The 206,029-nt window shown below is 29.2% G+C and overlaps 3 protein-coding genes and 1 long non-coding RNA gene across 29 annotated transcripts in view; 2 read left to right on the forward strand and 2 right to left on the reverse strand.

The window, feature by feature from the left end:
* Positions 1-678: 678 nt before the first annotated feature.
* On the reverse strand, positions 679-27,813 carry LOC107443638 (uncharacterized). Its single transcript, XM_087156209.1, has 4 exons — positions 27,547-27,813; positions 23,295-23,472; positions 16,125-16,306; positions 679-2,822 (listed from the first exon to the last, which is right to left on the reverse strand). The coding sequence occupies exons 1-4, from the start codon at positions 27,697-27,699 to the stop codon at positions 2,643-2,645; spliced, it is 693 nt and encodes a 230-aa protein (XP_087012335.1). The 5' UTR covers positions 27,700-27,813; the 3' UTR covers positions 679-2,642.
* A 15,324-nt stretch (positions 27,814-43,137) lies between these two features.
* LOC107443630 (uncharacterized) lies at positions 43,138-186,197 on the forward strand. Of its 26 annotated transcripts, none has more exons than XM_087155901.1 (45): positions 43,138-43,294; positions 50,892-51,708; positions 58,039-58,101; positions 67,040-67,072; positions 67,775-67,807; positions 69,447-69,479; positions 71,137-71,178; positions 74,785-74,817; positions 75,524-75,556; positions 76,263-76,295; positions 77,962-77,994; positions 78,805-78,837; positions 80,623-80,670; positions 81,019-81,060; positions 81,325-81,366; positions 90,485-90,517; positions 92,044-92,076; positions 92,230-92,271; positions 92,619-92,696; positions 97,277-97,309; positions 98,430-98,462; positions 100,240-100,272; positions 100,432-100,482; positions 109,527-109,595; positions 115,418-115,480; positions 126,508-126,630; positions 136,529-136,618; positions 143,074-143,391; positions 143,965-144,054; positions 156,645-156,695; positions 158,773-158,850; positions 159,319-159,387; positions 159,633-159,728; positions 160,201-160,269; positions 160,536-160,610; positions 161,160-161,234; positions 161,784-161,858; positions 162,415-162,489; positions 163,042-163,116; positions 163,667-163,741; positions 164,919-164,993; positions 168,717-168,785; positions 170,681-170,752; positions 180,623-180,661; positions 183,054-186,197. In XM_087155901.1, exons 2-45 carry the CDS (start codon positions 50,893-50,895, stop codon positions 184,752-184,754), a joined length of 5,175 nt encoding a protein of 1,724 aa, XP_087012027.1. In that variant the 5' UTR covers positions 43,138-43,294; position 50,892; the 3' UTR covers positions 184,755-186,197. The 26 variants fall into 26 exon arrangements, with proteins under 26 accessions (XP_087012027.1, XP_087012026.1, XP_087012031.1 ...); XM_087155900.1 differs by having other exon boundaries at positions 43,157-43,382; XM_087155905.1 differs by having other exon boundaries at positions 43,157-43,382; positions 159,654-159,728.
* Positions 186,198-195,508: 9,311 nt separating this feature from the next.
* On the reverse strand, positions 195,509-196,375 carry LOC107443631 (histone-lysine N-methyltransferase SETMAR-like). The gene has a single exon (XM_016057568.3). It carries the CDS (start codon positions 196,373-196,375, stop codon positions 195,509-195,511), a length of 867 nt encoding a protein of 288 aa, XP_015913054.3.
* Positions 196,376-205,025: 8,650 nt separating this feature from the next.
* LOC139427212 (uncharacterized) overlaps positions 205,026-206,029 on the forward strand; it is an 11,614-nt gene continuing 10,610 nt past the window's right edge. The window contains exon 1 of the long non-coding RNA XR_011638348.2: positions 205,026-205,093. This is a non-coding gene — a long non-coding RNA (uncharacterized LOC139427212). The remainder of the gene's footprint in view (positions 205,094-206,029) is intronic.

Below are 206,029 nucleotides of genomic sequence, written 5' to 3' on the forward strand. Positions count from 1 at the left end.
AAAGAAATAAAAGTTACCTTTGTATTGCAATATTTTAAACTACAAAACAATGATTGAAGCACAATTAATATAATTAAAAATCACTTATTATCATTTTCGTATATTATTTGTGCTTTAAAGATTGTTTCTGACTTTATTATGCGTTGTTCATTATTGCACATGACATGTTTATTATTATTGCATTAATTAGTTATAAACGATTTTTAAAAAGTTATTAACGAAGTATAAAAGAATTTTACCAATAACATTTTAGAGTAAAGGATTATCTTAATATGAGAGAGTATGTGTATATGCTTCCTAACAAATTACTTAGATAAAATAATCAACATTTTTAGACTAGAAATGGGAAATTTTAATGCATATGTTAAAACTATATTTATGCAAATAATTTCTAGAACATATAGGGCTTATCAAAAAAAATTCTCAATATTAAACAGAAGTAACACTTTCAGAAATGCTTTGTTAACACAATGAAAAAAATATTTTTTTGGAGGCAGGGGGGGGGGGGACATATTGCAACTGAAAAAAATTTAACAAAAAAAAGCCTTTTCCTAATGGAAACTTTTGGGAGGAAATTTTCATTTATTAATTTTTGTATAAAATCTAAGGATATATATATATATATATATATATATATATATATATATATATATATATATATATATATATATATATATATTCTTTTTTTGAAGTTTGGAAGACAGTTTTGAAATTTCGGAACATTCTAGAATAAAAATTCAGGAGTTTGCACCAATATCATGCATGCTAAATTACTTTATATGTAGTATTAGCATAAAACAGAATATTAAGCAGATAATTTTAATATAAATTACATATAATAGCAATACTCAGTATTTATCCATCTCAAAGAATAAATAGGTGGAGGAAAATGTGCATCATCTACATATTTTAGTGGTGTAAGAAAATTTAAATAAATATTATCTAATAATTACACCAATATAATGTAACAACCAATGCTATGATAATAAACTAAATCTGCAAAGATCAGTAAATGTGAAAGAATTAGGTTAGGCAGAGCTAGTCTTTTTTAAGGTAAAATACGAACAATGCAGTATTTTGTCACCTTTTTAGAGCTTGAAAAAAGAAATTTCAAAAGAAATTAATCAAAACAATTTCAAAAATAATTTTTCACAAATGTTATAAAGAAAAAGTGTTTAAAGTTGTCACTAAACAATAAAAAATGATTTTAATTACACAGGTAAATAAATTTTATATTTTTACTAGTTTGAAAAAAAAGCATAGAATTTTGAATTAAATTTTATGTGGGGCTTAAAAGCACAAGGCAGCTGAAAACATTGGTAAAATTACCAAAAGACAAATCAAAGTACTTAAAACTGTAACTAGAGTAAATTTAAAAATAAATTAAGAGAATTAGTACTGAGAGCTGTGTGTAATTTTTTATAAATGTAATTGTTCATAGTACTGCTTTAAAGTTCTAAAAATAATACTAAAGGTTCATTAAATGAAATTGCTTCAACTGATAACTTTAATAAAAAACAACTATTATGTACAAATATTTGTAAATCTTTAAAAAAAATCAATATTTTTTTAATAGTTATATTTTTTATTAAAGACTAGAGCAATTTAAGATTTAGAAAACATAAATGGCAACATGGTGAAAGAAAGACATGCTTTATAATGAAGCTGTTTCAAAAGAATAAAATGAAAGACACCAAAGTTTTGCAAATAAAAAAAGAAGTCAAATAGAGTATACAAAAATAGAAGGATCAATACTTATAACTTTCAATCTAATGACCTGATTTTTTATGGAGTAAGTTGAATTAAGATTTGATAAGCTAATCTTGGATGAACAAATTAAGCTAAATAATAATATATTTAGCACAATTTTCTCATTAGTCAACTTGTTCAAAGGCATTTTAATATTCAAATATACCTATTTGAATATTAAAATGCCTCCTAAAAAATTTACTTTTTTTATCCAAGATACATCTCAAATTGAAAAACATACTAAATTTTTATAAAAATTGCTCTTATAGTTATTAAAAAAGTGGTTAATTAACCTTATAGCTCATGATACATTAATAAGAGAACTATTTCTTTTAAATTCCTAAATCATAAAATTATTTTAATTGTACTGAGTAAAACTTAAAAGAAAATTTTAATCTTAAATTTTTTAAAGACAAGCCTTAAGATTCAATGAAATCAGCAGTATGTCAGAGATAGAGAAATTATATAAAATTTAATTAAAAGAAAGAATAAAATGTATTTAGAAATTATTATTTTTCCAAAGCTATATCTTAAATATTTTAAAAGTTTAAACCATCATTCTTTAGGCATTGTAGTTCAAACTTTAAAAATTTAAGTATGTTTATTCCAGAAATTCCTTTATCAAATGTTCCAAGTTTGTAATAATTAGAGCTAATTTACAAATATATTAGGTATGCTTTAGAAATTATAGAAGCTGCTATTTAGATACCGTACATTACAATATATTAACTGTATCATAAGTTATACTTGATATTTTTCCTTTTTGTTAATTGTATACAACATTGTTTAAACAAAAAATTCAGACACATTCACATATATAATCAAATTAAATACAGTTGAAATGAAATCTTAAGATGAAATATTTACAAGAATGTTTCAACAAAGACTACAAATCACTTTAACATAGAAAGCCAATAAGATATAACATTTTTAATGAACATTACACTTTCATTGCGAGGTTGTGCATCTGGAGGCATTTCTAGAGGATGGACAGCAATTTTGTAATACTTAGTCAGCTCAGGAACTTCAAATGCATCAGCAATATCCATGGGAGAGAATGCATTCTTTAAATCCTAAAACAACAAACATTTTTTTAACAATCATAATAAGATCAGGCCAAAGTACGAGTAAAAAATTAAACAAAATGGCAAACTGTTTTAAAAATTGTTTTGTACTAAAGTAAAGTTAAAAAAGCATTTTTAATTATTTTGCATTGAAAACTAATAGAAAAGTAGCTGGACTGTTTAAAATTTTTATTGTTTTCAAGTTTCTTAGTCAGAATATAACAGAGAAATAAATGCACAAAAGAATTATTTTCAATCATTTAAATGAGTTTGTATTCTGGACTTGATATGAAAAACAAACAAAAGTCAAATGATCAATACGAAAAATCTTTGCATGAAGTCTTTTTTATAAAAAAAAAACTTTCCTTTATGTCAATAATAATTTCTAAAACTGAAATCGCACAAACAGAAAAAAAATGTAGTAGAAATACTGTTCAGAAATAATAAAAATATTAAAATGTGCCATTTAATAATGGCAATTGCGATTTTCTTCTTGAAAGTTTATTAAAACCGATTTTGATTTCTCAAAAAGAAAATTTAACAGCAAAAATGTTTCAAGAAAATGTCAACAAATAAATTAATAAGTGGAAATTTATTCAATACTTGATGAATGGTATTTTGAAATATTATATTGGAACAAGAACCTCTATTATTATGAGCCTGAGTGAAACAAAATCTACAAACGATATCTGAGTGCTACAATCTACAAATGATAACAGGCTCTGTCAGAAAAATAAAAACCCTTTAAATCAGAACTTCAAGCAAGGCTAGGAATTTTTCTGATTGAATTATGCAGAAATTTAAAATATGGATTATGGGGATGAAGCTATTTATGGTTGAAAATAAAGTGGTAGAAAATGAATATGAATGGTATGATGATGATAAAATATTAAATGAATAATACCTATGTAAATTTTTACCTGGGTGGTAAAAATGTAGATATAGTGCGGCTTTCAGGAGAACGCCTCCAGACACCCATCTCGCATCGTGGTGGGTACTATGGTTACGAGGAAAGGCCCCTTCAAATAGGGGTGTGGGTTGATTAGTTTTGGTTTTATCTTAGCGTATAGGGCGTCGTGAGTAAACCAATCGACACCCTATTTCCTCCATTTCACCCCCATTAGAAATGTGTCCTCGCTTGTTACCATAGCAGCAGACAGCCCCAGACTTTCAGTCTGGAGGAGTTCTCCTCAAAGCCGCACTATAGGTATTATTGAAGGAAGAAACAAAACTCAAGTTTTTAGTTTAGTTTACATAGAGGGCAAAGTTTAATTCAAAGAGAATAGAACAAAAGGACGAATGAAATTGCACAACTAATAAATTAAAAATTCTAAATTTAAAAAAGTTATAATTCTTGTAAGGTTTAAATTTTGAAACAAGAAATAAAAAATTTTATTTATAAGTAATATATTGAGAAGCTTATAAAAAAATTAAAACTAGTCATCACTTTTATTATTTATACTTTATACCACGATTAGAAACCAATTTAGACAAATTTGATCAATTTTGAACAGATTATCTTAATCCATATTAAATTTCACTTTTTCTACTAGTTTTTCCACTTTTTTGTGCTTTATTAGAAAAAATAGGTTTCTTCAACACTCACCTAAATTTAAATCATAATATAACACTCAAGGAATTTTATTTAGATTTGTTAATAAGGTAGTTTTTCTTCATAAAAAAATTACTTTCTTTCAATACGAGAAAGAAGCTCATAAAATGAATAATTGCCTAAACTCACTCAAGTTTAAAACCTTTAAGTTATTCAATAAGTCAGAGTTGTGTTTAATATAGTCAAGATTTTCAAAGGTTTGAAATCAGGCTCTAGCATATCATTTCAGAGCATTTTTATTTCAGAGAAACTACTACATTTGGAACATCTTATATTCTACTGAAAAACACTTGAATTTAAACATCAATGCAAAATAACTACATTTAGTTTTTATTAACAACCATAGCAAAATCAGTTAAAAATTTAAAGGAGACCATTAGAAGAGAGAGAAAATATTAAAAAAATTATAAGCTTCACATTTTAAAAGAAGACATTTTAAGAACTATTTTTAAAAAATTGCTTGCCTTAAATACATTAACAATATTTAATGATATGATTAAATTTTTCCATAAATTTTTTTTTTTAGAATACTTCAGCTAAGTTATTAAATCTAAGTAAGCAGCATAATTAACTAAGTAAGCAGCATAAGTAATTGAAAGCATTAAACATCAATCCATGCATTTTGTAAATAACATATTTTGGTTGAACTCCCTAACCATACCACATGAATATTATTATATTCTTGATTAATGTTGATCGATATTGTGACCGCCAAGGAATATCGAGCAAATTTTTAACATTGTGTGATGTCCATTGGTAACAAATTTTAAATTTTGTTTCAGATTTTACATAAGATCATTTCATTGCTGAAGTCTATGAGAAGAGTAATACATTTGATTTTAAACAGAAATGAGTTACAATTATTGAAAATCCTAAAAAACAAAAATATATCTTTTTCAAATCATTTTAAAATGATAAATATTGCAAGCTCAATATCTTGCTCGCAGCATCCCTTTTCCTCATTACACCCTTCGCAGCTTCTTCTCTCCAAACTCTGACATACGCACAGTTTTTGCTTCAGTGGGTAGAAGGTAAGGAAGAGAGCGGGAAACTCAGTCTAAAGAAATAGAAACGCTATTGTTTTTGTAAAAAGGTATTTTTCTTAAATATATAATAATTTTATTTATAGTTATTATTGAGGAGCACTTTTACTGAGGGGCACTTTTGTGATTGTTCTCTCTCTAATAATTATTAAATAAATATTGTGACCTGTTTCCCTGCCTAAGCCCTGTTTTTATCCTTCCTCTCAGAAACGAAGTTAGAAGTTATCAGGATTAAAAGGTTGGGAAGAGGGTACATCAAAGATATGAAATATCTCATTTAAATGGACAACTAAAAATACATCAATCAACATCTTCTTCAACTTATGGCTAATACATCAACATCTCAACAAGTAGTAACTTTTTTCAAGCACCAATAATTTTTTTAACAAAAATTATGCATATAATACCACATGGTGCGAAATTGCATTTACAATGCAAGTGTTAAAAATCATTTGCTGGTCTTTAATTCATAATTCTATATCTCTTCATGACTACTTCAAATTAGAGGAGATTGCTTAGCACAGATTTTGCTATGCTGTGAATGCTTATTGGAAATGTCTGAACCTTGACACTAGAATAATTTATGATGGTTTACTTAGATGTTCAACATTCCCTCCTCCTATTCAGGACGTGTTAAAGAATAATCTGCTTCAATTTCTCCTTATTTTTTGGTGTTAATTTACAATTCATTATAAAGAAGAAACTAATTTTTTATATCGATTTTCATCTTTAATTATGTGGTTTTTAAATTGTCTTCATGGACTAGTTCAAACTATCTTCAGTTTCATATCCTTTTGTAGTATTTTTCACAATTCTTTATGGCGCAAACTTCTAAAACATTTCTTAAATTTGTATTGATTAAGCACTCATATAAATTAAAAAAAGAACTTATTTGAATCAATGCTCTTCAAGCGTGATTTGCAGTGAAAAAAGTTTTTATTCTAATCAGTTAAATCGGAAGTAAAAAAATTCTGAGCAAGTTACTCTGTTGTGGATAACAAATGTAAAACTTGCAATTTGCGTGTTTGGTTTAGAAAAAAAAAAAAGCTTTTATGCGGTTGATTTGAGTGAGGAAAAAGGTACTCCAATAAAATATCTACCGTTTTAAGATTATTTAAAAAAGAAAACTGTGATAAATCATTTTTAGAGTATTTTTCATGTGATATAATTTATTTTTGCTTTCATAAGATGGTTTTGGTTGAAATATACTAATTATGGATTTCCTTTTCGATTCATAATTGTTAATTTTTCTTTCAAATTAATATAATCTATTGCATTTTCTCCTAGTTATTGTGTTTAGTTATTATTTAATTAATAATTTTGAATTTTTATGAAAACAAAAGCATCTGATTTATAAATTTTGATCGATTTTTTTACATTTATTGAGCTCTATTACATTGTTAAATAGATTTGTTTATTTTTACAATTTGAAAATACAGTAGAGAACCATTTATCGGGTATCCAGAAAACCGGGAAAGCAGAAAAAATTTTGCATGGTTTTCCCGCCATTTTGAACTAGAACGATTATGAAAAATAGCGGAAATTTGACTCACACTCGAAGTTAAGTAGAGGAAAACGTGGGGAAGGGGGAATTTATCTCCCCGTTTGCCCAGAGAAACTTCATTTCTTCCCTGACCTTGAAGATCCTTAGATCAAGAGGGGGCAGGGAAGGGACAAATGTTTTATTTTCTCCTGTGTGTCTGAAAGAATCCTTGCTTTTCTGATAAGCTGCCGTCAATCAAACTTGCTTGGAAAGGAGTGGCATGCTGATTTCGTTTTTTCTCTGATTTACAAGAGGAAGAGGAAAATGCATTGCACACACATATCAGTGAACAGAAGATAAAATAATAATGATAATATATCTTATAAATATAGGATTTATTATGATTAATTGTTTTATAATTTTGGATAATGCATTATTTATTGGAGCAAAAGTTTCTTTAATCACCAGTTATTTTTATCTACTTGACATCAATTAACAAAACAATATTTTTCTTATGAATAAATTCTGATTTTTTTTAGAAGTGCAATATCATTTGCAAGTTTTTCTTGATATAGAATCGCATCTGCTTTCATTAAAAATCATCTGTTTTTATAAAAAAAAAATAAAAGGACAAGATTGTTTTTTAATTTAAGCATATAATTATTTATTACTAATAGCAGAGGATTATTTTATGAAGCAGATTGCTGTTTTTTTTTTTTTTAATTCTGGTTTTCTGATTACATTACGTTTGAGTTTTTTTTCTTCTTTTCATGATAAATTTTATACCCAATAAATTAATTCTTTTTATTCACAGGTTTTATCAAAAAGTTTTTTTCAAAATTCCGTTGTTCTTATAATATCCTGCCTTGCTCCTGGTTTTAATATTTATGCTAGTCCTTTTTTTTAAACTATCCCTAACTATAATTTTCAAGTGTTATTTTCATTTAAATTAAAAAGTTTTCCTTTTTAAAAATATATTGCGTTATTTAATCATTGCTTTTGTTTTATATTAGTTAATTTGATGGTTTAATTATTTTCAAAAAATAAATTTGTGAATTTTGTATTTTTTTAACTTGCTTTCTTGTCTAAAGTTCCAAATATTTTTATTCTTTTAAATGCTATTTTTCGAACATTTATTTTTAAAATTTAAGAGAGCTTTTTTTCTTTTCGTATAGTAAAATGTGTTACACTTTTTCCTTGTAATTTGGGTTCGATAAAACATTGATTAGTGTCACTTTTTGGCCCGTCCAAAAAACCGGGAAATTCAGACATCTGGGATAGCGATGGCTCTGAGCATCCCAATTATTGAAATTTATTTTTATTGTTTGAATGCCCGTACAAAGTGGCAGAAATTATAAATTTAACATGGAAAGAGATTTAGCCCCAGTTTCAGAAAATGTTTAAACTAATACAAATAATTTGTAAGATTAATTAAACACTTGTTTTCAAATTTTAAATTTTAATCAAGATAAACTCGATGAAAAACCAGATATATTAATCTTTGAGCCCGACATTGGTGTTCAATTCAAAACCTGTCTCAAACATTTCGAAAAACAATATACAGATTCTAAAATAAATGAAGAGTGGAAACTTAAAAATTTTCAAAAATTCTTAAAAGGTTCAGCTTTGAAATTATTTATTAATAAACAGTTTAAATTGTAATTCTTTTCAAGAAATAGTTGAAACTTTTCAAGAACATTATTTTTCACCTCCTTGTGGCTTTAACAATTTCCAAAATTTAAAATTTTCTGGCTTTAAAGACTTGAACTCAGATTTTATCGAAAAGGTAGAGTTAGGTCGAAAAATAAATTTAAATAATGAGCATATAATTGAGGGTTTGCCTATAGGATTGCCCCCACAAATTACAACATTTATCATTCTAAAAGAACCCAAAACCCTCAACTAAATGGCTCACAATTGTTTCTAAAATAATTCATGATTTTCCCACTGTCTTACCCCAAATTAAAGCTAAACAAAAAACGCAGGAATCTAAATCTAGCGGGTATGGACAACAATTTCAAGGTTCAACATCAAGGTCACCATTCACTAATAATTCATGTATCCCAAATTATTATAATCCAAGGCAAAATCATAATTTTTAATGGTCAGGTCAAAATTTCATCCAACAATCCCAATTTAGACCTAAAGTACAAAAAGAAAGTGCCAAATTTAAAAAAATAAACAATAAACAACTCATTTTGCCCAGGCTTCCAAGGAGTTGCCTCCTAAGCCATGTAAATACTATGGTAAGATTGGAAATACCAACGCTTACCATTGGGGCCAAACTTGTGTAAACAAACCAGTTTTCTTTACTGCTGAGAATCAAACCCAGCATAAACAAGAAAGTGACCAACCACAAAATTGAAAATAGTATCTGGATACATTCAAAATAAAAACATTAAATATGACAAAAACCTGATTGTGACTAATAAAACTATCTTGCTAAATACTGACAAAGATAGTACTTTAAATATAATCCCAACTAATATTTCTGAAAAACTAAATGCCCAAAAAGAAAGGAAAAACTTTGTAAATGTAAAATGGACAAAGGGTAATCTGCAACTTAACACCAAAATACTAATAAATTTTTCTTCGCAATGACATTACATATATATATGGGTCATTCTCACAAAAACAGTCATTTTCATGTCCCCAGTATATTTTATGTTTGTTTTACAGCTTACGAAAAAAAAAATTCAGGGAAAGTGTCCCTCAGAATGCAAGCTAACAAAAGAATAAAAATAAAATTATCAATTTTTATTTTTTATTTATTTTAGGTAATTAAAATATACCAATATGTCATTCCCTCACTTGTCCCCACTGCTGATTTAAAAAAAGAAAAAAATTGTTTCTGAAATAAAAATTTTTTTTTTACAAATTCGTGTTTTTTATTTCAGAATACTGAAATATAGAATTCAGAAAATCAATTTTAAATTTAATTTCTGATAAAAATATTAACACAGCACTATTTTGAACTTTGTCCCCAGTGTTTCGCGTCATTCCCTCACAACAATGTTCTTATCACCTGCAATCTTCTTAGAATAAAAATATTTTAATAAAAACTTCAGAAGTTAACAACTGGCATCATAGAACAAAATTGCAGTATGTTTCCATCTTCAACTTAAAGAAGCCTTGCTGTGGAATAAATTTGAATGAATCAAACCAGGTAAACTTTTTTACATTTGTCATTCCCTCATGTCATTTTTTAGAGTAAAATAAAATACAACTTCATCGAGAAAGTGGATAATTATATGTTGCTTTCTTGTATGAATATAATTGTATGTGATTGACTTCAGAAATTAATTAGGCCTAACTGTTATTTTTAAATTTTATTGAATTCGTCATTCCCTCACTAGTGTATAAAGTAAGGGAATGACGCTAGATGAGTATATTATAAAAAAAAATTTTGTTCAATCGTGCCAGCCAATTTTATTTCCCAAACCTGCAAAAACTATTAAATATATAAGAGTAAATTATAACAAATATCAGATATACTTAGTATGTTATCATTTTCAAAGTTTAGGTAGATGTAACTTAGATAAAAACATGTATTAAAATAGAATATCATTCCCTCACTATTAGTGTCATTCCCTCACATTTTAAGTAGCGAAAATAATTTATTTACTTATTAATTAATTTGAAAAATAAATAAAAAAATTAATTTATTAAATTAATTAATTAATTATTAATTATTATAAATTAATTAATTATAAATTAATTATTTAAAAAATTAATTAATTTAAATATTAAGTATATTTTATAGGATATATACTTTCTTTATAATGCCATTACATATTTCTATTAATATAAAAAGTTTCAGAGCTTTTTATTCACTTTACTTTTTCGGGATTTTATGAACTGAAAAATGACAGTTTTCGTGAGAATGACCCATATATAACTGACATATATAACTGAGACGAATTAGTGATGTTCAGAAATTGTAACAGTGCTCAGCTTCAAAACAATAATAATTGTACAACTGACAGTTTTCGCGAAACTGGATTATGCGACACAAAACAGCAATTTTCAATTCCGACTTAAAATAACTCAAGTAATTTTGATTCCTTTATTTGTTTAGCGAAAATTATTAACTGTAGAATTATGTTTTTTGAAGATGAACTGAAAATGAAAAATGTGTCTTAATTTGCTAATATTTCTAATTACTTATCAAACAATTAAATAGTTGTGTCTTTTTACAAACGAATACCACTACAACGTCTTGAATATTTACTACTCTATAGACAATATGTCTTAGATAGCGAAGCAATCTGAAATAAACTTCATAAGAAGTTCCGGGGTTTGGAGAGAGACAGCGAGCAATTTCTACAAAACGTAATTAGTATATTATTATTTTTGCTGCATATTTCTAATGAACTAGATAAAGATTGTACTTTTTAATGATTCTGATGCAGCCAAATTTTTCGACTAAAAATAAGCACCTTTTAAGTACTTTTTAAGCACTCAAAAATATTTTTTAGCACTTCAAAAAAATATAATTATGATAAGCACACTAATAATTTTTTTCCTTCATATTGTTTAAAGTTCTTATATATATGTTAATAAAATGCAAAACAATTTTCAAAATCATGATAAAATAACTAGTTTCTGACAAAGAATTCTCTTCTGGATTATATTAGCCACCATAAAAACAATTTATGCACAATTTTAAATATATTCAATATTAAGTGAGTCATTCTATTTTTAAATTAATAATTACTTTACACAATTATGTAAAAAAATATTCCAAATTATAATTAAATTAACCATTATTTAAAAAGGTTATCAAGTGTATTCTTTAGATTTGAATAAAAGTTATTTATAAAAGCATATTCAACAAAACATTAACAAAATTACTATTATTGATCATACCAAATTTAAAAAGATATGCAAAGAATTAAGGAAACTAAGAAAAATTAAATGAATAGCACAAATGTGAATTAGTGAATGGACTCAAATAAATGCTTATTAAAATTTGTTACTTGGTTCAGTATTTCTTTAATGAAATGCTTAAAAAATTTTTAAATAATTTTGATATGTAAATACAATGAGTATTGAAGCTAAATATTTTTGTCGGAAGCTAATTATCATGGTCAGAAGCAAATTGTCCCTACACTAATAATAATTAACAAATCTGAGATAATTGATTTTTTATTTTAGTTGTTTTTAAATAAAATCATTGAGAGATAAATTAAAGTTTTTTGGAATGACAAATCTGAATAACATATAAGATTTTTTGCTCATTTAAAATAGGAAAAATCCTTCATTTCATACTTTTTTAAAATCTTGCCAATAAATATTATGTAGTTTCATTATAAAACAACTTGAAAGAAATGAACATTTTAAAAGTATTAATACAATGATAAAATGTAATAAGTAAAAAAAAAGTTATAAGTTTACAAAAATTTTATGCAATCGGTGGACGGTCCTCAAGTAAAGAATCTTACAAATTAAAATCTCAATTAATTATTATCTTTATTAAATTAAATGAATAAAAGAGGGATGGAAATTTTGAAATGAAACCTTTTGATTCTTTACTACTTTGGGGACCCACATAAAAATATGTAATTAGTGAATGATCCTCATGTTAAGGTCAAGTATTATGGCACTGATTCATAAATAAAAGAGCACAAGAGGGACGTAGACAAGGGTGCTTCACCAATGATGAAATTAACAAGTGAAATAAAATTTTCTTTTGCTTTCAGGGGAAAAAAAACTGGAAATATTTAGTTGGTCCCTGTGAATAGCAAAAATTTGCGATATTTTTTTAGAATGAAAATACAAGAATCCTGCCGAATTGAGCTCAGTGTGCGCACATGCAGACCCGCAAGTATTTCATCAACCATTTAAAATGATTTACGCTTTCATACACTACAGACCAATGGTATGCCAAAATGGATTGCAGTTGAATGAATTGTGAAAATGTTGAATAAAACAATGTGAAAACCGCTCTTATTATGTTTCGAGGCAAATATTGAGATGGCCAAGAAAAAATCTTATTTTGTAAAAGGGAAAAATAAAGCAATTTCTTCAAATACCCAATGAAAAAGTACCTTTACAGGTTTTTAAAAAACAAAATTCGAAAATAAGCAACTTTAAGTGCTTTTTAAAATCACTATGCACCCTGTGCTGATTTACTAAAACACAACAAAAAACTTTACATTTTTTACTTCAAAACTATATTTGAAATTTCAAATCACATCTTTTTTTAGCCCTACACTCTCGAAACAACAGGCGGTCATTTTTCACTAAGCTCTGAAATTGAGTTAACTATTAGAAAAGCATAGTTTTGTTGTTGATTACATAGTTAATAGTTTTTTACTGGAAGTTATAGTTGTAAAATACTATTTGAAATAATTTGAAATTTTGAACAGGTGGCAAACCAATTTTTTCATTAATAAAACATAAATAATTTTAACTCATTTCCATTTCGTCTATGACTCATATAACAATAAATTAAAAACATTTGTGTTTCAACCCTTAATGCACGGGGATCATATGAGCAAGCTAACAATAATTGTTTAATTTTAGCCAACAGATAATCTATATAAAATAGGAAAAAAATATATTTAAACTGTCATTTTGCCACTTGACCTCTTTAATGACGATCCTAAACTCTTTAAACATTAGACTAATATATATTCATTTATTATTTACTAAGTTAGTTTAACTTGTACTTCCCATTTTTAGTTTATTGAAAATATAGCAACAGCATTATGCAATTGTTATTTTTATCAGTAAAGACAGCTTTGTTTATTTGATTTTAATTTGATTATTTTAATTGCAAAATACATATACTTGCTAATAGAAAAACTTCATTACCCTAAAAATTAAGGTGGAAAAAAATTAACATATTTTATTAAAATAAGTTAAATTTAGCAAAATGAATAATTTGTTTTTAAGATGAGTAACAAGTCAAGTGCTCTACTCCAGCTTATTTATGTTTTAAAAAAAAGGAAAAATTTAATGCATAGTATGCAAAAGGAAAGTCAACACATTGAATAACTTTTGATCTAATGATTGGATTTTAAAATGCTGAGATTCAAACTTAATTGTTCAAGAGCACCTTAAATATGCTAATTAACTAGTGTAAGCAATATTTTAAGTTACTAAATCAGACCTAAAAGAATACTTTTTCGGAATAAACACTCAGATTTTATTTATTATATTATTATTATTTATTTTTTTTGGGAAGGATTAGGAATTCTGAACCTAGATATATTTGGGGTAGCTGCAATCTAGAAAATATGATATCAATAGTTTATGCAGAAGAGCAAGTGAAAATTTAGACACCTTGATATAAATTTTACTTTTTGTGCATTTAGCTATGTTTTGAGAACTTGTTAAGGGATTCCAAAAATATTTTGTGATCTAGTATAAAATTAATTTACCCAAAGATAATTCCATGTAAAAAAAATTAAACAAGTATTTTTGCATCATTTTATTTAATAATAATCAAAAACATTCTAAATAGTATGATATATAAACTTTTAAATCTTATAAAAGTATATAATTTAAAATGACAAAATACAAAATTTTAATGAAATTGGTAGAAAAGTTCTTGAGAACTGAAGTTTTTAAAAAGGCCATTTTGAAATTTGATAATTTAAAAACTAGTCAACTAATTTTGTTCAAATTTTTTATATTGTCCTTTAAAATTATATGCTTAAAAATGGTGTAAAAATTCGAATACTTACAATTAAAAGTTTTTTCGACTATTATTATAATAAAAAATAATAAATAATTGTTTTTAAATTAATTTATCTTTGAAAAAAATTTACAGTTGCGTAAAAAATATTTCAACTTGCCTAAAAAGTTTTCATTACATAGCAGAATGCATCAAAAGTTAAATTAACATTATGAATTCAAATCTTTTGATCACACTCCTGCCTAAAATATTGGAACCATATTTTCCAGATTGAAGTTATTTACCACCCGTTTCCTGAGGCTCAAAATTTTAATTCCATCAAAACAAAATATGCTTATTCAGAGGAAGAACATTTTTCTGTATGATTTTTTAATTCCATTGATTATAATTTTCTGTTTTAATACTATTGGGGTCTTAGCCAGAAAGTTTGTGCCGGCAGATACATTATCTAATATTATAGAATTAGCAGAACTTACTGTACAACCTAATAAATTGAGTTTTTATGTTTTCGCATTCTCTATGATGAGTCCTTTGAGTTCAATAATTTTTTTCAATAAATATTGCCTTGAGAGTGACAAAAATATTTCTAACTTAATCTTAATCAAAAGATTTTTTTTAAAAAAAGATTCTGAGTAGTCAGTACAGAATATCTAGGAAATTTGAATAAAGAATTTGCTTGCCTTTTACAGAAATTAAAACAAAAACAATAACCTACTTAAAAAATTTTGGCTAAATTTACTCCTATCAAAGTTCTTCTGCAAAAAGTGTTCAAGTTGACAGATATATAAATTTATTCATTTTTGTAAACTATAATTTCATTTCAGAAAATAATTTTTTAATTTAATTTGTGTTAACATTCTTAATTATATTTAAAAAGGCATCAAAATCTAGTAAGTGCTTAGGGCCAATAAGGGTGTTAATCCAGCCCTGACCATGTGTACACTAGCCCCACAAAGTCATGTGCTTCTTTATGCCTAAAACTGGTTACTAATTGAAACTATATAGAACAAAAGTTAATATATCAAAACAGTTTAAAAAAAAGTATAATTTATTCATAACATATCACTAATTGTTGAAATTTTGAAAATAAAATATTAATAAAACAGTTAAAAAAAATTACTTGACAGTTACCCTTGCAACTTAATAACCTTCTTTTACAAATTTCTACTAAAATATTTACAGAATGATTGCAGCTGCACATGGAAGCATACATCAGTGTTGTCGTTGTACGATATCTCACAAACAAATTTTGATCAATAAATAAAATTGTTATTCAAGATGTCCTTTTTTGCCCCATGTCCATGTTAGCCCATCTTTCCTGCACTAATAAACTTGAAAAGAAAAGAAAACTCCCATACAGCAACAGAGTGTAGCAAAAAAAAAAATTTATAAATTTAAAAAGCCTCTATATCACTTTTGTTCTATTGTGTATATAAAATTTAATTAAATCAGCATAGAAATTAAATTTTTGAGATTTCTTATTTTTAATATTGCCAAACTTATTCAAAGAACAATATAATTCACTCACCTGTTTATTAGCCAAAATAAAAATTGGCACATTTTTCAATTTATCACAGGCAATCAAGATATGAAGTTCCTTCACAGATTCAGCAAGTTTGTGTTCATCAGCTGCATCCACAACATAAACCAACAAATCAGTATCTTGAACAAAATTTGACCAATAAACACGATGACTTTTGGAGCCACCAACTATAAAGAAAATATAAATGCCAATAAAACATAGGAAAGCAACAATAAAAGTCAACCAATGTTCAATGAAATCTAATTATAAGCTAAAAAAACAAATACCCAAGTAAAGCAAGGTATATTATCAATATAAGTTAACTCACACTTAGGTTTCATTTAACTTGTTATCGTCATTTGAACAGTTTTTACGAAGAAAAAAATTTCCAAACACTCAATCACTGGGCAGGTATCTAGAGTCGAAAAATTTTCAAAGCTCCAGGTCTGCTCCCAGATAATAAGCTTAAGCTCTGGTTCCACTAAGGCCTTGGCAATTTTAAATAAACTCAATAGCACTACAGCCCATAGAGGGCCAAGGCCTACTGTGCCCATCTCAGTTTTCTTGACCTTTGGGCTCTGGGGTGCAGGAGCAGATGTTCCTGTTAGGTGGTCAACCTAACGTGAAACCCCCAGTATTTAGTTCTCAAGCTTGCTTGGTACTCATTTATCGACCAACTGAAGGGATGAAAGGCTGAGTCAACCTTGCCTGGCCCCGAGGATCGAACCAGGGACCTGCGGCATGACAGCACGAAGCGCTACCGCTCAGCCACCGGGCGTCCTGGCAATTTTAGTACATTATATTTATGCATACTTTTCAGTTTCAGATTTTAATTTTAAATTTTTATTATAAAAAAGAACATTAAAAACATAGTATAGTCATTAACTCACATAGCAAATACAAACTTAACTTAATTCACAGTTGAGTTATTTGTTCATTCTTAAGAAAAGAATCAAATTTAATTATTCCTACTACATATTTTATCTTAAATCATTATAAATGTATTTTAATGTCAAGAGTCTTGTTATAGCAACTTTGTTATGGACAATGAGGCAGACCTCTTGAATGTCTATAAGATACAAAGAAATTGCTGAAGCATAGGAAAATCTAGAGCACCAGTGCCAGTTAAATGAAAAACACAGTTTCGGAGTACTACTGGCTCCTGTTTCAAGGTATGATGAGTGTTTCTGGGTGAATAAAAGTTCTGTGATTGATCAGCTCTAAGTTCAACATAGTGAATTGGGCTAAGTTCCAAATGAAACTCCCCGACTTATACAGAAATATTATTATGGTATAAAATCAACCTCCAAATATTGGTTCCCATGGCCAAAATTGTATTTAAATTTTCTCATTATTGCATTATAACTCCTTCACTGAACAACAAGGAAAAATCATAGTTTTTTTAAATGAAAACCGCATTCTTAAAATTATAAGAAAAAGCTGAGATAAATGCCTCTAGATTTTAACAAATCTTAACGAAGAGAGACTTCAATAGTATTAGACATTCAGTAGACATTTACTCAACTTGAAAAAATAAAATAAAGATTAATATATAAAAATATTAATTAGGTAAAATATATTTATCATAAAATAAAATACGAAAATTATATAATGAACACTAAAGCAATGCTTCATACCTTTTATTTAATTTTATAATAAGGAGAGATGATTTTAATGTGGACAAATATAGGGCCACAAATTAAGTTTACTAATCATAATTTGAGCATAATTAGCATTTTTTGATAAAAATTAAATGATCATCTTCATTCTAAATATTACATAACTAATTTTGATTTATAGTTTTAAATAATTGTTTTTTATTAAATAAAAAAAAGTTGTTTTTGTGCAAAATACCCTGTGACAAAAGGTTAGCGTGGACAAGCCATAAAACTGATTGTTTAATCTAATGTTACTTTAAGGAAAGAAAATGAAATCAAAATAGAACTACTTTCAATTTAAAAATACCGTCTTGAATAGAGCTGCAAAAGTTTCATTGTGAAGGCACAAAACTATTATATTGAAGTACGGAGTTAATATCCTCGCTGGTGACTTGAAGGTCGAAGCCTAAATAGTTTTAACTTAATGAGTACTAAATTTTCTGGAAAGTGAAAGTAACTTCTGTGAAAGGTTGACAACATTGCCCTCTTCATACTGTTTGCAAAACAATTGTGGAGCCCTTACTTCTATGACTTACCTGGCCCAAAAGAAATTTCTGTGGAAATGCTTTACTATTTTCAGTCTTGAATAAATAAGCTTAATGTTTAACAAATACTATTTCATAATTAACAATTGAACAACATAGTAACCATAGAGAAAAAAAATTTCAAAGACAAGTTATTACATTAGAAGATAATTTTTAAAATTTCTACAGAGAAAAAAAAAATTATTAATAAAGTCAAATTTGGTTCTTATTTAATAAAGTAGTTTGACAAATCATAGATTACATGGATGTCAACTGCTCCCCTTTCTGCAAGATTTAATAAATTGGTAGTGAATTAACAATAAAACTAGATGAATAAAGATAATTACGCCTACTTTTTAAAAGTTTCACCACAAGATAACTGCGATAAAATTGCATTTCATACGATACTTTAAATTTTTTATATGTAGTGGTGGGAAAATGGCTTAAAATGAAAAATACTAAACTAAATATAACTTAACTTTCATTACCACTAGAAAAATATATTTTACAAATCAGAGCAAGTTTGCATCTCTGATATTAAATGTCAACTAAGAGAAAGAAGAATTAATAAAATATCATAAGCAAACATATTGCAAGTACTATAAAATTTTTTTTAAAAAATTATAAGTTATCAACAGTTTAATTTTTAAAGAAGTTAAAATGTGTTAAACCATTAGTTTTTACTATACTTCCTCCTGTACAAGAATTAATAAAAAATTTAGTGAAAAGTTTAAAATATAAATTAAATACTTTACGAAATGTACATAGTTTAATATATAAATTTTTTAATAAGTAAAGTGCTAGTGAATAACCCACATTAACATCAAAGAAAGCCTATAATACTGACTTGTTCACAATTGACCCATAACTATGTGTCCACACTTACTCCATGGAATGATTTATCAGTTTCAGTTTAGAAGTTGATTAAAAAAACGGCAAATCCAAAGTGACAGAGCAAAAATGAAATATGCATGTTTGTTCATAACTATCGTGCCGGATGTTAATAGTGAAATATTCGTACATTGTGACAAAATCAAATCAAACAGTGTACCAAATCAAACCAAAGAAAATCATCCTTCTTTATTAGGAAAAATGTTTTTAATTAACAAATATGGCCACATTTATAACTTCAAAAAAACATATAAACAAAATAACAGAGCGACTCTTTTCACTGAGTCAAAGACAGTTTCTTTCAGGTATCCACTTTTATATAACAATCTTTTATAACAATTTATAACACTATTTAATGGTTGGACTAAGAGGCCATTGGACATACAAAAAAAAAAAAAAAAAAAAAAAAAAATTATATATACAGTACAGAACCCGTTATCCGGAAATCAAAAAACCGGAAAACCAAAAAACCGGAACGAAATTCGATAAATTTTCTCGCCATTTTTTAAAAAAAAAATTTTTTTTCCTCATAAGATTTTACGATTTTTCTTTCTTTTTGTAAAGATGTTTACCTTACCATCATTTTGGAAATAATCATTAGTGCATTACTTCATCGTTTTTTCTTATTTTTAAAATTATTTCAAGATTTTTTTTTTCTCTTTAGTTGGGTTTAACACTAAAAAAAACGGCTTTTTGTAGCGATTCAGAAAACCGGAAAAATCAGTTATCCGGAATAGCGATGGTCCCGACCGTTCCGGATAATCGGTTCCCTACTGTATATATATATATATATATATATATATATATATATATATTTTACAAAAAAACTCCAGTCTTTAGATCAAGAAGTTCAAATTACCAGTATATGCATAGAGTCTAACAGACAATTAGGAGCATGGGAAGAGATCCAAAATTTTGTGAGTCATGGATAGATAATAGAGCCCAAAATAAAGTCAAGTATACATTATTAATATTAAATTTGAAATAATCTGACTATAGCTTATTTAGCAAAACGACCCGTTAGAATTTAATATAACCTTGTAATTGAAAGATTTTTGTGGTTAGAGAAATAAAGCAGTTTGAAGAAAAATAAAGTTAAAAATAGATTTTGATATTTGAATAGAACTTAATTAATGAGTTATACACTTATACTGAATTAAAAAGTTAGCCATTACATTGATTGTTAAGTAAAGAATAAAAGTATTTATTTTCGCTCCTCATAAAATGTGATAAAAATTATATGGATAAAATTTAGTATACAACAGGATCAAGAATGTTTTAAAAAATTACACTTATGAAATTAAAAAATTTTAAAAGCTAGGAAATAAGTAACGCCTTTAATGGCATTACAATAAAGTAAGTTGTCAAAAACAAATAAAAATAATTTAATGGGGCATTAAAAAGCAAATTAGAAATTTAATTTTCCACAATAAAAACCTTGTCTTTTTATTAGCCGCTTAAGAATAAAATGTTTTGCCACGCAATGGCATATGAAAGTGGAACCCAGATTTAGCAATGTGCCAAGGTTATAAAAAAATTTGTATGATAACAGAAATATTCCGTACCATAAATAACGGAAATATTCCAGCCATCCCCTCTTCTCTATATGCATTTCAGTAAAAAAAAATTACAACAATTATTTTCTTAATTTTATCACATATATTTCATTTACTATCATATAGTACATATATAGTACTACCATAAATACAACTATTTAGTTTATATACAAATTAAAGTAACTATCAAATCTGATTAAATTAAGCTAAAACTGACTAAATAAGAAAAGATATATTTTAATTTATTTTTTTATTTTATTTCTTTTATTTTTTTTTTATTATTTTAGATATATTTTTCAGATATATTTTAATGAATATTTTATTTATCATCCAAAAAATATTCTTTAAATCTAAGTTTTTCAAAGGAGTAAAAATATATTTTACTATAATATAAAAAGATTTTGAAGGGTGTAATGTTCAATCGATCAAGTGATGTGACATGCTAAAATTCAGGTTTAGTTTACATACAGAGGATTTGTTTATACTTTTTTTGAAAAATAGGGGCAGAGCTGTAATGTTCTATGTCATCTACAATAAATTAGCATATAATTTTATTTTCAAGCAATTTTTAATATTTAATTTTATACATCATAGTTATTGGTACTGATATTATCTAAATTAGATAGATTAAATACAGCCTAACTCAGGTTTGGCTCGCTTTCCTCAAAACCCTTATTGGATAACAGGTAAAATCACTAGGCTCTCCTGCAGAAAACTAGTTCTAACAAAGGAATCCGGTAAAATTATAAGCCATATTTTCTTCCTTACTTGCAAGAGCTTAAGCTGCTGGATCTTATTGTAGTAGTTGATACTACTCAAACTATGGCTATTCATGCTGAATCTGGAATGTTTCATGTTTTGACAGAGGTCAGTGAACTGCATACTTTGTGAATAATTGGAGTGAGGAATTACGTCAAATCTAAAATACTGTTCCTGCATCAATTGTTCTGTTACAAGTGATTGCCAGGTGATTCAGTGAACAATTGTATTTAATTATTTTTATATTTAATTACCAGTGACTTATTTTTTCACTTATATTCTAAAAAATAAACTTATTAATTTCATGCTTAACTTTCTTTGTTACATTTTACACTACTATATACTCATTGTTACATTTTACACAACTATAGATGAGAGTGGGATAAGTTGACTACCCACTATAAGTTGATAAAAACTGGACTACCTTTTTAATTCCTTTCATTACTTTTCAATGTGCAATAAGAGTATATTAATACTAAGTATCATAAATCATAAGAGACGGATCAAAAAGTAAATACCATAAAAATCCTACTATTTTATCAGTCAGGATTTCAAGAGAGAAAAACATAAAAAAATGTTAAATCACACTACTTTATATTAAGAAAGGAAATATATTAAGAAAAATAAAATATAAGAAAAAAGTTTAAGACTAAGGTGAAAAATCCAGAGTAAAGGGTTCATTTGTGCTGCATAACGATGCAGAACACAAACCGAAAATCATTACCGAAATCAGCGAAGAGAGGGATCTCTTTATTTTGATAGGCATTGCACTGTTAGAGTAGCATTTGTAAGAATCCCTAGAAGAGCATATAAAAATCACCTCTCCTTCCTTAACAGAGAAAGATCTTTCTATTGTGCTTCAATGATGGTCATGATTATGCTTTTAATACAGTAGGCAACCTATTATTCGGAACGATCGGGACCATCGCTATTCCTTATAACTGATTTTTCCGGCTTTCTGAATCGCTACAAAAAAGCCGTTTTTTTAATTGTTAAACCCAACTTGAAAAAAAAAATTTTGAAAAAATCTTAAAAAGAAGAAAAAACGATGAAGTAATACACTAATGATTATTTCCAAAATGATGGTAAAGTAAACATCTTGTAAAAAAAAAGAAAGAAAAATCCTAAAATCTTATGAGGAAAAAAACTTTTTAAAAAAACTGGTGGGAAAATTTCTCAAATTTCGTTCCGGTTTTTTGGTTTTCTGATTTCCGGATAACGGGTTCTGTACTGTAGAATGAAACTGATTGTCTATCATTGATAATTAAATTACTCCTGCTTTAATATGTTGTGAATAGTTTTACTGAAGTTGTGCTTCAATTTAAATAGTTTATTTAAAACTTTGATTTATTATTATTTTTTAAGTAATATTTTTATAAGCTAATCAAAATAAATGATGTCTACTATTCTAAAAGTGATTTGCTTATAATGAAACAAAACGCTGTGCTGTACTAAGTTTGAGAAAAAATATGTATAGGAATTTTAACAAAATAGAGGAAAGGCATAAGTAATGACCAGAAAAATTCCCCCCTAAATGACCTATAATTATGTCCTGTGGTAGGGTACACTATTACCCTGAAATATAATACCTGGTCCAATTTAAATATTATGGGTCAATATTAAGGTCTGATATCGCGCCTTGCGTTAGTTAACCATTGAAAGATGTCTTTGAATACATGTGCATTGCTGATAATAACAAGAAGAATTCTCTGGGATATATGCACAAATGATACTAAAAGAGTATGTAGCAAAGAAAAGCAATTTGAATAAATAAAGAATAGAACTTACTCTCCCAAAAATTCAAAGATTTATGAGGATGGCAAACAACAGACAGAACATTAAATTCTTTGGTATTATCTGGTTCATATATGTTGCCATCAATTTTAGCCAAATGTGACAAAAATGTACTTTTACCAGAACCTTCTAATCCAAGAACTAAAACCTTATTTATTGACTCATCAACCACCTATAAAAAAAAGAAACATTTTAAGCATGCATAATGAACTTCAAAATAATAAATGTACAAAATTGTTCAAAGTGAATAGTTTAAATATTATGAAATATTATGTTATAATATCTATCATATTCATTAGTAAAACAATAAACAATGCCAAGAAAAATCTAATTTATAGCAGAAAAATTTCTCACTGCTTAAATTTTAATTAAATTCATTTAAGTTACCAAAAATAAAATAAAAAGAGGAAAATTATTAAATACAGTAAGAATGCAAAACTTATTTGAATGAAAGACCGCTTACAGGTTGACCAATATGAGGGCAAATGCCTAAAATGATGACACTGTAAAGCCTATGTTGATGATAATTATGGTAATTTTTACATAAACCTCAGTGTTTTAGGCACTAATCCTTTTTATCAATCAACCTATGCATACATATTATCATCAGGGAAACAGTGGAAAAAAATCCAGGAGAACAGTGAAGAAGAGAGGTAGCCCTTACTAACATAAATAAGCTTGTGTCTCTACTTCTCCAAACCATCAAATAAATCAACTGGGTTTAGGAATTGTGTCACTAAAATACTATCATTTTTAAAAACATCATATTCCTACTGCAAAAGAATTTTTCCGATACTCCTGAGACCTTTTTTTTTAAATATCTGACTAGATTCTTCATGAACCCCCACTCTCTGACATTACCAGATCCAGGGCCGTGCCTGAAAGTAGGCAAACTGAGCAACAGCCCAGGGCTGCTAAAATTTAAAAAATTTCCTTGAAGCAAAATAATTTCAGAGTTTGAGTCTTAATAGAATGACTATAGAAAGAAGAGTTAAACAGTTGGGAGAATAAATTAGGGCTCAATTTTAAGTTCACAGCTTCACAATTTCAATTTTTTTTTTTCTCTTGCGGTTGATGAATCGACAGATTGTATACTTTAGTGGCTCAACTACTGGTACAGTTCAAAGAATTTTTAAATGATTTTGAAAACTGTTTAAATGACACTTTATATTGCACAGAAGTCAGGTGGCTATGTCATAGAACTATGCTAAAACTGTTTCATCGAGCTCTTTGATCAAATTATCACTTTTATAAGTGAAAATGAAGAAGAAAAAACTAGGCAATTAAAGGAACCTAGTTTCCTTTGGCTTTTCTAACTGATATAGCTGGTCATTTAAATGGTGACTTAAATGCCAAAGTTTAAAGGAAAATATCAGTTTATATTTCTCAGAGTGAGTATTATAACTTCCTTTAAAAGAAAACAAACCTGGTAACATTGTAGAAAAGTTTTCATGAGCAATGATTAAAAACATCAGGAGTTTTGGGAGTCATTTCAGGACTACAACTTGCAATCGGATATAAATCTATTTCTTGGCATAAATTCAAAAACAATTTAAATAGAAAGACATATTTAATATAACAATGTTGAAAATAGAAACTTAAAAGTTTTTCAATAATATTAGATCAGGATTATTAAATTATCTTTGACAGTTGATAAAAAAGTAAACAGAACTAATTACATCACTAATCACTTTTCTATTTGTTTATCAGTTTCCAAAAAATATAATTGATTTTAAACTGACAATATGAAATGAAGATAAAAATATCTAAGAAATGTTGACAGATTTATTATTAAAGAAATAAAAAGTTATATATTTTATCTAAAAAATTTTTTAAGACATTCTGTTACATAAAAATCAAAAAATTCATTCTTTTTGTCCTGTTAAATCAATGTAGGTCGCTTCTTTAGCTTTCACTATATCTGTCTCTATTAGAACTACATTGTAGCAGCAGGTTTCACTTTCTTTACACTTCTCAATTAGCAGTGCCCCCAAGGTTGGACACTATTCTTGTCCAACTTTGGGAGAGAGAAAAAGGTTGTCTTAATTTTACCACTGGTATCATCAAAGAATGTTACAAAGAATGTAAAAAGTATGCGGCCGTCAGGGGAACAATTCTGGGAACATGCGCTTACCTCTGTGGTTCGCAACAGATAACGGCAAATTAAGTTTAATTAAATAATTTACAAATAGAATTGTTGCTTTTATTACATTTTGGCTTTCTTTCGCAGATGCTGTAAATATATCTTTCATGCGTTTATTGAAGGAGTTTTAATGTCTTTAATGCTTTTATTTTTAAATTGCAGGAAAACTAATCAGGATGTGCGATTTTAAAATTGCGAGAAGAATAGTCACGATCTATGGGATTTAAAATGCATGAAAGCGAATCGCAACATGTGATTTTTAAATCTTGATAATGTGAATCGTGATGCATGATTTTTAAATCTCATTAATAAGAAACACAATGGGGGATTTTTTATCGAGTGAATATGAATTGCATGTGATTTTTAAATCGTTTGAAAATGAATAAGAATAGGTTGGGGTACATGCTATTAAACTTTAAACTTGAACATGTCCATGGGCATTAAAAAATATGCATGGGTATTAAATTATTTTTTTGTATAAGAGTCACACATTTAATAAAAATTTTCACATCCCATTCCTTTATATGCTTTTTCCGAAAACAATTCTTCTAAAACAATTGCACGTGTGAAAGTACCGATTTTATAGCTAAGATTTTTGTGAAAATACTGATTTATTCGGGCTGATAATTGTTAACCGATCAAAGGAAATAAAATTCACCTGTATAAGGCTCTGAAATGTAACAAGAAAACCATCATGAGGTTTCAGTGAGTGTTTGCTTTACAAACATTTTTTTTTTGTTGCTTTATCTTTGTATAAATACAAAACAAAATTTCATGGGCAAGAAATTTTTACTAATTCTGTTTTACATTAATCTCGCATATTTTTTTTCTTTTCTCGCAATAAAAAATGATTAACGTGAGAAGTTCGCACACTCTATTAATCAATTTCAAAATGAGCGAATTTTGGAAAAAATTTCGTCTTTACCATTTTGAATAAAAATTTTTTCACTTTTCTTCCTTGATCTTTCATTATTTTGAACATCCGTCCTTGTTATCTAGCCTACCTATTAATCACTATTGTTCAGAACCGGTTCGAAAAGCAGAACCCCCCCCCCCCGAACCCCTTTCAGAACACACTTCTCTGCAACCATGTGTTCATCGTAGGAAAGTTTCTTCATGTAAGATATTTACTTTTTTTGTGCATGAATGTAAGATGGGCAAATACCTTGTTAAGGCGACATCTTCAATGGACAAATGAAAATTAAACTAATGTCCGTAGAAACGGGTCAAAACGAAACAAATACGGATATTTTTCAGCCAAATAAGCATAATAGCTGATGAAAAAGGAAAGGAAAAGGATATAGAACATTTTCCATATGATGTTGCAGCAAAAATATTCAATTAGAAGACGTCAAAAATGCATTATAATTAAAGAAATAATTTTTTTCTATGTCTATTCCTGTTTTTTCAATTTTTAAAAATCTCACTTAACTTTTTGAAATCTCACCATGTTTTTGAGAAAGGGTGAGAAATTCTCTATTTTTTTCTGTAATGAAAACACTGCATTAGACAAGAAATAAATTATTCAATTAGAGCTTTGGCTTAATTTCCATTATCTACTTTAAAATAACATACTCAAATACACTACATTGAAGTTTGCCAAGGAAATTTGACACTCAATCTGTAATTATTATAATTAACAGCAAAACCAAATGGGAAATATCAATGAATAGGTAATATTAGCACTAAAACTTTGTTCCAAAAATTGGTAAAATAAATACTTGTACTAGATAAATATTATTACTAAATAAATATTAATACATATAACAAGTTAACTGACTACCTTCTAATAAGTAATACACGTTCTGATTCAAAATTGTTCTTCATATATTTATAATAAAAATATAGCAAGTCAATGAATGGATATTATTCAATAATTAAAAATAAAACAATTAAAATATTTAGGCAAAAAGTCTAAACTTTCGATGAAGCATTGATTTCTAGTAAAGCTATAAAAATCATACGTTTCGATTCAAAATTGTTCTTACAACAAATGATAATGAGGAGCAATAAAGAAAACCTTTATTGAACAGCAAATTGCTCAAGCAACATTTATAAAGTTTTGGAATACTTATTTAAAGCACATTTGAGTACTCTACTCACATTTTGGTCTACGAATCCTTCGTCTATCATCATTCTACGCTTGTGTTTGAAGTACGAATAAATAGCGAAAGCTGAAAAACCCATGACAGAGCAGCCACCAGCTATAATAACTGGTTTAGATAACCTACTGAAGTAATTGAAGAAATCATTCATATTTATTTGAAAATATAAAATTTAACACTAAAATGAAAATGCACTCAATTGACAAGATCAAAATTCGTCAAGTTTTGGTTTGATTGGTCCGGGTGGTTACAGCGACAAGCCTTGTATTTAATTATTACTTTTGCTTACAACTCTCAGAACTGGTTTAATCTCTACAGATGGTATTTTCAAGGAACTGTCTTGGCCGCCGTGATTTTATTTTATTAACCTTTCAATTCTATGGGACAAATTGGCGATTGAAATGGACAGCAGGTGGCGTAAAGCAGAACTCTCTACCTATGGCAACACTTCACATGCTTTCCTCATTAGCGTGTGGAGAGTCGAGTCATAGAGGAAGGAAGTACGTTAGTTTCTCTCTTGATTTTCACATAGATTAAAATCTTTTAAGCTGAAAAACTATATGGAACTGAAAACGACATTAAACATAGTTCTAAAGAAAAGCATCACGGAAATTTTAAAAAATATTTTTAATAATTAAATAAAAAGGAAGAATGTTATAAAAAGGGAAAATATCGTAGTACACTCCTGTACAACTGAAAAGAGGAGGAGAGGGAAAGGAGAAGGGCCAAAGCAAGAAACCGGTCTCTCCCTAGATGGCGTATTCGAGAGTTGCGATCGCCAATACTCAGATTTGCGCCTTTCAACTGGAATAAAATCAAAAAAATGCTCCCCGAAAATTCCGCCGTTCTCATATCGGACAACAAATATCAGTTAATCTACGTGGGAAATGTTTGGTGCTAAACCAACACTTCCTTAAAAATATTTTGCTTTCTTTAGTTCTGCCATTATTTTGCTTAGTTTAAGTCCCAAAATTGATATAAATTACTTACAAATCGAAGCTAATAAATAGGATGTATTTCCTTTGCCCTTATTCCCATATCTTTTTTATAAATTCAGCATGAAAATGGTCAAGTTTACTCAATAGTTCCAAAGTTCCCAAATAATTTCATTTATGATGCAACATAATTGTTTGATCGTCTTCAAGGATAATGCAAGATCTCGTAATGCACCAAATTTATTACTCATACAATTCTTTTCAATACTTCTTGCCAATAATTGATTTAGTTGTTCATCTGATTAGCTAAAACACTATTCTTTGAAAGTCCAGTATTCTGTTTTAACAAGTAAATTATTGTTGCCTATCTGTGCCCTAACCTGTTTCCATGCTCTAAAATGCACACACTAAAATGTTACCTGTCGCTTAAGTACTACTATAGTAGTCGCTACTATAGTAGTTGCGACGTCATGAAAAACATTACAGAACTTTAAAAGTGGCTAACTTTTGAGCTTTGAAACATACACTGGTGTAAAAGTATTTTTAGTTATTTGAAATTTTCAGAAAGATCACTAATTTTGCGATTGATAATAATATTTTCTTTTTATAATTTGAAACAAATGTATTACAATTTATAAATAAAACTCTTTTAAGCTTTTGCCTTTCATAATAGTTTCGTGCCAAACTAAAAATAAAATAAATAAATAAAATTTAAAAGAAAAAAGCATTAAAAAGGGGACACCAATACATGCTTTTACCATTAGCGTGTGGAAAGTCATAGAAGAAGGAAGTACATTATAGTTTCTGCCGAGATTTGCATAATGATTAAAATCTTTTAAGTTGGAAAACTATATGGAACTGAAAGCCACATTAAACATAGTTCTAAAAGAAACATCATGAGCATTTTTAATAATATTTTTATTAATTAAAAATGAAAAATATTAAGACAAAAAATACCGTAGTACATTCCTATTGGCGATCGAAATGGGCTGCAGGTGGCGTATACGCCACCTGCTGCCCTATTAAGTAGCCTTTTAAGTAGGTAAACTATATGGAACTGAAAACTACATTAGACATAGTTGTAAAGAAAAGCATCATGGAAATTAATAAAAATATTTTTATTAAATAAAAGGGAAAAATATTAAGAAAGGGAACTATATCGTAGTACATTCCTATACAACTGAAAAGAAGGGGAGAGGGAAGGGAAAAGGGCCAAAGGCATGGAACCGGTCCTCTCCCGAAATAGCACATTCGTGCGTTGCGATCGTCTTTTATGTTCTGCATACGAACTTTTCTTGCGAGCACACGACAACATTTAACACAACCGAACTCTATTTCATAAAAAATATTTTTTATTGATTAGCTAGGCAATGGTTCTAACAGATGATTTTATTCTATAACATATAATATGATTCCAACAGATATATTTTTTTAACACCTAAATCCTATCAACAAAATGCAAGCAAAACATCTCAAGACTTTTCCAAATAGTGACAGATGCAATTCCTTCAACCTGATTGGGTAAATTTATCAACTAGGCAAAATTTTAGCGCAAATATATCTGATCAGCCTGGTCCTGCTCCAGTTTCGTTAAGCCTCGGCAAAACTACATTTGAGCTAAGTAGCCTAGTTTTTCGTTTAGACCGGGATTCGCGATCGCAACACTCGAATACGCCATCTGGGGAGAGACCGGTTTCATGCCTTCAGCCCTACTCCCTTCCCTCTCCTCCATTTTTCAGTTGTATAGGAATGTACCACGATATTTTCCCTTTTCTTAATATTTTTCCTTTTCATATAATAAAAATATTTCCTAAAATTTCCATGATACTTTTCTTTAGAACTATGTTTAATGTAGTTTTCAGTTCCATATAGTTTTTCAAGTTAAAAGATTTTAATCTATATGAAAATGCAGAGAGAAACTAACGTACTTCCTTCCTCTATGACTTTCCACACGCTAATGGGGAAAGCATGTGAAGTGTTGCCATAGGAAAAGAGTTCTGCTCTACGCCACCTGCAGCCCATTTCGATCGCCAATTACGTAATCCACGGAACTAGTTTTGACTGCACTCTGTCAATTCAGTCGTAGGGTTAACGCAATAGAATCGCAGCTGAGACATAATTGATAAGCGAGCTATAAGCGAAAAGCAGCAGTGTTCTAAAAAATGCCTGTCAGTATGAAGATTTTAGCATCTTGATCTGCGCCAAAATTTGGCGAGATCCCTGCGAGTGTCCACAGGAAGTTTTTGGAGGAGGCGTGGTCAAAAACGTCAAATATTGAAGTTTTCGCATATCGTCAAAAGTGGGATGGGCTTCAAGACGTATGAATTCCAAAAGAATTCTAATGTTTTAAAGGTGTTCTAAGTGTTTTAAAGAAGCAAATATTAATAGATACTTCAAAATTAAATTCTTTTATAGTGATATTTAAGAAAAGAATAATAATTTAAATGAATATACTTTTAACAAAAAGTTTTTTAACATTTTCTTTTACGATGCTAATTATGGATTGTCATATTATGTTTTAAAACAAAACATTTATTCAAACTCATGAAACACCCACTGTTTATCCCGTCAAAAAATTTATTTTAATAAAGCATTAAAAAATAAGCAATTATTATTTTAAAAATAAATTCATATTACATTTTATTCTAAAGTGACGAAAAGTTTTCTATAAAGGAAACAGATTTTTTAAAGTAAAAAAAAATAAAAATCACTAGTCAATTGAACCAAAAACACTTACTGTTATTAATATAAAGGTAAATTGAGTCATTTCCTTTATAAAAATAAAATTCAAACTTATTACAAAATTACTTACCAGCTTATTCATAAAAATTATCGTCCCGCAGTGGACTGATCGTTAAGACACGGTTCCCAGCAGATCACCGAAGTCAAGCATCACTGGCTGCGGTCAGTGTGCGGGTGGGTGACCACTTGGAGCAGTGTGCTTGGGGACCGAGGGTGTGCGGTATTGGTTCCCGTTAAACTGTTCTACCGTAAAGTGCTCGACTTCGCGTGCAGATCGTCGGGCTACCGAAGCGGGGGTGCCATCCCCTCCGCAGAGGATCAAAATTGTGATGGCATGTCTTCGGATCATCCTCCGGGATGTTTCCCAGACCGTCGCCAATAGCCCATTGTGCAGCTCTAGTGCGACGTAAATTAACAACAACAACATAAAAATTATCCTTAGATATCTAATCAAAACACAATCATACTGAAGGAAAAGGCAAGACAGAAATAAGACTGTCCTGGGGACAGTAAGTATCCTGATTTTCAAGAAAAAATAAGCATTTAAACAACATAACGTTAACAATTTATGAAATTGATCACAAATTTATTAAGTTGCTTATAATTTATCAAATAAATTATATACTTCGAGAATCCAATTAGGAAAGTCGTTAATCCTGTGCTCGACCTTGAATACAAACTCATATTTAAAAATAATAATTTTGTTTTTATTAAAATGCAGCAGGGTAACTTCTAAAATAAGAAACTTAACTAGTGAAATTGAAAAGTTTTGTCGAAGTTATAATTCGAAAAGTCAATTAATAAAAATTATTTTACACTGACAATCGTTATGTCGTGGGAAAAAGTATGCGTTTATATTTCTATTCAACATAAAAGATGACGTCCCGCAGTGAACTGATCGTTAAGACACGATTCCCACCAGATCACCAAAGTCAAGCATCACTGGCTACGGTCAGTGTGCGGGTGGGTGACCACTTGGATTAGTCTGCGTAGGGACCGAGGGTGTGCGGTATGGGTCCTCGTTAAACTGTTCTACCGTAAAGTGCTCGACTTCGCGTGCAGGTCGTCGGGCTACCAAAGCAGGATAGCCATCTCCTCTCCAGAGGATCAAAATTGTGATGGTATGTCTTCGGATCATCCTCAGGGATGTTTCCCAGACCGTCGCCAATAGCCCATTGTGCAGCTCTAGTGCGACATAAATCAACTACAACAGGGGTGGCGAACCTTTATACACGAACGTGCCATTTTCTCTAAAAAATTGCTTAATGAGGTCATAGACGTGCCGTCAAATAATTTTGACTTCGTGATTATTGGGAAAATAATAATACTAAATACTATCAACTCACAACTCTTTATTTACATTGAAAAAAAAATACATTTTGCAATGTCTCAGTTATACACGTAATTCAACTTAAAGTCACATCAGTGTAACTTCTGTTGTTGCAGATTAGATGACCAATAACTTATATTAGGTTGTAAGATGTTAGTTTAAGCTGTTGATTAAGGACTGTTGATTTTTTTTGCTAGTTATTTATTGTTAGCTTGTTTTTTACGGTTATTAATTGTTTTTTTAGTATTAATTTGTAATTTTTTTATTAATAATTGTTTATTATTTTGTTTGTTTTTGTGAATTTTAATTTAATTGCTAGATATGCTTCATAGCGTAATAACATTTATGTAATAACAATTCTGTAGTCCGTGGATCGAGATTCAGACAGAAAGTAAAGTTTATTAACAAAAAGCAAACAAACACATACAAATTTAAAAAGAACGCCATCTGGCGGTATAAAAAGAAAAAGACTTCGTAGCTATCCTTCTCAGGGAATGACAACAATCTCCCCCTGCGAGAAGGATTTTACTTTTTAACACATATATCAATATACACATAAAAAATATTAATTCTCTTAACATAAATTTCAAATTAAACTTATTTTTTCCAAAGAAAAAATTAACTTCTCAAAAGTTACAGCTTTAGTTAAAAAATCAGAAATATTATCATTAGTATTCTTATAAACAGTTTTTAATATTTTATCTTCAATCATATCTCGCACAAAATGAAATTTAAGATTTACATGCCTGGTTTTGTTAGAAGATTTACCGTTGTTCAACCAGTCAATAGCTGCTTGGCTATCAGAAAATATAGTAACAGGAGCATCAATAAATTTTTTACAGTTCAGTTCATTTAACATATTTATTGTCCAAGTAAGTTCTCGAGCTGTGTCAGCTGCAGCAAATAATTCAGCTTCACATGTTGAAAGTCCTACACATCTTTGTTTTCTACTTTTCCATGTTATAAGAGAATTACTTATCATAATTACACAACCTGAAAAAGATTTTCCTCCTTCTGCATTGCCCCAACTTGCATCCGCACTACAGTTTAACCTTCCGTTAGTCGCGCGCACCTCACAGGTGCATCCCTACTGCACTTCCACATCCTTTGCCGTCAATAGATTTTTCCGGGGGTCGAGCCTAATGCTATGTTCTTAACTTTGGATTTCTCAAATGTCCGTGTAAAACCGACCTTAGAACATGTCGATGGAGAGTTGGAACCGCTCAAATCACCCCTCTGGTGCAGCGCGACCATTGACGCAAGTATTATGGATATAATATTTTTATGAATTAAATATATATATTTTATCTCATTTTCTGTCCTTCTCAACGTAGCAGGTATAAATGGTCAAGTTATATACACAGAAAATGGTTACGGAGTAAAAAAACCGCAGAACCTTCTTGCGTCAATTGGTTGAACATCTTGTGATGGAGGAAGAGATCCGACGCTGGAGCAAGAAAAATTTATCTTCGGTACTTCCCTAAATAAGTTTTTTGATATTTATCTCTAAAGAGTCTTAAATTGGTAACAATTAACTATTTAAACTAGACTAAATTTCATTTTGCTTTCAAAAAATCAGAAACACCTCGTAGGTGCAACGCGATTAACCATGTCGGAAACAAGTGCGCGACTAACGGAAGGTTAAAAAACCAAATTCTTTACTATAAAACAAGATTCTATCTTTTGAACCGTTCAAATATTTCAAAACTGTCTTGGCCAAAACATAATGCCTTTTTTCAGGACGTTTATTAAATTGTGATAAATAACTAGTTACAAAAGCAATATCTGGTCGGGTTCTATTTGCTAAATATAAAAGTTCCCCGACGATTTCCTGATAATCAGTTTGATCTACTAAATCATTAGTAGGATTAAAACATCTATCTTCACCTTTAGTTATGGGAATATTTGTTTTCTTGCAATTTTCCAAACCATATTTTTTCATTAAAGTTTCAATGTAATCAGTTTGAGATAAACCAATTCCGTTTTCTTTTTGTGAAATCTCAATGCCTAAAAATTTTGAATAGTTAGTTGTTTCTTTTAATTCAAATGTTTGATTAAGTTTTGAAATGATATCCTTGTATAATTTCGAATTATTAGAAAATATTGCCAAATCATCTACGTATACACAAATTGCGAAAAAGTCATTATCATTAATTTTAGTAAATACGCAATTGTCGGATGCAAGTTGAGTGAGGCCAATCTTTTTAAGTTCATTTTTTAACTTTATATGCCAATTTCTACCAGATTGAGGTAGACCATAAATACTTTTATTTAATTTACACACTTTATTTTTACCATATTTATCTTCAAAACCTGGAGGTATTTCCATGTATACAGTTTCATCAATATCACCATATAAATATGCAGTTTTAATATCATAAAATTTAACAAATAAATCCAATTTTGCTGATAAAGCAATTAATAACCTGAATGATTCAATATTTACCACAGGTGAATATGATTCAGAATAATCAACATTTTTAATTTGATTAAATCCAGCTGCAACCAGTCGCGCTTTGTAAATTTTGTTATTATTGTCATTTTTAATTGTGTACACCCATTTACTTTTTATTATTTTTTCCTTCTTAGGCCTCTCAATTAATTCGAAAACCTTATGTTTCTCCATCGAAAGAAGTTCGTTTTCCATTGCGGTTTTCCACTCGGAATATTTATTACTATTTATCGCCTGGTCATAATTTTGAGGAATAGATGATCCTTTCAAGGCTAAGTTCGCGTTAGCTGATATTTTATTTTTAATTCTTTCAGAACGTCTTAATGCAGGAGTATTTTGATTATTTTCATTTTGTGAATCAGCACTTTCTTGAGAAGATTTATGAGAAAAAGAATGTTCACTGCTTGATTCAGTTGGAGGGGAGTTTTGGGTTTCAGTTTCGATCTGTGGTAGAGGCATATTAAACTGGGTCAAATCCTCAATGTTCCATATGCTACATTCGTTTTTGTTTGTTAGAAATTTACTTCCTCTTAATGATTCGTTAAATTTAACAGATCGCTCTTCAATTACAATATTTTTATCAACATCATATATTCTATAAGCGCGCCTTTCTCTAGAATAACCGACGAAAATCCCACGTTTTCCCGGAACATCAAATTTATTTCGGAATTGTTTAGGTATATGAAAATAAACGACGCATCCAAATACCTTTAAGTAGTTAAGTTTCGGTTCTTTTCCTGACCATATTTCAATCGGAAGATTCTGTTTATTTTTACGTGGTGTTAGATTAGAAATGTGAGTGCTAAAATTTATCGCTTCAGCCCAGAATTTTAATGGTAATTCACTTTCATATAATAATGTTCTAGCCCTTTCTACTAACACTCTTATGGCTCGTTCAGCACGCCCATTTGATGAAGGATTATACGGTACTGTTTTTTCATGTATGATCCCGTATTTTTCTAGAAAACTATCAATCTCGTTATTGACAAATTCTAGACCGTTATATGTTCTGAATCTTTTGATTTTCTTATTCATTGAATTTTCATACCTTTCTTTAAACATGCAAAACATTTCAAATACTTCATTTTTATGCTTCAAAAAATAAGAAAAGTACATCCCAGAAAAATCATCCACTAGTACTAAAAAATATTTCGAATTTCCTAATGAATCACAATTTATAGGGCCTGCAAGGTCCGCATGAATTAACTCTAATACAGAATTACTTTGTGCAATATTAATTGTTGGATGACTTTTATGAGTTACTTTGCTTATATCACAAGATTCACAATGATAATTTTCAAAATCCTTAAAATTTATGCCAATAACATTTTGCATTTTAACCATGTATTGTGGATTTAAATGACATAGTCTTTTATGCCAAATATTATAAGTATCCAGATTACTTACTTCATTACATTCTAACTCAGAATTATTTACATCATTATAATCAAAAAATTTAGGTGAAATGTTATTACACGGTTCCATTAAAATTTCAAAACGATTGTTTACTTTTACAGCTTTTAAAACACTGCGATTATCATTAGTTAAAACCAAAATATTATTACCTTTAGATTCTATTTTATAACCTTTATCAATTAATTTAGATACTGAAATTAAATTGTTTCTTAAATCTGGTACATATATTACATCGTATATTGTTAGATTTTTACTGCAATTATCAACTGTTGTTGTAGCTTTTACAATGCCAATTCCTTTAGAAATTAAATTTGATTTCTTACCTGCTAATTGTATTATTCCATTAACATGATTTAAGTTTTCAAAAAAGTTTAAATCTTTTACCATGTGTGAAGTAGCACCAGAATCCAAAATGAAAACAGTTTTGTTTTTACCGGTAGCACTTGAATTTATTTGGTGTTGTTCTTGTTCTGCGGTAAGTGCAAAATTTTCACTAGAATGTTTATCTTGATTTTCAAATGCACAATGAGCGTTATTGTTTTTGATTTTGTTCATGCCCGATTTATAGTTCGAAAATGTTCTTTTTTCTTGAGATGTTTGGTTTTGATTTCCCTCGTTCTTGTTTCGGAAATAGCAGTCTTTAGCTAGGTGATTCGTTTTATGGCAAATGAAACATTTCTTCGTGTTTCTATTTTCATTTTTATGTTTTACTCCGAATGCTTCTGTTCGTCTGGAAATATCATTTCTTAATTTTGATAAGATGTTTTCTTCTTCCCGCAGTATTTCTAAAATTTCCTCCATTTGTCTTTCGCGTTGGGTTTTCAAGATCTCTCTTATTTTTGCAAATTTTCCTCTTAATCCTCTAACAGTATAATAAACAAGTTCTCGTTCAGAAATTTGCAGTCCAAGTGATGAACATTTCGTCTTAAGTCCTTGTGATCTTGCAATATAGTCTGACACATTTTCATTTTCTTTCATTTCAAGATTTTTTATTTCCTTACTTGTATCGATTTTTCGATCTTCTGTTTTACCAGTAAATGTGCTTTGAATTTTTTCCCATAGAATTTTAGCATCAGTTTCGTTTGCGAACTGAAGACTTTGGTCATCAGAAAGCGATAGTTGTATGTATGCAACTGCGTCATCATTGTTTAATGTCCATTGTTCCCGCAATTTTGGATCAACGGGGGCTTCCTCAGTTAGCACATTAGCAATTTTCTTAAGTGTCAGCAAAGCCTTGAGTTTAATACTCCACTGGTAAAAGTTCTCACTGTTCAGCAGTGGGATACTCGGCAGATCCCTGTTCATTTTGATTTTGGAATCTAAACGATGTAAATCACGGCGAAACTAAGTGAAACTTTTTACTGCGTCATAATTTTCAAAACCACAGCCATGCTGCCAACTGTAGTCCGTGGATCGAGATTCAGACAGAAAGTAAAGTTTATTAACAAAAAGCAAACAAACACATACAAATTTAAAAAGAACGCCATCTGGCGGTATAAAAAGAAAAAGACTTCGTAGCTATCCTTCTCAGGGAATGACAACAAATAACAATTCATAGTGTAACAACAATTGTGATCGGTGGAGTGCCCAAAATATTGTGTCGCCAATGGCACGCGTGCCATTGGTTCGCCATCCCTGAACTACAACAACAACAATGAAAGCTGGCATTGCATACAAATCGCCCGCCAATTGGATGAAATGACTGTCGCTCATTCACATGTCTTCATGAGGGAGGGGGACAAGCTTTTTGATTTTATAAAATTTAATTTAATTTATTTTAATTTTTTTTTGTATACATGCATATTTATTTTTTATGTCTGTATATATATTTATAAATGTATATATATGACTTAAATTAAAGAAACAGTTTTCTAAAAACAAAAAGCGTGCTCCCCCTCACACTATAGCAAAAAAGCGTGCAAAAAGTTGCGAAACAAAATTTAGACATGGCTGACAATCAGTATTTATTTATTAACAGTTATTTTTTAAATTATTCCAGAGAGTTTTTTCTTTCTTTTTAAATTACAGGGCGAAAACAAGAGACAGCCTTCAAAAATTAGGAACTATAATAATAAAAGTATTTCGTTTCACATTATTCGAAGAAAAAAATTCATACTTTAATTTTTAACTTGAGTCCACTTTTTTAATGAATTATACAGAACATTCTCTTCAGAAAAAGTAATTTCGTAATAATCTGGTACGCCTTGAATAACTTTTGATCTAATGATGGATCACAAAAACCTTCCACCGATAGCCTGACGGTAAGGGGACTTTAACCCATGATCCGTCTAACAATGAGGATATTTTAAGTCCGCAACCTTATTACTTATAAACTTTGAATTATTCAGTATATTATTACATTGCGCCCATCCAGTTTTGGGCCAATATCAAAAGTAACTAACAAATCAAATTCTCTTCAGTTCTTCAATAAGAACGTGCCATTAAATGATCCCTTTTTCCTGTATTCTATTCTATTTCCTATTCTATTCTGTTTCAGCTTCTATTTTCATATTTTGTAATCTGGTAAACTTGTTACGAAATATTTAAAATTATTTTTGAAAGAAACCGGAATGTGTAAGTTCATATGAATACGCTAATTGCTTTATATATTACATTTTGAATTTTATTCTGTATTTTTCTTGCATTTTTTTTCAATTTTTTGAGCAAGATATTTTATTTTGCATTTTTTACTTAATATGTTCTATTTCATTCTAATTTTTTGTGTGCTTTTGTGATTTTTTTGTTAGTATATTTTGCTTTGCCTACATTTATACAATATTAGAAAGCACTTCTTTTTGCGGTTAAAATCGTGTGAGCTAATGACAAGATTATATCGTTTCGTTATTTTATTTCCTTCTTTTTAATTTTTTTCAAAGTTTTAAATATTTTTTAAAAAAAATCGTGTCTTAATAACTTTATATTATCTCTTTTTAATATTTTTTCCATACTTTCTCTATATTTTTAACTTTTATGTATATACCCCAGCAGCAAAATAACTTTGCAATCAATGGAGCAATATTCATGAATCTTAGCTCAATAAAGTTTCTGTAATAAATAAGGCTTCTATTTAAAAATATTGAGAAAATAAAGCTGAAATAAAGCAAAGTTTAGTAGTTTTAAGTTTAGTAAATAAAGTTTAGAAAAAAAAGATGTTAATTTTTTTAAAAAAAATATTCAAAAATTTAAAACATTTTAAAAAACATTAATTTTAAGATTTTAAATCTTTTAAATATTTCTTAAATAAATTTTGTAACAACTTTTTTCCTTAAAAAATCTTTATATTGTATGTTTTATCTATATTTTTATATTATTTTATGAGTTCTATGTAGCTGCAGCTCATGAGCAGTAAATGAAACTTATCATTATTTTGCTTAACTTTCTTCGTTATTCTCTCTTTTCTTTTGTCTTTATTGCGTTTATATATAGTATATATATATGTAATAACAGGGCTACAACCCTGTTATCAGTGTTGTATTTAGCTTGAAATAATTGCAGTCTTAAGCCATCAGACGTTCTAAACAGGTTTATTTAAATGTAGGCTGGTATTGCTAACAGTTCACGTCCCCACTCCTGCAAAGGAGGGGGAGTGGACAAGACTCAGGACAATTCCGGAACAGCTTATTTGGATCACATCATGATGAAAAGGACACGCAAAACTATGCGTTCTTACGTTTTATACCAACACAGATTTGAGGTAAAAAGGCACAGTTCGTACATTCCTTGTATCCTTACGCATTAAGGAAAATCATTTACTGCTTCCTTATTTGGAAGTGAAAGAGGGAACGATTCTAAAAATAACTCTTCCTTTGAAATATAAATCTATTTATATTTCAATGGTATGTTTTCAGCCTTGAATTCCCAAAATAGAATATCTCTACGCTTATTCTTTAACAAAGACATTTTATGAAAACGAAAGAGATTTAATTCTTTTATTAATACAAAAGTATTTAAGGGGTCACAGTACCTTTGCAACAATTTTTTAAAATAAAGGTATAATTATTCATTTTGAGGATGCCTTACATGCTCATTTAAGTTATAATCAATAATTTATCTTCAAAAAGTAATTAAACTGTTTAATTTTTTTAAAATTTTAAAAAAAGTTGAAAAAATTCTAAATTTTTAAATCCCTAAGGCTTTTTTATTTTAACATATTTTCAAAAAAAGTTTTTTTCATAGTGCTTGCAATATTTATCTTAATAATTTTGTGCATTCATTTGTTGATATATCAATTAGAATATTTTTTATAGATTATTTTGTAAAAAAGTAGAAAAAAAGGGTAAAAATTCCTGTTAGGTATATATAACATGCTGTAAAAATTGTAATACCTCATAAAATGCTTATTCCATGCACAGTTTAAATAAGTGTATTATACTCAATATAAAAAAGTTTACTTCAAAGCTTTATCTCAAATAGAAAAAATTCCTTAGCGATTTAACTAAGATTAAGACACAAAATAATCATCTATGCGAAAAAGCACTTTAAAGTCAGACTGCTGAGCAAGTTTCTGTATTAGAACAATTTAAAATCATTCATAACTTTTTTAAAAATGCAGATAGAGAGATGAATTTTTTTCTGTACATTTGAAATACTTTGAAGTTTTATTATAAGCAATAAAAAAATTTTTGGTATTTTTGTCATTTTTTGGGTACTGTGACCCCTTAATTTTTGTATTACACCCCCCCCCCAAAAAAAAATTCTTTTTGGTGAGCCAAAATAAAAAAATTTAGAATACTTTAAATTTAAAATTTTTAGGCTGGTACGATTGTTCCTTTTTCCCTACTACAAACAACATCTTTTCAATTATGAGAAGAAAAAAATATTATTTACAATGACAAAAATATGAAAAACATGATTATGCAATTTATCTATTTAGTAACTAAACAGAAAGAAAAATTAAACATTTATATAACTAATCTACTAAAATTTTCAAAAATTTTTCGCACAAAAATATACAAAATTTTTATACAAGTAAACTGGACAACAAGTATCATTTATTTAGAATTTAATTTCAACATTTGTGGTTTGTGATATTTCCTAAGCTTTGATACATGTACTTTTTCAAAATTTTGTTTACTTAAATTTCTTTTCATTTATTTTGTTTTTGTAATCAGTTTCTTGGTCATTCTTTCTTTTTCCTATTTTTCCTTTTATTTTTTGTTTTTGTTATTGTTACCCTTTACATATTTTTTCGTCGCTATTAACCTGATAATGAACGCATCCATTACCTAGATCTATCTTCGAATCATTTGAACTTTTTGGACATTCTTTCTTTCTATTTTTTGATGTTTACTTTTACTGAAACATCCTTAACATTCATTTTTTCGATGCTTATTTTTTTGAAACATCATTCTTTTCTTTTTTTCGATGTTTACTTTCTTTGAAACATCTTTTTCACCATTTTTAACCTTAACATTTTGAGAATTCTGCTGTTTAATGTGCAAAGATAAGTTGTCACTTTTAGAATTAGCAGAGATGATCAGTCTCTTACCAAATAGAATAACAACTGGCCCGACACAATCAATAAACAAACAAAAATCCCTGCAAGTACGGTAAATCAGTATCAAGTATAAAACTTTGCTGAGTTAAAAATTTCGCCTATCGTAATAAGAGAGACTCACAAATTTCGTTAGGTGTTAACTGTCCTTTTGTTTGGGTAACATAAGTTTTCATATTTTTTAAATAGGAATATTTAGTTTTGACCAAGTCCGAAAAAGTAAAAGAATTACAAATTTCTTTAATTTTGTTTGAAAACTCTTCATTGTTAGGTTCAAAAGATAGTTCTGAACAATTTAATTTTTCATGTGGTTAAATCAAAAAAATCATTTGGAAACAAAAGTTTACAAAAAAAAAAACTTAATTTAGTTTGCCGTCACTAGTTTAATTGACGTTTGAACCATATATTTTTTTTCCAAAAAAAAAACATTTTAAATGCACTAAAGAACAATATTATATCATAATTATTATCCATTATATTTCCTCCCTCTTATGCATAAATTAGTTTCGCTCCTAAATCTGTTAGTTTACTACCAAAAACCTGTTTATTAGTAACATTTTATATTTGTGAATTTCGTCCTGTCGTATTATGTTAAGTGAGTAATTTCGGCAAACCCTATTTTTTTTTCACGTAAATTATTTCTATTTAGTTTTATTTTCTATTAATTTAACATTTGGGTTTAACTCAATTATTAAATTACTCAGAAATTGAAAACTGACATAAAATTCTTAATAAATTAAATTTTTTTCGTTTAAGAAATTGAAAAATTAAATTGAGCATCATTGAGCTATTTTTAATTTATGTTTAATTTTATTTCTGAGTGATTTAAAAATAAGTGCAATTTAAAATTTAGTTAAATTTAATTTCAAATTATTTAAAAATTTAATTTTTTCAAGTAGTTTAAGTTGAGTTTAATTTTATATTTAAGTAATTTAAATTGAGTTAATTTTATTTATTAATTTAAATATTGAATTAAGATATTATTCTTAAGCAATTAAAAAATTAAATTGAATATAATTACTAAATGTTATATTGATATTTTTTGCTGGATAAAAGGTGCTAGCGCAAGAGAGCATTTAAAAGGAAAATAAAAAATAATAAAAAAAAGTCAATGCCATCGGAAATCAAACTTGTCATGTCGAGAGTAATGACGTCAGAATCTAACGTAGAATAACGTGACACGCGATCCGTGGTCTCTTTTGTGAAGCTCCGCCCTATCCTTGTTGACAACTTCGTCTTTCGATGTGCTGCTTGGATCGTCTGGGTTGAATTGCGCCTTGGCGAATTTATTTGGCGTCACAAATCACGATACTGAAATATCCCACTCATTGGTTCTTAAAAAAAGAATTTAAATTTGTTTTGCGAACTATTATTCGCGTGAGTTATAGTACATTCTGTACTTTAATGTTTATATAAAGAGGAATATTCAGAACTTCTCAAATATCCTGGAAAAATAACTGAAAACGTCAGTTTTTTAAAATTTTATTTGATAACATTTAGTATCATAACAATATTTTTTTTATCGCTCTTCTTGCTTTGACATTTCATTTTTAGTTGAATCAAATATTTAAAATATTAGTTATGATGATTTTGTTATTTTATCGTGTTAAATTAAAATTTTCAAGATAAGCTTCCTATTTCCATATTATAATTGCATAACTATTTTTTCAGCAATACTGAATTTTAAGATCACATTTTATACTATATGAGGGTTGCAAAACAAAAGTTGGATTTTATTGCCTATTATTTTGTATGTTACAGTTCACATTTATTACCTATTGTATTTAAATTTATTCTATTCCTAATCTTTTAAAGTTGTGCAAAAATAAATAAATAAATAAAATTGAAACCAATTAATACTAAGAATTTCGTATGGGTGATTATTCAAAAAGTGAGACATTCATAAAGGGTTAATGAAAGATGGTGGTGTATGAACTATATTTTTTATAAATATTAATTTATTAAGAAAATTAATTTATTCAAGATTGTTTCAAATTTTTTCCCTGAGATCAATGTGTATACAAATTAAACTCAATCGTTTTTCACAGGGCCATTTATAATGAAGGATGGATAGTAGAAAGCTACGAATTTGAATCTGCACAAAATATCTAACAATGACTTGAATATGCATAAAAAGTTAACTTGAAAATTAATAGATATAATATAAGTGGTAAAAAATCTTCTTGAAAAGATTATGTATTTGCAGCAAAACTATTTCCAATGCAAAGATTAACAAATGCATTTATTTAAATTTTTTTAAAATTTTGATGTGAACACACATTAACTCTCAGTGCGAAAAACTAATTTATGACATTTGTAATAGATTGCTGCTTATTTTGTACAGATCGAATGTGTGATGTTTCAAAGGCATTAAGGTCTTCCACACTGGTTGTGGGTCCATTTTGCTGTCTTCATTGGCCCGTTAGCGAAGACCAGGGTTCACCAAAAAGTGGACACAGTTAAGAAAAAAATGCAACTGCTTTTTTTTAAGATGGGGCCCATTTGAAAAGACCCATCTCTATTTCAATCAACCATATCCTATCAATATTTTTTGCAATTATCAAATAAAATTATTCTTTAAAATTATAGATTTATTGGCTGATAAATTTAATTTTGTAACTTTTTTTTTACAAAATTATGTGAAATAAAATGTCTTAGAAATGTTTATTTTTAAAACTAAATTTAAGGTAAATGAATTAAATACGTGATACAAATTAAGTACATAATTTAAATAAGCATGTCTCTAAATTCTATTACATGACATATCTATGAAACAAATTATTTGTAATATGCATATACATTACATTAATCCATATAAATTATTGTGTAATATATTAGGATTATAACCCCGTCAGGATTTGTTATAATACATCATTGGAAATTCATTAAAAAAACATTGGATAAATTAGATGTATCCAATATTTCAAAATAAATTTGATATGATATTTTTAAGCAAAGAATGCAGAAAAATTTTTTTCAGTTAAAAATTGACTGTAATGACTATTTTAAAATACTAGACCAAGATTTCCATAATTTATTTTCTCTATTATAGATTGGGTCTGTTTCCTTCTATTATACTTTTTGCAAATGAAATAAGCATTTAAAGATGAAGTTTAGAATATCAAACTCATAATTTGCCAGGAAACTGTAATTTAGAATATCAGTTGAAGTACGAAACATATTTTATTAGTCAATTATTCACTGTTTCTTTTGGCAGCTGAACTACAAATGAATTTATTTTTTATTAGTTCAATTCAAACTAGAAAATTGCTTAAGGGATGAAAAGCAGAAAATATTTTTGTTATGTTTATGTATTTCAATAAAAAGTAATAAAAACTTTCTGTTATTTTAAATTTTTAGCTTCATGAAATTATCATGAAATTTGAAATAAAGTCAGGGTGTGTAGCATTTTTAAAAAGTGCTTAAAGGTACTTATTTTTGATTTACATTTTTTAAAAGCCCTTAATAGTGCTTTCTTTATTCAGGGTTTGTAAAAAGTGATAAATTTTTTTATCTTTTGAAACGAGATTTTTTCTTCGCCGTATCGATTGTCCTTCTAAATTACAAAAAAATTCATGATTTTCTTAATTTTCTCTGTGATATTTATCAAAAACTAGTTATTTTATCATGATAATGTAAAGTCTTTGAAAATGTTTTTGAATTTTATGTTTCTAACTAAAGAACTTTAAACGATAGAAAAGAAATAACTTTTTATTACTGCACAGATCCTAATTATGATTTTTTTGGAAAGTGATTAAAAAAATTTTTTTTTGTGCTTTAAAAGTACTTAAAAGGTGCTGATTTTTTGTTCAAAAATCTGACTATGCACCCTGAAAGTTTATATTTTACATTTAATGAGTACCAAAAATGTATTTTATTTCATATTTTTGTTGGTAATATTTTATTTGATGAAAGTGTAATTAATTACAGAAGAAAGATTAAAATATATAGTAAAGTTATAGTGAAATTATTTAATAATGGAATGTGAATGCATATTACAAATATTGGTTGTTTATAATAAGGTTATTCATTCCCATTTTTATTTAAATTTAATGAATATTTCTGTTTTTTCTGTAAAATCTTTTAATTACATACTTGGAACAATTTATTATTATTTTTTTTTCATTTCAAAAGCAAGAAGTTATAATAAAGATAAAAGCTCATAATTTTTTGTACATTGTAAGACATATAAGAACACAAAATATCAATAAAGAGCTCCCCTGATTTTAACGAAAATTGCTGCATTGTAGAAGGTGTAAATATTGAAGAAAAAAGACAAATCGTTAATTTAAAAAAAATCTACTATATTTGATTGGGCGTAATTAAATATGATTCAAAAATAATTAAAATAGAGTAAAAATAATTATAGCTAAAGGAAATAAATATAAACTTAAATTAAATATAAACTTAAATTAAATATAAACTTAAATTAAATCTAACTTACCTTCTACTGAAATCCTTTAGCTTTAAATCTCAGTATGATCACACTACATGCAAATAAGTGAAAAAAAATAAAAATTCTGCGATTAATTAAAAAATACGGATGACAAAATTTTTCATAAAAAGAAGTTTTTCATAGAAAGAAGAAGATTTATGATTTATTTATTTATATTAATCATTATTCCAAAATTTATTGAAAGAAATATCAGAGTCATTGTCCACTCTTGTTCTAATAACTCTGCAAAATGTTGAACTTCCATTTCCAAGCTATTCAGATTTTTTTTCCACCTTTAGAATGGATTATTCTTTTATTTAAGGATTATTTAGGACAAATTGCATTTCTGAAAGTGACAGCCTTTCCCTTTGACTCAATCTTTCCCATCTCTCACCCCACCTTAAAATTCTCCCCTTTCTTGCCAGCCAGTGAATATACTATTCAATGCAATTTTGACTTTCATGCTGTCTTTCATGTGCTGCAGATTTCATTCTGTTCTCCTTCAACCCTGATTCTCCTTCAACAGACACCTTCACTTCAAATCAGATCTCCCACTCCTTTACTTTTACCACCACTCATTGCTCATTTATGGTATAACAATAATCCACTACAAAGAAACATCATAGTAACTATTTTCAAGAAAGGAATTCATAAAGAAATTGCCAATAAATGTACTTTTAAATTATGTAGTAGGGAAGGGGGTACTCTTTTGGTACTGAATACCAATCAGTATTTGCCTGAAACTATAAGGTGGCGCTTTATCGGTATTTCATAGTACTACATATACATTATCTAAATTGAAACGCTGAACTGTGTTGTCAAATTTTCTAACTAAGTTCAGTTTTGCAATTTTTGTAATTAAAAAAAATTTTTTTTTTTAAGAGTAGCACCCATGCTGTGTTATTCTATTCATTTAGTTAAACATAATTTTAAATATTTTTTTTTGTTGGCAGAAACTCACAATTAAATTCATTGCAAAATAAAGAAAAATTCAAAATTTGTTGATTCATTCCTCGTTGATATTTCGCTATCTCTTCATCACTGGTATGAGCACCTGTGGCTAAAAGATATTACTTGTTCGCACACATTTTCATTGTTCTGTTTACTTGTAATGTTTTGTAAATATAATAAAATATGCTATTTTGTAGCAACAACACTGGCCAAAACAAGAAACTAGAGATCAAGAAACCAAAACAGCTTACTGTTTTTACATCAATTTTTGATTCAATAGACAAGTGATTAATGTATTATGGTGGCCTGAGCTAATTTTTCATGGTCCCAGACCAACAGACATCCGTGAGGTTTGAGCAATGTAGTTATATATAGGGTATAAAAAGAGTTTAGAAATGATCAAATATCTTGAGAAATATGCATCAAATTGAAAAAGCTCAGTATTTTTTACATGAGTATTTTTTACACGAGAACATGCTCAGTATTTTTTAATAAAAGCTATCCAATGATGTCAATCATTTGGTTGGTGCAACTTCGAAATCTTAAATATGAAGCTCTATTTTTGTTGCAGATTTGGATTCTCCAAAAAAAGTAACACTATTTGACCATAGATTAGTGTATTTTGCTTCACAGAGGGTACTGTAACTTGATTTAAAACATAAAATTAGAAAAGTTAAAAAAAAAAATTTTTTTTTCTTGCAAAAAAAAAATTCCGAAACATTTTTATTTTTACAATTTTTTTTTCATTCTGATTGATCAATTCAAACAGTTTGTACCTTATTTTAATTTTCTCAATTATATCTCATTTGTAAAGCAAAATGTATACACCTATAGGTCCAATAGGGTTACTTTTTTCTGGAGAATCTGAATCTGCAATAAAAAATGCGGTTTCATATTTAGTAATCACTTTTTCAGTTTGATATATATTTTTCAAGATATTTTACAGTTTCTAAACTTTTTTACACTCTGTATATATTTCCCAATTTTTGAATCACTTTTTATTTTAAATATCTGTATTGTATTTTGGAGACAAATCTTTTTTTCACAAATGAACGAAATAATTTATTTGTTCGAACTATTTCCCATTTTCATAAGTTCTGGATGTTCATCTTTTTATTATATATATTGAAGCATCTTTTATAATTAATAATTTAAACATGACTGATGGGCTATAAAATCAAAATTTTCTTTTCTTTAATATTTTCAACAGATTTCTCTAAAGAAGTAACTGTGCAGATTGGCAATTGTGCACATACGGCCATTCAAGCTAGTTTTTTTTTAAGTGCAGTTTTTTCTATTCAAGCACATTTGGTTTATGATTATTTTACTGTAACAGCTATTTTCTACCTTTTCGATAGTTGTTTTTTAACCATCATTGAACAATTGATTCGTAGAGAAAGCTTTAAATTAAAACCCAACCCAAAAGAGAAGGAAACTCCCAGTTTAAGTATTGGAAATTTGCTTTTGTTAAGGACTTATGAGGGAAACTATATGATCAACATTTGCAGTACATTGAGAAGAAAACCTCTCATGCTAAGTCCAAAGGAAAGAGAATTTTAACCCTTGATCATCTGTGACTGGGTATACTAGACTACTATGACTATGACTGCATTTTATAGATATGTCTTATATTACTATATTACTATAACTGAGGATATATCCGAATCGACTTTGGTTCTGATTGGTCTGGATATTCGGTTCTCTACTGTACTTACTTCTATAGCATTCAGTATGTTATAATCCCACTTATATCCTTTTTTTAATTGGTTAAATGCTATGGTGGTATCCATCAGGAACATAATTTTAAAAGTTTAAGTTGGATTACAAAGGTTTAAAACATAGACATCATTGTCTTGGGGAACATGGGTATATGTCCACCTTGATAGTTAGATAATAGGTAATAACAGGGCACCTGGAAAGTCATGAATTTCAGTATTGAGCAAAATTTGTCATGAAATGTCATGATTTTTACTATTTTTTTAAAAAAAAATCATGGAAAGTCATGGATTTAGGACTCCGAAAAATCTTAATTTTTAAAATGAAATCCCCCTCCCCCCAATTTATCTTGTTCCTAATATCTGAATTCCTAAGAAAATCACCACTCAGCCATATTTTATTAGAATATAAAATGATTTTATCATGTTCTTTAAAAATTATGGTGTTCTTTCAGAAAATGAAAGAAAAAACATCATTTCTAGAACGGATTATCTTTTAAATTTCTGTGATTTACGTATTTTTATTATTTATTTTTAATTTTATCAATTTAAAATTCTAGCTGAAGCAAGCCAGTCATTGGCAATTTTTTTTTTAATTCCGAAATGAGAACAGAAAAATCAGGAGTATTATTTTCCTTTCTGATGAACAAGAAAAGTATCTTTAGAATATAATTCTGCGGAAAAAAAAAGAATTAATTGCTCAGCTATTTTATTGCTTCAACTCTTTCTTTACTCTGCTTTATAAATTTAAAATCAATAAATTTGAAGATGCAGAGTATAACAGTTTTAATTATACCTATCATTTTAATTAATGTTATTATAATGCTTTTTAAATTTATTCTGTTTTTGTCGGGGAAAATAGTAACTTCGTCAAGTCATGGAAAGTCATGAAAAGTCATGAATTTGAAAACCTAAAATGTAGCAGATACCCTGTAATAAAATAGTTTACGAATCATCAGCAATTTAAGTTTAGCAAACTTGGGTTAGCTTAGTTTCCAAACAAATTTAGAAATTAAAAACAATTAAACAATGAATTTTGCAAATATTTGTTAGAGGAAAGGAAGTTTTTAAATTTTTTCTTTCAAATGTGAGATTTTGAGAAAAATTGTAATAATCTATTTTAATTTCAACCCCTCCTAAAATTTGATGTCTTAGATGCCCGTGGCTTTATGATGTTGTTAGTTCTAAAACTTAAAATTTGTTTACTGAATCAAAACTTTGGCTTATGTAAGAAGCACATTTAAATGTGTTTTAAATTTTAATTTGGGACCTTAAAGATGTTATTATTTTCTTCCAAAATTCAAGTTTGATTTAATCTGCTTTTATTTGTGTTTTTTATTTGCTTATGATACTCTAGTTATGATTTGTTTTGATTGAAGTTAAAACATTTGATATTAGTTGGTAAAAATTAAATTTTGTCTCTATGCAATTAACTTTCAGTTATAAGATTATTGAATATCAACTGCAGCTTTTAATAACTTCAAGGTTTTCTTTTTCAAATTTTAAGATCAAGGGGGAAGATAAACAGTTTATGTCCATAAAAGCTCATTTTGAAAAAAAATTAAGTTAGATAGTAATTGTTTTCCCCTAGTACGAATTTATATATAATACATCAATAATATGTAATATATATATAATCCATCTATCTTCACTGTGTAATAACTCTCGGGGAGAATGGATTTTCTGCATTATTCATCTGTCAAATCTTAATAATCCTCAAACTGCTACATATGACGATCCAATCTTTTACTTTTTTGTGAAAAATAGACTTAAACCGTTCTTCCTCTATGATATTTAATTTGCTATTTAAAATTTTTTTCATTGATTTTATGTTACCTTATTGCTAATCTTTTTAAATTTTTACCTTAAAAAGCATGTCTGGCAAAGGACAAAAAGAAAGGAAAAAGAGGAAGAGCGACAGAAAGGAACAGAATGTAAGCAACCAAAGTAAAAAAGTAATAGACAGGAAAGAAAAGAAATTAAGCGACGAAAGTAAAAAAGTCATCGTCAGAAAAGAAAAGAAATTAAGCGACAAAAGTAAAAAAGTCACAGACGGAAAAGAAAAGAATGTAAGTGACAAAAGTAAAGTTATAGACAAAAAAGAAAAGAAATTAAGCGAGGAAAGTAAAAAAGTCGTAGACAGAAAAGAAAAGAATGTAAGCGACAAAATTAAAAAAGTCGTAGACAGAAAAGAAAAGAATGTAAGCGACAAAAGTAAAAAAGTCGTACACAAAGAAGAAAGGAATGTAAGCAACAAAAGTAAAGAAGTCATAGACGGAAAAAAAAAGAGTGTAAAATACAAAAGTAAAAAAGTCAGCTTTGGAAAAGAAAAGAATGTAAGAGACAAAAGTAAAAAAGTCAGCTTCGGAAAAGAAAAGAATGTAAGAGACAAAAGTAAAAATGTCAGCTTCGGAAAAGAAAAGAATATAATGTGCGAAAGAAAAATAGTCAGCTTCGGAAAAGAAAGGAATATAATATACAAAAGTAACAAAGTCATCTTGGTAAAAGAAAAGAATGTAAGTGACAAAAGTGAAAAAGTCCTAGACCTAAAAGAAATGAATGTAAGTGACAAAAGTGAAAAAGTCCTAGACGTAAAAGAAATGAATGTAAGCGACAAAAGTAAAAGGCAACGTACTACTAGTGCTTCTTTGTTTCCAAAACTTGGGTGTGATGCTGATATTCATAAGATGGTAAGATTTTCTAATTTTTTTCTTTGTTGAATGTTATAATATAAAAATAAGAATCAAAATTTTTATTTTGTTGATAAATTTACTTAAATATTTAATACTACTTTTATTTTATTATTTTTACAATATTTTCAATTTAATTTATATAATTTTCATCCCATCAAAGCTCAAGTCATTAGCTTAATTGTAATTACATTTATTCTTAAATAATAATGCAATAGAGAAAATTACTAGCGTAACTGTCAAATTTTGTTTTTAAAATTTATATAACTAGAATTGTTTGTGGCTAGGTTAGAATTTCTCACAGAAGAAACATTTCTTCTAGGAGACTGACAGAAAATTAAAGAAACTTGGACAAAATGGAAAAAATTAAAAATGACCAACAATTGTTTAACAATAATGTATTTATTAATCGATAAAATTTAAGATTAATATTTAATGTAGTATAAAATTTTTTTTTGGATGTTTATTTAAGTTTTATATCTATTTTTCTACTCATAAATCTATTTTCGTTTTGTGTTTCTCTTATTTTCATAAATAAATATGTAAAGTGCACAAAAAATAAACAGACTACCCTAAATAACTTTTCATCAAATAATCGGATCTTCTTATAATCTTAATAATTGGATCCCTTATTTTCATAAATAAAAGTGTACAGTGCCCAAAAAGTAAATGGACCATCCTAAATAACTTTTAATCTATTTATTAGATCTTCACATTCTAGAACTCAATCTTAATGGTTCAAGGGGGTGACCTCAAATATGCTTTCAGATTCTCAAAATGTAGAAGGTAGCTGCAATCTGAGAAATACAGCCCCAATAATTTGGTCAGGAGAGTGGTTCAAAGTTCAGACCCCTTAAAGCTAATTTTACATTTTGAGTATTTCATCATATCTTGAGAATTTTTTAATTTAATTAAAAAATTTTGCACACAATTATGAAACTCGTTTTCTAAAGATAATTCCATGCAAAAAATCGTTTATAGTAAATTTGAATTTAAAGGTATAAAATTTTTACGTCAATTTAAAAAATGTAATTTTACTTAAATAAAATTTAAAAAAATTTTGTAAAATCAGCCAAATGGTTCCTTACAAATCAAATTTTAAAACTACGACTTTTGCAAAATTCGATTTCTCATTAACTAGTCAATCGATTTTGCTCAAATTTTGTATTTTGCCATGCAAAATTAAAATGATGTAAAAAACTGTATACCTTACAATTCAATTTTTTTTATTACTATTATTAAATAAAATTATAAAAAAATATTAGAACTTAACTACTAAAATAAATTTTTTTTGTGCATCTTAGGATAAACAAATTTTATAATTGTGTGCAAAAATTTTTCAATTCACTTAGTAAGCTCTCGAAATATGATGAATTACGCAAGAAGTAAAATTGACATTAAAGGGTCCAAAATTTGTACCACTTCCCATACTAAGCATGGGGACCACATTTCCCAAATTCCAGGTACCCTCTATATTTTGAGGGTCAGAAATCTGAATCCGTTGAAAAAAAGGTATATTTTTTAGGAGACAGTACCTTTTTGTGTCTGATTTCTGAACTTAAAAAAACGTCTGCAATAATTATTAGCATATTTGAGGTAACTCCTCAAACCATGAAGATTGAGTCTGAGAACATAAGGATCCCATCATTAGATCATAAGTTATTAAGGGTGGTCCGTTTATTTCTTTTTTGCATATTGTACACTCATATCTAGATAAATTATGTGTAATACTTAAATTATTTTTAGTTTACTGTTTATTTTTTCAAAGACCAGTTATCTGAAAAAGGAAGAGAAAAAAAATATTAACATATAATTATTATTTAAAAAATGCTCTTATAAAAATTATAGCTTTGTTAAATTTTTTTAATGCCAATGAATTTTTTAGAAGATTTGATAGTAATTTTGTTTTTGATGAATTTCAATTCCATATATATATACACCATATTCCATATATATAATTACAGGGAAAAAAGAAAAGAGAATAATGAAGAAAATTAAGGGGTAAAAAATAATGAGTTTTATTTACTGCACATAATCTTCAAGTATATAGAACTCGTAAAATAAGTTAAAAACATGAAAAAATATTATAAAGATTTAGGAAAAGAGAAGAAACATTACAAAAATAAATATTTGAAAAATATTTAAGAATTTTATTTTTTAAAGAAAAGTATTTTTTATTAAATAAAATTCTAAAATATTTTATTTATATGACATTTCTTCTTCTCTTTTCATAAATCTTTATTACATTTTTTCCACTTTTATATATATATCTATATCTATATATATATATATATATATATATATATATATATATACGAGGCGCATCCAGAAAGTAAGTTTCCCTAATTTATGAAAAAAAAAAACGAACTCGCACTTTCAGGAACATATTTATTGGCAACAAGTACAAAAATACTTCAGCTATTTTTCAACATAGCCACCACCAGAATTGAGATTCTTGTCGTATCGTGGAATCAACTTTTGTATCCCTCTGTCGTAGAACTCTGCCGTCTGTGAATGGAACCAATGTGTGACAGGCGTCTTCGATTCTTCGTCCTTGCCAAAATGCTCACCGGAGACAGGAATTTCTTGAGGTGCAAGAAAACAAACACTGGGAGCAATATCAGGGCTGTAGGGTGGATGATCAAACAACCCCCAGCCAAATTTTGTTAAATCAGCTGCTGTGCGTCATGCCGTATGTGGGCAAGTATTGTCATGGAGGAGCGCAACAACTGCAGTAAATATTCCACGACTCTTGTTTTGAATGGCAAGTCACAATTTCCGCAGTGTTTCGCAGTAACGGTCACAGAAACGGTAGACGTCTGTCACACGCTGGTTCCATTCTCAGACGGCAGAGTTCTATGACAGAGGGATACAAAAGTTGATTCCACGATACGACAAGTGCCTCAATTTTGGTGGTGGCTATGTTGAAAAATAGCTTAAACATTGGTGTACTTGTTGCCAATAAATATGATTCTGAAAATGTGAGTTCTTTTTCTTTATAAATTAGGGAAACTTACTTTCTGGATGCGTCTCGTATGTATAAGATAAACTGTTATTATTTAATAAATTCTTAAATTATTTTTAATTAATTGATAAAATATATTTATTATTATTTAATTAACAAAAACTATTTTTTTCCTAAAGTTATAATATTAGTAAAGCTATTTAAATGTAAAAAAAAAGAAAAAAAAAGCTGAATCACTTATATTTGAAAACTTAAAAGTTTCGTTTAACATAAGTACTTTATAATTGAAAATTATTTTAAAATGTTCGTAAATATTTTCACAATTTTCAGTTCAAATATTAAAAAGGCTTAAAAGTTGCTTAACACTTTATCAAATTTTTTAATACTGTATATAGTTTATCATTGGTTTTAAAATGAAATTAGGTAATCAGTGAATAAAAATTCAAAATTCTTAGGTTTATTTAATAAATTATAATTAGCTTTTAATTTTTTGATTAGGTCAATAAAAATGAATCTGAGAATTGTTTTAAGCATTTGATTATGAAAATTTCATGTTATATGAAATATATGTCTCAACTCAATCTAACGACCTCAACTCTAGCTCAACTTGCAATATATTTTAAATTCGGACAAGTGACCAGCACTGAGAAAGCGCCCCTTCCAGTACCCATTTTTGTTAGCATATATTCTTTTGATTCCAACTGCATCAAGCTGAACTTGAAATGTCATTGCTTTGCGAGGAATAACGACAAAACAGAAAGGAGCAATGGGGGGAAAATAATGTTAAAGAGATTAGTAGACAAAAGAGACAAAGGTATGCTTTCTTAGAATTATTTAAGGAAGTGTGGAAAAACAGGTTTTGCACGAAAAAGTGTAATTTTGATATCTGTTTATAGAAAACCAGAAACTGATGATCTTTAATGATGAGTATTTTAGACATTTATCATAATTCGGATTTTTTTCTGATGGTTTTCAAGTTTGTAATAAACATGCTAAATTTCATATAAATCTTTCGTTTTTCTTAATAATTTTATTTGTTTATTGATTGCATGTGTTATGATCATGCTTACATTTTTCATAGGAATAAACAGATAACAAATGCGTTTATTAAAACTTAAAGAATATATATTTCACATATCTATTTTTCTAATATTGTTTTTATGATTGATTTAAAATATTTTTTAGTTTTATACATTTCCTATAATTGCAAGTGTTAATATTTTAATGTTTTCAACATGCTTCACATTAAACTTGTTGATTTAGTAATTTTATCAGTTATAATGAGTATTTTACAATCGGTGCCATTTAACCAATACTTCACAAAAAAGTATATTTTTTGTCAAAATTTGAGGGGACTCTTAAATTTGTATTTTACGGCAGTATGCTGTTTGCAATTGTGAGCACAATGTGTGATTTGTAGTATAATTTGATATATCATTTTATTGCAACATTTAAAAAGTTCTTTATATAGTAATTATAAAATAAAGTTCTGCTATATTTTTTTTATGTAAAACACTGAAAGAGACTACATCTGTTTTAATTTCTTAAGATATTCATTATATTTCTTTTTCTTTTCAAATATTTGCTACTTAATTTTTACTTATTTAAAAATTACTTATTAATTACTAGAAAATTAATGCTGTTTTTAAACTAAATTACAATTATATTATTTTTAAATTTTAATTTTATTGATATTCCTTTTTTAGACTTATTTTATTTTCTTAATGATTAACACCATTGCATTGTTTTATTTTTTTAAACTAAATAGTAAAAAAATTATTTCAGAAACTATTTTGATTAAATCATTTCTCCAGTTTATACTCAGAGTAGAAAACATGCAAAGAAACCATATTTTCTATCTTAAATTTTGTTTGTAGCAATCGGAAAATTATTGAAATTTGTATTGTCGTCAGGCGCAGATTTCCAATTGTTAAATTTAATTTGATTATTCTAACTGGATAAAAAAGGTGGCCAAAATTTCATCTGATGACAAGCTCCCACTGGCAGTAATATGGCAAAAAGGTTTGACTGCAGTCATTGAGTAATAATTATAATTAATATCGTCATTTGACACAGAACTTAAGTTTAATTTTGACAAATTTTCCTTTTGAAAAAGTGTGTGAAATTTCTATTCATTTGAAATTTTTATTTGGTGAGTAATAATGCGACCAAAAGTTTGCTTGTATTGTTGTCAAAAATAAAGGTGCTGTTACAATTTAAGCTTTTACCCAGTTGAATGGTAGTTGGAATTTTGTTTGATAATAAATTCTATTTGGGGATAATAAATATGTTAAATTATGTTTGTACCTGTCAGGTAAAGACTAAAGCACTAGTTATTACAGATCAGAGTGTTCTAGCAGCAGAATTTTTAGAAAGCAGACAGAATTTTTATTGTAAATTGTTACCAACACAAAAGTTAATAAAAATGTACAGTAACTAAAAAAGAGCAACATTTTCCATACTAAGTTTCATTCCTTCTGTTGAAATTATTTAAACTTGAGAACAAATCGAAGTTACAAAATTTCACATACATCTGAGAAAGAAGTCTCTTATATTGCTGGTGTATTAATCTCAAATAATATATTGTAATAGAACTGATAACAATTATTTTTTGAAAAATCTGTTATAAAACTGTTTGCTAAAAAACTTTTCCTGATATAAAAAAACACTGAATTTAGTTTTATTGCTTTTTTTTCTTTTGAATTTCATTAACTCCACCCGTGAATTAAAAATTGTTAAAATATAAAAAACTTTTTGGCTATTATTTAAGTGTTGCATACTGTTAGGTTGAACTTACATCTGTATGTATGTGTTCTACAATATCAGCAGCAGGTCACCAAAAGTCCCTATTTTGTGGATTTTATGAGTTATTTATTTTATTTTTACTATTTTATTAGAAAAATATCTTTTTCCCTAAAATAGTCACAATTTTTTCGCAAGTGCTGAAAAATTGCCAAATGTGTCCCATTAGCTACCGCTTGGCACCATTCTGTCACAAACTGCATGCATTTATATTTAATGGAAAGGAATTTTCTCCATAGCAAAATTTGGCATAATTAATATATCAAAGGAGGATTTTTAAAAAATAATTTTTTTTTGCAAAATGGCAGTGTTTTGAAGAGAGATCAACCAAAGGATTTAAAATAAGTTACGTTTTCTTAGATTACTCAAAATCAGTGTACCCAATTTAAAAAAAAAAAAACCTTTGAGCTTTAATTTACTACATATTTATTGTGAACATAGATCCAAATTTGAAGTAAATCGGTTAAAAATTCTACTAGTTAGAGATATAACAAGTAAGAGAAACATAGTTTCAAGTTAATACTTACTTATAGTTTTGAATTAATATTTCTTATTTTCCTTAGTTCACATTGTATACATGGGATGCTCTGAAGAAGAGGAAAAAGTCATCAAAAGTAAAAGCTAAGGTAAAAACAAATAATCCTTTTTTTAAAAAAAATTATATTAATTAAAAATGCAATTTTAAATTTAAAAATTTAAAATGCTAATTTTTGCATTGCTGATCTGGGAAATAAACTACTTGATTTTTTGTTTTTCTGCATCAGCACTTTTTATATCAAAGTAGATTTTTATTTAACATTTAATTATATTACCATTTTAATCAGAATAGGAAATTCCTTATCAATTAAAATGTAATGTATCATTTATTCAATATCTCATTTGTTTTTCTTTATAGCTAAACAGTCTATTCTGTTTTATTAAATATTTTCTATATTGTTAGATTAATTTCTTTATGTAATTGTGCTGCATATATGCTACACTTTGTTACTTTATATTTAATGGCTGATTTAAAAATATTGGAATACTAATATTGGAATTATTTTTTTATTATGTCCTTTTCTGCTTTATTAAACATAAGTATCAATCCAATTCAAAGGATAGCGTCCAGAGTGAAATTATTAAAAGGGTTAAAAAGTTATGAGCTTTTATATTTCTGCCAAAATAGTTCTCTTGTTGCCATCTTTATTCACACACCATGGACTATTAATGGCTGTAACTTATTTTAAATTTGCCTTATAACAGTATTTTTAGTTTTGTTCAGAAATTAGTTATCTATTACTCAAGTATGATTCTATAAAAATAAGTATCCTACCACAAAAAAAAAAAAAAAATAATAAAAAAAAGGATATCACCACTTTTACTAATGGGTGGGAGAAGGGAAAGACCCTAAAACTTGAATTTAAAATGATGCAAAATATCATTAATTGAAAGTTGTTTGCTCCAACATTAATTTTCATTTGACAATTTTGTTTGATTTCCATTATACTTTGCATTGTTTTAGTTACATTCTAAGGAGGGTCTAACCTAGCAGGCCTCCTCGTACTCTGGTTAATGCTAAATTTGTTACAGCTTTGTCAGTCTCCTGGCTTTTGACTCTTAATTTTTTTCCGATCTTACCGAAGGCTTATTCAAGCAGGCGATTGAGGGTTTTTCAGTGGAATGTTGGAAGACTTGCTCATAAAAACAAATTCAACTTATGATTTTTCTCTTTGATTATGATGTCTATGTATTCTTCATTCAAAAATACAATCTCAATTATGACTCTTTTTCTACCATTGCTTTCCTGGCTATTGCTTCTAACTCCTTCCAAAACGAGAAGGTTTGTGATTGGAATTTTCTTTGGTATTAAATCTGCCCTAAAGTGCACCTTTAAAAGTGTCAGCAATTTCGCCTCTAATAATGGTGCACAGCTGGACTTAATATTGTTGGATATTTGAGCATCACTTCTGAATGTTTGGTTGTTACAGTCCTACTGAAAATACTAAAATGAATCTCGGTGATTTAATTTCTTGTAAGACTATTATCTTCAGTGATTTCAATGCTTACTACAACCTTTAGAGGTACAGTTACTACAATAAAGCTATCAGAGTCATCAAATATAAACATAATATACAACTCAAATCAGTATCCCTCATCCCCCCAAGCTCTTGGGTGCATTCTTGGGCAAATTTTAAATTCCCCCCCCCAAACTATTCGTTTTATTTAGTCTAAAACCCCCCCTAGCTTTAAGTGGGTGCATCGTGCACCCACCTTCCCCCCTGATGGGGGCCCCTGACTCAAATGACAACCCTTCTTACTTGCATTATAACGGTACTTGTACTATCTCTGACTGTATTATGGCCCCAGATGATATTTCAATCAGTGCTATTACGAATGTTATCAATGAACCAGGGTCTGGACACAGAATGATTGTGACCTTTTTAGAGCTCAAAAAGAGTTTCAGGGCAAAACAAAAAAACTCAGGGCAAAACTCAGATAGAATTTCAAAAAAGTGCAATGGAAAAAACTCAATAATATTTAAAGGCAAGATTTTAAAAAAAGTTAGAAGTGAAGGTTTTTTCACTATTTTAAACATTTAGTAAGTGCGATAAATATTTTTTATGTTAAATTAGATTTGTCATGTCTAAAAAATTTAATTCTTCTCTTAATGATCTGATTTAAAAACAATTGAAATAAAAAGTTCAATAATCTCAGATTTGTTAAATATAAATGTAGGGACCATGTAACAATTTACTTCTGACAAGAATGTCTAGCTTCAGTACTATTCTACTTATATTCCAAAACTATTGAAAATTTTTGAATCGTTTTATTAAAGAAATGCTGCACTAAGTAACAAATTTTAATAAAAATTTAATAAGGGCTATTTACTAATTCACATTAGTAATATGAATTTATTAAGTTTTCTGAATTTGCTAAATTCCTTACATATCTTTATAAATGCAGTATGATCAATAATATTAATCATGCTAATGTTTTGTTGAATGTACTTTTATTAATAACTTTTATTTAAATCTAAGAAGTACAACCAATTTTCTTTTTTAAATTATATTTTAATTAATTATAATTTTGAAGTAAATTTTTTTTTTTAGTAATCAGATAAAGTAAATTTTAATTTAAAAATGTTGCGACTCAAGATTGAATATATATTTAACTCTGCATAAAGTGTTTTTATGTTGGCTGATCTAATCAAGTAAAGAGTTCTTTGTCAGAAATTAGTAATTTTTACAGATCATGTAAAGATCTTGATAATATTTTTGCTTATTGTTTATTAATATACATGAAGAAATTTTTTACACATATCCTAATTATGATTTTTTTTAAAGAAGTGCTTAAAAATATTTTTCTAGTGCTTAAATAATGCTTAAAAGGTGATTATTTTTTGTTGAAAGTTTTGGCTACGCACTCTGATGTATACTGACAATTCTCTGATGAATAGTGAGAGGGAGAAGGCAACAGAGTTTACAGTGATCTTTTTTCCTTTTAAACTTCTATATAGTGGCTAATATAATCAAGAAAAGAGAATATATTTTTATAATGTTTTTGCATTTTGTTTATTAATATATATATATATATATATATATATATATATATATATATATATATATATATATATTTATATATATATATTTATATATATATATATATATGAGACTTGTCCATAAAATAAAGTTCCCAACGAATTTTCACAATGAAAAACATGTTTATTGGCATTAATTGGCAAGCTTAGACTTCCCTCTATTTTTCGACATAATCGCCGTTTAGATTAGTGCATTTTTGCATGTGGTGTACTATCTTCTTTATGCCTGAGTCGTAGAACTCTGCCACTGCGCCGCGAAGATAGCTTGAAACCTCTTTTTTCAGCTCTTCGTCGGGTATGAAATGCGTCCCTCCCAAGTGTTTCTTTAATTCAGGGAAGAGATGGTAATCACTGGGGGCCAAGTCAGGGCTGTAAGGGGTGTGTGTGATAGTATTCCATCCAAATCTGTTGATGAGATCAGTTGTGACACGGGCGGTGTGCATACGAGCGTTGTCCTGATGGAGATGCACTCCATTTGTGAGCATGCCTCTCCTCTTGTTTTGAATCGTGCACCAAAGGTTCTTCAACGCCTGACATTAGCGATCTGCATTAATTGTTGTGCCGATAGGCAAGAATTCGCACGACAACAACCCTTTCCTGTCCCAAAAGACACTCACCATCACTTTGTCGGCAAACAGAATTTGCTTACACTTCTTCGGCGTGCCTGGATGTTTCCACTGACGGGATTGTTCTTCAGTCAGCATTTTCGGGACCCACCTTGCACAAACCTTGGCATATCCTAAGCGGTCTCTCAAAATGTTGTGAATGCAGGACTTGCTGACATCAGGGATCATCTTGCTGAGGTCCCGGACCGTCACCCTTTGATCTTTCACCATTGCTTCTTCCACTTTCACAATCGCTTCATCCGAAAACGATGGCTGGGCAGACCGTTGTTCATCATGGACATCTGTACGTCTGTCTTTGAATTCTCTGCACCATTTGCACTCCTGTTGCACACTCATACAGTTTTCCCCTTACACCTTACACGGTTGGGAATGAATGTCCACTGGATGAATGTTTTTTGCACACAAAAAACGAATCACAGAGCGTAATTCGCACCTGGCATAAGAAACAAATGGAAACTCCATCTTTCATGGCTACCAAGACAAGAATGAACGTTGTAGACATCTCGCCGGGGCGGGAGCTGGGAGAAAGAGAGTCAAGCTACACACCAGTCTCGGCAAATCCTGCGTAACAGTGTTCCTAGCTTCCGCAGCTCCTTGAGTACTTTATTTTATGGTTAACCCTCGTATATATATATATATATATATATATATATATATATATATATATATATATATATATATATATATATATATATATATATATATATATATATATATAGACACACATATATAAGTCAAAAATATGGAGAAAACATGGAGAGTAATTTAATAGAGATTAATGAGAAGAAAAGTTAAAATAAAATATATTTTAAAATATTTAAAAAATTATTAAAAAGCCGAAAACAAAATAATAAAAAGATATAATCTCGTCTTCAACTCACATGATTATATCCGCAAAAAAGAGTGCTTTCTAATATTGTATTACTGTAGCCAAAGCAAAATGTATGAATACAATAGTGTGAGGAGCACCCCCCCCCAAAATTTTTTTAAAATGAAAATAGAACATTCTAGGTAAAAAATATGCGAAATAAAATACATTGTGTAAAAAAAAGAAAAATGCAAGAAAAATACAGATTAAAATGCAATCTATAAAGCGAGTAGCAAATTCAAATGAACACGATTCTGGAATCTTTCAAAAATGATTTGAAATATTTTCGAAATAAGTTTACAGATTACAAAATATGAAAATCGAGGCAAAAGTAGAGGTTAGAAGCGTAAATAGAGGGATCTTTTTATGGCATGTTCTTACTGCTTTACTGAAGTACATATGATTTGTTACTTATCTTGTATTGTCCCGAAAATGGATGTGCGCAAGGTAATAATATTATGCTGGATAATTTAAAGTTCATAAATAATAAGGTTGATATTTAATTATACAATTTTAATGATTTTAGAAAAATATCAACATTCATTTAAAAAAAGAAAATGAAACATGATTTGCCCGGTTTGCATTGAGTTTTAGCCACAGATTTGCTCGGTTTGCAGTGAGTTTTAGCCACAGATTTGCCCAAATTAGATTTGCACACGATAAAATTATAAATTTAGTTAACAAAGAAGTTTTTAGTAAATTTATTTTTTAAAATGACATACAATTAACTCAATGATTTTATATAGATTTTAATTACCTTAGTTGCATTCATTAGGGTATCCATTTTTTGCCCTTCATATTTTGAAACAGTTTGTCTGTTCGTTTTTTTGGATAAATAAACATTACTACACATTCTTTTAATTCTATTAATTTGATTGAAAATGTTATTTAAATAAATGTTTTTAGAAACACTAAAATTCCAAGTATTTAGTTTATTTATATTAAAATTAAAATTATTTCTTTTATTGTATAAATCAACAACGCAGATATTTTCTTCTTTTTTAACACCTAAATCCAAAAAATTAAATTAATATTATCATTATGATTATGAAGCAAGATTATTTGTTCAGGGTAAATACAGTCCAGCCTCGTTAACTCTAAATTGGAGATACTATCATAATGATTTCATGTTAACCGGATTTCATCTTATCTGACACATCACAAAAGCGATTTATTACATACTATTAATGCATATTATGCACTACTTCTAACAAAGGGAGAAAATAGAAATAGCATTCCTTTAAATGAATAATTGGCACTTTATTCACATGCTTATTATCTGTTCTGTGTCCAGTTTCCTCTCATGTTAAGCGATAGTTAGCTTGAAAATTTCATGTTAAACATGTAATATACATTAATAATTGATTGCTGACTCAGAGGACCAAACACGTGTTTCATGTAAAGCTGTATTTCACGTTAAGCGATTTCGTGTTAATGAGGTTCAACTGTATTATTTAACAAAATTGTATAATCTTCAAAATTAAAGATAATTAAATCATCAATAAATCTGAAAACAAATTTAATATTAAGAGTATAATTTTTTCCCTTTTTTTTTTGTTAAAAGAAGTTAGCTAAGAGAGATGAAAAATTAGAGCCCTGTGGTATTCTATCAATTTGAATAAAAATATATTTTCTATTGTAAAGATAATTATTAAAAAGACAAATATTAATTAGAATTTCCCAATAATCTAAATTGTAATTAAGAATATTTTTCATAATCTTAGTAATAACTCAAAAGAACATCTTTTAGTTTAGAAAGGGGATCCTGGAAATCATAGTCCCAATAGAATTAATTTTATTTGGTTTAATAAATTCTAAGATTGGTTGATTGTTAGTGATAATCCAAGAAAAACCGTTAATAATATTGTTAATAATTTTATTTAAGTAGTCAGAGAAAATAGTGCCAGGTTTAGTTAGGTAAATATTAAATTTGCAAGTGATTTTCTAAATTTAATAGGAATTTTATGAAATTTTGAACTGATAATTAAGTATGGAAATCGTAGATTGCTAATTTTAATTTTTAACCTCTTTATTAAAATTAAAACTCTAAAAGAGATACATGAAAAAATTTTATAGAAGTCTTTTAAGTTTAAGGGTAAATTTCTGTATTTAATGGCTAATATCTTAGCAGTAGGTAAAAACTTTGGTGGAACATGATACATTCTATAATGTATTCAGGATATATTGTGAAACCATAGTAAGTCGAGAATTTTGATGTTTTATTTTCTTAAAATTAAAAAACCATGTCAAAATTTCTGCTTTGTAACTACTACCTGTAAAAGGTTAAAATTGATGTATAATCTTATTGTAAGGAATGTTAATACAAAAATTCAATTTTTCTCAGTTTCAGAATGTATTTGTAAACAATTTTAAAAATATTCTGTTGTATTGATTTTTCGAGCTTTTTTATTCTTAGATATTTATTAATGCTTACTTTTTTAAGTAAATTTTAGGAAATTGTTCTTATAGGAATTACATTTCATTTTAATTTTCAAACATATAGTTGTGATTGTAAAATAGTACAAAATCTAATACAATTCTAATTCATACAAAATATATCTTTAATATAAGAGTACTATAAATAAAATTAGTCTAGCTTTGTAATTAGTGATATGATTGCTTTACCCACAATGTCCAAAACGTAAAGAAGTTTTTACTGACTTAATTCGTTTTTAACAATTACCCAAAAGATAATGAGAAAATCAGATCCATCAAAAACGTACTTAATTTATAATTTAACAGTATAAGTTCCTTGATATGAGATTGCCTTAAATTCTAAAGGAATAATATTTCTATTACGTGCAATAATGTGCCACTTTTTATATATTTTTATGCATTTAGTGTAATTCACACACAGTCTTCCAAGTCTGGTGCTAGTTTTTCAAAAGTCATTTGATAATCAAATAACATTGTTTAGAACAGATTCTATTGAAACATACTAATGATTTTTATGTTACATTTATAGTTAATCAGTAATGGAAAAAAATATTTTGTATGAAGTTATCTTATTGGTTAAAAATTATAAGAATATTTGGCAGAATTATTCCATCAAATTATTTCTAGAAATTTATACTTAAAACAAATCAGACTATTAATTTAGAGTTCCAAACAAGCTGGAAGTTGTTTAATGGTTATCTGGAAATAAGTTAAAGTGATACTAAAAACTTTGGATTATTGCAAAAAGTAAATAGTATCTTTAAAAATTGTTACACAATATTAATAAAAAATAATTGTAATTAAAAAAATTTACATTGTGCATAAATTAAGCTAAATAATTTGTTACTACTATTATAAACTAGTGTTGTATAATAATCAAAATAATGTTAAAAAAAATCATTAAATGTTTTTATATGTTACCACTTAATAAAAGTGAAAAAAAAAAGAGTAAACATAAACTAATAAACATGGAATTATTCTTTTTGAACTATCTAAAGTTATTGTTTTATAAAATTGATTTTTTTTGTTTTAAAAAGTAAGCATTAACTTAAAAAAAACTTAAGTTTTGAAAAAATTATGGTGTGCACTCTCAACTATTGAAAAATAATTGTAATTAAAAAAATTTACATTGTGCATAAATTAAGCTAAATAATTTGTTACTACTATTATAAACTAGTGTTGTATAATAATCAAAATAATGTTAAAAAAAATCATTAAATGTTTTTATATGTTATCACTTAATAAAAGTGAAAAAAAAAAGAGTAAACATAAACTAATAAACATGGTATTATTCTTTTTGAACTATCTAAAGTTATTGTTTTATAAAATTGATTTTTTTTGTTTTAAAAAGTAAGCATTAACTTAAAAAAAACTTAAGTTTTGAAAAAATTATGGTGTGCACTCTCAACTATTGAAAAAAAGGGATAAATTATTCAATGAGCAAACAGAATATATTTCTTTTGGATGGAACATTCAATTTTTCCCCCTAAAGAATCTTTCTCTTTTGTTTATTTTTAAATTTGAAAAAAAAAAAAAACATTTACATTAATAACTTTTACAGTCTTTTGAGCTGTAGTTTTAGGTCTGTTATGCTAAATATTGTTATTAGACAGACTTTCCTCTTCAAATTCTAAATTGCTGCATGAAAAGTATAAAAAAATTTTCTCCAAAAGTTTGATTTAAATTATAAATTTTTAAAGAGAGTGTTCATTACTTGAATAATGATATTTCCTGGGAGTCGTTTTTCCTAATATTTTTTGTATGTTTTTTTTTTTTTTGCTTCCTCATTACTAAGAAATAATAAGAAAGAGGAATTTTCTAACTGTTAATTTTTTTCTTGGTTCCTCTTGGAAGACATTTTAACATTAAGCTTTTAGAGTAAAATTTTGGTGCCTGAAAAAAGTGGTAGTGATCCACTGTATTATAATTTCAGTGCAAAATGTTTAATCTTTTTTTCAAGTTTTGTATTACCTGTAAAATTTTTCCTGAGTATGTGATTGCTCAAAATTTCGAATTTTACCATTGATATTAAGGCTTAATACTAATTGTACTTTCAGAATAAAAGAAGATGTGACTCAGCTGAAAAAGAGGTATATGTTTTACATTTTTATACATTATCTTGGCAGTGTGTTAATGAATTCGATTATTCACTTTTGTATGCTTTATGTGAAAATAAATTTTACAATGTTAGTTAAAAGGAGGAAATTTATCTTTTCTCACATTTTTATTTCTATTTAAGATAATTGCAAAAGTTGTGATTATTTAAATTAAGAAACAGGTATTTGTGGTACATTTATTTGTACTCTTTTAATCTTTAGCAACAATTTTTTTCCCTTTAACATTTGTTTGATGTTTTTTAATTTTTAGTTGGTAATGTTTAGTTGGTTTGATTTAAATAACAAATTTTTAAAAAGAGTTTACTTAATTTGAATTGTAGCATTTCCTGGAAGTCATTTTTCCTAATATTTTTTTAAATGTTTTTTGCTTATTTATTACTAAGAGATAATAAGAAAAAGGAATTTTCTAACTGATAATCCTTTTCTTGGTTTCTCTTAGAAGAAATGTTAAAATTAAGCTTTTAGAGTAAAAAATTGGTACCTTCCTAATTGGTAGTTGTTGGAAATGATAGTGATCAGCTGTATTATTCTTTAAGTGTGAAATGTTATTTTTTTCTTCCAATTTGAATGGGGGCAAGTTTTTTGCTAAGCGTGTAATTTTTTCTCAGTATGTGATAGTTCAAAATTTTTAATTTTACCATAGATAATAAAGCTTAATATTAATTGTACTTTCAGAATAAAAGTGGACATGACACAGCTGAAAAAGAGGTAAATGCTTCATTTTTATGTATTATCTTGGTAGTGTGTCAATGAATTTGATTATTCACTTTTTTATGCTTTCTGTGAAAAAAAGTTTTTCACTGGTAGTTAAAAGGAGGAAATTTGTTTTTTCTTATTTTTTATATCTATTTAAGATAATTGCAAAACTTGTCCTTCTGAATATTTCAATTAAAAAATGGGTATTTGTTTTACATTTATTTGTACTTTTTTAATCTTTAGCAGCAATATTTTTCATTTAACTTTGAATATTTATTTATTGTTTGTTGAATATTTATTTGTTGTTCATTTAACTTTGAATAGTTATTTGTTTTTTAATTCTTAGTTGGTGATGTTTAATGTTTTGAAATTGTTAGTCTAGTTTCAAAATATATTAATTGAGTAATACTAATAAAAGTTTTAAAATGTTTTAAATTATACCAGAAAAAATTTAATTGAAAGCAAAATATTGAAAGTTTTATTATTTATTACCTTTTTATATGAGACCTTATAAAATTTATCTGCAGTGTATATACTAAATTATTTGTATTCAAATGATGTACTCTGCTGAAGTTCGACAGATGAAGTTGCTTAACTTTATGGCTAAAAAAACTTCAAAATGGAATAATTTACTGATATAAAAGCAATACATGAAAATTGCAATTCAAAAATAGTAAATGTGAATAGAAAAAGTCTTTTGATTTCAATTTATATTAGCTTAGAAAAAAAAATCAACATTAAAAATAAATTTCAGAAAATTAACTAAACATCTAGAAAACGAAACGAAGCTTGATATAAAATAAAATCAGAAGAAAAAACATTTGTTTTAAATGTCCCAAATACTAGAACAAACCTATTGAAAGTGGAGTACAAAGGATACTCTCCCAACTATTGTCTAAAATTTTTTGAAATAAAAATTTGTGTAATGCTGAAACTCAACTGATGAAGCTGCTTAACTTTATTGCTAAAAAAACTTCAAAATAGAATAATTTACTGATATAAAAGCAATGCATGAAATTAGCAGAAGTTACTCAACTCAATGGGTCAAAAGACTGCAAAATAAACCTATTAAGTATAATAGTATTTTGGCTAAAATATTTTTAAGTAATAGATTACTTTATTATGAACAAAAAAAAAGTATTCTTCTAGGACAAATTTCAGATGGGTTACAGCCATTAATAGCTATTGTTGTGTTAATCAAAATTGTGCTGAAAGAGCTATTTCTGCCGCTTATAACTTTTTAAACCTTTTACTAATTCTAATATTATTATTTTTAAAGTCAGTATCAAAATATCTGTAAGTGTACTATTTGTTTTTTTATAACAAATCTGTGAATCTTTTTTTTTTAAAATTCTGTTTGATTTAAGGGGAAACATCCAGTTATGCTTTTACAAAAATTATTTTTAAAAAATAATTATAAAAAGTAGATTTGTAAGCATATATTATTATTTAAGTATGAATTTTTAATTTTTGACCATTAAACATTTAATGTTTTCTACTATCTGTTTATTTTGGAACAAATTCAGATGAAAGAAATCCATTTTGGACACTAACAATTATTTTTTCCATATTTTTTATTCTGCTTTCATACATGATAATGTAAATTATTTAATTTTACCTTAAAAACAACGCTTTTATATTGTGTTTTTAGATCACAAGTGTTCCTGGGTCATCTAAAAAACCGGTAAATATTTGTGAACTAAGTTTTACTTTTTTGTGTAATGTTCTTGTTATTTTATTGTATTTTTTTCTTCAAATTTTTCTATGCTTTGTGACATGATTAAGTATTAGGTTCTTTTCTGCTCATTTGAACAAAAAGGTTAAATGATATTTTAAGCACCAAATTAAAAGTTATTAAACCATTATGCTCAATATTTAGTGGAAAATTTTTGATGTGTTTTCAACAACATTGCCTTCATTAACATTCATAAAATACTTGGGATTCATGATTAATAATGTTGTTTCATATTAAACTAACCATTTTTAGTGGTTAGGTCTTAAAAAAAATATTTTCAGAATAATTTAAAAAAGAGATTTGTAATGTTACTCAAGAATTTTTTTTTTTTTTAAATTTTAACAGAGTAAGATTAATACAAAAATTTTATTTTGAAATAGATTTTAATGAAAGTGACCCATTTTGTTTACTAACATACAGTGGAAAGTTGCGTATCCGGAATTGGTGGGACTTTCTGAAGTATGGATATTAGATTTTTCCGTATAATAGACCCCAAGGTAATCAAAGCTTAAAACGATCTGAATCTAAGAAGCAAAAAATAAATGAACATTATTTTTCAGGCAATAATGTTTTAATATTAGAATTATATCTAATCAATCAAAATCGAAATATTAGAAAGAAAAATTATTGCTTAAAATATAGAAAAAAAAATTGACAGTTATGTAAATATTAATTGCTCTTGCTGCCATTTTGAACTAGAACAATTCAAGCAAGAAAGAAAAATTCCCATCATTCTTTAAGGTGGGTAGGTGGAGGAGAAAAATTCATCCCCTCATTTGTCATTCAAGTTGAGGGTGGGGAAGTGACAAATTCTTATTTTTTCTCCCATCATTGGCTATCAATGAAGCATTAAGGCGTGGCATGCTGATTGGGTTCTCTTTATTTTTTCTTGTGTGACTGAAAGTGACTCCCTCTCCACTCCCCTTTTTCACAGTATTTCTTCCTTCCCTAACACTAATAAAAGGGTTCCAGGAAATGCCTCTTTTACTATCCAGCTGCATAGGAAAGAAGGGGAGAGGGAACTCAGTTGTGCTCCTTTGAAAACAAATCTCCCTTCTTTCCACCATTCCAGAAGAGGAGCATCACTAAGGGTCACTGGATGGTCTTGGTAGATCTTCTCTTCCTCTTTCTGGTTATTTATGGGTTCAATGCATAAATCACTAGCTAGAAAAGAAAAAAACATGTCATTTTTTTTTTTTTTTTTTTTTTTTTTTTTAAGAGAGGGGAAGATGAGGAGATGTTTGTTTATTTTGATTGTTAAAAAGTGTCCCAGAAATTGACCTTTCCGGAAAAGAGATGTCTGGATATGGGACATTACACTGTATATATATTTTTTATTCTACTTTTAAAACGAATAATTCAAACTTCTTAACATTGCTTTAATAAAGAATTAAGTGTGTTATTTTTTTAGGTTAAAATTGATCTTGATTCAGAAAAAAAGCTTGTAATTATTTTGCTATTATTTTCTTTCTTTTTTGTGTATAGTAGGGTGATAGTGGATTTGATTATTCAGTTTTTTATGTTTTAGGTGACATTAGTTAGTTTTATGTTAGTAATCAAAAAGATAAAGTTGTTTACTTTTTCTGAAATTTATTTTTCTTTTCAGCTTAAGAGTTGCATAAGATCTGAATCTCCAGATAAGAAACAGGTATTTTTTGTAAATTTTTGGTTTCATTTTTTTAATGTTTATTTAAAATGTGATTATTTTTTAAAGTTTTAGCAAATTTGATTGTTTTACTTTTGGAATTTATTTAGCTTATCTAAATTTTAACATTGTAACTTAGGAGAGTATCAGTTTGTCCCAAATAGGACTGGGCTATAAATCGATGTATCGAGACATATCGATTTAACGCATATATCGGCAAGACGATACATCAGAAATCTGATTTAAGCCGTCGAGTAAAGACAACGAGCGCGAAACAATATAGCGATATAAGACACGCAAGGATATAAGAAAACGATATAGCGATATAAGACTCTTCTCTTACGTTCCGATGTCGACTCGCGCTGTGGAAGACGATGTTCGTTTCGTTAAGTTGAAATGACCTTGATTGGTGAGCTTCAGAATCAGATTTTTGAGAACATATATCGTAATCTCGCATGTTCGTTTTCGCACCTCTTAGTTTTTTTTTCTTTGTAGCGACTTGATATCGTTCCTTGTAGATTATTTTCAGTGAGAATAACTTCGTGATCGCCGATGTTACCTTGTTCTGAAGGCAATCTATTATTGAAAAGAATATATAAAGAGGAGTTTCTTCATTAATTAGATAAGTTTTTTTTTAACAAAACTTTTTTTTATTTTTAAATGTGAAAATTATCGGAAATCTAATTTAAGGCGCCCATAAAGAATTAAATTTGATAGGTTATTTTTTTACTTTCTTTTAATTTATTAAAAACTTTTTGGATAAAACTACTAATAATATAATAGGTTTTTATTACCGATTTTAAATTTATAAATCTTGTTGTTTTTATTTTTAGAAATAAAGTTAAGACAAAACTTATTTTTTGTCATTTGGATTTGGACATAAATCACTCCACTTTGTTTATTGAAAAAAATTTGAAAGGTTTGCGTATTTTATTCATTTTTTAAAATCATTTGGCACTTCGTTTTAATAAAGAGTATAATAATTTTTTTAAAAAATATTCTTTTCATATTATTTGTTAATTAACTAAATATATTATGGAATATCACAATTCTTTTGTTTTAATTTTTAAGAAATTAAACCTTACTTTGTTTTTCGTTCATAATTCGATCATTATTCAATTTAATTTAATTATTTATCTGAAATAATAACAAAAAAAAATAGTGTTTTAAAAGCGATTTTTTTTTTCTAAAATTTATTTAGCACATTGTTTTAAACATACAAAATTTTTTTAACAAACTTATTTTTTAAATTTTCTTTCTATACTGTTAGGTAAATATATTGATAAATTTCAATTTTATTTATTTTTTTATTATTTATTTTTAAATTAAGAAATATTTCATTTATAGAAAATGTAACAAAACTAGCATTTACTTTTTCATTTAGAAATTGAACATTACGATCGAACTTAATAGTTATGTAATTATTTTTGCATAATTGTACAAGAAAATATTAATTTGTAAAAAACGTTTTAAAAAAAAAGTTTTTAACACTTTGTTTTAAGCGTATTATGAATTTCTAAACAAACATTTCAATAAATATTTTAAGTAAGATTTGTACATTGTAGTCAATTTACTTAATATCTTTCCTAAGCAAAACATATACAGGGTGATTAAAAAAAGATGGGCAAAATTTTAGGAAGTGATAGTACACACCCATGCAAGCAATTTTTATCAAAGAATGTATGGTCGAAAACAAAATGCAAAGGTGCTGGCGCATTTGAAAAGTTGTTTGATGCAAACGTGAAAGCTCCATTCCTGTTGCGAGTTACTGCGCTGCATTACTTCTCGCCAAGCTTTCGTCTGTTGCAGGGAAAGTTCGTGATATGCCTGGTGTGTTTCAGAATGTTCACCTATCTTTTCTTCGCCATTGTACTGCGTGCATAGCCGCTGCCAGCCACTGTTTTGAACACTTATTGTAATCACATGCCATTAAATTTGCTTTTATAACTTAACTTCATCATTTTTTGTGTGTTTTTGCCTCATATAAGAACATAAACTTTGACGCCCTCTAGCGGTTTTGCGTTTTGTTTTGGACCATGCATTCTTTGATAAAAATTGTTTGCTTGGGTGTGTACTATCACTTCCTAAAATTTTGCCCATCTTTTTAGAATCACCCTGTATATCTTCAAATTTATAAATTGATTTAAATCAATCTGAGAATGGAGTTTTGATAAAAATCTGACTTTCTGTGCCTTACAAGTAAATGAAATTCAAAAATACCATATCGCGATACATCGCTATATCCCGATGCAAAACTGACGATGCATCACAATATATAATTTCTAATATCGCCCAGTCCTAGACCCAAATAAAAGTTTAATTAATCATCACACGAAAAGTATTATTTATAAGAAAATCCTTTTATAACTGCAACAACTTGCAGAATTTGAACACGCAAACATAATTAGATGAAGTATTATTAACACGTTTAACTGGAACTGTAATACAAGTTGACCCATAAATAAATTTAATGCATTAATGAGGAAAAAGATATCCTTTTTTTCTTGGAAATAATAAAAGTTTGTATGTCTTGCAAAAGAAAACTTCAAATAATATGAACCGGTTGAGAGATAAATGAAGATTTCCCTTGAAGGTATGTGTATCTCTGTTGGTTTGTAAAGACCATTTGAATTCAGAGAGAATTATTTTGAGTTTTTGAAGTATTTTTTTAAAATAAAAAATGAGACAGAAGCAGATGACAATGTTCAATTTTGAGTAGTGGTGATGAGTACTTGCTTGTAATAAGACAATTTGAATTTGGCTGAATAAAATGAAAGTTGACTCAGGAAAAGCCATAACAATTGCTAGATTTTCTTGTTGTGATAATGATGATCATTTTTTGGATAAAAATAAAAAATTCTGAGAAAAGGAATATAAACTCTAAAAAATCCAAATCAGCTATAACTTTAAAAGTTGAAAATAATGAAGTTTGAAAAAATGGAACTGTGTGGAATGCCGCGTAATTAGATACAAAGAATGTAGGAAGAAAATTAAAGCATAATATTTGGAAGAAAGTTGGGGACCCACACCATATGCTACGCACAATCTTATGGGTGATAGTCTGTCAAATACCTGTATCCTCTTCATAGATTAATGGTTATCAGAACATACAAGAAAAATGCTCTAAAAATGAAACTCATTAGCAAATTTATAAAATTCAATGAATTATAACAATAAAAGAAACTGATGCTTTTATATGGATGTTGTCGCATCAGTCTTAAATGACATGGTTGTAATAAAACTCCATGGTAAAAGGAAATTTCATGTTTCAAAAGAAGCGACCCTGAGAGTCGTTTTTCCTAATATTTTTTTTAATGTTTTTTTTTTTTTGATTCCTCATTACTAAGAAATAATATGAAAGAAGAATTTTCTAACTGTTAATTCTTTTCTTGGTTCCTCTTAGAAGACATTTTAACGTTAAGCTTTTAGAGTAAAAATTTGGTGCCTGAATAAAGTGGTAGTGATCCACTGTATTATAATTTCAGTGCAAAATGTTTAATCTTTTTTTCAAGTTTTGTATTACCTGTAAAATTTTTCCTGAGTATGTGATTGCTCAAAATTTCAAATTTTACCATAGATAATAAAGCTTAAAATTAATTGTACTTTCAGAATAAAAGTGGACTTGACACAGCTCAAAAAGAGGTAAATGTTTCATTTTTATGTATTATCTTGGTAGTGTGTCAATGAATTTGAGTATTCACTTTTTTATGCTTTCTATGAAAATATGTTTTACAATGCCAGTTAAAAGAATGAAATTTATATTTTGTTACATTTTTATTTCTATTTAAGATAATTGCAAAAGTTATGATTATTTCAGTTAAGAAACAGGTATTTGTGGTACATTTATTTGTACTCTTTTAATATTTAGCAGCAATTTTTTCCCTTTAACTTTTAACATTTGTTTGATATTTTTTAATTCTTAGTTGGTCATGTTTAGTTGGTTTGATTTAAATAATAAATTTTTAAAGAGAGTTTACTTAATTTAAATCATGGCATTTCCTGTACGTCGTTTTTCCTAATATTTTTTTAAATGTTTTTTGTTTACTTATTACTAGGAGATAATAAGAAAAAGGAATTTTCTAACTGTTAATCCTTTCCTTGGTTTCTCTTAGAAGACATTTTAACATGAAGCTTTTAGAGTAAAAAATTGGTGCCTTAAGAATTGGTAGTTGTTAGAAGTGATAGTGATCCACTATATTATTATTTAAGTGTGAAATGTTAAATTTTTTTTTTCAATTTAAATGGGGCATGTTTTTTGCTACCTGTTTAATTTTTCTTGAGTATGCGATAGTTCAAAATTTCTAATTTTACCATAGATAATTAAACTTAATATTAATTGTACTTTCAGGATAAAAGTGGACTTGACGCAGCTGAAAAAGAGGTAAATGTTTCATTTTTATGTATTATCTTGGTAGTGTGTCAATGAATTTGAGTATTCACTTTTTTATGCTTTCTATGAAAATATGTTTTACAATGCCAGTTAAAAGAATGAAATTTATATTTTGTTACATTTTTATTTCTATTTAAGATAATTGCAAAAGTTATGATTATTTCAGTTAAGAAACAGGTATTTGTGGTACATTTATTTGTACTCTTTTAATATTTAGCAGCAATTTTTTCCCTTTAACTTTTAACATTTGTTTGATATTTTTTAATTCTTAGTTGGTCATGTTTAGTTGGTTTGATTTAAATAATAAATTTTTAAAGAGAGTTTACTTAATTTAAATCATGGCATTTCCTGTACGTCGTTTTTCCTAATATTTTTTTAAATGTTTTTTGTTTACTTATTACTAGGAGATAATAAGAAAAAGGAATTTTCTAACTGTTAATCCTTTCCTTGGTTTCTCTTAGAAGACATTTTAACATGAAGCTTTTAGAGTAAAAAATTGGTGCCTTAAGAATTGGTAGTTGTTAGAAGTGATAGTGATCCACTATATTATTATTTAAGTGTGAAATGTTAAATTTTTTTTTTCAATTTAAATGGGGCATGTTTTTTGCTACCTGTTTAATTTTTCTTGAGTATGCAATAGTTCAAAATTTCTAATTTTACCATAGATAATTAAACTTAATATTAATTGTACTTTCAGGATAAAAGTGGACTTGACGCAGCTGAAAAAGAGGTAAATGTTTCATTTTTATGTATTATCTTGGTAGTGTGTCAATGAATTTGAGTATTCACTTTTTTATGCTTTCTATGAAAATATGTTTTACAATGCCAGTTAAAAGAATGAAATTTATATTTTGTTACATTTTTATTTCTATTTAAGATAATTGCAAAAGTTATGATTATTTCAGTTAAGAAACAGGTATTTGTGGTACATTTATTTGTACTTTTTTATTCTTTAGCAGAATTTTTTTTTCATTTAATTTTGAATATTTATTTATTGTTTGCTGAATATTTATTTGTTGTTCATTTAACTTTGAACATTTATTTGTTTTTTAATTCTAAGTTGGTGATGTTTAATGTTTTGATATTCTTAGTCTAGTTTCAAAATATATAAATTGAGTAATACTAATAATTTTAAATTATACCAGAAACAATTTCATTAAAAGCAATATATTGAAAGTTTTATTATTTATTATCTTTTTCTATGAGATCTTATAAAATTTATCTGCAGTGCATATACTAAATTATTTTCAAATGATGTACTCTGTTGGTTTGAAAGTTTTAAAACGCAAGAGTGTCTATGACTGCAAAATATGATTAAATTAATTGCACTAGCTTTTAAAATTAATTGAATCTTAATAAATTTGAAATTTATTAATTGAAAAATAAAAATTCTAAAATAGTAAATGTAAATAGAAAAAGACTTTTGATTTCAATTTATATTAGCTTAGAAAAAAAATCAACATTAAAAATGAAATTTCAGAAAATTCACTAAACATCTAGTAAAACAAAACGAAGCTTGATATAAAATAAAGTAATTTAAATCAGAAGAAAAAACATCTGATTTAAATGTCCCAAATACTGGAACAAACCCATAGAAAATGGACTACAAAGGATGCACTCCCAACTATTGTCTAAAATGATTTGAAATAAAATTTTTTGTAATGCTGAAATTCAACAGATGAAGTTGCTTAACTTTATAGCAAAAAAAACTTCAAAATGAAATAATTTACTGATATAAAAGCAATGCATGAAGTTAGTAGAAGTCAAAAGACTGCAAAAAAACCTATTATATATAATAGTATTTTGGTTAAAATATTCTTAAGTAATAGATTACTTTATTATGAACAAAACAAAAAAAGAGAAATATTCTTCTGCGGCAAATTTCAGATGGGTTACAGCCTTTAATAGCTATTGTTTTGTAAATCAAAATTATGCCGAAAGAGCCATTTCTGCAAAAATATTACCACTTATAACGTTTTAAACCTTTTACTAATTCTAATATCATTATTTTCAAAGTCAGTATCAAAATATCTATAAGTGTACTATTTGTTTTTTTTTTAGCCAATCTTTGATGGGAGAGGGGCTATTTTTTGAAATTCTGTTTGATTTGAAGGGAAACAGCGAGCTAAGCTTTTACAAAAATTATTTTTAAAAAATAATTATAAAAAGTAGATTTGTAAGCATATATTATTATTTAAGTATGAATTTTTAATTTCTGACCATTAAACATTTAATGTTTTCTACTATCTGTTTATTTTGGAACAAATTCAGATGAAAGGCATCCATTCTGGACACTTACAATTATTTTTTCCATATTTTTTATTCTGCTTTCATACATGATAATGCAAAATATTTAATTTTACCTTAAAAATAACGCTTTTATGTTGTGTTTTTAGATCACAAGTGTTCCTGGGTCATCTAAAAAACCGGTAAATATTTGTGAACTAAGTTTTACTTTTTTGTGTGCATGTTCTTGTTATTTGAATGTATTTTTTTCTTCAAATTTTTCTATGCTTTGTGACATTATAAAGTATTAGGTTCTTTTCTGTTTATTTGAAAAAAAAAGGTTAAATAGTATTTTAAGCATTACATTCAAAGTTATTAAACCATTAAAATGTATTTCACAGATATTGATTAATATGTTGATTAAGAATACTAAAAAAATTCACGTTGTTATAAATATGTGAACACAGAGGTGATTGTGCTCCGGAAAAACTCCGGATTTCCGGATTTTTCCCTAACTGCGCGCCGGAAGTTTCCGGAAATCTTAGGTCAGAAGTTTTATGAAATCATCAATCACATTTATGTATAAAAATTCTTGAAAATCTTATTTAAAAATATTAGAACTAGGCCATGGCACAGAATAGATCAAGATGGCAGAAACTTTTTGGGACGGCCTTGGTCTGTCATAGACTGTAGTGCCCAAGAAGAAGAACTAGAATTTATATTTGGCATCTTTCATTTGTAAATATTTTTTCTGGTAGAATAATAAATGCGAGGAGAGATAAAAATAAACTTACGCATAACTATTCATTTAAATTATGCTGTATAAAATTTATTTAGAATTCAATGTTTTGAAAATATCAATGATTTAAATTTATAAAGACATTATGCATCTTTAATGATTTTACTCAAGAAATTTTCCGGATTTTTGAGTTGGACTCACAATCACTCCTGTGAACATGATAAAAAAGTTCAATTACTAAAGATCTTATTTTGCTTTTATATTGTGTTTTCAGGGCAAAAGTGTCCATTGGTCAGCTGACACACAGGTAAATATGTGATATTTAATTTTTACTTTTTCGCTGCATATTCTTTTTAATTTAATGTTTTTTTTTTCTTTAAAACTTTTCTATGCTTTGTGACATGATTAAGTATTAGGTTCTTTTCTGTTTATTTGAAGGAAAAAAAAGGTTAAATAGTATTTTAAGTACCAAATTAAAAGTTATTAAACCATTATAATGTATTTCACAGCTATTGAATAATGTGTTGATTAAGAATACTAAAAAAATTATTCTTGTAATAAATATGTGAACATAAAAAAGTCTGATAACTAAAGATCTTGAATACTTATATTTTTTACTTTACAATTCCACTTAACAAACAGATAAGCATTTAATATTTAAATATTTTTTTAGTAGTTCATGTATGTAAAAGTTGTTGACCTCTTCGGTTGTTAGTGTATATAAAAATGTTATAATTCAGCATTATTTACATTAATGTCATTATTTAGCAGTGTACAATTTGTAGCATTAATATCAATTAATTGTTCTGAATTAAGTATTGAAATAAAAAAAAAACATAAATAAGGGATGTTTTCTTCTGTATGCTATCAATAATCTAAGTTACTAAGAAAAATGAGCTTTGTCGTAAAAAGTTGGTTCCTAAAATTTATTTAAAAAGTATTTTTAATTCACAATTGCAGTATTTTTAAAAAAATTCATATTCATTTTTTAAATTTATAATGTACCGATAACCATATGAAAAAAATAAGATATCAAAAACCATGTGGAAATCCATAGCAATATTTTTATTTATGTCCCAAAATAAATTAGTGGCACCTGCCTTTGTACCAAGTAAGTTCTGCTAACCGGTACATATGAATGCATATAATCCTATTAATTAAAAAAACCTCTCCTAGAAAATATTCTTTGGCTGTGCTTGATAAGCTTTTTATATTATCTAATGATTTTTGTTTTTAAATTAGGATTTTCAGAAGTGGTAATAAGCTGTGTAATTTTTATTTAAAATTCATATAAATAAGAATTGCGTAAACTCATTTATCACTGCAGGTATTTGGCATGAAAGATGCACCTGGCCTTCCAGTTAGTAAATTAATTTTGTAGAAGGCAGAATTAGTATTTTAAATTAAAGTCAGTTTTAAATTCAGATAATCCTTTAATTTGTTTTGTGATTATGCTGCATATCTGCAACAAGTAAATCTTTTATATTTTGTGGAAAATGATGTTTTTTCAACAACATTGCTATTATCAATGTTTGTAAAATACCTAGGATTCATGATTAACGATGCTATTTCATGTTACACTAGCCATTTTTTAATGGTTAGGTCTGTATAAAAATTATTATTTTTTACATAATTTTAAAAAGTAATATTTTGATACATGTATTGTTGCTCAAGAAATTAATTTTTTTTTAAAACTTAAACAGAGTAAGATTTATACTAAAAGTCTATTTTGGAACAGTTTTTTTTAAAATTAAAGTGACCCATTTTGTTTACTAACACACACACACACACATATATATATATATATATATATATATATATATATATATATATATTATTCTGCTTTTATAATGGATAATTCAAACTTCTTAATATTGCTTTAATAAGATAATAAATTTGTTGTGTTTTTGGATAACCTTCACGCAAGAATAAAGCTGGTAATTATTTTGGAATTATTTTCTTTCTTTTTTTGTGTACAATCGGGTGATAGTGTATTTAATTATTCAGTTTTCTATTTTTTATGTGACGTTAACTGGTTTATGTTAGTAATCAAAAAGATTAGGTTTATTACTTTTTCTAAAATTCATTTCAGAAAAGGAAAAGGAAAAGCGAAGGTTCCGATTCTTCATCTAAGAAACAGGTATTTTTGTAAACTTTTTGTTTAATTTTTTTAATGTTTATTTAAAATTTAATTATTTTTTCTCCAAATTTTATCAAATTTGATTATTTAATTTTGGCATTTCTTGGCATTTCTAAATTTTAGCACTATAACTTTGTAGAGTATCAATTTGACCCAAATGATGCTCTCCATTTTTTGAGCATAGTAGTTTATTTGATTATTTAGTTTTCTATGCTTTATATGACATTAATTAGTTTTATGCTGGCAATCAAAAGGATAAAGTTATTTACTTTTTCTATAATTTATTTTCTTTTCAGCTTAAGAGTTGTATAAGATTAGGTCATTTACTTTTTCTAAAATTCATTTCAGAAAAGAAATAGCGAAAGTTCTGATTCTCCAGATAACAAACAGGTATTTTTTGTTTAATTTTCTTAATGTTTTATTTAAAATGTGATTATTTTTGCAAATTTTAGCAAATTTGATTATTTCACTTTTGGCATTTTTTGGCGTTTGTAAATTTTAACAGTCTAACTTTGAAGATATGCTCCATTTTTTGAGTATAGTAGTGTATTTGATAATTTAGTTTTCTATGCTTTATATGACATTAATTAGTTTTCTGTTAACAATCAAAAGTATAAAGTTATTTGCTCTTTCTATAATTTATTTTCTTTTCAGCTTAAGAGTTGTATAAGATCTGATTCTCCAGATACAAAACAGGTATTTTTTGTAAATTCTTTGATTAATTTTTTTAATGTTTATTTAAAATGTGATTATTTTTGCAAATTTTAGCAAATTTGATTATTTCACATTTGGCATTCTTTTAGCGTTTCTTAATTTTAACACTGTAACTTTGGAAACTATCAATTTGACCCAAATCAAAGTTTAATTAATCACCACAAGAAAAGTATTTCAAAAAAATCCTTTTCTAACTTTTCATAATTCAAGTATGCAACAACTTGCAGGATTTGAATTTGCAAACATAATTAAATGAGGTATTATTGACACGTTTAACTGGAACTGTAATACAAGTTGACCCTTAAATAAATTTAATGCATTTATGACGAAAGATAAAACATTTTTTTCCTTTGAAATAATAAAAATATGTCTGTCTTGCAATCAAAATCCTCAAATAATCGGAGCTGATTGAGAGATAAATGAAGGTTTTCATTTTAGGTACGTATATCTGTGGTAGTCTGCAAAGACTGTTCTAATTCAGAGAGAATTATTTTAACTATTTGAAGTATTTTTTTAAAGTAAAAATTTATACAAAAGCAGATGATAATGTTTCTATTTTAAATACTTGATTACTTGCTTGTAATGAAAATAATTTGTATTCCGTTGAATAAAATGAAAGTTGACTCAGGCATTTTTTTCCTTTGAAATAATAAAAATATGTCTGTCTTGCAATCAAAATCCTCAAATAATCGGAGCTGATTGAGAGATAAATGAAGGTTTTCATTTTAGGTACCTATATCTGTGGTAGTCTGCAAAGACTGTTCTAATTCAGAGAGAATTATTTTAACTATTTGAAGTATTTTTTTAAAGTAAAAATTTATACAAAAGCAGATGATAATGTTTCTATTTTAAATACTTGATTACTTGCTTGTAATGAAAATAATTTGTATTCCGTTGAATAAAATGAAAGTTGACTCAGGCAATGCCCTAACAATTGCTGGATTTTCTTGTCGTGATAATTAAGATAATTTTTTGGATAAAACTAAAAAATCAAAAATTCTAAGAGAAGGAGTATGAACTAAGAAATCTAAAATAAAAATCAGCAATAACTTTCAAAGTAGGAAATAATGAAGTTTGAAAAGATGGAACAGTGTGGAATGCCACACACTTAGATACAAAGAATGTAGGAAGAAAAATAAAAGCATAATATTTGGAAGAAAGTTGGGAAACCATACCACATGCTACACACAATCTTATGGATGATAGTCTATTAAATACCTGAATCCTCTTCATAGATTATTGGTTATCAAAACATACAAGAAAAATATTCTAAAAAATGAAGCTCATTAACAAATTCGTAAAATTCGATGGATCATGACATTAGAAGAAACTGATGCTTTTATATCATTTTTATATGCACGATGTTGCATCAGTTTTAAGTGACATGGTTATAATAAAATTCTGTGGTAAAAGGAAATTTCATGTTTCAAAATAAATGACCCTCATCCATATTTTGTTAGGAGGAATTGAATACAAACAGAAACATTTGGAATACAAGTTGTACGTGAGTGATGTTACAAAGAGTTCTCATTCTTTGTACTTTCAATGTTCTTGATCAAGAGAAGATTTGCTTAGAAAGTTATCAAATGGCAACAGGTTTTGACACAGGATTGGATAATAATGGAATTTGCCAATCAGATAAAGAATATTCTTTTATTTTTCTTCCTGCAATTCATTTGCTTATTGGTGCTGGCATAACAGACAAGATCATGGCTGGAAAAATCCTTAACTTTACTTCTGGGCTAACAGACATAGAAACATTAGGGTGGACACTTTTGGGAAAATCATCTGACAGTTCTAAATCTCGTAGCAGTGCCTTGATGGTGACAAGTTTACTTTTTAATGGCATTAGTGATCTATAGAAGTTAGAAACCATAGGAACTACACCAAACTGAATAAAAAAAGATGACTAAAATACATCATGATACTATTGAATGCTTTAAAAGAACTCTTAACAATCAATGAAGGAAGCAGATACGAGGTCCCCCTGCCCTGGGTGTTGGAGTTGTCCAAGTTACCTGATTACAAAAAAACGGCAGAAAAGTATCTGAATACTTTTTAAAGCTTAAAGAAACAGGTGGGCTTGAAGAATACACAGATGTCTTCAATAAAGGGAGTGATGTGTTGGAGTTGTCCAAGTTACCTGATTACAAAAAAAAAAAAAAAAAAAACGGCAGAAAAGTATTTGAATACTTTTTAAAGCTTAAAGAAACAGGTGGGCTTGAAGAATACACAGATGTCTTCAATAAAGGGAGTGATGGAAGCATCATTGAGGAAATCAAAGATAAGAAAGAATTAAACATGCATCATCTGCCTCACTGAGTGCTGGTTAGGGAGAATAGCACAACCACTAAAGTTAGACCTGTAGTTGATACTGTAGCACATCTGAAGAGTATGCTGTCTCTGGAGAGTGGATTTATTTTTCACTCTGAGTTATGCATATATGTGTAGGCGTTAGCCTTGAACGTTCAGATGGCTTAATGATTTTAGAGAATGAAGAGCTCCCAGAGTTTTGTCTGTTATTTTGATTGTCCATGTATCTTTGTATCTGTGTCTTTCTTATTAAATGTGTTTGTGAACATTTGGTACTTGTTTTCCTTTTGTATGGATCTGCTATGAAAACATCGGGTGGATTTTTACTGATTAAGATAAATTTGGAACTGGTTGCACACAACAAAGTTTTAGTGGTGCCCAACGTGGGGTCCGATATAGCAGTTTTTTTTATAATGGTAACAAACATGGAATTACCCCAATTAAAAGTTCTTTGAAAGAGTTAGCGCACTTTCTTCACAATTTGTGCAAAAAAAATTGGATAATGAACTGAATAAGGAGATACAAGATATGAAAGCCATCTCAGTTTCAGAAATGCGGCTGAAAGACAAATTTTCTTGTTTGGAAGAAAGTCAAATAAATATTTTTGAGGCCCTTTTGTAGTGAAATGAATAAGAATATGAAGATTTCAAAGCCGCAGAAACCTATAGAGATAGGTTCTTAGAACTGTGCTCTTGATCTGAAAAAACTTCAAGATTCCTCAGCCAATGGATGTACCCGAAAGAAGAAAATTTAAATTGCCTGTAATTGAACTTAAGAAATTTGTGGCGAAGCAAAAGACTACTTGATATTTTGGTCTCAATTTTCAAAAATTCATGAGGGTAAAACGTTATCCGACGATGATAAATTTTACAATCTAATAAATCTATAATACCCAATTCCAAAGCTACTACAGTTATCGAATCTTTTCCTGCAACTGCTGCAAAATATCTGAAAGCAATTGAACAGTTGAAAAATAGATTTGGGTGAGAGGAATTACTCGTACAGATTTATGTGAGAGACCTACTGTCACTAGTGATGTAAAAAGCTGTTGCTGGAAGGATTAAAGCAGACCTCCCCTCCCTTTACGATGAAATCGAAGGAAAGCTGAGAGTCCTCGAAAGCTTAGGTAGAACGGAGGAAAAGTATGGTGACTTTTTGAGCCCTCTTATTGAATCTTGTTTACCCGAAGACCTCCTTATTGCTTATGAAGGTAGTAGGAACATTAGAGACCCTGAAGGTGATGAAAGAAATTTGAAACATTTAATGGATTTTCTGAAACAAGATGTAAGTGAAGAGATGATAATCCTAGAAAAAACGGAGTTTTCATATCATTATAACTATCGAAAAAAAGCTTACGCATGTGAAAAGGTACATAGTGATAAATTAAATGTTTCGGATAATACAACTGCTTTGAGCTTGGTAAGTAGCAGTTATCCGGAAAAAGAAGGTATGAAATTTCTAAATTGCATTTATGTGAAAAGAAGCATCCCACTAGAAAATGTTTTCATGCTAGAAATATGAGTATAGAAAATAAAATAAAAATTTTAATTAGGAAAGGGGCATGCTTCTCATGTTTTCGTTTGGGACTTACTTCTAGATTTTGTAAAGTAAAAAATGTATGCATGAAATGTACCAAAAGTCATCATACTTTTATGTATCGTAATAATTCTGATGAATGTGATAAAAAAGAAAATGAAATTGTTGAATCTAATACATTAGCTAATAATTATAAAAATGTAAATATTTTTTTGATGACAGTAACTGTTAATATAAAATTTAAAAATAAAGAATTAATAACTTGATCTTTGATGGATTCTGCTTCTCAACATTCCTATGTCAGTGATAGCATTGCTAAACAACTAGATTTTAAAGTGAAACAAAAGATATAAATGAGTCACAGGCTATTTGGGGGGAGAAAAACGGAAATGAAAATGCATAATGTTTATGATTCGAAGATATGTGATTTAGATGAAAAGTACTCATTTGAATTAGAAACATTTTCTGAAGAAAAGATTTGTGGCTTCTTGCCTAAAATTAATGATACCTCATTAATTCGGGAATTAAAAAATAGGGGAATAGTTTTATCCGATAATAAATTTTGCGTTAATGAGATCAGTTTGCTATTTGGAGCAAAAATCATTGGCGCTTTGTTAACTCATTAACTAGTCGAATTGAAACCTAATTTATAATTGTTTGAGATGCTTTTTGGATATCTTGTGAGCGGGCAGTGAGTCAGCGAATATCAATGAAAATGATACTGTATCAATGAAATGTGGAAGACTTGTTAATTAGTGATTTATGGTCTTTGGAATCTATTGGTATTTTAGACCCCATTGAGAATGAGAAAAAAAGTTCTAGGGTCTTGGAAGAGTTTAAAAATAGCATAAAAATTCTTCCAGGCGGTAGATACGAACTTTATTTGTCATTTAAATCAACAATAACGGAATTGCCGACAAATAAAGAATTATCTTCAAGGCGTCACAGAAAAATGTGCAAATGTGCCATAGATAAATTATATCTTGAGGATTATAAAGCTGTTTTGAAAGAATGAGAAAACTTAGGTATAATTGAAAGAGTTACTAATAATTTTGATACTAGTTATTTTTTCCCCACCAGCCAGTAATTAAAAATAATTCTTTGACAATGAAAATTAGACCCGTGTTCGACGCTTTAGCCTGAGAAAAAGGAAAATGTTCATTGAATGATCATTAAAGGAACAAATTTGTTAGAAATTATACCTGATATAATTGATAGATGAAGAAGTTTTCCTATTGGTTTGTCAGCGGATATTGAGAAAGCGTTTTTAATGTTAGGGATAGCGTCTGAACACAGAGATTTTTCTTTCCGTCTGAAGAAGAAGAAATAATTTATAGACACTGCAGATTTGTTTTGGGTGTAACTTCGAGTCCATTTATATTAGCGGCATCGATTTCCCATCTTCTTGATTATGTAGGACCAGAGTATGAGTGTTTAGCTCAGAAATTAAGGCAGTCTTTTTACTTGACAATTGTGTGTCGGGTGTTCATTCTGAAGAGTAATTAAAGAATTTTGTAAAATATGCTAAAAATATTTTTGCTAAAAGATGTTTCAATTTAAAGGAATCGGGAGAGTAATGTTGATTGCGAATTTGTTTCCAAATGCACAGGCGTTACTAAGGTCTTAGGTATTTTGTGGGATCTGGACAAATATACACTAAGATGTAATATTAATTTAGATACGAAAATTAAGGAAGCATACGCCAAACAATATATCTTAGCAACTGTTCAGAGAATTTTCGATCCTTTTAGCCTAATAAGTCCTGTAACTTTACCTCCCAAAATTTTATTACAGGAAGCGTGGAATTTGAACTTAAATTAGGATACCCCTTTACCCGAGAATATTGGCAGAAAGTTCAAAAAATGGTTTGATGAAATACATACATTAAAGGGAGTAGAATTACCACATTATGTTGAAATAAACAATTCAACTGAGATGCACGTTTTTGTTGATGCGTGTAAAGAAGCATACTCGATGTGTAATTTTTTTAGATTGGAAACACCTACTGGAGTAAAGGTTCAATTGATTATGGCAAAATCTAGAGTTGCGCCGTTAAAAACTGTTACAATCCCCAGATTAAAATTAATGGCCTGCCGCAGTGGAATACGATTAGTGCATTCGGTAAGAATAGCTATGAACATTTCAGGTATTAAGACCACCTTTTAGAGTGATTCCATGGTGGCGTTATACTGGATTAAAGAGCTCAGGAACTGGACAATTTTTGTGTCAAGCAGAGTGAGAGAGATAAAGAGTCTTTTTCCGAATAATGAATGGCGTCGTTTATCAGGTAAAATTAATCCAGCATATTTAATTTCACGCGGGTGCACTCCAACACAATTAATGAAATCCCGATGGTGTTAGGGCCCAATATGGTTGATTGGCCTCTCACTGAATTAATTTGTACTGAATTGCCTGAAATATTAACTGAGAAAAGAAAGGTTACTTTATGTAACATAACTTTGTCAGAACAAGCAATACCTTGGTATGCTGTCAAATTTTCGAGTTTTCATAAAATTATTTGATTAGCTGCATGGGTACTAAGATTCATTAACAAAAGCGGAATGCTGGTTATTGAAAGACAAACAGGGGAATTGTCTATTACTGAGATAGAGAATGCTGAGATTCTTTTAACCCCATTAGTGCAATCCAAATTTTTGAAGATGTTAGATCAATTCCCAATTTATGTGCCTTTAAAGGTGAGAGGGATATTTTTCATGTCAGGACTAGAATCACAGAACAAATTGATAAACCATTTTTCTTATCTCCTATTCTTCCTGATAAGTGTATATTGACTCAAAGACTCGTTGAACATTTTCACCGGAAAAACCATCATGCAGAAAGTCAAATACTACTCAGCAAACTTCGAAAAAGGTTTGGATTTTAAGAGGGCTAAAAACAGTGAGAAGTATCATAAACCATTGTGTTAAATGCCAATGATTTAAGGCTAAATATTTCAGTGCTGAGTCTGTAGCTTTACTTCGTGATCTAATAGGATGTTCAGAAAATTTTTAAATTGTGGGAATTGATCTGGCAGGCCCACTTTACATAAAGCGAGGTGATAAAGTTTGGATTGTGCTTTCTACTTGCTCTCTTTTTAGAGTTATTCATCTTAAGACTGTTAATTCCTTAACAACAGATTGTTTTTTGTTATCTTTCAGACATTTTATAACAAGAAGGGGAAGACCCAAAATATTCAAATAATGGGACTAACTTTAGCGGGGCATTTAATTTTTTTATGTGAAATTGATTGGAACAAAATAGTTAAAGATACAGAGATGTATAGAATTTCTTGGAAATTTATCCCTCCTACCGCTGCCTGGTGGGGTGGTTGGTAGAGGAGGCTAGTTTGAGCTGTGAAGGATCTTCTTCAGAAAACACTAGGGAAAGCCATACTTACGTATGAAGAAGTGATAACAATTTTATATGAATGTGAGACAATTGTAAATTCATGTCCTCTAACTTATTTATCAGAAGATATGGAGGACTTGACCCCCTTAACACCTATGTTGTTTTTATCGGATAGAAATAATTTTGAAGTATCCAATATAGATGCACTTGAATCTCAAAATTTTCATAAAAGAGTAAAATTCATGTTAAGTTAAAAGAGAAACTTTTAGCATGATTTAGAAATGAATATTTCGGGTTACTAATTCAAAAACAGCACGAAGATCCTTGTAATCGTATGGTTAGGATGGGCGAAATAGTCTTAATCGGAGATGATGTTAAAAAACTGCAAAACTGGCCTTTGGCCAAAGTAGTTGATTTAATTCCTAAGAAAGATGGAAAAGTGAGAGCGGCCAATATGTCACATACAAAAAATTTATCCATTAGAACTTTGATCCTGCGAAGGCTCCAGTGTTAACTACTGAGCCACCACCTGTACCACAACAGCCAGCAACATCACCTAAACTAAAAAGAACTCGTTATGGGCAATCTATAAAAGTGCCAAATATTTTGAGTTGCTGTTCAGCATCTCAAAAGGGAGAAGTGTGTGGAGAGTGGATTTATTTTTTACTCTGAGTTATGCATACATGTGTAAGCGTTAGCCTTGAATGGGCAGATGGCTTTATGATTTTAGAGAGTAAAGAGCTCTCAGAGTTTTGTCTGTTATTTTGATTGTCCATGTATCTTTGTATCTGCGTCTTCCTTATTAAATGTGTTTGTGAACATTTGGTACTTGTTTTCCTTTGTACGGATCTGCCATGAAAGTAGATAGCTGTAGATGTTTACACATTAAGATAAATTTGAAATAGGCCGCTCCCAGCACTGTCACTGAATGCATGTCTGGAAGCAGGTCCTAATTTGAGTGAGATTGTCCCTTTACTGAATCTTTTTAGAAAATGTATAATTGGAGTAACGTCAGATATTTAGAAAGCATTTATCCAGATTGATATAAGAGAAAAGAACAAGAATTATCTGAGGTTTCTTATGGAAAACCCATGAAAACCAAATGAAGATTTACAGGCATCATAAAGTGGTGTTTGGAATCATCTGCTGTCAGTTCCTTTTGGCAGCCTTTCGGACCACCACACTGAAAATTCTCTTGAAATTCTCTCTGATACTGCACAAATTCTGAGGAAGTCATTCTATGTAGACAATTGTGTCTGTAGTTAAAACATTGATGAAGCTAATAAATTTATATTTGAATAAAACATTTTGATGTCCTCAGGGAAGTTCAATCTTTCAGATTGGCAATCCAATGCTGAGCTAAAATTCCTGAATAGTTCTGAGAACCGAATTGTGCCTCCCATAGGTTTGAATTGTAATATACAAGATGATACTCTTATCTTGTAGCATTAATTACACAATGGATGAGGATCTGATTCTTAGAAAAGTCAATGACACTTTGTCACTTCTTAGCACGATGTATATTTGACCCACTTGACATCTCTTCTCCTATGATCATCCTTCCAAACTTGGAACCTAGGATAAAAATGGGATGATATTTTCTCCGAAGATTTTTTTAGCGAATTTTTAAATTGGCTGAAAAAAATTACTTACATTCAAATTTTACTATGCTTCCTGACATGATGAAGGTTTAGGTTCTTTTTGGTTCATTTGACAAAAAGAAGGTTAAGTAATATTTTAAGCTCCAAATTAAAAGTAATTAAATTGTTAAAAAGTATTTATTAGCGATATTGATTAATATTTTGATTAAGAATACTAAAAAAATTCCCGTTATGAATATGTGAACTTGATTAAAAAGTTCAATTACTCAAGATCTTATTTTGCTTTTATATTGTGTTTTCAGGACAAAAGTGTCCATTGGTCAGCTGACACACAGGTAAATATGTGACATTTAGTTTTTACTTTTTGTCTGCTTATTCTTGGAGATTTAATGTTTTCTTTTAAATTTTTCTATGCTTGGAGACATGATTAAGTTATATGTTCGTTTTGGGTCATTTGAAAAAAAAGTTGAATAATATTTTAAGCTCCAAATTAAAAGTTATTTTAACCATTAAAATGTATTTCGCAGATTGTGATTAATATTTTGATTTAGAATACTAAAAAAATTCTTCTTTTAATAAATATGTGAACATAAAAAAGTCTAATAACTAAAGATCTTGAATACTAATATTTATTACGTTACAATTCCACTTAACTAACAAATAAGCATTTAATATTTAAATATTTTTTTAGTAGTTCATGTATGTAAAAGACAGTTGACCTCTTTGGTTGTTAGTGTATATAAAAATGTCATAATTCAACATTATTTACATTAATGTCATTATTTAGCAGTGTACAATTTGTAACATTAATATCAATTAATTGTTCTGAATTAAGCATTGAAAAAAAAACATAAGCAAAGGATGTTTTCTTCTGTATGCTATCAATAATCTAAGTTACTAAGAAAATATAGGCTATGTCGTAAAAAGTTGGTTCCTAAAATTTTAAGTTAAAATTATTTTTATTGCATGATTGCAGTGTTTTTAAAAAATTTCATATTTTTTAAATTTTTAATGTACAGATAACCATTTGAAAAAAGTAAGGTGTCAAAAACCATGTCAATATCTTCATTTATGCCCCTAAATAAATCAGTGGCACCTGCTTTTGTACCGAATAAGTTCTGCTAAGTGGTACATATATATGCATATAATCCTATTAATTGAAAAAGCCTCTCCTGAAAAATATTCTTTGGCTGTGCTTGATAAGCTATTTATATTATCTAATGATTTTTGTTCTTTAATTAGGATTTTCAGAAGTGGTAATAAGTTGTGTAAATTTTATTTAAAATTCATATGAATAAGAATTGTGTAAACTCATTTATCACTGCAAGCATTTGACATGAAAAATGCACCTGGCCTTCCAGTTATAAATTAATTTTGTAAAAGGCAGAATTAGTATTTCAAATTAAAGTAAATTTTAAATTCAGATAATTTTTTAATTTGTTTTATGATTATGCTGCATATCTGCAACAAGTAAATCCTTTATATTTTGTGGAAAATGTTTGATGTTTTTTCAACAACATTGCCATCATCAATGTTTGTAAAATACCTAGAATTCATGATTAACAATGCTATTTCATATTACACTAACCATTTTTTAGTGGTTAGGTCTTTACAAAAATTATTTTTTTTTAATACTTTTAAAAAGTAATATTTTGATGCATGTATTGTTGCTCAAGAAATTTATTTTTTTTAAACTTTAGCAGAGTAAGATTTATACTAAAAGTTTTTTTTTGAATAGTTTTTAATGAAAGTGACCCATTTTGTTTACTAACGTATATATTTTTTATTCTGCTTTTATAATGGATAATTCAAACTTCTTGATATTGCTTTAATAAAACATTAAATTTATTGTGTTTCTTAGGATAAAATTGGCCTTCTCTCAAGAAAAAAACTGGTAATTATTTTGAATTATTTTCTTTCTTTTTTGTGTATAATAGGATGATAGTGTATTTAATTATTCAGTTTTCTATTCTTCATGTGACATTAATTGGTTTATGTTAGTAATCAAAAAGATTAGGTTATTTACTTTTTCCAAAATTTATTTCAGAAAAGCAAAAGCAAAAGTTCTGACTCTTCATCTAAGAAACAGGTATTTTTGTAAACTTTTGGTTTACTTTTTTTAATGTTTATTTAAAATTTAATTATTTTTTTCTTCAAATTTTAGCAAATTTGATTCTTTAATTTTGCCATTTCTTGGCATTTCTAAATTTTAACACTATAACTTAGTAGAGTATCAATTTGACCCAAATGATGCTCTCCATTTTTTGAGCATAGTAGTTTATTTGATTATTTAGTTTTCTATGCTTTATATGACATTAATTTTTTATGTTGGCAATCAAAAGGATAAAGTCATTTACTTTTTCTATAATTTATTTTCTTTTCAGCTTAAGAGTTTTATAAGATTAGGTTATTTACTTTCTCTAAAATTCATTTCAGAAAAGAAAAAGCAAAAGCTCATTGAGACCAGGATACAATATCGGCGTCTGGAGTTCTGATTCTCCAGATAAGAAACAGGTATTTTTTGTTAAATTTTTTTAATGTTTATTTAAAATGTGATTATTTTTGCAAATTTGATTATTTCACTTTTGGCATTTATTTAGCGTTTCTTAATTTTAACACTGTAACTTAGGTAACTATCAATTTGACCCAAATAAAATTTTAATTAATCAACACAAGAAAAGTATTTCAAAAAAATCCTTTTCTAACTTTTCATAATTCAAGTATGCAACAACTTGCAGGATTTGAATTTGCAAACATAATTAAATGAGGTATTATTGACACGTTTTATTGGAACTGTAATACAAGTTGACCCTTAAATAAATATAATGCATTAATGACGAACCATAAATCCTTTTATTCTTTGAAATAATAAAAATAAGTCTATCTTGCAATCAAAATCGATCCTCAAATAATCGGAACTGATTGAGAGATTAATGAAGGTTTTAATTTTAGGTATGTTTATCTGTGTTGGAGTGCAAAGACCGTTTAAATTCAGAGAGAATTATTTTTAATATCTGAAGTATTTTTTTAAAGTAAAAAATGATACAGAAGCAGATGATAATGTTTCTGTTTTAGATACTTGATTGATTACTTGCTTCTAATGAAAATAATTTGTATTTCGCTGCATAAAATGAAAGTTGACTCAGGCAGTGCCCTGACAATTGCTGGATTTTCTTGTCATGATAATGATGATTTTTTGGATAAAAATGAAAAAAAATCAAAAATTCTAAGAGAAGGAATTGAAACTACGAAATCTAAAATAGAAATTAGCAATTACTTTCAAAGTTGGAAATAAGGAAGTTTTAAAAGTTGGAATATTGTGGAATGTCACACAAATAGATACAAACAATAAAGGAAGGAAATCAAAGCATATTATTTGATGGACGTTGGTGTCCCACACCACATGCTACACGCAATCTTAGGAATGATAGTCTTTTAAATACCTGTATCCTCTTCATAGATAAATGGTTATCAAAACATACAAGAAAAATCGTCTAAAAATAAAGCTCATTAGCAAATTTATAAAATTCAATGGATCATAACATTAGAAGAAACTGATGCTTTTAAATCAATTTTGTATGCACTTTGTGTAACATGTGTTTTAACTGTATAGAATTAACTGTGATTGTAACTGGGACGTGATTGATGCTTTGATCTTTTGGATTGCTTGGAGGAGGTCATAGTTCATGTTCAGTACTTGTTCTGTTCAGGTTCAGGTCTAGTATGTTGCTGTCTAATTTATAATGGTTAATAAATATTTCTTAAATGAAACTTTAAGCTTTTCATTTCAGAGAGTAAATAAAGAAGCATGTTGTAGCATCAGTTTTAAATGACATGGTTATAATAAAATTCTGTGGTAAAAGGAAATCTCATGTTTTGAAATAAACGACCCTCATCCATATTTTGTTAGTTGGAATTGAAAACAGAAACATTTAGAACACAAGTTGTACGTGAGTGATGCTACAAAGAGTTATCATTCTTTGTACTTTCAATGTTCTTGATCAAGAGAAGATTTGCTTAGATATTTATCAAATGGTAACAGGTTTTGACTTGGGAATTAGATAATAATGGAATTTGCCGATCAGATAAGAGTGTTCTTTTTTTGTTTTTCAACAATTCATTTGCTTATTGGTGCTGACATTACAAAAAAGATCATGATTGGAAGCATCCTTAGCTTCACTTCTGGACTAACAGGCATAGAAACATTAAGGTGGATACTTTTGGAAAAATCACCTAACAGTTCTAAATCTGGTAGCAGTGCCTTGATGGTGACAAGTTTATTTTTGAATGACATTAGTGCTCTGTAGAAGTTAGAAACCATGGGAACTTCAAACCAAACTGAACAAGAAAAGAAGTCTGAAATACATCTTGATACTGTTGAATGCTTTTAAAGAACTTTTAACAATCAATGAAGGAAGCAGATACAAGGGTGTTGGAGTGGTCCAGGCTACCTGATTACTGAAAAATGGCAGAAAAGTATCTGAATACTGTTTAAATCTTAAAGAAACAGTTAGGCTTGAAAAATACACAGATGTCATCAATAAATGGAGTGGTGAAGGCATCATTGAGGAAATCAAAGATAAGAAAGAATTAATCACGCATTATCTCCCTCTCTGACTTGCCGTTCAGGGCACAATCACTATAGTTAGACCAGTAGTTGATACTTTAGCACATTTGAAGAGTACGCCGTCACTGAATCTTTTTAGGAAATGTATAATTGGAGTAACATTAGACATTTAGAAAGCATTTTTCCAGATTAAAATCAAAGAAAAGGACTGGAATTATCTGAGGTTTTTTTATGGAAAACCCATGAAAACAAAATGATGATTTACAGGCATCATAAAGTGGTGTTTGGAATCATCTGCTGTCCGTTCCTTTTGGCAGCACTTCAGACCACCACACTGAAAACTCTCCTGATGTTCTCTCTTATACTGCACAAATTCTGGAGAATTCATACTATGTAGACAATTGTATCTGTAGGAAGAAGAACATTGATGAAGCTAATAAATTTATATTTGAATAAAAAATTCTGATGACCTCAGGGAAGTTCAATCTTGCAGATTGGTAATCCAATGCTGATCTAAAATTTCTGAGAATGGTTCTGAGAGCAGAAAATGTCTCCATTAGGCTTGAATTGTAATATGCAAAACGATACTCTTATCATGCAGTGTTAATTAGTCAATGGAGGAGGATCTGATTTCTAGAAAAGTCAATGACACTCTGTTACTCTCTTAGTCTAAAGTATATTTGACCCACTTGGCATCTCTTCTCCTGTGATCATTCTTCCAAAGTTTTTACTTTAAAAAACTTGGAAACTAGAAAAAAATGGAATGATTTTTTTCTGACGATTTTTATAGGAGATATTTAAATTGGCTTGTCGAAGACAAAGTGCCTCAATCGATAAAACTCGGTCAAAGTGATGAAGAAACTGTCAGTTTTCATGTGTTCTGTGATGCAAGTGCAAAAGCATATCCTTCTTGTATATTTCTGCTAGTAGAATTACAGCAAGAAGTTACAGTTAGATTTGTGCGGTCTCTAGCCAGAGTCTCGCCTTTGAAAAACATAACAATTCCATGTCTTGAACTGCTGGCGTATTGTATGAGACCTAGACGGGGAACAAGTATAATTGAAGATCTTAAACTGGAATATTTAAAAGGATATGTTTCTGGTAAGTTAAATCTAGCGGACCTTTCTTTCATAGGATGTACAACTAGGAAAAAAATTCATATTCATCCAACTCAAATGGGAACTTCATGGGTTTATGACGCATAAAAAACTTGACTTTAGTACAGGAAGGTAGCAAATTAGGATCTGATAAATGCTGAGAAGAGAAAACTGTGTTTTCAATTCGCAATTATGCTGAAAAAGCTGCTCTAAAATTTGCTTGGACTCGTCGGTTTTGCAACAATTGTGTTAAGATCAATGCCAATGAAAAACCGTTTACACCGTAAAATTTCCTAAAAGATTGAACTTAAGAGAAGGGATAACCTGGTTGGTGGTCCACTTGTCCATGTCCTAGATGTTGTGGGTTCGATTCTTGTCAGCCGAAGACTCTCCGTGTAGTAAATGGTGACTGATGCACGTTAAATCTCTCCAGTCCCCCATGTTCCCATAGCAAATCAATATCTCTGGAGTTACTGATCCAGGAGTTTCTTTGTCTTCTGGTCTGGTTCAAAACTACAAGGCTACGGAGTTGAACAATTGTAGTTGTAAACCCAAAAATTGGGTCGGCTTTTCAACGACGGTTATAAAATAAAATAAAACGATTGAACTTGTAATTTGATTAATACAAAATTTTGAGTTTTATTTGTGTGAAAAACTGAAATGGTGGGAGCGTCACATCAGTTTAAGATGATGTCATGATTGTAAAGATTGTTCTATTTTACTTTTAAAAAGAAAACAATTCAACAACCCTCAATGGTAAGAGTTTAAATTCATGCAAATAAAGGACTAGTTGATAAAATTTGCAGTTCTGATAATTTTTATTTTTAAAAGTGATCTTGTATAATTAAATGATTGTTTTGAACCATCAGTAAAAGTCTCTGATTTTTTCATATTGTATGTGAGACATGTGATGTACATTGTGCAAAAGTGCTTGAGCTGGATATTTTGTGGTCAATGAACTGGGGACTACCATTTTTCTGAAATACAATGCCAAGATACAAATTTTGAGAAATAATGAGATTCCTTCACTTGTGATATCAAATCAACAAGATCAGATTGTCTACAGCCAGAAGGATTTTCCCTTGCATCTGATATTCAGAACTCTGTCTCGGAAAAGATCACGATGTAAATTCAACATTTCTCTCCTTCTTAAAATTTTTTTCCGCGTATTTTTGGTAATGTAATGTATTTTTTTCTATGCTTTGAGCCATGATTAAATTTTAGGTCCTTTTTGGTTCATTTGAAAAAAAAAAGTTCAATAATATTTTGATCTCCAAATTAAAAGTAGTTTAATTAAGAAACATTAAAAAGTATTTCACAGATATCTTGGTCAAGAATACTAAAAATATTCATCTTGTCTAAATATGTGAACATAATTAAAAAAGTTCAATTATTAAAGATCGTATATTGCTTTTATATTGTGTTTTCAGGGCAAAACTGTCCATCGGTCAGCTGAAACACAGGTAAATATGTGTGAACTAATTTTTGCTTTTTTTCTGCATGTTCTTGGCAATTTAATATTTTTTTTTCTTTTAAATTTTTCTGTGCTTTGTGACATGATTATGTTTTAGGTTCTTTTTGGTTCATTTGAAGAAAAAAAAGATTAAATTATATTTTAAGCTCCAAATTAAAAGTTATGAAACCATTAAAAAGTATTTCACATATATTGATTAATATGTTGAGTAGGAATAATAAAAAAATTCACTTTGTTATAAATATGTAAAAACAAAAAAGTCTAATAACTAATGATTTTGAATATGTATATTTATTACTTTACAATTCCACTTAACAAACAAATAAGCATTTTATATTTAATTATTATTTTAGAAGTTCATTTAGTAGTATGGTATGTAAAAGTTAATTTACCTCTTTAGATGTTCGTGTATTTAAGAATGTCATAATTCAACATTATTTTCATTAATGACATTATTTAGTTGAAGTCAGTAGAAGTCAAAAGACTGCAAAATAAACCTATTATATATAATAGTATTTTGGTTAAAATATTCTTAAGTAATAGATTACTTTATTATGAACAAAACAAAAAAAGAGAAATATTCTTCTGGGGCAAATTTCAGATGGGTTACAGCCTTTAATAGCTATTGTTTTGTAAATCAAAATTATGCCGAAAGAGCCATTTCTGCAAAAATATTGCCACTTATAACTTTTTAAACCTTTTCCTAATTCTAATATCATTATTTTCAAAGTCAGTATCAAAATATCTATAAGTGTACTATTTGTTTTTTTTTAGCAAATCTTTGATGGGAGAGGGGCTATTTTTTGAAATTCTGTTTGATTTGAAGGGAAACAGCGAGTTAAGCTTTTACAAAAATTATTTTTAAAAAATAATTATAAAAAGTAGATTTGTAAGCATATATTGTTATTTAAGTATGAATTTTTAATTTCTGACCATTAAACATTCAATGTTTTCTACTATCTGTTTATTTTGGAACAAATTCAGATGAAAGGCATCCATTTTGGACACTTACAATTATTTTTTCCATATTTTTTATTCTGCTTTCATACATGATAATGCAAAATATTTAATTTTACCTTAAAAATAACGCTTTTATGTTGTGTTTTTAGATCACAAGTGTTCCTGGGTCATCTAAAAAACCGGTAAATATTTGTGAACTAAGTTTTACTTTTTTGTGTGCATGTTCTTGTTATTTGAATGTATTTTTTTCTTCAAATTTTTCTATGCTTTGTGACATTATAAAGTATTGGGTTCTTTTCTGTTTATTTGAAAAAAAAAAAGGTTAAATAGTATTTTAAGCACCACCTTAAAAGTTATTAAACCATTAAAATGTATTTCACAGATATTGATTAATATGTTGATTAAGAATACTAAAAAAATTCCTTTGTTATAAATATGTGAACATTAAAAGTTTAATAACTAAAGATCTTGAATATGCTTTTTTATTACTTTACAACTCCACTTAACAAATAAATAAGCTCTTAATATTTAAATATGTTTTTAGCAGTTCATGTATGCGAAAGTTAGTTTACCTCCCTGATTGTTGGTGTGTATAAAATGTCATAATTCAACATTATTTACATTAATGTTATTATTCAGAGGTATACAATATATAACAGTTATATCAATAAATTGTTCTAAAATAAACATTGAAATAAAAAAACATGAACAAAGGATGTATTTTTTTCGATGCTATCAAAAACCTAAGTCAGTAGAAAAATATGGACTTTGTAGTAAAAAGTTGGTTCCTAAAATTTTAAGTAAAAATTAATTTATTGCACAATTGCAGCATTTTTAAAAAATTGCATATTCGTTTTTTAAATTTTTAATGTGCAGATAACTGTATGAAAAAAATAAGATATCGAAAACCATGTGGAAATCCATTGTAATATTTTTATTTATGTCCCAAATTAAATCAGTGGCACCTGCCTTTGTTCCAAGTCAGTTCTGCTAACCCGTACATATATATGTATGTAATCTTGCAAATTTAAAAACCTCTCTTAGAAAATGTTCTTTAGCTGTGCTTGATAAGCTGTTATAATATCTAACGATTTTTGCTCTTTGATTATGATTTTCAGAAGTGGTAATAAGTTATGTAATTTTTATTTAAGATTCATATGGATAAGAATTACATAAACTCATTAATGCAGGCATGTTGACATGAAATATGCATTTGGCCTTCCAATTATTATTTTGTTGTCCACCATGATTTAATTAAAAAGAAATGTTGATTTTCCATAAGGAATATATAGAAATTAAATTTGTAAAAGGCAAAATTAGCATTTTAAATTAATGTTAGTTTTAAATTTAGATAATCTTTTAATTTGTTTTATGTTTATGCTGCATATCTACATTAAGTCAATGATCTATGTTAGGTGATTTAATTAGTTCAAAAAGTTATGTAATATATGAAACATGTATGATATATAAATTGATCTAGATTTTTTGTCAGTTAAATTTTCAGGAATCAGTTTCAAAAATCGATAATATTTTAATTTGTTTCATGAATATGCAGCATATCTGCAACAATTCAATGCTTTATATTTAGTGGAAATTTTTTTCTGTCTTTTCAACAACATTGCTGTCATCAACGTTTGTAAAATACCTGGGATTAATGATTAACGACGTTATTTCATATTAAACTAACCATTTTTTTGTGATAAGGTCTTCACAAAAAATATATTTTAAAAATAATTTTAAAAAGTAAGATTTTGATACATGTATTGTTACTCAAGAAATTAATTTTTTTAAGGCTTAAACAGAGTAAGATTTATACTCAAAGTTTATTTTGGAATAGTTTTTAATGAAAGTGATCATTTTTGATTACTAACATATATACTCTTTATTCTACTTTTATAATGGATAATTCAAACTTCTTAATATTGATTTAATAAAGCATTAAATTTATTGTGTTTTTAGGATAAAATTGGCCTTCACTCAAGAAAAAAACTGGTAATTATTTTGAATTATTTTCTTTCTTTTTTGTGTATAATAGGGTGATAGTGTATTTGATTTTTCAGTTTTCTTTATACGACATTAGTTAGCTGTTTGTTAATTAGACTTATAAAGATAAAATTATTTACTTTTTCTAAAATTCATTTTTCTTTTCAGATTAAGAGTGGCAAAAGCTCTGTCTCTTCATCTAAGAAACATATATTTTTTGTAAGTTTTTTATTTAGTTTTTCTAATGTTTATATAAAATGTAATTTTTTCTTCAAATTTTAGCATATTTGATTATTCAACTTTTGGCACTTATTTAGTGTTTCTAAATTTTAACACTGTAATTTTGGAGAGTATCAATTTGACCCAAATCAAAGTTTATTTAATTACCACACGAAAAGTATAAATTACAAAAAAAGTCCTTTTATAACTTTTAATAATTAAATGTATAACAACTGGCAGAATTTGATCGTGCAGACATGCTTAAATGAGGTATTAGTAGCACGTTTAACTGGAACTGTAATACATGTTGACTCGTAAATAAATTTAATGTATTAATTACAAAATAGAAATCCTTTTTTTCTTGGAAATTATAAAAGTATGTCTGCTTGCAATCAGAATCCTCAAATAATCCGAACTGGCTGAGAGATAAATCAAGGTTTTCATTTAAGGTATGTGTATCTGTGTTGGTGTGTAATGCATTCTGGGGGAATTATTTTGACTATTTGAAGTATTTTTTTAAAATAAAAAATGATTCAGAAGCTGATGATTATGTTTCAATTTTGAGTAGCGGTTATGATTACTTGTCATGAAGACAATTTGAATTCCGCTAAATAAAATGAAAGTTAACTCCAGCAGTGCCCTAACAATTGCTGGATTTTTTTGTAAAAATAAAAAATTCTAAGAGAAAGAATACAAACTAAAAAATTCAAATAAAGACATCAGCAATAACTTTCAAAGATGGAAATAATGAAGTTTAAAAAGATTGAACAGTGTGGAATGCCTAACAATTCAATACAATGAAGGCAGGAAGAAAAATCAAAGCATAGTATTTGGAAGAAATTTGTTACAACTTCCTAATGCTATCTTATGGATGATAGTCTGTCAAATACGTGGATCCTCTTCATAGATAAAGGGTAATCAAAACATACAAAAAAATGTTGTAAAGGTGAAGCTCATTAGCAAATTTATAAAAATCAAAGGATCATAAGATTAGGAGAAACTGATGCCTTTATGCACATTTATATGCACATCGTCACATCAGTTTTGTTGTTGTGTCCAATCCTTCAGGATCTAGCTTTAGCTAGATCAGATCCATGAGACTATTTACCCTAGCAAAGTCCACCACCAGAAGTGGACTTGCATGTTCATCTTCATCTTCCTAAGCTAACCCCAAACAAACGAGGATATGTCCAGAGGAAGCCGGTAACAGATAACACTTTGTGCAAATCTGGTAGACCTTTTGGCCGGATACAAAAGTCATGCATTTCAGATGACCACTTATAAGTCTCGAGACAGCCGTTTGATATTTTCTGTCTCCCTTGAACTCCAGAGCCCCCCCTGGTCATTTCCTACTAATCCCGGGATGGGCGGGAGGGGCCAGCCAGACTTGCTTACCTTTAAATTTTACCAAAGAGAAAATCTCTTGATAGGTAAGAGCATAATCAGTGGTCGCCAACACAGAGCAGCCTCTTTTTGCTAAGATATTTGCGACTTCACTTCCAGGGATGTTAACAAGGGAGGGGAACCATTGAAAGTGGACATCCCTGCATTTTACTATAATTTTAAGCTTATTGATAATTTGAATGCTCACAAGGCCATCTACAAGACTACAATCCTGCAAGTGTTGAATGGAGCTTCGGCTATCAGTAAGGATTCATACATCACTAGAGTCTGTACTATGGAGAATGGCCTTTAATCCCTCGTCTATAGCAATTAATTCACTTCTGAGGACTGAACAGTTATCTGGGTTGCGTCTTGAAAGCCGGACAGATAGATTCTCGATAAAGATACCGCTCCCTATGTGATTCAGCTCATCCTTACTGCCATCTGTGTATATCAAAATGGCATCACTCGGAATACCATTTATGATCTCGAGAGCCATCTGTTTAAAGTATTCAGAGACATCTGAGTTTTTGTTTGTGTGGGATAGAAGTTCAGTGTGGAAGTGAACTCTAGGTAAGCCCTCAATTGGGCTGACACAAAGTCTTGTAGATGAATTCTCCTCTGATTGGGAAATGATCTTCATTTTATCAGCCAGACCAAATGGGCTATTCCTTTTTAATCTCTGGTTGTTTCTCCATTTACATAGGTATTCAGAGGTTCAATTCTGATTTTCATAACTTCTTAACTTGTTAAAGTATTTAACTAAGTTCGAGTTTCTAACTAGACCAAGAGGTGGAAGATTTGTCTCGTAAAGTACTATGTCATTTGGGCAGCTGTTTCTCAAGCCTGTTATAATGCAAGCTGCACTTAATTGCACTCTTTCTAATTAAAGGAGGTTAGATGGTGAGGCGCAGAAGTATACTGGAAACCCATACTCTAGGATAGACTTAATCAGCACAATATACGTTGTCCTGAGTGTTTTAGCATCAGCATATCAGTTTTAAATAAGTAAGATTGTAAAGATTATTCTGCGGTATAAGGAAATTTCACTTTTTGCAAGAAACTACCCTCATCTATATTTTGTTTGGTGGAATTGAAAACAAACAGAAGCATTTATAAGACAAGTTCTTTGTGAGTGATGGTAGAAAGAGTTATCATTCTTTCAATGTTCTTGATCAAGAGAAGATTTGCTTAGAATTTTATCAAATGGTATTAGAGGTTTTGACTAAGGAATTGGATGATAATAGAATTCGCTTGTCAGATAAAGAATGTTCTTTTTTTGTTTTTCTACAATTCATTTGCTTATTGGTGCAGAAAAGATCATGACAGAAAAGATCATGACAGGAAAAATCCTTAACTTCACTTCTGGACTAACAGACATAGAATTATTAGGGTTGACACTTTTGGGAAAATCACCTGACAGTTCTAAATCTCGTAGCAGTGCCTTGATAGTGGCAAGTTTACTTTTGAATGACATTTGTGATCTATAGAAGTTAGAAACCATAGGAATTTCTGACCAAACTGAATAAAAAAAGAGTATTAAAATACATTATGATACTTTAGAATGCTCTCAGAGAACTCTTATGATCAATAAAGAAGGCAGATACGAGGTCGCCTTGCGTGTTGGAGTGGTTTAGGCTACCTGATTACAGAAAAATTGCAGAAAAGCATATGAATACTGTTTAAAGCTTAATGAAACTGGTAGGCTTGAAGAATACACTGTCTTCAATAAATGGAGTGATGAAGGCATAATTGAGGAAATCAAAGATGAGAAAGATTTAAGCGTTCGCTATCTCCATCACTGACCGCTGTTTAAGGATAATAGCACAGCCACTAAAGTTAGGCTTGTAGTTGATACTTTAGCACATTTGAAGAGTAAGTCATCACTGAATGCATGTCTTGAAGCAGGTCCTAATTTGACTGAGCTTGTCCCTTTACTGAATCGTTTTAGAATATTTACAATTAGAGTGACATTAGAGATTGAGAAATCATTTATCAAGATTGAAATCAGAGAAAAGGCTAGGAATTACCTGAGGTTTCTATGGAAAACCCATGAAAACATAATGAAGATTTACAGGCATCATAAAGTGGTATTTTGAATCAGGTGCAAAACCTTTCTTTTGGCAGCACTTTGGACCACCACGCTGAAAACTCTCCTGATGTTCTCTTAGATACTGCACAAATTTAACTCATTCTATTTAGATACTTTTGTCTGTACTTAGAAGAACATTGATGAAACTAATAAATTTATTATTATATCAAAAATGTTGATGTCCTCTGGTAAGTTCAATTTACGAGATTGGCTAATCTAAAATTCCTGAATGGTTCTGAGAGCCAAATTGTGCCTCCCATAGGCCTGAATTGCAATATACAGGATGATACTCTATCTTGCAGTTTTAATTACCCATTGGTGGAGGATCTGATTCTTAGAAAAGTCAATGACATTCTATCACTCTCTTAGCACAAAGTATATTTGACCCACTTGGCATCTCTTCTTCAGTGATCATCCTTCCAAAGTTTATGCTTACAGAAACTTGAAACCTTGGATAAAAATGGGATAATATTTTCTCCAAAGATTTTTCTAGAAGATTTTTAAATTGGTTTAAAAAAATACAGCACCTGAAAAACGTAACAATTGCACGTCTTGAACTGTTGGCATGTTGTATTGGATCTAGATGGGAACAAGTATAATTGAAGATATTAAACTGGAATATTTGAAAGTCTTATATTGGACTAATTCATTGACTGCACTCAACCGGATAAAAAGAGATTCTCCATGGGGAACTTTTGTGTGGAATCGAGTCAAAGAAATGCATGTTCTTACAGATGTCAATCAGGGGAGATATATTTCTGGTAAATTGAATACAGCGGACTTTTCTTTCATAGGATGTACAACTGAACAATTCATTCACCTCAAATGAGAGGAGGGTCCTTCATGGGCGTATGACACAGAAGAAAATTGACCGCAATACGCAAAAGTAACAAATGAAGATCTGCTAAATGCTGAGAAGAGAAAAACTACTTTCCACTAGCAATTAATGTGAAAAAACTAACGAGGAATTAATGAAGAAACTAATTCTGGATGACTGCAGATGTTCGGTATTTGATAATGGGATTCCCATGTCTTGTAAAATATCACGATGTAAATTCAATGCTTCTCTTTCTTTTTATTCTTGCATGTTCTTGGTTAAAAAAAAATCACTATGTCCATTCAAAGTTTTTCTTTCTGAACGTCTAGTTCTGCAATTGCTTTCTATATCTCAACAAAATGATGTGTAGACGTGATTGACCAGATGAGAAGGAAATATACTGTCAAAGCTTTTTCACATAGTTTTTTTAAATAACATTTTGGATTATGCGGCTACCAATGCTTGGATTTTATACGAAGCTGTAATTGGAAAATCTATTAGTAGGCCAAGGCTTAATTGAAGAATTGCGAAAAAAGTTTATTCTTTTCTGACAGAAAAAGGTAACACATGTGAACTATTGAAAACAATAATACCCACAAGCTGATACCCCCAAGCTAAGTGTAAATGAGTTTGATGCCACAGTTCAAAATGTGAAGATGAAATTCAAAATGTTTGTTCAAATTATGAAGCACCCCTTTGTGGTTAAAGTACAAAGCTTACTATTTTGTGCAGAGTGCATATGATAAATTGGATTAAAAAAATCTGTGAAACTAGTAAATAAGGGGTATTTCTTTTAATATTTCTTTAGTAGAAATTACATCTAAATTTATTTAAATAAGATATTCCATTTCCCCCCTTTATAATTAAAAAGTAGGAGCTATATTTTAAACAAAAAAAAGGTTAATTTACTTAATTGGAATAACTTTTTCATTTATATGATTTTCTAAAAAAAAAAGCTATTTCTGTTTATTTATACAAGATATTATATACATATATGATGTTAATATGATATTAATGGATTATATATGATATTAATGGAGTGGGTATAAATGTAATTGATACCCACTCCTTGGTTCTAGGTATATTCTAAATCCTGCCGTTCTTGTGTTAAGTTGTAGTATAAAAGTAAAGCCATTCCCTAGTGCAGCCAAAAAAATTTTTTTATAGCATTAAAATTTCACCAAAAAATATTTATAAATATAGTTTGGCTGTACTACCTCATCAGTAGCAATGAGTTTGTAATTTATATTCCAGATTTATATAAACAATTATTACATGAATTCATTGTGACTTTTGGCATTTGACGTGTGAGATGCACTGGGCCTGATTATTATCGTCTAGGCCCAATAGCCCTAGGCCTAGGGCCCACAATTTCTGAGGGACCTCAAAATTAGGAAAAAAACCTCTCAATATTACTGTTTCTTTTAAATACTGAAAGAAACAGTTTTTCTTAAAAGATGCATTTCAAAAAATGCAAATTTTACAGCTGAATTTTAATTGGTGCAATTTTTATGCAAACAGCTTGAACAAATGCAACGAGAATGCACATTCGCTAAGTCTCTTATAAATGATGAGTGCCAACAAGAGTTATAAGCTTATTCCTAACAAGTATGTAAAGCTGTAGACGGAGAGCTACAATCTTAGATGTTGATGTTTTAAATTGATTTTCACACTTCTGTAGTATTAAAATTTTAATTTTCTTGATTGTTTTGGAATGATGAAACCTAGTTTTCAATCTGGTTGCACAGAAATAAAGAAAAAGGCTTTAAATGATGAAGCCTACAAAAAAATATGAGCAATTCTTTATCAAGATATTTCTCTGCAGATAAAGTATAGCCACCTGTTTCCAATGAAGCTGCTCTCATCGAGTACTTGATTAAATTTTTTGTTCGAGAGTTTCAATAGAATCCATTGAGAGTTTTAAATTTATCAATATTTTGAATATAACTTTTTCATTGAATATTAATTTTTTAAAACGTGTTATATCTAAATAAGTTATTATTTAAATGTGTTTGTGAATTTTTTTTGGAGGAGATATAATTTTGGATCTTTTGGTAATTTTTACAGTATTAAAATGTATTTTTTATTAAAAATTCGAATAAATAACCGTAATATTTTAGAATACATGCTGAACTACTCGTTAAGTCGTTTAATGTAAGTGGGCTAGTTTTGTGTTGGTTTAAGTACTAAATAAAAAATAATTGAAGCTTACAATGAAAAATATTTCAGCTAATCAATGACTTATAGCTAAAATCATTGATTTCAATTGTTTGCGGTCTTCAAACTATTTTTATTTTGACATAACATTGTTTTATATTTTGCTTTAATTCAAAGATGCGTAAACTTTATTTTAGAAAAATAGTCTTCAATTGTCTGCTATCAAAATTTCTTAGAATGTTCTTCTTGAATCTTTCAATAGATTCTTTTTTATTGTTAGGACTGCTCTTCAGTAATTTTATTTCAAAATATTTTGTAAGGGGCCTGGAATATTTGGTGGGCCTTGGGCCTGAATTTGTCTTAATCGTTCCCTGGAGATGCACCTAGCCTGTCAAGTAGTATTCTGAAGTCTACCATGATGTAATTAAAAGAAAAACGTTATAATAAACGATATATAGGAAGGAAATATGTAGAAGGGAGATTTAATATTTCAAACTGAAATTATTTTTAAATACAGTGGAAAGTCGCGTATCCGGAATCGGCGGGACTTTCCGAAGGCGTATATTTGATTTTTCCGTATAATTGACCTCCAAGGTAAACAAAGCTTAAAATGATCTGAATCTAAGAAGCAGAAAACAAATAAACATTATTTTTCGGGAAATAATGTTTTAGTATAAGAATGATATCTAATCAATCATAAACAAAATATTAGAAAAAAAATAATTATTGCTATTTTAAAAATAAATATAGAAAACGAAAAAAATTCACAGTTATGAAAATATTAATTGCTCTCTCCGCCATTTGAACTAGAACGATTCAAGCAAGAAGGGGAAATTCCCATCATTCATTAAGGTGAGTAGGTGGAGAAGAAAAATTCATTTCCTCCTTACTTGTCATTCAAGTTGAGGGCGGGGTAGTGACAAATTCTTATTTTCTCTCCCATCATTGGCTATCAATCAAGCATAAAGGCATGGCATGGTGATTGGGTTCTCTTTATTTTTTCTTGTGTGACTAAAGGGGATTCCCCCTCCACTTTAACATTTGCTGTGTTTACCCTTTTTCACAGTATTTCTTCTTCCCCTGACGCTCAAATAAAAAGGTTCCAGGAAATGCCTCTTTTACTAGCCAGCTGCATAGGAAAGAAGGGGGAGGGAGGGGACTCAGTTGTGCTCTTTTGAAAACAAATCCCCCCCCTTTCCTGCATTCCAGAGGAGGAGCCTCATGGTCTTAGTAGATCTTCCGTTCTTTTTTTCTGTTGATTTATGGGTTCAATGCATAGATCTCTAGAAGCTGAGAAGGAGAAAAACCTGTCAAAAGACTTCTTTTTTTTTTTTTTTTTTTTAAAGGAGAGGGGAAGATGAAGAAATGTTTGTTTATTTTGATTGTTAAAAAGTGTCCGGGACCCTTCCGGAAAAGGGACGTCCGGATATGGGACGTTACACTGTATATGCTATCTGTTAATCTTTTATATGATTGTGCTGTATATCTGCAAAATGTAGATACTTTATATTTTATGAGAAGTTTTGGTAAGTTTTTCTCATCATTGCCATTATGACAAAGTATTTCTAAAATGATTGGAATTGTAATAAGCATTAACTTTCAAAATAAATGTATTATTTTTGGTAGTTTTTGACTTTACAATTAATGGTTATTTTTCCTTGTTTATTTCTTTCCCAGTATTTTTCGCAGTTTTATCTCATATATATATATATATATATATATATACAGTGGAGCATCGTCTATATGACGATCACTTATACGACGTTTACATTTATACGACGTTTTAGTGTGTTCCCAAATCATTCCTATTCATTTTAATGTAAACATATATCGTTTATACGACGCACAGAATCGGTTATACGTCGGTTTTTAGATTTTGTTCACGTTTATTTAATTTTTTATTTCTTCTTGTGTATTTTAAAAAAGGGTGGAATTTGCCAACATGAATGATACAGAAAAGGGTGCCAACAAGAATGCTTGGATAACGAACGTAATTTTTACTAGATGACTGAAAAAACTAGACAATGTTATGAGGAGGCAAAAACGAAACATTGCTATTCATCGACCAATGTTATTTTTCTTTGGTTATTTGCAATTTTTCTTTGGTTATTTGTTTGTTTTGCTTTGTCTAATTTAGAAATTTATGTAAATCAACACGTTAAACATTAAAATTAACTGAAAACAAAGCTAGTTTCAGTTTTAGAAGTAAAAATCGATTATACGACGTTACCGTTTATACGACGTTTTTCGGTGGTCCCTTCGGCGTCGTATAAACGATGCTCCACTGTATATATATATATATATATATATATGTATATATCTCAAAGAGTTAAATTCATTTGTTTCCAATTTCAAGTGCTACTGAAATTTAAAAATGTTCTGATTGTAATTGTTAGTTCACTACCACTAAGAAAAACATTCCTTAAAATGTTCAAATATTAACCAGCTGTGATTATTGATTTGCAATTTTTTGAATACTTCTTGAGTCTGATTTAGGCAAAATGTTATGTTTTATTATGCATTAAGCTTTATAAAACTTACTTTAAACTTATCTTTTTTATATTTTAATCCCTGTTATTTTTAATTCCATTTTAGAAAAAATATGCTGTTGGTGAGGATGACTTCAATACATTTGATAAAGCTGATGTATTTTCAATTGAAGAAGTAAGGATTTAGTAATTTCTTTTCAAACTGTCTAGTTTGAAAAATAATTTTGTTTTTTCCCATCAGAATATTTAATCCTAATTTTTCGCAGCTAACTTCATACCTAATCTGTGAGCATATATTTTGACATCTGATATCGGGAGACTTGTTGGGGAAAGTAGGGGTCATAACTGTCCTGAGATGTGTTAGGATTAGACCAAAGTGTAGAATATATGTTTCAGTAAACTTTCGATTTCAAATTAAAAAAAAACTATACAAGCAAAGTTCCATTATATATTTTAATTAGCCAATGTTTTGTAACTCTTTTGTGTAGGTTAAAAATAAAAAATTGAGTATTATCTCTTGTTTTAAAATATTCTTATTATTTGCTTTTATTTGCATGCTTTAAAATAAATGACTGACTAAAAGTTATTAGTACGACCTCGAAAATCCGGACTTCTGAAATCCGGAAATCTCTAAAATCCGGACTCATACGTCCAGTTCGTCAGAAAAAATTTTCAAAAGAAAAAGTTTAACAAAAATAGCTTAAAATAAAAATTTTAATGCAATAGTGCAAAACCACAGCTCTTCTCCAACAATGAAGCAGTAGATGAAGAGGTAGGAGTGGGGAGTGAATGAAAGCTCATAACTGATATGGAAATTCCAGTCATTCTTATCAGCTCTGTATATATAACACAGAATATAAAGGGGAATCCCCTCCTCCTGAAGGGGAATCCCACAACTCTTCTCCAACAATAAAGAAGTAGATGAAGAGGTAGAGGTGGGGAGTGAATGAAAGCTCATAGCTGATAAGGAAATTCCAGTCATTCTTATCAGCTCTGTATAGATAACAAAGAATATAAAGGGAAATCCCCTCCTCCTGAAGGGGAATCCCACAACTCTTCTCCAACAATGAAGCAGTAGATGAAAAGGTAGGGGTGGGGAGTGAATGAAAGCTCATAGCTGATAGGGAAATTCCTGTCATTCTTTACAGCTCTGTATAGATAACAAAGAATATAAAGGGGAATCCCCTCCTCCAACAATGAAGCAGTAGATGAAGAGGTAGGGGTGGGGAGTGAATGAAAGCTCATAGCTGATAAGGAAATTCCAGTCAATCTTATCAGCTCTGTATAGTTAACAAAGAATATAAAGGGGAATACCCTCCTCCTAAAGGGGAATCCCCTCAGGAGGAGGAATTCTTCTACCACTTTGTTTTTCCTCCTTGTGAAGAAGTAAAACTGGTTCTTTCTTAACCTTGAAGCTTAGGAGGCGGGGACAAGTTCTTTCATCCCCCAACAAAAAAAGGATTAGTATCAGCTGTTACAGTCTAGTCTAGAAGCATCTGTTTCAACGATAAGTTGAAATTCAGCTCGCGTTTTAAGCCTATATTTTTAGTTTTAATTGCTAATATTATGTTATCTAAACGATCGATTACAGGGAAAAATGACGAAAGTTTGATTTTTAATGTCTTTTATTTATTATTTAAAGAGTATATTTATGTTAAAATTGACGTCGAAGGTCTACACACGCGCGTTTAATCGCGAAATCGGCCTGGCAACTTCGAAAGTTTGATAATTCTATCAATTTAAGTAAGGTATCTAAAATCCGGAAATTTCGGAAATCCGGACCTTCCAAACCCCCCAGCAGTCCGGATTTTCGAGGTTGGTATATGGAATATATGTTATATTGAATATTGTAATATATACTTGTTAACTGCTTTGAAATCTTTAAAATGAACTAATGAGGTGAGGGCGGGTAGGTTGTATGGGAAGGTACTTAGTCTTCCTACAGTGTGCAATTTTGGACGAATGAATGCATAGCAAATTGACGACATTATAACATTTAATATCTACAGTTATTTACTGATAAATATATAATTACAAACATAATTGATTCCAGCTATAAATACATTATTGTTAAGAATTATCTACATTCATTATTTCTTAAATATCAAACATCAGGATTGTAAGTAAAGTTGCATTTTTCTTTCAATATACAGTTTTCTTTCAATATGCAGCACAGTACCCCCCCCCCCTTAGTGAGTTGAACGATGAAGAACTTCATGTGTAACGAGTTGGAATATGGATTGTGCATCTAGATCTTGTCACTTGAAATGGGCTGATAAGCTTCACTCTTTTGTCTCCAATGCCTTGCTCTGTTGCAGTTTTAGAAATTGTTGACGATGAAACAGGACCGAAATTCTTTTGAACCAGTACAGGTGTTTCTAAATTCATTCCAGATTCTGTAGAAATATCCAATAAATAGGGTTTTGTCAAATCTATAAATATGTAAATTTTTTTTTGCTTCATTTCAACCTTGAAAATTTTGTCAGTTCTCATTAAAACTTTATATGGTCCATGGTATGGTAAATGCTTGAATATAAATGGTTTCTGCTTTGAGTGATGATAAAATAGAACAGGCTTTAATTTTTCTAGGATGCTTTTTAAATTCTTCATAAATTCTTATTGTGCCTCAATATTTGATTTTTCCAAAAAATCACATGGTAGTTTAATATTTTCCCTTATAAGAATTCTCCTGGGATGGCTTGACAATCATCTCGCAAGGTTGTGTGTTAACTAAATAGATCAAGCAGAATAATCGGAAGTGTCTTTATCCAGCTGGGATTTTTATGGCACATTATGCTTGCTTTCAAAGTACGATGCGAACGTTTTACACAGCCATTAGCTTGTGGATGATATGTTGTAGTTCTATTTCTTTTAAATCCAAAAAATTTGAAAGTTCTTTGAACAATTGAGACTCAGATTGAGTACCCTCATCAGTTGTGATTACTATTGGAATACTGTAGAGAATGATCAAATTCTTCAATAGAGCACCAGAAACTTTCTGCTTGAATATTAGGTCAAGGAATGACTTTTGCCTATCGTGCTTAGCGATCAATTAGCGTAAGGCAATATCAAAATCCTTTTGAAGATGGCAAGGGACCATCAGATCTAGATCAATTTCTTGAAACTGTTGGCTAACGATAGGATATTCTTGTAACATAGTATAAACATGTTTAGAAATGCTAGATTTCTGACATTTCAAACAACTTTTGGTCCAATCACAAATGACAAATTGATTGTCAAATGAATTTTGATGTAACTAATTGAACAGTCACTTTAATTCTAGGATGTGAGAGATTGTGCATACTTTGAAACACTTCTTTTCAGAAGTTGATTGGAATAAATGGCCTTGCAATTTTTGTGGAAGTATTACATCATGAATATTTAAAGCCAAAAATTGGAATTAGCTCAAATTTTAATGAAGAGTTTGGAGATCTCATTAGTTCTTTTAACTCATCATTAACTTTTTGAGCTTTAGCTAAAGATTCAAAATCAATTTCAATAAAATTCTTATTTATTCCAGTTTTGATTGTGCGTCAGACATAACAGGACAATGTTCTTCTTTTCCTGTTATGTGTTAAATTGATAGAGTGAATTGGCAAATATACTCCAAATGCCTTTGTTGTCATGGTGATGCTCTCTCTAAATTTTGTCAAAATGCATACACCAGTGGCGTGTGATCAATGAATAATGTAAATTCTTGACCCTTTAACAAATATTGGAAATGCTAAATAGATGAATATTCAACAAGCAGATCTCGATCATAGGTGCTATTATTCTTTTGTGTTGGTGTCAGTCTAACAGAAAAGATTTAAGATAATTTATTGAGATGTAAAACTGCATATTTATATTTATTTAGGAAAATAAGACCATTTCAAAATAAAACATTATAATAGGTTAAATAAATTTTAATATTTTGTATAGAAGTAAAATAAGAAGACAGTATTTTTTTTAAAAGAGTTAAAAGAGGTGGTTAAGAAAAGAACCTTTTTCTAAAAATAAATAAAATATAAAGGCAGTGTTTTTTAAGGGATGGCTTCTTATTTCTACAAAAAGGGAAAGGAGGGTGCATTTATAGGGATCAAAGGACAGGCAAGAAGAGCCACTCTTCTAAAAACGCTTAGGGAGAGCATTGCTGACATGGTACTCAACTTAAGGAAACTTACCTTACCCTTACCAATACCCTTAAACAACTTTAAGGGTATTTTTACTTTTTATAAGAAATTTGCAAAAGAGTAGATAAATATTTCAAATGTTTTGTAAACAATACTTTTAAGGTTCTGGTATGATAAAGTAAAATAACCAAATTCTTAGAGATAGCATTAAATAATTTGTTAAGCTGTATAAAAATGTTCTTAATAAATAGAGTTACTAATGTAAGAAAAAAAAATACTATCATCAGCTCTGGCTTCTTTATGAAGCAAAATGGTATCAGAATAAATTTTTAGGCCCATGGCAGGCAAACATCTGATGAGAAGCACATTTTAATTTGTGAAGTGAGAGGAATGATAATGTGTGGGGGGAAACCGCAGAAGATTCGCGAAAAACATTAGTAAAAGAGCTTATTATTTTGAGTTATAAAGAGGAAAAAGATCTAGGAAAGGTAAGCATTTGCTATTTATTTGTTTAATTGTTTATCGTAATTGTTTATCATTATTTATTTGTTTATCATAAATTTACTGCATCAAAACAATTCATAATATGTATTGAAAATATGGTGTATGCTATTGTTTAAAAAATGAGAAAGATCTGAGTGTACAATGTGCAGGAAAATAAACGGACCACCCTGAATAACTTTTGATCTTATAATACGATATTCTTGTTCTAGAATTCACATTTAATAGTTCGAAAAAAGTTGCTTTAAATATGCTAGTTAATTAGTGCAAAAAATTTTCTAGATTACGAAATTATACATAAAAACGAATTTTCTCTGAATAAACAGATTTGGATTCATGACCCACAAAATAGAGAAGGTGGAGTAACCGCAATCTGGGAAATATGGTCCAAATAGTTTGCTTATGAGGGTGGTCCATATTATTAATATCTTAATATTAATTTTACTTTTTGTTTATTTTGCCATATCTGAGGAAATTATTAAGCGAATCGAAAAAATTTTGCACACAATAGTAACATTTTTTTATCCAGAGATACTTCCCATGCATAAAATAACTTTTAGTAAATATTTATTATTTTTTATTTAATGATAGTAAAAAAAAACTTTTGAATTGTAACGAATACTAATTTTTACATAGTTTTATAGAATGTAATTTTGTATGAGAAAGTGTGAAATTTAAAAAAAAAATTTCTAATAGTTCCTGAGAAATTGAATTTTAAATATACAACTTTTTTAAAATTCGAGTTCTCAAGAACTATTCACAAATTTTGCTCAAATTTTGTATTTTGTCATGTAAAATTAACACTTTTGAAAATGACGTAAAAAATTGCATACCTTACAATTCAAAAGGTTTTCGACAATAAATAAGAAAAGTAATAAAAATTATGAATATTAACTGAAGTTATTTTTTGCATGGAATTATCTTTGGATAAATAAATTTTACAATTGTGTTCAAAAATGTTTCAATTCTCTTAACAATTTCTTGATAGAGCAAAATACACAAAAAGTGAAATTAACATTAAAGGGTTCAAACTTTGGTACTCTTTCCTGATCTAACTCTTAGGACCTTATTTCCTAGATTGAGGTTACCTCCTATATTCTGAAAGTCAAAAATATGAATCTATCATAAAAAATGTATGTTTATTCAGATAAAGTACATTTTGTGTCTGGTTTTGAAACTTCAAATATCATCTGCACTAACTAGTTCATTGTATATTTGAAATCACCCCCTCGACCCATTAAAATTGAGTGCTGGAACACGAAGATCCAATTATTGGATCAAAAGCTATTTAGGGTGGTCTGTTTATTTTTCTGTATATAAATATAAATAATTTATTGATTAAATGATAATTCATACGAATTTTATTTTTTAATTTTAATTTCAGGTTGATTTTTCTATAATGCAAAGCAAAGTGTGCGACTTTCATTGTGTGGATGAAGAATCAAAGGTGCATAACTTTTTAATTTATAACCTTTTTCTTTTTAAAATTAATTATGCAATCTAGATTTACTCATGAGTTTTAGTTTAAGGGATATTTGTTTCAATTTATTATTATTCAATTTAGCCTAAATGCATGTTAACCTAATTCTGTCTTTTAGCCTAAATAGAGGTTACATGTTATTCAAGGGTTTTCATGTTGAATGTTTTTTTCTAATAATAATGAGACTACAGTTGAGTATTATCTATATGCATTCCATAAAGCATGTACTAAATATCTTTTTTATAATGTTAACAGTAAGGAGTGGTATCCAAACACAGCCTTAGAAAATTTTGAGAGTAGAACCAGTTGTGAAGCAAAAAAATTCTTATACACATCTGATCAATTTTTATCAGTACTAGTGTTAAACTGATAAAATTTGTCTGTGGATGATTTTATAAGGTACATCAAAATGTACAGTGCACAAAATAAAAAGATATCACCCGGAATAACTTTCTTTCTAATGATTAGATTTTCATTCATTTAAGTGTCACTCATAATGGTTTCAAGGGTCACCTCAAATATGCTGATTAATTAGTGTTAATTATCCAATCCAGTCCATTTTTTCTGCAATGTAAGCTCAGTGAATAGTGATAATCATTTATCTATTGCAAACAGTGAGGAGTCAGCTTTAGAAGTTTAAAGAGAATACATTTTACTTTAATATGATTTTTCTTTAAATTCCATTTTCCAACAACCTTTTTTTATGATCTTATTCTATATTGAAAAGAAAAAAAACTCCTAAAATTTTTTTTTGAATATTTCAACTTTAAATAATATGTAAATTTAAAATATGTAATAAAAAATAGACAATGTTTGAACCTATTTTGTAAAAATGCAGCAAGAGTTTCAGGTTTATTATTCAGTGATTGGAGTAAAGAAATGTATAGATTTAGCTATTATTTTTATCTTGATTACTATTAAGAAATAAATTAATAAGATGAAAAAAAATTGAAAAACAATCTAATTATTAATTTAATATATTCAAATCATTTTCAAATGAAAGAGCTATAAATTTCCAAACTTTCTGGTAATCATGTTAAATTCTGTTTTTTGGTCAAAAAATAAGTTCAGTTTTGAAATCTTTTTTGAGTGGCACCCATGTTAGTATCAATTCCTCATATTAATGAAGTAAAAAAAAATTAAAAGAACACTTCTTCTTCTTCCTAATCCCCCAAATTAGCAGGGCTAAACAATGTCCATGGAATTCATGACCCGGAGGAAGTCGGCCACCAAAAGTGGGTTTTCTAGAATGTTCCTCTTGTCCAGTCCAAGACAGTCCAGGATATGTTGGGGAGAAGCCTGCATGTTGTGGCACCTAAGTCAGTTTGGGAAGATTTTAACACTACTCTCGAAAGAAAGAGACTTAAGGTGGCTGCTGGTAAGTGCCGTCTGATCTTTGCGCTAGCACCGAATGTTGAGTGCACCTCCTGGACGGGTGCTCTGGTACCAGTGATGTTTGGGGGGTACGAGCCAGGAAACATTGTCTTCTTTTTTCTTTTTCGATGCCAGTTCCATGAAGGTGAGTGAATTTGGACTCATCAAAGTTTATTCTGTCCCCTCCTTAGCCAGAGTGTCAGCGATATCATTGCCCAGAACCCCAATGTGAGAAGGGATCCTCTGGAGGTGGACTTCAAGCAGTCGTGACAGGATTTTAAGTTTGTGCAGGATTGAAGATCCTGTTTTGTCTCACACCTTCCTCCAATGCGATAAGTACTGTATGGAACTGAGACTGTCAGAGAGTATCCAGATATTATTGTGATCCTGTAATGTTAGAAGAGAATCCAGGGCAGTATCAATAACAATGAGTTCACTTCTTAAAACTGAGCAGTAATCAGGATTCCTTTTGGTGAAGTTAAAGGAGTAATTATTTGATTTAATGTAGACACCGCTGCCAGATGATGTGACCGTCTTGCTTCCGTCTGTGTACACCAGTATTGAGTGTTTGGGGATAGTATTTATAATCTCCAAAGCAAGTTGTTTAAGCAATACCGGGTGATCCAATTTCTTGTTAACTTGTGATGAAAGGTGTTGATGGAAGTCATTCAGTTGGGTCTATAAATTGTTTATTAAGGCTATGCTCAACATTTCCAGCAAGAACGTTGTTAACTACGGCCTGGCTAAATGGGCTATTCTTCTTTAGTCTTTAGTTGCTGCTCCACCTTAGTAGATAATCTGCTGTTCTGTTTTGGTGTCCAAGGCTAGAGAGCTTATTAAAAAAAACACAAATGATGTCAGATTAAAAGTTCTAGTATTCAAGTTTTAAAATCTTGAATAATTTATTAATTGATTAAAATTTTATTTTCAAACAAGATTAAAAAGAAAACAATCTTTGCTTTTTGGTCAGAAATCAGACCAAAAGACAGGGATGTGATTCTTCTGCTAATTAATGGAATTTCGGGAATATCAAGATAGTTAATTCGCTGATTTCCAGAAAACAATAATTTATATTCCGACGAAATTTTCTCGAATATCTGCTAATCTAAAATTTAAATTTCCTTACCATTTAAAATCAAGTTAACGAGACATTTATTCCGCCTTTACCAGCATTCTTTCCACACACCCCAAGTTTCACTCACATGTTCACAACTTCGGATAAACTTTGAGGACACAAGACAGAGAAAAATTTCTATAACTTCGGCTGGAAATGAATGAACTACTCAGAAATTTTTAAATTTTTTTTTTTAACTTTGTATTTTCTTTGGTACCAATTTTATTGAAAACTCCAACTTGTAGCAGAAGAATTCTTTAATCAATGTGATATATTTGCCCTCTTTTTTTGTTTTTTCCGCTTGATATTTTAAAAGGCTGATGATATTATGATATGTGAAACTCGTATTTCTAATGTGAGTATAAGCTATTTGTCACGTTAATTTTATAGTTTCTACAATTAATTTTTGGTTATGATCAAGATTGATTTCGCTTAAAAATTTTGAAATTAATAATTTTAAAAATTTTGATATTTTCAATATAGTATTTTTATTACAATACGTGTGTCACGAAATGTTCATTTAATGAACCCCTTTTCGATGCATCCAATTCGTATGATATCATATATTCATACATGTGGTATTATCATCAGTCTTTTTATCAGTGATTACTGCAGATTTCACAGTTTTAAAAGCCTCTTTTATATATTTTTATTTGCTGATGACTTGTACAGTTTGAATAATGATTAATATGTAATTTTTTTCAATGTATACATTCTTGTATGTGTTGATAATGAAAAAATTTATTGGACAAATAAAATTTTCGTTCTCTCTTCAAATTTCATAAATGTCACTTTTGTGCATAAAAATGATAGTCTTTTATTTATTTTCGATTACAAAAAAATAAAAAATTAAGAACTAAAAGGAAAAAATTAGAGAAAAAAATTTCAGATAATTTCTTCTTCCAGCAATCACATGTCTAAAAAAGTGTCTGTTGCCCAGAAACTTCGAAAAAATTTTCTGTTAACTATTAATAAGTAGACCTTTCCGAGTTATCATAAAATATTGAATGATGTCATTCAACATTTGTTTAAGTTCATTTTTTTTTCATTCTATTTTACTGTCTCAACTTGGTTCCTTAGCAACAGAGAAAAATTAAGTATTGCTGTCTTGAGTTAGTTTATGGTTCTCTTCATTTACTCTATTATCAAAGGAAATATTGCTTAACCATTTTTTTGAGACTATCGCTAAATATAAATAGCTTCCTAGTGTTCCAATTTATAAACAATTATTTAGAAATTTTGTCTTTCCTCCTTATTTTGAGAATCAGTGATCCCAATATGTAATGCAATATGTAAAGAAAGAACGTGTTTATTCAGAAAGAGTGCATTTTTATGTTTCATTTCGTAACTTAAATAATAGTTAGCCTTATTTAATTAGATGATTTATGATCATCCCCAAAAACCATAAAGATTGATACTTAGTTCATGAAAATTCTATCATTAGAAAGTTCTGTGTGATAACTTTTTCATTTGGCACACTATACAGTAAGTGTTCCAATATTTAAAGAAATGTAAGTTAGTAATGTGTAGCTTTGATAAATGTGCCAAATCATACCCTAGTATAAAAACAGTTAAAGCTCTCACAAGTATCTCTTCAATCCCGCAATGGAATTTAATATCACCATGAAAACAAATTGAAAGATAAGGCTTTCTGCATTCTTATTCATTCTAAATCTGTCAATTCTTTCTGTCTCTGTTGACCCTATGGGTAGTTTTGTTACCTTCTGAGCTTCTCATTTTGCAGCATACACCATATAAAAATGAGGCAACTGCATCCGATTTTTTGTTACAAATTTTAAAGAATCTCACCTTGATGCAGGAAAAAGTAGTGGTCGGCTTTAGTTACTGTAGAGTTGTTTATAATAACCTGTAGAATGTATTAATTGTAGAATCTGGTGTCAAAATGAAATTGAACGATATATAAGCATTAAATTAATTAAACGTCGATAGGAAAATGAATGGAATATCAGTGAACAGAACAGAAGTGTTAAGTATAATAATGTGTTTGTGTCACACTAGTGTGATTGTATCTAGTGTTTTAACTTATAACAATTTACCTGAGTATAGATCATTATTAGCAGCTTTCTTCTCACGCAAGTAGAGTTAGGCCATTTGTAAAATGTTTTTTTTTCTCACTGCATCTATTCTAAACGCCTTCAGTATTATTTCATGGATCGTTTTTACATTTTCTATTAAATTGTTGCAAAACTTAGAGTTTATAGATAATTATTATTTACTTTGGGGCCTTAGGTTTAGAAGCAGTAGGTTCAACTAGTTATGCAGCTAGTTATGCTGCTGCAGCTTAGTATTTTTGATCTCTCTAAACAAGTATTGAAAAGTTGATTATCTCTTTGAATGCAACTGATGCTTTGTCGTACAATGTTTTGCACCTTTAAAATTTATGCTATTTCTGATATTTATTTACTTTATAAACATGTTTGACATCAGCTTTTTTGAATATGGAAGCTGTAGGTTGCTATTAATAGGTTACTTACGAGTCTTCCTTCACTGTTAGTACCCTAACAAATTTATAGAGAATTTCTTTGAAATCATATTTATTTTTGAATAACTTAGAGACTAGTTTCTTGCACATTAGAGCAACCAAGGTTGATCGTGAACTCAGCTACGATTTGACCATTATATTGATAGCAAAAGAGCTATTTAAATTGTTTCCTGGGTGCAAGAAATGTATTAAAGCTTTGTTTAGCATTTATATTGTTGTTATTAAAGGGTTTCCAACTACAAAGTTTATTCCTTTTTTGTATTCAAAACTTTTATGAAATGTTTAAAAGTATATTCCTTTTAATTTTTTATTAAGTTTGTGTGTCAAATGTGCGTATGCACGTACAGTGTAATTATGAGTTGATGTAATATAAAGGGAAAATAAATTATTTTTACTTTATTATATTAGTATTTTATATATAAATTTTTTCTTACAATTAAGCATTTAAATAGTAAAGAAACTTATAAAGAGAAAAAAAATGAAGTTGCATTAATTATCTTTTAATTATCTGGTGTTGATCTGAAACTGTTTATCATAATTTTAGCATAATTTTGTTTGCTTAGAATGTATATTTTTGCTTTGGAGATGAGTTAGATCCGATAAGTTTTTATATATTTTGTTTTATTTAAATAACAAAATATATTTTCAGAAATGTGAAAATTCTAAAATTTATATTCTTGTCAACATTTTTTTTACCCTTTTTAGCTCATAAAATTAGTTTTATGTTATTTAATGTAGGAATTTTGCCAAAGAATATAGAAGTGAAGCTCTCATAGACTTAATCTAAAATAATTTCTTTTTTCTGTGAGATTCATGAACACTAGTAAAAGTAATTGCAATGAGTAAAGAGGGATGGAATCTGCTCTAGGCTGAATATGGGGAATAGTGAGTGAGAGAGATTAGTGACCAGCATCTGACATGTTTGCATAAAGATTTTTTAAAAATGTTTCTTTTTGCTTACGTTATTCATAGCCAACGTTATTCACATTTTCATTCATTTTGTTTCAATCAAAATGAAATTCAATCAAACTGAGTTCATTACATTACATTGCATTAGTGTTCTGTCTCTGATTAATTGAAATTTTTTTTTCTGTCATGAAGAAAAATCTGATAAGAACTATACCTAAATTGTGAATTGAACCTTTATAGTTTTACTCTTTTAGAACTTGACTATAAAAGTCTCTTTGAAATATCTACTCTCATCATTTCTCATTCATCATTCATTTACTGAAATTAATAACTTAAATTATTTTATTATAGATTCATTTCATGGTTCTGTGTTATTGTAAAAACTACAGAAACAAATTACTTACCAAACATATTTTGGTAGATAACATATATCTATAATGCGCTTTCTGTAATGGAACTCTTCCATTCATCAAGCATGAGTATGTTGAAAAAGGGGAAGATCTTTCAATTAGGGTAAATATTTAGATTTACCTCTTGATTGTCGAAACAATACGGTTGTGGTGTAAGTTTTGGCTTTCATGTATTTAAAAAAAATTGGGTATTAATGACTTTCAGCCTTGCTGATATAAGCAATAGGAAGGCAAGGTATGTAGAAAACTATAATTAATAAAAATAATGATCTTAAGTTATTTTTATCTTGGGTAAAGAAATTTCTTCCAATTGTCTATCTGGATTAATGTTTTGTTAAAAAGTGTTGTAACAAACTGCTTACCAATCATATTTTGGTAAACAATGTAAGATACTTTCGATAATAGATTATCTACAAATTGTGGAAATGTTGTGCTGTGAGTTTTTTTTTAAAAATTATATGTTCAGTTATAAGGGAAAAGTATTTCAGTGATTTTCAGTCTTAATTACATTGGTACTGGTAAGAGAAGGGTACGTAGAAATTATATAAAATTTTTTTGGTTGCTATTATTTTTTTTTGGATCCAGAAAGTCTAACTCTACTTAACTAAGGAATTAAGGTAAGGAATTTTCTTATGCAATTTTGAAGTTTATTGATTTAAATTACTGTTCTCTGTATATATTCTTAACTTCATTTGGATAATTGAAATCTATAGAAGACCTCTTGGTTTTTATGAAGGAAAAATTCTTCAGTTTTGTTGATAATAACTATGCCTATTAAGTACTTTACTCTTTTCACATTTCTGATGCAGAATGTGGTTTTTCCTAAACTAATAATATGCTATCAAAGAGCAGTTTGAACTACCCAAGTCAATAATAATTGGCTTATGATATGCTAAATGTGCGCTAAAAAGCATGGATATTAGGAAAAGCATGGATATTGCAAATTGGATATTAGGAAAATTTTTTGAGGAGTAGCAAATCAGGTAAAACTTTTTTCCAGTTGGAAAAAATAGTTTATCTTTATTTGTGCTTTCAAAGAATGTCTTTCAGTCTAATTTCATTTTAACTATGCGGTATTTAGATTTAAAGTTCTGTTATTCTGCTTTTAAAATTTCAACTTTAATATTACTCACAAATTGGAACTGAGCACAGTTGTAATTTTTTTTCTTACTGCTTTAAGTGATCATGAGCCATATTTTCTGTCTCAATGAAAATATGAGAAACAGTTCCTCAACCAACCCTAACATGAATGTAATTATTACAAGTTTAAAATAATAATGAAATAAATGCAACTTTAAATACTATAGTATTTAATAACATAATTATTAAAGGACAAAAATAACTTCTTAAAATCATTATGTACACTAATAATTTAATAGGTTACAAACAGCTCCCACCCTGGCAATTTCTTGTGAACTTGTTCTTAAGTCATAAGTTATAGTTAATGTCCTTTTGATGTATTAAGTATTATTTGTTGTGTTGTATGAAATATATATGTTACTGGAAATGACAACATTAATCTATCGGGACATTATATTTTGTTTTAGGGCCACTCAGCTTGGTTTTTTTTAATTAACAAAAACATTAGTTCTTCTTGATGCATCACTTTTAGCATTGATAAAATTTAAAAAAAAGTTTTTTTTAAAAATTAATGAAATTTTTAAAAAGGCATCACTGGCGGCTTAGCTAATGGGCAAAATTGGGAGAGTGTTTCTCCCCTATACACTATTTCCCTATCTAATAAGATGGGGAAACCGGTTTTGCTATGCGGAGAAGACTGCAGGTTAAATTACGACTTTTTACTTGCAGAACCGTCAGTGGTTTGAGTTAAAGAAGAAATGTATATGCTAAATTTTCTTCTCGACTGTACCAGACAACAAAAGTACTAGAAATAATTAAACTTATTGTTTATGCCTGAGAAAAATTTAATTTATTCAAATAGTAATTGTTAACTGGGCAAAAATTTGTTTACTGAGAAGCCACACAATGATGTCTATTTTTATGGATGCCATTCTTCAGTCCTGAGGACTGAAATCAGTCTTGAAAAAAGTTCCAGTTGATTGAATTTCATCCTCCAATTAATATGTATTTCCAATTTGTTTTTTAAATTAAATTTTAAAAATAAAAAAAAATTTTCTTATGAAAATGTAAAATTTTTTTCCTGTGTAAATAAATAAAATGGATTAAATTTTTTTCATAACATTGTTGTTTTTACTAATTCATACAAAAAAGACAAAATGATCAGCTCATGGACTCATGACTCACTACAATCAACAAATGGGTTTGACTGAACTTGTGTGTAAACAAAATTTGCCTTGTTAAATCTGAATCTGCTTGAGTTTGTAATTATTCTCGATATCTTGAGATGCTAAGAATTTAATACAAATTAATTTAATACTTGTGTATATGTGCATTGTAATTTAATGCTAAGAATTTAATACTTGTGTTTAATACTAAGATACAAAATTTAATTATTTTTAAAAAATTACCTCAGACAAAACCTTAATGATGAAGAGTTAATAGCAGATCAAGTTAATTGGTCAAAAAATAAGTTCAGTCTTGAAATTTTCTTTTTGAGTAGAACCCATGCTATTATGTAAATTGGTATTTTTTTCTTGCAACAAAATATTAATCTGACTAGAATTCTTTTTTTCCTCATAAAAATAGTAATCACAAGATCACATATGAATAAAAAGATATTTTTTCCATATGATGGTTGGTAGACCAAATTAATTGTTGGCCAAAAAGAAAGATAAATGCCATACATAACAAGTGTAGTCATACCATGTAAGAATAACCACATCACCCAAGGTTGATTTCCAGATTAAATCTTTACTCAAAATACAATTCCTTTTATGCTGTTGCCACAGGTTGTAAGTTTTATCTTTGAACCAATCAAAGTTGACTCACCCTTCCATCTTTCCAGCGGGTTGATAAAATGAGTATCAAGTGTGTTTTGAGACTAAACACTGGGGGTTCCATGTTCAGTTGACCACCTAACGGAAGCATCTTCTCATGAACCCGAAAAATGAGAGGGAAACAGTAGGTGTTGACCTTCCATGGGCTGTTGCACTACTGAATTTGTTGAGATACCAAATAAAAAATTGATATCAGTTCAATCAATCAGAAATCACAAAAAAAGAATTTTTCGGACTATGTTCCAGATAATAACAGGACATGAAAAACTTACCTATCATTATACAAAATTGGTTCATAGATATATTTTCTAAAAAGAAGAGTTTTTAAAAATACAGATTTATTTTATATTAATATTGTATCCAAATCTCTCTTATTCATACACTGATGAAAACAATAAAAGGGAAGGGGTAGCTTTAAGCAAATACAGACACCTTTGCTAAGGAAGTGATCTGTAACATTGTAAGACAGTGATGCTGTTATCACTTTTGTGTAGAGGTATCTCATTTGCTCACAGAGGATTGTAGTGAAAGGACATTTTGAATCTTTATAACTTAGCCCAATCATTGTTTTTTTTTAATTTTTTTTTTGTTTACCCATTTTTTGTTACCCTATAGGCAGTCAACTAGATGTTAGTTGGAAGACTCAAGGTGGGCTAATCACAAGCTACTAGGGAAATTGGAGTTTTTAGAAGTTGAAGAAACAGTTCACAGAGACAACAGTGGCCTGCCAACTTGGTCAAGGCTGCAAAAGGGCAATAACAACAACTTAAAAACGTTATTTGAGACTTCTAGCTAGAAGGGATAGGACTGTGATGGTGGCACAACTGCTTTTCAAGCTGTATAATGCAATAAAAGCATCCATTTCATGGATAACAATGGCCCTCAGACTTAATGCAGGTGGTCTGTATGCCAGACCCTTTATAGTCTGCATCCTTTTGACTGTGAACCACCCGAAAGATTGTCTATCATGGTGGCAAGTTCTCTTCAGTGATGAGTCACAATTCAGTCCGGAGACTCGAAACAATTTCTAATCTGCATATAATCTTGGAGGTGATATCTGCATTGTCCTATCATTGTTTGAAAGGACTACTATGGTTGAGGTGGTCTGGTGGTCTGAGCAGGCATTATGGCTGACTCGCGTACCAACATTCGTTTGTTCGATAGGTACACTGACTATTCATCTGTGCAGGGACAAGATCTCTGCACCCTATGTGAAACTTTTCCGTAGTGCATATGGATCAAATTTGTTGTTTTGCAATTCTTATTTTGGTATTCTGAGTAAATTCACCATTACTGAGAATACCTAGGCCAAAAGAATACTGAACCTTAGTCCCCGATCCTTTTATGAAACTAAGAGAAAAATTCTAAATGCACATGATTAGTAGTAAGACATATGCATAAACCTTTCTGAAATCCAGAGTCTGACATCAATTTTTAATTTTAATCCTCCAACTCCTTGAAAGACATGTTGTTTTTTTCTTCTTCACAAAAACAGAATCTTTGCAGAAGAATCTGACATTATTCAGAAAATTGAGAGTAAATTTTTCATAAATTCAGGATCTTTCACAAAAATCTAAGCATAAGAGATTATATTATGTAAAATAGATTATATAATATACATTTCATTACACTATTTATAAAAAACTGATATACTTTACTATTAAGTAAATAATATACTATTTACTCATACATTTTCTTTTTAATTGTTTTCTGTGTATACATTTTTTAATACGCTTTTAAATATTCTATATCTTTATTTTCTGCAGCCATCTATTGGAAGAGGCCACTATTATGAGTTCGACTTTAGTCCTACAATCGACATATCAAGTTTATATGAAGATTCAAGAGCGGAAAGACCAAGTTTCACCAAAGGCCAAAGAAAGGCCAAGGTTGGTTATTTTTGTGAAATTATTCAAGTAAAATCACAGTGAAAAAATTCTAATATTGAATAAATTATGAGAAGGTTATACATATAAAAAAATAACATTAGTATTTCCAATCTAACTTTTCAATTCAGAATGCAATAACTAAATTCAATAATAAAGAAATATGTTTCTGTGATGACCGTGATCAACATTTGTAACACTTCCTTTCATCTTATTATTAACTAAGACGTGATTCAGCTCAATTTGATTATTAATACGCTTATGTATATATATAAAAATCATGATTAGACTAATTGCTGTTTCAGACTCACACATTCAATCACTTTTTATAAATCTTAACTTCAAAAATATTTTTGATAAAAGAATAAAAAAACTTCTATTCTTCGCATTGAACTTTTCGAGATAATTTGTAGTCTTTTGTTAATTTGTTCACATTTACTAATGAGCATATACATGAAAGTACATTTTTGTGTCTGATTTCATAACTTAAAATATCATCTGTACTAATTAGTTAGTATATTTGAGTTTATACCCTTGAACCCTTAAGACTGAGTCCTAGAGCGTAAAGATACGATCATTAGATCAAAAGTTATATCGGGTTTTTTTATTTTTATTTTGTGTGCTGTACAATGAAAAGACAAAAAAGCCATTTGGCAAACATTATTTAAATGAAATAAAAATGTAAATTTGTTTTAATTTGATGTATCCTCATAAATAGTTCTTGTTATAAAACTTTTAGAATGTAAAACATCAAATTTTAAGAGGTGTACAATACAATGCTTTCAAGAACTATGTCACTCTATACCAAAATAATGCCAGTTTGATTATCTTGTTACTTGTAAAATACAGGGTTGAAAGACTTCTGCAAAAAAGCGGAAATCTGCTTTTTTCTCTCAATTTTTGAAATTTCCGACCATGTTCCAAAAACTTAAATTTTTGGGGAGTCCAATAAGAGAAACCCAAGCAGCCCGAACGATAGCCGGACTTGAGATGAATTACCCCCCCCCCTGCTGTAGCCTCCTGAGAAAAGGATCTTCAGAAGAAAATGGGTGGAATTTCGGTAGGTACGGCATTGCCTTGACAACCGCTACTTCCGCTATAGATTGGAGAAAAGAGTTCGAAGCAGTTTCGTTTCGGCAGCTGAAATTTGATTTCTTTTGTTTGGCTGATTTTCATAATTTTAAATATTAGAAACTGCACCGGAATCTGCTAAAATTGCGATTCTTATTCAGACAACTTTTATGTAAATAATCGATTTTCGTATTTAACTGATTTAAAAGTTACATGTTGCGATTCGGTTTTACGCGATTTAAAAATCGTACTCGCAATTCCCATTCACGCTATTTAAAAATCCAATATCGCGATTTGTATTTAAGCGTTTTTAAAATCCATTATCACGTTTCGTATTTCCGGGAGTTTAAAATGCAATGTCGAGATTCGTATTAGCATATTTTTAAAATTAAATATTGTGATTCGTTATCACGCGATTGTAATATCAAACATCGATTTTCGCATTCATACGCGATTTAAAAATTACTCTTTGCAATAAGTATTCATGAGATCTAAAAACTATGCATCCTGATTTATATCTACGCGATTTAGAAATTCAATATCATAATTTGTATTTTCGTGCTTTTAAAATCCAACATTGCGATTCTTGTTCACGCGATTTTAAAATCCAACATCGCGATTCTTGTTCACACGATTTTAAAATCCAACATCGCGATTCTTGTTCACGCGATTTTAAAATCCAACATCGCGATTCTTACTTACACGATTTTGAAATCCAAGACTGAGATTCTTATTCACGCCATTTTAAAATCCAACACAGAGATTGTTATTCACGATTTTATCTAACATAGCAATGATAATGCAGTTTTTATATCACAAAATGCATTGTGATACTATTTTAAAAAATGCTAGTATGAATTTTGGTTATTCTACTACCGTATTTTCTGGTTTATAATCCGCGGATTACCTGTCAAAAAAAGGTTTCTTTACAAGGTGCGGGCTATCGACCGATGCGGAGTATTTGCCGAAACGTTTTCACCACAAGCCAATCTCAAAATTTATCTGCAGCAACAAAGGAAACGAAGGAAATAAAAATTAAAATATGACCACCGAAGCTGACGTCTGCAGGGGGTACTGGCCCCGGTAGCCATAAAACAAAACCTTTTCTATTGAGGGGAAGGCAATTGCCTAAAGTAACACCCTCAGTACCCTGAAGGTTTTGTATAGATTTGTACGTTCTTTTACATGAAGTTTTAATAATTTAGATTTAATAAATTTTTGTTTTCTTTTAGTATCAAAATTTATCTTACATTCTCGTTCGCGATTAAAGCGGGAAGGGATGCCCACATGATTTGAGCTAAGAGAAGATAACAACACAATTACTTATTTCCCATTATAAAAGATCCGAGAAAGGGGAGATTTCTGCAAAATCGTTATAACAAGGCAAAATCTAAAATATTTAAAGATAACTCTCTTAATCTACTCCCATTAAATACATTTAACTAAAATTATCAAAATAATCTTTTAATTTAACTTATGTAGAGATAATATAAATCGCGAAAATGAAAAAAGTTTGTAAAAGTAAAAAAAAAATTATCTGAAATTAAGGAGAAATAAATTCTACAAATTAGCAAAAATAATAACCATTTTTTAAATAAACCATAAATCATTAAAGAATAAAAATAATAAAATTAATTAAATAAAAGAAAAATAAAAGTTTTAATGATTAATTTCATTCGAAACAAAAATAACAATTAAAAAAAATTTAAACTTGCATTAACATTTTGAAAAGCATCATCCTTCAAGAAAAAAAAATTAATTCAAGTCTAATAACAATTGTCGATTATATAGATGACTTCATTTTAAAAACGCTTCATTCATGATCAAAATAATCTTAATTTCCCTTATATCTCTTAAGAATAAATATAAAAACTGCTAAAGTTTTCAATAAAAAGAAGTAATAATCTTTTATTTTCTTAGTAAATGCTTTTTTTGGCAAAACAATATTTAAACTACAGCTGCCTTTTAAAAATCAGCTGAAGTTTTTTTTTAAATCTATATGTAAAATTTGATTAATTGTTGACAAAAACTTATTTTAAGATTTAAAAAAAATCTGAAAGGAGAAAATTATGCAATTCCTGTGAAAGAAAACAAAAGTATTGAAACCACTTCGAGTTGCCTCCGCCCCTTAACCCTTTCGAGCTGACTGTCACATATATGTGCCAGCAAGAAACGCGCTCACTTCCCGACCGACACACCCGCGTGTCAGAGAGTTTTCTCGTTCACCCCCGACCGTCACTTATTTGTGCCAGCGTTTCGGAACATTTTAAAAAATGAAATTTCTTCCAAAAGATGGCATTGTATGTCCATATGGTTTCAGATACATGTAGATTTGACCTTCTACTCAAGATGAAAGTACAGTCACATGGTTTTTAGGGGAAGGAGTGGAGGGGGGGAATGTTTTATGAGGGCTCTTTAAATTAGCACGTGATATTTATTTACAGTAAGTAAGGGAGTTTTTTTTTTCTCTCGCTACTTTCGATTTTCGGATTAGTTTTTAGTGGATAATTAGATCTTGTAGGCTTGAAATTTTTTTCTTTTTACCGTTAGAATGTCGAAGCGTCGAAAAATTTTGAATGAGCTGGAAATAGAGGAAATTATGCAAAATATTTCAGATATTGATTCTGAAACAGATTCGGATAGTAGTGATAGTGACACTATAATGAAAATAAAATGTGTAAAATATACATTTAAACAAGAAATAACTTAAGTAAATAAAGTATCCATAGAAATATATATAAAGCATATGTCACTTAAATACTCTACAGAACAATATTAAACAACGCGCTGATATTTCGGTAATTTCATGGAATTAGGCTTAACATCGAAAAACCCTCCGGCCCTGGGGAGACACACGCTAGAGAAACTGCCGGCCTCAGCGGTAAGCGCGCTTTCGCGCTTTGCGTCGCGAAAGGGTTAAATAACTTACATATAGTTATTTACTTACATAACTTAACTAAAAAATTACTGGTCATTAAAAAAATTACTGGTTTATAAAATCAAATCTGCAAGAACGGTATCATTCTAATATTAAAACTCTCTTTTAATAACTTTATTATTGCCATTTTGTACAAGTAAGCTTTTGGAGAGCATACATTTTTTAAATAAAGTCATATTTTCTTGTTAGATTATTTAGGATATTCTTTCTTTTCATGTTTTGAAAGATGTTTCATAGTGATTAAAAAATTGCAACCTGCTACTCAGCAACAAAAAAAAAGGCACTACAAATGTGGATTACACTTCTTGGTGAAATCGAGAGGTCATAGTTAATGAAGCAGAGAGGGGTTTGCAAAAGAGTCCAAATGAAAAGTGCTTATGAATTGTGGAACGTTATTGAAAGTTTATCCTTCACTGTCGATGATAATTACTCATTGGTGAACCTTAACAATTAAGAAAGAATGAAACTGTCACGACAGGGTTCAAAAAGAATTCAAATGTAAATTAACTAAAAAATATATTAAATGGCCTAAGTAATAAAAGAGAATACGTATGAACAATTTTGTACATCTTTTCTTGTCCTAAGTCTAATTTGTTAGCTAGCAACATGCCTAAATGGCAGGGATGAGATTCTTCCGCGGATTCGCGGATTTCCGCTTTTTTTCAGATTTTTCCATTTTTCCCGCTAATTTCCGCTGAAATTTTTTTTGCCCAAGTTAAAATGTTTTATGAGGAATTTAATTTTCGGCGGAGGGAAATTTTTGAAGTCCCTTTTCCTCCCTCTGAAGTTTCTCTAAAAATCATTTCCTTGGGATAAAACTGGTTGACCTTTATACAGGGATGAGATTTTTTTTGTCTCTCGAATTTCAGCCTTTTTATCAAAAACTCCGATTCTCTTAAAGTTTCGTTTTTTAAAATAAATATCCCGTTTTTTTTAAATTCAGTCATTGAAGTAAAATAATTATATTTATTTACGATTTTCAAAGATAAACAGAAAATTCAATCTACGCCCTAGCTGCTAACCCTTCCGCATTTTTACTTATTTTAGCTATTTTCTCCGATTTCACGCACAGAAAATAAGATTTTCCGTATCTTTTATCCGTCGGCTGGATAGCTCGTATTTTCGTAATTCAGATCTCGATTTTTATTCACGCGATTTTAATATCAATCATCGATTTTCGTATTTACCTGATTTAAAAGTTGCACATTGCGATTCTTATTTACGCTATTTAAATATCGTATATTATGATTCTTATTTACATTTAAAAATCCAATATCGTGTTTTGTATTTATGCATTTTTAAAATCTCGATTTTATTATCAAATCTCGATTTTCGTATTTACCTGATTTAAAAGTTGAATGTTGCGATTCTTATTCAGGCGATTTAAATATTGTACAGTGCGATTCTTACTTACGAGATTTAAAAAATCAATATCGCGATTTGTATTTACGAGCTTTTAAAGCCCTATGTAGCAATTCGTATTCACGTGAGCTTAAAATCCAATATCGTGATTCGTTTTTGTGGTTGTAATATCGCGCGATTTAAAAATTATGCATCGTGATCAAAAAATTAAAAAATCATGATTTGTATTTTCGCATTTTTTAAATTCGATGTAGAGTTTCATATTTACGTGATTTAAAAGTCTCATATCGGGATTTATATTCACATGGTTTACAAGTTTAAAAATCACTTTTTTGTCAAATTTTTGTTTATATATATATATATATATATATTTTTTTTTTTTCTTCTTCTTTTTTTTTCTTTCTTTCTTTTTTTTTTTTTGGATTTCCTCTTTTTTACTTTCTGACTACTCTCATCCCTGAAATGGTCAAATTTAAGTATCAAGGATAAATTCCAAATGTCTTCAAATTTATCTTTGACCCTTACTGTATTGTTCAAGAATACAAAAACTTACAAAAACTCTCAGATGATTTAAAGATTTTAATTTGAAGTTCTAATCAAACATATATTGCGTTAATATTTTATTTATTCCCTTCTATTAATAAAAAAAGTGTAGCCCGAATTCAATTAACTTGTTAAATGGAAATTAAAACACCTATACAGTGGAAAGTCGCGTATCTGGAATCAGTGGGACTTTTGGAAGTCCGGATATAAGATTTTTCCGTATAATTGACCCCCAAGGTAAACAAAGCTTAAAGCTGAATCTAAGAAGCAAAAAATAAATAAGCATTATTTTTCAAGCAATAATGTTTTAGTATTAGAATGATATCTAATCAATCAAAAACGAAATATTAGAGGAAAACAACTATTGTTTAAAATATAGAGAATGAAAAAAAATTGGAGAGTTATGAAAATATTAATTGCTCTCTTCGCCATTTTGAACTGGAATGCTTCAAGCAAGAAGGGAAAATTCCTGTCATTAATTAAGGTGGGTAGGTGGAGAAGAAAATTCATTTCCTCTTTATTTGTCATTCAAGCTGAGGGCAGTGACAAATTCTTATTTTCTCTGCCATCATTAGCTATCAATCAAGCATAAAGGCATGGCATGCTGATTGGGTTCTCTTTATTTTTTCTAATGTGACTGAAGGTGACTCCCCATCCACTACCCTTTTTCACAGTATTTCTTCTTTCCCTAACACTCTAATAAAACGGTTCCTGGAAATGCCTCTTTTACTAGCCAACTGCACAAGTAAGAAGGGGGGAGGAGGGAATTCATTTGCACTCGTTTGAAAACAAATGTCCCCACTTTCCTGCATTCCTGAGGAGGAGCAGCATCACTTAACTGTCTTGGGGGGTCTTTTCTTTCTCTTGATTTATGGGTTCAATGCATGAATCACTTGAAGCTAGAAAAGGAAAAAAACGTGCCCAAAGACCTCTCTCCCTCTCTGTTTTTTTTTTTAAGGAGAGGGGAAGATGAAGAGATGTTTGTTTATTTTGATTGTTAAAAAGTGTCCGGGAAAGGGATGTCCGGATATGGGACATTATACTGTATTTGCTTTTTTTAAAAAAAGGGCTTAAAAATGGAAGTATAAAATAAGATTTATGTCGGTATTTCACTCTTCTGTTTTTATACCAGATTTCTTTAATTGCACATTTTTGCATAATTTTTCTGATTTAAACAGCAAAAAAATGTCTTTCCTTTTAAATTTTTTGTTGCTATGACAGATGGTTAGCAAATTTTAACTCCTTTAATATTAGCATTTTGACACTGACTTGGAAATTTGTCATAATAGTGGATTTGTGGTAATATATTGTACTTTTTATATCAAGCTTTTACTGTTCATATGTATATAAATTAATCATTTTATCTGTTGTTGGCAACATTAATGCAGTAGAAAATAATTTGCTAGTTCACAAATAACAGAAGTTACAGTTTGGCAAACTCACTTTTTTTCCTAAAATATTTGGTTTAACTATTTTTATATAATAAAATTCCATTGCTGCAAAATTAAATTATTTGTTTTTATTTTACAAGAGGATCATTGCTAGTGATAAATTGCTTTTCTGGACGGAAGGAAATTGCTGAATACTATAACGTTAGTTTGGCTTTAGAACTTTATTTTGAACTACAGTATTGGTGTGATAAATGAAAATTCATAATTTAAGCATATTAACTATTTTCTCCTGCATCATTGTTACAACAATTGATAAAGTTATTCATTGTATTCATGTAAAAAATGTACAAACTTTTAACTTGCATTTAAGAAATGGGTTCTGTAATAAATGAGAGACAGGTTGTATCATCCTATAAGCCAAACTACAAAAATATCTTTAAACTTTAAAGTTTGATTCTATATTTTGCATCACTATATATGTGTGCACACTTTTTCCATTTAAATAATTTATTTTAATATTTTAACTGGCAGTAAATTTTATTATTTATTCCATTTTTGATTTAATAAATTTGATTCACTATGACTTAGATTTAAACTTTAGGTAAACAAATTAAACAAATATTTATGACCTGAGGATGGTGCAGAGAAGTTTGCAAGCGATTTCAAAATTAAAAAATTTAAGCTTTGATAGTTAATTTCCCTACATCTAAAATATAGTAATCTATGACTTTTGGAGTGGCATCTACATATTTACGACCCGCTTTTATTTTTAATCACTAAACTGAGGTATAAAGCCCACTATGAACAGGGAAATTGAGGAAAATATGGAAAAGCCAAAATTTTATCAACCTGGAAAAATCAGGAAAATTGAAGTGAACAAAATTCAAAATGTAGAAATGAATGAAGTGATGACATCACAAAATTCAAAATGTAGAAACGAACAAGAAATGATTCTAAAGCATTTCATTTATATCTTATCTATTTTATTTTATCAACTGAGCACAAGAAAAATCATATATGCTGGTTGTTACCGCAGAAATTCACCACACAGAATTAAAAAAAAAAAAAAAATCCCCTTCCAATGACATTTTCATTAATAATTGCAGGGCTGCCAACTTTTTTCGCTTTTTGTAAATATTTATTTTAGTGGTAGCTATGTTTATATTTTAATGTATTATTTTTAATTCATTTAAACTTATTTTCCACACCACTATGAATGAATGATTTAAAAATTTATATACGGCGTCACTTTGTTCCAGTTATCTCATGGTGAGGCTTTCAAAATGTTGGCAAAATTAACAAAAAATCTGAAAGCTTTGGTTCTTAAATGTCTACCACTGTATGAAATATTTTGCAGAAAGCGTAGTAGTTGGCAGGTCTGTAATTGGAATTCATATTATGTCTTAGCTTAAAGCTTACATAGAAAGATAAAGGTTCAAAATGGATGTCAAATTAAAAAAGGAAAGTAAATGTGTTTTATTGAATAATGGGTAAAATAAAAACTGTAGAAAAAGAAAATGTGTGATGAACAACACAGAAATATATCAGACAATTTAATTAAAATAACCAAATACTCAGAGAAAGTGAATAAATCTGAGTTTGAGGTACATTAAAGTCCAAGACTTTTTACTAAAACTTGGGTCTTGTAATGATTTTTCATAATTTATACAACTCTAATAACAAATTTAAATGTTCTGTAATATACTTTATGTATAAGATCAAGGTATTTCAGAAAAGTTAATAACAAAGTTTATGAATTATATAACTCAAGGAAACTCAATGAGATTAGCCTGGAAAAATCAGCAATTTTTTTAAGTGTTTGTGGCCACTTTATTGGAGCCTGACATTTTACTTAATTTGATTAATAACATTAATGAATTACTCCTATAATTTTAAGCACTGATGATGTACTTTTCAATAAAATCTTAATAAAACTAAATTATGTATGCTAAAAGGAAGAAGTTAATTCATTTTTATAAATGCTGAATAGTATGCCAACTGTTATATTAGTGTTTAATAAGTTCCAAATTTACAATGTGCTAAAAAATGATTTTTTTTAAAACTTAAAATCAGATTACTTAGAAAACAGTAATTTTAAAAACATCTTGTTTTAAATATACTTATTGTAAAAATAAAAAATTGAGACAGCACTTGCCAGGAAATTGCCAATTATTATCATTAAATTAAATCAAGCAAAATAATGGAAGCAATGAAATATAAATTAATCACTGAAGCCAAAAACAAATCACTAGTTTTTAATTTATTTAGAGTGATGTTTTTTTGTATTATTAGCACCAGCAGTTTTCTGCATGTTCTTATAAATCCAATGATACACAGTATAAGTTTGATACCTCAGCCTATTTAAAAAATGAATAATTTTATTGGTTAAAAATTAAAACTAATGCAAAAAATTATGAGAGCTCAATGAACCAACAAATCTGTACAGTTTGAATTCCATCACTGTATATATCAGAACTTAAGCCTTAACAAGACAGATATTTTAATTAATCTCATATACAATTTTTTTTTCTTTCAATCTTATTTACTTTTGTGCTATTTTTATGTACTTAAGTATATATATATTTTTAAATTTCAGAAAGCCTTGGCTAACTTAATTGGTGATTGGACCTCCTTATTAGAAGAAACTGAAGATGAAGATGATTACAACACAATGTCTCTTTTTTCAGTAAATGTTTCAAATTTAGATTATGGTTTTTATTGTTACCTTGACCATTTTATTTAATTTTGATCGTTTAGACATCTTATTTTAATTACTTAACAAAAAAGGCTTAGTTATCTTTCATATACTTCAGAAGTTTTTTTTCTTCATATTTTATGCTATATCTTTTTCTCTATTAGTTTTTCATTAAAGACAGATCCAACTACAATTTTAAGTTACTGAAAAGTACTAGGTTTAAATTTTTTTTCTGTGCTTTTTTTAGGTGCTTCTAAAGCTAAACATCATTACTGGAAAAGTTCACAAAATGGAATTTTAAAAAGTCTTATTTTTTTTTTCTTTAGAACTTCATTTTGAATTTCGGATTTTTTTATTTAAAATTATGTAGTTAACTATCATATAGAAATGTCATTGTTTTCGGGCTATCACAAACTTCGGCTATCGGATATGAAACTCAGTATTTTATTCTTCAATTTGTTTATATAGTAGTAAATAAATACTTTGTTTTACAATGTTATCTTTCTGGAACTCATACTGTTTAAGAAGATTCAAGAAAAAGTGTCATTGATTTACAAGCTCGAAATATAGTTTATTAAATTTATTTCAAATTTATTATGATAATAATTCAAATTTTTGAAAGTTTAAACTAATTAATTATCCGTTTTTAATGTTTCTTTATGCACAAATATTTCCGGTTAAAATTTTAAAAAGCATGAAGAAACTTCAGGCCATTGGTACCTCTCAAGGAAACTGAAATGTCTATGAGGAAGAGGAATAAAGAACAGTGGAGGAAACACTTAAAACCTTAGCCCTTGGAGGTCAATAAAAATCCTTGAAAAGTTCAGAGGGTGGATTCATTACAATAAGTTATTAAGCTACTTTTCTTTCTCAAAACAACAGCTTTATGGAGAAATTGAGTGTGTGAGAATTTATATAAGAGGGATTACTTTTTCTCCTGTTCTTTTTATTCTTTTTTTGATGTGAATTTATTATGAAGGTCAAAGGAATAAAGGAAGGAGAAAAAAGATGCTGTTCCTAAAAGTTGGCTCAGAACTGGAGTCACAATATGCATTTTAATTAGAGCATAAATTGTTTTAATTTATATAAACAATTAATAGAAATATGAATATGCATGAATAGAAATATGAATCTTCATGTTGTGCATGAAGAAAATAACACCACAAATTTATATTATGAAAAAGTTCGGTTTATGTTAAGTTTAATTTCAACTTTCGTTTCAAATCAACTTTAATTGTTGAAGGACTGATTTCTAATTATTAATTGCCCAAATTGAATAATTTTTAAAATATTTTATCAAAATGAAAAAACATTAATGCAGGATTCGTAGTTATCCTGATATTCCTGACTTTCCTGATAAAATATTTTGCCCTGCTGTTGAACTTCTGGTTTTCATAGTCTTGATTTGTGTGTGTTTCATTTTTTTGATGCAAATTTGTATTTAAAATGATCAAATAATTTAGATTTTTGCTCCGAAGTCCATTTATTTTAATAATTAATGCTAGTAAAAATTGTAAAATTATGCAGGAAAGATTAAAAAAGGGTAGTAAGAACATTTAATTTTTACCATTCTTTTGGGAAAACTAAATTCTCTGAGTCTATCACTATGTATTAATGATTTAAACATTCATGTATACTGTATATGCGTTATAACTAATAACAAGCAGAAACTGATTAAAGAGAAGATTTTTTTACAAAATAAAAGTAGAAATTAAACTCACCAATGTCTTATTTGTGCAACCTCTTCATTCCAACTATAATTGCAAAACTTATTAACTTAAACTATAAAATAATTAAGAATAAGTTACTAGATATTAGATGATGTTTACATAAATTTTATTTGAAGTTGAAATGTTTTTTTAAAACAGAATCAATCCAGAAAAAAACTATTAAAAGAAAGAAAAGACTTTTTTTAGAATTTGATTTAGGAAAATATTTGGAGACTACATTCTAATTAGTTAATAAATGAATTAAAAAAATACAGAAAACTATTTATAATAACAGTTTAATTACAAGAGAGAGAGAGATCACATTATTGCAATAAATGGTTGCCCATTGGTCAAATGTTTTTTTATGGATGACTTGGATAAAGAGATATACTCAGCCTCCATGATAGAAATTGATGCACTTGTATTTAAAGGTTTTCCACGGGATAGGAATATTACCTACATATACAATAGTTCTTCCTATTGACACTGTCATCTCTGTTTGATCCATGGTCCGCATCAGTGTAGCACTTTATTTTAATTTCATTTCATGTCCTTCGTTAAACAGCCAACCCAATTGTGTAGCACTTTATTGATAAATCTGAGATTTCTGACAAATCTAGCCTATTTTCCTTTGTATATTGCAGATACCCTAATAGTTTCAGTAGGGATTGCCAATGCTTGATACCAAGATTTTCTTGATTCTGTGATAAAATATTAACAACATAAGATATTTCAGGCCTTGTCCTACTTGTTATAAAAAAATACACATTCAAGAACACTATGACATGGAGTATTTTCCATTCAGCTTTCTTTATTTTTGTTTGCGGGCAACCCTGCATATACAAATTCAATCCTTTAGCTATTGGTGATGATACTTCAGGAATTTTGTATCATTTGCTAAATGACCATTAATCTTCTCAAATTTTATGCCTAAAAGTTTAATTGTTTCTCCCAAAATCTTGAATTCAAAAGTTTGATTCAACTCTTTTAAAATAAGATCTATGCATTTTTTTAATTTTTCCTAATATCACGATATCATCTACATATTAAAATAGCAACACATAATCTGTGAATATTTCATTGCACCAATTTATTTTTTTAAGTTTCGTACTACACACTAGTTACTTCAGTGTACCACTAAGACCTGATTGATGTAATCCATATATTGCTTTTTTTAATTTACACACTTTTGATGTATCTACTACAAAACCTTAAAGTTGTGCCATACAAATTTCTTCTGTTAAGTCTGCATTTAAATATGCACTTTACACATTAACTTGACATTGAACCCAGTTCATTAAACCTACGAAAATAGTTAGAAATTGTCTTATGAGAGAAAGTTTACCACAGGGTTGTACACTTCATAATAGTGAATTCCTTGTTGCTTGAATCCTTGTATCTGTTAACAAGTCTCTCTTTGTCTCACAATTTATTTGATTCATTGGTTTTTTGGTTGTACAACTTAAGTCAAATTCTGGCTTATGAATAATGTCTTAATCATCTGAATCTTCTCTTCCATACCATTTTTCTCTTCTTGATGTTTTACTGCTTGATTCCTGGATGACTTCCACTGCAAATTAATTTTCATTGAATTTAAAATTTTTTGTTTTATAACATTATGATTTCTAGGTAAGTAGATACGATAGCTCTTGTTCAAAAAAACAAAGCCTAGCATTACACCTTCTTTGGCACATGTTTGGAATTTATTCCTTTTTTGTTTAGGTACACCAATATGAGCCTTACATCCAAGCACTTTAAAATACATTATTGGTTGTTTCTTTCCATATAACATCTCATACAGTGTTTTCTTTCCCTTTACTTCAAATTTTGTTCCATGTATGAACAAAACAGTAATTCAGTAAGTAAACTTCAGTCCACAGTAAGTAAACTTCAGTCCACCATTCTTCATTCATGTTACTATCTTTCAACATAGATTTAATGGCATCCAGAGCAGTACTATTAAATCTTTTACGGACACCATTTTTTTCTCATTAATTAGTTCACTCAGCACAAAGTCCATAGTCTTCTAAGTATTGTTCAAATTGGTTATTGCAGAACTTACCACCTTTGTCACTCATAATACACTTTATTTTCTTACTAATTTCTAAATGCTTTGATTTTATTCCTCATAAGGTATAAAATTACTGCATGACTGCAATAATCTATAATTGCCAAAAAATACCTTTTTCTTTGTGTCAAAGTTTTCGTCATTGGACCACAGATATCCATATATACTACTTCTAGTGGCTGAGAAGTACGACTTGGAGCTGATTTAAATGATATTCTATTGGATGTGACAAGGAGGCAAGTGTCACAATCTTTATCTGGTTTTCTATATTGGGTTATCCCATTACATTCTGGTTCTTGCTACTTTCTTTAAGGTAGTTAAGATTAATATGACAATATCTCCTTGCCACAATGTAGCTATATCTGTTCCTGATTTACAAGTGTCAACATTAAATCCTTCAGGTTTTGAAGCTCCAGTCTTATATTTGTATGGTTTCAAGTAGTATAATCCATTTATTCTAGTGGCAAAAAATAATTTATTTTAATCATTTGAATATACTCATAATTTTCCCTTAGTTCCAACAAAATTAGCTCATGCAGCTTCTAAGGGTGAAATAGATATTGGGTTTCTGTGAATACTTGCATGGTACAAAACATTTGTTATATTACTTATTTCTTCTCCGAGTTTAACTGAAAATTCAACAGTTCCTTTTCCTAGTAGCTTACTAGAAGTATTCCTAACAGCCAAAGCCATGTCTACATTATTTGTTTCTTCATAACTTGCCATTAACATTTTGTTTTTACAGAAATGTGTATTGCAGCTGAATCCAAAACCCAAATTCTATCATTGTTTCTAATCATGGTTTCACCAACTTCTACAGAGTGTGATGTATAAATCTGAACTAAGGTAGCTGACTGGTCATTGAAATTTATTTTCTGTTTATTCCACTTTGATTTTGTATTTCTAGCTTACATTTTGTATTTCTAGCTCTACAATTTACAACTAAATGCCCATAATTGTGGCACTGATGACATAGACCAATGACTTTTCTGTTATTTTCTACCATTAATTTTACTGTGAGATTTTTTTCTGTCTCTATATCTTTCTTCAACATCTTTACTTATAGAAGAAATATTGAAAGCACTAACCTCCAAACGAATATCACCTTTCACTTGTGTAAGTCTGCTTTCTTCCCTTATCCGTTCTTCAGCAATTTTATCAATAGTAAAATCTTCATGTTTTCAACAATAAATCAACTGAACTATAGAACTGAGAATTCAGATGGTAGATGCCTTATTGCTTGGAAGCCTTGAAACAATTAATCCAATTCATGACCCGTTTTACTAAGCTTTTTCAGTTCTGTTTTAAGTCTAGCAATTAAAATACCCATGCTTTCATTTGCTTGATACTTTATACTAAACTCATAAAGTATCTGAATAAGTCTAGCTCTTGTTTTATGCTTAAATTGTTGAACCTATTTCTCCCAAGCTTTCTTCCCATCTAGACAATCTTGAATTAGTGGTCTGAACTCTAGCTTAATTGCATAACACAGAGTTGAAAATGATCTATCTTTTCTTAATTCAAATTTCTATTTTTTCCTTCTTGTAGCTGAAACTTTTAACTCTTCCTTTCCTTCTATGAACTTCCAACAGCCTTTATCCTAAAACAAAATTTTAATGTCTATCTTCCACCTATCCCAATTATTCTACCTTAATAAGTTAAAAGCCTTCAGGTAGCAGTGCTATTTACTTTTCCAGCTTTTCAAAGTATATTCAAATTATCAATACACATCAGTCACGGCCCCCTTCAAAAATGCTGTGACCCATAAAAAGTCTAGAAAAAAGAACCATCTTATTAAGCTGTTTATTAAAAAGACTATGTTTATTAAAAAGAAAATATAACTTTTAATACAAAGAAAGAAAACTACACTCAACAAAACTTAAATAACTCTATCAAGAGCAGAACATAACTAACTACAAAAACACCCACTTCCTTCTAGCTACGACACAATAGAAAGTGACTCATCTTCCCCCAGGAAGTGACAGAGAAAAGGGAAAAACACTGCCCATCTATTTGTTTACACTTCATTTACATTTTCCAACATTCCACGGCGTTTTTTCAGCAATTTCCACTTGTTTTTTTCCAATTCGTTTTAGCATTTCCGCAATGTAAGTTTAAGTTATTGGCTGATAGTTTTTTCTGCTCTTTCCCCTTGGCTTTCAAATTTCAATATTATTAATACAGTGTTATTATGACACACAAATTTTAAATTTGAATTACGACTTTTTGACGCTCTAGATTCTCGTCTCTCTGAGATGGTAAGCCTTTCAGAGAGATGCTTAAAAAAGAGAGTGTGATACTTTTAAAAATGTTTAAATTTGTGTAATTTTTTATAGAATTTTAGTACAATGCACTGCCAGAATATATCAACTAGTTTAAAGAAAAATTCTATCAAATTTCTGCCTTTTACACAAGATATCTTTTCAGCACTATAGCTTTTTGAAAATACCCATCTTAGTGTAATACCCATGACCCATTTACCCATTTTTAAGAACCTCCTTATAGTCAGTAATTTATTCAACAAACCACTTTAATATGTTACAATTTGTATGAAAACTGAAATAATTTTAACAGAAGAAATTATATCTATGTTGCTTTTTAATTTTTTACTATTTATCACTTTACAATAGTGCTACTTCTTATTCTTTTGTATATTTAAATTTCTATAGGTTCCTAAAGTAAACAGATGCAAAAGAAAAGTAAACAGATGCAAAAGAAAAGTAAACAGATGCAAAAGAAAAGTAAACAGAAGCAAAAGAAAAGTAAACAGACTCAAAAGAAAAGTAAACAGACGCAAAAGAAAAGAAAACAGACGCAAAAGAAAAGAAAAGAGTCCAAAACAAATGAGACATAAAAAAAGAAAAGAGACAAGAGAACATATAGCAATTGTATGTAGAACAGAAGTAGATGAGAGCAACATGCATGAGAGAGAAGAAATCGAACATGATGTTGTGATATCAGACGTTGCAGAATTTATAAAGCTTTCCGTAAGTAGCTAATATTTTCTTGAATTTCTAAAAGCTTTTTAAGTTTATAACAGATATTGAACGACAGTTTGTTTGTAATTGCTGTTTAATTTTATTAAAGTCCTATTTTTTATGAATTGAAAAATGGTTGTTTATTTTAAAGAAATGTTTCTTTATATAAAAAAAGTAATTTATAAAAAAGTTAAGTAATTTATATAAAGTTTAATTTAGATGAAGTTAGTAATTTATACAAGGTTTCTTTATATAAACGTTAAAAAAAGTAATTTGGTCATTGATTTTTATTTAATAATTTTCTTAGAAAAACCACCTTAATATTGCAATTAGTTGTATTCTTTTTGAAGGAAGATGAGTAAATATTTATGAAAACTTGTTTATTTAAACAAATTTTCAATTTTATTTAGCATTATATTTGATTTAGAAAAGTTTAAGTGATGATTTATTTAAAAATTATGTGAATGAGTTCTAATCAGAATCACATGTAAAATACTATAAAAGAGTGAGCAAATTTTGGCTCAAATAGCAATTTCTTTTAAAATTCAGTGACAGATCTTAACGTGTGTTTTCTTTTATTAGGAAAAACTTCAGAAATATATCTCCAGTGTACCAATACCTGAGGATTTTGATGAGGGAGAATTCTTCATTTCTTGCATAGAGAAATTATTGGTAAATGAAGTGTTATATCATCATGATTTAAAGTTTAAATACTTAGTTTATATTTCTGTATCTTTAAAAAAAAAAGTCACTTTTGGACTTATTTTTTTCTTCTTTAATTTGAGTGTAGCAGTTTTAACTTATCATTTTCCCAACATTTTTGCATAAATTGTAAATTTTGTACTAACTATGCAAACCTAATTGTCTCTCGAGATAAATCATCATAGAGTATAATTTTTGCTCAAGTTAATTGATAACATTAGATGACATATTTCATCCATTGTAATCAATATATTACGAATAAGCTGATAATTTTAATAGAGAAGTTGATAACATTAATAAAACTGTTAAAGATAGTTAAATAAATTGCATCAAACACTAAGAAATCATTAAGGTTATCATCATGAAAACAAAAGATATCCTTTGTGATAAGCTCACTGGACAAAAAATTAGTCACCCTAGTTCGCAAGCTCCGATGAATCTTTAGGCTTCGTTAGATGATGCAGTGGTCAAATGACGTGTTCAATTGCTTGCACACTGCTTCAACATGATCAAAGCAAGTAGCTATCAGTGAGATATTTTTGTTTGAAGCTGAAATTGTGTGTAAATATGGATAAGTGTAAAGATGTGATCTAGTGGCAAAAGAGGCATTTGAGTTTGGCCATGACCATGGTCATACGGTGAGTGAAGTTGCTGGATTTGGTGGTGTTTCGATGCGGACTGTTCAACTTGTCTACAAGCAGTGGTGTAATACACGTGGTCACGAAGTATGACGTCAGAATTGTGGTCGGAAAAAAATCCTGCATGAAAGGAGCCGGAGACATGCTTCCCGACTTGTCAATCAAAATCACTTCCAAACCTGACAGGAAGTGCTTTAGTTTGTAAATGAAGGTCCATTCCAACCTGGAAGGGAGAGAACATTGCGACTGGAACTGCATACAATGAATATTTGGAGTCGAACATCTCAGAAGAGGCCATTGCTCACACAAGCACATAAACCTGCGCGACTTCAGTGGGCTAGAAGTCACTAAACGTGGACAGTTGCTAACTGGTGGAATGTAATATGGTCTGATGAATCACGTTTTTGCCTTTATTGAAAAGAGGCGTGTCGTCGAGTGCAACGAAGAGCAGATGACGCACTTTATTTTGACTGTGTGCTAGGTCAGGTTCAAGCCGAAGATGGGTCTGTCATGTTTTGGGGGCGTTTTTATTATTATGGATTGGGCCCCCTCACTGAGGTGGCCACTAACATGAACCAACATGTTTATTTGAACATTCTGGATAATTAGATGTTGCCTTTCAGTCAACATCTTTATGAAGGGTGTGTTGTCGATACCCCTATTTTTCAAGATGACAACAGCAAAGTTCATCAGGCTGGAAGAATATATGACTGATTTTATGAACACTCAGACACGCAATTACATCTCGATTGGCTTGCAAAATCACTTAACTTCAACTTCATTGAAAATTTGTGGGACATGTTGGAATAACGGGCAAAATGCCGAATTCAGCATTCTCGCAATTTGGTGGATTTGCGTGATCAAATCCTCAGCGAGTGGCTTAAACTGGATTCGACGTACCTGCATAACCCATTGGACTCACTTCCTAACTGATTCCAGGTGGTGTTACTTGCTATTAAATATTATAAATATGGAGAAGCATATTGATGTAAAAACCTTTTAAGAAGCTTACCTTTGACCTTTAGTTGCTGAAAAAACATTAAACAACGTATAAAAATTAAATATAATATCATTACAAAATAGTGAACATGTTTTGGTTATACTACTTTCATTAACGCTATTAGAAAAAATATATTTAATAATTGGAACAAACCGGAATAAAAAAATCATTACCCAACTACTGGGGTAAAGCCATGTGATTTGATTTTTTCTTAGAAGAAAATTGTTTATAAATTATTAAATAAGTAGTATATCTGATTTTTCAGGAATGATATATTCTGCAGTTACACACACAAAAAGATATCATCCTAAATAACTTTAGTTTTATGTACTAATTGTCATTTTAATGGTTCCAGCGATGATCTCAGATATGTTAATTAATTAGTGTGAGCTATTAATGAGTTTACAAAATCAGACACAAACCAGTGCTTAATTATCCCCTATGCTAAATTTCTGAAGTGTCTCAAAAATTAGTAAAAAGTCCTCAATATTACTGTTTCTTTTAAATATTGAAAAAACAGTTTTTCTCCAAAAAAGCATATTTGTGTTTCAAATTTTCTTTATATCATGATATAATCAAACTCACATAAACATTGCACTAATCAAATTTGAAAGTACAGCTGCATTTTAATTGGTGCAATTTTTTCGCAAATTGCTTAAACGAATGCAACGAGAATGCACATTTGCTAAGTCTCTTGTAATGGATGAGTGCCAACAAGAGCTATAAGTTTATTATTAACAAATATGTAAAGTTGTAGACAGAGAGCAACAATTTTAGTTGTTGATGTTTTTAAGTGAGTTATACACTTCTACAGTATTAAAATTTTGATTTTCGTGATAGCTTTGGAATGATGATACCTAATTTTCAATCTGGTTGTGCAAAAAGAAAGAAAAACTTTAAATGATAAAGCTAACAAAAAAAAAAAATTCTTCATCAAAATATTTCTCTGTTGATAAATTAGAGCCATCTGTTTCTGATGAAGCTGCTCTCATTGAGAGTTGTAAAAATTTTTTTGTTTGGGAGTTTTAATTGAATTCATTGAGAGTTTTAACTGTATCAATATTTTGAATATAACTTTTTCAATTGAATATGAATCTTAATTTTTTAAAAGTTGTTATATCTAATTAAATTATTTAAATGTGTTTTTAATTTTCTATGAGAAGATGTAATTTTGGCTCTTTTGGATATTTTTTCTATGTTGAAATGTATTTTTTTAATAAAAATTATAATTAATATCCTAAATATCTTAGCATGCATGCTGAACTTATTATTAAGTCTAATGAAAGGTGGGCTAGCTTTGGCTTAAAGGTGAGACTAAATAAAAAATAATTACAACTTGGAATAAAAAATAATTCAGGTAATCAGTGACTTTTAGCAAAAATCACTGATTTCAATTGTCTGTGGTCACCAAGCTATTTTTATTTTGACATGCAATTGTTTTGCTGTTTTATATTTTGCTTTAATTTATAGATGCATAAACTTTATCTTAGAAAAATAATCTTCAATTGTCTGCTTTCAAAATTTCTTAGATTGATTCTCTTGAATTTTATGAAGTTCAATAGATTTTTATTGTTAGGATACTCCTTGCTATATATATATATATATAATTTTGAAAGCTTGTCGTAAGAGCTAAAAGTATGGTACCTTTTTGAGGAAAAAATTAAAAAATCTTTGTTTAAATGGAGAATAATTAATCACATTAATAATCATAAGTCCATATTGCACCGTCCCGCGGAACGCGTCAAAAGGACCAGAATGTATATCTCAGGTTAAAATACAATCCATGATCTTTGTAATACAATCCATGATCTTTGTAATAAAATCCATGATCTTCAGTAATTTAATTTCAAAACATTTTGTAAGGGGTTAGGAAAATTTGTTTGGCTTTGGTCGTGAATTTGTCTTGATCAGTCCCTGATCCAATCACATAATTTCTCGGTATAAGCATATAGGGGTAACCAAAATAATTGGAAAACTTCTTCATTAATACATTTTTTTCATATTTTTCAGGAAATGCTTAGACACATTTCATAACTTCAGAAGTGTCTGCTCATGTGATTTCTCATGTGATTTCTCATCTTATCAATGATGTTTAAAGCTTTTAGAAATTTGAAGGACCGACAATAAATTACAAAGGAAAAATGGAGTTTTTGAACAACCTTTGCCAAAAAATGTAGCTATAAGTTTATAACTTGTAACAATTGTTTTGGTTACTATATGCAATAATTGCATGAAATTTTGCTATCCTTACTTTAATATTCATGACAATATGGACAATTTTATAAAAATTATTTTTTGTCTTAAGTTTTTTTTTGCTATAACTTTAAAAATATAAATTAAGCAAAATTTATAGAGCAATTCAAAATTAAATACAAAATTTTTGCTTTTAAATTTGAAAAAAAAAAACTCATCGAAAACTGTGCAATATATAAGTAATTAAAGTAGTTCTTTTATGCTGTATGGGAAAAAATTTAATATTTTTTTCACAATTTTGTAATAAATCGCATTTGGCAACTAATGAAGAATGCCTGATTTGAATATCCTAAAAATTAGTTCCAAGCAATTTTCTATGTAGTTTTTGTGCTTTTTAAAAGAAAGTCAAAAGGACAAGGGGTTTTCTACAAATATTATTTTATGTCAGATAACAAACGATAATACCTTACAATAAACGTTAATACACTGAAATAAATTTTTTAAAAAAAAGATACATGCGAAGGAAAATATACTTTTATGGAGGATGATCATCAGCAATGCTGGTGTAATTTTTAATATATCTTGTTTAATTACTAAATGAAATTTGTTGAAAGCTCCATGTTTTGAGCTTTCTTTTGAGAAAACTAATAAAAAAAAATGCTTGAAACTTTTTAAATTTTAAGGATATTCGAATTAGACTTCTTTTATTATTTTCCAAATGCAATTTACCACAAAATGCGCAGTATAAAAGAATTACAGTAGAGCACGGATTATCCAAACCCTTATTATCCAAACGTCCAATTATCCAACCTATGTCCAAATTCATTTTTTTAAAGTTAAGAATACTCTTTAACTTATCGACAATTTTTCTAAATTTAGAAGAATAAATAATGCCCTCTACGACTGAAGACCATACTTAATTGTTGTTATACATGTGTTGTTATACAGTTAAACCTACATACCTTTTTAGCCCTCTTCAACTGAAAATAATCTTCCAAGAATGCGAACGTCGTTTTGACAATTTGCAATGGTTGGAATGTGGAAGGAGTTTATGAATAGATAAGTGCTGAAGTGCTACAATTGGGGATAGGTAGTTGTCACTTATGGTTAATGATTAGTGATTACAGTGCAGTTCTCACAGCTGTTTACTTTTCGAGGAAATTAACAGAACTCTGTTTCATCATGTGAACTAGAAAATGACTAGTAGAATGACCATGTTTTATGACATCGCTTCCAAAATGCACTTTTGGACAACTGTTTTTCTGTTGTCAAGATTACAATCAGTTGAAAAGTAGAGTTACCTGAGTAAAGTGCTTTTCATAAGAATCTAGAAAGATGTAGTGCAAAAGTAAGAGAATTGTGCTTTCCTTAAGTGATAAAACGAAAATTTTAAAAGGATTAAGAAACGAAGAAAGTGGAAGTAAATTAGCACCAGAATATGGGATAGGAAAACCGACAGTATCAGAATTGAAAAAAAATGAAGAATCAGTTATGAATTGTGTTTCAGTAATGGACGAAAACAATGGAAATTTGGATAGAAAAAGTCTGAAAAAGTCAAGCAATGCTGAAGTGGACAAAGCACTTTATTTGTGGTACCTGCAAAAAAGATCATTAAGCCAACCAATATTTGGCCACTTATTATGCAAAATGGCTTTATTTTTCATGAGAAATTTGGTGGAAAAGGTACTTTTCAGGCTAGTTTGGGATGGTTAAGGAGCTTTAAACATCGGCATGGAATACGCGAGTTAGAAATTCATGGTGAAGAAATTTCCTTGTCTAACAAAGCCGCTTCAAATTTTGTAAAGAAATTAGAAAGCTTTATTGAAACTGAAGGATATGAAGAAGAATTTATAATACAGACGAAAGTGGACTGAATTGGAAATCTCTACCTTAAACTTTGGCTTCAGGAGATGAAAAACGTGTTTCCAGGAACAAGATATTAAGGAAAGAGTCACGATTAACATCTGCACAAATGCAACTGGAAATTATCAAATGCCTTTAATAATGATTGGAAAATCCGAAAATCCAAGAGCCTTCAAAAATGTTAAAACACTGCTTGTCATTTATGCATTTCAAAACAAAGCATGGATGAACACCAAAATTTTCATTGAGTGGTACAATAAGACTTTCATTCCAAATGTGAAGAAACATTAAAAGAATTTTTGAAAAACAGGAAAAGTGTTACTCCTCTTGGATAATGCTCCATCGTATCCAAATCCTGATTACTTGGATTAGGAGAATGGAATGTTTTGTGTCGTTTTCCTGCCACCTAATGTAACACATTTGATTCAGCCGATGGATCAAAGTGTCATTGAAACCTTAAAATGTTTTTATAGAAAGCAACTTTTAAGAAAGATTTTATTATCGGATGAACAAAATGAGGGAGATTTTCGAGACTCAATCAAAGCTATTGATTTAAAAGAATGCTGCACAATGAAAGTGGATGCCTGGAATTTAGTAAAAGTTTTGACGCTTAGAAAATCTTGGAATAAAATTCTTAACAGAAAAACAAACGAAACTGAAGTTTCTGAACCAGTAGATCTTCTGGATGAAACGATGCCAGGTTATACAGCAGGTGAAATAGAAGACGTGTCGAGATACTGAAAACGACCCAGGATTTCGAATTTTAAATGATGATGAAATTGTTGTTGAAATTTTGAATGAAAATCAGAACTCCACAGATGAAGAGGAAGAAGTAGGTGATCAAGTTCAAGATAGCAGACCTTCTCATATTGAAGCATGCAATTCATTAGATATTGCAATGAATTGGCTAGAACGTCAAAATGATGTTGATCCAGTTCAGTTGATTTATTTAAAAGAATAAGGGATGTGGCTGCTCAAAAAATAGCCTCTTCTTTGAAACAAAAGTCTTCGCTGGATTTCTTTTGCAATGGAAAATAAGGAAAGATGTGGTAAAATTAGTAATTGACAAAAAAATTATAAAAATCTGAAATATGATTTTAAAAAAAATTCAGAATGAAGAAAAAAGTAAAAAAATAAAAAATATTTAAAAATTGAAAAAAAACAAAACTTTTAAACACGCCAGAGCTCTTTTAGATAGTACTGCCAGACCTGAGCCTAGAAAAAAAGTGAAGAGAAGTTAGTGCAAAAATAATAATCATTTAGACTAGATTTTAAACAACTTTCCAATGATTTTAAACAACTTTCCAGTTATCCAAACTTTTCATTATCCCAACCCCGTTCAGTCCTGAGCAGTTCTGATAATCGGCACTCTACTCTATTAAATTACTCATAACTTATGCAATTTTAAGCACAATTTTTAAAAAAATTTTAAATCCATAATTTTTTTATTAATTTTAAATTGCTTTGAAAATTCTATCTAATTATATCAATTATTTTTAAAGTTATAGAAGAAAACGTAAGACAAAGCAATTAGTTTTTTATAAAAATGTCTATCTTTATTGCTACATTTTTTGGCAAAGGGTGTTCAAAAACACCATTATTTGTTTGTAATTAATTGTTGGTCCTTTAAACTTCATTGATAAGACGAGAAATCGTATGACCTAAACACTTCTGAAGCTATAAAATGATTCTTTAAATATTTCTTGAGCAATATGAAAAAATGTATTAATATAGAAGTGTTTTGATAATTTTGTCCAACTACTTATATATATATTTTTCATATTTAAATTTCTGACCCTTTAAGTTTTGGGAGACTGAAAATTGCTTACCTAATACGTAGTCAGGAAAGCGATTGAAAGTTTAATCCCTTTAGTGTTAATTTCACTGTTTCTGCTTTTGACCATATCTTTCAAATCAATTGCACTGTTTAAAACAAAATTGACCCCAGGAAACTCGTTTACCCAATGATCTTTCATTAAAAAAATAATTTTTTATAATTATTTATTATTTTTAATGATTTAATTTAATTTTTTACAAAGAAATTTTGATCTATGAGGCATAAATTTTTTATGCAATAATAATCTGTATTTTTCTATGGAGAAAGTTGTTTTTATTTAGTAGAAGTTGAAAAAAATTCAAATTAATTACTTTAAAAAAATAATTTGGCGACAATGAAAAAATATTGCCTGCATTGTTTGAACTAAGTTAAAAACATAATTAGGATAAACAGTTTGATTAAGTTGTTTCTTATCAGTAATAAGATCGGAAGGTAATTGCAGTGTAGTACCATATACTAATTTGGCAAGTGTTGCATTAATATCAATGTTGTGTAATAAATCCGAGTGCAACCTGTAGTATTTCTGAGTTTTCTAAATAGACTAGTTTCGAAATTAGATTCCTGATCAGTAGTGATAGTGACTGGGCAACTAAATCTGGACATCCAAACATGCAATAGGGCTTGTGCTGTTATTTCCGTAGAAAGATCAGGTTTTGGAATGACTTCAAGCCATCTTGAAAATCAGTCAATGATTGTAAAACAATACTGACTACCATCAGATGGGGAAAGTTGGCAAATGAAGTCTAAATGAATTTGAGCAAAGCGAACATCCGGTACAGTAAATATACTTATAGGAGATTTGGTGTGTCTTGTAATTTTTGCTTTTTGACAATTATTGGAATTACGAACCATAGATTCAATATCATTGTGCGTTCCCTGGTCATAAGAATCTTTTCAAAATTGGATTGATTGAGGCTGACATATCAGGATAGAGAAAAAATTTGCATTTTCAAAAACTTTTTAATGTAAACTTAAAAGAACAAATGGGCGGGGATGTTTTAAAAACATATCACAATATAAATTTATATCCTCAATACGAAAATAATGTTTTTTTAATTTTGAAGATGTGCTATATGATTGCAAAATTGTTTGAAGTTCTGTATCTGTTGATGGAGCTGAAGCAAATTCTTCATAATTAATAATCGTTGGAGAAATTTGATATATCTCGATTCGAGATAATGCATCAGGTACTTGATTTTCAGAGCATTTCATGCACCTACGATAGAAAATTGTGATACATATATTCTAGGTGACAAAGTTGGGGGGCTATATTTGTCAAGATTTTGGTGGACAGCAAAAATTAAAGGTTTGTTATTCAAGTAATGTCAAAATTTCTTTATAGAAGAATATTTGGCATATAATTCACGGTTATATGTTGATTGATTTCTTTAGGATTTGTTCAATTTTGCCGAATAAAATTCTTTTGGATCCCATTGATTGTCAGAGATTTGTTTTACAGAGCCACTTATAGCGACCTTTGACGCATCCTCCCCACAAGCTTTATTAGGCTTCAAGAATAAGGTGGCGCAGAAGTGTAGCATTAGAAATAGCTTCTTCTGATTTTGTAATTACAATATTTGTTTCATCGTTCCATTCTAATTGCTTGGCTGATTTTCGAGCTTTGGAACGAGGATGTTTTTAAGATTTTCATGCACTCTTAAAGTAATTTAACTATGGGTGATAAAATGTCTTCAGCTCTGGGGATAAATCTTACATAAAAATTAAATATACCTAAATATCTACAAAACTACAAAATAGGGTTAAAGTTGAGGGTCGAGGTAATTTTAAATTGCTTCATTGTGGACACAAATTGGCGGAAGACCATCTTTAGATACTGTGAAGCCTAAAAATTCTAATTATGAAATACCAAATATACATTTAGAAGGTTTAATTGTTAGCCCATAATAGGCAAGTCTAGAAAATGGAGCTTTAGAATGTTTTAAATGGTCTTCTAGAGACTTTGTGGCAATTAATATATCATTGACAAATTGCATTAACACCATCTAAACATCTAGTCACCTCATCATTGAAATCTGCTAAAAAAATTACACAAACTTTTTGTGAAGATCTTCAGAAGCAATCTGAATTTGGTAGATAGCTTTTACTAAATCTATTTGGGAAAAAATAGTTCCGTTCAGCTGACTGGTAAAATCAACAATGCTCAAAATGGGATATTTGATCTTTTTTAGTATGAACATTGAGTGCTCTGAAATCACCGACTGTACGCCAGTCACTGCTGTTCTTTTTCGGAATCATGTGTGGTGGAGAAGCATAGTTACTGTTGGATGAGCGCATGTGACCCAAATCCAACATATTCTGGAATTCCATTGTAACTGTTTTTAGCCTATAACGAATGACAAGGTGTGGTTTGGCATACACAGCTTGGCCAAAAGTATCACTATGATGTTGTACAGAATGTTTAATAATTTGGTCAGCACTTGGAGATTCACTGATGCTAGGATATTAACTTAAAATTTTATAAAAATGTCATTACTTACAGCTGTTTTAATAGAATAAATATCAGAATTCTAAAATACACAATGAGATCTCAAATGAGTTTCAATACCTAATAAGGCACATTTTCTAAGATCTCATTTTAAATTAAAGTAATGCAGGAAATTGATATCTAAAATGGAAGTTGAAACATTGCATTTGTAAAAAGGACGCACAGAGTGTCTTCGTAGGCAGAGCCATTTTTAAGGATGGGCCCTGGCTCAGGACCCATAGTTCTGATGGGGCCCACAAGAAGTCTTACGATCTCCTTTCATTAATTTTTTTTAAAATTCTAACTCATTTATTATTTATAACTTAAGAGGACCCCCAGAGCCCACTTTTTTCATTTTTTAAAAAGTTCGTGAGAATGGGAGTTCGAATTCAGCCGACCGAATAATACCAATGTATAGAATGGTGACTGGTGCATGTTAAATCTGTCGGGGTCATAAACTCCTCCAAGTCCTCATAACAATTCAATACCTCTGGGTACTGATCCAGGAGTTTCCTTGTCTTCTGGATTGGTTTTAAAATTTCAAGGCAACATAGTTAAGCATTGGCTCAAAGTTGAGTCAGTTTTTCAACGGCGATTATAAAAAAAACTAATAATCAAACTGTATTTTCTTGTATTCTTTCTAACTCCTTGCATATTTTCTACACACCTTCATAATTTGATGTTTCTAAGTCTTACAGATTTTGCATTGCAAAGCAAAATGTATGTCTTACAGGAAATTGATTTTGATGATGTGATAGAGGATTCTTCGCGAAAAATATTGTTACCTTAAATTTTCGATAAAAATAATGTATATACACTTTTATAATTAATTTATATGTTTTTTACTCTTAAAATTAAAAATTTTTTAAAAATTATTCAAAATAATTTTTTTTTCTCTAAATTTACTTATAAAGGGCCCCCAGATAATGACAGGCCCAAAGCCCCTATAAACATAAAAACGGCTCTGTTCGTAAGCCTAAATCAATAGATAATAATTTCACTTTATAAACATTAATGGAAGTTCCATGTGCTGCTATTAATTTTAGAATTGGAGCAGACATTTTATCAATTTTTGATCATACATAAATTGCTTTTTCAATCTCTTGCAAAAAAGTGACGAGAAGTTAATGTCAAGGGGTATGTCTCCGCTACTCCTTGCACTGGTCGTTTGACTCCATATAATTACAGGAAGGAGGAATACATTTATGAGCTTCAGAGTTAAATTTTCTATGATACGAACAGAGTTTATTAAAACTGAGGCTTTTCTGCCGAGAATGATTTCTATATTAAATGATGGAAACACTTCTAAATAAAAAGTTATGAACTGGAGTTGGCAAGGAATTAAACCTCGCTAAAAAATTAAAAAACATTTTGCTATTTCTAAATTACTTGGTGTAAAACGGAATGATCATATTTATTAAACACACCCTTTTCATGGAAGAATGAAGAGACAAATTATTTAATGTTTCTTATTTCTTAAAGTTATAAAAAGTAAATGTATACTGAAATAATGCAAGAAACTACAACAGTTTGCTTTGTTTTTTAATTGAGCAAAACATTCTTGAATTTTATTTTGACATTCAAAGTTAACCTCACTAAGTTTAAGAAAACTATCCTTTTCAAATAAGATAATGTTAAAATAATTTACTTTAAAATGTTGTTAATATTTTTTCTTAACTTTAGCACAATTCATAAGATGTAATTATAGCATAATTTGACATTAGATAAATTTCTTAATATGCCTTATTTTGCTTAACAGCAAATAATAAAAATTGAAAATAGTTTAAAAATTTCAAAGCTAAGCTATTTTTAAAATCATCATCACAAAAAATTGTTCTTTTTTCAACTTAAGTTTTTCTGTTTTCGTCATAATTAGACAAGAATGTAAATGCACCATTGAACTGTCACAATTTCATTTATCTCAGAATTCAAAACCGTTAGGCTGAAACTCTTTATTGCTTGACTTATTTAAACTTAGTATTATATTTTTAGAGGTCAGTAGCAAGAATGAGAAAAAGTAATGAAAAGTCCAGTTTACTATCATACTATTGATGCATTAAGTCATATAACCTGATTTAATTTGCTGTAAATAAGAAAAAAATAAGGGTGAAAAGAATAAAATTTACTAAAACATGGCCAAACATATTTTAAATTATACCTGGAATGAAATTTGGAAAATATGTTTTCAAGCAATTTCAATAGGTGGGAGATGTTAACTTGTTTGAAATAATTGGCCTTGTAACTGTTTAACTTTGATTCCTGGTGACATTCCATTGTCTCATTCTACTTCTAAAATTTGAATTACAAATGCAATTTTTTGTTCCCTTCAAAAATGTTTTTAAGGCTAGCAGGAAAAAGAATTGTACTACATTAATCATATAGTAAATTATAACTAATTATTATAAATTTTTACTTAGAGCCTATGATGTATATTCTAAATATACATCTAAATACAATGTATAGTTTGTCATACTAAATTCTCGCTGCCTTCTATTTATTAAATAATTGGACTTTTGAAATTTATTGTTATATTATTTTTTACAGGAAATAAAATCCGAATATGACAAGAAGAAATCTGCAGATTTATTGAGCGAGGTAAGCAAAATATCGTATGAACTAATTCTGTAGTGTTTTTTCAATTGGTTAGTATAGAAATTTTCTTTTGACATGATATTACAAAATGTATCAACAAAAACTTCAAACTTGCTCGTTTGAAGAATAACTTCGTTAAGGATTTGTAGAGCAAATTCTTGATGGTTTTCAAATTGTACTTCTATATAATTGAATTTTCCAATATAAAGAGGCATTTCATATCAAAATTGATTTTGTTGGTTTTATACATTTATTTCTGCTAATAGAATAATAGATTGGGAAATAGTAAGAACGAATGTGCTGAGAACAAACTAATTTATTTCGGGACTACTTGTAAGTGATGAAACTAAAGTTTCTGGGATACTGAAAAATATGAATACTTTCAAATGCAGTATTTAATATGCATGATACTGGATACAAGTGTAATTCAATTTTGAATTTAAGTTATCCAATTCATATTTCCTTTTATAAGGGCCAAATTTAAATTGTTTTATTACTGCATATTTCATTTCTTCAAGTTGCAATTTCAGAATTTATGTATATTTCAAATTCAAATAATTCTCTTCTATGAGAAGTGACCCAACAATTTTTTAAAAAAAAACTTTCTGCAATGGATTATTATATGAATTAGTGATTTTTATTTTTCAACCAATTACTTCATAATTGAATGTTTTTTCTAATGTGATATGTGTAACTAAATGTTTTTTTATTCTATTATTATTCATCTGATACAAAAAGGTTATACTGTGTTTTATTTTTTTTTAAATTATCAAATAATCTTTTAAGTAAATTTTTTTTCAAACTCTTCTGAGATTATTATTTTAAAGTTTTATTTTGAATTACTAGAAATTAGCTATTTCCAGGAATTTTTCTATTTACTGTAAAATGTTTGTATTGTAAATGCAGTGTAGGTGATTTTTTTTTATTCATTCCTTTCTACTTAATATTCATAATTCATTTTTTAAAATTTCTTTTAAAAGTATTGTTAATGTGATAAGAATTGTGAAATTGATTAGAGGGAAATCAATTTGTTATTTTCTTGAAATAAAGATTTAATTTAATTTTAATTTTTGGCAGTTTTTTATTCTCTCTATATGAATTTTTCTTCAGTTATTTTTTTTAGTGTGTTTTACTGTAAGTTCTCACTCTTTCTCCCATTGATCAAAATTTTATATTCAGACATTGCTGTTTTCTTTTAATCTGAATCATAAAATTAACGAATTTTAGATGGAATTAATTACATTAATTTTAAGCAGAATTTTGTAAGAAAAACTTAGATATAAATTGAATTAAAAATCATCTCTTACTAATTTAAGGAATGAAAGCATTTTAGAATTTTTTTATTTGTTGAGATTGAAGAAAAATGGTTCCAAGTATATGCTCTCTTTGTAAGAGTTGAATTATATAGGTAAGGAATTAACGTGTAAACTATGTGTAAACTACATGTAATGTAATAAAAATGTATGATGGTATTATTTTAATTTATTTTGTCAAAGATGTAAATTATGAATTATTTAATAACTGTTAATGTAATAGCGAAGTTAATGCCATTCACCTATTACTGCTTTTGAATAATACATATGCTAATATTATTTCGATTTAAAAGTTCAATTTGTGTTTACTTTTTGTACAATCTAAATATAATGATGCTGTTAAAGTTATAAAAATTTTGGTTATCAGTTAATATTTAATTATTGGATGTTTGAATGACATTTTTTAAACAAATGCTATAAAACTGATAACATAATGGGTGCTATTAATTATAAGTTGTAGAACAAGTAATTCTTTATTCGTAATTCAGTTTTAAACTACTGTCTATATGTATTTTGTCACAGTCTTATATTCTTAATGTGTTTGGTTCCAATGCTCTAATTTTGTTTAAAAAAAATCATTTGAAGAGAAAAGCAATGTTGTGATATAGATAGTCTTGTTATGACTTGATTCAAAATTCTAACTTAACATGGTTTATATAAATGTTCAGAAAAAAGTTATTTATGTAAAGTTTTTAACTTTTCTGTCTTAAATTTTATTCTTAATGTTGGATAAATCTACTTCGCCTGAACTTTGGTTACATAAAAAGCTTTTACAGGAAGAAAACTCTAATGATTCAAATGCAAATAAGAACTCATACCCAGACTCCAGTGATATTATTCCAGAAGTAAGTCTAACTTAAAATATTATTATTAAAATTTGTTCCATTTATGAGCCTGGTGTTCATCATCATATTTCAATTTGTGCTTACTTTTTATACAATCTAAATATAATGATGCTAGAAAGTTGAAGTTTTATAAAAATTTTGCATATTAGTTAATATTTAATTATTGGATGTTTGAATGACTTTTTTAAGCAAATGCTTGTCTATTATGTATTTTGTCACTGTCTTGCATTCTTAAAATGTTTGTTTCCAATGCTCTAATTTTGTTAAAAAAATCATCAAGTGAAAAGTAATGTTGTAATATAGATCGTCTTGTTAAAACTTGACTCAAATTTTTGTCTTCACCTGGTTTATTTAAATGTTCAGACAAAAGTTATTTAATTAAAGCTTTTAACTTTCTCTGAAATTCTAATTTTAATGTTCGATATATCTACTTTGTCTTAACTTTTCTTACATAAAAGGCTTTTGCAGGTAGAAAACTGTAATTTAATTGCAAATGAGAACTCATCATACCCAGAGTGTATTAAGGTGGTTCAAGAGGTAAGTCTAACTTCTAATATTCTTATTAAGATTTGGTGAATTTAGGAGCCTGGTGTTCATCATCATATTTCAATTTGTGCTCACTTTTTTTACAATCTAAATATAATGATGCTAGAATGTTTAAGTTTTGTAAAAATTTAGGATATCAGTTAATATTTAATCAGTTAATATTTAAAAAGTTTTTAACTTTTCTGTCTTAAATTTTATTCTTAATGTTTGATAAATCTACTTTGTCTTCACTTTAGTTACATGAAAGGCTTTTGCAGGAAGAAAACTCTAATGATTTAAATGCAGAGGATAACTCTATATACAACCAAATATACATTAATATTAGTTCAGAAGTAAGTTTAACTAAAAATATTCTTATTAAAATTTGTTAAATTTAAGTGCCTGGTTTTCATCATCATATTTCAATTTGTGCTTACTTTTTTATACAATCTAAATATAATAATGATGCTAGAATGTTGAAGTTTTGTAAAAATTTTGCATATTAGTTAATATTTAATTATTGGATGTTTGAATGACTTTTTTAAGCAAATGCTTGTCTATTATGTATTTTGTCACTGTCTTGCATTCTTAAAATGTTTGTTTCCAATGCTCTAATTTTGTTAAAAAAATCATCAAGTGAAAAGTAATGTTGTAATATAGATCGTCTTGTTAAAACTTGACTCAAATTTTTGTCTTCACCTGGTTTATATAAATGTTCAGACAAAAGTTATTTAATTAAAGCTTTTAACTTTCTCTGAAATTCTAATTTTAATGTTCGATATATCTACTTTGTCTTAACTTTTCTTACATAAAAGTCTTTTGCAGGTAGAAAACTGTAATTTAATTGCAAATGAGAACCCATCATACCCAGAGTGTATTAAGGTGGTTCAAGAGGTAAGTCTAACTTCTAATACTCTTATTAAGATTTGGTGAATTTAGGAGCCTGGTGTTCATCATCATATTTCAATTTGTGCTTACTTTTTTTACAATCTAAATATAATGATGCTAGAATGTTGAAGTTTTGTAAAAATTTAGGATATCAGTTAATATTTAATCAGTTAATATTTAAAAAGTTTTTAACTTTTCTGTCTTAAATTTTATTCTTAATGTTTGATAAATCTACTTTGTCTTCACTTTGGTTACATGAAAGGCTTTTGCAGGAAGAAAACTCTAATGATTTAAATGCAGAGGATAACTCTATATACAACCAAATATACATTGATATTAGTTCAGAAGTAAGTTTAACTACAAATATTCTTATTAAAATTTGTTAAATTTAAGTGCCTGGTTTTCATCATCATATTTCGATTTGTGCTTACTTTTTTATACAATCTAAATATAATAATGATTCTAGAATGTTGAAGTTATGTAAAAATTTTGGATATTTGTTAATAATTAATTATTGGATGTTTGAATGACTTTTTTTAAACAAATGTTAAGAAACTGATAGCATAATGTGTGCTGTTAATTAAAAGTTGTAGAAAAGTAATACTTTATTCAAAATTGAGTTTCAAACTATGGCCTATATGTATTTTGTCACAGTCTTATGTTCTTAATATGTTTGGCTAATTTTGTTTAAAAAAATCATTTCAAGAGAAAAGTAATGTTGTGATATAGATAGTCTTTTATGACTTGACTCAAAATTTTGTCTTAACATGGTTTATATAAATGTTCAGAAAAAAGTTATTTATGTGAAGTTTTTAACTTTTCTGTCTGAAATTGTATTCTTAATGTTTGATAAATCTACTTTGTCTTCACTTTGGTTACATGAAAGGCTTTTGCAGGAAGAAAACTCTAATGATTTAAATGCAAAGGATAACTCTATATGCAACCAAATATACATTGATATTAGTTCAGAAGTAAGTCTAACTTCAAATATTCTTATTAAAATTTGTTAAATTTAGGTGCCTGGTTTTCATCATCATATTTCGATTTGTGCTTACTTTTTTATACAATCTAAATATAATAATGATGCTAGAATGTTGAAGTTTTGTAAAAATTTTAGATATTAGTTAATAATTAATTATTGAATGTTTGAATGACTTTTTTTAAACAAATGTTGAAAAACTGATGACATAATGTGTGCTGTTAATTAAAAGTTGTAGAAAAGTAATAATTTATTCAAAATTCAGTTTTAAACTATGGCCTATATGTATTTTGTCACAGTCTTATGTTCTTAATATGTTTGGCTTTTTTTGTTTAAAAAAATCATTTCAAGAGAAAAGTAATGTTGTGATATAGATCGTCTTTTATGACTTGACTCAAAATTTTGTCTTAACATGGTTTATATAAATGTTCAGAAAAAAGTTATTTATGTAAAGTTTTTAACTTTTTTGTCTTAAATTTTATTCTTAATGTTTGATAAGTCTCCTTTGTCTTCACTTTGGTTACATAAAAGGCTTTTGCAGGAAGAAAACTCTAATGGTTTAAATGCAAAGGATAACTCTATATGCAACCAAATATACAGTGATATTAGTTCAGAAGTAAGTCTAACTTCAAATATTCTTATTAAAATTTGTTAAATTTAGGTGCCTGGTTTTCATCATCATATTTCGATTTGTGCTTACTTTTTTATACCGTCTAAATATAATAATGATGCTAGAATGTTGAAGTTTTGTAAAAATTTTGGATATTAGTTAATAATTAATTATTGGATGTTTAAATGACTTTTTTTAAACAAATGTTAAAAAACTGATAACATAATGTGTGCTGTTAGTTAAAAGTTGTAAGAAAGTAATACTTTATTCAAAATTCAGTTTTAAACTATGGCCTGTATGTATTTTGTCACAGTCTTATGTTCTTAATATGTTTGGTTCCAATGCTCTAATTTTGTTAAAATAAATCATTTCAAGAGAAAAATAATGTTGTTATATAGTCTTGTTATGACTTGACTCAAAATTCTATCTTAACATAATTTATGTAAATATTCAGAAAAAAGTTATTTATGTAAAGCTTTTAGCTTTTCTGTCTAAAATTTTATTCTTCATGTTTGATATATCTACTTTGTCTTGACTTTGGTTACATGAAAGGCTTTTGCAGGAAGAAAACTCTAATGATTTAAATACAAAAAAGAAATCATTATACATCCCAGAATGCAGTGATATTAGTTCCGAAGTAAGTCTAACTTCAAATATTCTTATTAAAATTCGTTAAATTTAGGAGCCTGGTGTTCACCATCATATTTCGATTTTTGCTTATTTTTTATACAATTTCAATATGATGATGCTAGAATGTTGAAGTTCTGTAAACATTTTGGATATTAGTTAATATTTAATTATTGGATGTGTGAATGACTTTTTTTAAAGAAATGCTAAAAAACTGATAACATAATGTATGCTGTTAATTCAAAGTTGTAGAAAAGTAATTAATTATACAAAATACAGTTTTAAACTACTGCCTTTATGTATTTTGTCAAAGTCTTATGTTCTTAATATGTTTGGTTCCAATGCTCTAATTTTGTTAAAATAAATCATTTCAAGAGAAAAATAATGTTGTGATATAGTCTTGTTATGACTTGACTCAAAATTCTATCTTAACATGGTTTATATAAATGATCAGAAAAAAGTTATTTATGTAAAGCTTTTAGCTTTTCTGTCTAAAATTTTATTCTTCATATTTGATATATCTACTTTGTCTTGACTTTGGTTACATAAAAGGCTTTTGCAGGAAGAAAACTCTAATGATTTAAATACAAAAAAGAAATCATTATACATCCCAGAATGCAGTGATATTAGTTCAGAAGTAAGTCTAACTTCAAATATTCTTATTAAAATTTGTTAAATTTAGGAGCCTGGTGTTCACCATCATATTTCGATTTTTACTTATTTTTTTATACAATTTAAATATGATGCTAGAATGTTGAAGTTCTGTAAACATTTTGGATATTAGTTAATATTTAATTATTGGATGTGTGAATGACTTTTTTTAAGGAAATGCTAAAAAACTGATAACCTAATGTATGCTGTTAATTCAAAGTAGTAGAAAAGTAATTAATTATTCAAAATTCAGTTTTAAACTACTGTGTTTATGTATTTTGTCACAGTCTTATGTTCTTAATATGTTTGGTTCCAATGCTCTAATTTTGTTAAAATAAATCATTTCAAGAGAAAAATAATGTTGTGATATAGTCTTGTTATGACTTGACTCAAAATTCTATCTTAACATGGTTTATATAAATGATCAGAAAAAAGTTATTTATGTAAAGCTTTTAGCTTTTCTGTCTAAAATTTTATTCTTCATGTTTGATATATCTACTTTGTCTTGACTTTGGTTACATAAAAGGCTTTTGCAGGAAGAAAACTCTAATGATTTAAATACAAAAAAGAAATCGTTATACATCCCAGAATGCAGTGATATTAGTTCAGAAGTAAGTCTAACTTCAAATATTCTTATTAAAATTTGTTAAATTTAGGAGCCTGGTGTTAAAAATCATATTTCGATTTTTACTTATTTTTTTATACAATTTAAATATGATGATGCTAGAATGTTGAAGTTCTGTAAACATTTTGGATATTAGTTAATATTTAATTATTGGATGTGTGAATGACTTTTTTTAAGGAAATGCTAAAAAACTGATAACATAATGTATGCTGTTAATTCAAAGTTGTAGAAAAGTAATTAATTATTCAAAATTCAGTTTTAAACTACTGTGTTTATGTATTTTGTCACAGTCTTATGTTCTTAATATGTTTGGTTCCAATGCTCTAATTTTGTTAAAATAAATCATTTCAAGAGAAAAATAATGTTGTGATATAATCTCAGGGGTCTGTCCAGACATTTTGTGAAAGGTCCGTTTTTGCAAAATTGTGAAAAAATTACTCATAATTTGTGAATATAAAATAAACGTTAAGTCACATTCTTTCAACCAGGGTCCGCTTTTGTGAATTTGTGCAAATAGGGTCCGTTATTGCAAAAAAACTTTTTCAAGGAGTTTTTAAATTGTAAAGACATACAAGATTATGCTGAACACTGTAAAATTATAATAAATAAAAAAAAATTGAATTTTCAAAAATAAACAGCAATTGCTGCAACTAAATGAGAGGGGCAACATACAAATATTTCGTATTTAGCTTTTACTGCTGAACGCAGAATATTTATTTCGAACGAATAAAGGAAGAAGCGTTTATCGAAGGAAGGAGAGTCTGTCGAAGACAAAACTTAGTTTGTTTACATCTGTCTCCCCCCCCTGGGAAGGTTTTATTCGATTAGCAAAACAATAATGAAGATAAACAAATTTGTGAAGGGTCCGATTAAAAGATAAATTATTTTGTGAAGGGTCCGTTTTTAAGTTAAAATATTTTGTGAAGGGTCCGTTGTTATGAAAAGATATTTTGTGAAGGGTCCGTTAACGAACCAAAATTTCTTTTAAACAGACCCCAGAGTCTTGTTATGACTTGACTTAAAATTCTATCTTAACATGGTTTATATAAATGTTCACGAAAAAGTTATTTATATAAAGTTTTTAAATTCTGTCTAAAATTTTATTCTTAATGTTTGATATATCTACTTTGTCTTGACTTTGGTTACATAAAAGGCTTTTGCAGGAAGAAAACTCTAATGATTTAAATACAAAAAACAAATCATTATACATCCCAATATGCAGTGATATTTTTCCAGAAGTAAGTCCTTAAAATATTCTTATTAAAATTTGTTCAATTTATGAGCCTGGTTTTCATCATCATATTTCAATTTGTGCTTATTTTTTATGCTATCTAAATATAATGAAACTAGTATGTTGAAGTTTTGTAAAAATTTTGGATATTAGTTAATATTTAATTACACAACCTTGCGATGAAAAAAATACAAGAGATCTGATATGCTGAAAGGAATACAATAATGAAAATTTTCCATCACATCCCATATTTTTGAAAAATTCAATTTTACTGAATTTTTTTATGAACATTTACCATAAATTGTTTTTCATTTTCGAATTAATTCTCTTCTTGCAGGACCAGCATTCTTCTTTGGTAAAATCTGCAAAAGTACCCCTCTATGACATCTTTCTCTCACTGTCCCTCTCTCTGTCACAATATCTCTCGACCATTGATGTCACAAAAATTCTTATCTTGGTTCGCTAACCTTTCAGGAATACTAGCAAGGGTAATCGGGAGTAATTTTTTGGAAGTATTTTTAACGTCTGCTTTTTTCTGTACGTTTTGTGAAACCTGGCTTCGAGTTCGAGACATTGTGAAAATTTCCCAGATGACTTTTGTTACATATGCGGTGAACATAGTGTTGTTAAAAATTGCATGAGGAGCATTACAGACTATTCGTAAGACAACTTTATCTTGCATATTTTTAGCATGAAACTCGGGCATCAGGCCAAATCGTGGGCTCCTCATAAAGTCTGTGTGATATACGCTTATGGCTCCAAGGAAAGAAGACTGCCTTATGGTTTGGAATTCCTATGACATGAAGGGAGCCTAAAAACCACTTCGATGATTGTTATTTTCGTTCCTGCCATGTTCGTGGCTATAACCGGAAAAATCAAAGGCTTATCTTATCTTGATAACATTCCATCAGCCATACGCCACGTTCCTCATGGACCTGATGTGGTTGTGCCTCCAACTGAATTGCCAGCCATCTCTTCAGAGTCTTCAGACTAGGAACATCCTGAAGTTCAAGGCTCCGATATCGAATATAAGCCATCTGTAGCCAGTTTCCTCTTTCCTTCTTTCAGGTTAAACTTAATGATCTGTCTAGATATCTGGGCCTTTCGAAAGAGGCAGTTGAATAATTGTTAGGCATCAGACTGAAAGAAAAAAACCTATTGGCCAAAGGAACATCTTTTTATTGGTGCCGGAATCGAGAAAAAGAATTTATTAAGTACTTTGATGAAGAGGAAAACTTGGTCAATTGTTCTGATGTTCCTGTAGTGATGAGCAAATTTAATGCCAACTACGATAAAGATGAGTGGAGGCTGTTTATGGATTCATCTAAAAGAAGACCAGGGCTGATTGTGCTCCGGAAAAAATCCGGATTTCCGGAATTTTCACTAACAGTGATCCGGAAGTTTCCGGAGATCGAAGGTCCAGACGTTTCAAAAAATCATTGATCACGGAAGTTTCAGGAAATCAAATTTTCGAAGGTGGAACTTAAAAACACAGTTTATTTTATTTGTTTGTAAGGGAGAGCCGGAGAGATACTTTATAAGCTTATATTCATGATTAATATTCCATTTTTTATCAGCAAATAGTTATTATAATCATAAACTCAAGAAAGAAAGACATATTGGTAAATTTCAATTACTTCTTCAGGTCATCATAGATATGTGTAAAATTTTAAATATATTTTAAGTAAGCTAAGAAATATTGAGAAAAAGGAAAAAAACCTTGTTTAAATTTCTTTCTAATTTTTCAATTTAAACTGTTTTTTTTTTTTTTTTTAAACTCAAGAAATTTTCCGGAATTTCGACTTGGGCTCACAATCACCCCTGGAACACTGAAAGCTGTCCTTCTTCATCATAAGAGCCAGTATGCATCTATACTGGTTAGACACTTGGTATATTTAAAATAATGCTATGAAAACCTAGCTCTCGTTCTGGACAAAATAAAATATATTGACCACAGTTGAACCATTTGTGGTGATTGGAAAGCTATCTCCATGCTTCTTGTTCAACAAGGTGGATTTACAAAGTTCTCATGTTTCATTTGGGAGTGGGACAGCCAGGACAAAACTCACCATTGAATCAAAAAAGACTGACTGAAAAGATAAAATCTTGACCCAGACTCAAAGAATATTATTTGAAACAGCTTAGTTGATTCAAAAGAGTATTGCTACCCCCTCTAAACATAAAATTAGGTGTAATGAAGCAGTTTGTTAAAAAAGATGACGATTGTTTCAAATACCTGTGCAATAAATTTCCAGGTTTTATCCAAGTTAAAAAAGGGAATCATTGTAGGTTCAGATGTCCGCAAATTCATGAAGCATAAAGCTACTGAGACTAACATGGCCACGAAAGAAAAAGAAGCTTGGGCTGCCTTCAAAAATGTTGTCAGTAAATTTCTGGGTAACTACTAGGATCCTGACTATAAAGCATTTGTAATGAAAAGGCTGGACAAATTAAAAACTTTGGACTTTGGAAGGAAAACTTTGGAAGGAACTTTGGAAAAACTTTGGGAACTTTGGAAAAACTTTGGAAGGAAATGCATTTTGACACTCCACGAGTGTCAAAATGCATTTCCTTTACTCACATGGTCTTTTTCCTCGAAAATGTGGGAGCAGTCAGCGAAGAACAAGGTGAAATGTTCCATTAAGATATCAGAGATAGGGAGCTTAAATATCAGGGAAGCGAGGACAAAAACATGCTCGACGACTACTGTTAGATGCTAAATCGAGATAGGCCTGAGATTAAGCATAAAAGAAGAGCACCGAAGATAAGTTTTAGTGAAAAATGAGCATGTACTTATATAGAAACGTTTTTCTTTTGTTTTGTTTTTTGTTTCAAACTTGCGTGTACACATACACAATGTTTTCTATTCTTGGTCAATCATTTATTTTACGTAAGTTACTTTAATGAAAACAAATTAAAATGGTATGTTGGTGATTTTCTTCTAGAAACTGATGTAAAAAGTTTCAATTCAAGGAACTTATTGTTTTTTCTCTCTACCAGAGGTGAGTTGTACGATCTGGCAACCGTATTTTTCATTCATTTTAACCTACAAAAAATTAGCCGGTCGATCAAAAATTAGTTTACCTTCACAAGAATTAATTTAAATAGATTCAAATGAAAAAAGAAAAACAGTTACCATATAGTACATGCACAATGGTTTGTGTGAATTCCTTTCCAAATAGGATTTTAGTAAAAACATTAATATCGATTTTACAAAAAATTCTGACGTGATAGTGGTAAATAAAGGTCATTTTCGGAATCAGCACATCAAATAACATATAAATCAACAATAACTTCTCTTGTATTTTTCAAAAACTTCAATTTCGCAGGTTTCTGTTATTGGCTGTATGAATGACTTTTTTTAAACAAATGCTAAAAAACTGATAACATAATGTGTGCTGTTAATTAAAAGTTGTAGAAACGTGATTCTTTATTCAAAATTCAGTTTTAAGCTACTGTCTATATGTATTTTGTCACAATCTTATATTCTTAATATGTTTGGTTCCAATGCTCCAATTTTGTTTAAAAAAGTCATTTCAAGAGAAAAGTAATGTTGTGATATAGATAGTCTTGTTATGACTTGACTCAAAATTCCGTCTTCACGTGGTTTATATAAATGTTCAGACAAAAGTTATTTTTGTAAAGCTTTTAAATTTTGCTTAAAATTTTATTTTTATTGTTCAATAAATCTGCTTTGTCTTCACTTTGCTTACATAAAAAGCTTTTACAGGAAGAAAGCTGTAATGATTCAAACGCAAATACGAACTCATACCCAGACTCTAGTGATATTTTTCCTGAAGTAAGTCTAAATTAAAATATTTTTATTAAAATTTGTTCAATTTATGAGCCTGGTGTTCATCATCATATTTCAATTTGTGCTTACTTTTTATCAGGGTTGGCAGGTTTTTGACATGTGACAGTTTTTGACAGTTTAAACCATGGTTTAAACCGTCACGTCAAAAACCTCACTGTCAAAAATGTCGAAAACCTATATTCATATGTGAAATTTAATTAATACATAAAATTTATATATTTTTTATAAAGGATAGTGTTTCTAAATATGTTCTAGAAAAAATAAATTTAAAATTTTGAAGAAACACTTATATTTTGAATAGTAACCAAAATCTTGTACTTTTGAAAGCTCACATCTTTTGTAATATTATGTATTCATTTTCATGTGTTATTGAAAATCTGCAGTGATATTATTAAGAAATTTATTTATAACCAAATTTAGTGTATAGTATAGATTATACTAAAAATTAGACATTTTTAAAGATAAACATTAGCAGTTTTGTACATTAGACATCTTTTAAAGAAAAATCTTTTTAATATTCTTTTAAATCTTCTTAATAATCTTTTTAACATAAGCCAATACAAATTTAAGTGCTTTCTGTTAAATACACAGAGTAGTTAGTGGCGATTTACAGTATATTCAGCCTATTCATTTACTATGCTGAAAATTTAGTTTATCCAAATACTTGTGAATTTCATTTTGCTGAATACTATATAGTTTTGTTGAATATCTAAATATTCAGCTGTTGAATAATTACTTCTTGCTTTCAAGATATGCATTATTTGTATTCTTAATACAAGTGGGGGGAAAAAATTAAGAGGTAAAAATTGTTTTAAAATGATAAGTGTAATAATTATAAATAAATATAATAAACAATATGAATTATATTTATCATTATTCCTATATATAACTACTTTTAAATTCAAATTAACATACTGGATAATAAAGATATTCGGTATAACATTAAAAATTTTTTTCATACACTTGTATCAAGTTTGTATTTATACAACATAACTTGTAAGTTCCTTATAAATATTAGTTATATGTTCCTTATATGTCAAAAATGCATAGTAATAAACTTTTAATTTTCTTAAGTATCAAAAAAAAAATTTTTTTTTTTCAAAATATAAATATTTAAAAAAAATTTGTGCAAAATTTTTCTGCACATGCATTTGAATATAAAATTCTGAGATTTTAAATCTGTTATTTTACCTTAATTTTATATAAAAAATATTTTAAAACCTGCTGATTACCTATAGTATAATTAAATTTCAATTTAATGCATGGCAACTGTTGGTAGTTTTGAAGTTTATATATTTTCTTGGCAAACTTTAGTTTTAGACATTTTTGACGGGTTTTTGACGGTTTAAACCAGTATTATACCCTTGTCATGTCAAAAACCACTTTTTGACGTCAAAAACCCAACCCTGCTTTTTATACAATCTAAATATAATGATGCTAGAATGTTGAAGTTTTGTAAAAATTTTGGATATTAGTCAAAATTTAATTATTGTATATTTGATTGACTTTTTTTAAACAAATGCTAAAAAGCTGATAGCATAATGTGTGCTGTTAATTAAAAGTTGTAGTAAAGGGATTCCTTATTCAAAATTCAGTTTTAAGCTACTGTCTATATGTTTTTTGTCACAGTCTTATACTCTTAATATATTTGGTTCCAAGGCTCCAATATCATTTAAAAAAATCATTTCAAGAGAAAAATAATGTTGTGATATAGATAGTCTTGTTATGACTTGATTCAAAATTCTCTCCTAACATGGTTTATATAAATGTTCAGAAGAAAGTTATTTATGTAAAGCTTTTAAATTGTGTCTAAAATTTTATTTTTAATGTTCGATAAATCTTTTTTGTCCTATTTTCGCTTATATAAAAGGCTTTTGCAGGTTGAAAATTATAATGCATCAAAATCAAATGAGAACTCATCATACCCAGAATTCATTGATGTTATTCGAGAGGTAAATCTAACTTCAAATATTTTTATTAAAATTTGTTAAATTCAGGAGCCTGGTGTGCATAAGAGATGAATATATTTGTAATAAAATTTTTACTTACTGTTACTGAAGAAACGAATGTACAGTCTGCAAAAAAAAAAAAAGATATCACCCTGAATAACGTTTGTTCTAATGATCGGATTTTCTCGTACTAAGGGGCAATCTTGATCTTTCTTGGGGGTGACCTTAAATATGCAAATTATTTAGTGCTAACTATTGATTAAATCCCAAAATCGGACACAAAAACTTACTTTCTCTGTATAAGCTTATATATTTCTTAAACATATTTGGATTCTTAACTTTTAAATTATAGGGGGTAGCCGTAATCTGGGAAATATGGCCCCCATAGTTTGGTCAGGAGAGCAATCCAAAGTTCGGACCCATTTAATGTTAATTTCACTTTTTGTGTTTATAGTCATATTTTTAAAACTAATTATGCAATTAAAAAAAATTTCACTCACTTATAAAACTTATTTACCCAAAGATAATTTCATGCAAAAAATAATTTTTATGAATTATTTATTATTTTTTGTAATTTAATTGAAGTGAAAAAATATTGAATCATGAGGTATGAATTTTTTTATACCATATTAATCTACCTATTTTTCTATTGCAAAATCTGAAGTTTGAACTGTTTTTATTTAGTAGAAGGTGAGAAAAATTAAATGTAATTATTTTTAAAAAAATAATTTGGTGACAATGAAGAAATATTTCGTTAGATGAAAAAATCCTCGTACGACATAAAAAAGTAGAGACAACATAAAAAAACCCAAATAATGTCTGATATAAAGTTCATGTATTCAAATTCTCAAAGCTTAGAAAATCATCTGTAATTTATAAATTGATTGAAATTTTCATTGCAAAGGTGATTTTAAAAGAAAAAAATCTTTGCTTTTTAGACAAAAATCAGCTTAAAAATTGTCAATCGCCTAGACACTTTGAGTTATTTTCTATTAACTATTATTTACTGCGAGACTCATTAACTGCTTATTAACTCTGTGAGAAATCACAGAACATTATTTCAATTTTTTAATAGTTTAAAATTTGTTTCTTAGCAACCAAGTAAAATTAAGTATTTTTCTTTTGAATTAGTCTATGGGTTATCTTAAAATATTCATTTGCTGTGGCGACTTTACTTGGCCGTTATCAGGGGCTATCGCCAAATATATAAATCTTTGTCGAACCAATTTACGACCCAAATTTTTCGAAATTTTGTCTATTCCCCCAATTTCAAGGATCAGGATTCCAAATATGTAAAAAAAAAATATGTTTATTCAGAGGAAGTACGTTTTTGTGTCTGATTTCGTAACTTAATTAATAGTTAGCACTAATTAATTAACATATTTGAGATCACCCCCAGAAACCATTAAGACTGACACTTAGTTCGTGAAAATCCGATCATTAGAACAAAAGTTATCCAGGGTGATATAATTTTTTTTTTGTACTGTACCTTATATTGAATAGTCTTATTTGTCATAGTTTGTTATTATATTTTTTGTCATTGTTTGAAAAGTGCATTGTACATTGTGCTGCAATTGTGTGTACAGAAGATGTGAAGATAGCAATAGTCTGAGGCATCTATCCGAAAAGAACATACAAGTTCTAAATCCATATTATTTTTAACTTATTAAATTTTTTAACAAACAAATATTTGACTCTGTCAAAATATTTTATGAAGAAACTACAATTTTCAAATAATATTAATCACATAGATTTAGGTCATTAATATTTAAATGGACTTTATGTTTAGGAAAAACATAATGATTTTTTGGAAATAATAAATTTTTACTATGGAAAAATTTCAAAATAAATTTATTTAAAAATGAATTTGATATATGAATTTAGATTTGTCTAAATATTTCTTTTCTTTTCATTTCTTTGTTTTTTAATTAGTTAAGTATTTTTTACCTTCTTTGTAGCTTCCAGTTATTACACTACCCTTTTTATGGGAATCTTATGCAGGAATTAGTCCCAGGATTTTACACTCCTCACCTCTGCATGCCACTGCTATAGCAGCAGAACATCTTTTTCACCAATCTGGTTTAACTCTTAGGTTTAGTCCTAGCTTTTTTTTCTGGTGTAGACTTTCCAGTATCAAAACAGTTTTCCTTATGATAATTTTGAACTGCTAATTTTTAGAAGATCTAAAATTCATCCTGTGATTTTTTTTAAACCAGGTTAATTACAGGAATCATATACCTCAGGGAAAACTCAGGGGATTTAAATTAGCTAGAAAAGCTCAGGGTGAATAAAGAAAATTGCTAAAAACCTAGAAAAATTTAAAACTGGAAGAAATTGAAATTTTGGGATTTTTTTTCTAAGAAATTTTTTTAAAGGAAAAACAATTTTTTAATTGAACCCCTTTTGCAAAGTTTTTAACTTTCTGACATAAATGTGTCATTAACCAAACCATTTTTATTGATATGGCAATTTAGCTTACAAAAAAGCCTTCATTGAAACTTTAATTTTTTTTACTTTCGTGTTTGAATAAGTAATAATAATAAATAAGTAAGTTGAATAATTAATAAGTAATGAGTGGAAATGTATAACTAAATGGTTATTTTTAAAAGAGAATTTCTGTCCTTAGATATTTTAAAATTGTATTAAATGCTCTAAATTATATTCTAAAAAGGTTTGGAAAAATGTAAGTTTTTTGAAAATTACATATAGCTTTCTTAAAGTTGATGTAATATTTGTCATAATATATCTGTTTGCATTTTTAATATTGAGAGCACAAATAAGTTTCTGCTGTTTTCTATAAAAAATTAGCAGTTTATTGTGAAAAAAACTGTTCATTATCTTTTATTCAAAGTATTTTCCATTACTAGACTCTACATTTTCCATCTTTCTGAGAGCATTCCAATACCACATCAGAATAACTCTTCATCTTTCAAGGATATTCACAAATCGACCCATTTCTTGCTTTCTCTAAATGATGTAAATTTCTGCTCAGACAGATCATGTGCCATCAACTAGAATAGGTGATAATCTGGAAGGGCAAGGTCTAGCAAATACGATGGGGTAGGACTTACCATTGAAGTGTTTCCAAATAGCAAAATCAATTTGCATGCAAAATTGGTGTTAAATGTCTCTTGTCTTCAGTTCCTATGGAACCCAATTTCCTTGTATTTGGATCATTCCCAACGATTTTAAACATTGTGAAATTGTTTGCTGAGTCACTTATAATGCAAGTGCAAGTTTTTTTTGCGTTTGAAGTGAATCTTCCAATTCCTTGTCTTTGTACAATTTCCACCTTCCAATGCGTTCTTCGTCCTCCACTTCAAACTCACCGCTTTTTAAACTTCTAAAACCACTCAAGACAACTTCTCTTACTTTGAGCAGCCTCACAATAGGCTTCTCCGAGCAATCGATGCGCCTCTGCTGCAGATTTCTTCAAATTAAAGAAGTAAATCATAAGTTCCACAAATGACCTCCTTTTGGCCTAAAACGTGGCATTTTTGCAATTACATAGTGCTAATACGGAATCACTAATACTTTAAGGTTATGTTGTTGTAAGATGATGAACAAACTTTCAACACCAGACAATTTCTACATAACTTCTTCTGGTAGTGTCACCTTGTGACGAACGGCAGGAACTTATTTGTACACCCAATATTACAGTAGGTTTAGGTCATAAAAGTCTTAGCCCACCCCCAAAGGTGTATACGAGTACACTGAAGAACTCGGTGCGAGTACAAAACTGCAGAAAGTACAAGATAGTGGCATGAGTGCCTTCACTCTTGCCAACAGCAAAGCCTTGCATCAGAAGGGAGCACCAGAAGCTCAAATCGTGGCATACCGGGTTAAAGCCAGTGGGCAAAACCTCCTCAGAAACCCAGCACCTCGGGTGTCCCACTCACCCGTATAACATATTTCATAGTGCTAATACGGAATCACTAATACTTTAAGGTTATGTTGTTGTAAGATGATGAACAAACTTTCAACACCAGACAATTTCTACATAACTTCTTCTGGTAGTGTCACCTTGTGACGAACGGCAGGAACTTATTTGTACACCCAATATTACAGTAGGTTTAGGTCATAAAAGTCTTAGCCCACCCCCAAAGGTGTATACGAGTACACTGAAGAACTCGGTGCGAGTACAAAACTGCAGAAAGTACAAGATAGTGGCATGAGTGCCTTCACTCTTGCCAACAGCAAAGCCTTGCATCAGAAGGGAGCACCAGAAGCTCAAATCGTGGCATACCGGGTTAAAGCCAGTGGGCAAAACCTCCTCAGAAACCCAGCACCTCGGGTGTCCCACTCACCCGTATAACATATATATATATTGAAATATTTTAGGTTTTTTCTCTTATGAAGCCAATAGCTCAAGACCAGTTATTGTTATTTCGATAAATACACAATTTCAGGCGAACTTAGGTTTAAAATACTGGAATACTTTATTGTCCAATTGAGGACAGGGTTAGAAAAAAATGAGTTTTTTTTATAAAAAAAAAACCCTGTAAAACCAGATTTTCTTATGATTAAACTAGTTTTTTTAATTTATTTAAAGCAAAAAGGTTGAATAACATGTTAAGCCCAATATTAAAAGTAATTTAACTATTAAAAAGTTTTTCAGAGATCTTTTAATCTATTGATTAATATTTTCATGAAGAATACAAACAAAAATATTCACCTTTGTTCATAAACATGTGAACATAATGAAAAATATATAACGACTAAAACCCTTGAATAATTTTTACAACTCTACGTAACAAGCAAATTAATATTTAATACCTTAACTATTTTTTAATAGGATTAAACCTATACGTAAAAATTAGTTTACTAGTTTACTTCCTTGATAGTTAGTATATAAAGAAATGTCACAATTCAGAATTATTTATTTTAATCTCCTTATTTAAGTAGTATACAACTAGTAGATTTAACATCAATTAATTGTTCTAAGTTAAACATTTGTTTTTATTTAATAAATCAATACAAATTCTAATATGAGTCAGATATTCAAGGCAATGTAATTTTTTAATTAAAAATATTTAAAATTCATAGAATGGGGAAAAGAAATGTAAAAGAAAAATTAACTGCATAAATATAAACATATAAAATAGTAAAAGTACATTTTTGTAAGAGTTAAAAAAATAAGGAATAAAGTATTTTTTTAACATGGTGGAGTTTTAAATTTAACAGCATTCTTATTAACGTATTGCAGCATTAAATAAATAAGAAAAAATACTTTATATATATAATTCTTTTTAATGAATTAAATATTTTTCTTTAACATTTTTTTAAAAATATTATTAAAAATGTAATATGGAAATTACAATAGAGAATATAAACATGCTCCATAAATACAATGGAAATTTATTTAAACTGGTGGCAAAAACAGGGATGAGATTTTTCCACTTTTTTAACTTTTGCCTCTCGAATTTCAGCCTTTTTATCAAAAACTCTGATTCTCTAATAGTTTTTTTTCATAAATATTCTGCTTTTTCTAAAAATTCAGTTGTTGAAATAAAATAATTATATTTATTTCCGATTATAAACGGAAAAGTCAAACTGTGTCATAGCTGCTAACTCTTCCGCATTTTTACTTGTTTTAGCTATTTCCTCTGCTTTTGGCTTTTGCATACAGAAAATAAAGTTTTCCGTATTTTTATGTGTCCGCCAGCAAACTCAAATTTGCGTAATTCTGATGTCGCTACTTCCAGTTTGCTAGCACGAAAGCAAACAAAATAATAAAAAATAGCGGATTTGCGCTGAAAATATTTCTTAGCTCATTCAACTAATCTTGTGAATTTTTATTTATTATTGCTAAACAAAAACAATACAAACTAGCCTTTTAAAAATTCTAAGTCCAGAATCTGCTAATATCTAGATTCTTATTCAAGCGATTTTAATATCAAACATCAAATTTTGTATTTACCTGATTTAAAAGTTGTGTATTTCGACTCTAATTCATGCGATTTAAATATGGTTCATTGTTATTTTTATTTACAAGATTTAAAAATCCAATATCACAATTTTACTATCAAACATCGATTTTTGTATTTACCTAGTTTAAAAGTTGCACTTTGTGATTCATATGATTCGTATTCAAGCGATTTAAAATTTATGCATCGTGAGTTGTATTTACGAATTACACATCATGATTTGTGTTTTCGCATTTTTTAAATTGGATATAGAGTTTCATGTTCGCATAGTTTAAAAGCCACATATCAGGATTCACATTCTCTCAATTTAAAATCAAATGTTGCTATACTTATTCACACAATTTTAAAATCAGGCATGTGATTCATATTTATGTGATTAATATTCATACAATTTTAAACTTAATCATCAGGATTTATAATCACATGGTTTAAAAGTTTGAAAATAGCACTTTTCTTGTCAAATTTTTGAACATCATAGCTACTTCATATTATATATATATATATATATATATATATATATATATATATATATGTATGTATGTCACGGCGAAAGGCCAAAATCGGTGGCTGTTGACTTTCACCAGTGAATGTTGACAAACACCAAATACGTCGGTGAAAGATCGAATATTTCATTACATTCTTGTACATTCGGAACTTCACCGGTGTGTGTTGACAATCACAGACATGCTTTGGTGAATGTCCAAAATATTTATTACATTCGATTTGATATGAATTTATTCGTGGATATAATTACATTTATTCGATATTTTAACCCTACACTGATGTTTTTTTAAGGTTAAGTGCCACTGCCCGGTATACCCTACACTGATGTTTTTTTAAGGTTAAGTGCCACTGCCCGGTATACCCTATACTGATGTTTTTTAAGGTTAAATGCCACTGCCCGGTATACATTTGCCCGGTATACCCTACACTGATGTTTTTTTTAAGGTTAAGTGCCACTGCCTGGTATACATTTGCCCAATACTCCAAACACTGATGTTTCTTCTAATCTATCGTCAGTAAGTATTAAAATATAGAATAAATATATCAAATAAATATAATAATATTAAGGAATAAATTAATATAAAATTGGATATAACATATATTTCGGACATTCACCAAAGCGACTATGTGAATGTTGACATTCACCGGTGAATTTCGACATTCTCCAGATTTCGGTCATTCGCCGTAACATATATACACTGGTTATCATAAATTAAGGAAAAATCACAAAAATAGCGATAACTCTTTCAAAAGTAAGCCAAACCGTGCAAAATTTGCATATGTTGTCCACTAAGAGTAGCTGAGTAAAATTGCAATATGCAAATTAGTGGCGCTGCACTCGGCTTACGTCATCTGCCTGGAGCATAAAAGTCCAAGTTTGAGAGAAAGCACACAAATTTTACTGTGATTGCGACATTGAAAATCTGAGATAGCCAATTCGTAATAATGACCTCTAGGCATCATTTGCCTGAAGAACTACGATGGAGAGCCATCGGGAGACTAGAGGCAGGGCAGAGTCAATCAGAAGTGGCCAGATGGCTAAATGTGAGTCCATCTGTGGTTCATAGACTTTGGAGGCAATTTCAAACCACAGATTCGGCATCTAGGAGGTTCAGTCAAGGACGGCCAACTGTTACGACCAGTGCCGATGACCGATATTTGACATTAAGTGCACGCAGGAATAGAACCGCTACTCCGACACATCTTAGATCCTCTCTTGCTGCAGCCACCGGAAGGTTGGTGTCAACGTCAACTGTGCGCAGAAGGCTCCACGAAGGTGGTCTGTATGCGAGACGACCAGCCATTTGCGTGCCGCTCACATCACGCCATAGGAGAGACCGTTTGCAGTGGGCCCGACAACATGTCCACTGGACGTCAGATCAATGGAGGCCTGTTCTCTTTACGGATGAGTCCAGGTTTAGTCTAGAAAGTGACAGTAGACGTTATTTGATATGGAGAGAACCTGGGACCCGTTATCATCCATCAAACATCCGTGAAAGAGATGCATACGGAAGAGGCAGTGTCTGTGTTTGGGGAGGCATATCCTTAGGAGGGCGCACATACCTCCATGTCTTTCCAAGGGGAACCGTGAATGCTCAGGTTTATCGAGACAACATCCTTGATGCTTATGTGCGCCCATATGCCGGGGCAATTGGTGATTGCTTCCTGTTACAGGACGATAATGCAAGACCACACAGAGCTCGCATTGTTGATGATTATCTTCAACAGGAAACAATTACTCGCATGGAGTGGCCAGCTCGATCCCCGGACTTGAATCCTATCGAGCACGTTTGGGATGCTCTAGGGAGGCGTGTATCTGCCATCAATCCGCCCCCTCAGACCCTTGCCACGCTTGCAACTGCTTTACAAGAGCAATGGCTCTCACTTCCTATTGAACTGATAGACCGCATAATTGAAAGCATCACACATCGCTGTTTGTGCTGTATTGCTTCTAGAGGCAATCATATTCCATATTAAAGGTACTTTTTCTATTGCAAACCGATACTTCCAATTTGTTTATTTTATACATGTGCTAATTTCTATACTACTATTAATGTCTGATAATTTCTTTTTATGTTGTTTAATACCTTACTATGTGTTGTATATTGTGGGTAAGTTTCATAAAATTCCATGTGTAATTTCTTGAGTTATCGCGATTTTTGTGAATTTTCCTTAATTTATGATAACCAGTGTATATGTATGTATGTATATATATATATATATATATATATATATATATATATATATATATATATATATATATATATATGTATATATGTATGTATATATGTGTGTATATATATATATATATATATATATATATATATATATATATATATATATATATATATATGTATATATGTATGTATGTATGTATATATGTGTATATATATATATATATATATATATATATATATATATATATATATATATATATATATATATATATATATATATATATATATATATATATATGTTCTTGAATTTCCTGCTCTTTTTTCTTTCTGACTACTCTCATCCCTGCAAAAAAATAATTCTAAAATTAAACTGAAAGAATAAAATTTAATAAATGCCTAATTCCCATTTAAATTTTTGACTGTAACAAACATAAAGTATTTAACAAGAAAGCAAAAATAAACTTTCAGAAACTTAAACTCTTTCAATAATAACACTATTTAACTAATTAAGAACTGCAAAACATGGTTCATCTATTTTATTAAATTTGCTAATTTTGTTTAACATCAGAAATGGCAAGTTTCTTCCACAGTGGAAGAAACCATTAAAACAATCACTCTGGAAGAAATAGATTACCAACTCCAGCGCAAGAAGCTCTTTTTCAATAAGAAATATTAAATAATTAAAGAGTTGTTTTAAACAGTTTAAAATTACTATCTAGTTTAAATAGTATTAATTTTTAAGCTGTTTGAATGTATCATTTTTAAATAAGTAAAAACTAAAAAGCAGAAAAGTTCTAAAATTTTTTGTGCGAGTTTTTAAAACAATTAAGTTAATTAGTTTAATGTTAATGCTAATGTTAAAATCATAAAATTAAAAACATGTACAAACTACATAAAAAAATGATGTACTTCCACTCAAAAAAATTAGTATTCTAATTCACTATCATGGCATTTTGATTAAGTCCCATTTGGAGTTCTTTGTAAAATTCATAAAATTACAACAGTTTGATAAGCAATAGTTCATATTTGCAGTTATATTTCATGTTCTTTTATCAAATATCTTGTAATATGTAAAAATGCCTTGAATTAATTATAATGAAGGAAATAAAAAAAGAAGATAAAACTAACTAAATATTTACGGTGGTTGTATTTAAAGAATAAATAAAAATAAATTATGTACAGGTTTATTATTATATTAAGAAATATTTCATTGTTGATACATTTGTGTCTTAAAATATTTTCTAAAAACATAAAATTTTTTCCAGATGTTTAATGTTGCAATGAAAAAAGCTTATGAATCTGCTGTAAGTACATTTTTTTAATAAATTTTTTCATTTTCAAACTTTTTTATTGATTTGCAGTTTAGTAAATGAACTATTTACTTCTTTAGAAGCATGACTAAATTAACTGTCAAAGTTGTCTTTTGAATGTTTAACCCTTTGCTTACTGCCGGTACAGGACATGTATCAGTCAAAAAGACTAATTTCATTGTTTTGCAAGATCAGCATTTGTACCAGTAATTCTCATCTTGCTATGTTCATTAACAGTTATCAAACTTGTTTCAAGCTGTTGGTCCTATTGTTGAAAAAGGACTGAACCTGTGCTTACTTTTTATTCGAAGCAATATTCTATTCTAAGCAGTATTAAATATTTGTTTGACAATTTAAAGTTAAATTGATATTTTGTACCTATAAGATAGATAAAATATTTCATGAAGTGAGCTTTTAAGTACTTTTTAGTATTGCAAAACTCAGTAGTTTGCTATTTCTCAATACTTTTTATATTTTATATGTTAGTATTAATAATTGAGAAATGTTATTAAAAACTAAATGATATCAAAATTTTATTTTTATAAAAATGTTATGGTCTAAAAATGTTTTGACCCTGCTTACAATTGTTCAGTTTTGGCTTTTTTTTAAAAAAAAGCCTAGCTACATAACCGTATTGCACTTTTTTGAAGAACCATTAGTGTATACTAATTGTTTATTAAAAACATTATTTTATTTATTATTATTTTTTTATTGCTGTTTTGTCTAAAATTTTGTTTTTGCTGGGATAGCATTTTTCTATGCTCCTAACGAGTTCTTAGATTTCTAAATGGTTTATACTAATACATTAACTGTCACAAATGATACAGAAAACCTGATCAAATGATGTATTGAGATACATATCTTGCATTAGCATATATTGTAAATAATAGAACTTAGTGATATTCAGTAAAAACTTAAAATTTTGTTTTAAAAATTCATTTTTAAACTATTTAAATTTTTCTGTCTGGTTATAAAATAGGCTGTTTTTTCAGGAATTTTTTTTATTATGTTTTAGAAAAGGTGAAATTTTGTATTACGTTGTTGTATTTATTGCAGAAAATTGTTGCTTTTCTTTCTTTAATTTACTAAAAACATATTCTTTGCTGTTTTTAGTGTCTTTATCTTAATTATATTTTTATTAATATTCTTGATAACTATTGTGAATCTCAATGAAATTATTCATGTATCAATAATTTTATGTACAGTGCGCAAAATAAACAACCGACCACCCTGAATAACTTTTGATCTAATGGTTAGATCTTCACGCTCTAGGACTCAATCTTAATAGCTCGAGGGGGTGACCTCAAAAATGCTATTTAATTTATCAGTACAGATGATATTTTAAGTTATAAAATTTGTTTATCCAAATTCCATGCAAAAAATATTTATTATTTTTTATAATTTTATTTAAGAAGATCAAAAGAATTTTGAATTGTAAGGTTTAAAATTTTTTGCATCATACCAAAGACAGTAATTTTACATGGCAAAATACAAAATTTGAGCGAAATTGGTAGAAATGTTCCTGAGAGATTGAATTTCAAAACAGTCAGATACTTAAAATTTGATTTCTCAGGAGCTATTTGACTAGTTTTCTTCAAATTTTGTATTTTGCCACATGGAATTACATTCTTCAAAATGATACGAGAAATTGTATACCTTACAATTCAATTTTTTTTTTTACCGTTCTTATATAAGATAAAAAATAAAAAATATTTGCTATAAGTTATTTTTTGCATGGAATCTTTGGATAAACGAAATTTATAATTGTGTGTAAAAAATTTTCAATTTATTTAAAAAGTTCTTGAGATATTGTAAAACATGCAAAAAGTAAAATTAAGATTAAGTTGGCTGGAAAAAATTCCTCTCCCAAATTTTACTATTTAAGCTTCCATACTTTCTTTGATCACCTTTTGCCCATTCCACCACCCTTCTGATTTTGACTCAAGGAGAAATCCCTTCTCACAGACAAAAGGAAAATGATAGAGTAGATTAGAAAGAAGAATGTTTATTATTTTTATTTTTCAGAATGCTTATTTTTATTTTAGAGCCTTAATGTAAAAATTGATGGTACTATGACAACAAAATAACCTTTTGATGTTCTTGCACTTAGAAACAAAATTGGCTTAATGATCTGGTTATATTCTTGATGTTACACCAGAGCTACACTAAGATTTTATTAATGATGATCTAAACAAAATTCTGGTGTATATTCATACTACACTACCACAATTACAAATTAAACTCTCTCAATATGCTATCGAGTTGTTTGAAAGTTTATTGTTTCAGTTAAAGTTTATCTGAATTCTAAATTAAAGCAAATCTGAAAATTTTTTTTTTGCCTTTAATATTAGAAAACATTTACTAACAATTCTTTTTTCTTTTATAGCTTGATGTCTGCAAGGATCACATTGAGGGTGGGGAAGTTGCAAACACTGATTTGAACATTTTTCTTGAAGAAATTATTAGTTCTTGTGATGATTACTTTTTATTTTTCTTAAAATCTATTATGACTGATTCACTTGCTTGTGATAGTTTGTTCAAAGCAGTTGTAAAACATCTGAAGAGAAATATGTCATTATTTAACAGATTTCATCCATTTTTGTCACTAATTGTGTTCTCAAATTACCCGAGAAGTAATTGTTTAATGTTATGCAAGTTTTTAAAACTTTGCAAGGTAATATTTTCTGTAACCTTAGATTGTAGTTACTCTTTACCATATTTGGAAAACCTGAAAAATTTCTTAATGTTTACTATGGTTGAAGTGTATCACAATAATGACGTAAACCGAATAACCTATATGCTTCGAAGAAAAGCAGCCAAGTTTTATTGTAAAATAATTTCAAAGTATTTTCCTAAAGAGAAACAAAATGTTATTTCGTACTTGAAAAAAATTTTACTGAATAAAAGAAGCAAATTTTGCGCTCTGTTTGGAGCTTTGTGCGCCATTCGGGCTATGGGCCCATTGGTTGAAATTGATGTAATTCCCGAAATATTTCCATCCATCGTTATGAGGTTAAGGTCTGTAAAACGTTTTAACAAAAAGAGATTTAAAATCTTCCCAGTAAAAGAATGCAAAATAGTTAATAGTTTTGAATTATTTTCACCCACTCCATCGGAACTCAGTTCTGAAGTAAAAGTTATTCATTCTGAAACTAAAGTTATTCATTTTACTCTATCTGAATCTATTACTGAAAGAAAAACTCCCCCCTATTCTCAACTAATACCTGAAATTCAATCTGCTCCTAATTTTGAAAATATGCCGAAAATTGGTTGCAGACCTTCAACTTCAAAAGAAGCCAACACATTAGACTCAATTGAAGATATGGAAATTGATTGTATACCTTCAACTTCAAAAGAAGCCGACACATTTGGCTCAATTGAAGATATTATGGAAATTTATTGTAGACCTTCAACTTCAAAAGAAGCCAACACATTAAACTTAATTGAAAATATGGAAATTGATTGTATACCTTCAACTTCAAAAGAAGCCAACACATTAAACTCAATTGAAAATATGGAAATTGATTGTATACCTTCAACTTCAAAAGAAGCCGACACATTTGGCTCAATTGTAGATATTAGGGGAATTTATTGTCAACCTTCAACTTCAAAACAAGCAGACACATTAGGCTCAAGAAGAGGAAAGCACAGAAGAAGAGGAAGAAGAACATTCCATTCAGAACCAGGAGTACAGGAGCTTACATTATATAAACAAATACCTCAATCATGCAATGCTACTCAAGATAAAAGTGAAATATCTAAAAAGAGGTTTGATACTATAATACCATCTGAAAATAAATTTGCTTCTTTAATAAAACAAGAATTACTCAATGCCTGTGCTGCGCTTACTCATAAATATGTAAAGAATCTAGTATCTGTGAAAGAAAGAAGAGCCTTGCCTTTTACCTGCAATTCAGTTTCTTCTGATGCTGTTAAAATGTTTTTAGATTATTTTGGCCAGGAATTGAGGGATCTTATTCCCTCTAAGTATGCTTTTAAAACTTTTCCTCAGCATAGTGATGTATTTATAAAAAAAATGATGATTGATTTAAAGTGCAGAGAAAATTTAAGGTTTTTGATTTATTAATGTAAAAATATAAGAAAAATAATTAAAATTCATCAGTTTACTCATATTACGCTTAACATCCGTAATCCATTCATGAAACACATTGATAATGATAATGTTTGTTATATTTCAAGATTCCGAGCCATGTACAGTGCGCCAAAAAAAGAACCACCCTGAATAACTTTGATTTAATGATCCGATTGTCAGGCTCTAGGAATCATTCTTAATGGCTCGAGAAGATGACCTCAAATATAATTATATTCGCTATTTTAAGTTACAAAATCAGACACAAAATAATATCATCGGTATAATCAGAATAAATGTACCTTTTTTTGGACGAATTCGGATTTCTTACCCCTTAAATATAAGAGGTAGCCGCAATCTGGGAAATATTATCCCAATAGAATGTTCAAGAAATAGCTCCAAAGTTTAGACCTCTTAGTGTTCATTATACTTTTTGCGTGTTTGCTATATCTCGAGAACTTTTTAAGCAATTTGAAAATTTTTTGCACAATAGAAATTTGTGTATCCCAAGAATTTTTTGCAAAAAATAACTTTTAGTAAATATTCATTATATTTTTATTATTTTATTTAATAATGGCAAAAAAAATTGAAATTATCTCTTCTTAAACGAATTTCATAATTTTCTGTAAAACTTTTTCAATTTGTTTAAAATATTCTCAAGATATAGCGAAATACGCATAAAGTAAAATTAACATTAAGGGGTCCAAACTTTGGAGCGCTCTTCTGATCAAACTACCTGTACCATATTTCCCAGAATGCAGCTACCCCCTATATTTTGGGGGTCAGAAATCCAAAAATCTGACAAAAAAAGGTATGTTTGTTCAGAGAAAGTGCGTTTTTGTGCTTGATTTCATAACTTAAAATATCGTCTTCACTTATTAATTTTTATATTTGAGGTCACCCCCTCGAGAATATGACGATCTGATCATTAGATCAAAAGTTATTCTGAGTGGTCTGTTTTTTTCTGCTCACTGTACAAAGGTTTGTTATTACAAGTTACTTCAAATTGTAAAAAATAAAAGGGTTTTGATTCTATATTTTGTTTGTTTTCAATATGAAAAGTGAAGTTAGTTGTCATAAAGTTAATTTCTCATATTCCATATATTTGCTTATAAGTCTGCAAGTATATAGTTTGTCTATAGAAAGAACTCCTTGTCTCTACTCCTAAGATAAGCTGTTACTATCGAAACGAGAAATACTGCATTTCTAAGAGGGGGACTTCCCTTTGTCTCTCTTGACTCCGTTTCTCTAGCAGACTCGGGCCAAAACTAATCTAAAATATTTTCTTAACACCTTTACTTGAAATTGTTAAACTTTGTAACTATAATCACCGACACAGTTCCAGATTAATGGTAAGAGAGTTCTTTCCATGGACAAACTATATGGGCCTTGATCATGTAATTCACTAGATATGAATAAATGTTATGTTTGAATGTGTTATATTTGAATTTATGAATATTGTTTTCATTACCTAGGTTAATGTAGTGTCACAATTATTGACTGCAGTTTTTTAATTTTTGCAGTCTTTCACTCTTCTATTGTGTTCTAATTAAAAGTGCTATTAAATTTAATATTAAGGTATTGACTTGTTTTAAGTTCTATTATATGTTCATATGAATTTATAAAAAATCATACTCATTAAATTGTTTTAGAATTTTTTACTACTAGTTGATTTCAGTAGTCACAAAAATATTCTAAGTGGGAAAGTATGCGAATAAAAAGTTATTTAACTATTAATTCTGTTACTCAAGGATTTTATGATCTATTAGCTTACATTTTATTTTTTCTTTAATTTTTCAAATGTTTTGGTATGAAAATTAAATATTCGCATGTTTTATAAGAGGATTTGTGATTGCAAAAGCTAGGAAAGTTTTTATGAGCAACAATTATTACAGTTCCATAAATACAGATATTTAGTTCATTTTAGATTTTTAGTTGTGAATATAGTTGTGTGATTCAAGAGGGTAAGGTTACACAAGCTTTCAATTCAAAGTGTACCCAGCAAAAATAACTCTTAAAATTTGAAAAAAAAAGGAAATTATTAAAATCAGATTAGTTTAATATTAATTACTAATTGATTTTATTTTTTGAAACTTCTACAAATAAAATTATTTGTATTTGTTTAAAAAAATGTTCTACTGTCCAAGCGTTACGTGGAAAAAAATATTAAGTACAATAGAGCACTTTTTCCAGTAGCAAATCAAATAAATTGTCTAACTTATAGGTTTTCTCAAAAACTATATGTTTTTTCTGTCATCATCTTCAAAACAAATTTTTATGAAAAAATAAGCACTCATTCTCAGGATACCACCTGTTGAAGTTTTGAGAGTGAGAGCTAAATTTTAAGTGCTCAAAACATGTCCATTTTTCCCCGCTTAAAAAAAGTTAGGACTTGTAAACCTCTTTGTTATTGAGATTATTAATTTTAACTGATTAACTATAGTTTATATGAGTGGCTGTAAACAATTTGTGTAAAAGTTTTCGTTAATTACTGACATCAACGTCAGATTTGCCAAGATCCAGGGCAAGCAAAATGCCAGGATGCAACAAGAGTTCGTTAATGCAGTCAATGAGAAAATTAGACTAATGACATCTATGTAGTATTTTATTAGACATGAGCAAAGGAGTGGTGCAATCACTTTCTGCCCTAGAAGATTTTACTACTTGATAAGTGTAAGAACTTTAACGATGTAAAAAGAAATAAATAAAAAGTACGAGTAACAAGAAGAAATTTGAAAGAAAAAAATAATAATAAATAAATAAACTAGTTTACAAAAAACTGAACAGTAAAAAATAATGTAAAATGGGTTGAAGAAAAATCAACGTTTTGTTTTAAATTAAGAAGACACTATAGTGCAGGAGAAACTTTTCGTGGCAAATTCTGCTTCACTTCCATTGATATTTTAAAGTAAAAAAAAAAGCGAGGTCAGGTAAACGACGAATCTTTAAATGCTGAAGAAGTATTTCAAAATGAAAACAAATTACTTCTTCTATATGTTATCATTTTTTATTTTTTAGCATTTGAAACTACATTGTTTATTTTAGGTTTATTTGAACTCCCTTTTTTATATACTTAAAATTGTTTATGTTAGTGAAGGGTTTCTGTCGCTGTGTAGTTTTTTTTAAAATTATTTTTTTAAGAAATGAATTATTTGAGTTTTATTGATGCTCATTAATTTATTTCTTTTGCTCTAAGCCCGGTTTTAAGTCTGCTACTAACTGTTTCATACATTAATGATCAGAAGGCGAGCTACTAAATCTCCGAAGTAAAATGCACAAAATAAAAAAATATCTAACGTTCATACATACAAATTTTGATAATTATCGATCTTTCGAGGATTGATGAACGATAGTGACCGAATATAATTAGCATTAAGTTTATCAGACATTCTAACAAGACGGAAAAAGCAAGCAAAGCAGATCTTGAAGCTATATTTGAAATGAACTGAATGTAAGCAATTCCAGAGATTAGCGAGCAAAACCAAGCAGATTACGGCGAGCCCCTAGTTAGAGAAATAAAGATATGGAATAAATACATATTTCATTTTTTTGAAGTTAATTATTTCATATTATACTTTTTTGGAAATTATCATATTAGTATTAAAGAGGTTTTCATCATTTTTTTTTATTCAAGTATGTTTTTGCAAACTATGCAAATTTTAATTATTTCTTTAATTGAGGCAAATTTTTATTGTTATTTCATCAATTAATACAAATATTTGACTTACTTTAAAATGAAAAATATTGTGCTTTTGTGATGCATGCGAAAGTCATTGGGCATTTGCGAGTAGAGAAGAATGGGGGAGGGGGGTTAGACCTAATGTCACTTTGATGAATTTCAACAATCACATGTCCATGTTTCGGTAAATGTCCGAAATATATGATAGATGTGATTTGATATTAATTTGCTAATGTCACGTGCCCGGTATTTTTTACACATTTTTAAGGTCAAGTGTGCCTCTTCCCGGTTAATATTAACCAATGTATTAATATTAAATCAGCTATAACAAATACTTAGGATATTAACCAAAGCGATTATGTGATTATTGGCTTTTACCAGTGCAAGTTGTAATTTTTCAGATTTCAGTCATTCACGGAAATAAATATAAAAAACCTACGTAAATATTTATAAAGAAAAGCAGTTAATCGTTTCAAATGTAAAAAAATAACTAAACAAGCATATTCTTAATGCAATTTTTTTCTTTTGTTTCAGAAACAGATAGTTGCAATCATTTAAATATATGAATAATAAATTTGTTTCTATAATGGATTTTTTTATTGCAGATTAAATATTCTTCTTAAACTAATATTATCTAATGACCTTTGTATTAGAAAGTTTTCTTCGTCATTTTATCTTCATATTGTTTAAAGTATAAGTTTATTCAAATTTTTCATAGTAAATAATATTTCTAGGACAAATAATCGTTATTTTCTATTGTTTGTTAAAAAGAATTCTATCTGCATGCAATAAAAGTATTACGTTCAAAGTTTTTAATTATTGTAGGTAAATGTCATTATAGCAAGGTAAATATAATAATCATCCAAAAGAACTGATGGTAGAAATTCTCTCAGAATGACCAAGACAATTATTTTTACCGGTTAAATAATAGTTTGATTTTCAGCTACTTATTTATCCTACAATAATTTGAATGTTGACACATTCTCAGTTATTTATTAATGTAACTTTGTTAATGTTTTACAATTTGATAAAATGTTATGTAAATATTTCATTTTTGAATTAAAACAAAATCGTTGAAATTTTTGATTAACAAATTTAAATTCTAACTTTGTAAATATAAACTAAGAACAAAAATCGGACCAATTTACAGAATAAATCAATTTATTGTTATAAATATTGCAGATATATAAATGAGCAGATTGATTTAATTCAAATGAATCTAAAGAAATGAATATGTTTGAAATGTTCTTAATATCCGATTTATTCAAAGAAAGATAAATAAAATTATAAAATGTTGATAAAATTTATTGCGAATAAATGGCAAAGCGGATGATTAGACGAGTATTTTCTGTAAAAATACTTAATTAAATGAAATAGTTTTATTTTTAAAAAGAGCTTTTATGGGGCCGTTCAAAAAGTACGTACACAAAAATGGAGAAATTTTAAACCCCTCCCCCCCCTTCGTACATTACCGTACATAAGGTCTTACTCCCCCCCCCTTAGAGTACGTACATTTTATTAGTCTACCCCCCTTTTTCATAAAAATTAAAATAATTCTGTTTTAAATAAAATTAAATATTTATTTAAGGAGTGTGTAGGAAAAAGTCAAATTTAAATTTGGTGTATGCTTATAGTGTACGTACTTTGTATAATACCACCCCCCTCCCCATCTTACAAAACCGTACAAAATAGCGAATCCCCTCCCCCCCCTTCGGGATGTACGTACTTTTTGAACGGCCCCTATGCTAAAATAAAATTCTGAATTGTAAGTGTAAAATGTTACATAGAATAATACGAAGATGAGAGTGCTTTTATAGTATCTAAATACGAGGAAATTCTAAACAGAATTACCAAACAGTTGTAGTTCATTTACGTCGCACTAAAGCTGCACAATGGGCTATTGGAGACGGTCTGGGAAACATCCCTGAGGATGATCCGAAGACATGTCACAATTTTGATCCTCTGCAGAGGGGATGGCACCACCGCTTCGGTAGCCCGACAACCTGTACACGAGGTCGAGCTCTTTACGGTAGAACAGTTTAACGAAGACCAATACCGCACACCCTCGGTCCCTACGCAAACTGATCCAAGTGGTCACCCACCCGCACACTGACCGCAACCAGTGATGCTTGACTTTGGTGATCGGCTGGGAACCGTGTCTTAGCGATCGAATGCGGGACGAGTTACCCAACAGAATTTTTTTTTTTTTAGAAACATAGTTTTAAATTCTTTATAAGGTTAATGTATCCACAGTCTTTAGAAATTGGAGATAAATCTTTGAGGCAATTTAAGACTAAACAGGACAAGGAATTTGCTCTGGGGATAGAAAAATTTTAAAATGTTATAAAGAGACAAAAAAGTCGGAGGCAATAGATAAGATAGGGGGTAATTATAAGAAGCTGAGAATATATTTCCCAAGCGCGGGATGGCTCTATGAGTTGTAGAAGCATGAATATTAATACAGATAGGGATGTGTTTTATTGCTTTTTTGACTGAAAAGTAACAGAAAGGAAGTGGCAAGAATTATAAGTTTTCATTTTGCACTTAAAATTTTGTAAAAAATTGTTGAATTTAGAAAAAAAAATTTTGTAAAAAAAATCATCAATAATAAACGAAAAAACATGTAATTACCATGCGTTTTAACTCCCTTATCTACGTTTTTGTAATAATCGCAATCCTGAAAATATGGTCCCATGGTTATAGAAGGGATCATTTTCTAATTTATTGAAACAGTTTATTTGCTTAAAATTTACATTACAAATATGAATTACTCAAGATTCTTTTCCAACAAGTTTTTAAAACTCAAGTAAGACATGAGTAAAAAGAGTGGTACAATCACCTTCTACCACAGAAAATGATACTCTTTTTTCGGGGTACGAACAGCCTGATGTGATTTTTATCTGTTATTTCTTTTAATGATTGTTGCAATACAGAAAATAATGAATACGGTATCAATTTACTATTTCAATTTTTATCCCCTTACCTTTTTCGCTTTATAATTTATTTAAATTGTGACTATAATTCTCAAGTAACACAGAATTTTTTTCCTTTTTCATACAGTTTTCTATAAGTCTAGTTGCAAAATTTTGCACAAATAATCAAATGGTGGTAAATGTAAGGTTAATACAAGTAAGTTTTTCGCATAGACTTTGAAAAGATGTCTTAAGTTGCCTCTTTTAAAAGTTAATAAGCAAAATTTTTACTGGTATGTATCATTTACATTGTGAGAGGCTACTGACATATTGCATAATTTAGTTTTGTTCCAAACAATGTTTGCAATTTTATTGATTTTTTTGATAAGAGATAATGCATGAAAAATAATATAGGGTTTCCTATACAAGCGGATGTAAGCTGAAAAACATAAGCGATTTCAAAGATGAAGAGTTTGAAAAATTATACTATGTTGCAGTCAGGTGCGTTGACAGTAGTCTTGAAAATCCTTAAGGCCTGTTTACATGGTCCAAGTTCTTGAATTCGAGAAATTGGATGATTCGTCGACACTAACCAAGTTCTTGAATGTCACTGATTGGTCGAAGAAAAAAGTTACGCCTGCACATTGTTCATATTCAACATTATAAAATAATACTTACGTAAGTTTAAAACTAATAAATAAATTCAAATAAAATCATAATAACACAAATAAACCTTAGTAAATGTGAAAACAGACTATAAAATGACATTATCTGGTGCCTGCTTGTTGACGTCACAAAACCTAAGACGGTGATTGGTTAAGGGAGAAAAACTTGAATGGGAAGTAGAGCATGTTCTACTATCGTCCAAGGACTTGGACCAAGTTCTTGGATGATCGTTTATACGATCCAAGCTCAAAGCAAAACAAGTTTCCATCAATTTCAATCACTCTTCGACCAAGAACTTGGATCGTCTAAGCAGGCCTTAAAACTTGAGAAATTATGGAATATGAATATCAGTTTTACATTAGCAATAAAATTGACTAAAGCATTAAATTTTGCACTGAAGCCAAGAAAAGAAAAGAGTGGCGCTTCTTTAAGATATTTATTGAATAGTTCTTCAGACAATTTTTGGCAGCAACAAAGTTTTTACTCATATACACTGCTCAAAGCAGTTATAGGATATTGAGGTTGGGGGTTGATCTTGAAACCTGGAGAATTGTTCGAATGATTGATACATTATCATAAGACGTAGTAGGCTATCTGAAATAAAAATGAAATTTGTTTGGCAGAAAAAAATGCGTTTTATTGAGCATTTGGGTACAAAAGGAAAGAAACACAAATTATACATAAGAGATAAAGAAGGTGGTTTCTTGAAAGGAGAATCCTTTTTAGCTGGGGGTATGATTTTCCCAGACGATCAGCAACGTTGAACGAGTCAATGAGGTTATTAATGATGGGCTGGGGTATTCTGTCTCAATCCTTCTGAAGAGTTCTTTCCAGTTCTTGGAGAACTGGTGGGAGTGGTAGGCGTCCAGAAATTCGTCTGCTTAGAATGTCGCAAACATGCTTGATTTTGTTTATCTCCAGAAAACACGCTGGCCAATCCATTCACATGATTTCTTCGTCTAAGAGGAAATCATTACCAACTTAGCACGATTTGGCTTGTAATTATCGTCCTTTATCATGGAGTCATCTCCAATTGTTGCAGCGTAAGGGACTACAATAGGTCTCAGGAACATATCCCTACATCAGAGCACCATGTCGAATGATATGTAGATGCCAGCATAGACCATTACTCTACCACCTCCAAATCTTACACTTTCGTGCACGAACGTTGGATTGTTTCTAGAGCCACGTTCTCTTCAGATGAAAATACGCCTATTATCAGGATGAGCAGATAATCTGGACTCGTCAGAGAAAAGAATATTACGCTATTCATTTCTCCTCCAGTTCACATGCTCTGTTGCACACTCCCTGCGGGCGCGATGGTGCCGTGCTGACACACACCATTGGTTGGCGATCGTACAGATCTACAGCGTGAAAGTAGTTTCGAAACTGTAGTGCCAGTAGCCGAGTGAAGGCGTTGTTGAAGAAGAGTGGCATTCATATTTCGGTGTCTTCGAGCCGTTAGTGTTAAACAACGGTCTTTATTGGACGTTGTTGCACACCTACACCCTAGCACTTATCTTCGGCCTGCATTTCCAGTATCCAAAAAGTGATTTCAGATTCAGGGAATCACACTTTGTGAAACCTCAATGGCTTCTGCTACTTCAGCTTGTGTTTGCCTCCCCCCTTTAACCGGCCAACAATTCTCCTAGTTTCTAATTCGGTTGAATGACTTCATTGAGACATTGCACTCATCGAAATAACGCGCTTATTGAATGTTGATCATTTTTTACCCGCTTTGTCTTACATTAAGTTGAAAGCCAAATCAAATTCGCTGGTGCTAAAGCGTCGTCATAAACGTCAAACTCAAAATTTGTATACTGCGAAGTTCGAAAATAAGAAAAATTTGCATTGGTGACTTCTATACCTTTATTTTATACAAGACTTACAATATCACCTTTAATTTATACAAGATTTACAATATCCTTGAATTGTTTTGAGCTTTCCATATTTAAAGCGGTCCCACAGTGGACTGATTTTTTTAAATTTCATATTATAACCGTCGTTGAACAGCCGACCCAATTTTTGATTTTACGATTTCTAATGTTCAATTCCGTACCTTTGTAATTTTGAACCCAATCCGGAAGACAAGGAAACTCCTGGATCAAGTATTGGGAGAAATGTTGCCTTCGCGGTGGACTTTTTTGATGGAACTAACCCGCATTTGCGTTACAAGGAGAGGAAAACCACGAGAACCTCCCACGGTTAGTCAGACGGTAAAGGGATTCTAACCCATGATCCGTCTGCCACTGAGGATAATTCACGTCAACACTGTGGTCAGTGCAAGCCGGATGCGGATTCGTATCGACCAGCTATCGCTGGATTCGAACCCGGTTCACCTCATTGGAAGGCGAACGCTCTATCCCCTGAGCCATCGCGTCTCACAGTGAACTGATTGTATAGACATGGTTCCCAGTAGAACACTGAAGTCTAGCATCACTGGCTGCGGTCAGTAAGCGGGTGGGTGAAAAATTTGATCAGCCTACGTAGGGACCGAGGTTGGGCGGTATTGGTCCTCGTTAAACTGTTCGACCGTAAAGTGCTCGACTTCCGCGCAGGTTCTCGGGCTGCCAAAGCAGGGGAGCCATCCCTTCTTCAAAGGATCAAAATTGCGATGACATATCGTAGGATCATCCTCAAGGATGTTTTCCAGACCCGCGCCAGTAGCCCACTGTGCAGCTCCAGTGCGACGCAAATAAAAGTATCTACCTGTCTACCATGTTTAAAGCGATATAACTCAATTTTGCCAGCACTTAGCTCGTTTTATATTTATATATATATTCAATGGCATTAAATTTATTAAATAAAGAGTAAAATGATGAAGCTTACTCTCAATGTTCTAACAATCTCCTGATAAATTGGTAGATAATAAAGGTATGCACTGTTCACGTAATTATGAAACATGTTTACTTTTAAATGAAATTATGGAGAGAGAAAAAAATCTTTTCTGCATTGAGTTGAATTTTTTCCAGCCTGATGTGTATATTTTAAATATTAAGTTGATAAAAGAAATTTTTTTACTACGTTTTCTAGAAAAATATGAAAATAAGGAAAAAGATTAACACCACAATTTTTTTTTAAAAAAAAGAAATATTACATTATTACGTGTTGATATTATTGACCCTCTGGAACAGTGATTCCCAAAGTGGTTCATATCGACCCCCAGATTTCGACGACAACTTGCAAGGGGTCCATGAAATGAAAATGAGGGTCAACGTTAGTGGATCTCACATGAGCAGGTCCTGACTTTTAATTTTGGCATTTCATGAATGGAATAATCAACATACACTAATAGTACCTATTTGCTTACATTATACAACCTTATAATATAAAGACATAGAAGGGGTGATCAAATGAAAAGGTATGAAACGACACGGTGGGTACAAATGTAGACTTTATTCAAAATATACAGCATAGGCCAGAGCACAATGATCCTACTGATGAATTAGCTGCAGGATTCCTTGTTCCCAGAATTCCTGTGGCCGTGACGAGACTCAGTCCTTCACAGCGTCCTTGAGTACCACGTCCGAGTTAAAGCGCTTCTCTTTCAGGTGTTTCTTCAATAGACCAAACACATGGAAATAGCAGGGCGACATGTCCGGACTGTAGGGCGGATGGTCCAACGTCTCCCACTTGAACTTGGCCAGTTCCATGTGTGTGACTCTGGAGACGTGCGAACGCGCGTTATCATGGAGCAGAACCACACCCTCCTTGAGCAGCCCCGGTCTTTTGTTCTTGATGGACCCGCGTAGGCGTCGGAGTGTCTCACAGTACGCATTGGAGTTAATGGTTTTTCTGTACTCGAGGAATTCCACAAGTAGCGGGTCTTGAACGTCGAAAAAGACGGTGAGCAACAACTTGTCTACTGACTGCACGGCTTTGAACTTTTTAGGGGGAGGTGAGGACGCATGCTTCCACTGCATGCTGTTCCGCTTTCTCTCTGGCAAGTAGTGATGGCACCAGGTCTCATTACTTGTGACGATCCGCTCCATGAAAGCGGGGTCTTCTTGATACCGAAACAGATGTTGCAGTGCAAGCCCCATACGCAATTCCTTGTGCTGGTCGGTGAGCTGCTTCGGAACCCAAGTGACACACAACTTCCGATATCGCAACCTGTCGTGAACAATTGTCCACACGGTTCCATAGCTGACATCCACCTTCACCGCCAACATTCGCAGTGTGAGACGCCGATCACTTCTCACTAGGTCGTCCACCTTGTTGATGAGATCGCTCGTGATGACAGTGTTTGCCTGGCCTGGTCTCGGGTCATCACCCACGCACTCACGTCCTGCACGAAAACGGGCACTCCATTTTCTGACAGACTTGTTAGAGACATATTTCCCCCCGTAAACTGTCACCATAAATAGCTGCCGGTTTCTCACCTTCCGCTGTTAGAAATCGGATTACACCTCGCTGCTCCTCAATCGTCGAATTTTGCAATGCGAGAGCTATCCTGTTCTCAATCGGACTGCCGCATCATTTGGACGCCGCTTTTGATATGAGCCTCTACTCTCTCCTGCGCATGCGGGCGCCCCTGTCAGAGACTCCAATCGCATCCCGAGATGTCTCGCTACGTTCTCCCATGGCGGAATATGCAAATATATAACTGCTACGTTTTTACGTCGTTTTGTACCTTTTAATTTGATCACTCCTTGCATATCTATCTACATTCTACATAATTTATAAAAGTAGCTATGAAGTAAAAATTTTATTAAATTTAAGTTATTAGGATTTGTGATATATGAAATTGAATTATTATAAACTAGTAGTTGCCTGCAGCTCCACCCGCGTGCTTTTTTATTTTCTCTGCGTGTAAGGTTTTATTTTGTAGCAAAAAGCAATTTTCCGCTGTAAATTGTAGCCTAGCCTGTGTCTACTCTTTAGCTAGTTGGACCTCCAATTTTATCTGCGCACAAGATCAAGGAGACTTGCTGCTTAGTTTTTACCTGAAAACGTTATAAACAGACCGACAATACACTACTACGGTTTTTGTATACAAACTTATTTCCGCAATTGTAATATTAGTAGCGGAGTACGGGTTTTATAGTGCACTATTTTATTCCATTTACATATTAATTAAATCAAATTAGTAATAAAATTAGTTTGAATTTAATTAATAAATGTATAATACTAACATGTGTTTTTTTCACACTGCACTTAACTACAGTTAGAAATTTAATTCCTTCACAGTAAGTAGCACTATACCAGCTGTCAAAAATACATTTGAAGTTGATGAATTTACAAAAAATTCAATATAAGGTAAGCAGGGAGTCTACCCAAAACCGAAAAGCATGGTAAGGGTTCTACGAGACAAAAAAGCTCAGGAACCACTGCTCTAGAACATTAATTATGTTTTCACTTCAGTAATAAATATCTATAAATATTGCTTTAATAATTTTTTTTTCCACTCATTTTTATTTCAATGTCATATATTTCGTATGAATAATGTTTCGAATTGCATAATATTTCGTATGAAAGTATATGTTTTCAGTTTTAAGCTCATGTGGAAGTTGTTGTAGTTGTACGTCGCACTGGAGCTGCACAATGGGCGACAGTCTGGGAAACATTCTTAAGGATGATCCAAAGACATGCCATCACAATTTTGATCCTCTGCAGAGGGGATGGTTCCCCCCCTACTGTAACCCGACAACCAAGAGTCCCAATCCATACCAGGAGAAACACCTCAGACCATAATTCCACCTTCACCGAACTTGACTGTTGGCACAATGCATTCTGACAGGAGACGTTCTCCAGGCATACGCCAGATCCCGACCCTGCCATCCGAACGGAAGAATCTTTCCTGAAGTGAACCTTGATTCGTCGCTCCAAAGAAGCGGTTCCCACCGATCTACGGTTCAATTTCGGTGTGCTTTGCACCATTTTAACCGAGCAGTGTGATGGAACTTCACGATCAAAGGCTTATGGGCAGCAGCACGACCATGAAAACCAAGCAGATGTGCTTCCTTACGTATGGTATTATGTAAGGACCATTGGTATTACGTAAAAACGAATGAAATTAAGAAAAATAATGAGTTTTATAATAAACACTCCTTATTCGTGTGAGCTGATGAAGAGATTATATATATATATATATATATATATATATATATATATATATATATATATATATATATATATATATAACCGAAGTCAAGCATCACTGGCTGCGGTCAGTGTGCGGGTGGGTGACCACTTGGATCAGTCTGCGTAGGGACCGAGGGTGTGCGGTATTGGTCCTCGTTAAACTGTGCTACCGTAAAGTGCTCGACTTCGCGCGCAGGTCGTCGGGCTACCGAAGCGGGGGTGCCATCCCCTCCGCAGAGGATCAAAATTGTGATGGCATGTCTTCGGATCATCCTCCGGGATGCTTCCCAGACCGTCGCCAATAGCCCATTGTGCAGCTCTAGTGCGACGTAAATTAACAACAACAATATATATATATATATATATATATATATATATATATATATATATATATATATATATATATATATATATATATATATATATATATATAATCTCTTCAAAACTCATTATTTTTCTTAATTTCATTCGTTTTTACCTTTTTATCTTTTTTGTGTTTATTGTATTATATATATTAGTTTAAAGTATATGGGTTAAATAGCTGTTCGCACTACTCTTCATAAAGATTTATTAACACTTAATTGGTACACTTATGGTCATTCTTTTTTGCTATTGGTGAAAGTGTGTGGCTATGTCAGTTTAATAAGTTAACACATTTTGTAACTGTAGATTATTGTTAAAATTTAAAATCTATCAATATTGTATAAATAAAGATGTTTGATGTATCAATATTTCGTAAATAAAGATGTTAATTTCAATCTGGTGTTTGTTCAATTTTGTTTAAGGTTTATTATTAATACGACTGTGGAACAAAGACGAAAATATTTTCAGAACAATTTTTAGAAATTTGGAAGAAAAAAAATATTAAATCTAGCCTAATTTTTTTTGAAGGGCAAATTTGTAATCAGTAATACTGTTGTAGTCAGTAATAATTATTTTAAGGCTTCTAACACAACATAATAACAAGTTTCTTTTGATATTTGGTCTTTTTTTAGAAATGATCAGCACACTGTATCTGTAAGTTAATATAATACCTGATAAATATATAAGCACATAAACATACAAATATGATGAATAAAATCATTATTAATGTATAGAGGATATAAAAAGCATAATAGATTAAATGTCCTGCATGAGAACTAAACATGATAAATTTGCCAAGATTTAAACTTTAAGGAAAGGAAAATATATTAGCTATTCTATTCCTAAAATCAATTTTAGAATTTTTCATTTTGCTTCTCCCATTCTATATGAGTTTTTAAATTTTATCAAACAAAATCATATAATTTTAACCATATACCACCGTTTTATCATATTTTGCATTTTTTTCAAAAATGAAATTCAATTTAAAAAAAGGAAACATTATGATTTATTTTAATCTCAAATGATATACCAAATAATAAATTTTTAGGAACCTCTATTTTTAATTATAAAAATGTCAACACTAATATTTTTCAAAACAATTATTGCTCAAGTTTTAGCATCACCTTAATTTGCTTGTTTTATTTTATTCAGGCTTTCTTTACTTAAAAAAATTTTTAAGTACTGACACTTATTAATGCTGTTTTTTGAAGCCCTGTCGCCAAGGAAAATTAAAAAGCCATAGTTTAAGAGTCTTAAACTTGAAACAATGCTATAATTTTAAACTATGTGCATAATTGTGAAGTGAACAATTATCTGGATTTTAGAACAGGCAAATAACTTAAGTATTTTAAAAGTTTTTAAACTTTTTTAAAAGTCTCCGATTTGGTGTCATTTTTCCACCTAGATGAAAATTATCAAAATCACTACCTTATTCTTTTTTTTTTCTTCATATTTTTATAAGCCCAAGTAATTCAGCATTGGAGTAAATTCTTAAATAATAAAAAATGAGACCACAAATGCTTTTCATTTTCACAAAACTGTCGGTTTTCTCCATATTGGCGTTTTTCGCCTTTTTCAAAATAAGCGTAGACAGCCCTGGCTTTAGATATGCTAAATCTGACCTAACTGTCACGAGTAACAGTTGCTAACTAACAGCAATAATAGAAATAGCATATTATTCTCAAAAAAACGTCATTTTATTTTACGACGGAGCTTTTGAAAAGCAGTTTTAAGATAAAATAAAGAATAAGAGGGAAATGCCAGAAATAAAAATGCTCTTAATTTATAAAATTTAAATTCCAATTTTAATTTAAAACAATAAATAATTATGGATCATTGTTGTTATGCTTGGCATTCATGGATCCAAACAAAGTGCTGATCGTATGGCACTATTTGTTTCCAGAAATGGCAGTGAAGATGTCCCAAAAACGAGAAGTAGAACAGGTGAAGCTCAGGCAGGTTGCTGAATTAAAACAATTGATAAATGGGGAAAACATGAAAAAAGGTCTCGTTTTAAACACAATAAAGAACTTCAAAAAGGATGTTATGGATCATGGGTTAGAGCCCCTTCACCGTCAGGCTCACCGTGGGAGGTACTCGTGGTCGTCCTCTCCACGTAACGCAAATGCGGGTTAGTTCCATCAAAAAGTCCTCCTCGAAGGCAAATTTCTCCCTATACTTGATCAAGGAGTTCCCTTGTCTTCTAGATTGGGTTCAAAATATATAGACGGTTATATATATACAGTCAAACCCCGCTATAGTGAACCTTCAAGGAACCGAAATTTCGGTTCACTATAACCGGGAGTTCACTATATCCGCTACGCAGTCAATTTAACAAATGGTTCCCGAACTCCTCCCTTTTATTACACATTATTCAAATAAATGACTGAAAAATATTATGTAGTAGTAAAAAATGTGTTATTATTTATTACTCTTCGTCTTGCGAACAAAAAAAAAAAATTAGTAATCTTTAGCAATGCTGATGAGCAATCCTCAACATCAGATATGGAAACACTTCTCGATTCTCCGATAATTTTTCCTGAATTTCTGTTATTCCGCTTTTTAAACCTGTTAAACTGTCATTCGAGCACATAAATTTATTCTCACAAAATCACGGCAAATTCATCGACATTTGTCCAGATAATGGAAGATTACAGCTTCTTCCAATGCTGAACCACTACAGTAATGCTTCTTCAACATTCTTGTGATCTGCTTCTCTCATCTTTTTTCTGCCATCTAAATTTTTTTCATGAGCAGAAATTGTTAATTGCCTCTTTTTCCATAGGTTACAAACTGTAGATTTGGATAATTTATATTCCCTGCAAATATCAGCTTGATTGCATCCATTTTCAATTTTTCTGATTATTTTTCTGATTTCTTTATCATCAATGGAGAACGTTTTACACTTACTGCTTGCCATAGTTAAATTTGAGACACTTGTTTGCTGGCTTCTTTTAACTGAACTGAGAGCAAAAAGGAGTTGAAATGAGGGCCTTATCAACACAGATTAGTGTTCAACTCTTTGATCAATAATGAATAATTACTCATTCCCTCTGACAGAAAATGTATATTGATCCCACTGACACCTTACAGGTGCTTCATCTGCCTGGGTTGGAAACAACTGTTTGGTATGTTTAGGGATGGGAAAGTCAGACAAAAGAAACAAACAAGAAAAAATGCTTATCGCTACATTCCCCTCTATAGATGGTTTTGAAAATCGGTATGTGTATTTATTTGGAAGTAGAAATTTCAAAATTATTACAAAAAAAAAAAATGAAGAAAAAAATCAGTCGAAGACAGAAAAAAGTTCATTATATCCAACTTCCTCCCTTTTGTGGTTCACTATATCCACAAAAAATAACATTATACGTGTATAGCAAGGGACGGGACCAAACATTTCGTTCACTATATCCGGGAGTTCACTATAAAACGTTCACTATAGTGGGGTTTGACTGTATAAAAAAGGGGAAGTAGTGCGAGAATAGGAAAAGAGAAAGAAATTATATAGATTGCTTCTCGTCATCATGTGATGGAAGGTCTGTTTTTACACATTGTTTTGGTTCATCCGATGCTTTAACCCTGTTCACCGGTTCGCAAATAAATGGTCGTCCATAAATAAAAAATTTTTTGCATCTAATGAATATCTTAAATATTCAATTTTGAAAAGATTGCGACAAGAAATGCTAATTTGTTTGCAAGTAGCGACGGGAAATGTTGACTTTATTATTTATATTCCTTGGAGGAATCTATCGTCTGGAGCAACAAATGAGCTTTGAAAATCTTTCTTTTTCAAGGTCAGTTTCGCATTACGTCAAAATGTGTTATGTTGCTTTTCGTAACATTTGTTTACTGTAAGGGGTTATACATAGTACCTTTGCAACAATTTTTTTAAATAAAGGTATAATCATTCATTTTGAGGATGCTTTACATGCTTATTTAACTTATAATCAATAATTTGTCTTTAAAAAACAATTAAGCTGTTTAAATTTTTTAAAATTTTAAAAAAAGTTGAAAAATTCAAAATTTTTAAATCTCTAAGGATTTTTTATTTTAACTTATTTTTCAAAATTTTTTTTTTCTTAGTGTTTACAATATTCTTCTTAACAATTTTGTGCATTCATTTATTGATATATCAATTAGAGTATTTTTTATAAAATATTTTGTAAAAAAGTAGAAAAAAAGGGTAAAAATTCCTGTTAAGTATATATAACATGCTGTAAAAATTGTAATACCTTATGCTTATTCCATGCACAGTTTAAATAAGTGTATTATGCTTAAGATAAAAAAGTTTACTTCAAATCTTTATCTTAAATAGAAAAAATTCCTTAGGGATTTAATCAAGATCAAAACACAAAATTATCATTTATGAGAAAAAGCCCTTTAAAGTTTGTCTACAGAGAAAGATTCTGTATTAGGACAATCTAAAATCATTCATAACTTTTTCAAAAATATAGATAGAGACATGATTTTTTTTCAGTGCACTTGAAATAGTTTGAAGTTTTATTATAAGCAATAAAAAAAAATTGGTATTTTTGTCATTTTTTGGGTACTGTGACCCCTTAAGTATTTTATTTTATAACCATCATTGAACAACCGACCCATTTGTTCAACTCTGTAGCATTGCAATTTTTTACCTAATCCAGAAGACAAGGGAACTCCTGAATCAAATATTGAGAGAAATTTGCCCTCGAGGAGGACTTTCTTGATGGAACTAACCCGTATTTGCGTTATGTGGAGAGGAAATACGTGTAAAATCCTGCGGTAAGCCTGACGGTAAGGGGACTCTAACCCATGATCCGTCTACCATTGAGTATATTTTACGTCAGCTCTGTGGTCGATATGAGCCGGGTGCGGAATTCGAATCCAGTTAATCGCATTGGAAGGCGAACACACTATCCCCTGAGTCACTACTGCTTTACTTTAAGTATTGGAACGAATCACTGTTGCCAATACAGCTCCTTACAATGAATTTAAATTTCTTCAAATATTATATATATATCCTGAGAAATTGATCGCAATCAACCTATAATAGTTTTTATCGACACTTGTGATACTTCTCAGAACACCTCGTGACTTTAACTCTTTTTGACGAGTGAGTAACTACGGAACTCTAATTGATGATCGAGCAACTACGATTCAGAACTATGGTTCAGAACACCAGCTGTAAACGCATCTCAACGCATCAAAATTACTATTACATTAACCAAAGTAAACTTCGAAGAATTTGTCACAAAAATAACCACGTCATTTTTTGATTTGTTAACAGGCAATGCATGCAAAAAATCCACACGATTTCTCGCCAAGTATCCTAGTCAATGGAAAGAAAATGCTCTAGTTATCGAGATGCTGAAGATTTGCTCAAAAATGGTAGTTGTGAATGATATTGCAGAACGGGCAATAAATTAAACACAAAATCACAATGAGACTTTTACTAAAGATAAAGAGCAAAAGCAGTACCTCTTTAAGTTGTAAGTCAAAGAAATGTTTGTGAAATAAATATTATATCACAATTTTCTGTCTTATATTAAGTTTTTAAGTTGTGATTTACATATGTTATATTTAATTCAAATGCCAGTTATATATGTTTTAGCGAATAGCTCCAAAGAAATTCAAGCGATTGAAGGGACCTCAAAATATTATCTAAGTCTGCTGAAACTTCGTGAACTTGATTTTTATATAAGTAGACAAGTTTCATCAGCCTTTTTCTGGACCACCCCCTAATATATATATATATATATATATATATATATATATATATATATATATATATGCACTACATAAAGTTACTCATACAAAATACTTTTTGCTCAATAAAATATAAATTTTTCAGAGTTATACCCATGTAGTTCGAAAATGATGCAATTATCAAAGCAAAGTAAAGCATTCACATAAAATGTTTGCACAGTTTTACTTTTAAATGATAACATTTGAAAGAATATAACAAGAATTAAAAAAAAAGAATATACCTTTAACTATTCAAGAAAAATAAAATAAAAAGATAAAATTGGTGAATTTTATAAAAACAGAAATTAAAAATATGTATATAAAAGAAATAAAAAAATACGCAAATATAATCAGAAAAAAACATTTTTAAGGCAGTGGCGATATTATTTAAATACTATCATAACCGGATGTTGGAATCATATGTCAGTGATAAAAGCTAAAATACACCTGAAAAAACAAAATTTTTGTAAAACTTGTTGCATAATATTGTAAACAGAAAATTTTAATTGCTTCATGGTGATTTCATATGGAAAAAAAAGAACTCTTGAAACATAAGGTAGCTAAAATTTGTGAATTGATGTGCCAGGGATGCATTAAAATGAAAACTAAAATTACTCACATTCAAAAAAAAAAAAAAAAAAAAAAAAAAAAATAGTTTATTTACTTGAATTAAGGGTCCCTCGTGAGGGTCCCCCTCTATCCGATCCTGACTGTAGAAAATATTTTTTACTTATACAAGTTCAGCTTATTAATATAAGTAATTCTTTTTACACGTTCAACCTTCAGTGAATGTAAATTTCTTACATAGACTGTGTGCTTAAAAGATAAAAGTTACCGAATGCGAAAGTTGAGTGCGAAATTATCCAAAGTATACTTTTGTACGAAGAGTATCAGCAGCTTAAAAGGAGGTAAAAAAATACTATGTTATAATAAAATTTATAAAATAAATTTAAATTATAAGATATGAGCTTAAAAGATAATGTTATTTTATGTAAAAATTATTTCGGTTGTACTTCTGTAAAAAAATTATTCAAAGAGCATTTCTGTACCAATTCAGTTGTGGGCAAGGTTGTTAATAGTTGTATCTGAGGTAATTATTGTAATATAATAATAATTTTTATAAAAATAATTGAACAATGAGGCATAGTTTCTAACTGCACGTTAGTAACTTCTTATTTTGACATAACTCAAAATCCGCGTTCCGAAAATTGACTTAGCTTGGAATGCTCGATTGAAAAAAAAATGGAGTAAGTAAATTTACATAGTTAGGTTTTAAAAAAATTAATATAGTTAAAATGACTTTTTAAGAAAATAGAAAAATCTTAAAATGTCCGTTAAAAATGAATATTGCTCAAATCGTACGTTTGAAAAAGTGGATATGTGTGTTTAAAAAAGTAGACGCAGCTCAAAATGCGTAATGAAGAAAATGGATATAGCTTGAAAAGTGTGTTTGAAAAATTTATATAGTTCAAAATGCACATCTAAGAAAATGCGCATCGCTATATTTAAGCAAATAAACACATCTATTAAAGAAAATGAATTTAGCATTTGATTCCATGCAGCAGTATTATACAGCATTTAAAAAGGGAAGGTGTTTGTATCCAACCAAAAGTTGTACTAATTGTTGTAAAGAAAAAATTTATAGTCAAATATTTGTTTTCAATATAGGGAATTTTTAAAATGTTAATTTTTTCGATGTTAATAAGTTCCTTTTAAAATCAATATATCGTAACTGAGCGTTTTATCCTGGACACAGCTCGAAATGAGTGTTTAAGGAAATGGACACAGCTCGAAATGCGTGTTTAAGAAAATGGACGCAGCTCGAAATGCGTGATTATGAAAAT

This window comes from Parasteatoda tepidariorum, chromosome 12 (assembly GCF_982258835.1).
Source record: "Parasteatoda tepidariorum strain Cologne lab strain chromosome 12, Ptep-v5.0, whole genome shotgun sequence".
Lineage (NCBI taxonomy): Eukaryota > Metazoa > Arthropoda > Arachnida > Araneae > Theridiidae > Parasteatoda > Parasteatoda tepidariorum.

Bases quoted from the DNA above. Each gene is read 5' to 3' on its own strand.
- LOC107443630 (XM_087155901.1), top strand. From the start codon at position 50,893: ATGTCTGGCAAAGGACAAAAAGAAAGGAAAAAGAGGAAGAGCGACAGA. The intron at 51,709-58,038 runs GTAAGATTTTCT...TATTTTCCTTAG, and splicing joins ATGCTGATATTCATAAGATG to TTCACATTGTATACATGGGA. The intron at 92,077-92,229 runs GTAATTATTTTG...AATTTATTTCAG, and splicing joins TTCTCTCAAGAAAAAAACTG to AAAAGCAAAAGCAAAAGTTC.
- LOC107443638 (XM_087156209.1), bottom strand. From the start codon at position 27,699: ATGAATGATTTCTTCAATTACTTCAGTAGGTTATCTAAACCAGTTATT. The intron at 23,473-27,546 runs GTGAGTAGAGTA...TTTTTTTTATAG, and splicing joins AAGGATTCGTAGACCAAAAT to GTGGTTGATGAGTCAATAAA. The intron at 16,307-23,294 runs GTAAGTTCTATT...TTTTCTTTATAG, and splicing joins ATCTTTGAATTTTTGGGAGA to TTGGTGGCTCCAAAAGTCAT.
- LOC107443631 (XM_016057568.3), bottom strand. From the start codon at position 196,375: ATGGTGACAGTTTACGGGGGGAAATATGTCTCTAACAAGTCTGTCAGA.